This window comes from Pongo abelii, chromosome 9 (genome assembly GCF_028885655.2).
Source record: "Pongo abelii isolate AG06213 chromosome 9, NHGRI_mPonAbe1-v2.0_pri, whole genome shotgun sequence".
In the NCBI taxonomy this organism is placed as follows: Eukaryota; Metazoa; Chordata; class Mammalia; order Primates; family Hominidae; genus Pongo; species Pongo abelii.
In genome coordinates, this window is record NC_071994.2 from 110,429,990 (window position 1) to 110,706,023 (window position 276,034).

Below are 276,034 nucleotides of genomic sequence, written 5' to 3' on the forward strand. Positions count from 1 at the left end.
GTCTCAGAAAACAAAAACAAAAAATTCCACAGCTATCAGTGATTATAGGAAACAGTTTAAGGTCTTGTTGTGGTTACTTTTATCTTTTGTATATATCACACCAAGATATACAAATTATTGGGTTTAAAAATAACTTAAAACACCCTGCTTAGCTCAGCGGGGATGGGGGCACTCCTCAGGGCACGTAGGGTCTCAGAGCCACTTCTCTCAGGCTTTAGGCCTGACGTTCAATGTGAAAAGCAATGAAAAAGAAAAAAGACAAATAAATAAATAAATAGCTCTGAATGGTTTCTGAATACAGCAGTTAGGTTCATTTTTCATTTTATTCCAATTTTTAGGAAATTCATTTTAAAACTCAAAAGCAAAATAAACAAATTAAGAGAACCGAAATAGTAAATAAGAACATCGATATAACACACTATAAATATATACACTTCGTCTCTCTTTTCCTAGCTTTTTTAAAAGATGTTAATATTATATAAAATAATTATAACAATATTCTGTTGTATTTGTAACATATAGATGTAATATGTGTAACAATAATAGCACAAAAATGGAAAGCAAAAATACAGCCACATAGAATAACATTTCTATATCTCACTAAACATAAGAATAATTCTGAAGTAGACTGTGATACATTAGTATGTGTTTGGGAAGTCCTAGAGCAACCACTAGTAGCATAAATGTTTATAATACAGTGAAAAAGATTACAGAAATTTAAAAATCATACTAGAAATTATTCATTTGTATAAAAGACAGCTGAAAAGAAAGAACAAAAGAAAAATGCATAAGAAATACAGAAAACAGATGAGAAATGGTAGACATAAGTCCAACTATAATAATAGCATTAAATATGAATAAATTAAACAATCCAATCAAAAAGCAGACTGTCAGGCTGGATTTAAAAAATAAATGCCAGCTATGTTCTGTCTGCAGGAGATAAACTTTAGATTCAGATACAATTAGATTGAAAGTAAAAGAGTGACAAAAGATACATCATGCAGAAAAGCAACTATGAGAAAGCTAAAGTGGCTATAGTAATATCAGACAAAGTAGACTTTACAACAAAAATGTTACTAGAGAGTAAGAAATATTTTATAATGATAAAAGGAATAATCCATCAGGAAGATATAACATTTATAAAGATATATGAACTTAATAACTGAGCCACAAAATACATCAAATAAAAACTAATAGAAATGAAAAAGGAAATAGACAACTGGACAATAATAATTGGAGACTCCAATACCACACTTTCAATAATGACCCCATTACCCTACTTTCAGTAAAAAAAACAACACTAGGCAGAATATCAACAAATAAATAGAAGACTTGAACAATGGTATAAATCACCTAGATCTAACAGAAATCTATAGAACACTCTACCCTACAGTAGAAGAATACTCATTTTTCTCAAGTGCTCATGGAACACACTCTAGGATAGAGTATATGCTAGGCCACAAAACAAGCCTTAATAAATACATAGGTATTGAAATTATATAAATTTTGTTTTCCAACCACAATGGAATAAAACTTTAGATCAAAAACAGAAATAAATTTGGAAAGTTCACAAATATGTGGAAGTTAACCATACTCCTAAATTACTAAAGGGTAAAATCACAAGGGAAATTTAAAAATATTTTGAGATGAATGAATGAAGAATAATATACCAAAACTTATGAGATACAGATACAGCAGTGCTTAGAGGGAAATTTATAGTTATAAATACCTATATTAAAAAAGAAGAAAGACTGCAAATCAATAACCTAACCTTCCACCTTAAGACAATGGAAGAGGAGCAAACTAAACCTAAAGCAAGCAGGGGAAGAAATAATAGAAATGAAAGTGGAGATAAATAATATAGAGAATTGAAAAGCAATAAGAAAAACAAAATCGGCCAGGTGCGGTGGTTCACGCCTGTAATCCCAGCACTTTGGGAGGCTGAGGCGGGCAGATCATGAGGTCAGGAGATCGAGACCATCCTGGCTAACATGGTGAAACCCCATCTCTACTAAAAGTACAAAAAAATTAGCCGGGCGTGGTGGTGGGCGCCTGTGGTCCCAGCTACTCGGGAGGCCGAGGCAGGAGAATGGTGTGAACCTGGGAGGCGGAGCTTGCAGCGAGCAGAGATCACGCCACTGCACTCCAGCCTGGGCAACAGAGCGAGACTCCGTCTCAAAATAAATAAATAAATAAATAGAAAAGAAAAAAAAATCAAAAATTGCTTCTTCGAAAAGATATAAAAGTTGATAAGCTTTTAATTAGTCTAACCAAGAAAAAAGAGAGAAGACTCAAATAACCAGGATCAGAAATGAAAGAAGATATGCGAGATAAATGTGAATTGTGGGGAGCTAGGGGGCAGACTGTAGTGGTTGAATAGTACCCCGAATACCCCCAAAAGAAGTCTGTGCCCTAATCCTCAGAACTGTGGATGGCACCTTATTTGGAAGAAAGATCTTTGCAGATGTAATTAAGTGAAGAATCTTGAAATGAGATCAATCTGGAATATTCAGGTATTCCTTAAATCCAGTGGCAAGTGTCCTTAAACAGAAGAGGGGCAGACACAGACAGAGAGAATACGGCTAGGTGAAGATGGAGGCAGAGATTAGACTATGTTATCACAAGCCAAGGAAGCCAAGGAATTCTGATAGCAACCACAGGATGGAAGAGGCAAGGAAGAATTCTTCCCTAGACCCTCCAGATGGAGTGTGGCCCTGCTAATTCCTTGATTTAGACCTCTGGCCCCCAGAAATGAGACAATAATGTACTGTTTTATGCCATCAAATTTATAGCATTTTGTTATAGCATCCCTGGGAAATTAATAGAGAAGGAATGTTCCTCAACCTGATAAAAGGTATTTATGAAAACCATAGCTAACATCATACTTAATGGTGAGACACAATGTTTCTCTCTTACAATCAAGAAAAACAGTGTCCAATTTTTCAGTTTCTAGTCAACATTGTACTGTGGGTTCTAGAAAAGGAATTAGGTAAGAAAATTAAATAAAAACAAGTCCATATGGAAAAAGTAAAACAGTCTCTCTTCACAAATGACATGATTGTGTATATGCATCCCCCTAAGGAATCCACAAAATCAAATAATCAAGACTGTGTGGTACTGATATAAGGACAGACATACCACCAATGAAATACAACTGAGAGTCCAGAAACCCATCCTTATACTTACGGTCAATTGATTTTTGGTAAGTTTGCCAAACAAATTCAATGAAAGAAAACAACAGTCTTATCAAAAAATTGTGCCGGGACAACTGGATATCTACAAACAAAAGAAAATAATTGAACCTCTTTCTCATGCCATACACAACAATTAACTCAAAATGGATGACAAACCTAAATGTAGAAATGAAAATTATACAATTCTTAAAATATGGATTAAATCTTCATGACTATGGGGTAGGCAAAGCCTTCCAAGATGTGATATGAAAAGCACAAAGAAGAAACGAAAACATAGATAAACCAGATTTTATCAAAATTAATTAACTTTTATGCTTCAAAGGATGCCATACAGATTTTTTTTAAACCCATAGGATAGGAGAACATGTTTGCAAATCATATATCTGATAAGCAACTTGTATGGAGAATATATAAAGAACTCACAAATCTGTTAAGGATTGAATATTTGTGTACCCTCAAATTCATATATTGAATCTGTAGGCCCCATTGTAATGGTATTTGGTGATGGGACTTTTGGGAGGCAATGAGGGTTACATGAGGTCATGAGAGTATGGCACTCATGATGGGATTAGTGCCCTTATTAGAAGAGACACAAGAGATCTTGCGCTTTCTCTCCCCTCACCATGTGAGGACACAAGGAGAAGGTGGCCATCTACAAGAGGGAAGAGAGACTTCACCAGCAACTGACCATGCTGGTTCCTTGACGAGACTTCTAGCCTCCAGAACAGTGATAACATAAATTTATGTTGTTTAAGCCACCCAGTCTATGGTATTTTGTTAAGGCAGCCTAAGCTAAAGCACAATTCAATAACAAAGACACAGTAATCCAAATTTTTAAGTAGACAAACAAGTTGAATACACATTTCTCCAGAGAAGATGTACAAACACCCAATAAGTACAGGAAGCAATGTTCAATATCATTAGCCATTAGGTAAATGCAAATCAAAACCAGAACCAGATACCACTTCACACCCAGAGGATGACTAAAATCAAAAGGATAGATAATAACACGTGTTGGTGAGGATGTAGAGAAATTAGAGGCTTCATAAGTTGATGGTGGGAATGCAAAATGCTCCAGTCATTCGGGAGTCTGGCAGTTCTTCAAATGTTTAAATGTAATGTTACCACACAACCATACCTTTTTATATACCCCAAAGAAATAAAAACATATTTCCAAACAAATATGTATATACAAATGTCAGCATCATGTATAATGCCATAATTATTCATAATAGCCAAAAATTAGGAACAATCTAAAACATCTACCAATTACGAATGGATAAGTATAGTTCATATATACAATTAAATACTATTCAGCAATAAGAAGTAATGAAATATTGATTCTACAACATGGAGGAACCTTGAAAACATTATGCTGTCAAAGAAGCCAATCATGAAAGGCCCCATACTGTATGAGTCCACTTATTTAAAATGTCCAGAATAGGTAAATCTATAAAAATTGGAGGTAAATTAGTGGCTTCCTACAACTGGAGAAATTGGGGGAAAATGAGAAGTGACTAGTAATGGTTATGGGGTTTCTTTTGGGGTGATGACAATGTTCTAAAATTTTATAATTATGATTATGGTAATAGTTGTACAACCTTGTGAATATATAAAACTCACTGAACTGTACACTGTAAGTTTGTGAAATGTATGGTATGTAAATTATATCTTAATAAAGCTGTTTAAAAAAAAAAAAAAAGAAGGCTGGGTGTGGTGTCTCAAACGCCTGTAATCCCAGCACTTTGGGAAGCCGAGGCAGGCAGATCACAAGGTCAGGAGTTCGAGATCAGTCTGGCCAACATAGTGAAACCCATCTCTACTAAAACTACAAAAAATTAGCTGGGTATGGTGGTGTGCACCTGTAGTCCCAGCTACTCGGGAGGCTGAGGCAGGAGAATCGCATGAACCTGGGAGGCAGAGGCTGCAGTGAGTCAAGATTGCGCCACTGCACTCCAGCCTGGGCTACAGTGCGAAACTCTGTCTAAAAAAAAAAGAGTAGTAGAAAACCAGTGAGCATTCTTGCCTTACTCCTGACTTTGGCTGAAAAGCATCTAGTATTTCCCAATAAATGAGATAAAAGTTTTTGGCCTGAAATATATCTACTTTTTAATGTTAATGAGGATATATTCATCAATTCCTCTCCCACTGAACATTCTTTAACATGAATGTGTGCCAAGTTTTGCCATATGCCTTTTCAGGATTTATGGAATGTAATCATATGAGTTTCCCTATTTGTTTCACTGATATGATCAATTACATAGTTTAATTTTCTAATATTGAATCATTCAATATTCCTGGAATACATAAGGAATATATAAGTGTTTGCTATTATTAATCTGTAAGTTCTGGATTGATATTTTAAAAGGTATTGATATGTAGTTTTCTTTTTTGGTGCAATCCTTGTCAAGTTTAAGGATTATAGCACCATCATTTCATAAAACAATTTTGGAAGTTCTCCTTCTTCTTTTACACACTGAAATAATTTAAATGGCACTATGATCATTGGATATTTAAAGGTTTGATAAAATTTTCCCGTGAGATTATATGGACCTAGTAATTTTTGTTCTGTTCATTGTTTTGGTTTTCTTCTTCAAAGTTTAAAAAAAATTATACAATATCTATCTTCCATATCTCTCCCTTTCTCTTGACTCTCTTAAATCTCTTTCATATCTTTTTTATTAAAAAGATTCTTTATATCTTATTATACTTGTATTAAGTGATTGGTATGGTTTGGATATTTCACCCCTCCAAATCTCATGTTGAAATCTGATCCAAATCTCAAGTTGGGGGTGGGGCTTAATGGGAGGTGTCTGGGTCATGGAAACAGATCCCTCATGAATGGATTAACGTCCTCCCTAGGGTGGAGTACGGGGGCACTGAGTGAGATCTGGCTCTATTATGAGTTGGCTGTTAAAAAGAACCTGGCACCTCCCCACTCACCTCTTGCTTCCTTTCTGGTTATGTGCTATCTGTACAGAGCCAGTTTGGCTCCCCTTCACCTTCTTCCATGAACCTCCCTTCTTTAACTTGAAGCCATCACCTGATGCAGATGCTGGCACCATTCTTCTTGTACAGTCTGCAAAACTGTGAGTAAAATAAAACTTTTCTTTATAAACTACCCAGCTTCAGGTATTCCTTTTCAGCAAATAAATGGACTAAGACAGTCATTATCTATTGTGTTTGCATTTTTTTCTAGTTCATTTCTGAAATATTTCTCTCTAAATGTTTCCTGAGTATTGGAAGTTTTTGTTTAAAGTCTTCCTTTTCTTCTCTCACATCATTTATTATTTTTTTCAAGTTCTGATTTACGTTGCTTTTTCCCTCATACCTTCTGTCCTTTTCTTAAATTTCAAAGCTCATTTTAGAATACTGAGTTACAATTTTTATCTGTTTGAGGCCATGTCTGTGAAATCTTATTGTCTGTAGAAACATTTGGCTCCTATTCTGTCTTGTCATATAATAATTTTGTATGGGATTTAATTGATAATGTTCTGTAACGTATTCACTTAAATGAAGCAAGCTTGCCTCTACTTTTAAAGGGAGAGACAGGCCAGAGTAGCTTTTCTTTACTTCAGTCATCAGATACTATCATATCATGATTCTATTACACTCACCCAACATTGGGATTCTGTTTCCAATTTCTGTTCCTCTTCTCACACTACCCCATAATGCTTTACAGTAAGCACCTTTGGCAATTTGAGGGTTCTTCTGTACTCAATGACATCAAAGCCCACTTGTTTCCCTCTACTTTCTTTAGTCAAATGCTGATATCACACAGATCTATAGACGTTGGTGGTTTGTTCCTGCATGCTCGTAACTGGGGGCTGTAGGGTATTGAAGATGTTATCTGTGTGTTTTTGGTTTCACTATTCTGGTTGATCTATTGCTATTTATAGGAGAAATTGGTGAGGTTCAAAAACTATCACTATCACTATCATCATCCCCACACTATTTGCGAACTGTCATTCAGCTATTAAGATCCTAAGAAAAATATGAGGGTAATGAATAGATGAAATTAACTAGCTGACATAAGTATACTGCTTGTATTTAAATTATTGATTATGTTGTAACTTCCAGGAAAGATCTGAGGCTTCTTTGGAAAACAAATGCTTTTATTACACTTAGAAAAGTGCTCCAGAAATATCTTTTTAACCAAATTCAATCAATGGGATGTTATCCCAGTAATGACTAATTTCATACTCTTCATTGTACATTGTTAATTTTTCAGGAAAAATAGCATAACTTATGAGACCAAAATAAATACAGACAAAAATACAAAAAGGGATTCTGAAAGGTTCTGCCTTAAAAGTAAAACAAAAATTAGCAAAGAAGCACCATTAAGTCAAAAGGACTTCACATGGCTGAGCACGTGGTTTGCACCTGTAATCCCAGCACTTTGGGAGGCTGAGGAGGGCAGATCACTTGAGGCCTGGAGTTCAAGACCAGCCTGGCTAACATGGCAAAACCCCACCTCTATTAAAAATACAAAAATTAGCCGGGAGTGGTGGTACACGCCTGTAGTCCAAGCTACTTGGGAGGCTGAGGCATGAAAATCGCTTGAATCTGGGAGGTGGAGGTTGCAGTGAGCTGAGATCATGCCACTGCACTCTTGCCTGAGTGACAAAGCGAGACTCTACCTCCAAAAAAAAGAAACAAACAAACAAACAAAAAGACTTCACAGAACAAAAACAAGTTTCCAGTGTGTGCAGTGTGTGAAAAAATGGGTATAATTCCTCTTTTACTGTCTTTCTAAACTGAAACATGTTCCAGCAAAATACTACATAATATGGAGCAGCAGCCTAGTGACCTAGTGTTCTAGCTAACATAAGGTAATGTTATTCTAACTTTTCACTTCTCCTTCATACATATCTACATCTATATATAGATATATATATATATCTTTAATGATTTTTTTAAAGTCACCGATAATCCCACTTGAAAAAAGTTCTCTCTCTTTCCATCCACACTGACCTTTATATAATTCATTTTTAAAATTTATTTTTATTTTTATATATTTACTTTTTGGAGACAGGGTCTTGCTTTGGTGCCCAGGCTGGGGTGCAGTGGCACCATCATAGTTCACTGCAGCCTCGAACTCCTGGGCTCAAGCAATCCTCCCGCCTTACTGTCCAGAGTAGCTGGGACTGATGGTGTGTGCCGCCACGTCCAGCTAATTTATTTTTTTTATTTTTTGTAGAGACAGGTCTCATTATACGGCCCAGGCTGGTCTCTAAGTCCTGGCCTCAATCAATCCTTCTGCCTCGGCCTCCCAAAATAATGGGATTACAGACATAAGCCACTGCACCTAGCCTATATAATTTTTCACACAAAACTCAGTGTTCTCTTTTTAAACTTAACACTATGATAACATGCAAAAAACTGTTTTCACAGTTGTCATTTTAATGACAGCATTTATTTTATTAAATTCCTTTAAGGAACAGTAAGTAGTTGTAACAATTGGCAACTCAATGGCCAAATATGAATTCTCAAAGCTATACTATACAAATGAATGAACTGGTATCAAATATGATCTCTACATATCTTACAAATAAAGATAATTCATGTTCAAAGCAGAGAATATAAGCAAATTCAGAAGCAGAGCTCTGTTTACCTTTACATTACAAGGGCTATCCATAGGTTAATCAAGGACCCTGGCTATTAAAAACAAATGGCTGCACTTGAAAGCACAGATTGCTCCTCCTCTGTGTTATGAAGTGTGACGATATGAAACTTAAGCTTACCTGTAAAAACTAAAATACATCTTTATTATAATGGAACTAACTTTAACTTAATTTTTCTATCCAACCACAAAGCCAATGCCACACACCTTAAAGGTTTTTTTAGTTCAGAAACCTCCACTTTTCAAGGTACCAATTTCTATACAGGTTCAGGTGACATCAACTGCAATGAAAATAAAAACAAAAATGTATAATGGCTCTAAAAGTAGAGTATTTTATTTATTGCTCTGATAAAGTCCAAAATATGTTACTGATGGATTGGCAATATTCCTCCACCTGGTGATTCAGGAACCTAGGCTCTTTTCATCTTGCGGCTCTACCATCGTCAAATGTGGCTTCCAAATTCACCATGCATGTTTGCACCATGCCACAGAAGGGGAAAGGGCATGCAGAATTGTGTGCCTTTTCTGAGGTGACAGTCTTCCACTCACATTCCACTAGCTAGAACCCAGTCACTTGGCCATTAAAAGGAAGGCTTAAAATGTCGTAGAACCATCTGTCCTGGAAGAAGAGGAAATTCTAGCCAGTCTAGTCAGTCTTTGCTACACTTTTTCAGCAACTGTTTTTGTTTAATAAACTCTTTAATTCTCTTATTATTCAAATAAGAGAATTTTATTCTTTTAATTGGTCTAGAAAAAATTACATTTTTTCACTAATTAAAGTTGGTCTTTGATCAATACACATGAATGTAAATTTGGTAATGTTCCATTAAAATGCCAGGAACATTATTTTTAATCTTTGCAAACAAGAGAACAAAAAAGCAAAGGAGCTAAAAGGAGCAAGAATGTAAATAATGTGAGATCTAATGCCTTTCAAGCTATAATCCGTTTTTAATTACTTGTACTAATATGTATGGCAAGTTTTACTTCTCAATTTTTTTGTATATAACCAAGAGTTGATGGCAAGTTTTACTTCTCAATTGTGTTTTACATATATGACCAAGAGTTGATTTTATATACTTAAACTCTATACTTACCATGAAACTTCTCAAACTAATCAATCCACACAATACTCCTGAGTTTAGACAATGCACTTAAAATTCTTTGAGACAAAATGGACAAGAAAATAAGGGTTTTATTCAAAGCCACAAAGGGAAGCAGCATGTGATGCCCAGTACTATACTCACAACAAATTTTCCCTCTAGAAAGGAACCAATTGAATTCTTTGTGTTTTATATTGGTAGAAATGCAGTAGAAAATGGAAATTAAATGAAGGAAATATACACAATGTCTTAAAATTAGTATACAAACTTATAAAACTGGAACAGAATCAGTTTTAGGCATGCATGATTTTCTTTCAAACAGTAATATTTTCATGTAAAATTACTGAATAATAAAGTATTCATGTGTGAACAGTCGTTTTCATTTTCTAGTATCCTGCACAAGTATAACTATACATTTTAAAAATCTACATTGAAGTGAACAATCTAGGATGTTTACTAATACAAAGGTGTTAAACTCACATCATAAAATGTCATGTAATAAAACATGTAATAAAACATTCTTCACAGTATTTGTTCTAAAAAGTGGTTACAGCCCATGTCCAAATACCTATAGAGTTAACTGAGTTAACTTTAGAAAACAAAGAGCAGAAATATAAATATACTATGTGTTTTATAATTAATATTAAACTTGATGCTGTTTCATATTTTGATAAGAATACCAGTATGCTAAAGTACATAAGAGAATGAACAATTTTTACTTTAAAAAAATTAAGGTATCCATCTCAATCACACTTGCTTCAAAGGTACAAGAATACCAGCAGAAGTTTCTTTAAGATCATGTGAATGGTTCTCAGGACATTTCTGTGTCCTCTGGCACCTGAAGACATTGCCTGAATTTTATCAAATGTTTCTTGATTTGAGTTTTCCTTTGGTAATTCATCTCTTAGTTCCAATATAACTTCTTTGACTACTTGTTTGTGTTTCTAGATGCAGAATTATTTTGTCAGGGAAAAGTTGATGTGTAACCTGCAGAAACTTCCAGAAGACTCTGATCAATAATACTATTTGAAGTTCTTCCTGATGATGCCAACGGTAGAGTCCTGAATCAGGAGGCAAAAGCAAGCCTTGGAAAGCTATCTTATACTTCAAAATGTCAGTAATGTAAGCCTAGCATATTTCAGGTACCAGTCCTACAAACTTACATGAGGGGAGACATGTAACCAAATTTTAAAACGTGTAATAGGTGCTACATTAGAATGCTGTGCCTAGTACAACTGATGAACAAGGAAGCATCTGACCAATTCTATCCGTCGTGTCAATAATGATTCCATAAAGAAGGTTAACATCAGGGCTGAACAGGGTCTTCAAAATTAGTAGGTATCCCCCAAGTGTATGTTGTGGAATGGAGTGGTCTGAGTAAAAACAGCATGAACAAAGGTAAAGAGGCTTAACTAGCACAACATCTTAGTGGAATTAAAGTAGTTTAGTATGATTTTCATTGAATGGGGGGCTGAGATGGGCATGATATGAAAGAAACAATAGAAAGGCAGGATAAAGTCGTTATGAAAAACATTTCTCTCATGCTATGGAGTTTGGATTTCTTCCTATAGGCAATGAAGAACCACTGAGAAGGAGTGATTGACATGATCTTCCAGAGAAATAATTCTGACAGTCATATGGAAGAAAGAGCAAAACTGAAGGTGATACAATTGTTAGGCTGTTATAGTGGTCCAGAAGAGAGCTAAGGAGGCAGTCTGAAGAGAGGACATGCCAAAGAGGATAGCGAGGATGGCAGAGATGTTAAGAAAGTATATGGCTCATATAGATTCTATGGTTTTAGGAATTCATCCATTTCTTCTAGGTTATCCAATTTGTTAGCATGTTCATAGCAATCTCTTATGATCCTTGGTATATCTGTAGTATCATTTGTAATGTCTCTGCTTTATTTTCTAATTTTATTTTAGCCTTCTCTCATTTCTTAGTTTAGATCAAGGTTTGTTGATTTTATCTTAAAAACCAACTGTTAGTTTTGTTGTTCTTTTCTGTTGTTTTTCTAGTTTGTGTTTCATTTATTTCTGCTCTGATCTTATTTCCTTCCTCCTACTAACTTTGGCCTTAATTTATTCTTCTCTTTCTAGTTCCCTAAGATATAAAGTTAGATTGTTCACAGTCTTTCTTTTTTGATATAGGTGTTTATTGCTATTAACTTCCTCTTGGGACTGCTTTGGCTGCTACTCGTAAGTTTTGGCATGTGGTGTTTCCATTTTCATTTGTCTCAAGACAATTTTTAATTTCCCTTTTACTTTCTTCTTTGACCCACTAGTTGTACAGGAGAATTTGGTTTAATTCTACATATTGTGAATTTTCTGACATTTTTCCTATTATTAATTCCTAATTTCATACCACTGTGGTTGAAAAAGATACTGGATATGACTTTAATCTGCTTAAATTTGTTAAGTTTTGTTTTGTGGCTTAACGTATGATCTATTCTGGAGAAAGTTCCGTGTGGGCTTGAAAATAATGTGTATTCTGTTGCTATTGGATGAAATGTTCCGTATATATATCTGTTAGATCCATTTGTCTAAAGTGTGGCTCAATTCCAACATTTCCATATTGATTTTCTGTCTGCATGATCTGTACATTGTTGAAAATGGGTATTGAAGTCCCCTACCATTATTGTATTGCAGTTTATCTCTTCAGATCTTTATATCTTCGCTTTGTATATTTAGGTGCTCTGATGCTGAGTGCATATATAATTGTTATATCCTCTTGAATTGATCCCTTTATCATTATACAATGACCTTTGTCTTCTTGTATACATTACTTAAAATCTATTTTACCTAAGTATAGCTATCCCAGTTCTTTTGGTTTCCATTTGCATGGAATACATTTTCCATTCCTTTACCTCCAATCCATGTCTTTTTTTTTTGAGATGGAGTCTCACTGTTGCCAGGCTGGAGTGCAGTGGCATGATCTCAGCTCACTGCAACCTCCACCTCCCTGCCTCAGCCTCCTGAGTAGCTGGGACTACAGGCACGTGCCACCACACCCAGCTATTTTTTGTATTTTTAGTAGAGACGAGGTTTCACCATGTTGGCCAGGATGGGCTCAATCTCTTGACCTCGTGATCCACCCGCCTCGGCCTTCCAAAGTGCTGAGATTACAGGCATGAGCCACCACACCCGGCCCAATCTATGTCTCTTTAATGAAATGAGCGTCTTGTATTCAGCCTAAAATCAGGTCCTTAAAAAATCCATTCAGTCCTTCAAAAGAATGGTAATGTCTTTAGTTTGGAGAATGTAATCCAATGATATTCAAGGTGATTACTGATAGGTAAGAATTTACTACTGCCATTTTGTTGTTTACCAGTTGTTTTGATAAATCCTTTGTTCCTTTCTCATCTCTTGCTGTTCTCCTTTGTGATTAGATGATTTTTTTTGAGTGACATGCTTTGACTCCTTTTTTTTTTTAATCATTTGTGTATCTACTATAGGTTTTTGCTTTGTGGTTATCATGGGACTTACATAAAATAACAGCAATGACAGGCTATAGTTTAAGCTAATAACTAAACTTAATCCTAAAGAAACACTACCATTTTTGTAGTTTTATGTTTTTGATGTCACAATTTAAATCTCTTTATATTGTATATTACTTAGAAAGTATTGTGGCATTATAAAAGTTTTGTCTTTTAATCTTCTTACTAAAGAGATGTGATTTATACACCACCATTACAATATCTGAGTATTCTGTATTTATCTATGTACTTGCTTTTACCAGTGAGTTTTATACTTTCATATGTTTTCATGTTACTAATTAGTGTTCTTTACTTTCAGCTTGAATAATTCCCTTTAGCATTTATTAGTTTCAGGCAGGTCTAGTGGTAATGAACTCCCTCAGCTTTTGTTTATCTGAGAAAATCTTTCTCTGTCTTTGATTTCTGAAGGACAGCTTTGCCAGGTGAAACATTCTTGGTTGGCAGTGTTTTTTTCCAGCACATTGAATATATCATCCTGCTCTTTCCTTGCCTGTAAGGTCTGTCCTGGGAAATCTGCTGATAGTCTTATTGATATTGTTCTTAATGTAATGTGCTTCTTTGCTCTTGCTGTTTTCAGAATCCTGTCTTTAAGTTTGATTATGTGTCTTCATATAATCTTATTTAGATTGAATCTTATTGGAGACCTCTGACCTTCTCGTAATAGTATTTATATCTTTCCCCAGATTTGGGAGGCCTTCAGCTATTATTTTTTTCAAATCAGGTTTTGAAAAACCCTCATCCTTATTTCTATGATACATTTGTTAGCTCTTCTGATGATGTCTCATAAATCCTGTAGTCTTTCTTCATTCCTTTTCATTCTTTTTTCTCCTTTGACCATATATTTTGAAATAATCTATTGAGTTCACACATATTTTTTTCTCCTGCTTGATTAGTTCTGCTATTCTCTTTTTTGCATTTTTCATTTCATTCATTGTATTCTTTAGCCCCAAAATTTGTTTGGTTCTTTTAATGATTTCAACCTGTTAAATTTATCATTTTGTTGATTGTTTCCCTGATTTCATAGAATTGATTCTCTGTATTTTCCTGAAGTTCACTGAGATTCCTTAAAACAATTACTTTAAATTATCTGTAAGACAGTTTATAGTCTCTATTTGCAGCTTCCAGGAAATTATTGTTCTTTTGGTGGTAATATGTCTCCTTGATTTTTCATGTTTCTTGCTGCCTTGTTGATGTCTGTGCATTTGGTGGGGGTAGTCATCTCTTTCAGATTTTATGCACTGGTTTCAGTGGGGAAAGGCTTTCCCCTGTGGGAGGGTGCTAGGCCCCTGGCTGGGTGAGGTGCAGTGGTTCTGGTTCCAGACAGGACACAGAAGTATAGTCTCCATGGAGTTCTGTCAGCTGAGGTCAGCGTGACAGACTGCAGGGATCCTCAGCAGCCAGTACTGTGAATGTCCACAGCAGTGGTGAGGGCTATTGGGATTGTCAGTGGCAATGGCTGCTAGGTTCTCCCAATCTCTTATTTTCTCACCAATGAATCTTTCGACAATGGGATCTCTTTTGGCACAAGGTCTGGCTTGTGGGCCTGCTCACAGTGGCAGTGGTACAGGTGTCTGATGAGTGGCATGTAAAGCAGCCACGGAGCCAAGTCTTGAAGTATGAGCATGCACAGAGGGACTATGGCTCTGGGATCCAAGGCATTAATGGCATTGGTGCTGGGATGAAGGCTCCCCCACTTCCATGTTGGTGCTTATGAAGTAATGGGTAAGCCAGGGAACCTGGGAAAGGACTACAGGCATGAATAGAGCTACAGTGGCTAAAGGGTTAGGGATGCCAGCTAGCTCTCCATGGCAGCTAAGTTTGTACCCACAGCACAGGCATGCACAGAAAGACCTTGGCTCTGGGACCCACACATGATCTAGCTTGCTATGGTTCTGGTGTATGAGACGTGGGTACACACAGCAAACCCTTCAGAGAAGGGGTCAGGAATGTGGGCACTTGTGGAACAGCCACAGCTCAGAGGTTGGGGGCATGCACAGGGATGGGAAATGTGGCAGCTCCAGTCCCAGAACAGCACAAGAGCAACTGATTCTTAGGGGTTATGGGAGTGTGCATCCACATCTCCCTCTATGGGGTTCCTGGACAGGAATGGCTGTTGGTTACCTCTGTTGCAAAAGATGCCACTGTCCTCTGCAAAGCAGGCTCCTGGGAACCACAGCAGTTCACCTGTACAGCTGATACCAATATCCTCTGCATTTCTTCGTTCCTAACCATCTCCTGGTGCCTCAAGTATGCCAATTTCAACAGCAATTCTTTCTGTGGATATTCTTTTTTTTCCTCCAGTGTGTTGCTGCAGATTCTTAAATAGATCCTTGAGCACTCTCAGGGCTATTCTGGTTTGTGAATGGCTATCTATATTTTTTTATGGGGAAATTAAGGCTTATAGATCTACTACTCTGCCATATTGGTGACATCACTCCCAGGACTTCCTTAAAATGACAGTGAATAGATTCTTAAGGTGGCCTCCATTATGTTCTAACCTTGGTTTTCACATCCTTGTATGATTCCATCCCCTTAAGTGTGAGGAGGACCTGTGACTTGCTTCTAAGCAATGCAACAGTGCCCTCTTATGTGTGGGGGATATGTTCCAAGACCCCTAGTGGATCCCTGAAACCACAGACAGTACTGAACCCAATTGCCTTAATTGGAACACATTTCTGTTCATGTCTTCCACCACAAATTTAATGCTTTTCCTGTCTTAACCAAGCACTTATGCACTGTGACTGTAACTTTTACAGTTTGAGGTGTGACAGCAAAACTAGCACAAATTTATTTTTCCTTCTTCACAATTTCATAAGACGATTTGTTCTTATAGATCTCAGCAATCTTGGCATATAATTTATTTTATTTCCTTACTAAGCCAAGAACTTTCACCTTTTCACTTAAAAGGGGCATTTTATAACTTCTCTTTGGCATATCTAAATTGCCAGCTCTTGAGCTTTGGGGCCATTATTAAAATAAGGGTTACTTAAACACAAGCACTGAAATACCACCACAATCAATCTGATAATGAAGACGACTACTGAGTGACTAATGGGCACACAGTGTAGACTACTGGATATATCTTTATTCCTATATATGTTTTTTAGCTTTGTTCTGGAATTCAGTTAAGTGACTTGGAAACGGTTTGATCCTTTTGTCTCTTATATTTAAGATTTGTTTGTCAAGACTACTAGATCAACACTCAGTCTCTGAAAAATGATTCTATATTACTGAGACAATTATTCTGTACTACACACCACCACTATGTGTACTCTATCCAATTCCCAGTCAATCATGACATTTTCCATTCTAGCTTGTGGAAAATGTCACCTCCAACTCTTTTGGCATAGGTCAATCTTGGCCTAGCCTCAAGTGGTTTCCTCAAGGCATGCACTAATCAGTGCACAGATGCTCAAAGGTGACCCTCTGAATACCTCTAGTGTTTTCTCTCTGTACAGCAATCCTTCCTCTAGTAATCTGTTTTTCTGACTTGGTCTATCTAGGCTCACAGCTCCATTTCCTCAACTTGGATAGTCAACAAGCTGTTTCCCAATCCTGGACTACAGCTTGGAAACTCACTCAAAGTATTAAGAGAGGACAATTGTAGGACTCATCTCATTTGTTTCCCATCTCACAGGGATCACTGTACCTTGTTGTATGATGTCCCATGTCTTGAAATCATTGTTTCATATATAGTTTGTGTGTTGGTTGTTTCAGGCAGCAAGGTAATCGGGCCACTGTCTTGTCTGGAAGCGTAATACTTGAGCTACTTCTTATGAAAAAGAAAGGCTGACTCAGGGTTAAAACAAGAGCACAGAGGACAGAGCAAAGAGCCACAGAATCTTCTCATGAAGCAGGACAGATCACCTAATCAAGAAACTGGCAATATATGCTTAATTTTAAAATTTCTAGTGAACAGTGACTGCTATATTCCTCCTATTTTCTTACTTTTCCATCAATGTGCCTACTGCAGTTAATGTATGTTTCTCTTACAATTGTGTTTGGTGAGTGTTTGTGTGGAGGGGGTACAGATCTTATGTTCACAAATCTTCAGAGTGAGTGGAAGCACACCTGAGTAGTTTCATCTCCATCTGGGTCTGATTCAGATGAGACCTAAACCTCAAGCCTAAGCCTAATGACTGACTGGGATGAAACTTTGAGAGGATCTGAATATATTTTCATGTGGGAGAAATATAAATTTGTGGCCAGAGGGTAAATTGGTGTTCATACTCCTTCTATCAAGAGGTAGAATTATGACCCCACTCCTTGAATATACGTGGGCTCTGTGACAACTATGACATACAGAAAATAATGATGCTGTGCCACTATCTGGGCCCAGGCACCTTCTACCTCTTAGGCCTTGGAACTGCCCTTTGGAATGGTTGTTCTGGGAGAAGCCAGAGCCATACAGCAAGTCCAACTACCATGAAATTGCTATATATGGAGAAAGTCATACTAGCCAGTCTCTAGCTGCTCCAGTCCTTCTAGCCCAGGCACCAGACATGCGAGTGAAGGAACCACATTGAATATTCTAAACCAGCATATACCATATGGAGAACAGAGGACCTAGACATATAGCTTCAGTCATCTCCAGATGGGTTTAAACCACTCTAGCTGAGGCCCCAGACATCATAAAACACAGGCAAATCATCCAGCTGAGCCCTTATCAAATGCCTCACCTATAAAACACTATAATATAGTGTTTTATATTAATATAAATATATTAATATATTTATATATATTACATTTATTATATTTACAATATAATAAAATGGCTATTACTATAAGCCACTAAGGCAGAGTTTTTATTCACTAATGTATCCCTTACATGCAGAACAGTGACTGGCATATTAAAGACACTGAAGTATTTGTTCTGAGCCAACTTAAAAATGGTATTTCTAGATCACGTAGCAAGTGAGGGCAGTGGATAAAAAATAAGGTTTGAAAGTAGGCATTTCAACATTTAGAGGTTGAGGAGATGAAGAAGAACCAGCAAAGGAGACTGAGAGAATACAACTAGTAATAAAGAAGAATAAATAAGAAACAGTGTTCTAGAATCAAAGTAAAGAAAGTGTTTCATAAAGGGGAAATGACCAAGTATGTCATGGATATGCTGATAGATAAAGATGAGCACTGAGCTTTAATTCTGGATTTGCTAGTGTGGAAAGTCACCAATGACCTTGACCTGAAGAGTTTAGTAGAATGATGAGGGTGAAGTTGAACTTCATCCTCAATGCACTGAGAACAGAATTAGAATGGAGGAAGAGAAAACAGACTTTAAAAAAATGAGTTTCCTGTCAACTGGAGAAAGGGCTAGAGGGGAGATGCAATGCCAAGATTTGCTGTTGATATATTATACAAATATTTTTGTATGCTAATTAGAATAATCCTGTAAAGAAGAGAAAAAAATAATAATATAGAGAGAAGAGGCAATTTAGTAGTTGAGAAGGGATAAAATCCAGTACATAAATGAGTGGATTGGCCCTAGATAAGAAAAACAAAAAAATTTATCTGAAATTAGGAAGAGAAAAAGTAGAGTTCACAGGTATACATGCAGGTATACTGACAAGATGTGCTACAAATTTCCTTCTATTTGCTTCAAAATCAGTAAAATAGGAAGCACAGTCATAATCTGGGAATGAAGAGAGGGCAGATGTGAAATAGTCCTTTAGCACTGTACTCAAATATACTTGGCACATATCTCACTTGAGAACTTGTCACATTGTGCTGTAATTATTTATGTACATATCTTTTTCCACTAAATTATAAAATAATTTAAGGTAGAGGAAATACTTTTCATTTTTGCATTGCCAGCACATAACACAGTGCTCTACAAACAAATGTTTGTTAATTTGCTGATTGAATAAATTAGTGTTATTGATTCCTTTAAGATTTGGAAGCAAAGCCAAGAGTTTTAAAATAGCAATCAATAAAATACTGTCAAACATCTACTTGATATATATGCCTAAGTGTATGCTGCAAATATTCAAAAACTGAAAACATTAAACTTCAACTTATTTATGAAATTTAAAAAAAACTACAGACAGAACACATACATTTTGCTTTTTAACATATTAAGGAAGCAATGAGATGCTAACATAAAACATAGAGACATGGATGAAGCTGGAAACCATCACTCTCAGCAAACTATCACAAGAATAATCCAGCGAACTATCACAAGAATAGAAAACCAAACACTGCATGTTCTCACTCATAAGTGGGAGTTGAACAATGAGAACACATGGACACAGGGAGGGGAACATCACACACCGGGGCCTGTCAGGGGGTGGGGGGCCTAGGGGAGGGATAACATTAGGAGAAATACCTAATGTGGATGACGAGTTGATGGGTGCAGCAAACCACCATGTCACGTGCATACCTATATAACAAAACTGCACATTCTGCACATGTACCCCAGAACTTAAAATATAATTTAAAAAAGAGAAAAAACAATATGTAGAGTTATAAGTTACAGTGGAGTACACCTCACACTGAATCTAGGTATCCAACACTTCATACAAAAAGGTTCAGCTTCCAAAAAGCCAATAGCTGAAAAAAAAGTTACTACAACAATAATTTCCATTAAAAAAAAAAGTAGGAGCACTCAAAACATAAAACCCCTACACTTACAAAATATGACTATGGTGTGAGTTGAGAACAAATAAAAATTACGTTCCTTGGATCAAGTAAGGGACAACAGAATGTCCCATACTGTCATCCAGGCATGGTGGCTCACACCTGCAATCCCAGCACTTTGGGAAGCTGAAACAGGAGGATAGCTTGAGACCAGGAGTTCAAGGCTACAGTGAACTATGATTGGGCCACTGCACTCCAGCCTGGGTGACAAAGCCAGACTCTGTCTTAATAAATAAAAACAAAACAAAAAGATAAATAAATAAAAACTCTCATTACTTAAGATTTTATGACAATCAGTACAACTCAAAACCAATGATTTGGCTATAAATTTTAACTTTCATGCAAACCCCAAATAACCCTAAAATACATTATTTGGAAGAATGACTTTTAGAACCACCAAAATCCAAAGATACTATTTAAAAATCCAGAAATAAAAACAAATTTGAATCATACAAATTTTCAGTATCATTTAATTCTTTAATACTTTGGGGACATTTCCTTTTCCTTTAACAAAAAGAATAGAAGTGATACTATATACTGCTAGTAGAAAATTAAGAGCTTTTCTATAAAATCCTATGAAATTAAAATTAAATCAAGTCTTATTTTTAAAAATGCAAAAGAAGCCAGACAATAGACTTAACAACCATGAAGCAGACCCACTTCCCTCTGAACCAAGGATTTCCTACGCTTTCTAGATATCCCTTCAGAAAAGGCCTTCTCTAAATTAACTGAACAATTCGGAATACCAAGAAGTAGGTAGAGAGCAGGAATGTGAGCAGATCATCGAGTATAGGTTTTTACTCCATGGTGACTAAAATGAAGTCCATAGATAGGAGCAGGTGAAGAAGAAAACAACACAATCTCCTGATGTACAGTTGTCACTGACCCAGAGCAGTCTGCTGCTGTGACTCTCTCTGCCTGTGACCTGAGGGTCAGTTGCTTCATTAGATGCAATGGAAATAAAACTGAACGGGATCTGAAGAGAAATTTTAAAATGGAAGGTACACCTCAACAGTTTTTACTTTTGGTGAAGTCATATGGTTTCCACCACTGAGCAAACTGCAGTGCTTTTTTCCTCTGATCCTCAAAGCTTTCTCGGATGCCTTTCCTCCAAAGTCTTGGTTCTATATCCAGAATCCCACCTATGATTTCCTTTTAAAGAAAGAGAAAAGCACAAACACAAGCATGTATAAATAATGAAAACAGAAATGAAACTATTTCTGTTTATTCTGCTATAAAATATAACAAGTAGTTCTCCATGACAATGTTCAAGCATAAATACTCGTTGAAGTTAAAAAAATGTTTTCAATTAATTCTAACTAGGCAAACCGTGTGATTCTAAGAGTCCAAGTTAGCTGCATCTCCTATCAAGCAATTTGTCCATTTTGTTGCTTATTAGCACGTCTACTAGATAGTAAGAAAGGGGAGGGAAAACAAGTGAAATTTAATTAATTTGATCTCTATTAGAGGTTCCGGTAAACAATTCTGCAAAAATGTTAATCAACTTCTAGCAATTATTAACTTTATTGCTCAATTGCAGTTGAATCCCAAGCTAATGTTCTCTCTCTGCTACCAAGTATATTTATAAATTAGTTTCTTCCACTATTAGCAGAAATCTTTTTTCAGGAAACAAAATCCTATTGTAATACTAGTTTAAGTAAACCTATTGATAGAATTAAAAATTATATATCACTTTCATTTAAAAAATCACATTCTCAAGTCCCATAATAAATGGCTTTTTGGTTATCTGCTTATTATTCTTGATTTCCTTCATGATCCTCTTCCTATGCTGTTAGCTACAGAAATAAATCAAATTTAGGCATGTGAGTATCCATGTACAGAAAGACATGGGGGAGCCTCCTAACGCTTAAATGCTGAGAGGGAGGGCAGTATGGTAACAAAGCAAAAAACAAAAAACAAAACAACAACAAAAAACAGACTAAGGATCAAATTCTGCATAGTCGGTCTAGCTCCACTGGACTGTGTGGTGAGATCCTGCACAAACCACATAATCTTTCAGATGCAGGTTCTTCATCTTACTTAGGGACCTACTACGCAGAAGCAAATGCCGTATGTTGTAGGGGATACAGAGATTGTGAAGTGAAGACACACAGTTGTCTTCAGACAGAATAGAATCTGGAGCTGTGGTGGGAGGAATAATAACCCAGCTATGCAGCACACTGTCTCAAAAAGTAGAAGGTAAGTGCCAAAGCAGACCATTTGTGGAGACTCAAAAAAAAAAAAAATCTATTTGTTGGACAGACCAGGACATGCTTCATGGAAAAGGGAATCTCCTGTCATCAGGGAAGGGAAATAAAGGGGTCAACAGAGATAGGAGAAAAGAGAAATGGGGCAAATTGAGATTTAGTTCAAGAGTTTCTCAGCATTGGTCCAAATAAGCAATGTAGTTTAAAAAACCCTAGCTTATAAAAGTTTACCTAAAACTGTCTATAAAATACCAAGTTTTGTCTTAATCTACCATATAAGCTTGACTCTTGTTCTGTTATCAAAGCAGCTGTTAATGGAAAGACTATCCCCATAATCTCTTCTTGCTCTCTGAACAACTGCTTCAGCAGCAGACTGCAGGGAGGTCTTGAGTCCACAGGCTATTTCTTAAAAAGCAAATTTTGAGGAAAATGGCTCAGTGACACAATGCTGACAGAGAAAATTTACTTTTAACTCCAAAACTGTATCATATAAACCAGAATGCATGAATAATACGTGAAGAGAGGGCAATCTCCCAGTTTAATATATACAACTTTTAAAAAATGGATATTTTACTTCCTTTTTTCTACAACCAAGTTTTTGTTTTGTTTTGTTTTCCTGTTTTTGTTTTTAATAAATCCAGCCATAGAGCTTTTGGTTATAAAGCTCTACTGTATAACAACAGGATTTTTCAGAACAGTGAAAAAACATTTCTTTCTAGTTAAAAAAAATTCTTAACACTTCTCAAACTTGTTTCTGTAATATGTTATAATAGTTCAAAGACGCATGTTACTTTGTTACGCTGGTTAACCCACTAAGGACAAGAGCATTAAAAAGTTTTGAATCCAACCTCTGGAGTTGAGATTCCTCTTGAGATACTTCTACTCATTGCAGAAGACGGTCCTCTGCAGGAGATGAAAGTGGGGAGCAGGGTGGAGAACAGGGAATCCCAAGCAGAGTTCACCAAGGCCCCTCTTTTTTAGAGGGCCTGGCTACATAGGGATAAATATGAATGGAAAGGCCTGATCTACACTAGATTAAAGGCTCACTTCTAGAGCAATCATTGCCCAGACTACTTTTGACTGTTTCAGTTGCTGCATTAACTTTATTCCAGTTCCTGACACTATTCTGTAGACTTTAATTTAAAGATTATACCCCACAGAATATAGGAAGGCAATCTGTGGTAGTGAATCAAAAGATCTGTATCCTAATATTTGCCCAGAAACTATCAGCGTAAAATGAGTCATGTGTTCTTCTTGGACTATGCCTTGCTTAATTATAAATGAAGATGAGAAAATTTGTTCTCTAGTTCAACCATGACTATATATACTCCTAGTCCTGTCACTTATTAGCGCATTACCCTGGGCAAGTTACCTAATCTCTCTGTAGCTCAGTTTCTTCATCTGTAAAGTGAAATTTATAATAATATCCACACAATAGGATTATTGTGAGCATTAAATGAATGCTTAGAACAGTAGCTGGCACACTGTAAGCCCTTAATAAGTTTTAACAATTATCATCATTCTCAACACAAGCCTGGCTTCCTCCAAAAACAACCATTATAGCAATTGTTGACACTGTCAAGAAATGTTTGGTTCCAAAGTAACATTCCTGGCTCTGTTATATACATTCCAGGATATTTTTATTAATAGTTGCTAGGTATTCTCTCTCTAAAAACTGGGTGGAGCAGTACTCACCAATTTCTTTGTATACTGTGCCCAAAGTTTTTATTTCCTTTCAAAAGAAAAATGTTACCAAATTGCTAACTCTCGGATTTTATCAAATTTGTGAGCCTACCTTTCCAAAGTAATGAGGGAATCTGTGCTGATCTTCAATGACATGGGCAAACCCTCCGTGAAGGCCAAAATCCACAGAGAAGTAAGGTAACCCTCTGGGTATCTAAATAAACAGACAAATCACAAATGGAATACAGTATGAAACCAGAAAGTTAAGTTTAATCCCTCCCCTCTTCTCTGGAAGGACAGTAATCTTAAGCATTCCTCAAGACAAATGTACAAAATGAATTTCCAATTCTAGAGATATTTAAACAATGACCTAACTTTCTGAGTAAAATATCTCATTTTGGTAGCCTTTCAGCCAGATAGTTCATCATTATCTATGAATTATAATCAAAACCAACTATTTTGCTGTCCTTGGGGAAAACCAAGGGGGAAAATTATACTTTTTAAAAATACAAATGCAGAATAATTTCCCTTAGACTATACAAATAGAGAATAAGTATATGCCTTCTTGTTTTCTACTCACAATGCAGAACGGCAAGAGGGACCTGGCCACATACTTAGAGTTCTCCTTGAATCTTTACAGTTATATATTTATCAAAGATAAATTATATAAAAACAATCATAATTTTTTATGAGCTGGTGAAGTGGATACAGCAACACTTAGTTTACCAGCCTTATTTCAAAATATCTCCAGGATTAAATCCCTACTGTCTTTTTCTCTCCCTTCCTTATTCCTTCCTTCCCTCCCTCTGTCTCTCTACACACACACACACACACACACACACACACACACACACACTTTAAACTATTTCATGACTAGGAAAAGCCATAAATTCTTGTTTTCTCTATCAATTAAGTAGATTTTGTGTACTTGCAAGTTTTGCTTCAAAGCCCAAACTTTGCCACTAGAAATTATCCAAGTGGGTCAATTTATAGCAACATTTCTCCTCTCTAATTCCCTCATATAGTCTGTACTTACTTATTTGGGCACTGAATCACATGGTCCTACTTAACTATACAAATTGTGTATTGTGTAAAGGCACAATGTGGAAGGGCACAGTATGGTATAGTGGAGAGTGGTCACCTTGAAATATTACAAGGCAACTAAAATTAGGGCTTATAAAAAGTTTTTCATGTTATTTAAAAAGCACACGTAAAAATCTGTTCACAAAATAGTATATAACATTAAATACAGAGAAATGGGTTACCATTTGTGGCTTTAATTTTTCTATATTTCCACATTTTTAAATATAATAATCATGTTATCACCTTGACTATTAGGAAAAAACAAAGTAAAAGAGACAGACAAGGCTCCAATTGCAACTCTGATTCTTATAAGTGTGTTACCTCAGACAAGTTAATTAACATCTCTGAGTCTCATGAGAAACATGAAGAAATGCCCTAGTCCTCAATTTGCCATGAATATACTGGCTTAGGTGACAAAAGGGACTTTGCAGATATTATTAAGGATCTTGAGATGAGGGGATTTTCCTGGGTTATCCAGATAGGCCCAATGTAATCATAAGGACACTAATAAGAGAGATAGGAAGGTCAGAGTCAGAGAAAGATGGAAGATACTACACTCTTGGCTTTGAAGATGAAGGAAGGGGCCATAAGCCATGAATGCAGGTGGCTTCTAACAGCCAGAAAAGGCAAAGGAATGGATTCTTTCTAGGGCCTCCAGAAGGAATGCAGGCCTGCTGACATCTTGATTTTAGCCAAAAGAAACCCACTTTGTACTTGTGATCACCAGATTTTTAAGATAAATCTATGGTGTTTTAGGCCAATATGTTTGTGGTAATTCTTACAGCAGCAATACGAAACCAATATGTTTGTGGTAATTCTTACAGCAGCAATACGAAACCAATATACATGCCAAGGCTCAACAACCTATGGCATATTTGCCAAGATGGCACAATGAACACACTACTACTTTCACACAAAGGCAACTGCTGTCACAAGCTTCTCTACTCCCTGCAGGCTGCAAAAGGTGCAACCTGCTGCTTGCTAGAAGAGTTGTTAGCAGGCGTTGCAAAGGCTCTAGTACCAAAGTGTATGTACATTTAGCACTTTCTTTTTTGTGCACTGGCCAGTCAGAGGAAATGCATTTGGAACTCTGGCACCACTCTTTAAAGGCACTGACAGAATTAAAGCAAAACTTTTTAATTATGGTAGAAAAATAGAAGTATTTGGATTTTTCACTTTTATTCCAGATGTTACTCCTGACTTCTTATAAGTATCCTTGAGTTTGAAGGCCTCTGGTAAACCCACATTTTCGTGAGAAGTGCTTTCCTTAGTTTACAACATCAATTTCTAAATGTTGTATGTTTTTTCAATTGCTATAGTTATCACAAAATTAAACTTAAAATACCATTTTTTAAAGTTCAGAAAGAATTCTCATGCAATCTCACTAAAACAGCCTTGTGAAAAATGACTGCTTTTCTCGACAGTTACTTATTATCATGCAATTCCTCTGCATTGAACACTCAGATCTGTTTTTCCTGTTTATTTCCATGTACCTCACATTACACTGAAAAGAAAGCAAATGGGCCAAAGAAAATGAACAAAATGGGCAGATAAAGAGAAGCTTACCTTCATACAGCAAAGAAAAACATAAATTTGTAAAAATCAGAACGGATTACATATATGTGAATCTCTATTATAAGCCAAGAATTTACACAGTGAAAAAAAACCACCCCACCCTCAAGGATGCAGGCAAAATATTTCATGAAATTATTAAGGAAGGACATAAAGTTTTTAAAAGAAGTATAATAAGGTTCTTTCAGAAGTAATAATAATGTTAAAATAACTCAGTATTGTTCACTTCATGTTCAAAAATACTTTTATTAATTTTTGAAAAGATAATGGAAAGTTTATTAACCAAAAAGTGACCTCCTTTGGAATTATTCTTATACTTATGTACTCTTCTCATTCTCACTTCCATCCACATAATTATAAAATCTTAAAGCTAAAAGGGGCTGGGTGCAGTGGCTCACACGTGTATTCCCAGCACTTTGGGAGGCGGAGGCAGGCAGATCACGAGGTCACGAATTCGAGACCAGCCTGACCAACATGGTGAAACCCCGTCTCCACAAAATACAGAAATTAGCCAGGCGTGGTGGCGCGCTCCTGTACTCCCAGCTACTCAGGAGGCAGAGGCAGGAGAAACGCTTGAACCTTGGAGGTGGAGTGATCATCACTGGGTGACAGAGCTAGACTCTGTCTAAAAAAAAAGGTAAAAGGGATCTCAAGAGGTCATCTGGCTCATCCTTCATTGACTGTAACCCTCAGCTAGTCTCAGATACAATACTATGTGATGCCTTAATAAAGGCAATTGCTGCTATCTTTGAAATGCTTTAAAATTGAATATACAACTGCCATTTTTACAGTATCTGTGTTTCTTATGTTTCATAATGTTAAGTTAAAATATTAAGACCTCCTGGCTACTTAATTCAGGCACTCATTGAGCTTTTAAAAAAGAAACACATAATAAGGTACTAGATAGTTCACCAGTAAGAAAACGTATACACAGTATAGAAAACGGGGACTAATATATCAAATTTTTTTTCTCCTTTGAAATATTTTCAACTGTCATTAAAATTGTGTTGTGAAAGAATACTTAACAGCATGAGAAATTATAACATGAGAAGTGAAAAACGTAGCATAAAAGATGTATGTACATTAAATGCCTTTTTCTATAGGCACATAAAGGAGAGAAGTAAACAGTACATTTAGAGTTTCTGTTTTGTTCTACTTTGTTTTTTAATATGCTGTCTGGCCCAATTCACCAGCAGACAAGAGAAAATGATTGTAGATAATGTTTTACCTCTAAAATAAAACTATGTATCTTGAATAATGTAATAAAATGGAATCTTTTGACTGGAATATAATAAGTGTAATAAAGAATCCTATTAGTTACGTGACATGTAACAGGAGTCTGGCTTTCCAAAAGAAGAAATGGGAGAGAAGTATTCCAATGACACCTACTAGAATAGGGACTGGCAAACTTTTTCTGAAAAGGACCACATAATAAAATATTTTAGGCTTTGCAGGTCATATGTTCTCTGTAGGGACTACTCAAATCTGCCCTTGTACCATGAAAGCAGCCATAAGCAATACCTAAGCAAATGAGTGCAGCTGTGTTCCAATAAAAGTGCATTTACACAAACAGGCAGAAGACTGGGTTTAGTGTGCAGGGCTTGAGTTGCCAACTCCAGCACTAGACTATAAGCTCCATCAAGTCTGGAATCTTTGTTTTGTTCCACTGTGTACCAAAAGCATCTTGAACAATGCCTGGTAAATATCAGGCACACAATAAATATTTGTAGAATAAACTACTTTTTGAATAGAAAAACAAAAAGGAACCACACTTCTATTAAGTCTCTATTCCATTCCATTTAATTTGTATTTCTAGAAAAGAGAAAAAATCATTACCAGACGTGCTCAACTTACGTGTAACTTGTATGTAAAAGGTGATCTACAAATAAAGATTAAACTATGAGGTATGATTAGGCAAGTCTCCAAAAGAACCCACAATCTAACTCAGCTACTATTTTATAGTTTTATAGGAACGTAATAGTGAACCTTTGTATAAGAAAAAGAAAATGAGTTCCAAATTCAAAATGGAACATCTAGGAAAATTTTTCTCTCAGTGTAATTGCAGAACAATATATTTCAAGAAGGCCCTTCTCACCATTTGTCCCACAGGGGCTGAGAAGCTCGCCACAGCAGTTCTCACAGCAGATTCTAATAGCTGCCATAGCCAATTATAGGGACTACAGTGGCAGAAGGCCAAAGGTCAGGAAGAAACATTCATGTGAACAAATAAAAACCCTCTACAAACAAATAAACATTTTCTAGACCAGGTAGGATAAAAATAACTTCATTTGTGGAACTAGTAACTTCGCCTTCAGTCACTCAACCAAATGGTCCCTTTGTCAACTAAGACATGGAAATTAATAAAGATCCTGAGCACTAGGGTAATTTCTTTTACCAGGAAAAAATTGATACTTACAGACTTTCTGATATCTTTTGAAGAGAGATCTATCAACTTCTTGTTCATGGACCACTCTTCATCAGATTCCATTATGGCTTTCTAAGAAATATCCATTTGTTAAGTGAAAAAAGAATATGTAAGTAAATAAAAAGAGACAGCTTATAACAAGTAATATAACAAATTAATTATGGGGTATATTATACATAGTAGGCCATTATTCTGAACTGATTAAGGCTTTAATTTTAGCTATTTAAAATATGAACTTCTTAAATTTTTGAAATCCTACCATTAGCCAAAGATAATATTCTTTTACTCATTCTTAACTGTTGTACTAACTTGAGCCCAACTTTACATGGCAATCCTTAATAAGACCAATCAATTTAATATGAAACGTAATTTGTGATCATAAAGTTCCATTTATAGCACTGCATTCATAGAGATTACTAAACAAATTCATTTAGCTTTACTGCTCTTCTTCCAAAAGGCAACAGAGTAATTTACATGCTTTCTGGCAACCCAGGACTTGAACTATTTCTGCTCATATAATGAAGAAGTAAAAATACAGGAAAAAAAATGTGCTCTAGAAAATAAAGCCTGTTTTTTAAAAGTGCAGGAAGCATAAGTCTATTTCAAGCAGATAGTAACTTAACTTTGATTGCATGCAACTCAATGCTTTTATTTACCCCTCACATATTTTATGCTTTTGATCTCAGAATTTATATAACTAAAATTTGTCAATTTGTAATTTAAAAAATAAGAATTTTTTAAAATGCAGGGAGAAAATACATAGAAATGGAGTAAGACTTCCTATGCTAAGCAATGTTACTACTATTTATAGTAAAGAAATATTTAAAAGAAAGAAAAGCCAGAGTGATAAATATAAAATAACCTCATGTTTTTACAGTATTGTTATTAATGAAGCAAATTTTAAAGATAAAATAACATTCAAATAAGTTCTATTTAAATAGAACAGATACAGTGCTGTTACCTATTTAAAAGGTACCAGTTGCTTGGCTTGACACTGTAATATAGCACATTCAATATAAAAGCATCTTCAATGATCACATAAAAGCTTTAGTGTAGGCCAGGTGCAGTGGCTCATGCCTATAATTCCAGCACTTTGGGAGGCTGAGGCGGGCAGATCACGAGGTCAAGAGATCGAGACCATCCTAGCCAACATGGTGAAACCCCATCTCTACTAAAAATACAAAAATTAGCTGGGTGTAGTGGTGCATGCCTGTAGTCCCAACTACTCAGGAGGCTGAGGCAGGAGAATTGCTTGAACACAGGAGGCAGGAGTTGCAGTGAGCCAAGATCAGGCTCTGTCGCCCAGGCTGGAGTGCAGTGGTGCCATCACAGCTTACTGCAACCTCTGCCTCCTGGGTTGAAGTGATTCTCCTGCCTCAGCCTCCTGAGTAGCTGGGACTACAGGCACCCACCACCATGCCCAGTTAATTTTTGTATTTTTAGTGAAGATGGGGTTTTAGCATGTTGGCCAGGCTGGTCTTGAACTCCTGACCTCAGGTGATCTCCCCACCTTGGCCTTCCAAGTGAGGCACTGTGCCCGGCCTATTTCATTTCTTTATATAAATTTTGATATAAGTATATAGGAGAAAAATACGTTAATAAAGACAACAATATTTGTAAAATAGCACTATAGCAAAAAATAAGTGTATATGCAAAGACTACTTATAAATACCTTAAAATAGATGGGAGCCATGTCACCCACTTCCTTGGGAAGAGGAATACATTCATAAACCATGTGATACTGTTTCTTCATGCTCATATTAGTTTCCAAAAAAATGCAGTCTAATCCTTTATCTTCAAACATCTTTACCAGTGATTTTCTGAACATCTAAAAAAAAAAGAACTAGGTAAAGAAAACACTTAAAGGAGACTCAAAATCAGCATTTTCAAGATATTTGAAATATGAAAACTTTAATAAAAAAGTATAAATCCCTTTAAAATGAAAAATAAAATAAATAGTAATATCTGAACTCTGCAATGTTATAGTTACTTTACTTTCTAAATCTACTATATAATTTCATATATTTAAGCAAGACTTCTAAAAACACTGAAACCCACTATGTATATATTAGAAATAGTTTCAGTAAAATGAGAGAAAGAAGTGATAAAAATCAAATGTAGGTGGTAAAATATGCAGAACTGACAGAACAATCATAGGAAAATATCCATAAGCCAAAAGAGATACTCTGAGCAGATGGGCATCCTTAAACTCAGAAGTACATGAGAATTCACTTCCAGTTGTTTTCCTATGCTCATAGCATCTGCATTTGTTGGTTCCCTATGTCTGCTGACCCATCACTAATAACCTTGTATATTCAGGTAGAACTCTATTTTCACATATAATGCAGTCCTATAAAGTATATGAAAGCCAAATACGCTAAAGTTGAAAAGTAATAGGGTTTTCTCTTCCCAAGGAACTAAGTATTATTATACAACTATATACAACTATACACACACATATAATCAGTTGTGGAGGTGTGTGTTTTGTGTGTGTGTGTGTGTGTATTTCACACTCCTAGGCCTAAGGGGCAGCTGTTTGTAGAGGGTGACTGAATGGAGCTGAGTGGTCCAGGATGTCTGCATGCATTCACATGACACCCCCTGTAGTACAGGATGGAGCTAGGGATTGAAAGAAAGGGGAGCAGGCTGAAGGCTGGATGCCAGAGCCCAGCTCTGTCCACATCACCTGTCTTACTGTGAACCCCTCAAGCTGTCCAAGAATTCTGGATGAGCGCGGTGGCTCATGCCTGTAATCCCAGCACTTTGGGAGGCCGAGGTGGGTAGGTCACCTGAGATCAGGAGTTCAAGATCAAGGTGTCTAAGAATTTTAAACTAAAGTTGGCCTTGTAAGAGGTTATGAAAGTATATTTAAGTAGGAAGATAAAATGTATTTTATTTAGATTTGTCAGCTTGATTCATAACTTTTTAATATTTTATTTAAACATTTTGTTGTGAGGTAATTACAGATCACATGTAGTTATAAGAAATAATACAGAGAGATCCATGTACGCTTTACTCAGTTTCCCCAAGGTAACATCTTATAAAACTATACTATAATATCACAACCAGGATATTGACAATGATATAGTCAACATTGAGAGCAATTCCAACACCGTCCATAAAGATCTTTTGTTACCCTTTTACTTTCTCTTCTTTTATTTTTAGAAATGTGGTTATGCTATGTTGCCCAGGCCGAAGTACCAGTGGCTATTCACAGGTGCAATCATAGCACACTACAACCTCGTACTCAGGTTCAAGCAGTCCTCCCTCATTAGCCACCTGAGTAGCTGGGACTAAAAGCGCACACCACCATCGCCAGCTCCTGTTACCCTTTTGCAGTCACAGTCCTTCCACACCCTACCCAGTCCTCATTCCCCTTTCTTCTACCTTCACCCTTATTGTGTTCCTGATTTAATTCTTACATTTCAAGAATGTTACATAAATAGAACCACGTAATCTTTTGAGGTAGGCTTTTTTCTTTGTTTTTCTTCAACTGTTACTTTAAGTTCTAGGATACATGTGCAAGATGTGCATGTTTGTTACATAGGTAAACGTGTGCCATGGTGGTTTGCTGCACAGATCATCCCATTACCTAGGTATTAAGCCTAGCAACCATCAGCTATTCTCCCTGATGCTCTCCCTCCTCCCACCTCCCACCACCGACAGGCTCCAGTGTGTGTTGTTGCCCACCACCATGTGTCCAGGTGTTCTCATCATTTAGCTCCCATTTATAAGAAAGAACATGTGGTGTGTGGTTTTCTGTTCTGGCATTAGCTTGCTGAGGATAATGGCTTCCAACTCCATCCATGTCCCTGCAAAGGACATGATCTCATTCCTTTTTATGGCTGCACAGTATTCCATGGTGTATACGTACCACATTTTTTTATCCAGTCTATCATTGATGGGCATTTCGGTTGATTCTATGTGTTTGCTATTGTGAATAGTGCTGCAATGAACATATGTGTGCATGTATCTTTATAACAGAATGAATTATATTCCTTTGGGTATATACCCAGTAATGCAATTGCTGGGTCAAATGGTATGCCTCTAGGTCTTTGAGGAATTGCCACACTGTTTTCCACAATGGTTAAACAAATTTACACTCCCACAGTGTATAAGCGTTCCTTTTTCTCTACAACCTCACAAGCATCTGTTGTTTTCTGACTTTTTAATAGTAGCCATTAGGCTTTTTTCAATCAGCATATTCTCTGGAGATCCACCCAGGTTGTTTCATGTATCAACAATTCATTCTTTTTCACTGCTGAGAGTATTCCTGATATGGATGTACCCAGTATGTTTAACCATTCACCTTTACAGAATATCTGGGGTGTTTCTAGTTTTCAGTTATTACAAATAAAGCTGCTATGAACATTCGTGCACAGGTTTTTGGGGAAATATAACTCCATTTCTCCGGAATAAATGCCAAGAAGTGCAAGAGTTGAGTCCTATGATCGTTGCATATTTCATATTTTTAAAAACTGCCAAACTGTTTTCCAAAGTGGTCATACTATTTTACATTTCTACCAATAACAGAAGAGCAATTCTGTTTCTCTATATCCTGGCCAGCATCTGGGGTTGTCAATGTGTTTTATTTGACATTTTGATAGGTCTAATTTATCATTGTGATTTTAATTTGCATTTTCCTAACGGCCAATATATTAAACATCATTTTTATATCCTTACTTGCCATCTATTAATATAGATCCTCTTCAGCAAAATGTTTCTTCATGTCGTTTATCCTTTTTTTTTTTTTTTTGAGATGGAGTCTCGCTCTGTCACCCAGGCTGGAGTGCAGTGGTGTGATCTCAACTCACTGCAGACTCTGCCTCCCAGGTTCAGGTGATTCTCCCGCCTTGGCCCCCCCAATAGCTGGGATTACAGATGTGCACTACCACACCCGGCTAATTTTTGTATTTTTAGTAGAGTCGAGGTTTTGCCATGTTGGTCAGGCTGGTCTCAAACTGCTGACCTGAGGTGATCCAACCACCTCAGCCTCCCAAAGTCCTGGGATTACAGGCGTGAGGCACCACGCTCAGCCAATTTTCTAATTGGATTGTTTGTTTTTACTGTTTTGACATTCTAGATATAAAAATATTCTTTATATATTCTAGATACAACAAATCCATTGCCAGGTATGTGGTTTGCAAATATTTTCTCCTAGTCTATAATTTGTCTTTTCATCTTTGTATCAGAGTCTTTTGCAGAACAAAAGTTTTTAATTTGACAAAGCTCAATTTATCAATTTTTGTTTCCATGGATTATACTTTTGGTGTCAAGTCAAAGAACTCTGTGTACCCAAGATCTTGACAATTTTATCTTTTCTCCCAAAAGTTTTATAGTTTTGCACCTTACATTGGAGTGCTGTGCTCCACTTTACAATGGAGGGCTGTGTTCCGTTTTGAGTTAATATTTATATAAGGTATGAGGTTTAAGCTGATACTCAGTTTTTTGCTATGCATGTCCAATTGCTCCAGCACCATTCACTGAAAAAGCTATCCCTTTTCCACCAAATTGCTTTTGCACCTTTGTCAAATTCAGTTGAGAATATTTGGTTGTGTCTATTTCTGGGTTGTCTATTTGGTTTAATTAATCTATATGTCTATCCCTCCACCAATATCACATAGTCTTGATTACTGTAGATACGTAATAATCTTGCTTGTTTTACATCTCCAGTAATCAGGTAAGGCTGATTCTTGCAACTTTATTCTTCTTGTTCAAAATTATTTTCACTATTTTGGTTCCTTTGCCTTTCCATATAAAGTTTAGAATCATTCTATCTATACCTACAAAAAAATCTTGCTGGGATTTTGATAAAAATTGTGTTAAACTAGTATATTAATTTGAGGAAGACTGTCATCTTTACTATGTTGACTCTCCTAATCCATAAACATGGTATATCTACATTTATTTTATTTTTGAAATTTCTCTTATCAGTGTTTTGTAGTTTTTAGCATACAAAATATGGACACGTTTTGTTAGATTTGTACCTTAGTCCATCCTCAGTATTTGTGGATTCCATATTTACAAATTTGTCTTCCAAATCAATTCTCATGGCATTTTTGAGATCTTTCACAGACAACTGCAGAGTGGTGAAAAAGTTGAGTCATCTGACATACACCTTCCCAATCAAAGTTGAACAAAGCAATGGTCTGCCCTGTTTCAGTTCTCAATGTAAACAAGTGTGCTTTTCAGGGTCTATTTAGTGCCACATTTCCACATATTTGTGCTTTTTGTTTTTGATTTCCCTGTTCAAACTGGACTCTAAGCACATTACTGAAGTGCCATCTGGTGTTCCTTAGCACAACACTGTGATGTGATGTGCCTTATGGAGAGAATAAGCTTTAGATAAGCTTCCTTCAGGCAGTCTTTAATCTTTGATTCTGAGAGTTTTTATCATAAATGAGTAGGAATTTCATCAAATGCTTTTTCTTCATTGATTGATATGAACATGGTGGATTATAATGATTTATTATCTAATATTGAACCAGTCTTGCATACTTGGTATAAGCCCCACTTGGACATAGTGTGTTATTGTTTTTATATATTGCCAAACTCTATTTGCTAATATTTTGTTAATAATTTTTACACCTCTATTCACAAAGGATATTGAGTTGTAGTTATTTTATTTAACTGTCTTGTGGTATGAGGATAACACTAACTTATGGTATCAGGATAATACAAACTCCCAATATGAATAACTGGAAAGTGTTCTTTCCTCAAGAGATTATATAAAATTGGTGTCAATTCTTTAAAAGTTTCATAAAATTCTCCAATGAAACCATCTGGTTTTGGAGTTTTAATTTTTTAGAAGTTTTACATTATGAAGTCTACTTCCTTATTAGTTAAAAGATTGTTCAAATTGTCTATTTCATATTGAGTGTGTTGTAACAGTTTGCATTTCAAGGAACTGGTCCATTACATCCATAGTTGTTCATATTATTCCCTTATTATCTTTTTGATGACTGCAAAATCTATATTAATACTGTTTTATTTCTGATATTGGTAACTTGTTTTTTCTCATTTTTTTCCTTTGTTGGTCTTGCTAGAAGTTTATTAATTTATCTTTTTTAAAACCCCAACTCTTGTTTCACTGATTTTCTCTATGATTTTTCTATTTTCAATTTCATTGATTTCTGCTCTTATCTTTATTATTTCTGTCCTTTTGCTTGCTTTGGATGTACTTTGCTCTTCTTTTCCTAGGTTCTTGAGGTGAAGGTTTTTCCTCTTTTCTATTAAGTATTTAGTGCTATAAATTTCTCTCTCGGCACTCCCTTAGCTGTGCCTCATAAATCTTAACATGTAATTTCATTGTAATTCAATTAGATTATTATTTCTTAAATTTCTCCTGAAACTTCTTTTTAAGCTCTATTGAAGTGTATTATTTAATTTCCAAGTATTTGGGAATTTTTCTATTATCTTTCTGTTATTAATTTCTAGTTTGATTCCACTGTAGTCAGAGAATGTACTCTGTATGATTTCAGTTGTTTTAAATTTGTTGAGGTTAGTTTTGTGGCAAGATAGAGCCTATGCTCTGAAAAAAAATGTTTTCTAATATTGTTAAGTGGAGTGTTATACAAATATTGATTAAATCCTGCTGACTGATGGTTATAGTAGGCTGACTAATGGCCCCCAAGATATCCAGGTCCTATTCCCAAGAACCTAACAACATTACCATATACGGCATAAGAGACTTTTCAGATATAATTAAGAATCTTGAGACAGGAAGATTATCCTGGATTGCCTGGGTATATCTTAAATGTAATTAAAAGTTTCCTTATAACAACAGGTGCTGGAGAGGATGTGGAGAAATAGGAACACTTTTACATTGTTGGTGGGACTGTAAACTAGTTCAACCATTGTGGAAGTCAGTGTGGTGATTCCTCAGGGATCTAGAACTAGAAATACCATTTCACCCAGCCATCCCATTACTGGGTATATACCCAAAGGACTATAAATCATGCTGCTATAAAGACACATGCACACGTATGTTTACTGCGGCACTATTCACAATAGCAAAGACTTGGAACCAACCCAAATGTCCAACAACGACAGACTGGATTAAGAAAATGTGGCACATATACACCATGGAATACTATGCAGCCATCAAAAATGATGAGTTCATGTCCTTTGTAGGGACATGGATGAAACTGGAAATCATCATTCTCAGCAAACTATCGCAAGGACAAAAAACCAAACAATGCATGTTCTCACTCATAAGTGGGAATTGAACAACGAGAACACATGGACACAGGAAGGGGAACATCACACTCCGGGGACTGTTGTGGGGTTGGGGGAGGGGGGAGGGATAGCATTAGGAGATATACCTAATGCTAAATGACGAGTTAATGGGTGCAGTACACCAACATGGCACATGTATACATATGTAACTAACCTGCACATTGTGCACATGTACCCTAAAACTTAAAGTATAAAGATAATAAAATAAAAAAAAATAGGTTACAAAACTAACAAAAAAAAAAAGAAGGCTAACTTGTTAGTTTGCAAATAGAATAAAATCTCAGACCCTTTGCAGTACTGATATTCATATAATTCAAATATGCCTATTCAGGTAGAAATAAAGGGCTTCTTGGTTATTTTATGTTTTACAAAAATAGATGACATTATATTTATCTTTCTCCTCTTGCTTTTCTTCCTCAAAAATGCCTTATAGAAAAGCATCTAAGTCAACTTGCATTAATACAGTTTATTTTTGGTGGCTATATTTTATTCTTTGATGTACATATAATGGAATGTATTTAATCTTCCCTGTATGCCACCATGAGCACTATCACAATAAAATTCATGTACATGTAAAAAAAAAAAAAAAAAAAAAGAAAGCATATTGATTTCTGTATTTTAATTTTTATCCTGCTATCTTAACAAATGCTTATTTTTATAATTGGCTTTATCATAGATTCAGTCATATTTATAGAATATAATGTTATGTCATTGGCAAATAAAGATGTTATTATTCTTTTCCAAAAAAAAAGTGTCCTTATAAGAGAGAGGCAGAGCAAGTTGTGACTAAAGAAGAGGAGAAGGCAATATGATGACAGAAGCAGAGACTGAAATGATGTAGCCACAAGCCAAGACATGCTGGCAGCCCCTAGAAACTAGAAGAGGTAAGGAATAGATTCTCTTCCAGAGTCTCCAGAAGGAACTAGTCCAGTAGATACCTTGATTTTAGCCCCATAAGACTCATTTGGAATCTGACCTCCAGAACCATAAGAAAATACACTTCCATAGTTCTAAGGCACCAACTCTGTGGCAATTTGTTACAGCAACAACAGGAAGCTAGTGCAATGGTGTTTTTAAGTTCTTTTTATCCTTGATGACTTTCAGTCTGGTTGTTCCACCAGTTGTTAAAATGAGGTGCTGAAGTCTCTAACCATAATCATGAATTTGTCTATTTCTCCTTTCAGTTCATTCAGTTTTTGTTTTACACATTTTGTGCCTCAGTGTTGGTGTACACACATTTAGGACTGCTATGTCTTCTCGGTGGATTGACCCTTTCATCATTATGTAATGTCCCTCTCTTCTTTGGTAATTTCCTCTGCTCTAACGTCTACTTTATCTGGCATAAATGCTTTCTTTTCATTAATGGCTGCATAATATATATTTTTCCATCCTTTTATATTATTCTACTTGTGGTATTATTACATTTGAAGAGTTCTTGCAGACAGCATATAGTTATGAAATCTCCTTTACCAAACTATCTTTTAACTGATATACTGTTTATTGATATAGTAGAGATATTCTATTTTTATTTTTTTTGTTTTCTGTTTGTTCTTTCTATTGTTTTTCTGGATCCTTTCTCTTGCCTTTCGATGGTTACTTGAACATTTTTAGAATTCCATTTTGATTTATTTAGTGTTTTTCAGTCTGTCAATTTGTATAGTTTTTAAAGTGGTTTTAAGAGTTGCTTTAAGGCATTACATATACATACATATATATTTAATCACAGTCTACTAGGGCCATTTTACCAATGCAAATAAAATATAGACACCTTACTTCCCTTTATGTCTCTTTACTCTCCCTCAGTTAGAACATAATTGTCTTAAATACTTTCTCTACATACATTTGGAAACACATCAGACACCAGGTGTGGTGGCTCACGCTTGTAATCCCAGCACTTTGGGAGGCCGAGGCAGGCATATCACCTGAGGTCAGGAGTTCAAGACCAGCCTGGCCAACATGGTGAAACCCCATCTCTACTAAAAATACAAAAATTAGCTGGGTGTGGTGGTGCCTGCTTGTAGTGCCAGCTACTCAGGAAGCTGAGGCACAAGAATCGCTTGAACCCAGGAGGTAGAGGTTGCAGTGAGCCAAAATCATGCCACTGCACTCCAGCCTGGGTGGCAGAGTAAGACTCAATCTCAAAAAAAGTTTCTGGGGCTGCCAGCATTTCTTGGCTAGTGGATGCATCATTTCAGTCTCTGCTTCTGTCATCATATTGGCTTCTCCTCTTCTTTAGTCAAAACTTATTTGCTCCTTCCTGATTTTCCAGGATTTTTTCTTTTATCATTTCCTTTCTGTTTAAAGAACTTCCTTTAGCTATTCTTTTAGGATAGCTCTGCTGATGACAATTTCTCTTTGTTTTCCATTACCTAACAATGTCTTGATTTTCTCCCATATTCCTGAAGGATATTTTCACTAGAAACAGAATTCTTGCTTGACAGTTATTTTCTTTCAGCACTTGAGAAATGTGCTACTTCCTTCTGGTCTCCATGGTTTCTAGTGAGAAATGCGCTGTCATTCAAATTGTACTTTCCTTATAGCACTTGTTGTATTTTCCTAATTGCTTGTTGAAGCATTTTTATGAGGGCTGCTTTAAAATCTTTGTCAGATAATTAGAACATCCATCTTGGTGTTGGTGTCTATTGATTACCTTTTTCAACCTAGTTGAGATTGTCTTTATAATAAATTATTTTCAATTGAAATCTGGATATTTTGAGAATTAAGAGACTGGATCTTGTTTAAATTTTCTGTTTTATATGGCTTTTCCTAATACTGCTCCATCAGAAGAAAGAGAGAGACTACCTCATTACTGCTATATGGGGATAGAAGTTCAGGTTCTCAACTTGGCCTCTGTTGACACTCAAAAATGGGAGAGACTACTCATTACTGCTGGGTAGCAGATGGGAGTTCTAGGTTCCCATTAGGCTTCCACTGATACTATCCTGACTGGAAGGAGGAGGCATGCCTCGTGCCTCCTCCCCACATGGTTTCCACTCATCACTACCTTCACATGCCTAGTGTTACTTGCACAAAAAAAACTAAAAAACAGAATCAAATAGGAAAATACACAAATTTGCTATTATGACAGCTTTTCAGATTGTCTCTATTTTGTTACTTGTTACTATGCTTATAAACTTTTATTTATTAAAAAAACTTTATTGTTACTTACTTCAATATCTAGTCCTACAGTGAGAAGATAACCTTATATACTAGAAAAAAGAAAATCGTTAACAGAGTGGAACTATGTATTTGTAACCCAAACTTTTTCAAAGAAGAAAAGATGTACATAAAAAGCAACAGCAATAACAATAATAAAAGTTTAAATAATCTGAAAATTACCTCACAAACATCCTTACTTCATGTTTGTTCATACTCCCTTTCTGGCTTAATTATTGGATGACTGTTCTAGATTTTATCTGGAGAATAGTGAAGAAGGCAGACTCAAAATGTCATGAATTATAAACAAAAACTGAAAAAATACTAAATTAGTGTTGCAAGAATGGTTCTGTATTATAAAATATATAAACCTCATACTAATAGCTCCAAGGAGGATACACACACATTTAAGTACTTCTCCTCTCTCTTTCTCTCTCTCTCTATACACACACATATATATAGAATATTTTAATTTACAAATATGATTTTAATGGAATAATTTGAGTTTGATCAACATCAAGCATGATGTTCTCCATACTCAATAACAAATACGCTATACAAAAATATTCATTTTTTAAAAAGTTATGTAACAACTAAACAATGGGGAAAGTTTTTGTAGTTCCGTATCATAAGATAAACCAAAACTTTTACATTTAAGAGAGATACAGAGTTCCCATGTTATGGAGATGACATGAAATTCCCATATTCCTAGTAAAAAAACACTTCATTCTTTGGGTAACCACTACTTTCCACATTTCTAACCTATCATTATTCATCTAATTGCCCATTCCTCATTTAGTCAATGCATCCAGACTACAATTTCTTATAATCAGTTTAAGGAAACTATACTGCAGAATGTTGCAGGTCCTTTTGTATCAACACAGTATAAAAAAATCAAGTACATATGAATACATAATTTTGACATTAAAATTAAAGTACTCCTTAAAACTATTAACGCTATATAGGACTGATTTTGGAATATTAATGCTATGATTTAGTCATTTTTAAAATATAACATGTTTAAATATAAAGTTATCAAGTTATCCCAAGGTAAATGTTATGCAACAGAACACATTTATCTCTACTCTCTCCAAACACCTCAAAAATGAATTTAAACAATTGTTTAAAAGGCAGAAGCTACTTGAACAAAGGAAATGAGAGAAAACACAATAACAAATCAGATCACTCCGTAAGATCTGACTTAAATGCTAGAAAGCTGGCTCATACCTTGGGGAGGAGAAAGAAGGTTAACAGGGATAGCAAAGAAGAAACCCATGCTACACGGCAGAACCTTCAAAAGGCTCAGGAGTTGGCAGCACCAAGTACTTATGGAAGTGGAGGTGAAGGTGTGGCTAAAAACAGATGACTTAGAGGAAAGCCTATTAAAAAAGCAATCAACATGCCAGATCCCCTCCTCATCATCAGAACACTCCAGGATTATCCTCTGGAAAAGGTAAAACAAGGTAGCTGGGCTAGAAAACCAGACACAGTTAAGAGTTTACAGTCTGAAAACAGGGGTGTTATCAGAAAGGTTACTTAATGTCCGTACGTGTTCAACACTGCCACCTCTAGCCTTCTTCCACCATTCAGCGCCCAGAACACTGGCAAGTGGGCTTAAATTATAGGAGGTTGAAAGAGTCTTTTCTGAAGGTCTGGCTAGCCCCAAGAAAAAGACCTAAAGGTACTAACATTGGTTATTTCCTAAAGAAATGGCCCCACATATCACTCCACATTGAAGTTCACTGTATGTAAGCATCAGTGACCCTCCTTTTTCCCCACCTACAAACTTGGGATATTTTTTAAATGGGCTTACAGTGTTTGCCTACAGCATATGTTCAAGAAAATTTGTAAAAATGATAACAATAAATTTAGAGGGAACCAAGTTTCACTATATATTAAACAAAACCAGCAATTTGGATCTTATTTGAAATCTGTGATTACTCAAGTATGCTATGCTAAAACATCTTTGCATTTTCTATTAAATAGGAAGTCTAAAATTACATTTAAATATTACTAGATACTGGTGATTTTTAAAACCACTTGAAAGAAGTGGCTCCTGCATTGCAACATTTGGCAACAACATTTTGTGCCAAGTCAAATCTTTTTTTAATATATCCAATAAAAGAGTTGAATAATCAAAGATATTCACTAGGGTAGAATTAATTTGGGTTGTACATATTTGAAAGTAAAATAACAACAACAACAGCAACAGCAAACTACTTCTTCAAGCTAGGATTCAAATATTTCATTAGTTCACTAGCCTACAATAATTGATAACTTCTAACAATTATTTTCCTTTCTCACACAAAAGGAGCTGAAACACCATTATTTGCATAAAACAATTTGGCTTTTCCTGTCTTTCGCAGTTTTCCACAATACATTTGGCTTCCAAAATCTGCTAAACTATAATGTAAACTACACTAAAAATACACCATATATTTTGGCAGAATTAATGAATTATTTGATCTCTTCATTTCTTACAGCACCTAAAATATTATATTTGTGTACTCAATATCTGTTAAATTTAATAAAAATCTTCATCCACTTAAACTGTTTTCATTAAGCAGCTTGATTTCTTATAGAAATATAAAACATATACACATTGTATTCCTATAATTACTTAAAATATTTTTGGCACTGCATTTTGCTCTAAATTAAATCAGTTTTATATGTATAAATTTTTAAAAGGCATCCTGGAAATGTTCTAAAATAATTCTAAGAACTGAATTTCCACACTTTCCACATTAAATTACCTACTGGCACTGGCATCCACTACTAGGAAAATCCAAACTTTCACATCAAAAAGACTTATATTCTTACTTTTGCTTGGGTGCAGATGCAATAAAACAATCTACCCTTTGACAGCAAAAACTTTAAAATTACAAGGTATACAAGACTAAATTTCATTAAATGCCATCAAAACATCTCTTCTTTTGACATACTTATCATCATGCTGCAAAGACTAGTCGTCTCTTGTGCAGTGCTAACTTACAATTTTCACGTTTTCTAATTAAGGCTCCCTGTAGCCCCTATTCAGTTCAGTTGTCTGGCATTAGAAAAAAAAAGAGTTTTCTTCCTTTCTTTCCTGGTCATTATTAGGTCTTGAAATGATTCAGCAACAATTTCACCCATGTTGTGCCTTTCACTCTCTTAAAGCATCAGCCACAAAAACAAATCCCTGAATCCAAAAGCTGGGCCAGATTATGAAGGAAAAAGAGCAGAAATTAAAGCTAGTAACAAAATCACCACAAAAACACAGCAGCAGAGAAGGCCAATTCTATCACGGGAAAATACGGCAACGGCTAAATATAAAACCTCTGACTCCTCAAATTTCTTTTCATTATCTGAAAATGTCTTTCCTTTTAGCTGCAATGTATTGGCTTACTGTGGTAAGAATGATTCTTTCATGCTACAAAAGAAGTGTTGAAATCTTAGACTGATTTTTTTAAGTAAAAATAATTATTACTTTGTCACAGTTTATTTTGTAGATAAAAGGTCTCAAAATCTGGAGTACACAAGGAAAATAAAATGATGGAAACATCATGATCCACAGATATATACAACTATGAAAACACATGTGTTTAAGTTTAGAAGCTAAAATCATTAAATGAAGGTATAAAACCTATTGGAATTTACCACAATAATTTACAAAAATTGCTCATGAGTTTTAAAATGATAATGAACATTTATCATGCTGACCTGGATCTCCTCCCAGATGTCTTCATCCAATAAAGTAGCTGCTCTATGGTGCTGCAAAGGGACTATCAGGCAGTGCCCCTCAGTAAGAGACCGTACGTTGGGTAAACATAAATAAACCTATAGGGGAGAAATACAAAAGGTGAAATGTTGTTGCTATTTATATATTTATATGTTAATGCTATTTATTCTCAGTTGTAACAGATGAGCCCCTAGTAGAAAAAAATGATGAATATTTAATGAAGAATACTTACTTAAGAATTGCTTTTATAAATGTTAATATTTTTAAAGATATTTAATATTTTTAAAGGCATCAGGATGGCTTTTAATAAACTGAAAATTTAGAGCACAGATCTCAATTTCCACTATTTTACATCAGACAAGGATTAAGATTAGGCAAAGAAGAGCAGAATGAATGACACAATATCCTTAATCCGAAGGAGCTAGATACTTTGACAACTCTTGAAACAACACAATTTTCACAAAAACAAAAAGACACATGGCCTGGTAATGGTAGTCTAACTGATGCCTGTTTATCAGGTCTTCCATCTCTGATTAGCTGAGAAAAGAGAGTTAACTCAGCTAAGAGGAAGAGGAAATGACCTCGGAATGGCTTTACCGCTCTGTTTATTTACATACATGTATTACCTAAAAACTGGTGCTAATTTTCCATTATATACAAACTGTCTTAAAAAAAAAAAAAGGTTAATCGGTATGTATACAGAAAACAAAAGCATTACAAAGGGCTTGATCTTATTCTTATTTCTGTTATATTTTGCTGGGTTTTAGCTAGAAATATTTTGCATGGCAGACATTATTTATTTAATAGAATAACTCAAACGTTTAAAACTTTGCTGACAAACAACAAAGTAGGAGTGGACATGGATATCTACCTAAAATTACAGTAAAATCACAAACATGTTCATGAAAAAAAGAAATAAAGATTAAGGGTCATGGGTATGTCTATAGACAACTTACAAGATTTAGAAAATGAAATATTTAAAGAAACCACTGAATTTTCTACATAATCACTGAGATAAAGAGCCAGGTCCAAGTGTCTATGATAGGTCAAATAAGTTGTAATAAAATTCATTTTTAAAAGCATTATAAACATAAAAATCACCTAAAATTGGTATCAAAATCAGTTTTTCCAAATAGATACATAAAAGAGAAAAGAAAATTCATAAATTAATACCTAAATAAATTAGAACACACAAAAAAGCAATACTTTTTTTATTTGACAGAGAAATCAGAGCTACTGATTAGCTGATCAATAATTACTGAGGGCCAATTACATGCTGGGCAGTGTTCTACATGCTAGGGAATCAACAATGTGCAGGGACACAAATCCCTACCCATAAGGAGCTTATGGGGTGCTACAGATTGAATGTCTGTGTGCCTCCAAAATATACACATTAAATCTTAACGCCCAAGATGATAATATTTGGAGGTAGGGGACTTCAGAAGGTGATTAGATCATGAGGACAGAGCCCTCATGAATGGGATTAATTATCTTATAAAAGAGGCCCCAGGGAATGTTCTTGCCACTTCCACCATGTAAGGACACACCAATAAGATGGCTGTCTGTGAACCAGGATGTGGGACCTCACACTGAATCTGCTGGCACCTTGATCTTGGACTTCCCAGCCTCCAGAACTGGCTTCAATAAATTTCTGTTGCTGATAAGCCACCCAGTCTATGGTATTTTTTATAGTAGCCCGAACTAAGACATCAAAGAAGAAATACAAATAAACAATGTAAATGTAAAGTAAAATGTACAATATATCAGATGATGATAAGGGGTACTAAAAAAATAAAGCAGAAAAAGGTATAGATAGTGTCTAGGGAGAAGTTAGGAAGCCTCCCTTTAAAGTTACCTTCTAGGATAACATTTGAGAAGATATGTGAAGGAAGGAAAGGTAGACACAGGAAGAAACTCCCAGGCAAGGGAAAAGCATGTGAGCAGGATGCATACCAAGTGTGTTCTCCAGATTGTCAGACAGCCAGTATGGCTAAGCTGAGATGATGAGAGGAAGGCTGACAGACAGTGAGGTGACAGGAAGAATTGGGCCTGTAGGCCTCATAGGCGACAATAAGGATTCCAGCTTTGGTCTGAAAGCCAGATCTGACTAATGTTGACTTAAAGTCAAAAAGATCACTTCCTCCTGTATAGAGAAAGGGCAAAGGAAAGAGGCAGAAAGACCCATTAGGAAACGATTACAGGAGTCCAGTAATAAACGATGATGACTTGAGCCAGGGAGGTAGAAATAAAGATTATGAATGTGGTCAGAACAGGAATATACTCTGAAATACAGCCAACAGAATTCAGACATGGACAGTAAGGAGTGAGGGAAAGTAAAGGACTCAGTATGACTTCAAGGTCTAATGCAAGCAACTGGAGGATGAAAGTGACATTTACTAAAAAGAGGAAGACTATGGGAGGGTTCATGTTAGCTAAAGGTAAAGGTGGAGACGGGTATTAGACCTTCACCTAAGTTTCAGATGTTCACTGGGTATCCAAGTGGAAAAGTATGTTGGATACATGAACCTAGAATTCTAGGAGATATTTGGGTTAAAATGTAAATTTGCTAGTGGTCTAAAAACAGTAGTCATGAAATGAACAGAACATTTCAGAGAAAGATATCTCTATTACAGCATTTTAAGAGAGTGTAAGCAAAAATTCTGAAAGTCTTCTGTAGTAGATTGCATAAATGCATCCAGTTATTTACTACTCCATATACTGAAACCCTTCACAATGTTACTCTGCAGCTCCTCCAATCAAGAGGTGGGGTGCAAACTGGCCTTATGACTCATAAGGGCCACAGAATATGGTAGAAATGATGATGGTCAGTTCCAAGACTATGCCTCAAGAGGCCTTGTGTACTTCTGCTAATTCTGTTGGAACAAGCCTAGCTCCCATGTGAAGAAGCCTGTGCTAGCCTATTGGAAGATAACAGATCATACAAAACAGAATGACTTAAATGTTGTCTTAAGCCACTAAATTTTGGTGTAGTTTGTTTATGTATGAATGCTAGTATATCTCCTCTTCCCCCACCTAAAGGCATAAATGGAAGACTAGATAATTCTCAGGTCTGATGTATAAAGTCTTTACACTCCTGAGGTCTGGGATCCAGTAAGGGTAGTACCCACTTAAGACAGCTTGTAGTTCCCAGAATGAACCATGTGGTTGTAAACCTCAGTGTCTTTGCTTGTATTGTCCTGTATTTCCTAAATACTGAAATGTATCCTATTCCACCATTTAAATGTAGCACAAGACATACTTCTTCCAGAAAGCCTTCCTTGATAATTCCACGGGAACTTAAATATTCCGCCTTCGTGTTCCCACAACACTCTTACATTTATATCACTGCATTAAAATTGATCTGGTTATGTTTGCCTGTTCGCCATAAAGCTGTAAGCAACTTGAGGAGGTTTTAGGCATATTTATATTTCTAGTACCTAGTACTAGAGGCTGACAAACACTAGATACTCAGTAAATACCTGGTAAATGAATGAATTACCAAGCAGTTTTTTGTTTCTTTTTCTAAATCAAATTAAAAGTAGATGACTAGAATCAGGCAAAAATATTAAAGAATGAACATAACTCTTATTTAAGTTATAATCATGTTGTTTACATGAAAGTTGGGAAAGGAACGTAGAAAAATAAATATAAGTAATTAGTTAAGATGGATTTTTAAAAATTATTTAATTTTGAATGGGATTTTGACATTTATCTTTTTGTTAAGTATAAAGGAAAAGAGAAGAAAAACAAGATAAGAAAATAAATCAAAAGAAGCCAGAATGGACACTGATGTAACCACCTCAACAACCTAAAGATATCAAAGACTAGGGGTATGTGTATGTATACAATAAACAACATAAATATGTAAGTTTCCCAAACTATTCGTTCCTGAAACTAGCATTCATTCATTCATTCATTCAACTTCTACTTTTCTCACTGACTCCACTCCTGCCTTCTTTCTGCTCCATCAATTCCAAGCTCATTTCCTCCTCAGGGCTTTTCACTGATGGTCCTTCCTGAAACATTATTCATTCCTATCTTCATGTTACTTGTCCTTCCCATTTTATGCATCTTTACTAAAGTTTCTCAGAGAAGCCTTCCAGACTACCTTGTGAAAAAAATACCCCATCACTTTCTCCCATTTCCTCACTTTACTTGCTTTATGACAATTAATTCTTTCAAATCAGGGCAATTATTACTTTATTTACTGCCTTATTTCACTAGGCATAAGGTCTAAAAGTCTATCTGATTCTCAACTTTTCCCCAGTGACTAATTAGGGTATGGCATATATTAGGTATACAAAAATTATTTACTTAAGAATTAAATCAATCAGTATTTATTGAAATGAATTACTATTATGTACTACAACAAGGGCTAGATGCTTTGCATACAATGGAGAGCAAACGTTATCTCTGTCTTCACGGAGCTTAAAAATTATTAGGGGAAAGACCCAATAAACAAGTAAAACAAACAAAATAATAAACTTCTTCAAGTTATTCTATGAAGAAAAAAAAAAGTTCTGTGAGAATGTAAGCAAAGGATAATAAATACTTCTTACCTTAACACCTATTGCAACAATAAGATGCTTGGGAAATTGAGAGCTGTCAAAACAATATAGACATTTTTCCATTTGTGCAGCAAGACTCCGATGCTCAGCAATAGCTTTTTTCCGTTGGTTCTCTTCCTCTTCACCAAGACGTTCTCTCTCAGCTGCTTTGGAGACAAACATGTCATCCAGGGTGTAATAGTCTCCATCTGTTTTTCCCATAAACTGAAAAACCAAAATAACAGTAATAGAGAGTAGAAGGTAGTGATTAAGATTTTACAGTACTGTGGTATCCTAAATCTGTATCTGTAAGTTCTATGATAAAACCAATACATTTAAAAGAAAAGAAAAAACATGATTAATATTTGTTTGATCTTCTAGAGTCAATCTACCATCATCATCACCACAGCTAAAGTTTACTGAATATTTACTATATACAATTCTATATGACTTGTTCATGTTTTATACTCCTAATCAACTAATAGATGAGGAAACTGAATCACAGAGAGGTTAAAACTGTAACTTTAAAAATTCACATATACACTACATAGAACGTGAAACTTTTTTTTTTTTTTTTAACCACATCTCCAGGTACCTTCTCCATATCTCTCCCAACATGAACTATGGACAGATTGACGCTTTCAAAATACAAAAACACAAATTTTATTATTTTATGTACCTCCTTAGGTACTTAAAGAGTTCTATACTGTGTACAGAATGAAGTTCAAAGTCCTGAAGTTGAAAGCCAACTAAATCATACATACATAAAGTCATAATGGTTTAAAGCTTAGATTCCACAGTCAAAACGACCATGGTAAAGTACTATCTCCTGTATGTATAACCTTGAACATATGATTTAATTTCTCTGTGCTCTCTCTATGCCTTATTTCCTCATTTTACAATGGTTATAACAATACTGCCTGAGTATCCCTTATCCAAATGCTTGGGACCAGAAGAGTTTTAGATTTCCAATTTTTTCTGATTTTGGAATACTTGCATATATATAATAAGATATCATGGGGATGGGATGCAAGTCTAAAATGAAGTTTATTTATGTTTCCTACGTACCTTAAATGCATAGCCCTAAGGTAACTGTATATAATATTTTTAATAATTTTGTGCATGACACAAAGTTTATGTATACTGAACTATCAGAAGGCAAAGATGTCATTATCTCAACCACCCATAAAGAATTACAGCACATTTACACTTATTTATACCTGCTGCATTGGCACATGACTGCACAGTTATTCTGTCCTTGGCATCCTTATTTCCTGACAGGCTGTCTCATCAGTTGTAGTAAGTGTCTTCCTGGGTCAACCCATGAAGTTTAATTCTACTCATTTTTCAATACTATGGTAAGAATTAGCTGTCATTTCCATCAAAGAAACTTCCTCCATCTTGCAAGCCCCTCCAATGTGTACTTGTACTGCTGTCAGTCTGAGGATGACTACACTGTATCACACTCATTAACCTGTCTTTTTTTTTTCCATTACACTGCATTCTACTAAGTGTAATAGAAGTACTAAAGTACTAAGTGTAATGTAAATTACTTAGTGTAATGGAAGTATTAAAGTACTAAGTATTAAAAACAAAACAGGCCAGGCGCGGTGGCTCATGCCTGTAATCCCAGCACTTTGGGCAGCCAAGGCGGGCGGATCACGAGGTCCAGGAGTTCGAGACCAGCCTGACCAACATGGTGAAACCCCGTCTTTACTAAAAATACAAAATTAGCCGGGCGTGGTGGTCCATGCCTATAATCCCAGCTACTCAAGAGGCTAAGACAGGAGAATCGCTTGAACAAGGGAGGTGGAGGTTGCAGTGAGCCAAGATAGCACCACTGCACTCTAGACTGGGCGACAAGAGCGAAAAACTCCGTCTCAAAAAAAAAAACAAACAAAAACAACAACAACAGCAAAAAAACAAAACTACATGTTATCATCAAACACAAAGCAATAAAAAGATGCTTGGATGTTAGCATTTTAAATGATTTGAAGATGGAGCAGTTCTATTCATGTCAGACAAAGCAGATTTCATAGCATACAGTATTATGAATGATAAAAGGTCACCTAAAGGAATCATAACATCAAGAGGACACAACATTCTGTAGATTATGTAAGTTGAAGAGAAAAATTTTAAGAGGACATAACAATCCTAAAGTTTATATACCTAATAACAGAGTTTCAAAATGTATAACAAAAAACTTGACAGAACTGCCAAAGAAACAGATAAATCCCAACTGTAATCACAGATTTTAAATACCTCACTCTCTATAATTGGTAGCACAAACAGAAAAGCAATAGCTACGTAGAAGACTTGAACACACTATCAACCAATTTGACTTAATTGACATTAATAGAAATTCCACCCAACAGCGCAAAATATATGTTCTTCTCAAGTGTACATGGAACATCAACCAAGACAGATGACATTCTGGGTCATAACACAAGTCTCAGTAAATTTAAAAGGATTCTAGTAACTTAAAGTATGTTCTCTGAACACAATGGAATTAAAAATCAGTAACAGAAATATTTTTGGAAAACTGCCATGTACTTGGTATTGTGCACTTCTAAATGACCCATGAATCAACAACAACAAAAAAAAGACAATGAGAAATGATTTTAAACAGCAATAAAACAAAAATACAACATATCAGAATTTGTGGTATGCTGCTAAAGCATAATTTAGAGGGAAAATTATAGCATTAAACATCTGTATTAAAAGACAAGAAAGGTCTCAAATCGATGCTGCCACCTTAAGAAACTAGAAAAGAAAAAATAAAATCCAATGTAAATAGAAGAAAATTTATTTCACACCATTATTGATAGAATCAGGTAAAAAGATTATTACCAAGGCATTTCTTAGAGCACACTGACTTCCTTGTTTCTACTAGCAATTTATTTTTTTCTTCCACAATATTCTACATATTAGTCCTTGTATACTTCTGACTTTTCCAGGTTTGTCTATTTATGTAAACTGTATTGCCTTACAAATCATTATTTTAAATTTATTTTAACTTTATATCTTCACCTAAACCATAATTCATTAAATTCTAAAAAACATCAGAACTGGTCACTAATCATTTTCATGAAATAGTATCCAACTACATGCTAGATATTAATTCTAATCCAAATATTTCTGCAACACAGAAATTTTTATTTTCACTTGACAGATTAAAAACTGAGGCTAGGCCAGGCGCAGTGGCTCACGCTTGTAATCCCAGCATTTTGGGAGGCGGAGGTGGGCGGATCACCTGAGGCTTTGGGAGTTTGAGACCAACCTGACCAACATGGAGAAACCCTGTCTGTACTAAAAATACAAAAATTAGCCGGGCGTGGTGGCATATGCCTGTAATCCCAGCTACTCGGGAGGCTGAGGCAGGAGAATCACTTGAACCCAGGAGGCAGAGGTTGCTGTGGGCCGAGATCATGCCATTGTATTCCAGCCGGGGCAACAAGAGCGAAAACTGCGTCTCAAACAACAAAACAAAAATAAAAACAAAAAAACGAGGCTAACAGAAACTAAGTAACTTAACCAAAATCACACAGCTATTAAAGGACAGAACCAGGAATCAAAACCGGTTGGTCTGACTACAAAACTGCAGTGTCTGGCATAAGTGAGGCTTTTTCCCTTAAGAAATCAATGTTTGAAACACAGAAAGGGTATACTGTGAATATAGTCTATGAAGCAGAATAAAGAGCTAGAAGAAAACTTATTTCATCTAGAATAAACATACCAAATCAAGTTAAGGTACTTACCAGTGGGAATGCAGATATCTAGTCGGTATTTATCTTATCCAAAATATATTAACAGGAGCACAATACACATTTATACATACATAATTGTGCCTTCATATGATATAGCCCATTGTGTTTTTGGAAAGTTCATAAATGATCACAGAAAATATTCAATTCAAATCAAATGTTTTATATGTGGAAGATGGTATTTCTACTCTTAAATCTAGTTTTCATGGATGTTGCCAAACCTCTGATTTATTTATAGTGTTTGAATTGAAAATGATACAGTCTTGCCAATTAAGTCTGACTGATTCTTCAATACAACTGAAATATGGTCCCTACTGATCCAGGAACAATTAATTGCCTCCTCCTACAGCCTCAAATTATTTGCATTTTTACTCATTATCTTTTCTTTAGGCTTTGATACAAAATATTTTTAATTTATCAATCACATATACCTCTTCTATGACCTCCAGCCTACCGTATTCTCGTTATTTGAGAGTAACAATCAACATTTTTTAACAGACTGGTAGAAGATAGTGGAGAATGTACTACGTGTAAGACGGAAAAAGTGAACAAAACTGCTGGATGAAAGGAGATAAAGAAAAGAGGAGCATGAAAATATGCCTCTTCATCATTTAGACAGAATCCTTTAAAAAGCTGATTATATTATACAAAATCAATTTGGCACACCATAAACACAAACTAAATGACAGCATGTTAGCCATTTCACACTCACTAGGATGGCTACAATCAAATAGACAGATAATAACAAGTGTTGTCAAGGATGTGGTAAAATCAGAACCCTCATACACTGCTGATGGGAATGTAAGATAGTGCAGCTGCTTTGGAAAACAGTCTGGTAGTTCCTCAAACAATTCAACATAGATTAATTAATAAAATATTAAACATATGGCTTACCACAGGGGTGCCCAATGTTTTGGCTTCCCTGGGCCACACTGGAAAAAGAACCATCTTGGGCCCCACATAAAATATACTAACACTACTAATACCTGATGAGCTAAAAAAAAAAAAAAAAAAAAAAAAATCACAAAAAGCTTGTAATATTTGAAGAAAGTTTACAAATTTGTGTTGGGCTGCATTCAAAGTCGTCCTGGGCCACATGTGGCCCACAAGCCATGGGTTGGACAAGGTTGAGTTACCACATGACCAAGAAACTCCACAATGTAGTATTATTTAGCCATAAAAAGAATGAAGTACTGATACTTGTTACAACATGGATGATCTACAAAAACATTATGCTAAGTGAAAAAAGTCAGTCATTTAAAAAAACACTACTCTATGATTCCATTCATATGAAATGTCAAGAACAGGGAAATCTATAGACAAAATAGATTAGTAGCTGCTTAGGGCTTAAGGAGGAAGAGTTGAGAGGATTAGCTAATTTTAATCTGTATTTTTTCACTGTATTCAACTTTAACCATGAGAGTAACAGCTTTTAGTCAATTCTGTGAGTCTTTCCAGTAAAATATTGAACCCAAGAGTGGCCTTAGGGACCTCTGAACTTGCAGTTGGTGTCAGGAGTAAAGCTGGTCTTGAGGACTCCCCAACATCATATTTGGCTGGATGGTCAGGGACTTAGAACACAATTAGAGAATTGATGACAAGGAGGTCTGGGAAAGAGTTATGCAAACAGATACAGAGTACAAGGATACTTACGTCCCACATGATAATACTTATGCCATTAGCTACTCCTACCATCGTCTCAAAGCTTGTGAACAAAACAGCCATGCACAGTTAAAAGTTACACATGAGCTTACCATCATGAGATTCGACTCATCAAAGCCAACTGGGCTACATCCACTGGTGAATACCCAGTCTGCCAACAACAGAGACCAACACTGAGCCCCTGATATGATAACTCTCCCTCTGGCAGCAAGGTGAATACAACAGACCGCTTCCATCCTGGAAGGGGCAGTGCTTTCTTCTTACTGGAATAGATACTTTGGATATGGATTTGCCTTCCTGGCATGCCATGCTTCTGCCAAAACCCCCATCATTCTGAAGTAGTTGGCTGGACAGAACAGTGAACTGTCCTTTTGAAGACATAATTACAAGTACCAGCCAAGTGACTATCCCTTGTAGGGCTGGGCTATGTCTTCCAGGATATAGTATATGCTCTAAGTCAGCATAAAAACAATGATGATCCACAACTAGGATCCACAGGTCTGGGAATCTTAGGGAAAAAACAGGAGTGACTATTACCCTTTGTGATAAACTAGCAAAATTTTTGCTTCCCATTCCTGTGACTTTAGACTTTACGGGTCCAGAGGTTTTAGTTCGAAAAGGAGAAATACAGGGCCAGGCACAGTGGTTCACACCTGTAATCCCAGCACTTTGGGAGGCCAAGGAAGGAGGCGGGAAGACTCCTTGAACCCAGGAGTTCAAGACCAGCTTGGGCAACATGGCAGAACCCCATCTACATTTTAAAAAGGAAAAAAAAAAAAAAAGGAGGAATACTTCCACCAAGGGACACAACAATGACTCACCGAACTTGAAGTTGAGACTGCTACCTGGCTGCTATGACTCCTCACTCCATTGAATGAAAAGGCATTGTATTGGCTGAAGCAACTGATCCTATCAAGGGCAAACTGGATTGGACTACACAACGGAGGTAAGAGGAAGTATGTCTGGAATGCAGGAGATCCTTGAGGGTGTCTCTTAGTATTCTCCTGTTGCATGCATAGATTGCACAGTGATGAAGTCAGGGCATTTAAAGTATTCATCACTCAAATAATGTACATTGCATCCATTAAGTAATTTCTCATCATCTATCCTCCTCCCACCCCCTTATTCTTCTGAGTCTCTATTTTCTATTATTCCATTCTCTATGTCCATGTGTATACATTATTTAGCTCCCACTTAAAAGTGAGAACATGTGATATTTGTCTTTCTGTGCCTGACTTGTTTCACTTAAGATAATGACTTCCAGATTCATTTATGCTGCAGCAAAGAAAAAAAAAACAAAAACAAAAACATGATTTCATTCTTCCTTATGGCTGAATAGTATTCCATTGTGTATATATACCACACTTTGTTTATCCAATCATCCACTGATAGACACAGGTTGATTACATTATCTTTACTCTTGTGAACACTGCTACAATAGACATACAAGTGCGGGTATTTTCTATAATGATTTATTTCCCTTTGAGTAGATACCTAGTAATGGGATTGCTGAATCAAATGATAGTTCTACTTTTAGTTCTTTGAGAAATCTCCATACCGTTTTCCATAGAGGTTGTACCAATTTACATTCCCCCCAACAGTGTATAAGAGTTCCCTTATCTCCACATCCTCACAAGCATCTGTTATTTTTTAAAATTTTTAATAGTAGCCATTCTTTTTTTTTTTTTTTTTCTTATACTTTAAGTTTTAGGGTACATGTGCACAATGTGCAGGTTAGTAATAGTAGCCATTCTGGCTGGGGTAAGATAATATCTCACTGTGGTTTTAATGCCCATTTTTCAGATGATTAGCGATGTTGAACATTTTTTCATTTACCTGTTGACCATTTGTATATCCTCTTTTGAAAGATATCTATTCATATCCTTGTCCACTTTTTAGTGGTACTATTTGTTGTTGTTGCTGAATTGAGTTCCTTGTATATTCTTGGATATTAGACCCTTGACAAATGCATATTTTGCAAATATTTTCTCGCACTGTGCAGGCTGTCTGTTCATGAAGCTTTTTAGTTTAATTAACTGTCATTTGTCTTTGTTTTTATTGCTCAGGCTTTTGAGGTCTTAGTAACGAATTCTTTGCCTAGATCAATGTCCAGAAGAGTTTTCCCTAGGTTTTCTTCTAGAGTTTTTATAGTTTCAAGTCTTACATGTAAGTCTTTAATCCATCTTAAGTTGATTTTTGTGTATGTTCAGAGATATGGGTCCAGTTTCATACTTCTTCTGCATAGGGCAAACCAATTTTCCCAGCACCATTTACTGAAAAGAGTATCTTTTCCCCAGTGTATGTTTTTGTCAACTTTGTCAAAGATCAGTTGATCGTAAATGTGTGGCTTTATTTCTATATTTCCTGTTCTGTTCCATTGATCTGGATGTCTATTGTTTATGTCAGTACCATGCTGTTTTGGTTACTATAGCATTTTCAGTATAATTTGAAGTCAGGTAATCAGATGACTGTAGCTTTGCAGCTTTGGGGTTTTTTTTATTGTTTTTGCTTAGGATTTCTTTCGCTATTAAGGCTCTTTTTTGGTTCCATATGAATTTTAATATTGTTTGTTCTAATTCTGTGAAAAATGCTGTTGGTATGTTGATAGAGATTATAATCAACCTGTAGATTACTCTGGCCAGGATGGCAATTTTAGTGATATTAAGTCTTCTGATCCATGAGCATAGGATGTTTTTCCATTTATTTGTGTTATCTACGACTTCTTTCACAGGTGCTTTATAGTTTTACCTGTAGAGATCTTTCACCTCCTTGGTTAAATATATTCCTAGGTATTATTTTTTATAGCTGTTGTAAATGGGATTACCTTCATGACTTCATTCTCAGCTACACTGTTATGGTGTATAGAAATGCTACTGATTTTTGTAAACTGATTTTGTATCCTGAAACTTTACTGAATTTTTTTAAACAAATGAAACTGCAAATACAGCATACCCAAACCTGTGAGATACAGCAAAAACAATGTTAAGAGAGAATTTTATAGCATTAAATGCCTACATCAACAAAGTAGAAAAATAACAAATGAAAACTAATCTAATGTGACACCTCAAGAATCTAGAGAAGCAAGAAGGAACCAACCTGAAATGAGCAGAAGAAAAGAGAGATCAGGGCAGAATAAATTGAGACCCCCCCCCACTAAAAATACAAAAGATCAATAAAATAAAAAGTTGACTCTGAAAAGATAAACAAAATTGATAAACTGCTAGCTAAATTACCCAAGAGATAAGATCAAATAAACAAAATCAGAAATGTAAAAGCAGACATTACAACTGATATCACAGAAATACAAAAGAGCATCAGAGACTATGATGATCAACTATATGCTCACAAACTAGAAAACCTACAGGAAATGGATAAATTCCTGGAAACATAAAACCTTCCAAGATTAAACGAACCACTGGCCTTTCTTCCCTATCTAACTCTTCCAAATCAGAATTTAAGTATGTAAGCATGCTAAAGATTCTCCTATTTTGAAAATTTGTCTGGCATACACATCCACTTGCCATTACAGTAACTACTAAACTTCATGAATAAATCATATACAGAAGAGAAGAAAGATATAAAGATATAATGATTTTATTGAACAGTGACTGAAAACTGATGATGTGTGAGGTGCCAAATTATGACTGATATTCAGAATACAACCTTGGTTAATGTAAACTGGCAGAATGTGTTTTTCTAATTAGCAAAATTTTCCAAATAGCTAAGGGTTTACCATTTAAGTATAAAAACATTTCTTTTATAGTCATTTTGAAAGGAAATATTCCCAAACAGTGTTATAAGCTTTCCTGCCTTTTAAAATATAATATATGAAACTTTAATCTTTTCCTGATAATACACAATAATTACTGTGATGATAATGTATTTTAATTCAAGAATGGAGCTTCAAAATGCCAGGTGCATTCAAAATCAGAAATGTGAAAGGAGACATCACAACTGATATCACAGAAATACAAAAGAGCATCAGAGACTATGATGATCAACTATATGCTCACAAACTGGAAAACCTAGAGAAAATGGATAAATTCCTAGAAACACAACCTCCCAAGATTGAACCACTGGCCTTTCTTCCCTTTCCAGCAACTCCTCAAAATCAGAATTTAGCATGGCCAGAATGTAACAACAGTTGCTTCTGTGATAACTAGATCAGCAAGAGTTACACGGTTTTTTAGTCATCCATTTTTTTCTTCATTATTTGTGCTCTCTATAAAGTCTGCTGTCAGTTCTTACTGCCATAACCTCCTCGTGGTAGTCTGTTTCTTCAATTATAATTTGATGCTTTTATTATATTTCTTTTCTAAACTGGATAACCAAGTACATTAGAATTATGTATAATATGGATTTCGAGCCAAGATGGCCAAATAGGAACAGCTGTGGTCTACAGCTCCCAGCATGAGCGACGCAGAAGACAGGTGATTTCTGCATTTCCATCTGAGGTACCGGGTTCATCTCACTAGGGAGTGCCAGACAGTGGGCGCAGGACAGTGGGTGCAGCGCACCATGCGTGAGCTGAAGCAGGGTGAGGCATTGCCTCACTAGGGAAGCGCAAGGGGTCAAGGAGTTCCCTTTCCTAGTCAAAGAAAGGGGTGACAGACGGCACCTGGAAAATCAGGTCACTCCCACCCTAATACGGCGCTTTTCCCACGGGCTTAAAAAATGGCTCACCAGGAGATTATACCCCGCACCTGGCTCGGAGGGTCCTATGCCCACAGAGTCTTGCTGATTGCTAGCACAGCAGTCTGAGATCAAACTGCAAGGCGGCAGCGAGGCTGGGGGGAGGGGTGCCTGCCATTGCGAGGCTCGCTTAGGTAAACAAAGCAGCCAGGAAACTCGAACTGGGTGGAGCCCACCACAGCTCAAGGAGGCCTGCCTGCATCTGTAGGCTCCACCTCTGGGGGCAGGGCACAGACAAACTAAAAGACAGCAGTAACCTCTGCAGACTTAAATGTCCCTATCTGACAGCTTTGAAGAGAGCAGTGGTTCTCCCAGCACGCAGCTGGAGATCTGAGAACGGGCAGACTGTCTCCTCAAGTGGGTCCCTGATCCCTGACCCCTGAGCAGCCTAACTGGGAGGCACCCCCCGGTAGGGGCAGACTGACACATCACATGGCCGGGTACTCCTCTGAGACAAAACTTCCAGAGGAACGATCAGACAGCAGCATTCACGATCAGACAGCAGCATTCGTGGTTCATGAAAATCCGCTGTTCTGCAGCCACCGCTACTGATACCCAGGCAAACAGGGTCTGGAGTGGACCTCTAGCAAACTCCAACAGACCTGCAGCTGAGGGTCCTGTCTGTTAGAAGGAAAACTAACAAACAGAAAGGACAACCACACCAAAAACCCATCTGTACATCACCATCATCAAAGACCAAAAGTAGGTAAAACCACAAAGATGGGGAAAAAACAGAGCAGAAAAACTGGAAACTCTAAAAAGCAGAGCGCCTCTCCTCCTCCAAAGGAATGCAGTTCCTCACCAGCAACGGAACAAAGCTGGATGGAGAATGACTTCGAAGAGTTGAGAGAAGAAGGCTTCAGACAATCAAACTACTCTGAGCTACAGGAGGAAATTCAAACCAAAGGCAAAGAAGTTAAAAACTTTGAAAAAAATTTAGACGAATGTATAACTAGAATAACCAATACTGAGAAGTGCTTAAAGGAGCTGATGGAGCTGAAAGCCAAGGCTCGAGAACTACATTAAGAATGCAGAAGCCTCAGGAGCCGATGTGATCAACTGGCAGAAAGGGTATCAGTGATGATGGAAGATGAAATGAATGAAATGAAGCGAAAAGGGAAGTTTAGAGAAAAAAGAATAAAAAGAAATGAACAAAGCCTCCAAGAAATATGGGACTATGTGAAAAAACCAAATCTACGTCTGATTGGTGTACCTGAAAGTGACGGGGAGAATGGAACCAGTTGGAAAACACTCTGCAGGATATTATCCAGGAGAACATCCCCAATCTAGCAAGGCAGGCCAACATTCAGATTCAGGAAATACAGAGAACACCACAAAGACACTCCTCGAGAAGAGCAACTCCTAGACACATAATTGTCAGATTCACCAAAGTGGAAATAAAGGAAAAAATGTTAAGGGCAGCCAGAGAGAAAGGTCAGGTTACCCACAAAGGGAAGCCCATGAGACTAACAGCGGATCTCTCGGCAGAAACTCTACAAGCCAGAAGAGAGTGGGGGCCGATATTCAACATTCTTAAAGACAAGAATTTTCAACCCAGAATTTCATATCCAGCCAAAATAAGCTTCGTAAGTGAAAGAGAAATAAAATACTTTACAGACAAGCAAATGCTGAGAGATTTTGTCACCACCAGGCCTGCCCTAAAAGAGATCCTGAAGGAAGCACTAAACATGGAAAGGAACAACCGGTACCAGCCGCTGCAAAATCATGCCAAATTATAAAGACCATCAAGGCTAGGAAGAAACTGCATCAACTAATGAGCAAAATAACCAGCTAACATCATAATGACAGGATCAAATTCACACATAACACTATTAACTTTAAATGTAAATGGACTAAATGCTCCAATTAAAAGACACAGACTGGAAAATTGGATAAAGACTCAAGACCCATCAGTGTGCTGTATTCAGGAAACCCATCTCACATGCAGAGACACATATAAGTTCAAAATAAAAGGATGGAGGAAGATCTACCAAGCAAATGGAAAACAAAAAAAGGCAAGAGTTGCAATCCTAGTCTCTGATAAAACAGACTTTAAACCAACAAAGATCAAAAGAGATAAAGAAGGCCATTAAGTAACGGTAAAGGGATCAATTCAACAAGAAGAGCTAACTATCCTAAATATATATGCACCCAATACAGGAGCACCCAGATTCATAAAGCAAGTCCTGAGTGACCTACAAAGAGACTTAGCCTCCCACACAATAATAATGGGAGACTTTAACACCCCACTGTCAACATTAGACAGATCAACGAGACAGAAAGTTAACAAGGATACCCAGGAATTGAACTCAGCTCTGCACCAAGCAGACCTAATAGACATCTACAGAACTCTCCACCCCAAATCAACAGAATATACATTTTTTTCAGCACCACACCACACCTATTCCAAAATTGACCACATACTTGGAAGTAAAGCTCTCCTCAGCAAATGTAAAAGAACAGAAATTACAGCAAACTGTCTCTCAGACCACAGTGCAATCAAACTAGAACTCAGGATTAAGAAACTCACTCAAAACCGCTCAACTACATGGAAACTGAACAACCTGCTCCTGAATGACTATTGGGTACATAACGAAATGAAGGCAGAAATAAAGAGGTTCTTTGAAACCAACGAGAAGACACAACATACCAGAATCTCTGGGACACATTCAAAGCAGTGTGTAGAGGGAAATTTCTAGCACTAAATGCCCACAAGAGAAAGCAGGAAAGATCCAAAATTGACACCGTAACATCACAATTAAAAGAACTAGAAAAGCAAGAGCAAATACATTCAAAAGCTAGCAGAAGGCAAGAAATAACTAAAATCAGAGGAGAACTGAAGGAAATAGAGACACAAAAAACCCTTCAAAAAATTAATGAATCCAGGAGCTGGTTTTCTGAAAGGATCAACAAAATTGATAGATCGCTAGCAAGACTAATAAAGAAGAAAAGAGAGAAGAATAAAATAGATGCAATAAAAAATGATAAAGGGGAGATCACCACCGATCCCACAGAAATACAAACTACCATCAGAGAATACTACAAACACCTCTATGCAAATAAACTAGAAAATCAAGAAGAAATGGATAAATTCCTCGACACATACACCCTCCCAAGACTAAACCAGGAAGAAGCTGAATCTCTGAACAGACCAATAACAGGAGCTGAAATTGTGGCAATAATCAATAGCTTACCTACCAAAAAGAGTCCAGGATCAGATGGATTCACAGCCGAATTCTACCAGAGGTACAAGGAGGAACTGGCACCATTCCTTCTGAAACGATTCCAATCAATAGAAAAAGAGGGAATCCTCCCTAACTCATTTTATGAGGCCAGCATCATCCTGACACCAAAGCCGCACAGAGACACAACCAAAAAAGAGAATTTTATACCAATATCATTGATGAACATGGATGCAAAAATCCTCAAAAAAATACTGGCAAACCAAATCCAGCAGTACATCAAAAAGCTTATCCACCATGATCAAGTGGGCTTCATCCCTGGGATGCAAGGCTGCTTCAATATACGCATATCAATAAATGTAATCCAGCATATAAACAGAACCAAAGACAAAAACCACATGATTATCTCAATAGATGCAGAAAAGGCCTTTGACAAAATTCAACAACCTTCATGCTAAAAACTCTCAATAAATTAGGTATTGATGTGATGTATCTCAAAATAATAAGAGCTATCTATGACAAACCCACAGCCAATATCATACTGAATGGGCAAAAACTGGAAGCATTCCCTTTGAAAACTGGCACAAGACAGGGATGCCCTCTCTCACCACTCCTATTCAACATAGTGTTGGAAGTTCTGGCCAGGGCAATTAGGCAGAAGAAGGAAATAAAGGGTATTCAATTAGGAAAAGAGGAAGTCAAATTGTCCCTGTTTGCAGATGACATGATTGTATATCTAGAAAACCCCATTGTCTCAGCCCAAAATCTCCTTAAGCTGATAAGCAACTTCAGCAAAGTCTCAGGATACAAAATCAATGTACAAAAATCACAAGCATTCTTATACACCAATAACAGACAAACAGAGACCCAAATCATGAGTGAACTCCCATTTAAAATTGCTTCAAAGAGAATAAAATACCTAGGAATCCAACTTACAAGGGACGTGAAAGACCTCTTCAAGGAGAACTAAAAACTACTGCTGAATGAAATAAAAGAGGATACAAATAAATGGAAGAACATTCCATGCTCGTGGGTAGGAAGAATCAATATCGTGAAAATGGCCATACTGCCCAAGGTAATTTATAGATTCAATGCCATCCCCATCAAGCTACCAATGACTTTCTTCACAGAATTGGAAAAAACTACTTTCAAGTTCATATGGAACCAAAAAAGAGCCCGCATCGCCAAGTCAATCCTAAGCCAAAAGAACAAAGCTGGAGGCATCACACTACCTGACTTCAAACTATACTACAAGGCTACAGTAACCAAAACAGCATGGTACTGGTACCAAAACAGAGATATAGATCAATGGAACAGAACAGAGCCCTCAGAAATAATGCCACATATCTACAACTATCTGATGTTTGACAAACCTGACAAAAACAAGCAATGGGGAAAGGATTCCCTATTTAATAAATGGTGCTGGGAAAACTGGCTAGCCATATGTAGAAAGCTGAAACTGGATCCCTTCCTTACACCTTATACAAAAATTAATTCAAGATGGATTAAAGACTTTAACGTTAGACCAAAAACCATAAAAACCCTAGAAGAAAACCTAGGCATTACCATTCAGGATATAGGCATGGGCAAGGACTTCATGTCTAAAACACCAAAAGCAATGGCAACAAAAGCCAAAATTGACAAATGGGATCTTATTAAATTCAAGAGCTTCTGCACAGCAAAAGAAACTACCATCAGAGTGAACAGGCAACCTACAAAATGGGAGAAAATTTTTGCAACCTACTCATCTGACAAAGGGCTAATATCCAGAATCTACAATGAACTCAAACAAATTTACAAGAAAAAAACAAACAACCCCATCAAAAAGTGGGCGAAGGATATGAACAGACACTTCTCAAAAGAAGACATTTATGCAGCCAAAAAACACATGAAAAAATGCTCACTATCACTGGCCATTAGAGAAATGCAAATCAAAACCACAATGAGATACCATCTCACACCAGTTAGAACGGCAATCATTAAAAAGTCAGGAAACAACAGGTGCTGGAGAGGTTGTGGAGAAATAGGAACACTTTTACACTGTTGGTGGGACTGTAAACTAGTTCAACCATTGTGGAAGTCAGTGTGGCGATTCCTCAGGGATCTAGAACTAGAAATACCATTTGACCCAGTCATCCCATTACTGGGTATATACCCAAAGGACTATAAATCATGCTGCTATAAAGACACAGGCACACGTATGTTTATTGCGGCACCATTCACAATAGCAAAGACTTGGAACCAACCCAAATGTCCAACAATGATAGACTGGATTAAGAAAATGTGGCACATATACACCATGGAATACTATGCAGCCATAAAAAATGATGAGTTCATGTCCTTTGTAGGGACATAGATGAAATTGGAAATCATCATTCTCAGTAAACTATCTCAAGGACAAAAACCAAACACCACATGTTCTCACTCACAGGTGGGAATTGGACAATGAGAACACACGGACACAGGAAGGGGAACATCACACTCTGGGGACTGCTGTGGGGTGGGGGGAGGGGGGAGGGATAGCATTAGGAGATAAACCTAATGCTAAATGACGAGTTAATGGGTACAGCACACCAGCATGGCACATGTATACATATGTAACTAACCTGCACACTGTGCACATGTAGCCTAAAACTTAAAGTATAATAATAATAAAATAAAAATTAAAAAAAAGAATTATGTATAATAGAAAAGTAGAGCTTCAGAGGCACCCCCTCTAGGTAATCAATAAATAGTTGTTACATTTGGAACAAAAATACAAAAGCTAGCCTACAATCCATAAACATTTGACTAGTATCAAGAGAAAAAACACAAAATGCCACATTTCTAAAACCATAAAGACAAACCACGAAAAAAAGACACATAGGCTTGTCTTATTCTCTGGCCCACAATGACATCCTAGCTAGAAGCAAGTTTTTGAATCCTGCCTCTTTTACTACTAATTCTCATTTGTATATTGCATTATTTTGATGTCAAAATATTCACAATAATTTATTACTAGAAGAAAGTAAGGACACTAATTCCATACATTTTCAAAATTAATTTAAGATTTGAAACCCAACCAAAGAAAATGATTCCAACAAGAAATTATTTTTCAAAGTGGAACTAGAGCCAACTGCCAACTTGATAAAGACACAGAAGAGCAAATAATGATGTATTAAGGCAGCATATTTATAAATGTGGTGTTAGTCTTCACCTTATGTATTTACACTATATGAAATATAATATTACCTAGCTGTTTTACAAATAATTAAAACTAACTTTCAAGTGTTAGCTCTTTTTCAGAGATGGGATCTCACTCTGTAGCCCAGGCTGGAGTGCAGTGTTGCAACTGTAATATTAGCTTTTTGACATGATTAGAAATACATCCACGTTTCCATTATTGACATAACTACCAAATAAGCATCCAACAAAGTCAACAGTCCTTTGATACTCAGCCTACTAATGATTAAATAACCATTAAGTTTAAGTTCAGGGAAAAATCTCAAGTAAAATACATCCTACTATAGGAACTCTCAGGTGACTGTATTTCTAAACTCTTAGGTGACAGTATTTCTAAAAGTTGTTCTTCTATTAAATCATGTACCACTGCAATACTAAAAAGTCAGCAGCTAAAGAGATATGCTCAATAAATCATGCTAACTAACCAAGCCTGTTTAAAAAAGAGGGGATGGGAGTAAGACAAGACACACCAATGGAATTCCATTAAATCGTATTAAAATCTTGTGAGTTATCATGACATCAGAACCAAATTCTTTCATTTCCAGATTATTTGAGTCCCTTAAATTGATTTCTTTGTTCCTCACAAAACATTTGAGAATTAAAACTAACATATTAGAGAGAGAAGTTTATGGCACAAGAATGAGTCATTCTTTCATAAGTGATTGTTTCTTCAAGGGAAAAAAAAAAACCATCAGCATGGCCTGGGAAAAGGGAAGAAATCACTGAGGTCAAGTCACAGAATTGAGAAAACCTCATCTTTAACACTGAAAATGGAAGTGGATATTTCAGATGCCATAAATAGCATGAGATCTGACCTGTCAGCAACCAAAATTTAGGACAGTTTTTAATTCTACACTTTCTTACCATCTAAGTAAATAAAAATAAACTTTAATGTTGGCTTTGACAAACAGGTGGCAATGTTTTTCATTAGAATATTTGTATGTCCAAAAGAATCAGGAGCATTGTAATTCCTGTCATCTGTGTTTTGTAATATAGATAATTTAACATTAAACTACTGAGAGACATAAGTACCTTTTATCATTTTAGTCTGTACAATACCTTTAAGAAAACTATTTAACAAAAATTATTCTTTTTTGAGAAAATTGCTATTTCACGATGTTGAGATTTCTAGTTTCTATCTTTTTTTTTTTTTTTTTGAGACGGAGTCTCGCTCTGTCGTCCAGGCTGGAGTGCAGTGGTGCCATCTCGGCTCACTGCAAGCTCTGCCTCCCGGGTTCACGCCATTCTCCTGCCTCAGCCTCCTGAGTAGCTGGGACTACAGGCACCTGCCACCATGCCGGCTAATTTTTTGTATTTTTAGTAGAGACGGGGTTTCACCACGTTAGCCAGGATGGTATCGACCTCCTGAGCTCGTGATCTGCCCGCCTCGGCCTCCCAAAGAGCTGAGATTACAGGCGTGAGCCACCACGCCCGACCTCTAGTTTCTATCTTTAGTGTTAATGGGTCATGCATATTATGCCAAGATGTATAAAAATCCTAATTCCTACCTGAATTCCTTGATAGAAAAGAGATAAGGATAGGAATTAGAAGCAGGACTCAAGACTATTCTCCCATATGACATTGACTTATGTGTAATTTTATGTATTCAATATTTAAAGTAAGGCATGAATTACAGACTGATTTTTTAAAAGGTGCTATTAAAACATTGCTAGTTTTATTAAGGCAAGCTAATAATATGCTTATGCCATTTGTTAAACATCTGAGGTTGTAGTTATACACTAAAATATACTGAAAGAATATCATTATTTTTGAAATTTAAAAATATTTATATTCAATTCTTGATTCTGTGCACTACAAATTAATCACATGTTCCAGGAAACCTGCCCCAGGATCTGACTGCCCCTGTGACCACAGTTCTAGATGACAAAACCTGAAGATGACAATTTCTCCACAGCTCGGTCATTGCTGTCACCATTTTGACATTCTTAAAAAGTGATCTCTACCCGAAAAAAGTGGAGAAAGCCAACAAAAAAGGACAACAAAAATAAGAAATGAAAGATGGTCCCCCCACCTCCACGTCCAAGACATCATTTTATTCATCATCCTTTTTTTGTGCTTGTTTTTTAAATATTATTGTTACAAAATCAAAATCACAGACATCAATGGGAACAACAGAATATATCTAAATTTTCTAAGCAATTTTGTATTAACAGTGAAAAGGGGGTTCTGGAATTCCATGCACTTGACTTCAAGTCCCAAATATGAGATTCCAGAAAACAAATATTTATTGAATGCTATTATGTGTTAATGACTATACTAGATAGGATATATTGGTGAGCCAATCGTGTGAAACTTACAGAATAGTGGGAAAGACACTAACTAAAGCATTACTCAAAGAACTGTCAAGTTATAGCTGTGATGGCAATTTGAAATGCTAACAAAGGGAGTAAACGAGTCAGAGGTAAAGGCTTCCCTGAAAGAGTTATGATAAAGATGAGATTTGTATGAATCTTCTGTTTAATCAACTAGATAAAAGGGGATAAAAGGTGGCAAAAACAGAAAGTGGAAACAGCAAATGCAGTCTGTGGCAGGAGAAAGCATATTAATTTGAGAAACTGAATGAAAATCAACACGGATGGAGCAGAGGACGCAAAACAAAAGGGTGTGATTCAAGATGAGGCTAAAGAGGTAGTGACCAGGCCATTCGAGGTCTTGTTAGGCCACATTTAAAAATGTGGTCTTTAGCCTAACAGCAACAAAATACCATTCAAAATGTTTTAACCTAGGGACTAAAGGATGAGATGTACATTTTGAACAAAAAAATTATTCTGGTTTCAGTGAGATAAGAGTTAAGAAAGAAGTGGAAGAGGATAAGAAGGAATTCTAGAAAACTAGTTAGAAGGCTATTTCGTAGACCACATAAGAATCAAAGATAGCATGGATAGTGTGATGGCAACAGGAACAAAGAGAAGTAGATTGGGCATCGGAAGACAAGATTGGTGACAGATTGGATGTGGAGAACAAAGGAGAGATCATTCTCCCTCATCTGATGACTACTAGCTTTCTAATCTAGGTTAGAAAGTAGTACTACACAATGATATAGGAAATACTGAAAACAAGCCAGATTCCTTAAAGAGATACGTGATCCTGGGCAAGCTACTGAATATCTCTGAGCATCAGTTTTTATTAAATGGGGTTAATTATACCCTGCTGAGAGACAATTGTAAGTATTATGGTATGAAAAGGGTCTGTCACCTAGCAAGTCCTCAAAAATTTGTAGTTATTACTATTTTCTCCCAGATTCTCCCAAGATTGTGTTCACATATGAGGCAATTTTGCTTCCTGGCCCTTATTTGGGACATCTGGCAATATCTGAAGACATTTCTGGCTATCACAACTTAGGGTGAGAGGGGTTGCTATTGGTATTTACTGGCCAGAGGCCAGGGATGCTACTAAACCTTCTATGGTTCACAGACAGTCCTTCTACAACAAAGACTTAGCCAGCCCAAAATATCAATAGTGCTAAGGCTGTGAAGCCATGTTCCAGAGGTATTCTGATTCTGATAACTGCACATGAAAAGTTATTTTGTATCCACTAATAACAACCATCCACATGAGTTAGGGAGTTAAACTGATTTATTACTGATAACCTGTTCAATCAGTTTCCAAATTCAAGCCCGGTTACAGAAGAAGTTACCAGAAGTGAATTCATAACCTACATTTTAAACATACAAAAATATTAATGTCTTCTAACCATGAAGGCTAATTTGTTTTCCCATTTTGATGTCTGCATAAAGAAAAACCTGAAATACTACAAATTAACTGTCATTTTATTAAGAATCAGATACTCAGCCGGGCACGGTGGCTCACGCCTGTAATCCCAGCACTTTGGGAGGCCGAGGCAGGTAGATCACGAGCTCAGGAGATTGAGACCATCCTGGCTAACACGGTGAAACCCCGTCTCTACTAAAAATACAAAAAAAAATTAGCCGGGCATGGTTGCAGGCGCCTATAGTCCCAGCTACTCAGGAGACTGAGGCAGGAGAATGGCCTGAGCTTGCAATGAGCCGAGAGCACGCCACTGCACTCCAACCTGGGCAACAGAGCGAGACTCCGTCTCAAAAAAAAAAAAAAAAAAAATCAGATACTAAGATCCTCGAATAAAAACTCTATGAAAACTGGAGGCTTTTTTTTTAGTGTCATTATATAGAAAAAAATGGTTTGCAATGAATCTGTTTAATAAGTGCTGCATTATTACACGAGGATTACCAACAATGAGAAATAGACTGCAGTCTAATACTTACAAAACCATTTCAAATCTTATGACAATGTTTATTAAATCAAAATTTTAATCAAAACTGCGAAACTATCCTTCAAGCTCCAAGCCCTTAAATCCATTGGAAATAGATGAATTCACTGATTAAATATAAACTTCACATCATTTTGGACTCTATGGATAGTGAAGCTATTAAACCAGTATGCTCAACTGTCAACAATTTAAACTTTGATTAAAATCTGAGAGAACTGTCCAAAAGACCTCATAAAATCTCACCAGGGTCAAGAACTGGGACCTGATCACAACTGATACCACTTCACACCAAGGATAGCTTTTACAAAAAACAAAATAAAAAAAAATAAGTGTTGGCAAGAATGTGGAGACACTGTTGGAACCTATGTGCATTGCTAGTGTTGTTCAAACTGTGGGAAATAGTTTGGTGGTTCCTCAAAAAGTCAAACATATGGTTACCATATGGTCTAGCAATTCCATGTCTAGATATTAATATATACCCAAACAAATTGAAAGCAGAGACTTACACACCAATGTTAATAAGAGCATTATTCACACAGCCAAAAGATGGAAGCAACCCAAGTGTCCATAAACAAATGAATGGAGTTTTTAAATGTGTTATATATATATATATATAATAGAGTTATTCAGCCTTAAAAAGCAATGAAATTCTGAAACATGCTAAATACTTGCAAAACTTGAAAACATGTTAAGCGAAATAAATCAGATGCAAAAGGACAAGTATTATATGATTCACTTACTATTAATTACCTACAACAGGCAAATTCACAGAGACAGAAAGAGGTGACCAGGAGGCTGGGGTAAATGGAAGTGAGCAGGACAGTGGGAAGGAGAACTACTGTTTAATGGGTATAGAGCTTCTGTCTGAGATAATGAAAAAATGTTCTGGAAATGGATAGTGGTGATGGTTGCAAAATATTGTCAATTTATTAATACTTAATGCCACTGAACTGTATACTGTAAATGGTTAAAATGGTAAATTTTATGTTATGTATATTTTGCCATAAAAAACCCAACTAGGACCTGAACAAAAAAACATTAAATAAATTCTTCTCGTGATCCCACCTTCTTCCCACTCCCATCACCCATAGGTGAGGTTCAGAAAAACAAAAATTATTTTGTTCAGCAGCTTGAACTGGATACAAGCTTACATCTTTTGGAAAATGAATAAACTAAGTCAATATTTATCTTATTCAGTTCTACAAAAAGGCAAAAATATCACGTTATTATTTTATGACATCCAAATTTCAAATTTCCTTTAGGGGATATCACAGGAACATATACATGATTTCATACTCTTGGATTTGGCCTCTTCCAAAGATAATTTCACTGTGTATCTATTAAAGTCTATGAGAATGAAAATGACCAAGGGGTTGCTGCAATAAGCTGGCAATTTCAATATTCCTTACCTTATTCTAATCATACATTTAAGAATGGTATATCACTTAATCTCTCAAAATTTGATATTATTAGTTTACTGAGAATAAAAAAGTAGAGGATTTCAAGTGTATATTATTAGAGAAACATGTAATATGTATCTTAAAGACTACTTCCAGGGAAAATATATTAAGCCTTAAGTGTTACAAACAAGAGAAAATAAATCAGTAAAAATACAAACACTTTATTAGACAATAAAATCATCTTTTTTTATAATTTAAGGTAAAATCCTAATTACTGAGTCTTTTTTTCCTCTCCCTTATCATTCCCCTCTTATACCTGTCATTTTTCCTCCCCTCTGGCCCATGTTTAATGCTCTATTAGTACAAAAAGGATAAAATTACTGCCCACAGTCTCAACAAAATTAATGAGGAAAGATGTATATAGATCTCTTGAAGATGTGCCTGAGTTTACGTTGCCAAGGTAACACTGACGTCTTAAATTTTAAATGGAAGAGTTTATATTTAAAGAATGTTGAAGTCAATAGAATGTATTTTAAGAAAGAGCAAAGCATACACAGCTTATTATTTCCAAATACCAATAAATGATACATGGAAATTGGACAAAGACAATTAAATTTAGGCAACAGTCAACAACTATCCATTAACATGAGTCATTTGAATGACAGTACTGCTTAATGTAGACTGAAAAGTAAAGCTGAAGCTTCTGGTGCTGGCTTTTGCAACTCATTAGCTGTGGGGACTAAGAAAGTTACTTAGCCTTGCATAAGTCATTTAATTCTCTCAAAGTCTCAGTTCCCTCAGCTGTAAAATGTGAAAGGTGAAACAAGATTAGTAAGGTCCCTTTCCAAATCTAAAATTCTTTGGCTCTATGATTTCAAAGGAAGAAATTTCTTTATCCAAAATAAGTTACTATATACCTATTATGTTCTAGAACATAATAAAGTAACGTAACATAGTAAACATACTGGCATATCTATGGTAAAAAAATTAGACCAACACACGCTTCTGTGGTGTTATGATATGCGTTGGTTTTCATTCACAGTTCCTGATTCATAACTCCCATAGCTATTGTTACAGTCTTGTATTATAATGTTGGGTATCTCAAGCCTCAGAGGCAGGCCTCAGGAAACAGAATCTCTCTCCTGCCCTCCTTTCACCTGCCCCAAGGCAGGACTCTAATCTTCTCCTACCTTTTTTATTGTGGGTCTTAAGACCATCCCCAGAGAGGGTCACACCCTATGCAATGGGGGAAGGAATACTGAAGTCATGAAGCCTTCATAAAAACCCAAGAGGACTGGGTTTAGAGAGTTTCTGGATACGTGAAGACATAGAGGTTCCTGGAGGGTGGCACTCCCAGGGATGGCAAGGAAGCATGCTCTGCACCCCCATACCTCGCCCTACGCGTCTCTTCACCTATATCCTTTATGATAACCTTTATAATAAACCAGTAAATGTAATTTAAGTGTTTCCCTGAATTCTGTGAGCTGTTCCAGCAAATTAATCATACCCGAAGTGGGGGGGTCATGTGAACCCCAACTTGAAGCTGGGTGGTCAAAAGTTCTGGAAGCCCGGACTTGTGACTGGTACCAGTCTGGGCATCTGGGGGACAGACTTGGGGACTGAGACCCCAACCTGTGGAATCAGACACTATCTCCAGGTAGACAGTGTTGGAATTGAATTAGAGGACATCTTGCTGGTGTCCACTGCTCGGTGTGTGGAGAAAAAAAACCCACACATTTGGTCACAGAAGTCTTCTGTGCTGATGACTGTGATGTAAGAGTAGAGGAAAAACACATTTTAAAAGAGAGTTTTTCTCTACACATCTTTTTCAGGGTATATTTTATTCCCCTCTTTTCATTAATTATGTAGTACATATTCAAAAAAACTGAAAAATATAGAAAGGATAAAAAACCAAGAATCGTAATTCCCCTATACAAACACAATTAAGTTCATATTTGTCATGAGATACCTTTCTTGGTTTTGTTATAAGAAAGATATGCTATTAAAGATTTACTGGTAAAATACAACTGGAAAGAACATAAATATAACCTGAATTTTGGAAATGCAAGAAAAGAATGGGCAATAAAAATTAAATAAACAAATATAAGGTACTAATAAAAAGTAAAATACACATCAACAGCAAAAGGCAATAGGGCAGATCTGAATACTGAGTCCAGGTAGTATCAGATTTCTGTTCAACATGAAATCTTTCCTGTGCCCCTAGTTTAAATTGGGTCACCCAGGTGTTACTTCCAAAAGACTTTTCACTTGTCTGTCACAGTTCTTTGTACATCCAAGATTACTGAACTATTTTTCATAGCTATTTATTTAGTGCTTCCTTTTCCCCACTAGCCTTATAAGCTCCATAAAGTCAAGGATCATTTCTTCTTCATGTGCCAGTGTGTCCCCAGTAGAACACCTCATACACTGAAGGAGTTCAATTAACATTTGTTGACTAAATAAATAAGCAGACTCTTGTTTTATAAATTTATATCACCTATTCCTGACTAGCTACTTTTCCCAAGGCCCAAGATCCATTCTCAGGGAAACTACTAAGTAAGAGAAATACAGGTTGACTATCACTTATCCAAAATGCTTGGAACCAGAAGTGTTACAGATTTTGAATTGTTTTGGATTTTAACATGTTTACATATACATTCCATCTTGGGGATGGGACCTATGTCTAAATTTGAAATTCATTTATGATTCATATATACCTAATACATATAGCCTGAAGGTAATTTTATACAATGTTTTAAATAGTACATGCAACAAAGTTTGTGTATTCTGAACCATCAAAAAGCAAATGTGTCATTATTTTGGTGCCCAACAAATTTTGAATTTCAATGCATTTCAGATTTCTAATTTTTGGATGAGGTATATTCAACCTGTACCCAAATTCAAGTACATTTGCACTGAAGATTTTATATCCTAGTCCAGGGATTGAAAAACTACAACTTCCAGGCCACATCAGGCCATCCATATGTTTTTGTAAATAAAGTTTTTGTTGGAATATAGTCAAACCCATTCATTTACATACTGTGTATGGCTGTTTTTGTGCTACAACAGCAGTGCTGGTAATTGCAACAGAAAGCTAAAAATATTTACTGTCTGGCCCTTTACAAGAAAAGTTTGCCAACCTCTGTTTAATGACTTTAAACTAGACTAATGACTTTAAACTAATAATAAAAAGAAACATAGGATAATGAGCTTTTGGAGTCATTCATGAAAATATTTGACATAACTAAACTATATACCAGCAATATTACTATCAAAAATTCAATAACTTAGCTACTTTAGTTCATAAACTTTTAAGAGTGAAAGGATTAAGCACAGTATTCTTAGAAATGGCCAACACTTCAAATACTTTCTTTTTTTTATAGGCTTTTAGTAATGCTTCAAATTTTTAGCAGAGCTGATTTTAATTATTAAACATACAAAACAAATTGCTACTCTGCTGTAATTATTAGGCAGGATGAACTAAAAATCCCAATGCGAAATCAGCATTTCCATAGCAACCTGTACTTCCACTGGCCCCACTGCACATAGGTAGGAACTGGCATTGCTTTGCATATTTAGAAAAAACACCTCCATTAAATAATACAAAAAAAAAATTTTTGCTTGGATAAAAATAACACATTTGTCAAGATATTAACACAACGCTACTACAAATTCAGTAATATATAAATTGATCAATCAAAAATTTTTTTAAAAGTCTAGACTGAATGTGTATCAGCTGCACATTCAATAGTTTATCTGATTTATAGGTTTATTAATGCTACCAGTTCTGGAGGATTCCTGCTGAAATTACCGGGTAATATCTAAATCATATAAAAAACAGAACAAGCATATATTTATAAATAATGTAAAAAATGAATGAAAGGTGACGAAGAAACATCTATTGAGTGCCTACTATCTATCCTAGTTAAGACCTCTCATAAACAGATTTTAATAGGAATGGTTTCATGTAACTATTTAATCCAAAACATGTCATCTTATAAAATTGGGACATTACTTTGTAAGTCAAAACTTTCTATTTCAGCTAATACAGACCAGAAATAGAAATTTTAAGGGCCAAATGTCATTGGTAAATTTTTATAGTATTCTAGCTTCTATAATGTTCTAGCTTAGTAAATGTCAATTAAAAAAATCAAAGATGTAAAATGTTTAGGGAAAGTAATGAAGATGCAATTATTGCCAAATCAGCTAATATTAAATAAGCAATCCTATACAATACAGTAACCCCCTTTATCTGTGGTTTCACTTCCTGTGGCTGCAGTTACCTGCAGTCAACTGTGGTTTGAAAATATTACGTGGAAAATTTCAGAAATAAACAATTCATAAGTTTTAGACTGTATGGCATTCTGAGTAGTGTGATGAAATATGCTGTTCTACTCCATCCCCCCCCAGGGGACATGAATCAGCCCTTTGTCCAGCACAACCATGCTGTGTATGCTACCTGTCTATTTAGTTATTCAGTAGCTATCTCAGTTATGACTGACTGTTGCAGCATAAAAGAGTTTGTGTTCAAGTAAACCTTATTTTACTTAATAACAGCCTGAAATTGCGACAGTAGCAATGCTGGCATATTGTTACACTTGTATTTTATGATTATTGTGGTTAATCTCTTACTATGTCTATCAATTATACTTTATAAGTTAAAATTTATCATAGGTATGTATGAATAGGAAAAAACATAGCATATATAGGGTTTGGTACCATCCACAGTTTCAGACATCCACCTAAACTCAAGTGATCATCCCACCTCAGCTTCCTGTGTAGCTGAAACTACAGATAAGTACCACCATACCCAGCTGATTTTTTATTTTTTGTAGAGATAGGGGTCTCACTTTGTTGCCCAGACAGGTCTCGAACTCCTGGCCTCAAGTGATCCTCTCACCTTAGCCTCCCAAAGTGCTGGGATTACAGGTGTGAGCCACACCTGTTCATTTTTCTACTACCAAATTTAAGAACCTACCTACATCTATATACTAATACTCTGCCTTTCCTCCTTATATAATTGATGGATGGTAATCAGCTCCTTTCTAAGGTCAATTCTTCTCAAATTCACTCTTGAACCCAACATAATCACGCTTTTTTCCTTATTGAACCAAGAAAAACCCATAGTTAGTAAAGTCACCAGAAACCACTACACTGCCAAATCCAGTGGCCCTTTCCCATCTTCAAAGATTTTCCTCACCTCTTAGAAGCAGCTGACACAGTCATTCACAGCCTCCTCCCTGTCTTCTGAAACACCACACCCTTGGTTTTCCTTCTGCCTCACTGGCTGCACTTCTCAGTTTTATTTGCTGAATCCTTTCTGTCCTCTCCAGGACACAGTCTTCAGACTCTCTTCATTAATAATTTCTTCAATCTCATTGCTTTAATTACTATTTAAATGCTAACACAGGGCTAGGCGCAGTGGCTCATGCCTGTAATCCCAGCACTTTGGGAGTCCGAGACGGGCAGATCACGAGGTCAAGAGACAGAGACCATCCTGGCCAACATGGTGAAACCTCGTCTCTACTAAAAATACAAAAATTAGCTGGGCATGGTGGTGCGTGCCTATAGTCCCAGCTACTCAGGAGGCTAAGGCAGGAGAATCGCTTGAACCCAGAAGGCAGAGGTTGCAATGAGCCGGGATTGAGCCACTGCACTCCAGCCTGGTGACAGAGCGAGACCCCGTCTCAAAAAAAAAAAAAAAAAAAAGCTAACGCATCCAAATCTATATGGGAGAACCAGCATCTACCCAGAACTCCAGGGGCAGTCACCCCACACTACCATGTGACTGGGCATTTCATACTTCACACATCCATAACAGTATTCTTGATTTCCCACTCCCCCAAAATTTGTCCCTCCTGCAATTTTTCCCATTTCAATATATGGCACCAGCAATGCCCCGTATCCTGACACTTTTCACCAGTTTTGCCACTGTAATCCATCCATGGCTCTATCTGAACGAATATAGTACTCTCCTAAGTGATCTCCTGCTTCCACTAATGCCTCTCTACATTGCCTTCTCAAAAGAGCAGCCAGAAAAATTCTGTCAAAATATAAACCAAATCATGAGACAGCCTTGCTAAAAACAAAACAAAACAAAAAAAACCTTCAAATGGCTCCCCATTATTAAAACAAATATGAAAGTTATCCATGGCCTGTAAGACCCTACCTCAGCAGTCCCCAACCTTTTTGGCACCAAGGACCAGTTTTGTGGAAGACAATTTTTCCACAGACAGGGTGGCAGGGCAGTGGTAGGGGTGGGGGTGCTTTCAGGATGAAACTATTACACCTCAGATCAACAGGAATTAGATTCTTGTAAGGGGGTGTGTAACCCAGATCCCTCACATGTCTAATTCACAATAGGGTTCATGCTCCTATGAGAATCTCGTCGCTGATCTGACAGAAGATGGAGATCAGACAATAATGCTGGCTGGCCCGCTCTGCTCACCTCTTGCTGTGCGGCCCAGTTCCAAATAGGCCACAGACCAGTACCCATCCATGGCCCAGGGATATGGGCCCCCTGCCTTACATAATCTGACTTATGTCTCCTACCTCATCTCTACTTCTCTTTCTCTTCCTCCCTCTACTACCAGTCACACTTGTCTTTTTGCAGTCTCTTGATGTTCTTCAAGCTTGTCTCTGCTTTGGATCCTTTGCTGTTTCTTCTACTTGAAATAATCTTCCCTCAGATATTCACAAGAACCTCTCACTCACTTTTTTCAGTCTGATGAAACATCACCTACACAGAAAGACTTTCCCTCAACAACACTCTGTTGAAAATATCATCCCAGCTCCTTCTACTTTGCTTCATTTTCTACAAAACTATTTTCAATTTTATAATATATTGTTATATAGTTTATATATTTGTTCACTTTCTCATCCATTAGAAATATAAGCACCTGAGGGCACAAACTTTGACTTAATTGCTTCTCTGTATCCCTCAACTAAAATGGTATCTGACACTAATTAAGTGTTCAATAATAACTGTTGAACTGACAAATGGCTATACAATTTTTTTTTTTTTTTTTTGAGACGGAGTCTTGCTCTGTCGTCCAGGCTGGAATGCAGTGGCACGATCTCAGGTCACCACAAGCTCCACCTCCTGGGTTCCAGCGATTCTCCTCCCTCAACCTCCCGAGTAGATAGGACTACAGGTGCGTGCCACCATGCCCGGCTAATTTCGTATATTTAGTAGAGACGGGGTTTCACTATGTTGGCCAGGCTGGTCTCGAACTCCTGACCTCATGATCTGCCTGCCTAGGCCCCCCAAATTACTGGGATTATAGGGTTGAGCCACCACGCCCAGTGCTATTACAATTTTTAAGAGGGATTTTTCTTTAACTTGAATGGTTTATGATTCATAAACTTGAATGGTTTATAAGATTACTAAAACTATTTAATTCAGACTTCATATACAGAGGTACCACTTCTGAAAAGGAAACTCTAATAAAAACATGTCTTCCTTCTTTCTGCACTAAAATTCCAGACCCTAGGAAATTTCTGGCATTTTTTCCAAAATAAACAGAGGTAAAATTATCTTAATGGGCTAAATGTAAGATCTCATGAAACTCTTGGTGATAGGTACAAAAGCCATTTCCATTTAAACTCAATTTTACTTTATTGCCCTCTTCCCCAACACACACATACACATACAGATACCTTGGTTACTTTATCTTAGTTTTCATTAAGTTTAATTTTTTTACCAGGTAACATACTTACATAATTATGTGAATATTAAAAGTTAAAAAATAAAAGACTGTAAGTCTGAAAAGATATACAGTGGAAGGTCTTCCCACCCATGCCTTTATCTCAGTGACTCAGTTCAAACTCCCACTACCAAAAAGTAACCATTGTTATTATAGGGTGGAAGTTGGCCATTTTTTTCTGTAAAAAGCCACACAGAAAATATTTGCAGCTTTATAGACTAACCACTCTCTGTCACAACTACTCAATTCAGCCATTATAGAGTGAAGACAGCCTTAGATAATATGTAAACGCATGTGTATAGCAATACTTCAATAAAACTTTATTTGCAAATATAGACAGTAGGCTGAATTTTTCCCATGGGGGTCACAGTTTGCCAAAACCTGTTACAGAACAGTTTAAATATCAGTGTCTCTTTTATAAAAAATGTTAATGGTAGTGTTTGGAAGAGACTTCAATGGAAGAGACTGCAACAAAGAATGCTATTTGAAACAAAAATTCATCCTACCCATAATGATGTGTTAAAATAATATATATTTTCATATAAATAGATTTAAGATTATTCCCAGATGCCTCTCCATATCCATAATATATTAGTGCAAATATTTTCTTCTACCTCTTCATGGCACAATTATGAAGAACTGGAGGAACGTTAAGACAAGACGGAGTGGTAACCTATCAGCACACTGTCCATCATTAACTCTGGCTTAACATTTTCTCTTAAATGGTAGAGCAAATGTATAATTAAAATCTCCACAGAATGCATTAAAGAAATAAACCATGGTCTATATTTTAAAACAAACAAAATTTCAAATGTCTGTTTCTCAACTAGATCAATTCCAAAATGCATGTTTCTAATAAGTCTTACAAAGGATTTAATTTAATAAAATGAACCAAGATTAGAGAGAACCAGATCTCTCCAAAAAGCAGATCACCGTTACACCGAATAACCAGCTTCTCAAAATTCAGAGGTATCCTAGGAATATATCTTACCTTAGATGCCATTCTCATAAAGAGCTTGTTTTGATTTTCTGCTGTTCCCATCTTTTCATTTTTGACTAAATCATTTAGGCTTAGATTATCATCATCATGAAAGTATCTGACCCTTTCTTTTTCCTCATGGGTTGAAACCTATGACAAAATGAACATTATTAATTTAATGAAAACATGAATCTCTGAAGTATTTCTTGATGGATTACATAAAAATCTGATGTTAAATGTAAAAATCCCACTATGTAATCACAACCTTTCCTTCCAGTTTATCCCTAGTCTGCCAGTTTCCATGTGAAAAAACTTCCATTAGAAATTACACTCCCTACTTCTGCCTCTTTACTCTCCTCTTCCCCAGGGATGGAAGCATGATATGATCTGCTTTCTGAGTTTTGATGAAAAAGCAAAACTGCTCTACCCCTTCTTCTCTCTTTTCTGCTCTTCTTCTCCTTATAGTTAAAATTCCTTACCACTGTGGTGGGGAGACTGAAGTTATCCAGAAATGGAGTAAGTATATCAAAAACAGAGGTGAAGTATTAGCAAATCCACTACGATGAATTTAATGATTATGTTGCCCCAAAATTCACATGTTGAAATCTCAATATGAAGGTATTAAGATGCAAGGTCTTTGGGAGATAACTGGGCTATGAGCATGAAGTACTCAGAAATGGGATCAGAACCTGTGATGGTTAATACTGAGTGACAACTTGATTGGACTAAAGGATGCAAAGTATTGTTCCTGGGTGTGTCTGTGAGGGTGTTGCTAAAGGAGATTAATATTTGAGTTAGTGGTCTGGGAAAGGCAGACCCACCCTCAGTGTGGGTGGGAACCATCTAATCAGCTGCCAGCATGGCTAGAAGATGTTGAAAGGACTTGACTTGCCGAGTCTTCTGGCCTTCATCTTTCTCCCATACTGGATGCTTCCTGCCCTCAAACATCAGACTCCAAGTTCTTCAGTTTTTGGACTCTTGGACTTATACCAGTGGTTTGCCAGGGATTCTCGGGCCTTCAGCCACAGACCGAAGACTGTGCTGTCAGCTTCCCTACTTTTGAGGTTTTGGGACTTGGACTGGCTTCCTTGCTCCTCAGCTTGCAGATGGCCTGTGCAGGACTTTACCTTGTGATTGTGTGAGCCAACACTCCTTAATAAACTCCCCTTCATATATACATCTATCCTCTTCTGTCCCTCTAGGGAACCCTGACTAATACAGTACCTCTATTAAAAGACATGAGCATTTGCTCTCTCTCTCTCTTTTCTCTGCCATTTGAGGATACAAGAAGACTATCATCTACAAACCCATAAGCACGCCCTCATCAGACAATGAAGCTGCCAGCACCCTAATCTTGGACTTCTCAGTCTCCAGAACTGTGAGGAATAAATTTCTATTGTTTAAGCCATCCAGTCTACGTTACAGTAGCCCAAACTAAGAGACCAACTTCTAATTACTAAACCCTTGTTCTGTAAACAGCTTTATTAAAAGCAAAGCTGATATTCTGGTCTCCATCTAATTCAGTCCCAGATTTTCCTATCAGTTGGTTCCATACCCAGGTGTGGAACAGAAAAATACTGTTTATTTCCTCCCAAATCAAATCTTTCCAATACTGCTCTCACATTCCCTTATCCAAATAAAACCTTGTCTTTAACTTCTTTGAGATCTTTGGAACAGAGGTGCAACTACATTCTCCAACATTACTATTCTTGTTTTTACTAGCTTAAACCTCATATCCCATGACTTCAATCACCCTCTGGCTCCAGACACTTAATTTCTGGCCCTCTTGTCTTTTCATTATACTCAAAGAGCAAACTCTACTCATGAATGAAAGTGTCTACTTTCTTTACTCCTATACCTAGATTGCTCAGTAATATGCAACTCAAAAAGGGCCCTCGATGCCTTCTGACAATGTATTTATGGATCCCTAGTCAGTTCCACCATTTCATATAATTCAAACCTTTACTATTCTCCTCCTGTACCTCCTCTCCAACCACCAAATTCCTCCCATTACATTAGAAGACATATCCTTCCCACTTCTATTTGTTGGATGAATTAATTAGAATCTCTAGCAACACAGGCACTCAACAAGCAAAAAATAAACATTTGACAGAAATATTCTGAATGAACAGTTCTTCTGTATATGCAATTATCACTTGTCTGATCTTCCAAATTTAAAATAAAAAAACTAACTTGAGAAAGCTGAATATGTTGTTTTTGCCATCTCAAGAGCCTCAAGGTAGTACTAAAAACTAATTACTAGAGTTGGAAAATGGAAAAGAAAATTAGTTTTATAAAGGATCATGGCACCTACATAATTAAGCCATTACTGTGTATGGATACTCCATCACCAGGTCTCAAGTTAGCTGTCTAACGCTAGTAACAGCTCTGAGAGACCAAAGTTTTCCCTAAGAGCTATAGCAAGTATGCCAAAAGCAGCTGAAAACAACATCAAAGAAATGTACACTAAAATTAAAATTGCCTTAAACACTCAATGTTAACAACTATTTGAAAAAATACAGTTGGATTATTTCCATTCTGTAAAAGGCAAAGAGATATAACTAAGAATAAAAGTAATAACAACATCATTTACTACCTTCCAATATCGGCATTCAAAAGCCACATTTCAGAAAATATTTTATAATCTGATACAAAGAAAGCCCCAAGGGGCAGAAGGAATTCTGAATTAATAAACAAAGACATATGTTAAACATACCATCTGTCTCTTTCTTCTCCCTCCTTGTGATTCCAGAGATTTTCCGGGTGTGTTCACAGGCCATACTCTTCCAGACTGATCTGTTCTGACAAGGATTACTTCTTGCTGGTCTTCATTCTATAAAAAGATTTAGAGATAACTATTGAAATTATTGTGAAGAATGTTGAATGTTTTTATTTAATAACAAAAAAAGCATTAAAATGATTAACGTTTTCACATAATATTGTGGATTGCCTTAAATCTCCTGGATTTTCATTACTCTCTATACTATAAAATGAACATAATCTTTTGGGGAAAGGGTGAAAAATACCCAATGTTTATTTTAGTATTTTTAAAAAAGCAATCAAGAGAAGAAAATTTCAAATAAAGTTTTCATCTAGACAATATTAAAAGATGACGAAGTATCAATAGTCCATGTGCCCATCACTTATGCAGTAGATGTAATGTTTTTTAAATTTAAAGATCCTATTAAAATCTGATTATAAGAAATAAAACAACTAAAGACAAACTTGTTAAATTAGCAAATATAATGATACTACCCGTAACTTCTATTCTTTCTATTAATAGCCTTCAAATGCTTTTCAGTTTTCTGACTCTTCAGAAGGAATTATATCCCACACACTTTCAAGCCGTATTTTTCTTACAAACTTTTGGCCAAATATAAACCTGGCACAGTACAGAATAAGAGTAAACTTTATTCTCTAATGGGAATGGAATGTTATTGGAAGGATTCTAATAATCAATAAAGAATATTAGAGAATGACAAAGGAAAAGAAATTGTTGTATCAAAAAGACATCTGCACTTGTATGTTTATCCCAGCACTATTCACAATAGCCAAGTCATGGAATCAACTGAAGTGTCCACTAACGGATGATTGAAAAAAGAAAATGTGGTGTATATATGCCATGGAATACTACACAATCACACAAAAAACAGAAATGTCTTTCACAGCAGCACGGATGGTGCTAGAGGCAATTATCCTAAGTGAAATAACTCAGGAAATCAAATACTGCATGTTCTCACTTAAAAGTAGGAACTAAACAACGGGTACACATGGACATAAAGAGGGAAATAACAGACACTGCAGTCTCCAAAAGCAGGGAGGATGGAAAGGGAGTAATGACTGAAAAAATTACCTACTGGGAACAATTTTTATTATTCAGGTGATGGGTAAAAGCCCAAACCTCACCATTATGCAATATATCCCTGTAAAAAACCTGCACATGCAACCCCTGAATCTATTTTTTAAAAATTAAAAACAAAAATAATATTAAGGAACCATCATTAAAAATCCATTTGAAACAAGACCAAGCAAAATATTCACATTTTAGTTTTCTTCTCAATTGGAATCAACTATAGAAAAAATCAATCCCAATTCCATTTAATAGATGTTAGTTCCCCTGCTGAAATGGAAGAAAAATAATATGTACTTATTATTGACCTTATATTCACACACAATACTAAATTGATATAAAAGATTATCATTACTTTTCTTCCTCAATAAATAAACGAACATTAGTGAAGTGCCATCTTTTAAAAGATCTTTCTACTCACTCCCTTACCAGATAGTAAAGAGAGGCAACACATTATAAGCTGGCATCTAACTTTACCACACTGATAAAGCCGGTCTCCCTAAGGACTTTCAAATTACTAAGTCCAATACATAATTATTAAATTGTCATCTTCCCTGATTTGAAAGCATTTGGTTCTGTTTATTACATTCTCTAGCCTGAAATTCTTCTTATTCCAGTTTTAAACACTCTACTCTCTCCTGGTTCTGCCTTTACCTCTCTGACACATTCATTCATTTATTCATTTATTCATCAAATATTTCTGAAATGTCTATTTAATCTTAGGAGTTAAAAGAAATATAACCCCTGCTTTCTATAAGCTTATGGCCTAGTGGGGAAACTACTCCCCACATGAATTATTAATATAAACAAAGTCACCTTCACTTTCTCCTTCATTTCCAGCTACCCCTCAAATGCTGATGATTCCAGGGTTCCTTGGTTTCCAGCCCTTCAGCCTGAAACCTAATCATCACCCATATTGCAAAAAAAAATTCACTGTGTTAAAAACGAATATAATCGTGCTATTCTTTGCTTAAAAATCTGCAGGGACCATTTATCACCAGAAGATCAATAACACTGCAAGTATGGCCCACAGACCATCACAAGTCCAAGAATTACTAGACATTAAATATTTGTTACTAATCCATGATGAGGTAAGTACAGAAACTGAGTGTTTTATAGCAATTGTATAGAATTGATATGGTTTGTCTCCATGTCCCCACCCAAATCTCATCTTATAGCTCCCATAATTTCCACGTGTTGTAGGAGGGACCCGGTGGGAGATGACTGAATCATGAGGGCAGGTCTTTCCCGTGCTGTTCTCGTGATAGTGAACGGATCTCATGAAATCTGATGGTTTTAAAAATGGGAGTTTCTCCACACAAGCTCTCTCTTTCCCTGCTGCCATCCACGTAAGATGTGACTTGCTCCTCCTTGCCTTCAGCCATGATTGTGAGGCTTCCCCAGCCATGTGGAACTGTAAGTCCAATTAAACCTCTTTCTTTTGTAAATTGCCCAGTCTCGGGTATGTCTTTATCAGCAGCATGAAAACAGACAAATACAAGAATCACTTTATGTTGGTTCAACCTAAATAAAAACTTGGGACTTTATTTCATTTATCTTTATTTCATTTTTCTATGATTATTTTTTATTGTATTTTATAAAACGATTAATCCATCATGGTCTGTAAAATTTTAAAATATATATAAACAACCCTGATCCTATACCACAGTCTAAATAGTGAAATAAAGGTAAAGCATTTTCACACAGTATAAGAAGCCTTCAAATTCTGGCCCTAGATTTTTCTAGTTCCTTGTAATTTTTGTAAACGTACTGTAAATTTTATTTCTTCTGCATGGAACAATTATCCCTTCTTGCTCAACTAGGAAATTAAGAATTTAGTCACAGCCAATGCTCTGTTCCCAATAATTTTTGGCATATGGATGTTACTAGACTGTAATATTTTCAGTAACTATTTGTCTACTTATATTTATCTCTTTTTGTAGGACAGAGACTAAGCTATACACTACTTGGTACCTATAGGACCTGTCACAGTGTCAAACAATAATGGGAATTCAATAAATGCTTGATAAATGTTATTAACAAGCTGGCGCCTCAGACAGATTAATTGTATCCCAAAACTAACCCACTTTCCCCTTCAGTGAGCTCTTTCCTCCCTTTGCCAACTTTCTGTTCCTTAGGACTGCCAATACATAAGACCCCAAGTTGCTCCATTTTGGGTACCCAAGACAGAGTGCATCTAACCATCTACATGGTATTAAAATACAAGACAAAAATGAGAAGTTCACTCTACACAGAAAATATGCAAAAACATTTTCATTATCCATGTAATTTTGTAATTTATCTCAAAAGAAACCAGAAACACTTCTTGATATAACTAAAAAGCATTTATAAATCTTTCCATTTTCATAAGAATGCCAAATGCTCCAGCTTTTTAAATTATCTCCAACAATTACAGTTTGCTCGGGAGGACTTTTTATTTTAAAAACATCAAAACTGATAATTTATTAAAGCATTTTATACGGACACTTTAATTAACAAATCCCAAAATGCTCTGGGATCATTTACTCATTAATCCATAAAAGAACCTTCTGGCTGACAAAAATCATGGATTCTTATTTTAAAGGAAGAAAGGAGAAAACAAAACACTTTATATAAAGCTACAAAATCAATTTACTAACATAACCAGAATAAACCTTCCCTGTTGGTACCTATAATATTTGTGAGATATAAATTTCTCCCACAAGTGCGTATCATTTTTATAGTAATAAAAATTGAGGATTCAGGAGACCGTGGCAGACACAAGGCAAGACTAGATTGTAGCTCTGGACAGAGCAGCATGCAGGGGCTTGCATTGTGGATTTTAGCTCCAGATTGACTGTTAAGAACAAACCAGCAATCCCGAGAGGACCCACAGACCCTCTGAAGGAAGCGGACTGCTCCTGCAAGACCTAGGAGACACCCCAAATACTGCGAGTGCCCCAACTGTGGAAGCGGGAACACACTTCCTCCCAAACACATACCTCCACTGGAGAAGCTGAAGGTCTGTTTGCAGGAGAAGTTTTCGACTTTACTTGGAGCTGAGTCAAGTTAGGGGGCCAAGAGAAACACAGGGGTAGAGGAAGGAGCAGAAAGGCCCTGGGATCTTGCTGGGTCCCCAAACAGCCTGTTCCTGCCTGGCACCACAGGGATCCAACAGGAGGGTGGCCAGAGTAGCAGGGGGTAAAACTCCACAGGGAAAAGGAATTATCTAGCTGAACTTTGTAACAATTTGAACAGGGTGAGAAACCTCCTGGCCAGAACTCGAGGGAGGGTGCAAATCCTGCGTACAGACTTCACAGGCAGGGTAAGAACTAAAGCCCTTTTCTCTCGCAGCTGGAAGGCAGATATCCTCGGGTATGTTTTCAAGCCCACCTTGCCCTCAGCCTGGAAACAGACTCCATGCTGTTGGTGGGGGCACAGTGGGAGTGAGACTGGCACTTCAGTTTGCGTGGGAGCTGGGTGAGGCCTGTGACTGCCAGCTTTCCCCCACTTCCCTGACAACCTGCATGACTCAGCAGAGGCAGCCATAATCCTAATAATAGGTAACACAAGTCCAGTGACCTGGGAATCTCATCCCATCCGCCACAGCAGCCCCAGCAAGACGCGCCCACGGAGAGTCTGAGCTCAGGCAGGCCTAGCCCCGCCCCCACCTGATGGTCCTTCCCTATCCACTCTGGTAGTGGAAGACAAAGGGCATATAACCTTGGGAGTTCTAGGGCCTCACCCACCACCAGTCCCTCTCCACCCTACTACAGCTGATGCTCTCTGGAAAGTGCCACCTCCTGGCAGGAAGCCAACCAGCACAAAAATGGAGAATTAAACCACCAAAGCTAAGAACCCTCACGGAGTTCACTGCACCCTCTGTCACATCCACCAGAACAAGCAGCTGGTATCCACAGCTGAGAGACCCATAGACAGTTCACATCACAGGACTCTGTAGAAAACCCCCCGTACCAGCCCATAGCCGGGTAGACTTGCTGGGTGGCTAGACCCAGAAGAGAAACAACAAAAACTGCAGTTGGGTTCACAGGAAGCCACATCCATAGGAAAGGGTGGAGATTATTACATCAAGGGAATATCCCATGGGACAAAAGAATCTGAACAATAGCCTTCAAACAGCCTTCAGCCCTAGACCTTCCCTTTGACACAGCCTACCCAAATGAGAAGGAACCAGAAAACCAACCCTGGTAATATGACAAAACAAGGTTCTTCAACGCCTCCCAAAAATCACACTAGTTCACCAGCAACGGATCCAAACCTAGAAGAAATCCCTGATTTCTAACCTGAAAAAGAATTCAGGAAATTAGTTATTAAGCTAATCAGGGAGGGACCAGAGAAAGGCGAAGCCCAATGCAAGAAAATCTGAAAAATGATACAAGATGTGAAGGAAAAAATATTCAAGAAAATAGATAGCTTAAAGAAAACACAATTAAAGATTCAGGAAACTTTGGACACACTTTTAGAAATGCGAAATGCTGTGGAAAGTCTCAACAACAAAATTGAACAAGTAGAAGAAAGAAATCCAGAGCTTGAAGACAAGGTCTTCAAATTAACCCAATCCAACTAAGACAGACAAAAATATAAGAAAATATGAACAAAGCCTCCAAGAAGTCTGGGATTATGTTAATCAACCAAACCTAAGAATAATCGGTATACCTGAGGAAGAAGAGAATTCTAAAAGTCCGGAAAACATATTGGTGGAATAATCAAGGAAAACTTTCCCAGCCTTGTGAGAGACATAGACAGCCAAATACAAGAAGCACAAAGAATACCTGGGAAATTCATCACAAAAACATCTTTGCCTAGGCACATTATCATCAGGTTATCCCAAGTTAAGATGAAGGAAAGAATCTTAAGAGCTGTGAGACAGAAGCACCATGTAACCTATAAAGGAAAACCCATCAGATCAACAGCAGATTTCTCAGCAGAAACCCTACAAGCTAGAAGGGATTGGGGACCTATCTTCAGCCTCCTCAAACAAAACATTTATCAGCCAAGAATTTTGTATCCAGCAAAACTAAGCATGATATATGACGGAAAGATACAGTCATTTTCAGACAAACAAATGCTGAGAGAATTCGCCATTACCAAACCACCACCTTTTGCATGGTTTTGAAGGTTCCTTTTGCTAAAAGGAGCTCTAAATCTTGAAACAAATCTTTTACATCAAAACAGAACCTCTTTAAAGCATAAATTACACAGGACCTATAAAACAAAAAATACAAGTTAAAAGGCAAAAACAAAAAAAAACAAAAGTACACAGGCAACAAAGAACATGAGAAAAGTAACGGTACCTCACCTTTCAATGCTAACATCGAATGAATGTAAATGGCCTAAATGCTCCACTTAAAAGATACGGAATCACAGAATGGATAAGAACTCACCAACCATGTGCTGCCTTCAGGAAACTCACCTAACACATACGGGCTTACATAAACTTAAAGGGATGGAAAAAGGCATTTCACACAAATGGACACCAAAAGTGAGGAGGAGTAGCTATTCTTATATCAGACAAAACAAACTTTAAAGCAATGGCAGTTAAAAGAGACAAAGAGGGACAGTATATAATGGTAAAAGGCCTTGTCCAACAGGAAAATATCACAATCCTAAACATATATGTGCCTAACACTGGTGCTCCCAAATTTATAAAACAATAGGCCTAAGAAATTAGATAGACAGCAAAAAAGTAAAAGTGGGGGACTTCAATACTCCACTGATAGCCCTAGATAGGTCATCAAGACAGAAAGTCAACAAAGAAACAACGAATTTAAACTATACCTTGGAACAAATGGATTTAACAGATATATACAGGACATTTCATCCAACAACTGCAGAATGCACATTCTATTCAACAGCACATGGAACCTTCTCCAAGATAGACCATTTGATAGGCCATAAAGTGAGCCTAGATAAATTTAAGAAAATTGAAACTATATCAAGCAATCTTTCAGACCACAGTGGAATAAAACTGGAAATCAACTCCAAAAGGAACCTTCAAAACGATGCAAATATAGGGAAATTAAATAACCTGCTCCTGAATGAGCATTGGGTCAAAAACAAAATCAAGATGGAAATTAAAAAAAATTCTTTGAACTGAAAGACAATAATGACACAACCTATCAAAACCTCTGGGATACAGCAAAGGCAGTGCTAAGAGAAAAGTTCATAGCCCTAAATGCCTATATTAAAAGTCTGAAAGAGCACAAACTGACATTCTAAGGTCACACCTCAAGGAACTAGAGAAAAAAGAACAAACCAAACCCAAACCCAGCAGAAAAAATGAAATAACCAAGATCAGAGCAGAACTAAATGAAACTGAAAAAAACAAACAAACAAACCACAAAAGATAAATTAAACAAAAAGCTGGTTCTTTAAAAAGATAAATAAAATTGATACACTATTAGCAATATTAACCAAGAAGAGAGAAAATCCAAATAACCTTACTAAGAAACAAAAAAAGAGATATTACAACTGACACCACTGAAATACGAAAGATCATTGAAAGCTACTATGAACACTTTTATGTACATAAACTAGAAAACCTAGAAGAGATGGATAAATTCCTGGAAAAATACAACCCTCCTAGCTTAAATCAGGAAGAATTAGACACCCTGAACAGACCAATAACAAGCAGTGAGACTGAAATGGTAATTTAAAAATTAACAACAAAAAAAAGTCCAGGACCAGAAGGATTCACAGATGAATTCTACCAGACATTCAAAGAAGAATTGGTACCAATCCTTTTGACACTATTGCACAAGACAGAGAAAGAAGGAACCCTCCCTAATTCATTCTGTGAAGCCAGCATCACCCTAATACCAAATCCAGAAAAGGACATAACCAAAAAAGAAAACTACAGACTGATATCCTTGATGAACACAGATGTTAAAATCCTTAACAAAATACTAGCTAACTGAATCCAATGACATATCAAAAAGATAATCCACCATGATCAAGTGGGTTTCATACCAAGGATGTACGGATAGTTTAACATACACAAGCCAATAAATGTGATACACCACATAAAGAGAATTAAAAACAAAAATCACATGATCATCTCAATAGATGCAGAAAAAGCATTTGACAAAATCCAGCATCCCTATATTATTAAAACTCTCAGCAAAATCGACATACAAGGGACATACCTTAATGTAATAAAGGCCATCTATGACAAACCCACAAGCAACATAATACTGAATGGCGAAAAGTTGAAAGCATTCCCTCTGAGAACTGGAGCAAGACAAGGATGCCCACTCTCACCACTCCTCTTCAACACAGTACTGGAAGCCCCAGCCAGAGCAATCAGACAAGAGAAAGAAACAAAGGGCATCCAAATTGGTAAAGAGGAAGTCAAACTGTCACTGTTTGCTGACGATATGATTGTTTACCTTGAAAACCCTAAGGACTCCTCCAGAAAGCTTCTAGAACTGATAAAAGAATTCAGCAAAGTTTCTGGATACAAGATTAATGTACACAAATCAGTAGCTCTTCTACACACCAACAGTGAACAAGCAGAGAATCAAATCAAGAACTCAACCCCTGTTATAATAGCTGCAAAAATAAAAATAAAAATACAATACTTAGGAATACACCTAACAAAAGAGTCAAAAGGCCTCTACAAGGAAAACTACAAAATACTGCTGAAAGAAATCACAGACAACACAAATGGAATCACATCCCTTGCTCATGGGTGAGTACAATCAATATTGTGAAAATGACCATACTGCCAAAAGCAATCTACAAATTCAACGCAATCCCCATCAGAATACCACCATCATTCTTCACAGAATTAGAAAAAAACAATTCTAAAATTCATAGAAACTAAAAAATAGCCCACATAGCCAAAGCAAGGCTAAGCAAAAAGAACAAATCTGCAGGCATCACACTACCTGATTTCAAACTATACTATAAGGCCACAGTCACCAAAACAGCATGGTACTGGTATAAAAATAGGCATATGGACCAATGGAACAGAATAGAGAACCCAGAAATAAACTCAAATACTTAAAGCCAACTGAGCTTCGACAAATCAAACAAAAACATAAAGTGGGGAAAGGACGCCCTTTTCAACAAATGGTGCTAGGATAGTTAGCTAGCCACATGTAGGAGAATGAAACTGGATCCTCATCTCTCACTTTACACAAAAATCAACTGAAGATAGATTAAGGACTTAAACCTAAGACCTGAAACTATAAAAATTCTAGAAGATAACACTGGAAGAACCCTTCTAGACATTGGCTTAGGAAAGTATTTCATGACCAAGAACCCAAAAGCAAATGCAATAAAAACAAAGATATAGCTGGGACCTATTAAACTAAAGAGCTTTTGCACAGCAAAAGGAACAGTCAGCAGAGTAAACAGACAACCCACAGAGTGGGAGAAAATCTTCATAACCTATACACCTGACAGAGGACTAATAACCAGAATCTACAACGAACTCAAACAAATCAGTAAGAAAAAAAAAAAAACATCAAAAGGTGGGCTAAGGATATGAATAGACAATTCTCAAAAGAAGATATACAAATGGCCAACAAACATATGAAAAAATGCTCAACATCACTAATGATCAGGGGAACACAAATCGAAACCATAATGCAATACCATCTTACTCCTGAAAGAATGAGCATAATCAAAAAATCGAAAAACAGTAGATGTTGGCGTGGATGTGGTGAACAAGGAACACTTCTACACTGCTGGTGGGAATGTAAACTAGTACAGCCACTATGGAAAACAGTGTGGAGATTCCTTAAAGAACTAAAAGTAGAACTGCCATTTGATCCAGCAATCCCACTACTGGGTATCTATCCAAAGGAAAAGAAGTCATTATTTGAAAAAGATACTTGTACATGCATGTTTATTGCAGCACAATTCACAACTGCAAAATCGGAGAACCAACCCAAATGCCCATCAATCAACGAGTGGATAAACAAACTGTGGTGTATATATATACAATAGAATACTACGCAGCCATAAAGAGGAATGAATTTATAGCATCTGCAATGACCTGGATAAGACTGGAGACTATTATTCTAAGTAATGTAACTCAGGAATGGAAAACCAAACATCATATATTTTCACTGATATGTAGGAGCTAAGCTGTGAGAGGATGCAAAGGGATAAGAATGATACAATGCACTTTGGGGACTTTGGGGAAAGAGTGTGAAGCGGGTGAGGGATAAAAGACTACAAATATGGTCCAGTGTATACTGCTCGGGTGATGGGTGCACAAAATCTCACAAATCATCACTAAAGAACTTACTCATGTAACCAAATACCACCAGCATAAAAACAAATTAAAATTTAAAAAAATGTATTTATCTGCAAAAGACACTTCAGAGTATAGTCATTCTAAATTTTCATTTACCCCAACAGATATTTTTTAAAAAAACCAAAAAACATTTTTTTCATTTAAAAAACTATTTAGAACACATAAAACATGGCAACATTTATTCTTTTTTCTCATCTTCTGGTAGGGGATCTGTCAGTGGCTCTTCCACTGTTGTGCTGTTGCTCTCTGAGCCAGTGTTACTATCACTGGTTCCTTCCTCTGCCATACTGTCAACCCCCTCCTGCCCACTCTCCTTGTCCTCAGTAGTAGACGTGCCTTCTTCACCATTCTGTTGACTCTGTGGTTTCTTCAAGGTGTGTCTCCTCTGTCTCCATTGGAATGTTCTCCTCGTCTTTCTTCTCCTCACCTTTGTTTGGTGCTTGTTCTTCCTCACGAATGATGCTGCTTTGACTGCACTCGGCTTGCTCTGCTGCCTCCTTCTCCCTTTCCTCCTGCTTTTTGCCAGTCTGTTCCTCTGCCTGTGCAATCTCAGCTGCAACTCTCTCCATATCCACTTCTACTGTCAGACCGCACAACCTTTTAAGTTCATTGTTAAGTGAATCTGTGCTTTCTAGGAATTTCCTCTTCTCCTCCTGTATTTGAAGAAGTTCAGCTTCTAGTTTTCGCTGAGGAACCATTAAGGACTGAACCTGTCATTTAAGGACCTGCATTCTAGCTGTTGCGACAACTGACCGAACGTCTGGCACCACACTCTCACTAAGGATTTCACTGAAGAGGTGACGGTTTCTCTGGAAACAGTCAGTGGCTGTATGCTTCACTAAAAACCCATCATCATAATCATCTGGATCTTCAGCAGAGCTGAATGCTCATATACAGTTCTCCTTTCTCCATGTGAGACTGTCTCTGTCGACTTTCTTCCTCTAAAGCAGCTTCTGCACGATTTTTTGCATTTACGTAAGCAAGGTAGGTGGGGGAATTATGATAGACCTTCATAAATTCATTGTACTCTAACTTTCTGCTTCGTATCCATTTAAATATTCTTGTTTTTCTTCATCAGTGAGATCTCGCCACATGCCACCAATAATCTTGCCAGTCTTCCACAACTTTAGGTCTGGGTTGGAAGCCCTTACTTTGGTCCCAGACCTTTCAGCTGTACCTCATGTAGGGCATCAGCAGCTTATCTGGTGGCTTTGGGGGTTTTGGAATCGTAGCACCAGAGGATGCCGTGAACTGGCTGTTGGTACCAGGGTTCCCTCCCAGCCTGTAATTGTTGTAGGCGAGATGACTGTATGGACTGTATCCCACAAACCTTGGTGTGCTGGGCATTTGTGTTGTAGGAGCTGGGGTGGGAGGTGGGGCATAAGATGGTCTTTCCACAGGCAGAAAAACCGCCTGCAGCTCTGGCTTCGCTTCCCTTTGTCCCACGCTTACCCCAACAGATACTTAAAACTTAACTGTCTTCTCCACCTTTCCAGACCAAAGACCAAGCTGTATACTGCTTTGTATTGATAGGACCTAGCACAGTGTCAAATAGTGGGTACTCAATAAATGCTTGATAAACGAAATGAACAAGCTGGTGCCTCAGACAGATTCATTATACACCCAAAGCTAACCCGCTTTCCCCTCTACTTTCCTCTTCTACCCACTTCTCTACTTTCTGTTCCTTAGGCCTGCCAATACAAATCACACTAAGTTTTGCCACATTGGGTAACCAAGACAGAAATATTGAGGAGATCAGAAACAATGAGTAAGTTCCCAATTTGCCATCACATTAATACAGAATATGAGGCTTAAGAATCTGTATCAGTGTCAACAAACTATGGGTCACAGGCCAACTCCAGTCTTGTGCTTGTCTTTAGTCATCCCATAAGCTGAGGATGGTCTTTACATTGTTAAATGGCTGGGGGAAATCAAAACAATCGTATTTCATGACAAATTAAAATTCTATGCAATTCTAATTTTAGTGACCATAAATAAGGTTTTATTGGAACACAACCACGCTCATTCATTTATGTGTTATCTATGGCTGCCTTCATGATACAACAACAGTTGAATAGTTGTGGCACAGATTGTACAGCACACAAAATCTAAAATATTTACTATTTAGTCTCTACAGAAAAGTCTGCCAATCTTGGTTCTATATTATTATTTAGCTAATAAAACTAATTCAAAATCACTTTATTGATTTTTCCTGCTAGCTAATAACAAGCAAGATTAAAACTTGCAATTGCTTAATAGTATTACACAAGATCCATGCTGGTAACAATGAGGGTAAGAGAATAGGACCTGGTACTCTTATTTTGCTAAAATATCTATGCTTGACTTCCATTTCAGGCCAAGATGAACTAACAAAATAAACAGTATAACCTGCTGCTGTTTAAAAAAACTAGACAACAGGACAAATACATGAAACAACCACTTTTAGGCATTGACCTCGAGAAGAGTATAATCCCTAAAAGAAGGGAAACAAATGAGATGAGCCCTAGGATGGCCACAGCTTTCTACTAAGAGGCAGTTTATAGACTGCAGTACAAAGGAATTTAATCAGACCTCAGCTTCCTTGCTGACTAAATTGGGATATATTTTAACGAGATGTTGGAAGTAAAAGAAAAACTAGCAAAGAATATGAAGCAAGCCAAAAAAAAAAAAAAGAAGATAATGCAAATTAAGAAATTTTATTTATTTACATAAAAGAAAGGCAATTATACGATTTGGCCTAACAGTATCTATTTACTGGATCAAGAAATAATTTAAAAATATAGAAGTAAAGCAAAAGAAACAACTAAGAACCAAAGTGGCTTCCACCAGGATTGGAAGAAGGTCTGGAAAGAGCTCACGACATTGTTATTATTTGGTATAGCAGGCCTAGCACTACTTGTATGTAATACGCTGATTTAAAAGAAAAGGAAAAAGCATATACTGCTTTGATTCAAAGCTACTATTAAAAAGTGTAAATGTTTGAAAGCCTTTTCTAGCACTGGGAAATAAAGCAAAACTCTCCTACTAAATCAGATTTTCCTATCAGTCGTCTACAAACTTCCAGAGTTCATGATGGTAGCCTGCAAGTTTGTTATCACTGAATGCCATAAAGCATGTTTCAACTTTTATCTTTTAAAATTTCCATAATCACTTTTTACTATTCTTAGTATTTTCATGGCTTTTGAATAATTTCTACTTTATCTCTAATTATGTCCACAAGTTGTTCCCTACACACAATACCTGGCCAAGGCAGTGGGTGGACTGAACACCAAGCTACACTCTGATAACTGAGATGTATGCCCTAGCCCAAGGCTACTATTTAATTTGTACAAAAGCATTCACAGGACTGCATCTGCCCAAAGGAGACATCTTTTTCTAACTCCATGAAGGCATCATACAGGCACAATGCAGACCTTTTAAAAATGTTTTTAAATTCTCAATTCTGTCCATACTGTCCCACTTTTATAATACACTATTGTGTTTTCCTTTTTTTTTTTTTTTTTTTTAGATTGGCCTTCTTAGAGGCTACCTATTAACTTTTTTCAAAGAATAAATTCTTGGGTTTCTAAAAAATCATTTCTATTTATTTTTTATTTTCTATTTTAGTATTTTCATTTTTAATCTATCCTTTGTATATAGTATCTACTCTTTGTTATGTTCTCTCTTATCTCTTTTGTGTTACTATTGGCTAATGCCACAGACATTATTATTAATTTTTAATAAATAATAGCTATATTAATTATAACTTAATTTTCTGTTAAAGAATGACACAGATTATTTACTATTTTGAGTGGACAGGAACATAATAAATACTATAAGATTTTTCTATGATTCACTGTGATATAGCAAGTGTTTTTCTTTTCTTTCCTTTTTTTCAGTTTTCTGGAGTTTCACTCAACTGATTTTTTCTCTTCCTCATCAATCTTCATTAAAAACTGTCTACTATAATTATTCTAGTCAGAACCTCTTTGGTACCTGCATATTTACGCACTATGAAATTGAAAACTGTATTTTCAGTTTTTCTAAAAGCACATTAAATTTGATTTCTATCTTCAACAATCTGTTATGCATTCTACAATATGGTTAATTTTAAAATACGTACAAAGATAAAATTTACCTTGGGTTTGTTTTTTTTCCACTTAAAATGTTTTCCCTTTAAACTGCAAATATATAATTATGTGACCTCGTCCCTCCATCTAACCCTTCCCCCTACAAAAAAAAAAAAAAAATCTGGAAACAGAACATGTATGAATTCATCCCTCCAAGACAAAACCTAAGTCTCAAATGCTACTGAACAGTATAAGGACTCAATATTTTTCATATGCAGTAATATTTCATTTTTCCCTTAAATTTAACAACAGAAAAGGGAATTAAATGCTAATAGTAGAGTTCGTGAGAAAAAAAATAATGAGCATTTGAGAGAATAGAAGCAAACTGGAGAAGGAGAGAGGCTGCTGCTGGGTCATTCTTCCCTCTCTAAGGAAATTAATTAGTTTCAGTATCTGTTACAGAGCCCTGTTCCAAGTTTGAGATAGTCTATGACATAATTCTTCATCCCAAAATTAGATCATTAGTAAATATACAATCATAACTATCCAAAACAACTACTCTACAATTTCTCCAAATTTATTATACCTGAGAAAATACTGTTCATAAAACAATAAAAAAAAATTTTTAACTACCCCAGAAAGCATTGAGAATTAAATACATCCTATAGTCATATGAGTGGGTGTTTCCTATTCCATGACTAAAGCCTACAGGTCAACACTCCCAGCTAGGATAATACCATGCTAAAGATTATTTTTGTAGTAAACAAATAAGGCTTACAGATAGTAGTCATAAATAGAATAGCTTTTCCTTTGGCAAAGTTACAAAATGGTAACAGGATCCCAAAATAATGGCTATAGCCTCAGAACATTCTCTAGATGCCCAGATTGCATTAGGCCCTGTTCAATACCTCCATATTTCTATACTTTTCCTTTGAAGGACCGTCAAAGGACTGTAATTATATATTTATATAATTAATCTTATTTGTATGTTCTCTTTCCTGAAAGAAAGCTTTTATAAGGAGTATATGATGTCTGAATTAAGATCTCAAGGATATACAGAAGGTAACTACATGAAAAATACTCTAGGCAAAGAAAGACTGTAAAGGCACTGAGGCAGGAGGGAAAACAGCTACTTAGGAGGTCAAGACAAGAGATGATGGTCATCTTAGTGTGGTAGATATAAAAAACAAAGAGCAGAGTTAAGAAATATTTAGCAGGTAAAACTGACACCATTTCACAACGAATTTTATGTGAGGTATGAGACTAGAGAACAGACAGATTCTGTATGCTAATACTAGTTTGTATTTATACATCATTTGCTTTAAGTTATTTTTTCTTAAAATATTTGCTCCTATAGTAATACTCTATTTCAAGAAATAAGCCCTCTAGTAATGCCTAAGATGGTATCTCTAATTGCACAGCACAGAAATGAGGGATACTTTAAGGAGGGTTAAAAAATACAAGCTGAACTGTATAGAAAATAGGTACATCCATTGACCTCTTTTACTTGGCTGGGGAAAAAACTAGCTAAATGACTAAAAGGAAATAATATTTTTGCATACCTACTCTGTGTCAAGCAAGACTATACCTCAAGTAAAGTGTGCCTACAGTAACATGGCAAGGTAAACAGAATAAATGCAAAGCTACAATAATGTTTACTTTAGATTTCAAATATTTGACCTAGAAAATTGAGAGTGCAAAGGCCTTCTACAAAGAAGGAACTGCAAAGTATTCATTGAGTAAAAGTCAAACCTCACTGTTTAAATATTAAAAGTAAACCACAAGCAAGTTTTTTATAGTCTTGTAACTTTTTTTCTGTTGTACTGTGCTTAGGGGATCAACTGCAGGGATTGGGATGCTAAAACATTTTTAAAAAAAGACACAGTCTAAGAGTTCACATATTCTGGGAATCACAGCAATGACAAGTGAACTTGTGAACACAGTGAACGATGCACCCAAGAATCAGATCCAAAAGACAGTGTTAAAGCAGTAATTGAATATGGTCAAACTACTACTGGAAATACTTCAAATAACTAGTCAAGTACCTGATTTATATACAAAATCAGATGAATTTGTCTGTTTATTTATTAATGTTTCTCTATGGCCCTTAGTTAATTCCTCAATTTCTTTAAAGAAAATGTCCATAAACCCTCTCTACGTACATGCAAAGGGACCAAAATGCATTTCTCCTCTTTATCAGCAGTGTAGATAAAACTTTAAAGCTACTACACCATTAGGCAAACATTATTTCATTCTTTGTTACAAATGTTGAGCTTAATTTCCTGCATTATCTTTTCTTATAAAGTACAAAGCTAAATTCCTTTAAATGTATACATAATGTGACTCCATTGAAGGATTATTAACAGGCACAAGTTATGGAAGGGCAGATTAGGACTAACATATTAAAGAATTAGGATTGGATTTTTCCTGATATAAAACTAGCAATATCCAAAACTCAGTGAGACCTCATCACTCAGTGTTCAAGCATGAGTTAGATGGAGAAGCTATGTGGTTGGCTTAATGTTAAAATAAAGAAGCTGTACTTGTGTGATGGCCAGACTAGATGATGTCAAAAATCATGGATCATTTTTAAGATTTACAATAAAACACTACAGAGAATAAAATAAATTAAAGACATTCATAAAACAAGTATTTCAGTAAGTCTTGGTTGTCTACAAGATGTCAAGTATTATTCTATGTACTAGATATGAACTGAAAGAATAACCCTTGTCCTAAATACTAAACAGTCCACCCTCTAAAGGAGAAGAGGGATAAGGAAACTAATAATTAAAAGTGCTGATGGTTTTTCACTAAAGCCAAAATGATATTCATAGATATGTGAATGAAGATATTTACCTTATTCCTGTAATTTAATACTTCCAACAAATGAGCTAAGCAATGAAAGAATTCTTCCCTGTTCAAGCGTTCTATGCATGGGGTTTTCTTTTCTCTCAAAGAGCAAAATTTCCATCAGATGTATTACACGATTTTCTTCTAGAACGTCATCAAATCTCCATAGTAGTAAACAATTTTGTATTCCACTCTAATTTCTAAAAAAAAAACCACTTTGAAAGGTAATCAAGCCCTGGATCTGATGGAATAAATTACTTTAGGTGCAGTAGAGAATTCTTTCAGAATTTTTGGCAAAGATTTGTTTTATACATACATATACTTAGTAAAGCTTGAACCAGATGTGCAAGTGTGCTTGAACCTTCCCTGCAGAGAAGATGAAAATATGCCTTTCTGGTCAAAGAATCCTTAGGGAAAAAAAAAGCTTTCTATTTGAAGTTTCAAAGGGCTATACAGTTCCCAAAAGAGACTAACAAACAGAAATTACACTTCGTATGATACTTCGAATACTAATCTACTGAGTACTGAAGTCCACTGCTCAAATATAGGAGGAGCTAGAAATTTAAAAAACAATGAGTAATATCAGAGTCATGTGCACAAGGGATGAGATATAGCCTGTCAATTATTCTGTCATATCCTCAAAACCGTAGGAGAAATGTTATTTAACAGAATATCTGCTTCAAATGTTTTCCTTCTGTTCCAAGCCGCAAACCAGCTCAAACATTTCAAGCAAGGTTTCTCTATGTGGCTCCTTTTGCTTGCCTAAGATACTTTGAAAACGGACTTTACATTAAACAACTGCACAGAATAATGGAAAAAGCACTTCACTTTAGGAGGTGTATGAAATAACATCTGGTGGGACATAGCAAACCTTAGTCAAAAAATGAGAAGAAAATGGTCAATTTATTTGATAGGATCAGCAAAGCTTGACTACAAGAAGTAACAGAAAAATCTCAGGCTTAGGTCTATTCTTTTTATAAGAGTGTGGTGTGTGTGTGCGTGCACGTGCGCGCACACACACACACATATACTATCATAAAACAGCAAGGCATATTCTTATTGGTTAGGGTCCCATACAGTAGTCTCAAATTTCTGACCCATTATTCTGTTAATTCTACAAAGACCTCTCCTGCTATGGAAGGACCCTTAACCTGCCTAAAACAGTTAATTTCCCTTAGATGGTTAAGTAACTTTGCAACTCTGAGATTAAGAAATAAATCAAACTTAACCTTTTATATTGTGTTTAGGTAAAAGTATAGTAATAGCTCTGCAACCTTTTTTGATATAAAATTTATTTCACTTTAACGCAGGAAACACATTTTTAATGGCACTCATGTTCATTTATAATGACTTGTTCATTATAACTTTTTAAGATGTGTGTTTGTCTTTTGAAGGTATTTGAAACCCTTAAGTGAATAAGCTATACAAAACTAATAACAGCTTAAAATTTTATAATTTAATTAAGCTAACCATGAAAATGTTAAAGAATTTTAGTCTGATTATTTCTTAAAATAATTGAGTGATTTGCTAAATTTACCAAGAGCATTTAATGCTTAAGGAAGGGCAGGTTATTTAAGCTAATAAATTTAATAAATATACTAATTAAAATTAAGTATTCCTTCCTATGCTCACATACATTTAATGCCCCTTCAGATATTTTAAAAACCTGATTATCAAAAACACTGGTTTTTCTATTCTAGAATATAAGATAATCAAAGTAAAATAGAAGAGTACTTATGATTCTTATTTTATTTTCTTCATTAGGCCTAATATTTAAAGAGAGGGACAAAGGCAGAGATGGATTGTCAGAAGATCAAAATGGCACAATGGTCTCTTAGTCCTATCGACTGGAAGTCATTCTAGAGGCCTCAGCACTGCTCCCATGAAGCTTGTGCTACCAGGCTGTGGAACAGTCATGTCACTACAGTTGTCTGAAATGAACAGCATTTGATATAAAGAAATTTTTCTTACAAAGATAATTTTTCTACCAACCAAATCAAAGGGAAAAAAATGTGCCTGATTCAAGAATCCCCTGAAGTCCAGCCACAGCTTTAGAACCTTTAATAAAAGTGACAAGTGCCAGGAAAGAAACAGGTATAAATGAGAAGGTGGTAACAAGTGTACACATACATATAATTTAAAAAGATACATGCCATAGAGAATACTTTAAGAATCTTTGAGGTTTCTGACAAACATACTCTTACCACATGAAGCAACTGCATTCCTTTGATATTTACCCAAAGGAGTTTTTTGGGTTTTTTTGTTTTTTGAGACGGAGTCCCACACTGCCGCCCAGGCTGGAGTGCAGTGGCACAATCTCAGCTCATTGCAATCTCCGCCTCCCAGGTTCAAGCAATTCTCCTGCCTCAGCCTCCCCAGTAGTTGGGATTACAGGTGCCCACCACCATGCCCAGCTAATTTTTGTATTCTTAGTAGAGACAGGGTTTTGCCATGTTGGCCAAGCTAGTCTTGAACTCCTGACCTCAAGCGATCTGCCCATCTCAGCCTCCCAAAGTGCTGGGATTACAGGCATGAGCCAGTGCGCCCAGCCTACCCAAAGGAGTTGAAAACTTCTGTCCACACAAAAAACTGCACACAGATGTGTATAGCAGTTTTATTCATAACTGCAAAAACTTGGATGCACCAAGATGTCCTCCAATAGGTGAATGAATAAGTAAAATGTGGCACCTACAGACCATGAAATATTATTCAGCACTAAAAAGAAATGAGCTGTCAAACCATGGAAAGACAGACAGGAATCTTAAATACATATTAGAAGCCAATCTGAAAATGCTACATACTGTATGATTTCAACTACACGACATTCTGGAAAAGGCAAAACTATGGAGACTAAAAAGATCCGAGGTTGCCAGGGCTTTAGGGGTAGGGAGGGATGAACAGGTGGAACACAGAGGTTTTAGTACAGTGAAAATACTCTGTATGATACTACAATAGTGGATACATGCCATTACACATTTATTCAAACCCATAGAATGTACAATACCAAGAGAGGACCTTAATGTGAAGTATAGACTTTGGGTGATACAATGTGTCAATGCAGGTTCATCAATTGTAACAAAGGTACTCCTCGGGTAGGGGCTATTGATAATGGGGAAGGCTGTGCTTATGGAGGGGCAGGAAGTATACGGGAAATCTGTGTACCTTCCTCTCAATTTTGCTGTGAACCTAGCACTGCTCTAAAAAATAAAATCTTAAAAAGAAAAGTCTTTGAGGTTTCAAAAATGGAAAATGTTGCAACTGTATGACAGGATTAGAAAAAGGCCATAATGAAGAAGAGTGATGTCTGGCACAAATAATAAACAGCATAGGTAAATGTGAAAGAGACACTGGTTATGTGTAAGACAGTCTTGGAGGTAGGACTGGAAAACAGGGCCATACTGTGGAAGGCTATGTTGCAGGAAGATCTGGTACTAACAGTTAGCACTAATAAACCACTTCAAGTTTCAGAGTACAAAATTAGTTAACCACAAGGACACTTGAAAACAATAATTTGGCATAAGTGCGTAAGATGGACTTCACAGTACACCTAGTTCTAGCTATTCTCCCAGTCCCTACTTTTTAATCCTACTAGTAATTTCTCACTCTCCATTCTTTAATCTGTGTGAGAAACTTTCTAAAAATATTAAGTACCAACACTTAGTGTAAACAGCCATTTTCATAAACACACTCTCTATAATGTTATATAAGTAATGAATGATGTTAGCCTGAAGAAAACTCTAGGGAAGTTGACATTCTCATCTCCTCCCACACTGACAGTAAATTATGTAAATTAATCTTTGAGAACAGACCTTTAAAACTAGTTTTAAACTTCATTATATCCCAAACCTGATTCTCCAAAAGAGCAGCTGACTTTGTCCTTCAGCATCAAAAAGAGGTATCATGTAAAAACAAGTACTTTTGTGGGTTTACATCCTTGCCCTGCACTTATCAGTTGTATACCTGGACAAGTTACTTAACCCTCTGTGCCTCAGTTTCTTGATCTATAAAACTGTAATAATGACATGGACTACCTCAAAGGATATTGTGAAAATTGCATGAGTTATTTTGGGGGAAAGGGGAGGATTTTGTTTTTAGTGTTTTTATGTTTATTTATTTATTTATTCTTTTTTTTAGAGACAGGGTCTCACTCTGTCATCTAGGCTAGAGTACAGTGGTGCAATCATGGCTCACTGCAGCCTGGACCTCCTGGCCTCAAACAATCCTCCACCTCAGCCTCCCAAGTAGCTGGGACTACAGGAGCACACTACCACACCCAGCTAGAGTTACTCGTATACATCTAAATATGTATGTAATGTAATGTAATTACTAAATATGTAATGCAGAAGTTGAACTCAGCTGTTCAACTTCTATCTACATTTATGCCTGTGATTATTTTATGCAGTATCATAGATTTAAATATCACTTCTATGTTAATAACTCCCAAATTTCTATCTCCAGCACAGAGGACTTTTTCCCAACTACCCAATTCTATCTTCTCCCTACTCCTAACCATCCAACTGCCTACTTGACATCTCCACTTATTCCACATCTAACAGGCATCCAAACTCTCAATATATCCAAAGCAGAACCTCTGATTTGCCCTAAAACCTATTCTTCCTCTTTCTTCCACAACTCAAGTAATGGCTATTCTTTCAGCTGCTCAAGCTAAAAACCTTGGAGTCCTCTTTGCCTCCTCTCTTTAGCCCATTACCTACCCCCCGCCTAAACCACCATAAAAATCCTGTCAGTTTTTCTTTCAAAATATATACAGAAAGTATTTATACAAATACAAAATGCAATCACTTCTAACCAGCTCCATAGCTACTATCTATCTTGGTCAACGCCACTATCATTTCTTATCTGCATTATTACAAAAGCCCACCTCTACTTCAGCTTCTGCAAACCGTTCTTAATAGAGAATCCAGAATGGTCCTGTCAAAATATGTTTTCTGCTTGAAACCATGTAATAGTTTCTCACCATCTCAGTCAGAAAAAAAAGCCCACCTCCTTACTATGACTTTCAAAGCTTAACATGATCTGGCCGCCTATAGTCTCTCTAACCTGTATCTCCTACTTCCCTCTCTCATTTATTCCACTCCAGCAACACCGGTCTCGTTGCTATTCTTCCTACACATCAGACATATTTCCATCTTTGGGCCTTTAAATCTCTGTTCCCTATGACTACCGCACTCTTCACTCAAATACACAGAAATTCACTCTTCCACTAACTACAAGTCCTTACATAAAGTCCTTACACTTTTTCAAGAGAATTGGCCTGTGCATGCCAAGCCACCAACCCACCTGTCACTCAAAATTGCCACTACCCTGCCATAGGGTAACTTTCTGATATACCGTATTATTTTTTAATTTGCTTATCATTTTTAAAATTTATTGTTTCCCTCCCTACCCAAATGAAAGTTCCATGCAGGTAGGTGTTTTTATTTGTTTTGTTCACTAACAGATAGATGAATTAATCATAGACCAAAGTAATTTGTTTTATATGAAATGAATAACAATTCAAGTCTCTCATTCTGAAGGAGACAGTTAAGAAGCAGTTTGACTCATACAGAAGCAATCAGTAAGCAGCACAGTCCAGAATAAAAGCAAGACTCCTTGGTCTCAGCCCGAGGCTTTTTTCCACCAGGGCACACTGATAGAATGTAAGAGAATACATAGAAAACTAAATTTTTTAAAACAAGCATGCATACACATAAACACACAGACACATATACAGACACATTTCACATTAAAATATTACCACTGCCAGCTGGGCATAGTAACTCACATCTGTAATCTCAGCACTTTTAGAGGTCGAGGTGGGTGGATCATTTGAAGTCAGGAGTTTGAGACCAGCCTGGCCAACATGGTGAAACCCATCTCTACTAAAAATACAAAAATTAGCCAGGCATGGTGGCGCACACCTGTAGTACCAGCTACTCAGGAGGCTGAGGCACAAGAATTGCTTGAATGCGGGAGGCAGAGGTTGCAGTGAGCCAAGATCATGCCAGTGCCCTCCAGCCTGGGCGACAGAGCAAGACAGTATCTCAAAAAAATAGATAAAATAAAATAAAAAATAAAATAAAGTATTACCACTGCACAGTAGTAGTGTTATACAAGGTAATTACATTCTCCAGACTTTTATTACTTACCTCTACCCCAGATTTTTTTGGTATCTGTGTTATAGTTTCTTCGAATTTATTTGCCTTTTCAAGTTGAACTTTAAGTTGTTCAGCTAATTCCTTCAAAAAGAAAAACAAGTAAAATATGTGCGATATGTAGTTTAATTCTTTATGACAAAATGTTCAAATTTACACAACAGAAGGAAAAATAGCATAACCAACACTCATGTAGCCATCATCTAATTTCAATTATCAACCCACAGCCTAGTATATTACTTTTTAATGAACTTATCTCAGTTACAAACTTCTTGAATACCTGTGACATGTGTTTATGCTTCAAAGATAAATAATTACAAGGATATATATTTTGGAAGAGATAGATGCAGGAAATACATAACTTTAATGACATTTTAATAATTACTAAATATTATAAAAGTTCAATACTTTCAACTTCGGTTATTGGTAACAAAAAAGCTATCACGAGATTTAAAATGTTACCTTCTTTATTGTTGATAATTTAGATGAAAATTCTGAAGATATTTCATTTTTACTCTAGGAAACTTATAGAAATTTATATAAAACAACTGCCATGTAAAGCAATAAACCATGAAGTAATACATTAAATAAGTAGATTTATGTGACATGCAAAGAATAGCAAGCGCCACCACAGTGTTCTTCTTGAACACAAGAACACATATTTTACCCTTTTACCTAGACGACCTTTCACTATTTTAACTAATTCCTCTGTACTTTCAAAGCTCAAACTTTACTTTCTTGCTATCGTTACTGTTGTTGGCTTATTTCCCTTACCAATTTCTAGGATGAGTGGAAGTTCAGTGTTTCCAAGGATCAGAGTTTCCAAGGATCAGATTCAAAGAGATAGAGCAGCATATGCAAGATATGCCCTTTATTAGACATAACACAGATATATCTTGTTTGGTTACCATTTGTTCTACTACAGTATTGTACTAATAGTTTACCAAAACATAAGACTACTTAAAGATCCCTTATATTTGGGTTTGAGATGAGTGCATACATATGACCATGACTGAATCTATTCTATCAAGATGTGGAATATCTGGCTGTGCTATTCTGCCATGTGCACTTAAATATATACATCTCACTGTATATTATTTTAATATGCATGTGACAATAAGCGAATGGATGAATGGATAAATGCAGCTCTTACCAAATCATCCCTATTTCTTACAATTCTGAGGTAAATTAGTCTTAAATCAAACATTACTACAGGAATTAAATGAGTTAGCCTACACAAAGCATCTAATACAGTATCAGGCACAGCACATTTACTTAAAACTTGAATAAATGACTTAATCCTCCTTTTTAGGTTCCTAAGTAATTTGGAAAAGTAAAAAACATTCTTACAAATATATGACAAAAATGAGGTAGAAAAATTGACATCTTTATCTCCCTTAAATATGCTCAATGAGTTACAAATGCAGGAATAAAGTAAATAGCCAAGTGAAAAAGAAATTTAAAAGCACGAAGTTCCTTAGGATCTTAAATTTCAGAGATCTGACAGAGAAAGTAGATCATTTATTTAGAAGTAGACAGTATTGTTCACAGAAAGGTTCAAGAATTTTTTTTTTTTTTTTTGAGACACAGTCTCGCTTCGTCACCCAGGCTGGAGTGCTGCAATGGCGTGATCTTGGCTCACTGCAATCTCCGCCTCCCAGGTTCAAGAGATTCTCCTGCCTCAGCTACTCCAGTAGCTGGGATTACAGGTATGCACCACCACACCCAGCTAATTTTTGTATTTTTACTAGAGACAGGGTTTCACCATTTTGGCCAGGCTGGTCTCAAACTCCTGACCTCAAGTGATCTGCCTGCCTTGGCCTCCCAAAGTGCTGGGATTACAGGCATGGTGCCAGGCCTGAGAATTTCTTTAAGGAATCAATAACCAACAGTTATTTTCACAGTGTGCTACATCCACACTGCTAAGGAACTTCTAAAATTACTCATAAGAAGTTAAATATTTAATCATTATTCTCTAAAACAACATCTAAGAGTCTTACCATATTCCCCATCATCTCTGCTTTGATAATCTTGGCTCCCAACTTGTTCTTCTCATCAACACTCAGGATGTGAATGGACTCATGCTCTGGACTGCTATTGGAATAGGACAGATTAACAGCATATGAAATATAGGTGTGATGCAAGCAATAACATCAAGACTCAAATGTTATTTTAACTGACCTCAACAAAGCATTCAGTACCAATAGATCATGATTGTAATACATGTAAATTAAACTCAATGTTTTTCCATAAATTGATAAAGTTCTCTGTTACAATGCCACAACCGCCTACGGCAGTTATAATAACTGATCAAAATCCCAATAACAATGAGATAAACAGTATTTATCAACTCTTCTTATTTAATATCCCCATACTCGTAACTTCAAAAAGGAAACAAAAAACTAGAACCAGGCCATAATTCTATACATCTTTGGAAACTCTTCTCATTTGACGTAAGTTGTTAATAACCTAAGAAACTGTAAAAGGTATATCTAACTGCATTCAAAGAATAAAAGCAATGATCATGTGCTTTTTTGCAAAGTCAGTCCAGAACATAACATATAGTCAAATAATATAAACTAGTTTAAAACTGATATCATGTGCCAAACCTATACTATGGAAGCCTCACACAAAAAGAGAAACCTCCAGCCAAGGTCGGATTTCCCTAGCTTACTGCCTTAAGAAATAATTCAAGGCTACAGTGCAGGACAGTGACCTCAGTCAGTCTGAAGGATTTCTGAGTAAAGGAGACATAGCCAGGAGTCCAAGAATTCCAAGGCAGCTGGAGTTCACAGAACAGAGTACCAAAGAAGAAAAAGCTGCACCATAACAAAATCCCAAAGAACTGCAGAGGGTTCCCCCTGAGTACTCAGCAAGAAACCACCTGCAGTCAGGGAAAAAACTAGCCCAAAGGATTGGAGGTAGAGTACTTGGCATTCCTGGGAACTGCTTATCCAGTCCCACTAGCTAGACTAGGAAATCACGTAATTCAAAAAGCACTAGACACAGTATTAAAGAGTCTTGCTTCATTAGTGGGAAACAGCATGCCCTAGACTAAATGCTGCTCTGGGCCCACCTAAAAAATGTTAAAACAAAAGTTAAAAGGATCAAATGTTTTCCAATTAACCAGAACAATATAAATATTCCAGAACAAAGCTCAGGAACATTTGCAGAAATTCAAAAATGTCTAGCACTCAACAAGGTAGTCTGTAAAACTTAGTATCTAATCAATGATGATCAGACAGGCAAATAAGTAGAAAAACACAACCCATAAATAGAACAAAACGCTATCAGAACTGACACAGATGTAAAAAATAGCAGACAAGGATACTAAAAGTGATTATTATAACTGTGTTCCATATGTTCAAAAAGTCAGACACAACAAAGATATGAAAAAGATCCAAAATAAACTTTTAAGATGAAAACTACAATGTGTGAGATAAAAAATATACTGGGTAAGATTAATGGAAAATTAAGCTGCAGAAGTAGAGTTTGGTGAACTTGAAGCAATATGAAAAATGAAACAGAGAAAAGAATCTGTAAAAATGAAAAGAGCATCAGAGGGCTGTGGGACAAACTTAAGTATCCCACCATACATGTAACTGAAGATAACTATTTTTAAAATATATTTGAGGTTTATAACAAGTATAAGTAAAATGTATGACAACACTAACAGAAAGGAAAGAAAGGGAGAAATGTAAATAAACAATGATAAAGTTCTTGCACCATTCAGGAATAGCATATCACTTGAAGATAGACTATGATAAGTTAAAGGTATAGTACACCATCAAAGACAAAGCAACCACTATTTTTTAAAAAAAATTATAGCAACCAAGGAAATGAAATGAAATCATAAAAATAATCCAAAACAAGTGAGAAAAAGAGGACGAAGTGAACAAAGAACAGATGGGAAAAACAGAAAACGAATAGCAAAGTTACATACTTGAACCTAATTATATCAATAACATATACATAAATGGTCCAAATACCTAAATTAAAAGGCAGAAATTATCAGATGGATATAAAAGCAAAATTCAACTACAAGAAATGTTCTATAAATACACAGACATATGTATGTTAAACATAAAAGGATGGAAAAAGATATACCATGTTAATGCTAGTCAAAAGAAAGTTGAAGTGGCTACATTAATATCAAACAAACAAGGTTACAAAGGAAAAAAATATTACCAGGGACAAAGAACATTATTTCATATGAAAAAGGAGTCAATCCAGCAAGAGCGTTTGAATACATGAGCAAAAACTGACAGAAGAGAAATAAACAAATCCACAATTACCGCTATAAATTTCAATACCTCTCTCTTAATATTTGATAGGATAAATATAATAGTTCCCCGTTATCTGCAGGAGTTATGTTCCAAGACCCTCAGTGGAAGCCTGAAATCTTGGATAGTACCAAACCCTATCTGTAGTATTTTTTTTCTCTATATACATACCTATGTTAAAGTTTGACTTATAAATAAGGTATAGTAAGACACTAACAACAACAACCAATAACAAAATAGTACAATTACAACAACATACTGTAATATAAGTTATGTGACGGTGGTGTCTCTTGCAAAATACTGTAATATTTTCAGAGCATGGTTGACCATGGGTAACTGAAACCTCAGAAAGCAAAACCATGGATAAAGGGGGACTACTGTAAACAGAATCAGAAAGCATAAGGAAGACCTGAATAATACCATCAACTAACATGCCCAAATGGACATTCATAGAACACACCACCCAACAATAGAAGACACATTCTTTCCAAGTGCATACAAAATATTTCCTGAGATACACCATGTTCTAAGCTATAAAAACAGTCTCAATAAATTTAAAGGAATTCAAGTTATATAAACTATGTTCTTTTATCACAATGAAATTAATTAGAAATCATTAACAAAAGTCTCTGGAAAATCCTCAACTCTAATATTTGGAAACTAAATAGCACAACTGTAAACAACCTATGGGTCAAAAATAAGACCAAAGGAAAATTATGTAACACATGTCCGAACTGGTGGAATGCTGCTAATTCAGGGGGAAATTCATAGCACTAAATATTCATATTAGAAAAGATCTCAAATCAATCACCTCATCTTACACCTTAAGAAAGCAGAAAAAGAGCAAATTAAAACAAAGTAAAAAAAAATTCAAAAAACAATAAAAATCAGAGTAAAATAAATAGAAAATAGAAAAACAATAAATTCAATGAAACCAAAAGCTGATATTTAAGGCAATAAAATTGATAAACCTATAGCCTGACTGATAAAAAAGAGATCTAAATTACTAGTAGAGAGGTAACAGCACTACACGTTGTAAGCACTTTACAAAAAGATATCCAGATGGCAAATAAGGACATGGAGAGATGTTCGGCATCAGTAGTCACTAGCCATTAGGGGCATACAAATTAAAACCACAATGAGCTACCACTACACATACACTAGAAGAGCTAAAATTTAGAAGACTGACCATTCCAAGTTTTTACAAGGATGTGGAGAAACTGCAACTCTTATACACTGTTGGTGATCATGTAAAATGGTACAATCACTTTGGAAAACAGTTTAGCAGTTTCTTAGTATTTAAACATACAGTTACCGTAAGATTTAGCTACTGCTCTCCTAGATATATTTATCCAAGAGAAAGGAAAGCATATGTCAATACAAAGATTTGTACATGAATGTTCAGAATTGTACTTAATTTATAATAGCCAAAACCTGGAAACAATCTCAAATTCACCAACAGGAGAATGGAAAAACAAATTGTGATATACTCACCAATAGTATATTACCCATCAATAAAAAGGAATGAACTACTGACATATGCAACAACATAAATGAAGCTCACAATAATTACTCTGAGTGAAAGAAGACAGACCAAAAAAAGAGTGCATAATGTATGATCCCATTTACATCAAACTCTAGAAAATGCAAACTACAGTTGACCCTTGAACAACACAGGGGTGAACTGCCCAGGTCCACTTATACACAGATTTTTTTCACCCAAACGTCAATCAAAAATACAGCATTCATGTGATGTAAAAACTACATATACAGAGTAACATTTTCATACATGTGGGTTCCAACTTGAGTATGTGCAACTTTGGAATACTTGAGTGGTCCTAGAACCAACTCCCACGAATTCCATGGGACAACTGTAGTCTATAATGAAAGAAAGCAGATGTGGTTGCCTAGGAGTGGAGAGCAGGGGTGTGGGAAAGCAGGAGAGAGAGAGTACGAAAGGGCACAAAGGCTTTCAGGGGGGTGATGGTTTAATGAAAATATATGCATTTCAAAATATACCAAAATGTATACTTTTGTACATTTGCAGTTTATTATATGTCAATTATACCTCAAAGTTTTTTTAACCCTCAAAGGGAGTAATACATTTTAAAACCAGAGTACAACTAATTTGTCATAATCTGAAATATAAAGGATATATCTGATATTATTAGTTTTCCTGAATTCCAGATTCTATAATACTCTATGAAAATTAACCTTAATCATATTTTCTACAAATTTGGTTTTCCAAATCAAAACATGACCTACCAACAATATATGAAAATTATTTTTAAATAATGAATTCCTCTGGGAGGGGAATCTTTTAACAGATAGATAGTATTGGAATTAAAAAAAGAAATCTCTACAGAAAATCTATAATAGCCATTTCTTCCCATATTGTTGAAAGGAAAGGCAATACTCTGGTGTTTAAGAAATCTAAAATATTTGAGGTAAAGCAACACTAGAAAGTAACATATTTTCATTCCCCTCATATTATTTCAGTCATTTTAAAAAACAATTAAAATGAACAGTAGGGACACTGCAGTCATGTAAGCAGGAGAATGTTATTACTTTTTATATGCATCCGTGGGCTGAGTTATTGCTTGTTTTATTAGTTGTACTTTTTTGTACGGAAAATATTTTTCAGTACTTTTTCAAATTAAATGCTAAGGTACATGTCATTTTCATTGTATTGCAAATGTAATTTACTGGAATTTCTGGCAAACTAATCATCTCTCTTTTACTTACTAATCAAAACAACTTTCCTCAATTTGCATTCTTTCCCATTCAACTTTCCAAAATTCCCTGCTTTAAAAACTTATGTTTATGTTTATTATGTGGAATTACAGATATTACATTTTTACATGTATGTACAATGCAAATTAAATAACCACAGTTCATGCCCTTTCTAAAGAGCACCAGTGCAACTATTCCCCTATGAAGTTGCTTTCTCCAGGGTCTGTCTCTCAAATTCTTGTTTCCCAAGTGAGAAACTTCTTGGCTTCTTTTCCTTCTGCCATTTGTACCTGACCAGGTTTTTCTTTCCAACTAAAGTTATGTCTAGTTCCTCCATTTCTCATCTCAACATCAGCCAACTAAGAAACCAAAGAACCAAAGAAAGGTTCTTTAGGATAAGGAAGCGATTTATCCAATATTTCTACAATCCTTTCTGTTATTCCAATAGATGCTTACTATAATCCAGATGTAGAACAAGTCCACACATAATCTCCTGTTGAGCACCATACCCAGAAATAAGTCATCTTGCAAGGAACCTTAAGTCTGATAGGATCAGAAGAATTAAAGACCAAGCCATCCATCAATCCATCTCCTTCTCTTGAGGAGAAATGTTTGAGGATTATTAACACAAACTACTACATCAAATGTCAATATGACAATAGATACCTACTAATAGATATGAGCAAAAATAAAAGTATGAATACCTAAAAACAGGGTACTAATCAAATTCTCAGTTTCTAATGTGAGCTTCTCATGAAGAACTAAAAGTTGTTTCTTTATAATACCAATACCAACCATAACTGACTCTCTACATATAGATCAAGGGGATCACCAATATTCTGGGAATCATATGTCAAAAAAACACTGGCATTAAGTCATTAAGAAAGAATTCCTAAAATTTCTCCCTTGTCACCCACAATCTGTAACCACACTTCCCTCTTTTTTTTTTTTTTTAATCTATCTCCACCCAAAGCTAATCCTTCTACTTTTATAACTAAAATGGACCCCACATTCACCCATACTAACTTCAGGGATCTTGCTCAGTTGCCCCATTTATCATCTGCCTGTCTTGCTTCTAAAATGGATACTGACTCTTTTCCATTAAATATAAACATGTTCTAGTATAAATACACTTTCTATCTCTATCATTCCATAACTCTTAATAATTTAGTCTACTAAAATCTGGCTTCTATAACCCCTTTTATAATAAAAAAAAAATCCCGGATTAAGTAGCCAAAGAAGTTTGTTATTATCCATCCAAAGCGCACATCTTTGTCATTTTACTTTCCTCTTCCCCTCACTTCCCAGGATGAAAGTTTAGATATTCAATCAAGGAAGGGCAATGAAGGTAGGCTGAAGTCCATCTAAAGCCCAGGAGTTCCAGAAGATAACTAGAATCTCAATAGATCTTTAAAAGAGGTGATTTCCATTGTCATGAAATGGAATGCTCCACACAATTTTTTTTAGTATTTTCTAACAAGAATTAAATTGTTTATTAGTAGATAAGGATAAATGACAAAAATATACAAGAATTCTGAACATCTTTTATAGTAGTAATTTCAACATTAAGTTACTTGAACACAACGTAACAGTAATAGGTGTCAAGTAAAGACATTTAAATGAAAGTTGTTGAGCACAAAGTAACTGAAGAAAACATTATTCTATTTTATTTTGTGAACACCACAACAAAGACACTGTTCTACAGCAAAAATCAGGGAATGGGCTCTTCCTTTCTTTCCCCAAGTGTTTATAATGATGAGCAAATGCTTTGAAAGAAACATCACCATGACACCTGCAATTATCCTACAAAAAGAAAAAAAGCCCAAACATGTCTCAATTTCAAGAATTACTGCTATATTTCAGAAGTCCTTTTTATAATTAATTTCTAAAAAGAAAATCCTATTTTCACATTAAAATGTATTCTCTTTGAAACACACACACACACACACACACACAAGTTGAAAACCTTTGAGAAATAAGTAACTAAAAGAGCTCTAGCCCAGTAACATTTTTAAAACCTGAAATAGTCATGCATAGCATAACGACATTTCACTCAATGACAGACCACATGACAGTGATCCTGTAAGATTATAATGCTGTATTATTACTGCACCTTTTCTATGTTATGTTTAGATACACAAATACTTATCATTGTGTTACAATTGCCAACAATGCTCAGTACAGTAACATGTTCTACTTTGTAGCCTAGAGGCAACAGGCTGCACCATATAGTGTAGGTATGCACTAAGCTTAAGTACACACTATGCTGTCTACACAATGACATCACCTAATAATTTGCCTAAAGACAATTTCTCAGAATATATCCCCATTGTTAAGCCACATATGATTTTATTATTCTTGTGCTGGCAGTGTTCACAGATCTCCCTTATTTACCAGTTGCTCTCATATTTGCTTCCTTGCTTAAAGATCTCACAACTATACTCAAAGCCTTCAGAATCTAGCATCCTTTGCTTGCCCTTGGGGCTACAGTAACAAACTCTGCAAAGAATGACATCCAAAGGTTAAAATATTATATAAAATGGGTTAGTTTCTGATATTAAATTTGTAAAACCAAAATTAAGGACTTCTCATTAATTTTTTTTCACATTACATACTACTCTAAGTTTTAAATTCCTGGAAATACTTAGTTAATATATTTTCTAACAAAAGAAAAATATAGGCAAAAGCACATTTCATTTCTAATAATAAAAAGCTCAAGGTTCTCAACTGCATGGCAGTGGACGTTTTCCTGCTAGTTAACATAATTGCAGGGCCTAAAATGAATAAAGAAAAAGAGTGATAAATTTGAACACATTAAAGAAAGAATGAAAAATGAAAGGAGATTTACAAATGATGAAGTCTATTTGCATTACATGACAAATATAAAGAGCTCTCAAAAACAAACAATAACTCAAAAAGAGGGCAAAACATATAACCAGTTAACAAAAAAATACAAATAAACAACACATAAAAGTATGGCAAACTTCACTCATATTTAAAGAAATAAAAATCGAAGAAATAGTCTGTTTCTCAATTACACATATGGCAAAGATTTAAAAAGTTCAATAATACTAACAGCAGGAAGTAGGAGAAAAGTCACTCCAATGCAATATAAAAGTCTAAATTGGTTAATACTGCAAAATATGTAAAAAGTAAAGTGCATGTACTCTTTGACCTGACAGTTCCACTCCTTGGAATTTATTTTACAGCTATATTTAAATAGCATGCAAAGATACACACAAAAAATTAAATGCAGAATTGTTTCTTAGAGCAACAAACTGGAAACAACCTAAAATTCCATCAATAGGAAACCAGTGAAAAATATTAGGTTATTCCTAAGTTTTACAATGGAGTATTAAAGAGCCTTTAAAATAAAAAATGTAGGTACATATGGGCTAAAGTAAAAAGATCTTTAAGATATATTTATTGGGGAAAAAAAACCAAGATTTTGAATGGTATATGCATTGTAGAGCTATTTAACTTACATATATTAAATATATAATATATAAGTTATGTTTTTATAAAATTTTATACATTAAGTTAAATACATATATTACACATTTTCAAATACACTAAAAAATTTGGAAAGACACTACTAACACTATTAACCCGGCAAATGGGATTAGGGTTGGAAGTGACATGAAAGGGAGATTTACTTTTTCATTTTATACTCATCTATGCTTCATATTCTTGTTTTATACTCTTCTGTCTATATTGTTTAAATTTTATACATATACATTTATTAAGATTACAAATGGCATGTTCTAAAAAATAATACTGGTGTAAATAGCAAGAAAGGTAAAGATATATGAACAATACATACAAAGAAGTAAAAACTAATTCAACTAATTTTTCCAATCATGACCATTCACTTATAAGACAAAGATTATTTGTAACAACTAGGCATTCTTCAAGGTCCTGTCTTGGTCTCCTACTTTACAACCATTCTACATTCTCAGGAATCTTTTTTCTTTTTTTAGATGATTCCTAGATTTTTCTTTCCCTCTCCAGCCAGTCGCAGAATTCACAGAAAGCCTCAAACCCTCTGTACCATCAAATTAACACAGCGAACAAAGAATACTGTCTTCAAAGGAAAAATTACATATATACATACATATATACACACACATATATAGCTTTTAGTGAGTGCTATCTTCAAACCAAAAAATGATATACATACACACACGCATACATACACAGCTTTTAGTGAGTGCCTGTATTATAGTGTATCTATCAGAAGCTTACAACTTAAATAAGACATACAAATATGCAGCAATCAGACAACCAGTTGGAATACTAATTGTGTGGTATTGCTTTGCAGACATTTTGCTTAGCTACAGTCACAGAAGAAGGCCTACAGATCATCCAAATGCTAACCCAATCCTAATGATATCAGGAAATAAGAGCCTCATTCCCCTAGCAACTGGAAACTGGAAATAGTCTACCACCCAGGGCACCTGGAGTGAAGACTGGACAATTACATATGCACACAGCCTTAGACACTAATCCCTGCCATGTTTGTTTAGTCAATACAATTGGATTTCTCCTTCCATTTCCTGGGAGGAAAGCCCTGATGTGAACCAGAGTCCATTTGACTGGGGCTTAATCACTCAGTTCAGATTTTGCCAGCTCCCTCCCACCGAAAATTACACACTGAGTTTTATAATCCACTGCTTCAGATGGAGTCATTAACAAAAGTGATTTATCAGACTCACAACCCCAAACCACAGTGCTTTTATCTACTACAACCATGTGTTTCTATTATTTCCTAAAACCTCTTCCTTTAGTGTCCCACTCATTTGGTGCTATTTTTAAACATATTTTAATGATTATTCACGTGTAAGTTGTTACCCTTTGGACATTTTTTTTTCTGGCTATCTCCAACAGGGCCAGCAAATTTCTAAAGCAAAGTTTCTTAGGTTTAGTCGCATTCAACCTGGATTTCCTCATCTTCTGACCCAGCCCTACATAAATGCAACATATATTTTATATTTAAAACTCTAATATTATCTCTAAAATCTGTCAATTGCCCAAAGTGGATTATTTCTTTCTTTGTGCAGAATAACAACCATAATTCATGTTCCCCTCTGCAAGAGCTCTGGCATGTATTTGTCACTTTATATTTGGGCCGTGGCAGCATGTTTTCCTTTTGTCTCCTAGACTTCTTATAGACATGGAGTATTTATGATTATGATTATACTCAACAATAAGATAATTTCCTTAGAAGGTAATGGCATTGGTAACAAAATCTATCAAAATATCTCCTGCAGCACATACATTTAAAACATTAACTCATTCAGTTTTTTAAATTGCAAAGCAGCAACATATTTTGAACAAATATAGCTACTGAATTCTTTCAGCTCTTTAAAAAAAAAAAAAAAACCTATGAAATAAAATGCAATCCATACCACAATACTGCATGTTAAATCTGCATATCTTACCCCTTCTATCAATTTTAAGAAATGTGAGATCATAGTCATAGCTAATAACTGATGTTCTAAAAATACAGTTCTGTTCTTTGAACTCTCTGGATCTTAATATTCACTTATTAGGTTAAAAAATGATAAAATACCCGGCAAATGTAGACTTTGTATCCAGCAGATGTTCTTTTTTTGGAGGGTCATCTCTCAAGACTTCATCTTGTGATTTTTCTCTTGGATCTTCTGGAACGTGTTGGTATTCATCAGTACTGGTTTCCGATGGCTTTTGATTTGAATGTTTCTTGTCTTCTCTCCCATTAGAGCGACTCCATGACGTTAATCTTTCTTCACTGTTCTTGGTGGGTTTTCTAAAACCACTATGCAAAGAGCCCTGAGCTACCAATGCTGAAGATGAACTAGGTGGTTCAAATTTTCTGCCCTTGCTGTGAAATGACAGTTCTTCATCATCAGCGGGTCTTAAGAATTTAGCTCTCAAATTGCCAAAAGAAAACTCTTGATTTTGCCTTGGGTTAGATTCTCTTCTACACGTTTCTAAAGACCCAGGTCTCTTATCTTTTTCATCATCAATAAATTTTTCATTATTGCTATTTTTTGCAGTATCTGTTGTAGCATATCTATCCCTTGAACTGTTACCATATTTTACTAAGTCTGATTTTCTACTTTCTTGACAATTTTGTGCTTTATCTGAATATGTGGGTTTCCTCCACCGTTCCCGTCTATAATCTTCTTTCGTGGATGCAGCTTTTTCAGCATCTTCTAATTTTGACTGAAATATTTCCATTGACTGCAAAGGAGAAAAATTAAACAAGATATCTAAAATTAGGAACGGCTCAGTGACTTGCACCCCACATGTCACTGTATGACTCACTGCCAAGTGGCACACTGAAAAGCCCACTAAGGGGGTGAAAGCAGACCCATACAATCATCCTACACTGAAACGAATACTTTTTAAAAACGTGTAAACAATTAAAAATTATTAAATAACAAAAAAGATTCCAAAAGGATAGCCAGTTAGACCAAACACTCTGCACTAACACAAAGTATAACACAGAAAACAGTAGAGACAAACTTTTCAAAAAATACTTAATTCCTACTGGTTGTGAGATTCAAGAGGTTAAATTGCTAAAACAGACTCTCACCAAAAAAAAAAAAAAAAAAAAAAAAAAAAAAAAACCCAGAATAGTTCAAGAACAAGAAAGACTTGGAAATAAAAAATTATGTGTCCCAAAAAGCTGCTAAGATACACCAAAAGGAAGAAAAGAGAGTGCTGAAAACTAAATTAACCTGGGAATTCTCTATATTTTAGGAAAAGGTAGTAAATAAACGTAAGTTATAAGAAAAAAAGAAAAAGACACATGAACAATTGATTCTAGAAAATCTAATATGCATTTATTAGTACTTCCAGAAAGATGGAGCAAAGATGATGGAAATAGAGCATTAATTTTAAAAATATATAAGAAAATGTCCCCAGCCGATTTATCAGAAGGACTCATCCAATAGCCTTGGGTAGGAGAGAAAGAAAAAAAACACAGAAAAAATCCCTAATACCTGAATCTCAAAAGTCAAGGGAGAAAAAGAAACCTTTACAAGGACTAGATCAGGGAAGGAGTGAATAAGTGTAAGCCTGTATATGGATAGGGGTAGATAAATAACAAATTATCTACAAAGGAAAGACAGACTTATAGCTGTTCATCCATAATAATAAGTAAATAATAGAATGAAGATTAAATTTTGAAAACAAAATTAAGCTATAATTCTATATAGAGAATTCAATTCACAATCAAATTATCCTTCCTTGGTATGAGCCAAAGAAAATCATTTTCAAAAATGCAGGGAATCAGAGGGCATATCACTAGCAATTCTGAGGGAAAAAAATTACTCACGATGATTAAGTCACACCATCAATGAATTTGGGCAAAGATCTCTGAAAAAAACAGATGCTAAAAACTGAATGTCAAATGCAATGGTCAAGTCTAAATAACTGTTTTTGTAATTGCAAACTTTAAAACAATTTTCAAGGAAAAGATGCATCATACATAGAAACAGAAAGTACGAAGGTGATTACTGGAAGGAGAGGGGATGGGAAGATGGAGGTCAAAGAGTCAGAAGTTTCCATTATGTAGGATAACTAAGCCTGGAGATACGATGTACAGTATGAGGACTACAGTTAATAATATCACATTATATACTGAAAATTTGCTAGAGAGTAGATTTTAGGTATTTTTACCACAAAAAAAAAAAGGAGAATAACTATGTAAGATAAATGATACACTAGTTTGCTTAACTCTAGTAATTATTTCCCCACGCATATCAAAATGTCATGGAATACATACCTTAAACATATACAACATAAAAATAAAAAATAAATAAAAATTAAAAAAAAACAAAATAGTACCTTTTACTCAACTTTGAATATAAGGATACTTAAACATGATACTCTTAATCTTAAATGCAAAAGTCATTATTTAAAGACAATACCAGCTTCCAATCCTGTTATCGAAGTTCTAAAATTATAACTATTTCAAGAAGAAAAGAAAGTTTAAATATTAACAGAGAGGAAAAAAGCAAAATAATTATTTGCATATAACTACCTTTCTACATAACCCAAAATTTTTAAAATTAGGATAATAAAAGTTTAAAGAATTGGCCGACCAGCACCAACACCAAGTCAGAAAACATTTTTAAAATTCAATTTATAATTTAAAAAAATAAAAATAACCTCAATGGCATATGCATAATAACTGCACAGAGAAAAATACTGAAGAGCATAAATAAATAATGTTTTGGGAAGGGATGACTCTATGTTATAAAGATACTAGTTGTCCTTAATTTATCTATACATTTAGTTAAATTTAAATAAAAACTCCAAAAAGAGTCATAAATTTATAACAAATTTTGGAAAAATGTTTATTTCTATTGAGCTTAAACTAAATTTACTAAGAAAAATAAACACATAAGAAAGCAAAGCTAATTTTTTTGGTGGCTAATAAGAGATTTATCAAATAGTGACTACCACATAGTAGGTGTTTATTATTTGCTATCTGCATAATTTACTGAAAACCACAATAATTAGAACAGTATGATACAAATTCCAGGAAAAGATAGAAAAATCAATGAAACAGATCTGAGAGTAAAGGAACAGACCCATGTATATAAGAAAATCTAATGTATAACAAATGTGTCATTTCAAATTAGTGAGAAAAAATAATTCATTCAATATATAGTAAACAACTATATAAGACTTATGCAAAGTTTGATGCCTATTTCATACCATACACAAGTACATATTCCAGAAAAATTAAAGATAAAACATAAAAAATAAAACTGAACAAGCACTCAAGTAAGTACAGCTGCATATTTTTACGATTGTGGGGTGGGGAAGGCCTGTCAATAAGTTATACCAAGAGCACTAATTCATGAAAAAATAATATGAGGGATTTTGATAGGTAAAAATATTTAAAACTTATCCATAGCAAATTATCAACAAAGGAAAAAACATGAAGCCGAGGGGGAGAAATCTGAACAGATTTATTAAAAAGTCTTAAATCATTATCCCAAAAGAAAAATGGGCAAATAATATCAATAGTCAATTCACTAAAAAATACAATGTTCAAAATAAATGTAAAAAAATTCCAATTCGGCTGGGCGTAGTGGCTCACGTCTGTAATCCCAGCACTGTGGGAGGCCAAGGCGGGCAGATCACGAGGTCAGGAGTTCAAGACCAGCCTGACCAATATGGTGAAACCCTGTCTCTACTAAAAACTAAAAATACAAAAATTAGCCAGGCGTGGTGGTGCGCTCCTGCAGTCCCAGCTACTTGGGAGGATGAGGCAGGAGAATCACTTGAACCGAGGAGGCAGAGGTTGCAGTGAGCCAAGATCGTGCCACCACACTCCAGTCTGGGTGACAGAGGGAGAATCCACCTCAAAAAAAAAAAAAAAAAATTCCAATTCACCAGTAAACAAATGTATAAAAACAAAAGCAAAACTTAAAAACTTTGCCAATCACAACAGCATAAACTGTAAGACATAATCTTACTGTTGAAAATTATGTGATAAAAGAGATATTTTTAAGTATGATTTGCTCATTCTTTCTGTAGAGAAATCTGGGAATATGTACCTTGCTTTAAATGTCTATATCCTTTAAACAGGCAATTTCACTTTTAGTAATTCACCAACAAGAAAAATATGCAAAATGCATTGGGCATAGACAGTCAGCACAGTGCTATTTAACAAGGGAAAGGGAAAGCATATAAATGTTCATCTACTGACAAATCAATAAATAAAGGAAAAGCCTATAAATATATTTAAAAAATTAAGAGGTCATTAAAATGTATACATTTACTGGCATCCAACTATGTGTACATTATTAAGTTTAAAAAGCCAGGGCATATTCTACGAGTCTACTTTAAAACTCTGGGGGAAAATATCTGGAAAAATATATTCCAGAAATCTTACTACTTTCTAAACCTGCTTTCCCCTGGCAATTGAAGAGAAAAAAAAGAATATCAATAATTACTGCAAAGAAAGATTGTCCAGAACAATGGGGAAACTGGTTCTAAAATATATACTGTTGCACAGTTTCATTGTTTTAAGAGTATATATACACTCTTTTAAAAAATTCCGTAAAGTACCCAAACCCTAGAATATACCTAACTCTGGAATATACAAAAATTTCAACAGTGGTTACCTCCAGAAGAGTACCATGCAGACTTTCCGGCATTGTTTACATTTTCTCACAATAAGAAAATGTTATTTTTACATTATACACACCCACATTTAAGTTTTATATACTTAAGCTTTACATTCATTATGTCAATAAAAATATGATACATGTTTAATAATAATGAAAAGCAGAAAATTACTTCAGTAGTATAAAGACATGAAATTTAATATTAATTCAATTCTTCATGGCACAAAACCAAGTTAAAGGCACTTAATTTTTCACCTAATTCTAAAAATAAGAGGCATCTCCTTAATACAGATACTCACCCCATATCTTTCGGCTACAATGTCCTCAAAGTTTCTATTTTGTTTCTCAGCTTGTTCCTTCATTCTTAGATAAGACTTCCTTATCCAGCTTAATCCATCATCTTCTACCACTGAAACTAAATTCCAGTATTAAATATTAGTTATACTTTTAATGTGGTTATCATACAATTAATATGTATTGCTTCTATGACTTCTAAAATATAAAAATAAATATTTTTCTTTAAATATAAGTGCATTTAGAATTCTATATATATATATATATTTGAGTGCCTATATGTAAGTCACAGAGTTTTGCCACTAGAAAGAAGGAACAGAAAAATAAAACTATAACAAAATTGCAATCTAAGAGAATAAGAATAAAAGGACATAATTAATTATAATAAAAATAATGTGACCGCTACTATAAAAAGATATAATGGGTTCTAGAAAGTGGGAGGTCAGGGAAAATTCCACAAACCAGGCTCAAGAAAATGAGTTGGGTTTCTATTTCAAACAGGTAAGGGTAGGGAGGACATTCCAAGAAATAATTAAGGAATAAAAGGACACACAGAGAAAGGAAGGAAAAAAAAGCTACCTCAGCTGCAGAATAAAGAACAAATAAGGAGGCTATGGAAGATAATGCCAAAGTGGATATTAAAACAAATTATCTTACTTTAGTCATAATTACCAACCATGAACATCTAAAAGCCTTCAACAAATTTATTAAGCTGGCTTTATTTTCTTCTTTACACATCAAGCTTTGGATATGTGTAAAGAGGAAATCAAATCAATTACTTAAATAAAAATTCTGTTCCTGATTTTCCTTGCCCCAGAACATGACTGCTTTAAGATCGCCCCAGCCCTATAACCAACAAAAATGCACACACATTAACCCCAAGACATATGCAAGAATATTCATAGCAGAACACTGCAATAATCCCAGCCTGGAAACAACCTAGGAAATGTCTACCATCAGTACACAGGACACCTACATTGTGATATATTCCTAAAATATACTATTTAATATTATACAGCAAAAAAAAAAATGAAAAAACTACAACTATATACAACAATATGGATGAATCTCAAAATGTGGGCAAAAGGAGCTGGAAACAAAGGAGGATAAACTGATTTCTGGTGCTAGAAAACAGAATAATGGTGACCCTTCTGGTGACAAGGTAGTGACTAGAAAGGTCGCAAAGGGGGCTTCTGGGATGGTAACAAGATTTTTCAAACTGTGTGCTGAGTACACAAATGTTTTCATTTTACGAAAATAATCAGTCTGCTGCTGTACACTTGTGGTTTGTGTATTTATGTACATATATAATATATATGTAAGCTATTGTAGGAAGGTTTTTATATTCATAGTAAATATTCACTAAATATTTTTGAATATTTTTATATATATGTCACATTTCAATAAAAAGTTTACTTAAAAACAGATTTTTCAAGGCTCAAATTAATTCCATTCCCCCATTCAGATCTCAAAAGTTTATCTTTACTAAGCAATCTCTCCTAATACAACTTTTCTTTATAGGCCTAAAATATTTTGTACTTCAAAACCTAGATCTCTAATGCAATGATTTCACTTTTTATTCAAAAGCTTATTTTACTCTTGCTTTTTTGTTGTTATTTATATAGTTTATGAGTTCAAAATTAACTATGCAACCACTTGAGGAAGTTAGTCTAAATCCGCAATCTACACAGTGATAAGTAAAAGAAATCCACAGTAATAAATACCTGTATGAATGTCTCAGCTACAAAATTGTTTATTCCATAAAATTATCTGTGAAACTGATAAAATGCTGATGGACATAGTAAAAATTTCCTGAACAATCACTAAAATATAATAGCTCAGAAAAAAAAAATCAGAGAAAAAAGTAAGACTATTCCTCTATGTTAACATTTATGAAGGAAATCCAATGGGAGTAAAAATTTTCAGCCAATTCCTTCACTAGTTAAATCCATACAATTTTAGAAGTATTTATATAATGATTTCACCTTTAGTTGATAATATGTTCTATCTCAATAGTCCTATTAATCTTATAATTAGAGATGGCAATAATGAAGTCTTTTCGGTAAGAAAAAAATCACCAAATTTAATATTTAAAAAGCGAATAAAAAATACCAACTTGCAGTACCATCCCAAAATTCAATAAAAAAAATTTAATCAATATTTATTATGAATATAAAAACCTTCCTACAATATGAAGTACAAACATGAATGTACAAGGCCAGGTGCAGCGGCTCACACCTGTAATCCCAGCACTTTGGGAGGCTGAGGTGGGAGGATCAGGAGGTCAAGAGATCGAGACCAGCCTGGCCAACATGGTGAAACCCTGTCTCTACTAAAAATACAAAAATTAGCTGGGTGTAGTGGCGTGCACCTGTAGTCCCAGCTACTCGGGAGGCTGAGGCAGGAGAATCGCTTGAACCCAGGAGGCAGAGGTTGCAGTGAGCCGAGATTGCACCACTGCACTCCAGCCTGGTGACAGGGCGAGACTCCACACGCTCCCCGGCCCAGGAAAAAAAAAAAAAAAAAACCCACATGAATGTACAATACGAAGTACAAACATGAATGTAGCACGGTTCAGGTCCTCTATGCTGAGAAAAAGATATATCAAAAATAATTATATAAATTCACTGATATGTGGCACTTAACATACACCTAGATTTCAAATCTGTTATTTATAAGTAAAAAATTAAGAAACTTCCATTATATGCTTCCATCGTAACTCAAAGTTACACTGTTATAGACCAAATATTAATACAACCAAATGAATCTGGGCTATATTCCCCAATTCTCTCAGAAAACAGACTAACATAAAAATAGTGATAAACTATCAGGAAACCTAGATTTTAGTCTTGCTGCTACTATTAAATATTTGTAAAATCTTATGTATGTCATTAACTTCTTTGGACCTTTGCTCCTTCATCTCTAAGATAAGGCAGCCGATTTAAACCACCTTTCAAAGTCTTTTCAACTCACGTTCTAGCAGAAAAAGCCAAAAAATAAAGAGGGGGAAGAAATCAATAGGAAGAACAAAATCACATCGAAGGAGTCTGTAAGCAAGAACTCCTACTAACTACATGGTAATAAAAATAGTCTTCCACTAAAGAATCTAGAGTAACTAATGCTGGACTAGGAATCAGAAGACCTGCGTTCTAGTACTACTAACACGACTACAAGGAAAATTACCTGGCCACTCTAAGCCTTGGTTTATTGACCTATAATATTAAAATAACATCTACACTGCTCTCCTTTACATAGTTGCCAAGAAAAAAGCTGATATGTAACTGTGCCATATAAACTCTAAAATTGTACAAATATTCCCATTACTAAAATATGACAAAATAATTTTGTATGGGCTCTGAAAATGATTAACCTACTCTTCCTCTGAATTCTAAGACAAAAAAATCAAGATTAACACATTAATTATTGAAAATATGTCCCTTCAATCATTACAAAAACCTGTTGATAAAACCTTCCCAAAAGATTTAATCATACAAGTATCTGACATTATCATCATTATTGAGCAGTCACCATATTCCAGACACTGCTAAAACATTTTCTAATTTAATCTTCACATTAACTATATAAGATAGGTATATCATTATTCCCTATTACATATGAATAAATTGGGCTCTAAGAGGCCAGAAAATGTCTCCACAATTATGAAGCTATTAGTGGAAATGCCAACATTCTAATCCCAAGTAGACTGACTTCAAAGTCTAGTCCTTTAACAATAACACTATGTCACCTCTACCTCTTTAATACAGATATTGTAATACTTTTACATGCCTAACAGTTCCACCCCTACCATTGGTCTAAATAGAATGACAACACTATCTACATATGCAGTAAAACCTGCCAATCATTTTTTAAAACTTAATTTCAACTCTGGGATCTTAGCCTCAGACAGACAGAAGCTTTCTGTCATTTTTTCCCTTTCTGAATAAATGTAAGATGGAAAAGAGAAGTGGTAAAAGCATGACATGAAGGGGAAGGGAGAAGGGCTCTCTAAAAGCTTTATGTAAGGTCATTTTCTCCTAGTATCTTTGATTCTGCTGTTTCAGTCTGCTAAAAGATACCACCTAAAGTAAAACTCCGGATCTTCTCCACTCAGTAAAGAACCTGTCAACTGGCAAGATCCAAAGACTGGGTTTGTCAATTCTAGGTTTTCCTCAAAGAAATTTATTGACCATCCTCTGACATTAGGGATGGCAAAAGCCTAGATCATAAAAACAGCCCTACATAGTAATGGTTGAGTGAGCTAACTTATTGCTCCCCAAACTATCTATGAAACAGTATTTCAAAGAGAACCTTGTATGACTATAGTTACTATTACATAACTCAGCAGGGACACTTCTGCCTAAAGTTGAAAGACAAAAAAAGAAACTGTTAACTATTACCAATAACTTTAGTAAAATTGCTAAATTAAGAAGGGACATGTAAGGTGACTCTACTGTCATCTCTACATAAAATACAGAAGAATTTTAACAAATAACCAAAATAAAAATACACTATGTATAAAAAGCAGGAAAACATCCTACTGATAAATCACTAAGGTGAAAAGAGAACATCACAATTTGTAATACTACCATCTGTATAATGGGTTAATTGTAATAAACTTTTGAGGCGTCAACACAAACACTTAATGGGAATATAGGTATTTTTAAAATTGTGTTATAAAGTATGCTTATGTGACATTTAAATATTTTGTCTCCATCTGCTGGAAAATAATAGCACTCTCCTAAGGTCAATACAGATTTTAAGAATTCTAGAAAAGTAGGAAATTCTGAATATATAAACCACATCTTTAGTTTTTATACATTATTTTCATGAAATTTCAGATACTTTTTACATTTTGTTATAGAATGTAACAAACCAAATGCATTATTATGTACTCATAGAATCATACTTTGTATTAATCCAGTTTAAGCAGAAACTCATATATGAGAATATTTTCAAGTATAAAACTATGTATTTAATTAACCTGCTCCCAAATACATCATAATTAAAACAATCTCCCAAAGTACTAATAATTTAAATTAGGCTTCCAAAGACTGCAAATTTTTATCAATGCTTTCTCATATGTAAACTCAGGCCATACACTTATAATACCAAAAGAAATGCCTGAGGCCAGGCACAGTAGCTCACACCTGTAATCCTTGCACTTTGGCAGGACAAGGCAGTTAGGTCAAGGCTTAAGTCCAGGAGTTCAAGACTAGGCTGGGCAACATGGTGAAACCCCATCTCTATAAAAAATTATCTGGGAGTGGTGACATGCACCTGTAATTCCAACTACTTGGGAGGCTGAGGTGGGAGGATCACTTGAGTGGGAGGTGGAGGCTGCAGTGAGCCATGATCACACCACTGCACTCCCTGGGTGATAGAGCGAGACTCTATCTCAAAAACAAAAAAAAGCCTGTGTGTCTATAATCAAAATGTAGAAATACCTTTAGTAATCGATGACACACTACAGTTTTCAGGTGGAAGACCTGTCCCACCATCCTTCCAGTACGGGTTCAATTCTCTTTCCATCAGTTTGGACTAGAACAAATTATTTTCAGAGGTGAAATTTCAAAAAATTAACAAATTATAAAAAATTAACAAATAATACATCTGAGACCCAGTTAATAGTCATAACCCTGGACAAATCATTTAAAACATTCTTAAGATATGCTGTTCTGTAACTTACAGGAAATGTCTAAATTCACATTCATTCAATGTTCTTATTTAATGCCTACTATATCTTAAAACTGTGCTAGTTGCAGAAGATTTCACTGTCAAAAATCCTGGTCAGCCCTTGCCAGCTTTTAGTATAGTATGGAATATAGACAATAAAAACAGACATGTACTTTGAAGACAGAAATATACAGTACTGAGGATGCACAAAGAATTCAAATCCCTCTCACAGTAAAGGATCAAAGACTTCCTAGGGGAAGTAATATGTGCAGTCTAAGGATGAGCAGAAATTAACTGCATTTTCTTTTTTTGTGGGAGAGGGAGCATAAAGATGTTCCAGGTAGAAAGAATAACAGCGTGTTCTTAAAACAAGAGAGAAAGAGAAAGTGCAGCAGTTTCAGGAAACTTAAAAATAATTCTAATTGGCTAAAACTGTGAGTGACTAATGACAAGAGATTATGTTGTAGAATAATCAGGGACTGGGCCACGTGAGCCATTTTGAACTGCTATGAGGGTTTCATTCTGGGGCCAAAAGAGACTCATGAACGTGATCAGCTTCATATCACACAAAGAGCAAACTGGGCTCAGCATGGAGGAAAGTCTGAAGAACAAGATCAGAGGTACAAGTTCAGTCAGAAGGTTGTGGCAGTAATTCAGGCAAGAGATGATAGTAGCCTAATCACAATGCAAGTGTCTCCTGTATTGTAGGCACAATGCCAGGCACTGGGACTGTAATGTGTAAGGCAGCCATGGTCCTTGCCATTAAATAAATTATGGTCTACAGAAGAGGGAAAGACAATCAAGCAATATAAATATAGGTATGTGAGATCAAAGTAAAGGGTGCTAAAGAACTACATACTATTGATACCTAAATTGACCCTGGGAGTGGGGGGTTAGAAAATGCTTTCTACAAGAAGTAATAATGGCAAGAGGATGGCAAGAAATGGAACGAGCTAAATGTTAGGAACTTTAGTTTCCAGGAATACAATATACTACTGAAAATTAAAATGCTGTGTAAAATTTGTTTTTAAAAGGGCTTTTTTTAATGTATCCATGAGCTGACGAAAAAGGACCTTCAAAGGACAAAATTTAAGTTAAAGGTTAACCTAAAGGGATATACAAAACCATAAAGATTTGATTTCTTAGTTTATATCAAAAAAGGTTCTGTCACCTTCCTTGTTAGTTCACCACAAAATCTTTCAATATCTATAGTCAAGGAATTTCTTCCAATCGTCTTAGACTCTCAAAAACGTACACATAAGGTACTCAACAGGACAAAAAAGGCTAGAATTGCATACTGAGGAGGACAATTAACAAGAGGCTAGACAAATTACGAGATACTATCTGAAAATGTATAAAAGACAAAGGATTGAAAACATAAATAACTTCTATAAATCAGTTAGAAAAAGACAAACAACCCTGGTAGAAAAGTAAGCAAAAAACATAAACGAGCAGCTCCCAGTACAAGAAATCTGAATGGCCAAAAAACATGAAAAGACCTCTCTGGTAGCAATCAGATAAATGCATACAAAAACAATGAAATACCATTTCTCACCCATGTATTAGGCTGATAAAAAAAAAATATAAAGTTTGACAATTACAGATACTGAGTACTGGAAAAGAAACATCTGCTCCTGGTACAGTATAAATTGGAATTCCAGATTTCCAGGATTGTGTGATGCCCCTAGGAAAGTCACCACCTTCGGCACTTCCTTACTTCTCTGGATTCGTGCTTTTGCCTCACTTTTCAGTCTCTACAGCTTTCCTATTGCTTCCTTCCTAGCAAAGTGACAACAATAAAGTATACAATAAGCATGCGTATTTTACATTTCATCCACCAGAATTTCTAGATGTCTTGAAACGGAAGTATTTTTATGGTGTCTAATTCAGTACATACACTGACACAAAAGTTGAGAGAGTTCACTTTCAATTTAATGATATTAACTTAAACTCAATATTCACTCAACTTTATATATGCCCTAGATTTATAAATCTAGTAAACCTTTAAACTCACTTCCTATAGGAAATTTAGTTTTCTTAAACTGATGTATTTCATAGTTGTTCTCACTAATTGTATTAAATACTATAAAAAATACAATGGTATTTTACAAGTTAAACTGCATTTATATTTATATAAATGTCTTATAAGTTTATTAAAGGTAAATTAGAAAGTTAAATCATTTCAAATATTCTCTTACCTGTTCAAGTGCTTGGGTTTTCTCTTGCTCTATTTTCCTCATAGTTTCCTTTTCAGTTTTGAGTGATGATGATGACACAGTTTTAACAGACATAAAATCAACAGTCATCCACTCATCCCTCTGTTAAAAAAGGCAGCCATTTCAATCTGAACTGATTAGAATTTAATAAACACTTGGTAATAAGAGCAGAGACTTTGGAGACAATCAAATCTGAAACAAGTCCTACATGGCTATATAACTTGAAGCAAGTTTGTAAATCTCTCTATACTTTAGTCTCTCCTCTATAAAATGGTATAAAATCCCTACCTTTCAGGATTGTTTTAAAGGGTAAACAAGATAACAAATCTAAAGCATCCAGCCCAAAGCCTGGCACACAACAAGCAATCAAACTTAGTTCCTGTTCACCTTTCTTCCTTCACCTGTGGCTAACAGTGGACAAATTACATTCTTCCTGAGGCATATGAACTATAACCCAAAATTTTTGAACTATTCAACTGTTAAGTATTGTTAAGAAAATTAAGGCATGAGGTGAAGGGAAAAAAAACTGTGATGGAACTCTTCTCACTATAGAAGGGTCAGACAGAGATAACAGTATAAGGCTTTAGGGACATAAGGGGAAAGTGCCACTTCTTATCAACAATCAAAAGCATGAAAGCCTCTACGGAACGAGAATAGAGAGGAGCACTCACTTTCTCACAGTAGAAGGGGAAGGGGGTTCTAAACATTCAGCAAACAGCATTACTGCCAAAATTATTCCTAAAGTATATTGTTTTCAAAGTCTAATTGTTCTCCTGAAGAAATTTTAATCATCTTTCATTTTCATATTCATTTATTCTCAAAAGTTGATACTTCTTTCTTTAAAATCAAGTGGTAGGCCAGGTGCAGTGGCTCACATCTCTAATCCTAGCACTTTGGGAGGCTGAGGTGGAAGGACTGCTTGAGCTCAGGAGTTTGAGACCAGTCTAGGCAACATAGGGAGACCCCAACTCTACACAAAATAAAAAAATTAGCCAGGCATGGTGGCACACAACTGTGGTCCCAGCTACTAGGGAGGTCGAAGTGGGAGGATTACTGGAGCCTGGGAGGTTGAGGCTGCGGAGAGCTCTGATTGTGCGACTGCAGCGCAGGCTGGGCAACAGAGTGAGACCCTGTCTCTAAAATGAAAGGGGAGAGAGAGAGAGAGAGAGAGAGAGAAAGGAAGGAAGGAAGGAGGCAGAGGGAGAGGGAGAGAGAGAGGGAGAGAGGGAGGGAGGGAGATAGGGAGGGAGGGAGGGAGGGAGGGAGGGAGGGAGGGAGGGAGGAAGGAAGGAAGGAAGGAAGGAAGGAAGGAAGGAAGGAAGGAAGGAAGGAAAATCAAGTGGCTTGCTCACCTTGATAATTTGGGTGTCATCTTTTTCTGACTTTTCATCTTTCACTTTCCAGGCTTTTTCCTTGTCAGGAGTCTGGGATGGAACAGCCTCAACCCACTCATCTTCAGAGCTCTAAGAACATTTAGCATATAAGTGAAATTGTCAAATTTGCATACTTTGATATAAAAATTCTGTGCTGTTAAGTGGTAGAAATTGAACATCGTAGAAAAAAATTCTTACACTGTATTTCCCCTTTACAAAGTGGCACTGAAATTTTAAAGAGCTGGGTGTGGTGCCTCACACCTGTAATCTCAGCACTTTGGGAGGCTGAGGCAGGCATATTACTTGAGGTCAGGAGTACAAGACCAGCCTGGCGAACATGGTGAAACCCCGTCTCTACTAAAAACACAAAAAAGTTAGCCAAGCATGGTGGCGCATGCCTGTAATCCCAGCTACTCAGGAGGCTGAGGCAGGAGAATCGCTTGCATCCAGGAGGCGGAGGTTGCAGTGAGCTGAGATCGCACCACTGCACTCCAACCTGGGCCACAGAGACTCCGTCTCAAAAAAAAAAAAAAAAAAAAAAAAAATTGTAAAGAAAAAACACATAAACCCACTAGTTTGAGTTAAGCCCACAAAACACAACCAAATTATTTTTATTTTCTCATCCATTTATTATCAAGCCAAGAGAAAGCAAAAAAACAAAAATGGGAACTGCCAAGTAGAGACCTCACTTCAGCACAGAGCTTCAGTGCCTACCAATGTCAAGTAGTTACTCACATCTCTGCTTCACTAGAACAGGGGAAACACCACCCAGGTAAATGAGTTTGCTGTTTGCCCCTAAGTTTCACATTTTGAGATTTCCCTTGATCTAAAACTGCAGATAACATTATCTTCTTCAACACCCTTCTGAAGCTTTATACCAATTCCCATATTCTCAGCAAATGATGTCTTCTTTTACCTCATCAAGAAAACTGGGACCACCTTATCTTCCTACCAACCGCCCAACACATTTATGGCTGTGCCTATCCTTATTTCCAGTTAACTCCTCCTGTTTAAGGCAGATCTTGCTCTAAAGATTTTGATAACAACTCTTTCTGTTCCTCCAGGACCTTGCTCCATCAATTATCTTCTCCTCTCACGGCATCAACCAAAGATCCCTAATGGCCTAAAAATAATTTCAAGCATTTCCCACCCTTTTATTTTTTTTAAGGAGGGAAGGGAGACCTTCCTTGACCCTATATATTCCTCCTGTAACAGGAATTAATCTTCCAGCTTCCATTCTAAGATGAACTTCTTGAAAGAGTAGTCTACATGCACCGCCTTCACACTCTCACTTTCATACATTTTCTCAAAACTCTATAATACATCTACTGACTGTCCCCATTAATCTACTGAAACTTCTCCAAACTCACCAATGGCTTCCACTGTGCCGAACTCAACAAAACGTTTCAGTCTTCAGCTCTCTAGACCTCTCTGCTCAATACAATTCTGTTGATGACTCACTTTCCTGGCTTCCATGACACCTCTCAGCTCTCCTCCCACTCTGTTTCTTCTCCATTTCCTTCATGAACTCTTCCTCCTTCGCTCAGCCCTTAAATATCTTGTTATTTGGGGTTCCATTCTTTGCCCATGACATTTTTTAATGTCTAAACATTCCCTTTGGGCCATTAAATCCATTCTGATGGCCTGAACTACAATAAATTGTGCTGATATCTTTCAAATTTGTCTAACCAAAGTTTCACTAATTGTCTACTGTAGTTGGATGGCATGCTAAACTCAGTAAGAATAGAAAATAAAGCCATCCTCTTCTTCTACAAAATCTACTCCTCCTTGTATTGTATTGAACTGAGTTATCTGGAACAACCAACCACCCACTTAAACCAAGTCAGAAACTCAGGATGATGTTACCTCACACATTCAAGCCTACCATTTTCATTTTTAAAATATTTATTAAATATACCATACAGTGAATACATGACTACCATACGAGCCTACCTCTATCCCTGGCCACTACTGATTAGTTCAAACATAGGTACCTGACCCATTCACATCAACCTGAGCCATTCCTCAGGAATCTGAAATCAAGTCTAAATGGGCTTACCTAAAACTAAGAAATGGGAAGGCATTGGGAGAGGTCATTTCTGTCATGAGAAATAGAAATCAGCAAAAATTTTTTAAAAACTAGAACTCAGGGTAGGGGAAATGAAAAATGGCAAGAAAATTGCAAAAACCAATCACAATTCTAATTCCAGCTATTCTTGAAGCCTAGCTGCATTCCTACATCTATATGTCTTATGAGAATTTTGTACTCTAATAATAAATCCTCCTTTTTGCAAAATCCAATTTATATTTAGTTTCTGTTACCTGCAACCAAAATTCCCACTAATATTCTCCTCTTTGATCCTTAAAGTAGCACCCCAGGCCAGGCACGGTGGCTCACGCCTGTAATCCCAACACTTTGGGAGGCCGAGGCGGGTGGATCATGAGGTCAGGAGTTCAAGACCAGCCTGGCCAAGATGGTGAAACCCCATCTCTACTAAAAATACAAAAATTAGCCAGGTGTGGTGGCACACGCCTGTAGTCCCACCTACTTGAGAGGCTGAGGAAGGAGAGTATCTTGAACCTGGGAGGCGGAGGTTGCGGTGAGCCAAGATCGTGCCATCGCACTCCAGCCTGGGCAACAAGAGCAAAACTCCGCCTTAAAAAAAAAAAAAAAAAAAAAAAAAAGTAGTAGCCCTGCATCAGATCTTATCTCTCACCTAGACAATTGATTCCAGGAGACCTAATTAATCTTCTGGATTCATCTTTCCTGCTCCCCTTCTTTCTCCAATCCCTCACCCCAAATACATTTAGAGTAATATAAAGGGAACATCTGACCACCGTACTTCTCTTCTAGGGCTTCCCATCACAAAGACTGCTAGTTATTCCTCTTCTTTCCTACCAGCAGAATCCCATTTTATTTGGAGAAGTAAGGTACTTCCCATGCTAGAAAGTGAAGCTTTATGATCAAGTGTCCAATTAGATGTAAACAAAAGTATTTTATGGGACTTTCTGGAAGTCAAGTTAAGAAAAAAAAGAGCATCTTCCTTCCTGTTATCTGGACTAAGAGGCAATGCTGTAAGGATGATGGAAAAGCAAGACAATAGAAGCCTAGATCCCAGAAGACCATACTAGCCCTAGACTGCCTACCTGACTTATTTCATATCAGAAAAAAATGAATTTCTATCTTGTATAATCAATGGCTATTCTAAGATTTTCTAATAAATGCAGCTGAACCCAATTAGATGATACATTCCCTACTGAATAAAGTCAAAGCTCTTGGTTTACAAGGCCCTATTAATTCTTACAGTTTCATCTCCATTCACTCCCTCCTCTCGTTTTATAATTTAGTACTATACTAATTATATTTTATATATTATACTATTATATATATTATTATATATTATATATATCATATATACTATTATAAACACACACTCACACTCATATTATCTCATACTTCCATGTCTCTGTTCTCGCAATTCCTTATGCATGAAATGCCAAGCACATCTTTATTTGCCTAATGCTTACTAATCTATCTAGTCTCAATTCAAGCATCATTTAATCAACAAGTTAGCAAATGAAATCCCTCTTAATACCCTGTACTACCACGGCATCATGTTGGATGGTATGCTAAACTCAGTAACAATAGAAAATAAAGCCAACATCATCTTCTACAAAATCTACTACAAAATCATATTATTAATATTATGTATCTATTTATCCAATTAGGAAATGAGTTCCCCAAAGGTTTAAAAATATATTTTTTATATTCCCCATGTCTAGAACAGTGTCTGGCAAAGAATAAGCATTTGATACATGCAAGCTGAAATTAAATGAAATGCCTTTTTCTACTCTTTCAATAGCACTAGTCAGAAACTTTTAAGCAGCAACCTATACTCATTTTCACAATTATGCACTCACTCACCTTACCACTTCAGCAACATTGATGCTCCCCATGCTACGACTTCAGTTCTCTTGCTAATTTTAGTTTCAATCTCCATTTTACCTTGAACTCATTAACCATCAAGCTTAATACGCCTCCTGACCTAACACAGCCTTCAGGGCTCTCCTTCTCTTGTACAGCCTTCAGAATTAACCACACCTCTAATTCTATCTAGTGGTCAAAACCTAGAAGGTGGAACTAAGACAGAAAAGTGCTACCAGCAAAAATCAAGGGATCTTGAGGACTTCTGCTTCTGTCCTTGACAAAGCAAATGGCATCAAACTAGAAATACATACAAATTGGAATAAAAATGAAACTACAATCTCTACAGCTTTTTGTCTACAGGCACTTTCTAGACTGTGGCATAAAGGGGTAACCCAAGCAGAACATGAAAATCTCACTGAGCAAAGGAAACAGAATTTGAACTTTGTAAAGGCTGAAACAAAAGTACAGATGGGAAGCTACACAGAGAAAGGGTGCCAGAAATCTACGTAAAGGACCCCTGGAGTCTTTAAAGAAAGACCAAGCTGAACATGCTGAGGATGAGAGTCCACAAGGTCAGGCAAAGAAACATTACCATGGAGAAAACAATTACCAAAGAGCTGTAAGCAGAACAATCCCCAGAGCTCACAAAGGGCTGGAAGACATTCTAGTTCCTGCCAACCAGAATAAAGAAACCTCACTGAACATTCATGACAATCGGCAGAGAACCCACAAGGGTCATGCCTTAGTAGAAAGGCTAAACCAGTCCTAGAGTAAAGCTATTCCAGATGCATACGAACAAAACTTAAAAACAAGCCTTGAAAAGGATTAAGCTAATTCACAAGTAATTAACTGTATGCCAAAAGAAAACTCAATACTCTGAATAAGTCAACAAAATCCAGCAGTCACAATATAACTTTCATAGGGTTCAGCATCCAATTAAAAGTTACTAGACATTCAAAGAAGCAAGCAAATGTGACCCATATTCAAGAGAAAAATCATTTAATTGAAACACAACAGGAAAAAACAAGAGAAAATGAAACAGCAAACCAAGACTTTAACACAGCTATCATAAATATGTTCAAGGAAGGGAAAATGTAAAGATAATGAGGAGATAAACTGAAAAACATTAGAAAGATCCAAATGAAACATCTAATGATAAAAAAAAGACACAGTACCTGAAATGAAAATGTCACTGGACACGGATAACAGTAAGCTAGACACAGCAAAAGAAAAGGCCAGTGGGCCAGGCATAGTGGCTCACACCTGTAATCCCAGCACTTTGGGAGGCTGAGGCAGGCAAATCACGAGGTCAGGAGATTGAGACCATCCTGGCCAACACGGTGAAACCCCGTCTCCACTAAAAATACAAAAAATTAGCTGGACGTGGTGACGAGCACCTGTAATTCCAACTACTCAGGAGGCTGAGGGACGAGAATCACTTCAACCCAGGAGGTGAAGGTTGCAATGAGCTGAGATCACGCCACTGCACTCCCACCTGGCAACAGAGCGAGACTCCGTCTCAAAAAAAAAAAAAGGCCAGTAAACCTGAAGCTCACGACATAGCAATAAAATATACACAACCCAAAGCATAGAAAGGAAAAGGCTGGAAAGAAAGTGAACACAGGCTCATCAACCTGTGAGACATTATTTTAAGGAGACTACCAAAATGAGAGGGAACAGAAAAAAAACACTTCAAAAAAAGCCTGAAAGTTTCATATTTGATGGAAACTGTAAACCCACAAATCAAAGCAGCACAATGAACCTAAGGCAGATGCAACACTCTGAATGTTTGTGTCCCCCACCAAATTCTTATGTTGAGATCCTGACCCCCAAGACAATGATAGCAGGGGGTGAGGCCTTTGGGAGACGACTGGGAATGGGATTAGTGCCCTTATAAAACATAGCCCAAGAGCACTCCCTTCTGCCATATGAGGTTAGAGTGAGAAGACAGCCATCTCTGAGGAACTGAACCCTCATCAGACACAAAATCTACCAGCGCCTCGATCTTAGACTTTCTAGCCTCCCAAACTGTGAGAAATAAGTTTCTGTCATTTATAATCCACCCAGTTTGTTTTGGTATAGCAGCCCAAATGAACTAAGACAGCAGAATAAACACAAAGAAATCGATACCAAGACATACCACAATTGAGTCACTGAAAAATAATGACAAAAAAAAAAGCCCTAAAAGCATCCAGAATAAAAAGGCATACTACATACACAGAAAAAAGATTACAATGACTACAGAGTTCTCAATATGTACAATGCAAACCAGAAGACAATGGGATGACATTTTACAGTGCAAAAAAAAAAAAAGAAAACACTGTAACTTAAAATTCTTTATCTAGCCAAGTATCTGAAAAATGAAGATTGCTAGTAGGAACTTCTGAGTTTGTGGTAAAAGAAAAAAAGAATGAAGATGAAATAAAAGAAATTTTCAAACAAAAGCTGAGAGAACACAATGTCTGCAAATCCATATTATAATACATATTAATGGAAGTTCTACAGACAAAAGGAAAATGGTATTAGACAGAAATTCAGACCTACATAAAATAATAAAGAATATCAGAGATGATAAATCTGTGGGTAAATATAAAAGACTTTTTTCACATGTGTAACTTATTTAAAGATAACTGACTAAAGTAAAAATAAAAAGAATGTATGACATTAAAAATTATAAACAATGTGGGTTTATAACATATGTAGAAGTAAAATATATGACAACAATAGCAAAAAATATGGTAGGAGAAAATGGAAGTATATTTTGGTGAAGGTCTAATTATAAAAGTAAAATTATATATTATTTGAAAGTAGAGTATGGTAAGTTAAAATATGCATAAGACTTAAAGCAGTCATTAAAAATAAATAAGGTATACCTAATAAGCCTACAGCAGATGAAATGGGATGCTAAAAAACACTCAATCCAAAAGACAGGAAAAGGAAGGAACAAAGGAAAAAAGAACAAACAAAAAATAGAAAAGGAATAACAACATGGTAGACTTAAACTCATCCATATCAACTATTACATTAAACATAAATAATCCAAACCAGTACTATTCAACACAATTTTTCTATGTACTGTCCAATATAGTAGCCACATAAATTTGGCCGATGTAATTTTAATGAATTTTAACAAAAAATTTAAAAGCCATATACAGCTAACAGATTAGAAAGCACAAAAAACATCTAACTGAAAAGTAAGAGCCGTGAGCCAAGATTGCGCCACTGCACTCCAGCCTGGGTGACAGTGTGAGACTCCATCTCAAGAAAAAAAAAAAAAGGAAGAGGCCAGATGCAGTGGCTCACATTTGTAATCCCAGCACTTTGGGAGTCCCAGGTGGGAGGATTGCTTAAGGTCAGGACTTTGAGACCAGTCTGGGCAACATGGCAAAACCACATCTCTACAAAATATATATAGATCATAAGCTAGAATACAAAATGTCTCAAAAACTTTTTAAAAACTGAAATTATACAGAGTATAATAAAATAATAATTAAATCCAAAGTCAATAACCAAAAAAACCTAATAAAATCTACAAATACCTGGAAATTTAAAAACTCATATATACATATATATATATATACATATATATATATATATATCCTGGACGTCGAAGTGCACACCTGTAGTCCCAGCTTTCAGGAGGCTGAGGTGGGAGAGTCACTTGAGCCCGAGGGGTTGAAGCTGCAGTGATCTACTGCACTCTAGCATGGGCAACAAAGCAAGACTCTGTCCATCAATCAATAAATCAATCAATAAAATAAAAAAGAAGAAATTGATAGGCTAGATAAAAAAGCAAGACCCAATTATACACTGCTTACAAGAAATACACTTTCAATATACAAAAAAGATACATTAAAACTAAAAATTTTAAAAAGACGATCAAAACACACAAAAAAAGAAAACTGAAGAGGCTTTATTAATATGAGACACAATAGACTTCAGACAAGAGTATTACCAAAGATAAAGACGAAAACTTCATAACAGTCAGTTCATCAAGGAGCTGTCTATGTACCTAATAAAGCTTCAAAATACGTAAGGCAAAAACTGACAAAACTGAAAGCAGAAATAGGTAAAATCCACAAAACAGTTAAGAGATTTCAATACTATTTTCTCAGTAACTGACTGAACAGGTGAACAGAAAATCATTAACACTAAACTTAATACTATTAATCAACTTTCCCTAATTGACATTTATAAAACACTATACCTAACAATGGCAGAATACATACTCATTTCAAATACACATGGAATTTTCACCAAGATAGATCATAGGCTAGAAAATAAAATGTCTCAAAAACTTTTTAAAAACTGAAATTATACAGAGTATAATAAAATAATTAAATTCAAAGTCAATAACCCAAAAAAAAACTAGAAAAATCGACAAATATCTGGAAGTTTAAAAACTCTTATATATCCGTGAGTAAGAAAAAGTAAAGTAAAAAATATTTTGAATGGGACAGCAATGAAAATATAACATCAAAGTTACGTACAGATACAACAGTGCTATGAGAAAATTTCATAAAATAAATACACATTAGAAAATATTTCAAATCAGTGGCGATACACTCAGAAAGTTAGAAAAAGAAGAGCAAATTAAACACAAAATAAGTATTAATATAGTTTAAATCAATGAAATAGAAAACACCCAACCAGAGAAAATTCAAGGAAACTAAAAGGCAATAAAGAAAGATTAAAAAAACTGATAAGCCTCAAGATAGACTGACAGAGGAAACAAATAGAAATTACCAAAATCAGGGATGAAAGAGGGGATGTCACGATGGATTCCATAAACATTAAAAGAACAAAGGAAATATTACAAATAACTTTATGACAATAAATTTGACAATTTCTATGGAATAAATTCCCAGAAAAACCAAAATTACTAAAACTAACTCAAGAATAAATAGAAAATATTTAACACAGCTATTAAAGGAATTAACTCTGTGGTTAAACCCATTCCACAAAGAAACTCCAGGACCAAACCGTTTCACTGGCAAATTTTAACACTTATAGATGCAAAAAAAGCACTTATCGAATTCAATACTCATTCAAGATACAAACTCTCAGAAAACTAGAAATAAAATGTCATTTCCTTAATCTGAAAAGGCATACATGAAAGTCCCACAGCAGACATCATGCTTAAATGTAAAAACCTGAATGCTCTGCACCTAAGATAAGGAACAAGGCAATCATGTCCACTCTCACCACTTCCATTCAAAACTATTTTTAAGTCCTAGCTACTGAAATAAGGCAACAATTAACAAATAAAACAGGCACAGAGATTGAAAAGAAAAAAGTAAAAGTCTTTTTCACACATGACATACCATTTACCTAGAAATCCTAAGAAATCTACTAAAAAAGCTACTAACACTAGTATTAGTAATTTTAACAAGGTGACAAGAGGCAAGGTAAATATATCAAAAGCAGTTTTTTTTTCACTTTTTTCTTTTTTTTTTCTGATTCTAATGTTTCAAATCACTTCTATAATAATATACTAGCTATAAACACATTCATTTTAAAATTCCATTCACGATAACACTTCCAGAAAACAAAATGGAAAAAAATATAACAAACAACATGTAAGATCTCCACACTAAAAATTTCAGAACATTGTGAGAAAAATCAAAGACATAAATGGATAGAGAGATGTGCCAAGTGCATAATGGATTGAAAGAATATTTTAACATATCTATCTCCCCAAATTCCTTCCAATAGGGAAAATTCAGACCTTTCAACAAATGATGCTAGAAAAACTGGAAATCCACGTGGGAAAAAAATAAACTGACACTACACAACATAAATAAAAATTATTAATGGATTATAAATAAGCAAAAAAGCCAAAGCTATAAAACTTCTAGGGAAAAAAAATAGGAGGCCAAGCATGGTGGCTCACACCTGTAATCCCAGCACTTTGGAAGGCTGAGGCAGGAGATCACTAGAGCCCAGGAGTTCGAGAACAGCCTCAACAATATAGTAAGACTCCATGTCTACAAAAACAACTTTTCTGTACTACATCTGTAGTCATAGCTAATTGGGCTACTAAGGCAGCAGGATTGCTTGAGCCCAGGAGTTCAAGGCTGCAGTGAGCCATGATGGTGCCACTGCACTCCAGTCTGTGCAACATAGTGAGGCTCTATCTCTAAAAACAAACAAACAAAAGACAAAAAGTTTAATAATAACATAAACATAGGAGAAATCACAATCTTGAGGTGCACAAAAATTAGGATACCAGAAGCACTAAGAAAAAATGATGAAAAACAAAAAAAGAAAATATTTAATAAATCAGATTTCATAAAGGAAGACATAGAATGCCCTATGGGGACTTAAAACGATGCTCTACATCCTTGTTCTTCAGGCAAATACCACACGAGACATTACAAAGTAGAATAGCTAAAAATTACTAAGACTGACCACACCAAGTACTAGCAAGGATGTGGAATTCCTTGGTGACTGCTAGTGCTAAACTGGCCTCAGAGGCCAATGGACGGGTGGTTGGGGGGCAACTGGGGTAGCTAAGGGAGTGCTTGCACCACCTCTCCCCCAATCCAAGGCTGCACAATGTGCAGCTCCAAAAGAGATCCTGTCCTTCTGCTTGAGGAGAGGAGAGAGAAGAGTAAACACAGGACTCCATCTTGCATCTTGGATACCAGCTCAGCCATAGCTGGCAACCACTAAAGAGCCCTTAGGCCCTCAATAACCAGCACCAATAATCAGGTACTACACTGTGGCCTTCACTGTGTATCTGAGACTTGCTGGATTCAGGTGAGACTCAGCACATTCTCAGCTATGGTGGCTATGGGGAGAGCCTCCTTCTGCTTGAGAAAAGTAAAGGGGGCTCTGTCTACCAGCTCAGCCATAGGGTGGTAGCACACCAAGAGGGACCTTCAGGTCCAGCCCCAGGCCTTGGCTCTTGGATGGCATTTCTGGATCTGCCCTAGCCCAGTGGGGGCCCACTGCCCTGAAGGGTGAGTCCCAGGCCAGGCAGATGACTGAAGAGTTCTTGGGCCTTAAGGGAACATCAGTGGTAGCCTGCCAGTACTACCTGTGGGTCTATGGTGGTGGCTACAGGGTGAGGCCCCTCTGCCTGTGAAAAGGGGAGGGAAGAGTAGGAAGGACTGCCATTCACGGTTTGAATGCCAGCTCAGCCACAGTTCAATAGAACACCAGGCACAAGTCTAAGGTTTTTGATGCCAGTACCTGGGTCCCTGATGGCACCTCTGGACGCACCTCAGGCCTGGGGGAGCTTGCCACCCTGAAGGGAAAGACACAGGCCTGGCTGGCTTCATCACCTGCTGATTGCAGAGCTCCAGGGCCTTGAGTGAACACAAGCTGTAGCCAGGTAATTGTTACAGCAGGCCTTGGGCAAGATCCAGTGCTGTGCTTAGCAATAATTCCCAAATCATATCCCTATTCTCTTAACCTTTCTCTGAAATTCAAGATCAACATTTCCAATATTTTCTGGACATCTCCAAGCAGATGTCTCCCAGATATCTTCATATCATAACTAGTAATATATTTTTTAAGTTTTCTTGTATTTTAACTTCCCATAAGTTATACATTCAAATAAAATGTTCTCAAATAGCTGCTTTGATTAATTTTAGTACATACTTACTGATGAGCTATCAGATGACTCGTTTTTTTCATATTTCTGTTTCTTGCTCTTCTTTTTCTTTTCTTTCTTTGCTTTTTTTGAATGCTTGTCTTTTTTCTTCTTTTTCTTCACAGAGTGTTCCTACAATCATTTTGAACAGGCAAGAAAAGAATTTAATTTCATCTTAATTTAAAAGGATGTATTTTGAGAGAAAAAAGTAATCCACATTCTAAAAAACTTTCAATCTTTGATGAAATAATACCAAGAATATGTCTAAATAAATAAAATCTTTCAGGAAATCTTAACACACCTTCTATAATATATGCACTATCAAGAAATCATATAACTGAGCCTTCTTACCAGAAAAATACTGGGAAAATTTTGGCTTTATTTGTAGATTAATGTGACAAATATAATCAAATAAACACATATATACACAAACATGTATACATATGCATCTATATACACACAAACACACATACATATAATATCCCTCTATGGTCTTCCCAAAAATTTATACAAGACTATTAGGCCATAAAAAATATAACAAGATAGCACAAATTAAAATTATAGGAAGAAGCTAGGTGAAGGAGTAAGGATAGGGAAAGGGAAGATGTTGATCAAAGGGTACAAAGTTTTCATGACACTAGAAATAAGTTTTAGTGATCTATTACTGATGACCACAGTTAATAATAATGTATTATCTATTTCAAAGCCATTGAAGAATAGACTTTTAATGTTCTCACCACAAAAAAATAAGTTGATGAGGTGATGGATATGTTCATTAGCTTGACTGAATCTTTCTATAATGTATACATAGATCAAACCATCACATTGTACCCCATAAATTTACACAATTATTTGTCAATTAAAAATAATTTTTAAAAAAATTATAGGAAAACAGGCTTGAGACCTAAAAAAATAAAATAAAATAAATACATAAAGCTTAAAATGCATAAATTTTTAGGCCTATAAGCTTGCTATAGTGGGCCAGAAATTTGAAGCTAAATCTTCTACTAGCCAACTCAAATAACAAAATTTGAGTCATAATATCCAAAATATTACAATATCTTACTTCTGCCAAAGAGATGAAACTATTCAGCAACACCAACTATGTGATATTCATTCTGTAACTTATGAAAACATTCTATAAAATTATTCCTCCAATATTAACTTGAATAAGTGCAAAAAAGGACAGATATCCTTACATCAAGTAAACCTGTTAGTATTCACCTGTGAGAATTGTTCGATTCGCTCATTCACATCAGGTAGCATCCATGTATCCTCACCCCGAAGTCGCTTAAGTTGTTTACGCCTTTCTTCTTTTTCAAAATTGGCTTTAGCCTACAACCAAAGAAAAAAAAAAGACAAACTGGCAATTGACCCAACTGCGTTTCACAAAAAAAGGAAAACAAAAACCTCTGTCATTTTTATATAAAAATATCCACTCATGAATGAATGTCTATTCCTTGCCAGGAATTTGCTACTCCAGTGTTAAAAAAAAAAAAAAAAAAAAAAAACCTTAAAAAACAAAACAAAGCAAAAATCTCTCCTTCTGCATTTCCAATCTCCAGTGATTTGAGTTACCAATCAGAGAGAATCCAGGGACTGAGTCCAGGCCCTCCCCTCTCTCTAAGCTCCCTACCTCAATATGACTTGGAATCCCTTTTCCCTTCACCATTCCCATGGCTACTGCCTTAGACTTTTGCAACAGTTAGACCTCCACGCCTTCAATATGCAATGCCTGTAGCCCCAATACCCAGCCCCAAAAATGCCTCAGGAAGAATCATCTTTGTAAAAAGAAAAGATCATATTGGTAATTTTTATCCATTCTTCAATGATAGTCAAACAAAGCAAGTTTTTCCTAGGAAATCGTTCCTACCCTCTTTCTTTTCCTTAACTCCAAAGCTGAATTTGGTCCTTTTCAAATTCTATGCATATCTCTACTATAAGATTTATCTCAACTTACGAAGCTTACTCCCTCCAAAAACTGCTGGAAATACCAAACAGAAAAGAATGAATAATATATATATATATATATACACACACACACATTACATATGTTGAAATTAGGAAACAATACCAACATTTCACCTACCCAAGACTAATCGCCCACTCTTCCCCTTTAAAACCTGGCTGTAGTCATTTTCTCTTTAGACGCTCCTCTCCCTCTTCTCTGCTGGCTCCTTCTCATTTGCATTTAAACTTGTTTAAAACTCTTACAACTTAAATAAAAACAAAAACCCTCACTGAATTCTCTGTTGCTCTCCAACTGCAACTTTTCTCTTTCGTTGCCACACTTCTTACATATTGAATAGATTGTCAGATAATTCAGTAGTTTACTTTCTCCATTCTTTGTATGTTACCTCCATGTATCTGAAGTTTAGTGAGAAATACAATGTTTCGCGATCTTTTGTGACATGCTAAATATACTGAGACTCGTGTTAACTTCTGTTTGGATTGGTAAGAGCTTACAGTAAGTCTGGAATTGATACCAATAGAGACAGGAGAAAGAAATGTCAAACTGAGTCTATTCAAGCGTGACTTGAATGTGTTTCCGAAAAAGGAAAATTTCATTTCAGATACAGCAGTAGCAATGACTGAGGCTGCGAGACATGCTGGCAGAGTCCTTACAAGCCGCAGGGGACCTACAAAGTGTGCAGTCCGAGTGACAGAAATGTAAAGAATGGGTAACTTAAAAGGTAAAGTAACTTGGAGAAAAAGAGACAGATCTGCCTGAAAAGAGAATTAGCAACTGGCACCTGCCAGAACATCTAAAAAACCGGTAGCTACAAAAGGGTTTACCGGCATTGCAACGGGAGAACTCACCCAAATTAAGGTGAGATTCAGTACGGACGAGGTGAGGGAAGGGGTGAGTGGGCTAGCTTACGGGAACCCTCAACTCCCACAACAATAAATAACTACAAAAGCCCCAAAACAGAGGTACCTGGCGCAACACCTCGGCCCTGGCATTCCGGGTCTGTTCTTTCCGCTCTTCGATACTCTTCGCACTTTCAAATCTACCACTAGCAGCCGCCATACTTGTTACCATCGTAAAGCTAAGAAGCCGCAGGAAAATTCTAGTTTACGACGGTCGTAATTTAACAAACAAACCGGCACTTCCGGACCCGAGGGAGGAGCACGGCTCCACCAACAGAGCATGCGCACATCTGAGGTCGCTTAGGGCTCGGATTACTGCAGCCCGGAATTTAAAGACCTGAAGGGTGGTGGAGGGTTTAATTCTTTCGGGCGTTGGGTGCGATTGTGAGCAGGATTAATACCATAATAAATATACATTTATTATGCACTTTGCACTATATTAACAGCTTTCTCACCAATTTCGTCTTAAAATCACCGGAGTAAGTTACAAGCTCTTGGAAGTTAAGTTGGTACCTCTCAAAAGTTTTCTGCCGAAGTACCGTTTGTCGCCAGAGCATCATTTCCCTGTGCTGGAGGAATGGAATAAAGGGAGGCTGCCGGAAAGGTAGTGGAAGCTGGCAGGAAGGACAGAATTGCCTTGAAGATTCAGTGTTTTGTTTTGGTGGATTTTATTTAATATATGAAACACTCATGTGAATTTTGCATTGCACTTCACAATTTACCCGTGCTTAACTTGTTAGAAATTTACATTATATTTTTTCCTCTGATCTCATATTATTTACTCATATTTATCCATCCAAGCATTTTTCATTACAATGGACAGTTATTTATTTCTGCGGGGATTTCTTTGTTTTGTTTTACGAATGTATCGCCCAAACATAAAACTTTTAAGTTCAGAAAAATAAGACATTCTAAGGTGATGAAGTGCTTTGAGAACATAAGACACTAAGCTTACATTTACAAGAAGAAGAAGGCTGGGGAATTAATTATAAACGATATCTTAAAGACGCTAAAAATAAGTAACATAAGCCAGGTTGAGGTAAATACTCTTTCTCTTCAGTTTTCATAAAATGTAATGTGTGTTTGCAAGAAGCTTTCCAAGAGTTTCTACATCCACTACCATTCTATGAGTCTGAATCTTGAGCACACAATGCCTACTTGTTTGATATGCAATAGAAAGTATTCATTTTATTTTAAAATGTAATTTACTAATCGACCTTGTAATATTTAATCAACTGACTACATTGACTGATTTTTGTCATAACTAACATCAACATCTTTTCAGATTCTCTTGGAATTCAGAAAAACATCCATTTCACTGTTTTGCATCAATTCAATAAAAATAAACTGTGATTATATTACAAACGTGTGTGTTTTAATCAGTTGAGGCTGCTATAACAAAAATATTATACAATGGATGGCTTATAAATAACAAACAAGTATTTCTCACAGTTCTGGAGGCTGGAAAAGATCAAGATGTTGGGCTATTTGCTGTCTAGTGAGGGTGTGTCCTGGTTCCTACAGGGCAGTATTTTTGCTGTGTCTCATATGGCGGAAAGGGAGAGGGATCTCTCTAGAACTTCTTTTATAGGAATTCATGAGGGTGCTGCCCTCATAACCTAATCACCTCCCAGAGTCCCTACCTCCATATACCAGCACATTAGGGATTAGGTTTCAACATAAGAATTCTGGGGAAACAAACATTCGGTCTAGAGCAATGTGTAAAGTTATATGAAGAAAACTTTAAAATCTTGCATAAGCTCCCCAAAAAGACTAGAACGAATGGAGACGTATACTGTGTGCTTAAAGAAGACAACATCATGAAAAAATCATTAATTAATTTGTAAATACCGTGCAATACAAATAAAATTGCCCAAAAAAAAGTTGGGGTTAGAGAGGGGAACTAGATATGTTAAAATAGAAAAGAAAAGAAAGAAAAAGGTTATTTTGGCTAGGTTTGCATTTGGCCACACCTAATGCGAATCCAGTCACATGGCTTAATCAAATAAAGGATTACGTAACAAGGAGCCTAAAAGTACCTGGTCCAGGTTTGGTGCAATTGCTGAAGGAGCCAAATTGTTTACCCTTTTTCGCTTTGTTGCAGTCTGTAACTTTAGTCTTTGCAGTCACAAGCAGGGTATCACATTCTTTCACATCTGTTCACGGCATCTGATAAACACAAGAATAAAGAGAAGGACAAAGGGTAAACGTTGTTAGCTAAGCTGGCCTCATTTTTTATTAGAAAAATGATGGCTTTTCCTAAAGCCTAGTTCAGTTTCTTTCATTTAAATCCTATGATCCAGAAATAGGTCAGATGATCACAATTAACTACAAAAGTTTCATGAAGATTGCAGGATAGTTGTGTTATAGAACGTCACTCAACTTGGGTTTGTCGGAGGTTCTTTTGTGATTAAATTCAAATTTGGCCACTTAAGCAGGACGATCACAGAAGTGAGGCGGTCTTACTGCATCCTGTTGGGTAGCACATGATTTCCATTTGTTTCATTACAGGTGATGTTAATTCTGATCATTTAAATAAAGTGGCATCTGCGGAGCTTCTCTGCTGTCAAGTACCTCTTTTCCTTCTCTAATAAGTATTTTGTGAAGTGGTTCTTTGAAATTATGTAAATTATGTACCAAATTTTCAAGTTATTTATTTTTATATAATACGGATTCATAATTTCTCAGTGGATTCCTGTTTTTGTTCAGTGGGATAAAAATTAGTTATCAGTATTTATTTTGATCCTCAAATTGGTCCAGGTTAGGCCAGTGAGAGCCCTTTCAAGCTGGTTCCTGTGTCCTTTAGACATGTACCCACATTCTTTATATATATATATATATATATACTTTAAGTTCTGGGGTACATGTACAGAACGTGCAGGTTGTTACATAGGTATACACGTGCTATGGAGGTATGCTGCACCCATCAACCCGTCACCTACATTAGGTATTTCTCCTAATGCTATCCCTCCCCTAGCCCCCCACCCTCCGACAGGCCCTGGTGTGTGATGTTCCCTCTCTGTGTCCATGTGTTCTCATTGTTCAACTCCCACTTATGAGTACACGTGGTGTTTGGTTTTCTGTTCTTGTGTTAGTTTGCTGAGAATGATGGTTTCCAGCTTCATCCATGTCCCTGCAAAGGACATGAACTCATCCTTTTTATGGCTGCATAGTATTCCATGGTGTATATGTAACACATTTTCTTAATCCAGTCTATCATTGATGGGCATTCGGGTTGGTTCCAAGTCTTTGCTATTGTGAACAGTACAGCAATAAACATACGTGTGCATGTCTTTATAGCAGAATGATTTATAATCCTTTGGGTATATACCCAGTAATGGGATTGCTGGGACAAATGGTATTTCTGGTTCTAGATCCTTGAGGAATCACCACACTGTCTTCCACAATGGTTGAACTAGTTTACACTTCCACCAACAGTGTAAAAGCATTCCTATTTCTCTACATCCTCTCCAGCATCTGTTGTCTCCTGGCTTTTTAATGATCACCATTCTAATTGGCATGAGATGGTATCTCATTGTGGTTTGATTGGCATTTCTCTAATGACCAGTGAAGATGAGCTTTTTTCATATGTTTATTGGCTGCATAAATGTCTTCTTTTGAAAAGTGTCTGTTCATACCCTTAGCCCACTTTTTGATGGGGTTGTTTTTTTCTTGTAAATTTGTTGAAGTTCTTTGTAGATTCTGGATATTAGCCCTTTGTCAGATGAATAGACTGCAAAAATTTTCTCCCATTCTGTAGGTTGCCTGTTTACTCTGATGATAGTTTCTTTTGCTGTGCATAAGCTCTTTAGTTTAATTAGATCCCATTTGTCAATTTTGGCTTTTGTTGCCATTGCTTTTGGTGTTTTAGTCATGAAGTGTTTGCCCAAGCCTATGTCCTGAATGGTATTGCCTAGGTTTTCTTCTAGGGTTTTTATGGTTTTAGGTGTTACATTTAAGTCTTTAATCCATCTTGAGTTAATTTTTGTATAAGGTGTAAGGAAGGGGTCCAGTTTCAGCTTTCTGCATATGGCTAGCCAGTTTTCCCAACACCATTTATTAAATAGGGAATCCTTTTCCCATTGCTTGTTTTTGTCAGGTTTGTCAAAGATCAGATGGTTGTGGATGTGTGGTGTTATTTCTTAGGCCTCTGTTCTGTTCCATTGGTGTATATATCTGTTTTGGTACCAGTACCATGTTGTTTTGGTTACTGTAGCCTTGTAGTATAGTTTGAAGTCAGGTAGCATGATGCCTCCAGCTTTGTTCTTTTTGCTTAGCATTGTCTTGGCTATGCGGCCTCTTTTTTTGTTAGATATGAAATTTAAAGTAGTTTTTTCTAGTTCTGTGAAGAAAGTCAGTGGTAACTTCATGGGGATAGCATTGCATCTATAAATTACTTTGGACAGTATGGTCATTTTTACAGTATTGATTCTTCCTATCCATGAGCATGGAATGTTTTTCCATTTGTTTGTGTCCTCTCTTATTTCCTTGAGCAGTGGTTTGTAGTTCTCCTTGAAGAGTTTCTTCACATCTCTTATAGGTTGTATTCCTAGGTATTTTATTCTCTTTGTAGCAATTGTGAATGGGAGTTCACTCATGATTTGGCTCTCTGTTTGTCTGTTATTGGTGTATGGAATGCTTGTGATTTTTGCACATTGATTTTGTATCCCGAGACTTTGCTGAAGTTGCTTATCAGCTTAAGGAGATTTTGGGCTGAGACGATGGGGTTTTCTAAATATACAATCATGTCATATGGAAACAGAGACAATTTGACTTCCTCTCTTGCTATGTGAATACCCTTTATTTCTTTCTCTTGCCTGATTGCCCTGGCCAGAACTTCCAATATTCAATGTTGAATAGGAGTGGTGAGATAGGGCATCCCTGTCTTGTGCTGGTTTTCAAAGGGAATGCCTCCAGTTTTTGCCCATTGAGTATGATATTTGCTGTGGGTTTGTCATAAATAGCTCTTATTATTTTGAGATATGTTCGATCAATACCTAGTTTATTAAGAGTTTTTAGCTTGAAGGGGTGTTTAATTTTATTGAAGGCCTTTTCTGCATCTATTGAGATAATCATGTGGATTTTGTCATTGGTTCTTTTTAAGTGATGGTTTACATTTATTGATTTGCATATGTTGTATCAGCCTTGCATCCCAGGGATGAAGCACACTTGATCATGGTGGATAAGCTTTTTGATGTGCTGCTGGATTCGGTTTGCCAGTATTTTATTGAGGATTTTCACATCGATGTCCATCAGGGATACTGGCCTGAAATTTTTTGTTGTTGTTGTTGTGTCTCTGCCAGGTTTTGGTATCAGGATGATGCCGGCCTCACAAAATGAGTTAAGGAGGAGTCCCTCTTTTTCTATTGATTGAAATAGTTTCAGAAGGAATGGTACCAGCTCCTCTTTGTACCTCTGGTAGAATTCGGCTGTGTATACTTCTGGTCCTGGACTTTTTTTTACTGGTAGGCTATTAATTACTACCTCAATTTTAGAACTTGTTATTGGTCTATTCAGGGACTCAACTTCTTCCTGGTTTAGAATTGAGAGGGTATATGTGTCCAGGAATGTATCCATTTCTTCTAGATTTTCTAGTTTATTTGCATAAAGGTGTTTATAGTATTCTCTGATGGTAGTTTGTATTTCTGTGGGATCAGTGGTGATATCCCCTTTATCAATTTTATTGCACCTATTTGATTCTTCTCTCTTTTCTTCTTTATTAGTCTGGCTAGTGGTCTATTTCGTTGATCTTTTAAAAAAGAACTAGCTCCTGGATTCATTGATTTTTTGAAGGGTTTTTCATGTCTCTATCTCCTTTAGTTCTGCTCTGATCTTAGTTATTTCTTGTCTTCTGCTAGCTTTTGAATTTGTTTGCTGTTGCTTCTCTAGTTCTTTTAATTGTGATGTTAGGGGGTCGATTTTAGATCTTTCCTACTTTCTCTTGTAGTCATTTAGTGCTATAAATTTCCCTCAAACACTGCTTTAGCTGTGTCCCGGAGATTCTGATACGTTGTGTGTTTGTTCTCATTGGCTTCAAAGAACTTATTTATTTCTGCCTAATTTCATTATTTACCCAGTAGTCATTTAGGAGCAGGTTGTTCAATTTCCATGTAGTTGTGCAGTTTTGAGTGAGTTTCTTCATCCTGAGTTCTAATTTGATTGCACTGTGGTCTGAGAGACTGTTATGATTTCCGTTATTTTGCATTTTCTGAGGAGTGTTTTACTTCCAACAACGTGGTCAATTTTAGAATAAGTGTGATGTGGTGCTGAGAAGAATGTATATTCTGTTGATTTGGGGTGGAGAGTTCTGTAGATGTCTATTAGGTCTGCTTGGTCCATAGCTGAGTTCAAGTCCTGGATATCCTTGCTAATTTCTTGTCTCGTTGATCTGTCTAAAATTGACAGTAGGGTGTTAAATTATCCCACTATTATTGTGTGGAGTCTAAGTATCTTTGTAGGTCTCCAAGAACTTGCTTTATGAACCTGGGTGCTCCTGTATTGGGTGTATATATATTTAGGATAGTTAGCTCTTCTTGTTGCATTGATCCCTTTACCATTATGTAATGCCCTTCTTTGTCTCTTTTAATCTTTGTTGGTTTAAAGACTGTTTTATCAGAGACTAGGATTACAACCCCTGCTTTTTTTTTTAGTTTACATTTGCTTGGTAAATATTCCTTTATTGCTTTATTTGGAGCCTATGTGTGTCTTTGCACATGAGATGGGTCTCCTGAATACAGCACACTGATGGGTCTTGACTCTTTATCCAATTTGCCAGTCTGTATATTTTAGTTGGGGCATTTAGCCTGTTTACTTTTAAGGTTAATATTGTTATGTATGAATTTCATCCTGTCATTATGATGCTAGCTGGTTATTTTGCCCATTAGTCAATGCAGTTTCTTCATAGTGTCAATGGTCCTTACAATTTGGTATGTTTTTGCAGTGGCTGGTACCAGTTGTTTATTTCCACGTTTAGTGCTTCCTTTAGGAGCTCTTGTAAGGCAGGCCTGGTGGCGATAAAAATCTCTCAGCATTTGCTTGTCTGTAAAGGATTTTATTTCTCCTTCACTTATGAAGCTTAGTTTGGCTGGATATGAAATATCGGGTTGGAAATTATTTTCTTTAAGAATGTTGAATATTGGCCCCCACTCTCTTCTGGCTTGTAGGGTTTCTGCAGAGAGATCTGCTGTTAGTCTGATGGGCTTCCCTTTGTGGGTAACCTGACCTTTCTCTCTGGCTGCCTTTAATATTTTTTCCTTCATTTCAATCTGATAATTATGTGAATCTGATGATTGTGAATCTGATGATTATGACTCTGATGATTATGTGTCTTGTGGTTGCTCTTTTCAGAGAGTATCTTTGTGGTGTTCTCTGTATTTCCTGAATTTGAATGTTGGCCTGTCTTGCTAGGTTGGGGAAGTTCTCCTGGATAATGTCCTGAAGAGTGTTTTCCAACTTGGTTTCATTCTCCCTGTCACTTTCGGGTACACCAATCAAATACAGGTTTGGTCTTTTCACATAGTCCCATATTTCTTGGAGGTTTTGTTTGTTCCTTTACATTCTTTTTTCTTTAATCTTGTCTTCATGCTTTATTTCATTAGGTTGCTCTTCAATCTCTGATATCCTTTGTTTTGCTTGATCGATTTGGCTATTGGTACTTGTGCATGCATCATGAAGTTCTCATGCTGTGTTTCTCAGCTCCATCAGGTCATTTATGTTCTTTTCTAAACTGGTTATTCTAGTTAGCAGTTCCTGTAACCTTTTATGAAGGTTCTTAGCCTCCTTGCATTGGGTTAGAACATGCTCCTTTAGCTCGGAGGAGTTTGTTATTACCCACCTTCTGAAGCCTACTTCTGTCAATTCATCAAACTCATTCTCTGTTCAGTTTTGTTCCCTTTTTGGGAAGGAATTGTGATCCTTTGGAGGAGAAGAGGCATTCTGGTTTTTGGAACTTTCAGCCTTTTTATGCTGGTTTCTCCCCATCTTCATGGATTTATCTACCTTTGGTCTTTGATATTGGTGACCTTCAGATGGGGTTTCTGAGTGGACATCCTTTTTGTTGGTGTTGATGCTATTCCTTTCTGTTTGTTTGTTTTCCTTCTAACGGTCAGGCCCCTCTGCTGCAGGTCTGCTAGAGTTTGCTGGAGGTCCACTCCAGACCCTGTTTGCCCGGGTATCACCAGTGGAGGCTGCAGAACAGCAAAGATGGCTGCGTGTTCCTTCCTTTGGAAGCTTCATCCCTTTGGAAGCTTTGTCCCAGAGGGCCACCCACCAGATGCCAGCCAGAGCTCTCCTGTATGAGCTGTCTGTCGACTCCTGCTGGGAGGTGTCTCCCAGTCAGGAGGCACGGGGGTCAGGGACCCACTTGAGGAGGCAGTCCAACCCTTAGCAGAGCTCAAACACTGTGCTGGGCGATCTGCTGCTCTCTTTAGAGCTGGCAGGCAGGGACGGATGTTTAAGTCTGCTGAAGCTGTGCCCACAGCCGCCCCTTTCCCCAGGTGCTCTGTCCCAGGGAGATGGGAATTTTATCTATAAGCCCCTGCCTGGGGCTGCTTCCTTTTTTTCAGAGATGCCTTGCCCAGAGAGGAAGAGTCTAGAGAGGCAGTCTGGCTACAGCAGCTTTGCTGAGCTTTGGAGGTCTTCACCCAGTTGGAACCTCCCTGTGCTTCGTTTAAACTGCAAGGGGAAAACTGCCTACTCAAGCCTCAGTAATGGTGGACGTCCCTCCCCCGACCAAGCTCAAGTGTCCCACGTCGACTTCAGACTGCTGGGCTGGCAGCAAGCATTTCAAGCCAGTGAATCTTAGCTTGCTGGGTTCCATGGGGGTGGTTTCCACTGAGCTAGACCACCTGGCACCCTGGCTTTAGTCCCCTTTCCAGGGAAGTGAACGGTTCTGTCTTGCTGGCATTCCAGGCACTACTGGGGTATGAAAAAAAACTCCTGCAGCTAGCTCAGTGTCTGCCCAAACAGCCGCCCAGTTTTGTGTTTGAAACCCAGGGCCCTGGTAACATAGGCACTGGAGGGAATCTCCTGGTCTGTGGGTTGTGAAGACTGTGGGAAAAGCGTAGTATCTGGGCTGGATAGCACCGTCCCTCATGACACAGTCTCTCATGGCCTCCCTCGGCTAGGGAAGGGAGTTCACTGACCCCTTGCAATTTCCGAGTAAGGCGACGCCCCACCCTACTTAGGCTCGCCCTCCGTGGGCTGCACCCATGGTCTAACCAGTCCCAATGAGATAAGCTGGTTACCTCAGTTGAAAATGCAGAAATCACCTGCCTTCTGCATTGATCTCACTGGGAGCTGCAGACCGGAGCTGTCTCTATTTGGCCATCTTGCCAGACTCTCCTATAGTAAGTCTTAAAATTGGGTAATGTGAGTCCTCCAACTTTGTTCTTCTTCGGTTATTGTGCTGGCTATTTGAGGCTTTTTTTTCCTTCCATATAAAATTAAGAATCAGTTTGTCAACTGATTCTTACTGTCACATTTTATATAAATAATTTATATTTTTAGAAAACTAGATGAAGTTTTTCCAAATATGGAAATATGTTGTAATACTAAGTATGCTTATAATATTAAATATAATTCTTCAATCTATGTAAGACTAGAGATTCTGACATGCCCTCCCCTGAAGTGCAAGCATCTGACTATTCCTGACTTAGACCTTCCATACCACAGAGAAACATAATTTTTTTCTATCAGTCTTTTCAAAATAATAGCTCCTGAAGGTAGTTTATTAACCAAAACATATAGGGCTTAATATGTGCCAGGCAGTGTTCTAAGTACTTTATTAAAGTTAATTCATTTAATCCATAAATGATTATCTGTGGCTCATAATTTCATTTGAATTATATGTGTCACTATTATAATGCCTACTTTTCAGATGCTATAAGTGTTATTATTATAATACCTACTTTTTAGATGAAGAATTGAGGAATGGAGATGTTAAATAATTTGCCAGAGTTCATACCATTAGTAAATTATAGACCCAGGATTTGAGTTAAGTTAGTCTAGCTCTCCTGTATACATACTTAACCACTATTCTGCATTGTTTTTCAATGACAGATGAGAAACTTCAGCCTTAAATGAGTCATTTCTTTCTTGTCAGTGAGTAGAAGTGATTTGATAATAATTTAAACAAAATAAAGCATTAATTTGCTTAATCAAAAAACATCTGAGGGACTCACCATGTACAAGTTATTACCCAGGTTTTTCTTTGCTACTCTTTAATAGATACAGAAATGAGTTAATCAATCTTAATTGTGCCAAATGTGTTTCACATTGTAAAACTTACTTGGAAGACTTGCATTATAAAAAACAAAATTGTGAGCCACAGATAAAGCCTATACAACTTGATGTCTTTGGCTCAAAACTAAAGTGCATAAACATTATTTTATGTTTGTTCTATTTTTATATGACCACACTGAACAGATAATTATGTCTAATCCATGTTTCTTTAAGATCATAACTAATACATGTTTTAGAACTAGGCACTGGGAAGAGAATGAGGCCTCAGATACTGGGGCCAAAAGTGAATCTACTTTTCATGGTATTCCTTGATTTCCTTAGTGTAGGTTATTTGGTCATGGCATTTATCACAATAAAGAATTTTAGCAACAAAATGACCACAGTGGTACATTTTCCATCTTGAAGACCATAGTCTATAAAATGTTGCTCTCTTGGCACCAGAAAGCTCATATTTTTTCTGAGTAAGATTTGACAGCTGCTGTGTAAATAAAATATAAAGTTTACACAGAGATTTTAAAATTTCATTTCCAGTATTCTGAACTTTAGAAACAAGCTATTTCATTGATGCTACTCATACATATGATCACTCACTCAATCTATATACTTTCAAGACTCGGCTAAAAACCACTTCTTCAGATGAATCTGACTGACTCCATAGGGATGGAATATTTGTTCCCACACCACTTTTTCTTTCCTCTGCTAAATCACTGTATTTAGTGGGGTATAGGCTAAGCTTCTATAACAGAGGAACCCCAAAATACAGCAGGTAAATGAGACAGGTGTGAACACTGTTGGCTAATGGTCCACCCATAAGAGAACAGTCAGAGACAGGTGATGGCACTCCTCCACCATCCAGGGACCCAGATTCCTTGTGGCTCCACCAGCCTCTAGAGTATTTCCTCATATTCAAGTTCAAAGTTGGCCCAGTGCCACCACATCTGTATGTCAGCCCACAGGGAGCGTGAATAAACAGCTAGCAGACAAGCAGTTTCATTAGAGAATGTGATCCCAAAGTTGTACATATCATTTTGTACACATCCCATTGGCTAGAACTTTAGTCCCATGACCACCACTAGTTGCAGGAGAGTCTGGAAAATGTGGTTTCTAGCTGAGCAAACATGTGCTAAGCTAAAACTCAGGAGGTTCTATAAATAAAAAGTAGAAGGTGGAATAGATATTGGGGGATAATTAACCAGCCCTACCATGAACACTTGACACATCATTGTAATTATTTATTTTTTATGTATGTTCTTCCTGGACATATAAACCCTTGATAGGGATCATGTCAAATGTACCTTTATCCCCAGCACCTAATATGGTGCTGTGGTACATGCTCAATCTTTTCTTGATTGAATTCAGATTTGCTTAATATTTCACTGCAAGAGTACTCCTTTTTCTCATTTTCATGAATTACCTTCACCAATAAGCCTTCCCACACTAATGTTTCTGCCAGTCAGAAATTGACACTCTGGTAGCCACTAACCATATGTGCCTATTTTGATTTTAAATTCAGTTTTTCAGTCATGTTGCTAGATAATATATATTGGAGAACACGGATATAGGATGTTTTCATCATCACAGAAAGTTCTATTGGACAATGCTGGTCTAGGAATTTTTATTAGCACTTTTATACACATTTCCATGGCATATGGCTGTTAATTTTCACACATTGCTATAGTGTGTTGGTTTCTCCATCATCAACTTAAGGTGGAACACAGAAAGGATGATTACATTGGTACTAAGTGGGTGCCTTGATAATTTGACTGTTAGATGTGGAAAGAAAGAACTTTAGAAATAATCTGCTCCAATCCAGTAATTTCAAAGAGGAGGAAACTGAGGTCCAAACAAATGAGTTCCCTTATCCCAGCTCACCCCCAGAGGCTGCTGATTTTTCCTCTTCTGCTTTTCACATTAGAATAAAATACACAGGGGCAAGATAATATAGAAGAGTGCTACCAATGGATAGACCAAATTCATTCATAAATTCAACATTTACTGAGGTCCTTTACATCAAATTATATGATAGGCCCCAAGGCCCTGCCCTCACTAAGCTTAGATTCTAGTGGAAAAAAGGAATCTTCTTCCACCTTTGTTTAACCAGTCACCTATATCTAGAAACTCTAAATATGCATCTTCAACCCATCAGAGGCCAACAATACGTTCCCCTTTATTCCACACGTGTTCTGTCATTTATGCATGCTATTCCCTCAGCCTGGGATGCTCTTTTTAAATTATGTGAATGTCTACACAGTTTCAACAAAATACAATCAGAGAAGTTTTGTTTCTATGCTTGTTTCTCCCTCTCTTTCCTCACTCCTCTATAGGTAACCATTGTTATTAACATTTGGTAATTCTTCTTTGGTTTCTTTTTAAAACTATAAGCACAAAAGGAAGCATGCCAGACATTATTTACCTTATGATACAATAGGAAGTATATAGAATCACTGACAAGGCATTTTTATCAGAAACAAAAACCAGTGAATTCAACACAGCCTTCAGACTTATTTTATTGGAAACATGGGAGCTAGAGAAAAGGTTAAAGGACATTACTAGGAAGAAATTGACCAAATCTATTAAGTTGGGTGCCTCAACTCAGGCAAAGATAAAATGAAAGAACAACAGTAATCTTGAACCCCACCTCTTTCACCTCTTCTCTGTTTTTCTTAATGCGTCACTTATTGCTTGTGAATGAAATAGTTTACTATAGAAAGACATGCGGGGATGATGCGCAATGTTTGCACATGTGGATGGAGAGGGGAGAAAGAGCAGAGGACTCAGATCTTTATTTTATCCTCACCTTGGAAATAGATACATTTATTTATATATTTAAATTATTATTTATTTGTAACTTTTTACAAATCATTTGTAATTATTTGCTAATTTATTTATAATTTTAATTTTATTTTTTAAATGTTTATTTTTATCTTATATGGTAAGTTTTTGTGTTCTTATTAAATTGTTGACTCTAAATTGTTGTTTGTAAAAGTAAAATGTAGATATGCCTAATGGAAAAAAAGATGGCTCTGAAATGTTCTTTTCCAAGGAACAGTATGGCTTTTGGGTTTTGATATGCATTGAAGATATTTAACACAAGCGGATATGTTTGTTTCGCCTCTGTTATCTTGTTTTAGAGACTTTCCAATCTTCTGATTCATCAGAGAGGACTGACAAGGAAAATTGTAGACTGATGATTTTATGGTAATGATATTCTAAGAGTGCCTTACTCTTCCTTTTTGTCCCCCTTGTCCAGGGGGACAATTGAATGATTGGATTCAAATACATTTTTACTCATTTATTCAACAAACATGTATCAGACACAGAATATGTGCCAGACACTGCATAAAAACTTAGTCTCCAAAGATGAAAGCCATTGGCCCCATCTTCAAAAGCTTAGAATCTTGCAAGGAAGGCAAACAAGTAAACCAGAAGTTACCCACCAACTGTATTAGTCTGTTCTCACACTAATAAAGACATACCTGAGACTGGGTAATTTTTAAAAGAAAGAGGTTTAATTGACTCACAGTTCCACCTGGCTGGGGAGGCCTCACAATCATGGTGGGGCAAGGAGGAGCAAAGTCACATCTTACATGCAGGCAGGCAAGAGGGAAAATGAGAACCAAGCAAAATGGGTTCCCCTTATAAAAACCATCAGATCTTGTGAGACCTATTCTCTACCATGAGAACAGTATGGGGGAACCTGCCCCTAAGGTTCAATTATCTCCCACCAGGTCCCTCCCACAACATGTGGGAATTATGGGAGCTATAGTTCAAGATGAGATTTGGGTGGGGACTCAAATCTCTAGTATCTTTGGAGAGTCAGCTTTTATGTAGTGCCCAGCACATATTCTATGTCTGATACATGTTGGTTGAATAAATGAGTAAAAAGTTATTTGAATTCAATCATTCAGTGCCCTGGACAAGGGGGACAAAAAGGAAGAGTAAGGGGACACAGCCAAACGATATCACCAACCTTGTTCTTTACAAAAGCCAACCATGTTCCTGCCTCAGGTCATTTACGCATGCTATTCCCTCAGCCTGGGATGCTCTTTTTAAATTATGTGAATGTCTATACAGTTTCAACAAAATGCAATCAGAGAAGTTTTCTTTCTTATGCTTGTTTCTCCCACTCTTTCCTCACTCCCCTATAGGTAATCATTGTTATTAACCTTTGGTAATTCTTCTTTGGCTTCTTTTTAAAACTATAAGCACAAAAGGAAGCATACCAGACATTAGGTACCTTATGATACAATAGGAAGTATATAGAATCACTGACAAGGTATTTTTATCAAGAACAAAAACCAGTGAATTCAACCCAGCCTTTAGACCCATTTTACTGGAAACATTGGAGCTACAGAAAAAGGTTAAGGGACACTACGAGGAAGCAATTGAAGAAATCCAGAACTCTACTAGACAAATAATACATCCTGAGATCACTCCATAGCAAGATATATATCTCATCCTAATTCCTTTTTATAGCTGCATAGTATCCTGTTACAAGAATTTATTTAAATTCATTTATGGCCTATTTTCCCCCACCAAAAAATAAGTTCTATTAAGGTAGAGATTTTAGGCTATTTTTGCTTCAGTGCCTAAAACAGTGCCTACCATAAATATATGTTGATTGAATGAATTTCAAGGCACGCAGTGGCTCTGAAACAAAAATTCTTGGGATGATTGCAGGACGGAGGGTGAAGGATACTCTTAGGTCAGGACTAAGTTTCAGGGTTGAAACTTCTGAAAAGATTTCCCATAGGCAGTAATACTAAACTGCATCTTGAAAAACCTCTAACAGGTAGCAGGATAAAGGTGTGGGGGAAGAGGGAAAGGTGCCTTCTGGGCAGACAGCACAGAATGACCAGACGGACAGAGGCATGAGAAAACATTGTACATTCAGGGCATGGGATCAGGTAAATTGACTGCCCCTATTTCTAACAAATTAGCTAGGATGAATTAGAATGTTCTCTTCCTCTGATGTAACAACTTGGGAAGAATCTTGCTTCTTTGAATGTCACTCGACACCTGACTCTATTCCTGGGCTTCTTCCTTGAAAAATCTACAGAGGTTGAGAACTAGTGCTGCTTAAGCCCAGGTACAAGAGGCATCACCCTAAGGAAAAATGCCCCAGCTGTGAAATTATCTCCTGCCAAGGGACCAAAGGAGGTCCTTCTTTGTCTTCTTTACATTCCCAATAAATAGGTCTCTGTGTCAAGAGGCTGGGCATTATAAGTGATTCATTCAGTTAACTGAAATAGTTAAGTAAAGGAAGATTGGAATATGCCATTTCCCTTTCCTTTTTGCCTCGGGCTAACTCAGAGATATCTGGAACATATATATCTGTATTAGTCAGGGTTCCCTAGAGAGATAGAACTAATAGGATAGATGTATACATGAAGGGGAGTTTATTAAGGAGTATTGACTTACACAATCACAAGGTGAAGTCCCACAATAGGCCACCTGCAAGCTGAGGAGCAAGGAAGCCAGAGCCCCAAAACCTCAAAAGTAGGGAAGTCAACAGTGCAGCCTTCAGTCAATGGCCAAAGGCCTGAGAGCCCCTGGCAAACAACTGGTGTAAGGCTGAGTCCAAAAGCTGAAGAACCTGGAGTCTGATGTTCAAGGGCAGGAAGCATCCAGCATGGGAGAAAGATGAAGGCTGGAAGACTCAGCAAGTCTGCTCTTTCCACCTTCTTCTACCTACTTTATTCCAGCCTCATTGGCAGTTGATTAGATGGTGCCCATCCACATTGAAAGTGGGTCTGCCTCTCCCAGTCCACTGACTCAAATGTTAATCTTGTTTGGCAACACCCTCACAGAAACATCCAGGAACAATACTTTGCATCTTTCAATCCAATCAAGTTGACACTTAATATTAACCATCTCAATATCCAAAGGGAGTAGTCTGAAAAGTAACTGGATTCATGTGTCTAGGGTAACGATTTGTAAGAAGCCATAAACTTTGCACTTCTCTGGACTTGGAACCTCATCTTTTAAATTCCAGATCAGGTTATAACCGAAAGAAGCAGCGGCCTCTTGGAGACTGTCTGATTTGATTCATTTTATTAGGGAGGCTGCACATCGCACAGCTGGTGCATCTCAGGCAAGGATAAGCAGCCAAGGCAGAGTTGATTAGAGGGGCTGCGGCACTTGCTCATCCAGTACCACAGGCATCCAAGAGAGCATGCCATGAAATATTGTCTAACCACTCTGGTATGGTTTACACAGAGACCTTGTGTCTTTATCTTTAAGAGGCAATTTTATTGTTGAGAAGAAACACCCATGAGCCTTTCTACTGAAAAGAGTCACAGGAAATGAGCACATCAAAAATCTAAAGGCTAGATTTTGATACCTTTTCCTTTCCCTTCCCTGTCCCCCACCCATCATGCAATGTAGAGGAGAGACTATGCTGACATTGATACAGCTAAGGTCAGAGCTACCAGCTGAGCCCTGGCTTACAATGACAAGTTGCCTGTGTCTGCATCATCTTACAGGGTCTTCTCTGCCCTGTCCCCTCACTATTACCACCACCACCACCATGTAAAGATATATGCAGACCTGTGAGGCCTGATTCCAGATTCTGACATTGTTCAGTCCTATTCCTCACTGAAGACAGCTAAGCTTAAGGAACAATGAGCTTTTGGTTTTTGGTTGTTTTTTTTTTAAATTTTTCTTCTTTGTTTCTTTTTTAAAAAATTGTTTAAAATGTATTCTTATAGATCTCTATTCTAATCCTTTTTACTTTTGAAAGAGTCCCAGTTTGGATAAGTCATATGTCCACTCTATTACTAAGCTGACCTTTGTTCCTTTTCAGCATAAGGCTGCCTATCTTTAGGAGAAGGTAGGGTTCAGGGAAAGGCCAAGAGCCTTCTCTCACAATGTGCTGAAGTCAGTAGCACAGATTTAAAAGTCCCTGTTTTCCAGCGACTAGAGTACTACTTTAAGAGGTATTAATAAGTCCATCAAGTAAAGTGAAAGTTTATTAAGAAAGTAGAGGAGTTTAAAAGAATGGCTACTCCATAGACAGAGCAGACCCAAGGGCTGCTGGTTGCACATTTTTATGGTTATTTCTTGATGATATGCTAAACAAGGGGTGGATTATTCATGCCTCCCTTTTTAGACCATATAGGGTAACTTCCTGGTCTTGCCATGGCATTTGTAAACTGTCATGGCACTAATGGGAGTGTAGCAGTGAGGACCACCAGAGGTCACTCTCATTGCCATCTTGGTTTTGGTGTGTTTTGGCTGGCTTCTTTACCGCAAGCTGTTTTATCAGCAAGGTCTTAAGGACTAAGCTCTGATTTTTTTTAAATCTTTCCCAAATTCCTACCTAAGGGGTCTGGGGAGTCATGCCCTACAAACCATAAATTCTCATCAGATGGGTTTTATTTAACCCTGTATATAGTGACTTACTTTCCAATATGACTCTGGCATAACAACGAAGAAAATCAAAGTGTTTTATCCCAAAAGATACTTCCTTACCATACCTTGAAATTCCCCTGCAAAGTCTCTTGTGAGAAAAATCCACATTCTATAGAGAATCCCCTTTCCCCTTTGTTTTCCTTCCTTCCTTTCCAGATCCAGGAGATAATCAACTAAGAGTCAGGCACCCTTTCAGGTCCCCTAAGAAGCATTTTACAACCTGCTGTCTCTCTAAAGTCTGCTATCTGAGAGCTTCCTCTGCACAATAAAACTTGGTCTCTATAACCCTTTATTTTAACCTGAACATTTCCCTTCTATTGATCCTAGGTTTTCAGATAAACTCAACCAATTGTCAACCAGAAAATATTTAAATTCACCTATAGCCTGGAAGCCCCTGCTTTGAGTTGTCCCACCTTTCTGAACCAAACCAATGTATTTCTTAAATGTATTTGACGGATGTCTCATGCCTCCCTAAAATATATAAAACCAGACTGTACCCTGACCACCTTGGGCACGTGTTCCTAGGACCTCCTGAGGGCTGTGTCACGGGCCATGGTCACTCATATTTGGCTCAGAATAAATCTCATTAATTTTACAGAGTTTGGCTCTTTTCATCAACAGTCTTTATGATCTGTGTCTTGTGCTGACCTCCTATCTCATGCTGTGACTAAGAATGCCTTAACCTCCTGGGAATGCAGCCCAATAGGTCTCAGCCTTATTTTACCCAGCCCCTATTCAAGATGGAGTTGCTCTGGTTCAAATGCCTCTGACAAATCTGGCTCAATGGATGCTTTCGTTTCGCATCCCCACTCTGTGTGGTACACCTGCCTGATGAGTCTCTGGGTTTCTGGTTTTCCCTCACTGAGGTAAAACTGGCACTGAATTCTGGACCTGGAACCTAGTCCTGAGCCTCAGCTCAGTCAGAAAAGAACTTTAGGGTCTCCCTTTCCTCTTTCCTGGGGCTGGCTCCTGCTTTTGTGATCTTTCACATTATTTTGAATGGATTGCCCAACCTACACTGTTCAAGTCTGATTCTGACTCCTACCAGATTCTTAGGAATGCCCATTGGCATTTGGATATTGACACCTTCCCTAATCAGAACAGAACTGGTTAAACTTCCTTGATCTTGGTGACTTAAGAGTGTTGTTTCTCCATGGGGGTGGTATTGACCTGTTCTTCCCACTCAGTGGGAACACTGGTGTGCTATGTGGCTCCAGACAATTCATTCCACCCATCTCAGTGATTTGAAACTCCCACTGTTTTGCCAGGTGAAGCTTTCACTGCTCTGGGACCTGGGTTGGCTGAGGCTACAATTAGCAGATTTTTAGTCCTCTAAGCAAGGAAAGTAGGAAATGACAAACCATGAATTTCTAATTTCTCACACTGAAAGTTCATTATGTTTTAAGCACCAATCAACTCTTAATTATCCACGGTAATGGGAGGGGTAATGGCATATTTCTATACAGCATTGTCCTAAATCACATACGCTTTAGAGCATAATCATTTTCCCCGGAAGCACATTTACTTTGCTAGTTATGCTGTGCTTGTAATTTTATCAAAACGAGTCTGCTTTCTCTCAGCACTGTGCCTTATGATTCTAGGAGGAGACATCATGAAGTCCTGTTTGGTGGCAGAGGCCAGTCAGCCTTGGATTTGATATGTAGATTAGATGTTTGCTATAGGAAAACTTCATGCATCTGTTGAGGAGTCCATTGTGACCACCTTAGAAATCATGTAACAAGATCATATGGTGAGATTGGTGGGGGGGAAATTGGGTATAATTTGGAGTGAGGTATTGAACATATGGATAGTTAGGCTCATCAAACACTAATAAGAGAATAATAGGAAGCAATGGAAAAAATGAGAAAATACACTTATTCAATGACAACTCATTGCAATGTTCACATGTTTAGGGACCATGGTTGTTTACTTCATAGTGAGAATCATTTTATACTAAAAATAAAAGTTAGAAAAAGGAGGAGAATGAGAAGAGGATAGTAAGAGGGGTGGAGAGAGGAGAAAAGCTCACTTATACTGAGTATATCATCCATGCCAAGAACTGTGCTGAGCAATGTACGTGCACGTGCATTAACTCTCTCAGTCCTTGTAACCACACTAGGAAGATACCATCATCATCCTCGTTTTACAGATGGGCAAGAAAGGCTCAAAGAAGTTAAGTTATATAAGAATCCAAGATAATCTGATTTCAACATCAATATTAGTACCTAGTCTTTATTTTCGACTGCCTTCTACAGTATTTTCTACAAGTTATACAGAACAGTGATGTTATCTATAACTTGAATAGGACAACAACATCCAAGAAGAAAAATCATTTCTTCCAATGAGTGAACCCTTTTAACTTGGATGAAAGATGATTTGGGTGAGAAATGGAAGCTAAGGGTAGATGGTGAATAACATATTTATATTTCTTTCTCCGTGTTAGTCCAGTCCTCAGTACTTACAACCATGTATCAAAGCAGATTAGTTTTTAAAAAGCGTCCCTGCTTGGGACTGAAGTGAGCTACATCTGAGGAAAAATGGTGTTATAGAAAGACAGGGTCTTCAGGCAACCTACAAAATGGGAGAAAATTTTTGCAACCTACTCATCTGACAAAGGGCTAATATCCAGAATCTACAATGAACTCAAATTTACAAGAAAAAAACAAACAACCCCATCAAAAAGTGGGTGAAGGACATGAAGAGACACCTCTCAAAAGAAACATTTATGCAGCCAAAAAACACATGAAAAAATGCTCTCCATCACTGGCCATTAGAGAAATGCAAATCAAAACCACAATGAGATACCATCTCACACCAGTTAGAATGGCAACCATTCAAAAGTCAGGAAACAACAGGTGCTGGAGAGGATAAGGAGAAACAGGAACGCTTTTACACCGTTGGTGGGACTGTAAACTAGTTCAACCATTGTGGAAGTCAGTGTGGCGATTCCTCAGGGATCTAGAACTAGAAATTCCATTCAACCCAGCCATCCCATTACTGGGTATATACCCAAAGGACTATAAATCATGCTGCTATAAAGACACATGCACACGTATGTTTATTGCGGCATTATTCACAATAGCAAAGACTTGGAACCAACCCAAATGTCCAACAATGATAGACTGGATTAAGAAAATGTGGCACATATACACCATGGAATACTATGCAGCCATAAAAAAGGATGAGTTCATGTCCTTTGTAGGGACATGGATGAAATTGGAAACCATCATTCTCAGTAAACTATCGCAAGAACAAAAAACCAAACACTGCATATTCTCACTCATAGGTGGGAATTGAACAATGAGAACACATGGACACAGAAAGGGGATCATCACACTCTGGGGACTGTTGTGGGGTGGCGGGAGGGGGGGAGGGATAGCATTGGGAGATATACCTAATGCCAGATGACGAGTTAGTGGGTGCAGTGCACCAGCATGGCACATGTATACATATGTAACTAACCTGCACATTGTGCACATGTACCCTAAAACCTAAAGTATAATAATAATAAACAAATAAAAAAAAAAGACAGACAGGGTCTTTGGGAGTTAATTTATATTGTATAGTACACAATACAAACTAATGGAAATTATGGAGTTATAAAAGTAGTTGCTCTATAAATGTAACTACTTTTATAAGTCCATAATTTATAGTAGTTTATATTGTGTACTATAAATGAATAGGAGCTATATATCTCACAAAGTAAATATCATCATTCTGCAGTAAGTATGTAATCTAAAGAGCCAGCTCTCCAGGGGACAGGATATTAGTGGTACACATATGATCGGATGCCAGAAAGGTTGTAATGCAGAAGTTTGAGTACTATCACTTCTCTATGGTTTCTTCTTATTTCCTTAATTTCTAGCGTATTTTTCATCATGACCAATCTTCTTAAAGAAAATGCAAAGATCTGAATAATTTTCCTTATTTTCCTTTTACTTAATTTCTTATGGGACTATTTTCCACAGACCACAAAAACCTATACAATTCACAGTGTCCATGTGTCTCTAGAAAATAAGTAGAATAAATTGAGTAAGAGTAATCATATTCATTATTGTGAGACTCTGTGCCTGGACACCTCATCCCGTTTGCTAGGATACAGCACATTTTCCCTTCAAAGTGCCTCAGCTCACATGGAGTAACTAAAAGGCAAAGTGAAAGCTCATGTTGCAGGGAGGATTTGTCTGATAACATCCTCTTGCTTTCATGAACAAGTTTCATTGCTAAAAAAGAATAGCACTTACCAAAGCCGGGGGAACATGAAAAGTACAACATGGCCTGGTGTAGAATGATGTCTTCTCTGTATTTTCATCCCACAAGTCAGATTTCCAGAGCAGTATTTCTGGGATTACGATAGCCTGTTTTATTACACATTTTCCCTAAAGGTTAAAGTTTCCTACACCAGTGCTGTCCAATAGCACTTTAGGCAATGATGTAAATGTTCTATATCTGCACTATCCAATATGGTAGCCACTAGTCACATGTGGCTTTTGAGCACTTGAAATGTAACTAGAACAAGTGAGAAACTGAATTTTTAACTTTAATTTTAATTAATTTAAATTTAAATAGCTACATGTGGCTAGTGGCTACCATACTGGACAATGCCACCCCAGAAGAAAGACGAGCTTAAGAAATTGTCTATGCTAAAGAACTAATACAAAGTCTTCTCCCTGCTTCCATAGCACCATCACTGAAAGCCAATGATAATGCCCCTCATGGTGATCAGAACCAGGGAATGAAAATAGTTTGAGACTTCTTCCTGTCATTCAGTGAACTGTGGGAAACCAACAACTGCGAAGCCCTAGGTATGTTTATGACCCAGGGATACTGTTTCATAAACAAAGGATTGGCTTACATAAAATGGGCCTCCTAAATGTTATTGTATTTACACATTGGGATTACTAACAGTTAGATACTATAAAAGTAAAATACTGAGACAAAATTCCCTTTTTGCACATATCAAAGTTGTATTCAACCCATTAATGAGAGAACCATCCAAAAGACAAGATCTCTAGTTCCTGGAGTATGTGAACAGAGATTTACAGTCTGTTAGCACAGAAATACTGAAATAAGATTCCTAAATTAGATACACGTTGGTTAGTTTCCCACAGGGCAATACAGTTGTAACTTTTGGGGTTATCTTTCCTACCAGACCCACGAAGCAAAAAGAGACAGAGGTGGAAAGGAGGAGATGGTGGTACCTCGAACTCAGGAGAAACTGATCCTGGATTTATCTTTCCCAATATCCAATATCTCCTTCAAATATCTGGACTTCTCTCGAGGACACCAACCATTATCTTTTGCCCTTGCTCTTAGTTGTCAAAGCTTTTTTTTTTTTACAGAATTTTCATAACCACTGCTTTCTTTTCCTTCCCACTGATACCCCTACAAACTTCAGTTTCTTATCATCTCGTTGTGAAAGTCAGTTAAGCAAACAAAACTCTTCCGGAGTGTTTAAGATTCCAGAAAACTTCTCAAATCACTTCTCATATCTACTATAAGTTGTTCATTTAACACCACAAAGACAAATGGAACTCATAAATTGTGAATACCCTGCCTCTTTAAGAAAACTTTAGTATGTTTTTACATTTCTTAAATCAACTAATGCAATCTTAAAATCACCTTTAATTTTCACATTAAACATTATTTTCTGAAGTATAATTATCTGAACAATGTTTAAGAAGGATTTGAAACAATTAAAAGGCACCAAAGGTATTTAATCTATTAGAAGCAAAGAAAGAAAGAAGGAAAAAACAGTAAACTATCACATTGTGGAGGACTAGAATTATCTTCTTAAGAAGTTACAGATCAATTATTATAGTGTAAAGGGCCAATAATACATTCACGGTGACAGCTTTCTTTAACCTTCAATCTAACTGTCAAGCAGTACTGTGCTTTGAAGCTAGCTGTACATCTTCCTTAAGGAAGTTCATTTTTCTGAGCTTAGCTTTTCTTTTTTTTTGAGACAGTCTCGGTCTGTCGCCCAGGCTGGAGTGCAGTGGTGCGATCTCCGCTCACTGCAAGCTCCGCCTCCCGGGTTCACGCTATTCTCCTGCCTCAGCCTCCGGAGTAGCTGGGACTACAGGCGCCCGCCACCACGCCTGGCTAATTTTTTGTATTTTTAGTAGAGACGGGGTTTCACTATGATAGCCAAGATGGTCTCGATTTCCTGACCTCGTGATCCGCCCGTTTCGGCCTCCCAAAGTGCTGGGATTACAGGCGTGAGCCACCACGCCCGGCCTCTGATCTTATTTTTTCTTAAGAGAGGCTTATATGCTTTTCTTTCACATCATTCATGGGCTACTCCGTCAGCCTCCTAAATGGTCTCCTGGAACCCAGTTTTGCCTTCTGTCCTTCCACCCCAAATCATTCTATATAGCACTACCAGATTAATCTGCCTGGATTGCTGATTTAATTTAAATTGGCCTGGGGTGTGGCCCAGACTTCTGTATTTTTGTATTTATTTATTTAGAGACAGAGTTTCACTCTTGTTGCCCAGGCTGGAGTGCAATGGCACGGTCTTGGCTCACTGTAACCTCCACCTCCTGGGTTCAAGTGATTCTCCTGCCTCAGCCTCCCAAGTAGCTGGGATTACGGGCGCCTGCCACCACACCCAGCTAATTTTTGTATTTTTAGGAGAGACGGGGTTTCACCATGTTGGCCAGGCTGGTCTCGAACTCCTGACCTCAAGTGATCCACCCACTTCAGCCTCCCAAAGTGCTTGGGATTACAGGAATGAGCCACCACGCCCGGCCTATTGATTTATTTAGACACAAAATAATTGTACATATTTATGAGGTACAGTGTGATGTTTCAATACATGTGACAGACTGCTCTGTATTTTTAAGAGTCTTCCCAGGTGATCCTAATGTGTAGCAAGATGGAGAACCACTGTTCTAGTCAAACCAGACTTTGCTTTCACCTGTTTGTAATTCCCTCACCATTTATGCCTATTGAAATCCTTAAGCATCCTTCAAAGTCCAGCAAATGCCACCCCTTCTATGAAGTCTTCTCTGATTACTCTAGCTGAATGTTTTCACAGCCTTTTTCTAAATTCCTACATCAATTTGTTTCATACATAATCTCTTATTGTTATAGCAATTAATTATCATTTACTTAGATATTTACAGTGTTCAAAGGTTTTCCATAAATCTATCTTCTAATCTTTATTTTCTGTGCAATGGAGACTTTATCACTCCCAAGTTATAACGAGGAAACTCTGGCTCAAAGAGTGTATGTGAGTTTCTTTTCCAAGCCCACACAGTTAGTAAATTACAATGATGTAGACTGAGCCTAGGTCTCCTGACCTCTGCTAGCTTGTTGTTGGAAATATTTAAAACAAAAACAAATCCCCTTTCACCACCATTAGAGCTCATAAAAATTACCTAGGAAGGCTGTCAAATGCATACACCTGGGTGGCAGCCTCAACGAGTCTTTTAGTTCACTCTAGCCAAACCGGCCTAGATGCCTGATTTTCATCAGGCACTGCCAAGTAATTCTCATGCAGGTGATTTTGAGAAATACTATGCTAGGTGATTACACACCGGCCTAGATGCCTGATTTTCATCAGGCACTGCCAAGTAATTCTCATGCAGGTGATTTTGAGAAATACTATGCTAGGTGATTACACACCATATGGAGATTGTAGGAAAACCTCCAAAGGGCCATTTTGCCCATGTAAAATGATAATTCAAAAGTAATTAAGAATTAATGGTGGGAAAAACATTTTTCAGCCAGTATAGATCACAGACTTGTGCCCAGGGCACTTTCTTTTTAATTGTGAAAGTTGCTTCTTTAAAACCACATCTGTTGGTTTTCCAGATGAGCAGGTAGCAGGTTGACCAGAAGTATGCTCAGTGGTCACTGCAAACCTCCTACTTCTGAATTGTGGCAGGTGCACTTGCTTTGTGTTTCTCCTCTGGGAAGCAGAGAGGTCACTTGTAGCACTTCTCATTTCAGAAGGCTTTTGGAGGAACTCATTTGGCTCAGAGTTTTCAAACCAAATATGCCTCATAAGAGACTCTGCTGACATTGTGTTCCATTGACGAGGGCAATGATCTAAGGCCACCTGGAAAAAAAACTCTGCCCAGATTAGAGAAGTACCATTTGTTTCCATGGAAAGAGGTTGAAGTACTTTAAATTATTCACAATTTTACAAACTTGACACTGAAGAAGATATCATTATAGTGCCACCCAGGATAAAAACTGCCATTTTCCATTTGGCGTGAATTTTCTTCTGTAGGTCAAATCTGTTCACAATATCCTGGCTTATATGGGGGAACTTTGTGTAGTCCAAGAAGATTATTCAGATGCATTCATTTCTCAAGCAGAATATGTTTAAAAGGCTGTTCTATAACTGGAAGTACATAGATTTTTCATTCCTCGAGGGAATCTTTACTTGCCTATGTCACATTATGTAGAGAGGGCACAGCACTACTTTGAACAAGCCCTTCAGACTAGCTGAACTGAATTTTAAAATAGCGTAGATGCTCTCTATTCTCTTGATCACTACTTAACTTTGGATTCCGAAGAACTTCTGTCTTTTCTCCTCCCACCCTTCAGAATCCTCTGTTCTCTAAGGAAGGTCTGAAGAATCTGGCCAGTAATAATAATAATACCTAGCATAACCCTATAGGATAATTATAGTGGTAAGTTACCTCTTGCTGTGTGTTTCTCTCTGAAAAGTGTTTTCTCCATTCTCAGGATGGTATGCAGGCCTTTTTGTTTCTTGAAAAGGAAAGAAGGAAACTAAACAACTTTTGGTTTTTGGGGGGCTAAAAGGAGGAGTCATCAGTTAGGGAAATCCACGCTACACCTTTCTCACCCTGCTCTGTGCCCTGGGAAGCTGACCTTTACGGACGGCATCAGCTGGGCTCCTTTGTTTCTTGATTTCCTCTCGGGTTCAGCCAGTGAGAGACAGAGGCAGAGGCTGAGAGTAGGAGAAAAAGGAAGTAGGGGTATTTATTCCTGTAGGGCTTCAGGTTAAATTGTCTGTGTTCTGTTATCAAAGGCCACAGCTCTTGTCAAGTAGCTCTTTTTCCTACAGCCATCATCTTATGGTTCCAATAACTATCCACTTCTGCTGGCCTTACCACTTCATGTTTAGAAAGAGTAATGGCTCCCAGCTGTCAATAGTTGTGGGGTACTTCCACTTCCTTCTGAGGGTTTTAATTAACTTTGCCCACACTTCAAAAATTTTTTAAATTTCAATAGCTTTATGTGTACAACTGGTGTTTTGTTACATGGATGAATTGTATAGTGGTGAAGCTTTCAGTGTACTCATCACCCAAATAGTGTTCATCGTACCCAACAGGTAATTTTTCATCCCTCACCCCCAACCTCCTCTTTGAGTTTCTAATGTCTATCATTCCATCCTGTAAGCCCCTGCATACCCATAGCTTAGCTCCTACTTATAAGTGAGAACATAACGGTATTTGTTTTTCTGTTCCTGAGTTACTTCACTTCGGTTAATAGCCTCCAGTTCCACCCAAGTTGCTGCAGAAGACATTATTTTGTTCTTTTTCATAGTTGAGTAATATTCCATGGTGTGGGTGTGGGCGGGTGTGTGTATATGTGACATTTTCTTTATCCACTCATCAATTGATGGGCACTTAGATTGACTCCATATCTTTGCAATTGCGAATTGTGCTGTGATAAGCATATGAGTGCAGGTGTCTGTTTGATATAATGACTTCTTTTCCTTTGGGTAGATACCCAAAAGTAAGATTGTTGGATCAAATGATAGATGTACTTTAAGTTCTTTGAGAAATCTCCATAGAGGGAGTACTACTTACATTCCCACCAACAGTGTGTAAGTGTTCCCTTTCTACTGCATCTACTTGCCCACAATTTTGTAAATATTCCCTTCATTACATTCTCCCCTATTCCCTAATTTGAATATGTCATCTGTGCTATTAGCTGGGACCCTGACTTATGTAGAGGGCAATGCTTAAACAGGCCATGTTAAATGATATTGGACTTCCTGGTAATCTTGATGTATGGAAGCTAGGGGTGACTTTAATTAAATTTGGAAAGTAAAGGGAGTTCACAAATAAGATAATAAATAAGGCAGATCTGATCTAGATTTCTACCCCCAAAATAAATACCTTTTTTTCAAGTGTTCAAACATTCACAAAAACTAAAAATATATTAGGCTGCAAACCAAGTCTCAATAAATTATAAAAAGTAGAAACAACATAGACAACATTCTCTGATTACAAATGCAATAAGATTAGAAACTCATATAAAATAAAAGTTTGCACTATAACTGAAAATTTTCAAGCTCTTACACAGAAGTAATTCTTTGATCAAAAACAAAACAGAGGCCAGGCACAGTGGCTCATATCTGTAATCCCAGCACTTTGGGAAGCCAAAGCAGGAGGATCCCTTGAACCTGGGAGTTCAAGTTCAGCCTGGGCAACATAGCAAGACCCTGACTCTACGAGAAATTTTAAGAATTAGCCAAGCATGGTAGTGCACACCTGTAATACTAGCTATTCTGGAGGCTGAGGCAGGAGGATGGCTTAAGTCCAGGAGATCAAGGCTGCAGTGAGCTATGATCACACTACTGCACCCCAGCCTGGGTGACTGAGTGAGACCCATCTCTAAAACTAAATGGAAGTTGCCAAATTTTTAAAAATCAGTCATGATGAAAACAAAACATTATCAGAAGCTAAAGAAGAACTTAGCGGAAAGCTGAATACTTTTATCTATATAAAGGAAAAATAAAAGTAAATAAATTAAGCTTAAAAAGGAAAGCAGTAGGAAGGATATCAATGAGTTAGAAAATAGAAAAACAGCATTAAGAAATAAATCTAATAGCTAATTTGTTGGGGGAAAGTTAGAAAAACTACCAACTGAATCAAGTGATAATGAAAGAAAGCACAGAAACACAAAATAAGAAATGATAAGAAAAAGTAACAACAGGAAAAGAAACCTAAACTATCCATAGGTCACTTTGCTCAACTCTGTGCAAATAATTATATAAATCTGGGTAAAAGGAATAATATTCAAGATGTAGTGTCTGGCCCCAGAAGAGGCAGAAAGTATATTTCCACAGAAGAAATAGAGAAAGGATCAAAGAGCTAATCCCTACCCAACGGAAAAAAAAAAATGGTTTTAATAAAAACAGATTCAAATTGCTTCTTCTTTTTCTTTTTCTTTTCTTTACTTTTTTTTTTTTTTTTGAGATGCAGTCTCACTCTGTTGACCAGGCTGGAGTGCAATGGCACCATCTCAGCTCACTGCAACCTCCGCCTCCTGAATTCAAGTAATTCTCCTGCCTCAGCCTCCCAAGTAGCTTGGATAACAGGCCGACACCACCATGCCTGGCTAATTTTTGTATTTTTAGTAGAGACAGGGTTTCACCATGTTGGCTGGTCTCCAACTCCTGGCCTCCAGTGATTGCCCACCTCGGCCTCCCAAAGCACTGGGATTACAGGTGTGAGCCATTGTGCCTGTCCTCAAATTGCTTCTTGAAAGAATTCTAACAATTCCATTTAAGGAGCAGACCGTTCTAAGGCCAGTTATCTTAGAGCTTAAGGAGTGGAGTGGAGGGAAGTAGATGGGTGGAGAGAAAACTTCCAAATTATTTATAAAGAAAGTATAACATTGACACCAAAACCTCACATGGACTGCAGATAAATCTACAAACACTTCTCATTTATGAATATCTATGCAAAAATCCTGATTAAAATATTAGCCTATTAAAAGAAAAAACACATCACTGCAGGTGGAGCTTACCTGAAAAATTTTTAAATGACTCGATATTAAAATATCTATTAATATAATTTATCAGATTACAGATACAAGGAAAATAATTACACTTATGTCCTTGGGTGCTCAAATAGCATTTAAAAAAATTAATAAGATACTTTTTTAAAAAAACGCAATAAAATAGAAATAGACTAGATGTTATAACAAAAATTTAGTCATTTCAGCCCCAAAACAAGCAGCATGCTTTCTGAAAATCACTACAATTATTTCCACTTGAGTAGAAATAAGACAAAACTAATCACTGTGTCCACTATTATTTACATTGTCTTGGGAGTACTGGCTAACACAAATAGGCAAGAGAAAGTAGTCATAGAAACTGTAAATGAGGAGTTAAAGCCATCCTATTCGCATGTGATATGACTGGGTGTGTGCAAATATCAAAAGAACTCATTGGAAATTACAATTGGAAGATACACAATTGGTACATAGAAATTAAAGATAGGTTTAGGGTTAGGGTTCACAAAAAGATGAACACATATAAATACACAAAAAAAATGACTAGTTAAAATACATACTATGTCCTTGGATTAGAGGACTCAACATCATAAAAATTTCAATTTTTCCTAAATTAGTATATAATTTACTATAATCCCAATTAAAATACCAACAGGGTTTTTAAATTACATAAGATGATTAAAAAGTTCACATCTTAACCCAAAACAGACAGGAAACTGAGTAAGAGTAATTGGGGGGAAGACAGGGATGTGACTAGGCTTGGCAGATACTATAAATCTTTAACAATTAAAACATTATGGAACTGGTACTTGAGTAGACAGAGAAATAATGAAAGAAATTAGAAAGCACAGAAATATTCCAAATATATATAGAAGATTAATATATGGTAAGTACAGCATTTTCAATCAGTGAGACAAATATGGGCTTTTTGACAAATGGTATTGGGTCAACTGAGTAGCCATCTAAGAGAAATGAATAAATTTGATTGTTACATTATACTATAAACTAAGGCAAATTCCAAATGGCTCAAATATTTAAATATAAAAAATAAAGCCAAAATATTACTAGCATGAGGTGGGAGCATGGGAGAAGACACAAGGCAATTCCTTATTTTCTTAGAGTGGGAAAGATCTAAATTTGATTAAAAATCTAGAAGCTTTAAAGAAAAGATTGACACCAAAGTCACATACGTGGCTAATTATATCATAAGCAAAGAAAAAAGGAAAAAGAAGAAGCTGGAAAAAAAAACATTTGCAAGTCATCTCACAAAAGACTAACCCCTAAAAATCAACAGAGAAAAAGCTTAATCATAGAAAAACAGTCAAAGGTGCAAATTAACAATTCACAGAAGAGGATTTAGAAATAGCTTAATACATGAAAATATGTTCAACCTTACTCATAAGAGAAATGCAGATAAATATACTCTGAGCTGTGATTTTCCACCTTTTAAATTGGCAAAAAAAAAAAAAATCCAAAATCTTAATAACAAATTCAGATGGGAAAGTATTTTCATATATTGCTAGCAGGATTATAAATTGTTATTAATGATTTGATGGGCAATATGAAAACAATAAACCAATTTACAAGTGCGCATTTTCTTTGACCCAGCAATCCCATGCATTAGAGTTTTTCCTACAGATATACTATTGATGTGTATACAAAGTTTTAATGTGTATACTTTTTTTGTAATAGCTAAAGATTGGTGTATTTGTTGTCTGTTGCTGCCTAACAAGTTACCTCAAAACTTAGCAGCTTAAAACAATATATATGTATTATCTCAGTCTCTGTGTGTCAAGAATCTGGGCACAAATTAGCTGGTTTCTCTGCTTCACTGTCCCTCACAAGACTGCCGTCAAGGTATCAAATCCAGGTCTGCAGTCTCATCTGAAGCCTCGAATGGGGAAGACTCTGCTCCCAAGCTCATTCAGTGGTTATTGGCAGCATTCATTTCCTCAAGGGCTGTTAGACTAAGGGCCTCAGTGCCTCACTGACTGTTGGCGAGAGGTTGCCTTCAGTTCCTTTCCATGTAGCCTCTCCCAAGTGACAGCTGACACTATCAAACATGCAAGCCAAGAAGGAAATAGAGAGTTTGCTAGCAAGACAGTCAATCTTTTGTAATCTCATCATGGAAATGACATCCCATCACTGTTAATGTATTGTGTTTATCAGAAGCAAGTCTGTAGATCTAGCCCACATTAAAAGGAAAAGAATTACACAAGGGCAGAAATACCAGAAGGCAGAGATTACTGGGAGCCATTTCCTATCACAGTTGGAGACAGCAACATGTTGGAAACTGGGCATATAGGTGATGGGTATTGAAGAGGTAATTCACTTACATGGTTCAAAAGTTATAAAACAATGAAAAGATCTTCAGTGAAAAGCTCTGAAGTTGTAGGCATTAAATATCTTTTTGTATTTTAAAAAGTTTGAACCATGTAAATATATTAATAAAATTTTTAAATTAAAATGCATCTATTTTTGGTGTAGCCTTATTATTCTGCAGGAATTCTCTGACTTTTATTCTCTTCTGGCAAATCTCATTTATTTATTTGGAGCACTTATCAGAATTTGCAAGCATATAATTGTTTGCAATATTAACTTGTTCATTGTTTGTCCCTCTCACAATACTTTAAGCTTCAGGAAGACAAGGGCCAGGTCTGTTTCATTCATCAATGTATTATCCAGTACAGGCACAGTGCCTGGCACACAGTGGGCATTCAGTAATTACTTGTTGAATATTGAACAAACTGATAAATGATGCAAGCAATAAGAGTGAAAATGTATCCTCTTTTAAAATCCAGATGGCATGAGATAGTTGTTGTCCTGTCATTGTACCTCTATCATACCAGATTTTGATGTATTTTACACACCTATGATCTTCTTGGGAGATGATTAAACTTGATATAAGAAATATAATAGATATCAAATGTATTAATATCACCTCCTCAAGTTTTAGCTCTAATCTATTTAATTATGACATTCTTATGACATGTAATTATTGATCCCCTACTAGGTATCATCAGTATTCCTATTCTCAGGAAGCCTAAATTACAAAATAAAGAAGATATTCGTATGCACAAATGAATATAATAAGGTACAAAGGAATAAATAAGAGCATTCTAATAAAATTCTTTGGAAATCAGAAGAGAAAGAAATTGTTTCCATCTGGAAGGAATGAGAAAAGGCTTTATGAAGGGGATAACATTTAAAGTCGGTCTTAAATAGTGGGTAAGACTCGAGGTTGGGAAAATAACAGAAAAGGACATCCTAGGAACAAGGAGAACAAGATTCAGTAAATGATACAGGCAAAGTGTGAGGCATGCATGGGAAGAGGCAAATAATTTTGGATAAGGGAACCCTGGGTGTGAGGTGGGGAGCAGAGAGAATTGAGATTGGAGACATAGAAGATGATAGTTATAAAGTGTTATTTACACTTCGCATTTTATTAGATTTTGATTTCATTACTAAGAATTAGAAGTCACTGACAGTTCAGTTAAGGAGAAACATCTTCAGAGTTTATAAAGCTCATTGGTGCATCAATGTAGAGAAAATCAGAAAGGCGAGCCTTGAGGCAAGGGAAAAATCAATACATGAAATATTTAGGAGTAGGAGATAGCAGGGCAAGACAATCAATTCACACTCCTAAATTTTAAGATATAGACTGTATGCGGTATGGAGTTCAGGGAAGGGAGAAATCAAAATAAGGGCTGGCAAGGCCTGGGAAGACCTTTGATTACCCAGTTATGAGGGCGTGCCTTCTGTGAGTCTTCAAGGAGCTGCCACTGCTGCTGCCTAAATCACAATTCTAGTGTTGTTATAGAGCTATGCTTTGTATTCAAGTACAGATCAGGACTCCAAAACCTGGCTTGTTCCTTGTTACTAAAACGACTAAGTAATTACGTAATTTTAACTCTTCAAATAATACAGTATTTAGTTAGAGTGATCTAAGAAAAAGCAAAATGAATTGAATTTTTTTTTTTTTTTTTTTTGGAGACAGTCTCGCTCTGGCACCCAGGCTGGAGTGCAGTGGCGCGATCTCAGTTCACTGCAACATCTGCCTCTTGGGTTCAAGTGATTCTCGTGCCTTGGCCTCACAAGTAGCTGGGATTACAGGCATGTGCCACCACGTCCTTCCAGAAATGTATTTTTGTAGTCAATTTAGCTATATGTCAGGTAAGAGAGAATGTGTTAATTTGCTCAAGCAATTAAACCACATCCGAAACAGCAGCTGCAATTGGAGTCACCACCTGGTTAATTTTACAATAACCCACTGTTACTCTCCAATATCCATCTGTTCTCTATACCCACCAAAAAAATGAGTTGCAATGGGATGTGGTGGGAATCACCACCCCTACATCCTTCAAAAAGATGCACCCGTTCCTCTTCAGAGGTGGCCCTAATCTCTACAATCCCTCCGGGAATGTGGTACCGCTTTTGGCTTACTATTTTCATTAGAAAGGCATTCTAGTGGCTTCCTCTTGGCCTTTCCCACAATAACAGCTGACACTCCACAGGTTAGAGAACTAATGCAAGGATTCTGCCAATTGCTGAGTATGTCTATTCTAATTTTCATTTTGGAACTGGGGAGATAACCATGGTACAGTTTTGGGAATACACTGGACCCACTGTTTGAAGGACCTGAGCTAAAACTCCATTGATCACCTGATCTCCATAAGCCCCTACTCTAACTGAAGGGCCACAGTGACATTTTGGGTCTCCTAGAACTTGTTTTGGTTAACAGCCAGTGTCCAGTATTCCTCAAAAGTCTGGTTATTTCCTTCTTTTCCAATGCACAGTCACTCTGGTTGGAAGTCCTAGGTCCCTTTGGGAAAGGTTGGAAGAAAGATTAACAGTATAAATTTTTGGCAGTGTAGCAGGGTCATTCCTCAAGAGGACCAGACTTCCCCTTCTTTCAAAGGGTTCTGGGTCTGTAAACTGGCTCAAGTCTGGGAATTGGTTGGGAAACTATGAAACTATAACTCCATGTTTTGATGGTTCAAGTTAGGCTTGACCTAGAACTCTTCTACTTATACAGATCAAGTAAGAATTTAGTAGATTATCATCTAATTCTCTTCTAGGGACACCATGATCAGCTAGCCAATATCATGGGTCTCTGGGATTCAGACTATTCTGATTTTTTCTTTGACACCACTATCTACTATGGTAACCACACCCACTTTGCCTTTAGTGATTTAAGTGCCACCAATTAGCCCTTGCCATCCAAGGATCCAATTATCCCCATTGCATTTAGGGAAATACTAATAGTTTGTTGGCAACAATTTCCAAGTGTAATTTCACAAAAGAGTGACCACAGAGCTCTTCAGGGATGCTGGAGCATCCTCACAAATTTGAGATCTCCTTGGATATATCATACCTTCAGCCCTATGCCTGCTGTCATCACTGTTTTGTGTGGCACTGAAGTCTCTCTGGCTGCTACTTGGAACCAAAGTAGCCCCTGTTGTTCTGCCTATCATTGTAGGCATTGCTGTTACTGCTCTGGGTATAGTGGTCCTGACCGGAAGATGCTTATATATCATTTCTACCTGGCCAGAAAGCACCATGGTGCCAGTGCTGCAAGCCTGTATGGTGTATGTTCATTTAAACTACTTTTTAGAAGAAATTTAGAACAACAGTGAAATCCTTGTTGTAGCCCAGCATCCATTGCTGTTCTAGTTAGTACAGCCCAAATTTCCTTTGGCAAACTTTCTCACCTTTTTTTTTTTTTTTTTTGAGACAGAGTTTTCGCTCTTGTTGCCCAGGCTGAAGTACAATGGTGCAATCTCAGCTCATTGCCAACCTCTGCCTCCCAGGTACAAGCGATTCTCCTGCCTCAGCCTCCTGAGTAGCTGGGATTAAAGGCATGTGCCACCACAGCCAGCCAATTTTGTATTTTTAGTAGACAGGGTTTCTCCATGTTGGTCAGGCTGGTCTCGAACTCCCAACCTCAGGTGATCCGCCTGCCTTGGCCTCCCAAAGTACTGGGATTACAGGTGTAAGCCACCACGGCTGGCCCTCTCACCACTCTTAATCCCATTATTTGTGTGAGACTAATGCTACCCAAAGACAGACAAGAGGGTCCTGATAGGCTGAAGCCAGGCAAGGTATCCCATTCCCCTGGCCATAGTTAAGTGAAGAGAAGTACACAAAGCCCAGGCCTGAGCCAGTCAGCACTCTGTTCCCCTAGCCATGGTGATAGTGCAATAGTACTATAACTTACATAGTTATAATTAATAAGTTAATTAATAATCTACATAAGTTATATAATTGTTACGTAGTTAATAAGTTATAACAAATAACTTAGTTACATAGATAGTCTTACAACTGGTAGTATGGGATTATCTCTGATCTATTATACAATCCAGTTAATCACTGACAATCTATGAAACGGGATTTTAAAAATTATTGGCTTATTGTTTTTTCTGATTGGCCTGAAAGTGTAGGTGTCCATTACTCTCTATTTTACAGGGATACTTATTAGTATGGCTTTTTTTATTTTATTGTCTAAGAGGAAAAAAAGCAGGGAGAAGTTTTCTGTAGGAAAATATTCAGTATCCTGGTTAAGATCTGTTTTATCTTTCCTATCCCTGCCCCAAGGCTAATCATAAATAAAATTTTAAGTGATATACCACATGCTCTTTTCATTGTCTCTTATAGTCTTTTTTCTCCAGTTAGGATCCAAAGGGCTGGGTCATGGACTGATGCAGATAATAATCATGCAGAGATAGCACCTCTGCACACACACATACACACACACACACACCAGCCACATGTTTGAAGGTGTGTATGCTGCACAACTCCAAAGGGCGCCTTTACATCGTAGGCCATCAGTGCCTCTGGTGCCTAGACTTTGGGGCTGCCTTTGAATCTCATGAGCATCAACAAAGGAAGGTCACTCCTGGAGTCATAGTTTGTGATTTTTAACTATGTGTGAAAGGCTGACAGAAATATGGACTCTCTCGCAAGGAAGATGGACACGTGCACCTGCACACAAAATTTGTACACAACTGTGAGTCATTGACAAACCCTCTGAAACACATTCATGGACCAGAGGTTAAGAACACCTTCCTTGACTCGACAAAACTCTCTTAGTTCTTCACGCTGATCCTTTAAAACAGATTTTAAAGGCTTTTAGTTCCATAAGTGCCCTATTATCCTTGCTGGAATCTACAAAAGCCAGAGTGGACATTTTAAAACGTTGTATTAGATGCTAAGTCATTACTTCTTATTAATCAATAACAAACTTCAATCGTTTTTACAAGATTGAAGACAAAGAGACTTTGCACTCTAATAGAACATCTTGAGTCTTTGTTTTCTTTCACACTTGCTTTAGGTGTTTGGGGACCTGTAAGTAGAACCACATCAGAAGGTAAGGCAGCAACAAAGCTCTTAACTCTCTTTCCATCCTCACTTATTCCCCCTTGCTTCTGCAAAGGGTATTTGAAGGTTATGCTCATCTATGCCTAGCTCTTCTAGGGGAAGCATTTTCTTTTTAGTAATTTACTGAAAATAAAGTGCCATCCATCACTTGCCTTTCTATTGCATGCAATGATTTGGAACTGCTGGATGTGTTTGTTTGTCTCGGTCTAATGGCCTCCAAAGGAATTTATGATCACAATCATTGCACTGCATTCTGTTTATTTTCACATACTGGCTGCACATCTAGCTGCTCAGCAGTGCATGGAATAGCTGAACTCAAAGTAACTGCCAGGTTTGTTTGCAGATGTATTACCAGGGAGACTTGCTCAGGGCAGCACCGTGGTAGACCCATGCCTGAAAGTAAAGAGAAGAAAAGGACAAATCAAAATTGCATTTGAACTAAAGGATGGCAGCCCCACAGGACAGACTAAGAGCTGTAAAAAAGTTCCATACTCATGAGTGTGGAGACATCGCTTACACCTTCTATTCCCCAACACCCAACATCCAACTCATCAGAAATTTTGATGGTTCTACTTTCCAATTTCACATCCAAAGCCTACTATTTCTCACTGCCTGACTACTGTCACACTGTTGCAAGCCAATCATGATCTGTCATCTGGTTTATGGATTATGGCAAACGCCTCCTAACTGGCCCCTTTGTTTCTGCCTTGTCCTCTCACTGTCTCATCTCCACACAGCAGCCAGAGTATCCCTTTAAAATGGAACTTGGAGTATGTGACTTATGCACTCAAAACTCCAAACAGCTCGCCATCTCACAATGAAAACCAAAAGCTTTTGGGCAGGTCCTGCCTGGTCTACTTCACCTCCTGAATGACTCCCTGACCTGGTCGCCAATCACTCTCGCTGACTCTGCTCCAGCCACACTGGCCTCCTGTGGTTCTCCATCGCAGCCCTTTCTCTGTGGGCCTTTGCACTGGGCTTTTCCTCTGGCTGGAATGTTCATTTCTCAGATAAGTACATAGTTAACTCCTCCGTCTTCAAGTCTCTACTCAATTGTCTCCTCACAAAAACCATCCTGTGCACTCTTTAAAAAACTGAAACCCATCTGCCATCCCACTTCTTTTCCTGATTAAGGAAAAAAGTCCATCTTTACAAAATAGTATATTGTTTACCTATTATTACGGGTATTTCTTGTTGTCTATTCCGCTACATTCCACTATAGCATTCCCTTAAATTCTAATGTAAGTTCCATGGGGGTGAGATCTTGTTGTGTATCCACATATGTATCCATTATTTAGAATAATATGCCTGGCATATGGCAGGCAATCAGTAAATATATGTTAAACAAATTGTATGAATGAATTTATTAATGGATAAATGAATTTATTAATGAATAGTCAATGTCAAATTGACTACACACACAATTCTTAGAGCATATAAAACATGACCCAGGTCATCATTGCTCCATTATTATTTGTTTCAATATTCTTTAGCTTTTTTTTTCCATTTTCCCTCTTCCCCCGTTATTTCTTAGACTTTTGTCTTACCTGATGCTGTTTTTACCAGATTACCTTCCATACCATAAATAAGGGTTTAAAGTGACATGTGGAGAGCTAATTTTTTTAATTTTTATTTTTAAGTTCTGGGATACCTGTGCCGGATGTGCAGGTTTGTTACATAGGTAAACATGGCCGTGGCGGTTTGCTGCACCTATCAACCCGTCACCTAGGTATTAAGCTAGCATGCATTAGCTATTTTTCCTAATCTTTGTGGACAGCTAATGTTTCTAATCAAATAATCCCTACCCTCAGTTCCCAGATGTTTTCATTCAAATGCTGATAAGCAGTAAAGCGAGGAGTGAAGAATTATGAGATACGTTACATCACGGTCTCTTAACACCCTCTGTTAGAACTTGAGCTACTTTCCCTCATTAACTAAAGAATGATAATTCTTCTAAACTGTAGAGTCATAACTGACAAAAGTTAATCGGAAGTTGAATCTTCCTTTAGGACAGTTCTTTTATGGCAAAATCAAAAGATTTCTACTAAAGAAGACTGGGAGAAGGCCAGCAAAATTTTACATTGGAGATTCCTCTTCAGCTCTGAGGAAAGAAAAATGATAGAGATGGAGCTAGGTAGCGAGAAGCAGATGGAAATGGGTAGAGAGAAGTAATATGTTCTCTTCCTGAGTGGAAAATGTTGGGTAAGTTGCTCTAATACCCTGGCAAGAACAATGGACTTACTGCTTAGTGAATTCTTGACTGTCAGTCAAGGTTGCTATTTCAAAGCAGAAAAGCAATGAAGGGAATGATGCAAGGAAAGTGCTCCTCTTTTCTTTTTAAAATGTCACAGAATAGAGAAATATTCAAATTAGCGAAACAACACATTTTAAGAATTTTTATGCTTATGATCAGTCAACATGGCTGACTTGCTTTACCTGTAATCTGAAATTCTCAAACATGATATTCAAACTCATATTTAGGAACCACATAAGATCGTATTTCTTTTCTTTTTCTTTTTTTCTTTTCTTTTCTTTTTTAGAAACGGGGTCCCACTCTGTCACCCAGGCTGGAGTGCAACGCAGTAGTGCAAACATTGCTCACTGCAGCCTCGAACTCCAGGGCTCAAGTGACCCTACTGCCTCAGCCTTCCAAGTAGCTGGGAGTACAGGCGTGCGCCACCACTCCCAGCTAACGTTTTAATTTTTTGTAGACATGGGGTCTCACTATGTTGCCCAGGCTGGTCTTGAACTCCTGGCCTCAAGCAATCCTCCCTCCTCAGCCTCCCAAATTGTTGGGATTACAGGTGTAAGCCACCTCACCTGGCCCTTATTTCTTTAATATATAAAATGTTTTATTTTCTTCAATAGATGTATTAGAGAAATCTCGTGTACTTAAAATGAGTTGCCATATAAAGTAATCCTACTGCAAATATTTTTCCCCCCAAAAATGTGTTAGTTGAAAAACCTTTTCAACCAAATAATAGTTTTGAAAAGTGGGTATGTATGAATCTAAATTATGCTTTCTTGATTGAATTCATCAGTTACAAAAAGTATAAAATTCCCTCCCTGGTTGACTCAATGAGGCTAGACGTTTATTGATTTTATCAGTCTTCTCCAAGAGTATGCTTTTCGTTTCAATGGTTTTCTCTATTGCTTTTCTGTTTTCTGTTTCATTGATTCCTGCTCTGAGCTTTGTTTCCTTTCTTCTGCTTACTATGCATTTCATTTGCTTTTCTTCTTCTAGTTTATTTGAAAGGAAGTTGAGGCCCTTAGATTTGAGAACTTTCCTCTTTTCTAATACAGGCATTTACTGTTACAAATTTCTCTCATGTACAACTTTAGCGTGATGCGAATTCCCAAGACCATCTCTAGGTTCAATGATTCACCAGGAGGACCCACAGGACTCAGCATATATTCACGCTCCTGTCTACGGTTTATTACAGCCAAAGTGAGAGGTGAAGACGGTTGGGCTTCTGCATCGGGTGCGGACTTGGAGAACTTTTCTGTCTAGCTAAAGGATTGTAAACACACCAATCAGCACTCTGTAAGAACACACCAATCAGCGCTCTGTGTCTAGCTAAAGGTTTGTAAATGCACCAATCAGCACTCTGTAAAAACGGACCAATCAGCACTCTGTAAAATGGACCAATCAGCAGCATGTGGGCGGGGCCAAATAAGGGAATAAAAGCTGGCCACCTGAGCCAGCAGCAGCAACCTGCCTAGGTCCCATTGCGTGGAAGCCTTGTTTCTTCGCTCTTCACAATAAATCTTGCTGCTGCTCACTCTTTGGGTCTGCACTGCCTTTATGAGCTGTAACACTCACCACGAGGGTCTATGGCTTCATTCCTGAAGTCAGCGAGACCACGAACCCACCGGAAGGAACAAACAACTCCAGACGCACCACCTTTAAGAGCTGTAACACTCACTGCGAAGGTCTGCAGCTTCACTCCTGAAGTTAGCAAGACCACAAAACCACCAGAAGGAAGAAACTCCAGGCATATCTGAACATCTGAAGGAACAAATTCTGGACACACCATCTTTAAGAACTGTAACACTCACCATGAGGGTCCACAGCTTCCTTCTTGAAGTCAGCGAGACCAAGAACCCACCGGAAGGAACCAATTCTGGACACAAAAGGATAGCAAAGGGAAAAGGGGCAGAAGTCAAAGTCTGAGGCCGGGTGCAGTGGCTCATGCCTGTAATCCCAGCACTTTGGGAGGCCGAGGCAGATGAATCACCTGAGGTCTGGCGTTCCAGACTAGCCTGGCCAACATGGTGAAACCCTGTCTCTACTAAAAATACAAAAATTAGCCTGGTGTGGAGGCGGGCACCTATAATCCCAGCTACTCGGGAGGCTGAGGCAGAAGAATCGCTTGAACCCAGGAGGTGGAGGTTGCAGTGAACCGAGATTGCACCACTGCACTCCAGCCTGGGCAACAAGAGCGAGACTCTGTCTCAAAAAAACAAAACAAAACAAACAACAAAAAGAAGGCAAAGTCTGGAGGAAAGGAGGTGCAAACTCTCAAGAGTCCTCTCCTAGCAGAGTCACACATGACACACATAATACCTCCAGCAGGAATTTAAAAGTGTAATATGTTGCTAATCAGGGAAGCTAGTTAAGAAACTCAGCACCCACAGTCTTTATTAGGAACTGGCCACATCAGCACTCTCTGCCTGGCACCCAAATTCCAGATTTCCAGAAGGAAAGTGGATGTTCACTATAAACCATATTGTTTGCACAAGCAGTTTAGGTACAGTCAAGCACCCTGATCAGTTAGGTTGGTGGGAACTCTCCTGAAATCCAAGTTCTCCGATGCCAGCCAGAGGCCAACCCTGCTAACAGGCCTTTCTGAAGACACCAGCCTCAGGCCTGCTGCGATTTCTCTTTTCTGCCCAAAGGGTATCCTGAAAATTTTGGTATGTTGTGCTTTCATTTTAATTGTGTTCAAAATACTTTCTAACTTCTCTTTTGAGCTATTCCTTAACCCATGGGTTATACAAATTCAAAGTACTTGAGGATTTTTCCGGAGATCTTTTTGTATTAATTTTTAACTTAATTCTCTTTTTTTCTCTCTTTTTTTCTTATGACTCAGATCACAGAAAATTTTCTAATTCTATCGTGGTCAGAGAGCAGATTTTATATGACTTGAATCCTTTTAAATGTACTGAGTCTTGTTTTGTTCTGTGAAAGGGCTATATATGCAAAGTGGCCCCCAAATGCCGAAGGAGCCAAGAAACCAAAGAAGGAGGCAGACAGATTTAGTTTTTCAAGAAAGGATGTTTTATTGGGGGGAATTTACAAACAGAGGCATGGTCTTGGGTAGCCACAAGACAAGCATATATATGCTCCAGCAAGACAATAAAACGCAACCCTCTAGAACAGGCAAGAATGCTATATGCATCATAGCCTATAATTTGTGTGACAGCTTCAAGGTTGATATGTTCTTACACTAGGGACAGTAAATAAAGTATAGTACTGGGGCTACTCATAAGTCAACATGGTGGATTAGCATCCAAGATGAAGTCACTTTTGTCTCCACGTGTTTATGACCCAGAATATGGTTTTCCTCAGTAAATGTCCCTTATGTACTTGAGAATAATGTGTATGCTGCTGTTGTTGGCTGAACATCGTATAAGTGCCAATGAAGTTGGTTGATTATGTTGTTCAAGTCTGCTACATCCTTACTTTCTTTTTTTGTTTTTTTTTGTGGGCACTCTGTTGCCCAGGCTGGAGTGCAGTGGCGCAATCTCGGCTCACTGCAAGCTCCGCCTCCTGGGTTCACACCATTCTTATGCCTCAGCCTCCCAAGTAGCTGGGACTACAGGCACCCACCACCACGCCCGGCTAATTTTTTTTTTTTTTTTTTTTTTTTTTTTTTGTTTAGTAGAGACAGGGTTTCACCATTTTAGCCAGGGTGGTCTCGATCTCCTGATCTCATGATCCGCCCACCTCATCCTCCCAAAGTGCTGGGATTACAGGCGTGAGCCACCACACCCAGCCTATATCCTTACTTTCTATGTACTTCTATAGACTACTGAAATTTCTAGAAGGAAAGTAGATGTTCACCATATCTACCATGGTTTTGTCATTTATGGATTTGTCTATTTTTCTTGCAGTTATATCAGTTTTTGCTGCATATATTCTGAAACTCTGTTATTAATTGCATAAAATAACAAAGCTAGAAGCCTTATACTACCCAGTTCCAAGACTTATTTTTAAGCTACAGTAACCAAAGCAGTGTGGTACTGGCATTAAAAATATTAATAGATACATAGATAAAAAAATAGAGTCCAGAAATATACCCACATATATATAGTCAACTGATTTTCCACCAAGGTGTCAAAGCAATTCATTGAGGAAAAAATAATATTTTCTAAATGATGCTGGAAAAACTAGATAGCCACATATAGAAAAAAAATGAGCTAATTCCCACCACGCATCACAAACAAAAATTAATTTGAAATGGATTACAGACCTAAATGTAAGGACTAAAACTATAAAACTCAGAGATGAGAATACAAGAGAAAATGTTAGCAATTTGGGTTAGGTGAACATTTTTTAAATAGGACACAAAAAGCTCAATCTATAAAATTTCAAAAATTGATAAACTGGACTTCATCAAAATTTAAAATGTTGGCTCTGCAAAAGGCATTGCTAGAAAAATAAAAAGGCAAGCCACAAACTGGGAGAGAATACTTACAAAATGTATATATAATAAAGCACTTGTATCTGGAATACTTATAACTTAATGACTCATTAAAAAGGAGACAACTCAATTTTTACAAAATGATAAAAGATTTGACCAGGCACTTCACCAAATAAGACAGACAAATGGCAAAATAAGCATATGTAAAAATGCCCCAAATCACTGGTCTTTACAGAAATGCAAAGTAAAAGCATAAAAAGACTAGAATGTCTAAAGACTGATGACATCAAGTGTTGACAAGGATGTAGGGTAATTGAATTCTCAAACATTGCTGATGAGAACGCAAACTGGTAGAGCCACTTAGGAATATCGTTCGGCCATATCTTATAAAGTTAAACATAGACTTACCATATGACCCAGGAAGTCAACTCTGAGGTATTTACCCAAGAGAAATGAAAACCTATGTCCATATAAAAGTGTGTTCTCAAATGTTCATAGCAGTTTTTAAAAAACTATTAGTTCTAAACTGGAAGCAATCCAGACTGGAAAATGGATAAATAAGTTGTGATATATCTTATAATAGAATACTATTCAGCAATAAAAAGGAACAAACTAATGATATATGCAAGAACACGTATGAATCTCAAAAGCATTGTCCAATGTGAAAAAAGCCAGATACAACAGACTACTAAGTATATTCTTCCATTTATATGATATTCTAGAAGAGGCAAAAGTATAGCAATAGAAGGCAGACCAGTCTTTGCCATAGAAGGAGGGGACTGATTGAAAGGGGCAGGAGGAAGCTTTTTGGGGTGATGGAAATGTTCTCCATCTTGGCTGTGGTGATGATTACATAACTATATTTGTCAAAACTCATCAAATTGTACAGTTAAAATTGGTTAATGTTATATGCAAATTACACCTCATAAAAGCTGATATAAAAATATTCTTAAACATTTCAACTGTGTTAATTTAGAACTTTGTTATAAGTTGTTTTAAATTTTGTAACTTCTAATATAGATACAAAAAGTATAAAAATCCTAAGTGTACAACTCAGTGGTGTATCACAAAGCAAACACCCATTTTAAATACAACCCAGGGAAAAAAAGAGAACATTGTAAACATCCAAGAAGACCACTCATTGCCTCTAACCAAAAGCATTACTTAGCCTTGTAGAAATATGCTTTGATATTACTGGTTTTTGAACTTTTACCTAAAGGAAATTGTGTAGTAGAGTTAACCTTATCCAAGAGAGGTTGGGCCTTTGCCCTGGGTTCCTGGGAGTTGATCTCTAGCCCTTGGAATATGCTGCCTGATAAGCAAATCTGTTTACCTGGGGACTCTGGGCCAAGCAATATCAGCTTGACTTCCAGAGGGACTGAAGACTAAAAGTCAGCCACATGTGTGGTCAACCATGTCTGTGTGACTGAGTCTCAATAAAAACTCTGAACACCGAGGCTTGGGTGAGCTTCCCTGGTGGCAATACTGCACCTGTATTGTCATGCAATGTTGCTGGGAGAAGTCAGTTTTGTCCACAACACCACTGGGAGAGGAAAACTGAAAGCTCCATGCATGGAACCCTCCTGGACTGTGCTCCTGCACCTTTTCCCTTAGCTGATTTTAATTGGCATCCTTTCATTGTAATAAACTATAACCCTGAGTATAACAGTTTCACAGAGTTCTGTGAGCCCTTCTAGCAAATTATCAAACCTGAGGGTTGTCTTAAGAACCCCAAAGTTGCAGTTGGCATCAGAAGTGTGGGTGTTCTTTTGGGGACCCTGAACTTTGTAGTTGGTGTTAGAAGGGTGGTCTTGAGGACTCCTAAACTCTGCAGAAATCATATGGTATTATTTTGTATATGGCTTCTTTTACTCAGCATTGTTTCTGAAATTCATTTATATTACAGCTTGTAAGTATATTCACTTTAATTGCTTATGTAGTAATGTACTGTATGAACTGACTATAATTTACTCACTCTACTGTTGATGGACATTTGGACTTTTTCCAGATTTGTACTATTGCTACTGACAACCTATATAGAGAAAAACAGAGAAATGCATCATCATAGTGGCAGATTTTAAAATATCTGTCTCAACTTATAAGAATGAGCAGACCAAAAAAAGTCAGTAAGAATATAGATTTTTATTATACAATTAACAAATTAGATTTGGCATCACTCAATACCTAAATCTCCTCTGGGAGTAATAATAATGAACATTTCTCAAATGCATACTATATTCTTACACTATTCTATGATGTATACAAGTATACTTTCAGTGAATTTTCATAACAACTCTTCCAATTTTACAGCTAAGAAAACTGAAGCACAGAAAAGTTAAGAAATTTGCCCAAAATCCCACAGCTAATAAATGGCAGATCTAGAATTCAACTCTCAGGAAATCTGATTCTAGAGCCAAGTTCTGAACTCCTACGCTATTTTTCAACATCTTCCATTTTCTCTCCCTTCTTGAGTCAATTTTGGTATTTTTCATCTTCATAGAAAATCATCTATTTCATTTGGATCTTAAAATTTATTGGCATGACTTGACTTCAAACTTTGGTGTAAAGTACCAGAATTTATATCAGAAATAAAACTATTTTTAGCCCTATATTCCTTTTGCTATATCATGAGCCTTATAAATTCATCCCAGAGGGACCAGTACATCAGGATGTTGGACTGAAATTCCATGACAAAAATAATCATCCTCTCAACTAAGACCCATTAGTGATCACTATAGGTTTCTGAAAACTTGATGCTTCAAGATTAAGTATCACTAGCATTAATAATAATATATATTAATTATATAGGCAGCTATAATCCACAGAAAGCAATTTTTCTTTAAAACAGTCTTAAGCATTACTACTACAAAAGTAATGCATACTGGGAGTAAAGTATTCAAAAAATTTTTTCTTTGAAAAAAAGCCTTTTCCTTCTATGTGATAATTTGACCTATGGTTGAATTTCTACCTTTGTTCCTCCTGGAAACTTGACCTAAGTGGTAAGTTAACTGGGTTACTATTATGCAATATAGCACAGATTTTAAAAATAACCCCTGATTGAACCTGGATTGGGACAAACTACGAATCAACTAGAAATAACCAATAATGACACCACAGCTTTGGCTCTAAGGGCATAGTTAGGTCTGAGTGACCACATTCTAACTTTTGTCATTTAAACAAAGGAGTTAAAGGAGCACATTTGGGTTGTTTTTAGCACCTTGATCAATGAATTTGGAATACCAATTAACTCTTGATAATAAATTAGTCAGGATTAGCAGTTATTTCAGCCATTTAAAAGTAATCTTTTGCTCCAAGGTGACTCCTCTCTCATTTTATGTTTTTCATGGCATTTATCACTATCTGGCACATAGTATCTATTTATTTATTTGCCTGCTGTCTGTCTCCCCTTCTAGAATGTAAGCACCATAAGGGCAAGAGCTTTGCTCTTTCTTATTCACTGCTTCATTATCAGTACTTAAAATAGTAACTGGTACATGGTCGGGTTCAAAAAATAGTTTTTGAATGAAACTCCTACTAAGTTCTGGGTATTATCTGATTGACTAAATGTTATTGGACACCCGCTATACGTCCAGCCCTGGGCTAGTCAGGCATGGAAACAGAATGGTTATTGTCTATGATTTTACAGAGCTAAAAATCATAGGTAAAACTTCAGACAATTTTCTATTGACCAGGACTATTTTCTGTATTAACATATAATTACTTCCTTAAAATCCTACATGATTTAATACATTTAGTAGCACTTCACTAAAAAACTGTTATCTTCGAAATCCTGGGCTCTTACTCAAGAATTACAAACACTGCACAAACTGCTTCAATCACTTTTAGAAACCACCTCTCCTAGGGAAGTAGGAGGAGCCAACACCACATCTGTGATGTCAGCCAGCAGTAGACATTTGAATGTCTCCTAATGAATCCCTACTTCCAAATTTTTCTCAGCTTTCCTTTGGTACTTTCCCATGTTTTCTCTTTAATTAAAAGGGTAATTAATTTATACTGTCTCTTTTTTTTTTAAGTGAGCATTCCTTTATATACGATGTGTTCAGGTAAATAATCAGGCCTTTTGAAGAATCACACACCAGTTTCCCTGATCGTAGTAGCTTTGCAGAATTCTGACATCACTCACAGTCCTGCAGGCAGCTTCCAATTCTCCCTCACGGAACACATGGTAGTAACGATGAAACACAGGACTTGGGTCCTGGGATCCTATGGGACCAATTGGCTCAACAGGTTTGCCTTTATCAGAATTTCCCTTAAGGTGCCAGGGAACCAGTACATCTTGAGAATAAAAAGAAGTCCTGTTAACATGAATAGGCAGCTTGGAATTAGAAACTTGCCTTGAATTACATCCTCCTTCCTGAGAGTCATTAATGTGGGGGACAGAAGATGCTGAGTCTCGACTGCCCATGTCAGGCATTTGCTCCACAAGTGACCTCTGCACTGAGGTATCACTGTTCATCTCCTCTTTCTTTCCTTGGCTATTTTTGTTTCCTCTAAGATACTTGGACTTCTGCTTATTATATTCTTGTTCCATTGCCCAGACATAAATGAGTGCCTTCCCACCTGGTCTCAGGAGTCGAACAATTTCTTGGAGAGCTGCCACTCTACGCTCCTAATGAAAAAAAAACAAAACACATGATCAACCTGGAAGAGATAGGAAATCAGAAAATAAAACTGACCATAGGACTGTTTTCAATTAGGATGAACAATAAGAAAATCTAACAAAATGTCTTATGTAAAACAGAAAAGAAGAAGAAAGGGCATTCTGTTCTGTGATTAAGAAAAAAAAGTGTTCAGGAAGGAGGAAGTGGAGAAAAGCAAAATTTATTTCTGTTAATCTTCGCTGTGACTTTTCCTTAATTGTCTGGCTAGGATACATGAAACAACTGATGACTTCTTACAGGGCTATAAGCGGTCATATGAAGCACTTTGACGTTAATGATTTATATAATGCTTTTACAAAGGAATCGTGTCAACTATACTATGGAGACTTCTACTTATAGCCTTGATGAAGTGGTTGGTATTAATTCTCCCACTGAAAACAATCAGAAAGGCTGGGTGAAATACATAAAACAGTTGCTTAAGGCACTGGAGAGTAACACTGCAGGCAGGCCTTGAAGGGCTATAATCCCTGAAAGAAGGGAAGTAAGCCAAGGTGAGCTCTAGATTCATTCCAGCTTTTCCCTGAGATTATCTGCAAATTCATAATGTGGGACAACAGAATATGAGCAGAATGCAGAAGTCTTAGTGGCCTGAACAGATAGGGCTCAGAGTATAGGGAGGTCAAAGCAGCTGAGGGACAGAGTCATGGATAAAGGAGAAGCTGCAGGAAAATTATTCTGAGAATCTATATGCAAACACCCTTTGAAGCATTTGCCAGTTTCTAAGCTGCATGTACACAGGGTGAAATTCCAAGAAACTTAGCAGAGTAGCAGCTGGGAAGTTAAAATGCTAAACAAAAATTTTAGCAGCCAATGTTAGAGAGACAGACATTGGAATTTAAGATCTCCCAAGGTGTAATAGCCTTGGAGTACATTCCAGGCTTTCACTTGAGACCCAGAAGGGCTATATTACAGAAGTAGGAACAAAAATAAAATAGATATAAATCATCCCCAATAAAGCATAAAACCAGTTCTCTGCAGAATGAAAGTGATCTGCTTATACTTCATCTGCTTGTCCTTAGAAAAATTTAACTTCCTTCAGAGAAAAAGTACTCAAATCTTTTAACATAAAATGCCCAGCATACAATGAAAAATTATGAAGTATGCTAAAAATGAGGACCAAAGGACCGAAAAACGGAGAAAAAAAAAGACCATAGAAATAAATCCCCAGATAAAGCCTTTTTAATAACTATGGTTAGTATGTTAAAAAAACCAGAGGAAAAGATCAAGAATTTCAGTAATGATAAAATATATTAAGAAGTCAGAAATTCTAGAAAACAAGATGAATTTAAATTTTTAGCAAATTAGATACATTTACAAAGATAAGTATTAAACTATAGTTCAAGTCAGTATAAATTACCCAGATTGAAGCACAGAGATAAAAAAGGGGGAAAAATACAGAAAACAGTGTCAATTGAGAATTTAATACCTACTAAAAATATAATTTGTAAGATGAAGGCAACATAAAGAGATTTCAGATACACACAAGCTGAGAGAATGTGTCACTAAAGAAAATAGCACAGAGAACTCTTCGAGCAAAAGAAATCTACTTCCTCTGAAACTCTGAAGATGCAGGAAAAAAGGAAGAATACCAGAAAGGGTAAATAAAGTGAAGAAATATAAATGAAGGTTGAGAGCTTAAAACAATAAAACAACAGCATATAATAATAATGCAATAAAGGGCAGAAGGGGTTAAATGTTATTAATGAAGTCTTACATTGTCAGGAAGGGGTACTCATGCCAATTTAAGGTAGACTATAATGTCCGAGATATATGTTGTCATGTCTAGGGTAACCATTTAAAAAACAATAAAAGAATATCTAATCAGCAAGCTAACAAAAGAGGAAAAAATGTAATTATAAACTACATTATGGAAATAAGGCTGGCAATGAAAGAGGACTAAGATACATACAATATTTGATAACAGAAATTAATATTTCCAGTTCCACAGCTCTCTTAGCCTTAGATAATGCCTTCCTTAATTGTCAAAGTAACATAGATTGTATTGTACACCCAAGTAGCCCATTCAAAATGGCCAAAAAGCCCAGGAAATAATCTCAGGTTATATGTTAAAATAGGAGGAAGCATCTTCAGCATGACTGATATATAGAGAAGTGAATTAATAGGAGGAAACTTTGTAAGGATTTTTCCAAGTTGGGTTTAAGGAGCTGGGAAATATCGGGAAATTAAGCTAAAAAATAAGACGAAAGACCATTTTACAAAAATGGTTGAAAAAAATGATTATTAAAATAATAATAACTAATATTTTCTGAGTTCTTATTATGTATAAGACACTATAACAAGTACTTTATGTATTGTCTCATTTATCCTGACAGGCCTATGAGATAGGCTACTGTCATTATTTTATAGTTGAGCACCTAAGTATTCAGAAATCACTAAAGATGTTTGTTCAAGGTCACAAAAGTAAAAAGAATGTCAAATAGTAGAAGCAGTGGCATCAGGGAAGAAGAAACTGGCACCAGAATGTAAACTGGATTAAAATAGAGATATCCTGGGATCAGTTGAAAAGAACACTGTAGTAGTGAAGGGATGTGGCACAGGTCAGTAGACTCTTTTAATTCCCTTACCTCGATGTGTCCAGATACTTGCATGAGATTTTCCACATAAAATCTTATCTTCTACCCTGTATCATCTTTCACAGTGCCATAAAAATGATCTCTATCAGGCATTTATCTCATCAAGGTATTCCCATGTGTTAGACCTTTCAACGACTCTCTAAGTCCAAATCATAACTATGGCATTCAACCAACAACACATAAATCCAACAAATTATAAATAAATAAATAAATAATGCTGCCTTCTCCACTAAACTATGAGCTCTAAGAAGCAGGGACTGAGTCTTCTCCATCTTGTGCCCAGCTATTTGCTTAATAGTAGTGTGTAACTGATTTTCAATGCCTTTTTTTTTTGAGATGGAGTCTCTCTCTGTCACCCAGGCTGGAGTACAGTGGCACGATCTCGGCTCACTGCAACTTCCACCTCCTGGGCTCATGCAATTCTCATGTCTCAGTCTCCTGAGTAGCTAGGATTACAGGTGTGTGCCACCACACCCAGATAACTTTTGTATTTTTAGTAAAAATGGGGTTTTGCTTTGTTGGCCAGGCTGGTCTCAGACTCTTGACCTCAAGTGATCCACTCGCTTTGGTCTTCCAAAGCACTGGGATGACAGGCGTGAGCCACCACAGCTGGCCTCAATGACTTATTTTTATTGTGGTAAAATATATGTAACAAAATTTGCTATTTTAACCATTTTTAAGTGTACAACTGAGTGACATTAAGTACGTTCATACTTAATGGTTGTGCAACCATCACTATTATCCATCTCCAGAATTTTTTTCATCATCCCAAACTGAAACTCTGTATCAATTAAATCATAACAACTCCCATGCCTCCCTCCCACAGCCTCTGGTAACAACTGTTCCACTTTCTGTCTCTATGAATTTAACTATTCTAAGTAGTTCATGTAAGTAGAATGATACAGTATTTGTCCTTTTGCATCTGGCTTATTTCACTTAGCAAAATATCCTCAAGGTTCATCCATGTTGTAGCATGTGTCAGAATTTCCTTCCTATGGCTTAATAATATTCCCTTATAGGTACATACCATATTTTGTTTATCTATTCATCCATTAATGAACATTTGCGTTGTCTGCACCTTTTGGCTGTTGTGAATAATGCTGTTATGAATGTAGGTGTATAAATATCTGCTCGAGTCTCTGCTTTCAATTCTTTTGGGTATATATCTAGAAGCAGAATTGCTCAATCATGTGGTAATTCTATGTTCAATTTTTTGAGGAACCACTGTACTGTTTTCCACAGTGGTTGATCCATTTTACATTCCTACCAGCAATGCACAAGAGTTTCAATTTCTCCACATCCTTGCCAACACTTGTTATTTTCTATATTTCCAATAATAGCCATCCTAATGTATGTGAAGTGGTATCTCATTATGGTTTTGATTTGCATTCCCTAATGATTAGTGATGCTGAGTATCTTTTCATGTGCTCATTGGCCATTTGTATATCTTCTTTGGAAAAATGTCTATTTAAGTCCTTTGTCCGTTTTTAAATTGTTCTGTTATTGTTGTGTTTTTGTTGTTCTTTATATATTGTGGATATTAATTCCTTATCAGATATACAATTTGCAAATATTTTCTCCTATTTTGTGGGCTACCTTTTCACTCTGCAGATAGTGTTGTTTGATGTACAAGTTTTTAATTTTGATGAAGTCTAATTTATCTATTTTTTGTTTTGTTGCCTGTGCTTTTAGTATCATATCCAAGAAATCACTGCCAAATACAACATCATGAAGGTTTTCTCCTGTTTTCTTCTTAGAATTTTATAGTTCTAGCTCTTCTGTATAAGTCTTTGATCCATTTTGAGGTTTTTTTTTTGCATATGGTGTAATGTAAGGATCCAACTTCATTCTTTTCCATGTGGTCAATGAATTATTTTTTAAATAAATGACAATAGATATGTAGAGAAAGTTGGACATGACAGATTTCTAAGATGATCATATAGAACTTCATACAGGGGAGGGTATCCAACATATATTTGCAATTGCAAAAAATGGATACAGATATATTTGTGTACATTATTGTCTTTTATAACTTGAAAATAAGTTATAGTAATAAGTTATAATACAACAACTGAGTTGTAGCTGAAGCAACCAATATGTGCCAAACATTTCTTCCAAATGAAGCGGATTTTTAAATTTACTGGTATAGCTGCTCCTTTCAAGCCTTTCTCTATCTGCAATAATGCCTCTGAAAGCCACTGAAGCCTAGTGGCTTTTGCTGTAAAGAACCTAATATTGTTTGCTGCAGCCCAGCAGAATCTCTTGGTTACTATTAAAAGTAAAAAGACTAATGACACAGACAGTTTTCTGATTTGTTTTGAACTCAGTTAAGGTCATAAGGTCTACTGAAACTGCTGGTGACCCATAAGGTGAGCTATAAAGCTATTGCTTAAATCAAGGGAATGACTGCTGACACCCAAGAAAAATAAGTGGTCTTTTGTTCTTTAAAGAAAGAAAGAAAATATTAAATATTAAATTCATTTATTTTAAAACTAAGAACATACTAAGAGTCAACATACTACTACCAGCTAAAAAAGACAGTTTCGAAAAAAAAGAATAGGAAAGGAAGAAAAACAGAATGGGAAAGAAGTAATACTCACGTGTCAGGGATAAAACTATGGGTTGAGAAAGAAAAGCTGAGAAAGAAATAGAGATGGGACTCGGAGTCTGAGGAGAGAGTATACTCAAGAAGCCCGGAGCTCATGATCTCAAATTCTCTTCCAGCTAAAATTCTGTGACTCTGGGTTTGAAGGAAGGCATTTAGAAGTGAATGAGACTTGGGGTAGGAAAGGGGCGAAAGCATGCAGCAATAGAAGGGTAGAGTCCCATCAGGCCTCTGTTTAAGTAGAAGATACTTAAACAGTTGCCCATCTTCATTCTGCATGCTCTCTTACAAAGAGGGCAAACTGTGACAAGAAAAGAGAATGGAAAGAACTGAAAAGCTAAAACAGGGTCCAAAATCAGCAAAATTCATGAACTCTTCCTGCTGCTTTAGCTATAAGTTCTTAAGAGAAAGAAAGACCATACTTACTGCTGTTGCAAAATGATGAATAACAGCAATGGAGATGCAGGCATCACAAGACCCACTGCGGACTGGTACTGCCAATGCATCACAGACAAAAGCCTGAAATTGCCTCTCTCTACAAATGTCCACAAGGTTTTGGCTACGATCACAACCAATCTGTAACAGAGAAGGAATTCCATAACATTTTGTTTAAATTTCACATGAAATTAAGAACTATGAATTTATTCCATACCATAAAGTCATTAGACAGATACCATATTCATTGTGAAATGGTCTGAGACCATGATATTATCAGTTCTTACAGCCAGTATAAAATCAGAATATATAATTGTACAGGGCAGCATTTATTACCTTAACAGATATCAAACAGAACTCCAATTAGTGAAACAAAAAGACTGGAATAAAAAATGATAGTGGTGGAAATGGGAGGTCCAAATATACAGCTAATTGATGACCATTCAGAATCTGGATGTTTCTATAATATCACACATTTAAAACCGGAAAGTATCCCATAAACATAGACTGTCTTTTGGGGGGAGCTGCAAATAAGATGTTCTAAGATATCTCTCATTACCGTATATACTATATTGTGATGTCCCAGGTAGCAGAAGGATAGGCAATTTTTTTCTGCTTCTTTATACTTTTCAACATGGATTACTTTTACAATCAGAAAATAAAATCCCCCTCAAAAAAAAATCAAAATAATTTTTTTTTTGAGATGGAGTTTCGCTCTTGTTGCCCAGGCTGGAGTGCAATGGCGCGATCTCAGCTCATGGCAACCTCCACATCCCGGGTTCAAGCAATTCTCCTGCCTCAGCCTCCCAAGTAGCTAGGATTACAGGCATGAGCCAACATGCCTGGCTAATTTTTTATTTTTATTAGAGATGGGGTTTCTCCATGTTGGTCAGGCTGGTCTCAAACTCCCATCCTCAGGTGATCTGCCCACCTCAGCCTCCCAAAGTGCTGGGATTACAGGTGTGAGCCAAAACGCCCAGACAATTTTTTTTATTTTTTAAAGCTACTCTTTTTCTGCTAAATGCCAAAACTTATCAAGAATAAACTGCTGAATTCAAAATTTATAAAATGACATTTAATTAAGTCTTTTCATATACCCGAACAATCCCATAGGATTGATGGCATGGCGGGCAGCTAGCAATATGCTTTTCTCTCCCTCAACAGGTGAGACCTAGCATGCCTTATGCATGCATCTGGTTCTGTGAGAAGTTTTTAGGAGCTGGGATTTCCCATCTTCTTTCTCTCTAGTTTTGTTGTTGTAGTTGTTGTACACAGTTTTGCTGCTTAGTTCTAAGAATATCACATATATATGTAATATACAGACACACACACACACATTTTGCAATGTGCCCACATAAATTGGGGAATAAATGGGAGGGGCTTAAGACTTTTTTAAGGGTTTTTTTGTTTGTTTGTTTGTTTTGGTTTTGAGACAGGGTCTCACTCTATTACCTAAGCTCAAGTGCAGTGGTGCAATCCCAGCCCACGGCAGCCTCCACCTCCCAGGCCCAGGTGATCCTCTTGCCTCAGCCTTCCAAGCAGCTGGGGGTACAGGTGCATACCACCATGCCCAGCATTTGTTTTATTTTTTGTAGAGATGGGGTTTCACCATGTTGCCTAGGCTGGCCTCAAACTCCTGGGCTCAAGTCATCTGCCCGTCTCGGCCTCCCAAAGTGCTGGGATTACAGGCATGAACCACGGCACCAGGCCACAAGAAATGTTAAGTCACTGATAATTATCCCTGGATAATTTTTTCTTAACTCAAACTCTATAATACAGAAAAGAATTATATAAGCAGATTTAGTCAAACAGAAGTGGCCACCTAAAGTGTATATTTACTCATTTAATTTTTTGATATAATGAGCACTGATCCTAGGGTTCCCTCAGCCCTTCTGAGAATAAAGAATATGAATGCTCATATCAAAACATGCTGGGATAACTGGCTAGCCATGTGCAGAAGATTGAAACTGTACACCTTCCTTACATTGTATATAAAAATCAACACAAGACTGATTAAATGTAAAACCTAAGACTACAAAAACTCTGGAAGATAACCTAGGAAATACCATTCTGGACATAGGCTCTGGCAAAGATTTCATGACAAAGACAACAAAAACAACGGCCACAAAAACAAAAATTGACAAATGGGACCTAATTAAACTAAAGAGCTTCTGCATGGCAAAAGAAACTATCAACAGAGTGAACAGACAGCCTACAGAATGGGAGAAAATATTTGCAAACTATGGATCTGACAAAGGTCTAATATGCAGAATCTATAAGGAACTTAAACAAATTAACATGCAAAAACCAATCGGTCCCATTAAGAAGAGGGCAAAAGACATGAACAGATACTTTTCAAAAGACATACACATGGCCAAAAAGCATATGAAAAAAGCTCAACATCAGTAATCATTAGAGAAATGTAAATCAAAACCACAGTGAGATACCATCTCAGACCAGTCAGAATGGCTATTTTTAAAAAGTCAAAAAAAAAAACATGCCGGTGAGGTTGCAGAGAAAAGAGAATTCTTATACACTGCTAGTGGGAATGGGATCACCCACTGTGGAAAGCAGTTTGGCAATTTCTCAAAGAACTTAAAAGAGAATTACCATTCAACCCAGCAATTCCATTATTGGGTATATATCCAAAGGAATATAAATTGTTCTACCACAAAGACATATGCACTCATATGTTCACCACGGCACTATTCACAATAGTAATGACATGGAATCAACCTAGGTGCCCATCAACAGTAGACTGGGTAAACAAATGTGTTACACACTGTGGAATACTATACAACCATAAAAAAGAATGAGATCATGTCACTTGCTGCATGCAACATGGATGGAGCTGGAGGCCATTACTCTAAGCAAACTGATGCAGGTGCCGAAAACCAAATACTGCATGTTTTCACGTATAAGTAAGAGCTAAATACTGAGTACACATGGACACAAAGAAGGGAACAACAGACACTGGGGCCTACTTAAGGGTCAAAGGAGGGAGGTGGGATACGGATAAAAAAAAACTACCTATCAGGTACTATGCCTACTACCTGGGTGATGAAATAATCTGTACACTGAATCCCTGTGACATACAATTTACCTATATAACAAACCTGCACATGTACCCTTGAACCTAAAATAAAAGTTAAAAAAAAAATTTAATCTGGCCTTTTTTTAGACCAGCAAGCATATATAGATTTCAGGCAGGCTTTTAAAATTTACATGAGTATGCAATGAAGAATGTAATATTGTCTCTGATACTAAGTAGTGACATTCAATTTACCAAAAAAAACAGTATTTTTATTAAAAGTTCCTTAAAGTGCTATGTTATTAATTCCTTAGAGGAAGAAAAAGATCTTAAAATGAAACATTACATTACAGAGTTTATGTTATAAATGCACAATAAAAGAATGGAAATAAAAAAAAATTCTTACTAAGTTAAATCACATTGCCATACTAGTCATACTTAATAAGTTTGCTCAATTTGTAATTGGTATTAAACAGCTTCTATATTTTATCCTGGAGCTGCTTTAATTTTAAAGTGAAATAAAAGATATCAAGCTAGAGGTAAAGTACAGCTATTTATCTTTAATATATTTTAAGATAAAAAGTACTAAGGGCCTATTAATAACAATAGTGACACGATTCCCAATTAATTGCTCCCTTTACCTGTGTAAGATACATGCCTGGATTATTACTTATTATTTATTTTCATCCATATTCTATGCCATCAGCCAACAGTCACAATATCAAGATGACAATACCACTCAAATAATCTGAACATTATATTTTGGTGCTTGCCTCCTTTTTTGTTACATTTAAATTCGGTTCATAGAATTGGAAGTTTCAAGTATGCCCCAACTCTGAAAGATAGCTATACCTTGCTAAAAGTCAACAGAAAGAAATCCAATCTGCCTATTAAAAAAAAATCCTCAGGGATAGGGCTCGATAGTTACTCAAAGGAGGAAAGTTATTACCTGAGAGCCACAGATAAGACAGAACATGGAGAACAACAGCCAAACAAAACAAGAGAAGATTTCCCTCTCCTTGCCAGGCTCTTATAGCTATTTGTACACAGCACTCCTTTTCACCAACAAGAAAGAGCAAGGCCAATTTTAGCAATAAAGCGCCAGATCTGATGTAGATTCCCCACTGACCAACGACCTGACTCATGCCTGGCTCAGTACTTTCATCTTTTACTTTTTTTGCCTGTCTTCCATATACTATAGGCATACAGTCACTATTTTTTCTCCTCTTCCCTCTTTCCATTTTTAAGTTTTTTAAACCAAGAATAGTAAAGTGTTTGAAAAATCACCCTAATAATGTTGCATCATGTCAACAGGACAGAAAATGGCTTGATAAAAAGCCACATATATTCAAGGACTTGCGTAAAGCTACATATTTCTGTGTGCGGGGTGAAGATCAATGACATTAAAACATATACTGGGCTTAAAATGTATACTTTGTTTCTTGGAGACAGGGTCTCACTCTGTCACCCAGGCTGGAGTGCAATGGCACAAACACAGCTCACTGCAGCCTCGGCCTCCTGGACTCAAGTGATCCTCCCACCTCTGCCTCCTGAGTAGCTGGGACTACAGATGCACACCATCATGCCTGGCTAATTTTTAAATTTCTATGCAGAGTCAAGGTCTCACCATGCTGCCCAGGCTGGTCTCGAACTTTTGGTCTCAGGCAGTCTTCCCACCTCGGCTTCTCAAAGTGCTATGATTACAAGTATGACCCATGGTGCCCAGCCTATAGTTTTACATAATTTTTAAAAATCTCAACATACATTAAATATGTAATTGTGGAAGTACAAGTAAACATAAAAAAATTCAATCTGATAAGCAAAGGTGCAAACTAAAACAAGGTTCCATTTTTCTTCCATTAAACTATCAAAAATCTTTTAAAACTAAAATATACCATGGCAATGTCAGTATGATAGAACTTCCTCTCATACAAAATACAAATTGGCTCAACCATTTAAAAGAGCAATTAGGCAAACCATTTTTTAAGGAAGAAAATAATGCTTATAATTTTTGACCAATAGTTACCTTTCTAAAAATTTATCCTAAGAAAATAATTCAAAATAGGGAAAACACTAACCAGGCTAATAATAACTGCCTTTTCCTGAGTACGCATATAGATTAAGGCAGATTCTTTGTAGCACTGCACTTAAGCCACATAACACACTTGGAGTTAGGTACTATTTTCACCACATTGCAGATGAGAAAACTTCATTTCAAAGAAAATAAGTAATTTGCTCAAAGTTGAAAGTCATTAAATGGTGAAACAAAAATGTAAAGCCTGGTATTTCTCATTCCAAAATCCATGTTCTTCCTTCTTGTCCCATTGACTCTCAATATACATGTTCATTATGGTGTTATTTAGAACACTTCCAAACACAACACAACCAAATTTCCAGTAACTTCTGCCTAATAGGATATTAATAAAGTCCAAGTCTTTTCAATAAATGGTGTTAGGGAAACTGAATATTCACATGCAGAAGAATGAAATTAAATGCTTATCTCATACCGTCTACAAAAATCAACTCAAAATGGATGAAAGGCTTAAATGTAAGACCTGAAATTATGAAACTACTAGAAGAAAACACACAAGAAATGCTCCATGATCTTGGCCTGGGCAATAATTTTTTGGATATGACCCCAAAAACAAAGTTAACTAAAGCAAAAATATACAAATGGGATTAGATCAAACCAAAAAGCTTTAACTTGAGGAAACAATCATCAGAGGGAAGAGACAACCTACAGAATAGGAGAAAATATTTGCAAACTATACATCTGATAAGGAATTAATATCCAAAATATATCAATAGGCTGGGCACAGTGGTTCACACCTGTAATCCCAACACTTTGGGAGACAAACGTGGGTGGATCACTTAAGCCCAGGCCTGGATCACTTGAGACCAGCCTGGGCAACATGGCAAAACCCCATCTTTACAAAAAATACAAAAATTAGCTGGGTGTGGTGGTGCGTGCCTATAGTCCCAGCTACTGGAGGCTGAGGTGGGAGGATCAATTGAGCCCGCAAGGTCAAGGAGGCTGTGAGCTGTAATCATACCACTGCACTCCAGCCTGGGCAACAGAGCAAGACCTTGTCTCAAAAACAAAACAAAACAAAACAAAGCAAAACAAAAACAAAAATATATAAAGAACTCAAACAACTGTATTGCAAGAAAACAGATAATCTGATTTTAAAATGGGCAAAGGTCCTGAATGTATATTTCTTTAAAAAAGACATACAAATGGCCAAGTACATGAAACAATGCTCCATATCACTAACTATCAGGAAAATGCAAATGAAAACAATGAGATTTTACCTCACACTTGTTAGATCTGGCCATTAGCAAAGAGACAAAAGATAACAAATGGTGTTGAGGATGTGGGGAAAAGGGAATCCTGGCATACTGTTGGTGGGAATGTAAATTAGGACAGCCTCTAGGGAAAACAGTATGGAAGCTTCACAAAAATATTAAAAATAGAACTACCATATGATCCAGCAATCCCACTGCTAGGTATATATCCAAAGAAAATGAAATCAGTAGGTCAAAGAGATATCTGCACTCCCATGTTTATTGCAACATTATATACAATAGCCAAGATATGGAATCAATCTAAACATCCATCAATGGACGAATACAGTAAACATGGTATGTATACACAACGAATGCTATTTGGCTATAACAAAGAAGAAAATCCTGCCATTCATAACAATATAGGTAAACCTGGATGACATTAGGTTAAGCGTAATAAGCCAGACACAGAAGGCAAGTATTGCATGATCTCACTCATACTTGGAATTCAAAAATGCTGACTTCATAGAACTAGAGTAGAACAGTAGCTACCAGGGACTCAGACAGCTGAAGTATGGGAAGCTGGGGAGATGTTGATCAAAAGATACAAAATTTCAGTTAGGAGGAATAAATTCCAGAAATCTACTGTACAACATGGTGACTGTAGTTAACAACATGTATTGTATTCTTGAAAAATGCTAGGAGAATGGATGGTAAATGTTCTCCCCACAAAATGGTAACTTTGTGAGGTAATGCATATGTTAATTTGCTAGATTTTGTCAATCCACAATGTATATATACTTTAAAACATCATATCATATACAATAAATACACATAATTTCATCTGTCCTGTAAAGACATTTTTAATAACTTTAATTTAAAAATAAAATAGAGAAAAAATACTGTATTATAAAATTCAGAAACATTTTAAGATTATATATCAGAATATAAAGAAATGAGATAAATGAGTTATCAAATTATTGCACATTCATTATTATATAAAACATTAATAGGAAAAACATTAGAAGGATATTCATCACAATAAGGTGATTAGATTATGCAAATACCTCTCTTTTCATCAATTTTCTGAATGATGGTTATTTATGTATGTATGTATGTATTTTTAGGCTCAGAGTCTCACTCTGTCACCCAGGCTGAAGTGCAGTGTACGATTATGGTTCACTGCAGCCCTGAACTCCTGGATAGCTGGGACTACAGGTGTTGGGAACAGGCCCCCCAAAATTTGGCCATAAACTGGCCCCAAAACTGGCCATAAACAAAATCTCTGCAGCACCGTGACATGTTCATGATGGCCATAATGCCCATGCTGGAAGGCTGTGGGTTTACCGCAATGAGGGCAACAAACACCTGGCCCGCCCAGGGCGGAAAACTGCTTAAAGGCGTTCTTAAACCACAATCAATAGCATGAGCAATCTGTGCATTAAGGGTATGCTCCTGCTGCAGATAACTACCAGACCCACCCCTTTATTTCGGCCCATCCCTTCATTTCCCATAAGGGATACTTTTAGTTAGACCCGTTTCCTATAAGGGACACTTTTAGTTAATCGAATATCTATCGAAACAATGCTAATGACTGGCTTGCTGTTAATAAATATGTGAGTAAATCTCTGTTTGGGGCTCTCAGCTCTGAAGGCTGTGAGACCCCTGATTTCCCACTTCACACCTCTATATTTCTGTGTGTGTCTTTAATTCCTCTAGCACCGCTGGCTTAGGGTCTCTCTGACCGAGCTGGTCTTGGCAACAGGCATGCATCACCATGCCTAGCTACTCTTTTTGTTTTTTAGGAGATGTGATCTTGATATGTTGCCCAGGCTGGTCTTGAACTCCTGGCCTAAGCGATCCTCCCTCATCACTGGGATTATAGGCATAAACCACTGTACCCTGCTGGTTATATTTTTTGTTTTGTTTTGTTTTTTTGAGACGGAGTCTCACTCTTATTGCCCAGGCTAGAGTGCAATGGTGGGATCTTGGCTCACTGCAACCTCCGCCTCCCAGGCTCAAGTGATTCTCCTGCCTCAGCCTCCCATGTAGCTAGGATTACAGGCATGCGTCACCATGCCTGGCTAATTTTGTATTTTTAGTAGAGATGAGGTTTCTCCATGTTGGTCAGGCTGGTCTCGAACTCTCAACCTCAGGTGATCTGTCCACTTCGGCCTCTCAAAGTGCTGAGATTACAGGCATAAGCCACTGTGCCCGGCCTATTATTTTTATTTTTAAAAATATACAACATTTTTAAAACTATTAAGAAAATATGCAATTGTAGGAAAATTAGACTGGTAATATACAGTTTAAAGTGCAGAGAAATAAACAGAGGCAGTAAAGTACATTGAAAAGAGCATACTACAGGTTGAATATCCCTTATTTCCAATGCTTGGGACCAGAAGTGTTTTAGATTTCAGAATTTTTTGGATTTTGGAATAACTGCAGAATACATACTGGTTGAGAGTCCCTGAATCGAAAATCCAAAATCTGAAATCCTCCAATGAACATTTCCTTTGAGCGTCATGTTGCTACTTAAAAAGTTTCAGATTTTGTAGCATTCGAGATTTCAAATGTTCATATTAGGGATGCTCAACCTGTAAACTCCGAATTTGAATTCTGGTTTCAGCAATAACTAGCTGAATAACCTAGGAGAGCTACTTACTACCTCAAAGCCTCTGTTTCCTCATCTAAAAAATAAAGAGAAAAATACCTATTTATCAGGGTTAATACAAGAATCAAATGAAATGATCTATACTAAATATTTAATTAACCATTGAAGTGCTATGCAAATGTTAGTTATTATAACATAAGGAATAAGGAGTACCCTGGATTCTACATAAAAAGAGAAAGCTAGATCCTAAAGGTAATTTTATCCTGCGGTAAGTCCCACCCATTTTGAGGCTGTCACATTCCTTCAAGGCTGCCAAACACAGCACTGTATATATTTTGGTTTTCATGTAAGAAGCTGAAGGTAAATTCACAGGTTTGCTCCTCACCATTCAACAAACCATTAATTAGTAAGCATCTACCACATGCCAAGTACTGTTTGCCTGATTCAGTAAGCTCCGGGGAACAACAGACAGGAAAGAATTATGTACAGACTGCTGCTGATAAACTGAGTGAGTGTACTTATGATTTTCTAATCCTTCCAAATATATTCCCTCTGGAATCAGCTGCAGATTGTGTTCGTTTCCTGTTTATCAAGAAATCATTCTTCTCAATTGTAACATAATAATGTTATCACTATGACTAAATCAGTGTATTTGATTTCGACCTAGTTTCTCTGTCACAAATGATACCTGACTAGATAAAACCATGGATTATCAACAAGAAAGTGCAAAAGCAGAGCCTACTGAGAAACATTTTTGGACGTATCTTTAGATTAAAACACTAGAAAATATCACCTTGTTGTGAACTGTGGTTTGTTGTGATTTTAAGTGACACATCAAAGATCTATTTCCTCTTCAACATGAACAAACTTAACTCACTAAGCCTTATTCTTTATAAATTAAAATTTAATTGTAAACATGGTAACAATATATGAATAGCAATGTCTTGTCTTGATGAAAGGCTATTCTTTTATCCACCTCTTAATGTACAAACTCTACATTTCCTAAGTTGTAATACAACCAGCCCTCCGAATCTATGAGTTGTACATCCAGGGATTCAAGCAACCCCAGGTCAAAATACTAAAAAAATAAAAATTCCATCTTTACTGAATATGTATAGACTTTTTTCTTGTCAGTAGTCCCTAAGCAATACAGTCTAACAACTATTTACATAGCATTTACATTGTATTACATATCATAAGTAATCTATAGATAATTTTAAATATACAGGAGGATATGTATAGGTTATACGCAAATACTACATAATTTTGTATCAGAGACTTGAGCTTCTGCAGATTTTGGTATCCACAGGGTCCTGGAACTAACTCCGCACAGATACCAAGGGACTAATATACTTATTTTGATGTATTCTTTGTACTTCCTCAGTAGAATCCTAGGTGATTGTAACTAGAGGCATTTGAGATGTATGGCCCTACAAAGAACAGCCACTGTTGCTCATGTAGGGGTGATAAAAATATAATCTCTTAGAAGAATGGTATATCACTTTTCTCTTTTAAGCTAAATCTTTTATGATCATTAAATATGCATTTTATTTATTATTTGATTTGGCTTCAATTTTGTATACCAAGGGACAATTGTAGTAACTTTCTTCACGTAGGTGCACAATATCTAGGATGGAGTAAAAATAAAGATGAGAAGTAATCTGACATACTCCAATAACCCAGGAATGTCGGCTGCTCTCCTTCTTTTTACCCTTACTCTCATCCTAAATCCCCTAATCTAGAGAAAGGGAAGCTCCAGTCCTCACAGAGCAATGTTAAAAAATGATTACTTACAACAATACACTAAAAGAAGAACACATCCTACTTCTTAGCACAAAAGAAAAAAAAATGGCTCATAGAAAAAAATAGTAACTGAAAACAGACACTCTGGAATCAGACAGAAATGGGTTCAAATTCTGGGTCTAGCACTGTAACCTTGGTCAAGTTTTTAATCTATTTGAGACTTCCTTTCCTCAACAGTGAGATACCAATAAACAGAAAATTTTTTTCTACTATGAATAAAGTTTGGAGTACAAGACATAGGTTCAAGTTCCAGTTATGTCCCCTAATTATATGACATCAGGAAATTAATATGATCACTGTGAGCCCCAATTTCTTCATTTACAAAAGATGGATGAAAATATCAGCTTTATCTTCTTCATACTTAGGGGGATCCAAGCCAAAAAATGATTTCTATAAAAAACCTTTCTAATCTGTAAAGAGTTTTATAACTATAAGATAGTTTTACTGATAAAATAATATGGTAGAAAGCAAAATCTAAAAGGAGAAAAAAAATTATATAATGATGGTGTGCCCATAAATTCCTAGAGGAATAAGAAAGAATGGGGAAGTGTTCATTAATTTTCAATCTGTTGGTTATAACTTTCTGGCAATGACCTAAAAAAATAGGATTATATCATGAGGAAGAAAGATGATGATAACCGCTGCAAATTAAGCAAAAAGAAAGTCAAAAGCAACATTACTTGCCATATATAACTCCTTATTGATGCCAAGATACTTTCCATTACCACATCCAATATCAGCCACAATTGAACCACTTGGCAAAGCCTTCAAAAACTCCACAATGTGCGGCCAAGGGGTATGTCTTGTGCTGCTGAAGTGCCCAGCAATCTCTTCATAAACTTGATGGACGTACTCTTGCTCCAGCCGTGAGGCTTCTTTATCACTCTCTGGAAATGAGGGGGGAGTCTCTTTCCTCTGGCTATCACAGACCAACGGGTAACCTTAATGAAAAACAAAGCAATACACATCTTTCCTTTTTATCAGAATAACTCATAAGGTATCAAGTTTTCTTAAATGAAAAAAAAAATCAATGCAAATTTGGTGGGTAGACAGACTCTGATTTGTCCGTTAAAAGAAAAAGTTCTTCCCTAATAAGTCTACTGAGGACTGCTTGAGTCTGGGGGGGCCAAGGCTGCAGTGAGCCATGATCGTGCTATTGCACTCCAGCACAGGTGACAGAGCAAGACTGTCTTTAAAAAAAAAGACAAAAAAAATACCTAGTGTTGGTGAGGATAAGAAGAGAAGGGAGCTCTTGCATACTGTTGGTGGGAATGTAAATTAGAATGGTCATTACGAAAAACAATACAGAGATTCTTCAAAAACTTAGAAACAGGGGACTACCTGCCTTCGGGCCCCCTCTCACACAGAACCCACTTCAGGTTCAATCCCCTCTTGTATCAAGAGCTGTTCTGTCACTCAATAAAACCCTTCTCTGCCTTGCTCAAAAAAAAAAAAAAAAAATTAAAAATAAGTACTATCTTATAAACCAGTATGGGGTATGTATCCAAAGAAAATGAAATTAGTATGTCAGAAAGACATCTGCACTCACATGTTTACTGCAACACTACTCACAACAGCCAAGACATGGAATCAAAGTGCCTATCAGTGAATGAATGGAAAAAGAAAATATGGTACATATACACAACAGAATACTATTCAGCCACAAACAGAAGGAAATCTTGCCATTTACAACATGGAGAAACCTAGAGGGTATTATGTTAGGTGAAATAAGCCAGACAGAGAAGGCAAATACTATACAATCTCACTCATATATGGAATCTAAAAAAAGCTGATCTCACAGAATAGAGAGTAGTAGAATGGTGGTTACCAGGGGCTGGGGCAGTTGGGGTGGGAGCCAGGGAGATGCTAATAAAAGGATACAAAATTTCAGTTAGATAGAATAAGTCCCAGGGATCTAGTGTAAAACATGTGACTATAGTTAATAATAATACATTGTATTCTTGAAAATCACTGAGAATAAATTCTTTTTTTTTTTTTTGAGACAGAGTCTCACTCTGTTGGCCAGCCTAGAGTGCAGTGGCATGATATCGGCTCACTGCAACCTCCGCCTCCCGGATTCAAGTGATTCTCCTGCCTCAGCCTCCCGAGTAGCTGGGATTACAGGCGTGTGCCACCATGCCTGGCCAATTTTTGTATTCTTGGTAGAGACAGGTTTCACCATGTTGGCCAGACTGGTCTCGAACTCCTGACCCCAGATCATCTGCCCACCTTGGCCTCCCAAAGTGCTGGGATTACAGGTGTGAGCCACCGCGCCCAGCCGAGAATAAATTTTTAAGTGTTCTCATCACAAAAAAAGTATAAGTATGTGAGGTAATAATACATGTTAATTAGCTCAATTGAGCCATTCCACAATATACACGTATTTTAAAACATCATGTTGTACATGATAAACATTTATAATTTGGGGGGTTTTCTGTGGCTGTTTTTTTGTTTTGAGACAGGGTCTTGCTCTGTCACCCACGCTGCAGTGCAAGTGGCGCAATCATAGCTCACGGCAGCCTCGAACTCCTAGGCTCACACAATCCTCCCGCCTCAGCTTTCCTAGTAAGTAGGACTACAGGCACACACCACCATGCCTGTCTAAATTTTGATTTTATTTTTTTGCAGACAGGGGGTCTTGCTATATTGTCCAAGCTGATTTTGAACTCCTGGCCTCATGCAATTCTCTTGCCTCAACCTCCCAAAGTGCTGGAATTATAGGCACGAGCCACTGTGCCAGCCACAATTATTATTCATCTTTAAAAAAAAATCTGTAAACTGAATCCCCAATAACAGCTTCTTACATTTAATAAATGCCCATGACAAACATTTGCATAAGAAAACTAGCTTGTCTCTCCAACTACACTTTAAGTTCCTTAAGAACAGGAGCCATGCTTTATTTTTCTATACCATATAACTCACTATCTGCAATGTTCAATATTCATCAAATAAATAAACATTTTAAATTTAACTTTTAAAATTTGATATTTTAAGGCTTCAAGGACACTTTCAGTAAAATAAAAAGCTCTTTTAAGCTTCACTAACATCAAGATATAAAATATAGAAATTTCAAGTTTTCTAAAAGGATAACATTTTGTAGATATAGTAAGAGTTTTTAATTAAATATTTTTAAGATCATGACTAAATCCAAAAGCTGTTGGTAGATACCACCCATAATTAAAACCCCTAAGATATAAAAAGGATTTTATTATCACTATCATTACAAAATATTATTTACAAAATGAAAGAGGTGTCTGTTAATTGAGTCAAAGAAATCCAGAACATGATGTACTTGCACAGATGATTCAAAATAGCATCCTCTTGACAAGTTTTTGAGCAGTTTTTATTCCCTTCTGAGTTTTCAAATTGACTAAAACATAAACTATTGCTTATCTCCCTAGAGTTATGTACTATAGAACTATTTGTCATCTCCAACTTCCCTGTTGGATTAATAAGATATAATTTAGAAACTTGACAAACCATTCCCAACAATACCCATTTTTAAGCAAGTAATATTTTATTGCCCTTCAACTGCAGCGCTCTTAACTGTTACTTCAATAAGTAAAATACTTATTGGGCACCCAGCTCAAGTACTAAGTTTGGAAAAAATAAAGATGATAAGATGCAGACCCTGCCTTCAAAGAATGTAAACTCTAATGAGGGTGGTTAAGAAAAGTGCATGAAAGTGCAATACAAGGCAAAATACAGGAAATGCCATTAGAGAGATTCAGAAAAAGCTCTCCTAGGTGTTGATGGGATCTTAAAGGACTTTTACATTAAATTGACTCCATTTTACAGAAGAGATAAGAGTATATACTTACTACATTTACAAGGTGTTTGCCTCACTTTCCTAAATGTAAATGATGTTCGCAGTCCCCTCTTGCTTAAAGTTAAGTCTCCAACATCACTGGTGATAATTCCACTTTTATGACTCTCAGATGCTTGAACAGTATCAAATTTTCTGCATGTGATTCTAAAAACAATAGTCGAAAAAATTTACTTAACATTGTATTAATAAAAATATTTCAGGCCTTTAAAAATGTTAAGTGAATAGAGAAAATCTAGAAGAATTTATTACAAATATCTATTGGATTCTCTGAATTGTTAGACATTGTGGAAAAACAAAGAAATAAAAGTATTTAAGAAAATTATCTTCAAGACAATAATATTAAAAGAATGTCCAACAAATTATTCCATGGGCAAATAAAATAAATATTTAACACCAATTCTAAAAAAACAAAAAAGAACAGATGATGCCAAGAGGAAACAAATAGATGGTAAATTTAAATTCATTATCAGTAATATATTAAATGTAAAAGTATTAAAAACTCCAATTAAAGAACAAAGATTACTGGACTGGATTTTTAAAAATTAAAAACAACTACATGGTAATTACAAGTCCACAGTTTGGGACTATTACAAATAAAGCTTCCGTGAACAGTCTTATACACATCATTTTTGGATATATAGTTTTATTACTCTTGGGTAAATACCTAGAAGTCAAATTGGTGGGTTTTAACAGGTAATAAGGAGTGAAATTGGTGGGTCATAAGGTAAGAAACTTCTAGTTTTCCAAGGTAGTTGTAAAATGTTAACACTCCAACCAGCAATATATGAGAGAGTTCCAGGCTGGTTAACATTCTCACCAACACTTGGTATTTTCTGAATTTTAAATTTTAGCCATTTTAGTGAGTGGCATGTGGTACAAAATTGTGGTTTTAAGTTATTATTTATCTAATGACTAATGATGCTATACATCTTTTCATGTGCTTATTAGACACACATAGATCCTTTTTTGATAAAGGATCTGTCCAACCTTTTGCCCAATTCCTTGTTAGATACAGATAGATAAAGATATAGATGTAAACATAAATAAATAGCAGGTATTTTCTCTCCATGTGTGGCTGCCTTCTCGTTTTCTCAATGGTATCTTTAGATGAGCAGAAGTTTTTAATTTTGATGAGGTCTAATTTATTATTTCTTAATAGCGTGTTATGAAATCTCTCTTTAAAAAAACTTTGGCTACCTCAAGGTCACAAAAATAGTTTCCTATAAAGTTTCTTTTAGACCATTTTATACTTTTTGCTTTCACATTTACATCTATGATCTATCTCAAATTAATTTTTGTGAATGGTATGAGATAGATTCAGGTTCATTTTATTTCCACATGGATATTCAGTTGTTCCAGCACCATCTGATGAAAAATTTCCTTTCCACATTTAATTACATTGGTATCTTTGGCAAAAATCAACTGACCTTGTATGTATGGAGTTATCTCTGGACTGTGTGCTGTCCTCCTGATCTATCTGTCTATCTGTACAACAATACTATTTTGATTATATAGCCATATAGTAAGTCTTAAAAATCAGGCAGAATAAATCCCCTAACATTGTTTCAAGATTGTTTTGACAATCACATTTCCTTATAAATTTTAGAATCGGTTTGTCAATTTTGCCAAAAAAGAAAAGCCTTCTAGAGTTTTGATTGGAATTACACTGTCTCCATAGATTTTGGGGACAACTGATATATTAACCATATTAAGTTTCCTAGGGATAGCAATAATTTTCCTAGAATTTTCAGTCTATGTGTGTTGCATATCTTTTAAAAACTTATTCCTAAGACTCAGATCTTCTTGATTTACTCTAGGCAAGGTTATCTCTCTATGGAAGTGGGCTTCATATTTGCAGGGAATGGGCTAATCCTGAAGGATCTCAGCAAATTATATAAAATTATAATTTTTTACTTAAGTTGTTGATACCTCTTTATTATAATAACAGCCAGGTGATCTAGAAAGAGAGATGTCGACCTAAAATGGATTTGATCCTAAAATGAAAAATATAATGTATTTCAATTCTCAACTTTCATTTTGTCATTGCTGTATTTCACTCTATCTGTTGTAAGAAACAGAATTCTCAGGCTAATTGCTTTTTAAACAACACCGCACTAAATTAATTCTGAGTACTGGAAAGGAAATATTTATGAGTCTTGATGCTATTTTAAATAGCATTTTTATTTCATCTTCTAAAAATTAATTTCTAAATATTGACCTTGTATGCCACTAAATGCACTTATTAGTTCTGGAACTTGTTTGGTAGATTCTCTAGGATTTTCTACATCCACAATAATGCAATCTACAAATAAAGAATTTTACTCCTTCCTTTCAAATATTTATGATTTTTAATTCCGTTTCTTGACTTCTCATACTGGCTAAGATATCCAATACAGCATTAAATAGAAGGAGTATGAGCGGACATCCCTGATTTGCTCAATATCTTTGGAAAAAACGCTCAATAGAATACCATTAAGTATGATGTCAGCTGTGGGTTTTTCATAAATACCCTTTAACGCAATGAAGAAGTTCCCTTCTTGTCCTAGTTTGCTGGGCTTTTATCATGAATGGGTACTAAATTTTGTCAAATATACTTTTTGCGTCAATCAAGATGATTATGCTTTTCCTCCTTTATTCCTTTAACGTGATGAATTACATTGATTTTTGAAATGCTAAACCAACTCTGAAATACTGGTATAAACTCCGCTAGGTTATATTTTCTTTTTATGTATATTGCAGGATTTGACTTTCTAATGTTCTGTTATGGATTTTCTCATCTCTGTTATGAGAGATGTTGGTTTGTAATTTTCTTTTATTTAATGTATTTCACATGTTTTGGTGTCAAGAGTAATTAATGCCAGCCTCATAAAACAAAGCAGAATGGCTTTTTTTTTTTTTTATATTATACTTTAAGTTTTAGGGTACATGTGCACAATGTGCAGGTGGCTCTTTTTAAAAAGCTTGTTCTAAAGGCAATTTTGTAGAGGTAAAAAAAAGCAATCATTGCCCAAATTTCCATTACTTTTGTTCTAATAGCTATAAATGATTAAAACTATGGTAGTGAACAAAGTCAAGATATTTTAGAGGAATAAGTATCTTGAAGCTCTTGTTAGCAAGCTAATTCCTCTTTTGAAGAGTAAGTCATTCTCTATTACGGCTCTTTTAAATCAATTACTTCACTTGCCTAAAGTGTAACTTTAGGCAAAGGCCAAGGAGTTCCTAACTGCTTTTCCAACAATCTCAAATGTTTAAGAACAGGTAATCCATATGTTAAAGTAATGATTTATTTAAATATTGCTAAAGATATTTTTCCCCCTGCACTCAAATTATAATCAAATTGGGACAATATTCAATAAGAATATAAAAAGAGTTTTATAGATTTAAATAATAGTTCAATATAACAGAAGAGACATCTCAAGGTAGTAGGAAACAATACAGACTTTAGAAGTTAAGATAAGGAATAAATTATTTCAAGTTTATGTAGTCAGGAAAGCTTGATAAATTATGAAGGAAGTAAAAGAGCTATATGTTAACTGACACAGGGCTAGCAAAGGTGTGAAGGTTAGAAGGCACAGCATAAGAGAAAAGGGAGCAAACAAATTTAGCCATAATATCATTGGTAAGAGCACAGATTCTGAAACCAGACTGCCCGGCTTCTGATCCTGGCTCTGCGACTTACTGCTTTGTGACTTTGTACAAGTTACTTAACTTGTTTATGCTCCAATTTCCTTCAAAAATAAGGACAAAACCATGGAACAAACTTCCCACTATGATTGTGTAAATTAAGTTAATATATGTAAAGTTTTTAGAACAATGCCTGGCACAAGGAAAATGCTCCAGAAATAACTTAAAAGGAGCATTCACATAATCTCACGAAATAATGCTTCCTGGGGCCAGTCAGATGGCATAAATAAATGAAACAGGGGAACTTGTTTAGAAATATATTGTTTATCATAGCATTAATCTTCATTTCAAAAAAGCAGAGTGCTCTGTGCCATTTTCCTTGAAACACACATTCTCATTCAGGCTAGCTTTCCATCTCCTACTTTTTTTTTTTTTTTTTTTTGATATGGAGTCTCGCTCTGTCACCCAGGCTGGAGTGCAGTGACGCAATCTTGGCTCACTGCAACCTCCGCCTCCCGGGTTCAAGTGATTCTCCTGCCTCAGCCTGCTGAGTAGCTGGGACTACAGGCACACGCCACTATGCCTGGCTAATTTTTGTACTTTTAGTAGAGACAGGGTTTCACCATATTGGCCAGTCTGGTCTTGGACTCCTGACCTGTGATCCACCCGCCTTGGCCTCCCAAAGTGCTAGGATTACAGGCCTAAGCCACCGCACCTGGCCCTGTCTCCTACTTTTAATACAGACATGAGTTCAAGAAATACTCAATTTTCATGTAACTCTAAGATAAAAACAATAGTACAAGCACAGTGTTAAATGACAACTGATGCTCAGCCTTAGATCAGGGAGTAACAGAAAGGGGTAGGAACTGTAGGGAACTAGAGAAGTAGGCCCCCACCTAAAGAATGCTAGTGACACATAGTTTTAGGTACTGCTGCCAAGCAATACTAAGGTTCAATGTTGTCAGATCTTCTCAATTTTCAAGAGAAGCTGAAAATTCAAATTTTTATGTGAAAACTCCTAATTTTTATATGTAGAAAACTGAAAAAAATAAACTGCCACCATGTGGACAACTATTGCATCAGCCAAATAGAAAATACCTGACTGTTAAGTTTACCCCTATGCTGCCGGTCTTCCACCTTTGATTTAAGGTACGATGGCTAGAATAGTAAATTTGAACTTGAACAAATTAAAGTTAGATTGAGGTATCTGGAATTAAAATTACAGGGCAGTGTTAACTTTTTTCAATCCATGTCCCTCTACAATGCTTTCTAATGCTTTTGTTTCTACAGCATAGAAATCAAAAAGTTTTATCAAGGCTTATTTCCTGTTATTTATACATGTTTTAAGTGTATTAAATATGCTTTTCCCATCTATTCTCTTTTCCACCCAAAGATTCTGATAAACATCTCAATGGTTGGTGTATCATTTGTTATCTCTCTCTCTCTCTTTCTTGCCTCTGGTCTCTTTGCCTCCCTCCTTCCCTCTCTCCCCCATTTCCCCATCTCTCTCTCTTCCTAACACAGACACACACACACACACACACACACACACACACACACACACACACAGAGTGACGTTACAGGCAATGTGTATCAATGGCAGCCTTCAAAAATAATACTGAGGGTTTTTTCCCCTAAAAATACTGTAGAGAATTCTGATTCCAGAGCGAGCATTAAAAATAAATATTACCTATAATCTAACTTTCCAGAGACAACTCTATTAACATTTAATAGCACAACATGCTTTCAGTAAGACAATAATGTGATCAAATGTTGTTTTAGGAAAATTAACCTGTACCATTATCAGAATAGATTAAAATATTTTCACAATATATCCATGAAAAGTAATTTCTTATTTTGTATTTGCTGTAGTAATACTATTACTCTTAAGAAGTTTAAATATTAGTGATAGCAAAAATGCTTGAACCCAGAAAAGAAAATGTCATTATTCTCAGAATTCTAAGAAGACCTGAAATTAATAGATCACATCATCACTTCTTTTTCATTTTAAGTGCAAATATTTTAATGGCCATGAAAAAAAAAATCACATAAATTTAAGCCCCAGTGCACAAAATCAGGTCATCATTTTTTAATGGCTCACATTTAGGACAGGTTATAAATTCTTTTACATGTTCATTTCCTTGAGTTTTTATAAAAATATGTCAGCTAAAATCTCTAAGCAGAACAGAATTAATAAGTACAGAACTCAGCAGTATTATAAGGGACAATATATGTAAATTGCAGCAGTGTAATGGTCTCTCCTCAAAAGGCTAGAGATGTATCCCTAACAGAAGCACATACTAATTTCTTTAGATTTTGATTAAACCAAGCAAACTCAAATTGCAAAACATTCTATAACACGACTGGCCTCCTCAAAAGAGTCAATGTCATTAAGAGCAAAGGAAAGTTGAGAAACTCTTTCAAATAAAAGACTAAACAGAATTGACAAGACTTAAACATAATGTGGGATCATAGACTGAATCCTGGATCAGAAAGAATGCTTAAAGCACTATAACATACAACTAGCAATATTTGAATATGGATTGTATGAGAGTATAATAAGAGTATTTTATCAATGTTGAATTTCCTGAATTTGAGCACTGCACTGTGGTTTTATAGAACAGAGCTTGGCCAACTTTTTCTGTAAAGGGCCAGAGAGTGAATATTTTAGGCACTGAGGGCCACATATAGTCTCTGTCAAATATTCTTCATTGTTTTTTTGTCTTACAACCTTTAAAAATGTAAAAACCATTCTTAGCTCAAGAGCTGTATAAAAACAGCCTGAGAGCTGAATGTGGCCCACTAGCCATAGCTTGCCAATCCCTGACATACACAATGTCCTTGTTCTTAGGAAATACACAATGAAGCATGGAAGAGTAAGCCATGATGTCTATAACTTACTCTAAAATGATTCAGTAAAAATAATAATGATAACATATGTGAGAGAGAAATAAAAAATGTCCCAAATATTCAAAATTAGTAAATGCAGATGAAAGGTGAAGGGAGTTCACTGTACCATGCTTGCAAGTTTGCTATAAATTAAGAATTTTACCCAAGTAAAAAGGTAATGTTTAACAAAAACAAAACTAGATAGATGCCTCTAGGAGTTTTGAACCCAGAAGCCTCAATCTGCAGGCACAGGGCATGGTCCCCATGGCTCAGACACAGAAGAATGAGAAGTCTCATAAAGTAAAAGAATCCTGTCATATTTCAATACATACCCATGGGTCCAAAGGTATCTAGATTCTCCTGTCATCACCAGCAAACTCCGACGAGGCAACATAACTGGCACTGCAATACCATCTGGGTGCTTAAAATCCATGACAATCTTGAAGCAAAGATAAAAGCATAAAGATCAATCCAAAATTTCATATACTCCAAGGATAAGAATGATTAATAGAGTTTGGCTATTTTTCTAGGCTAAAAGAGATTAAAACATAATAATGCTTGCAGAAAAGCATAGCATAGTGGTTCTCAAACTTTACTGTACATGAGAATCAACTGAAAGACAAAAAAAAGGTATTTCATCCACAGAGATTCAGAATCAGCAGGTCTGGAGTAAGGCTCGGAAATCTCCATATCTAATAATCACCCCAAGAAATTATGAAGCAGGTGGTCTCAGGATCACACCATAGAAAACAGCAGAGTAGAGGTCAAACACAGGGACTTTGGAGCTGAAACACTCATATCCTGGCTCTTCCATTTATTAGCCTCGTGACACAGGATAAGCCATTTAACCCCACTCTGCTTCTCAACTCTTACAGTATTTTACATAAATTATATAGACAATTATAAAGACAATCACAATAACTGGCACACAATATAACAAATACACAAAAACTAGCTATTGTTTTTTATTATTCATAGAATATTAATAATTAATAATCTAAGAAGAAATAAATATTAAATGCACCTTTAAAGTAATGTAACATACTGGAATTAGAGGCTGATTAATAAAAAGACAATCAAAAAAAAAAGGAACATTTTCAGCAACTTTTCCTAAGCTATGCTCAAATATTATTCTGAATAGCAACCTATAATGACAAAACATCCAAGAAAATGCTTGTGCCCTAAGAACCCATCAAAAACCAAAGACTTCAGTCTAAAAATAGCAGCAGCTGACAAATATGAACTTAAAAGGCTTACTACAGGGCTGAAAACTATTCTTTTAAGGGAACAAATCAATCCATTTGAAAAACAGATGTGACAACCAACTGTAAGTGGGATGAAAAGAATTTAGCATAGTACCTTCCTTAAAGGTAAACCTGCATAGTACCTGGTACAAAGTAAGCATTCAATAAATGTTAGCTACTATTACTATTAATAGTAATATTGGATCAAATGAGATAATACATATGAAAATTCTCTGTAAACTATAAAAAAGTATACAGAGCTAAAGTAGTTTTCTTCCTTTCTAACCTATCCTTCCAATCTAAGTATGGAAAATAAAGTAATGTGATAGAGTTTAATTTCCTAACAATTATCTGTTCCAAATGTCTACATATAATTTCATATAGTCATACCCTGAAAGCATTCGAAACACCAGAGATTAATTCTGAAGTTTTTAGAGATGAAGTGTATTGATACCTGCAACTTTCTTAAAATGTATACATAAAAGATGGACCAATAAACAGATAAAGGGATGAGAAAATGGTTAGATTATTTGGTAAAGCAAGTATATTAAAATATTAATTGTAGAATCTAGGTAGTAGACATATAAGTATTTACTGTACAATTCTTCAACTTTTCTGTATGAAAATATTCACAATTGGCTGGGCGTGGTGGCTCACGCCTGTAATCCCAGCACTTTGGGAGGCCGAGGTGGGCAGACCACTTTGAGGTCAGGAGTTTGAGACCAGCCTGGCCAACATGGAGAAACCCTGCCTCTACTAAAAATACAAAAACATTAGCCTGGCACAGTGGTGGGCACCTGTAATCTCAGCTACAGGAGATGGGATTGTTTGTTTTTTTCTTACTGATTGAAATTCTTAACTTTACCTTTGAACTTGTGTTAAATGAAGTCTGATGTAACAATGGAGCATGGGTTTAATTAAGCAAGGAGATACACGCAATATGCTTGTCCACAGTTCCTTGAGGCCCATTTGGGTAATGTGTCCACAATGTCCCATGAACACAGAAAGTGTGAGAGTTCACCGAGACTCAGAGTACACAGTAAACACTTTATGTCTACCACTGAGTGGGTGGGGGTACACTGACAGCCTAGAGGGTCCTCCAGAACTTGCTTCAAATGTAGAAAGAAGACAATGGTGTTCTAAGAAACATAAGCAATCAAGTGTTAAATTAAATTTAGCCTAAAGTTAGTTGCCTCCTTGTAAGTTCAGCCTAAAGGTTCTTCATACATAGTGAACTGTAATCTAACTGGATGTCTAAACAGACTGCTACCTACTATTTTACCAATCACTGAGTTTCACACAATAAAGGTGGCCATCTGTTCAAACCATGTCCAAATAAGGCAAACGCCAAGCTATAACTAATCCAGGTGTTTCTGTACCTCACTTCTGTTTTCTATATGTCACTTTACTTTTTCTGTCCATAAATTCTCTCCAACCATTCGGCAGCACTGGAGTCTCTCTGAACCTATTCTGGTTCAGGGCATTGCCTGATTTATGAATCATTCATTGCGCAATTAAACTCAATTAAATTTAACTTGTCTAAAGTTTTTCTTTTAACACAAGGAACCCCACCATCATATCCTTTCTTATTCATGTTACTTCCCTGTGTTAGCCAACCGCTTAACAGTGGAAATGATGATGTAGAAGAATACGGAATGACAGGACAACCTGAAGGCTGAAAGAAAGAGCTCAGAGTAGTGGATTAATGCAATAAGCCAAAAATGAAAGTTGATCACTTATTGTGATATAATAGTATAAACAACGGTCTAAAACCAGAGGAAGCACCAACTCCCCCCAGTCCCATTTTTCTCCACTGAACACTGCATGACTTGAGGGTAAGGTGGATCATCTTGAATGTGGGGATTGTCTCACTGCTGAGGGGACCCCGAATGAAAGGTTCCAGCAGTGTTATAAACCCAGCGGTCAGGGGAAGGGTGAGGGGGAAGGACTAGGAATTGAAAAGTAGCTAGTACTAAGTCAGAGTAAGGAAAATGTCTTTGAGGTTTCCAATTCCCTCCTCCACAAAAAGGCCTCGGCAGAGGTGCCTGAAGAGGACCTCAGCCAAAGACCTCAGATAAAGAGTTCGAGGAATGAAGGTGTCTAGGCTAGGAATGCAAATAGGCATAAGAGCATAACCAGCCAGGGAGGTTTGACCCCTTCATTACAACTCCACTTAGACTGTAATGCACTGGCTGTGCATCAAGTCTACTATGGGGAGGGCAGCTTTCCCCCATGAGGCCACCAGGTAAAGCCTTTGTCATCACCTATGGTGAGGCCTGAAAAATCACATAGGGTTTCAGCCTGGAGCCAGACTCCCGAAAATTCATAATTCCATTTCCTTCCAGTCCTTCTAGAAGATACACAATGTTAGCAGAAGGTGCACACATCAAGAAGTGAAATAAAAATGGTTATTGTTGGGTTAGTTCTGTGCAGTGTTTCCACTATTCTGGTAAAAATGATCACGAATGTACAAGTACAAAATACAAATTGTTTAAGTTTGGTGATTCCCAATAGCAAAGACATGGAATCAATGTAAATGCCCATCAATGACAGACCAGAACGAAAATGTGGTACTTATACACCATGGAATACTATGCAGCCATAAAAAGGAATGAGATCATGTCCTTTGCAGGGACACAGATAGAGTTGGAAGCCACTATCTTCAGCAAACTAACACAGGAACAGAAAACCAAACACCACATGTTCTCACTTATAAGTGGTACCTGAATGATGAAAACACATGGACACATTGAGGGGAACATCACACTGGGGCCTGTTGGAGGGGGTGGTGGGGGAAGGGAGAGCATCAGGAAGAATAGCTAATAGATGGTGGGCTTAATACCTAGGTGATGGGATGATCTGTGCAGCAAACCACCATGGAACATGTTTACCTATGTAACAAACATGCACATGTACCCCTGAACTTAAAATAAAAGTTGAAGACAAAAAAAAAAAGTTTGGTGATTCCATATGAGTTACATGTTCTTACATTTGCATTTAAAACTAGTGTCACACAATATGAAGACAAATGGTAAAATTCATGCCAATAAATCAAAATTTAGATTTCTTTACACTGATGGCACTAAATAGAAAATAAAAACCACTTTGACAAGATGAGAAAGACCACAGAAGGAAAAGCTTTATACTTTAGTGCCTTTCTGGTCCATTTTCCTATCTTTTGAATAAGGAGTCTACACTTTCATTTGGAATTGGGCCCCACAATTTAGATAGCCGGCCTTGGAAGTTCGGCATTTTTTTTAAATGTTGTCAATCTATTTTATGACTACAAGACACAAAAACACAATTTCTTCATATGCTTAAAAAGCCCCCATCTTGATCAGATAAATATTCGCTCCTATTTTATTACAGATTTTCTGTTATTTTTTTAACACATTTTATCCTTTATATCTCTGAAACTTATTTTAGCATATAATTTGACAGTATAGTTTTTTAAATTTAGATATAATTTTACTTATAAAATTAAATGTAGACTTCCTATGAAAATTAAATTTTTCCTACAACATTCCATCGTCAAAATAAAGTATTTTCAGTATCATCATATTTAAAGTATCTGTACTTTAACTAAATGCTTGTTAAAAGACCACAAAATAAAAAGACTTTAAAAAAATGTTCAATCAGTAAAGTTCCCCTGAAACTGCTGAATCATTCTGCCACGTGAAAATTTTGCTCCACAGGAGCTTTTTCCAATTATTCTTTTTGTTTTTACCTATTTTCTGAGATGGCAGAGTCAATAAAGATCAAGTGCCCAGCAAGCTCATAGGGCATGTTCAGTCCTAAGCAAACAAAACCCTTAGACATTCTCATCTTATACAACTTTCACACATCCAAAATACAATAGAACAAAAATGCCAGACACAGTTATCAATCTATCAAACCAAGAAAAGTTAACATTCATAACAGAAAAGCACATGAAGGAATAAACAGATCTCCATGTTGGCTAAATAGGATAAAGAAGAATATATTGCTACTGGGAACACTTTTGAGAAAGAAGACAAATTTAATCCTGATCCTTAATGGTTAGAAAGAGGCTGAGACGATTAACCTTTTTAGAGAAATCCCTAAAGAACAGCTGGACAAGTGACAATATGATGTGAAAAACGATGTGTGATTCATAGAGAATGATAAAAGCTAAGAGGGCAGAACTTACTATATTTAACTAGAGAAAATATTTCATAGCTGAAAGTCCACCTGTTTCCCACAGTCTACCAAACAGAAATATTCTACAGTTGTGCTAACAATTTCATTTGACCCAAATGAAGTAAGAGTTTCCTTTTTATTTTAAATAGCAAAGAGGAAATTCCACAAAAGGTGATACCCCCAGAAGTACACTTTGCTAAGCTGAAGAGTAACTGGAAGAAAAGCTTGCTGGTATTTTCCAGGGCAGAGGAATTGACAGTAATTTTGCCCTGGGGACACCTTGGAGACTAATGGCTGATGCTAGTGACCTTTAAACCTTCTACCTATGCCATATGGCCTCCTCCTTTAGAACAGGTCAAAATCAAGGCCCACTGGCTAGGTGCGGTGGTTCACGCCTGTAATCCCAGCACTTTGGGAGGCCGAGGTGGGCAGATTACTTGAGGTCAGGAGTTCAAGACCAGCCTGGCCAACATGGTGAAACCCCATCTCTACTAAAAATACAAAAAATGGCCGGCATGGTGGCAGGCACCTGTAGTCCCAGCTACTTAGGAGGCTGAGGCAAGAGAATCGCTTGAACCCAGGAAGTGGAAGCTGCAGTGAGCCAAGATCGCACCATTGCACTCCAGCCTGGGCAACAAGCGAGACTCCACCAAAAAAAAAAAAAAAAAAAAAAAATCAAGGCCCACCACAAACCTGTTTCCCTTCCCTGATTCCTACTGGTAAGGGATGTTTAAAAAACAAAACAACAATAAAAAGCAAAAACAGAAAACAACCCCCACACACAGGAAACTTAAATCCATTGGCTAAATTTCTTTAAAGTTAGAATCCCCAAATTACAAAGTCTTACGAAGCTCGAAGGAAAAGTGGCAATGTCACCAACACATCCTGTAATCAACATACAGGACCTTCCACTTGAAAGTGACTAAAAGAAAACAAGTTCTATTCCCTTGTTCTGCAGCCAGCAGCAATTTCATAAAGTACAAGCCTCAATAATCTGGTCATGAGAGGAGAAAAACTGCACACATTAGCACAGGATGGTGCCCTATGGCATCAAAGAGTAGGCACTGAAGTGTTACGGGCAGCAGCTAAATACCACTGTGGTCCATAGGCACTTATTTCTCATTGCTACTGAGAGAAAATGAGAGGCAGAACACTGTTTGATGCTTCTGGTGTAGAAGCTTTCCTAGTTGATCAGGTACCATGCACACATTTAGGGTATACGTCTGGGAATGTGCCTGTAGTACTCCATATGTGAAATAGGCAAAATTAGATCCAGCAAAAATTTAAAAAGAAAACACCACAAAAAAATCTACTGTATAGCAAAAGTCGGCAAATTCCACCTTTCAAATACAACCCTGACTTCCAAAACTAGGCCTCAGCTGCTGAACAAATAGATTCTGCCCTCTCTTACTCTTCACCCCCAAATACAGATGGCTTTGAACTGTTTTGTCTAGCTAAGCTCAAGTATAATGTAAAATAAAAATAAAAGGCATCTTTTTGGCTAACAGTCTAGACACACTGTCAAATGGCACAATAGAGAACAAAATATATGTTGCATAACTGGTAAATCAGCTAAAAAAGAAAATGTAAAATTGGAGACACTTTAGCCACCATTGCACATTCAATATTATAAATGCTTAGCTTAAATGCCTAACAGATAATATACTATGTTGATGTGTTTACACTGAGACCACTTGCTTTGAGCTCTCACTTATCATACCATGGCTTCATTTATTTGTTTCATTTGTTTGCAGGAACTATGAAGCGAAATCCACCAACATTCAAAAATGGGCTCACAAACCACTTCGATAAAATTAAGTTTTACTTTACATATGAAAAGGTTATAGAGGTAACAAAATATTTTAGCTTAAAAAATATTTTAAATTGTATCTTTGTTTACTTGTTACAGTCTGTCTAGTACATTATATTCAACAAATATTTTTGAATGAATGAATGAATTCATCATAAATAATGTATTTTTACAAATAGGGTGGTGTATATTTTATATCTGGACAGAAGACTTCCTAAATTCTATTTGTTTATTTTCTGGGCTTTCCTCTTTAAGCAAAGTAAACCATCAGATTCACAAAGAACCAAAATGAGACAGCTAGAGTAACAAGAAAAACAGTCACGGGTATATCTATTCCTGAGGCCCTAGATTGCTCCCCATGAGGAAAAGTTCACTTAATATAGCATCTACCACAGTCTCTAGCACAGAATAGTTAGCTGTTGGTGGTAATGATCATGGCAATGGTAGTGCTGATGGTCAAAGGAGTAGAAGCCATAGTAGCTACTATTCATATTAATAACTGTGTATCAACTCCTGATGACAATTAAAATGCAAGTATTACATGTCAACTTCAATTTAAGACAGAAAGCACCGAAATTGTCTCCATGGTCAATTAAAAGTTACTAATAGGGATAAGCTAAAACCCAAGTCCCCCAACTAGTCCAGTGTTTAATTCAGCCCTGGTACAAACATCCCAGGATCTGAAACCAATATACATAGTCTTTAACTTCTTCAGTTTCTAGTATTTGACTGGAATATTTAATTGAATGATGATTAGCACTACCATTGGGGGCCTATTATCAATTTCTATTTATTCTTTGTCTTAAAGAACAAATCTAAAATCCCACTGTCCTTGGAGTTGATACTACACAACTTTAGTATTTCAGCATTTTCTAACTCAATGGTATAAAATCTAGCTAAATAACAAAATCACCTGTGAGCTTTCTATAAATATAGAAAGCCAGCCTCCATATCAGACATTCTGAATCAGAATAAGACACAGTACCTGCTCTGGAAAAAGATAGCCTAGGAGGGGAAACAGAAAAAAATCACAGGATCTCAAATATTCAAATATCAGAAATAGGCTATAAAACAAAGATGCTTACCATGTTTAAAGATATAAATGCTAAGCTTGAACATTTCAGCAGGGAACAGAAATGATAAAAAAGAGACCCTGTAGATATAAAGAAAAACCAGACATTCTAAAACAGAAAAATGCCATAACTGAAATTAGGATATCAATGAATGAGCTTAACAGCACATTAACACAGCAAAATAAAGAATCAGTGACAGAAGAAACTATTTAGAGTAAAGCATGGAGAGACAAAAGATAGAAAACACAGAAGACAGGATAAGTAAAATAAAAAATGTAGAAAAAAGGTAAATGAAGAAAGAATGGGGCAGGGGCAAAATCTACAGAGGCAATTACTAAGCATTTTCCAAAACTGATGGAAAAACTCAATCTACAGATTCGAGAAACCTGGTAATTCCCGAGCAGAATAAACAAGCCCATCAAAATAAGCAGAATAAGCAGGATCATAAAAATAAAACAAAAGATAAAAGAAAAAATCTTAAAAGAACCTAGAGAAATAAACAAAAGTCACCCTCAAATGTAACAAGAGCAATAACATAAGCCACAAAAAAAGTAGATGAAATCTTTAGTGCATGAGGAAAAATTAGTGCATGAGGAAGCTTGTGGGAAGGATGGATATGTTCATTATCCTGAGTGTGGTGAAGGTTTCATGAGCTTTTATTAAGTACTTGCAGCGCTTGGTACATCAATTACATCTCCACAAAGCAGTTTTCAACAGAAAACATGGGATGCAATAAAGCAGTACTTAAAAGCAAAATTTATAATCATTGAAATACATGTCAAGAATATTTGACACTAGTCAGGTGCAATGGCTCATGCCTGTAATCCCAGCACCTTGGGATGCCAAGGCAGGGCAGACTGCTTGAGCCCAGGAATTGAAGACCAGCTTGGGCAACATGGCAAAACCCCGTCTCTACAAAAGTATAAAAATTAGCTGGGCATGGTAGCTCGTGCCTGCAGTACCTGCTACTAGGATGGCTAAGGTGGGAGGGTTGCTTGAGACTGGGAGGTCGAGGCTACAGTGAGCCATGAGTGTGCCACTGCACTCCAACCTGGGCAACAGAGCAAGACACTGTCTCAAAAAAAAAAAAAAAAAAAAAAAAGGAATATTTGCCATGTTCTGAATGTTCTAATGACAGTGGGGTCATTAACCAGAGCAGGAAACCCAGAAAGAGCAAAGATTTTGTTCTGTATGGGAGAATGACAGTGGACGGTGAATGGCTACAAAGATGATGAGCTTTGATTTTGATAAGTTAAAATCTCTTAGAATGTTGGATATAGGCCAAGGCGGGTGGATCACAAGGTCAGGAGTTCAAGACCAGCCTGGCCAAGATGATGAAACCCTGTCTCTACTAAAAATACAAAAATTAGCCGTGCATGGTGGTGGGCACCTGTAATCCCAGCTGCTCGGAAGGCTGAGGCACAGAATTGCTTGAACCCGGAGGCGGAGGTTGCAGTGAGCCAAGATCACACCACTGCACTCCAGCCTGGACAACAGAGCGAGACTTCATCTCAAAAAAAAAAAAAAAAGAGGAATGTTAGATATTCAGGTCTAATATCTGAGGGGAAAAAAATCAAGGTTGAAGGTATTTCTGTATCCCCTAGAATGCACAAGACAATGCAGGTCACATAAGTAAAAGTTCTTTTAACCAACATCCATTTAACCAACCAACATGCTCCATTCCTTCTATAATGCGTACCCATGCCCTGAATATTTGTTGATGACAGACAACTCTCCAATATGTTCATGCACTTCTATTCTCACCAGTAGAGCTATATGCTTAACAAGTCAAATTGTGTATGTTCCCAAATCACTGTGCCAGTTACCCTTATCATTGTAATTATTTTATTATTTAATTTAATATTACATAAATGAATGAAAATTAAGTGAGAAAAGATAGCATTTTTCTATAGAAGCTAAGTTGAATATTGTAGAATGACTCAATAGAGGCAAAAAATAAATATAATGTTCCAATAAATGTGAAAATTTGATTATAAAATATTGGAAACAAAAACATCAAAATGTAAAACCCCACACTCAGATGGTTTCATGTCTTTAAACGTTTGCTTCACTTTAAAGAAATGAAATTGGAGAGACAAAGCAGACTTTGGCCCCACAACAAAATATTGATGAGTGAATTTATATGTGTTAAAATGTCTGTAGTATGTATGTATCTTTTATTATGACTATTCCCTAATTTAAGTGCAGCCAACTGGTAGTTTCAACTATATCACCTAAGTGGGCTTCTACTGTAGTTTTCTGAACTGCATTGATTTTTCTGAATTTTATTCTAGTTCTAAAATCTAGATGCAGTGATATAATGCTGCTTTCTTGCTACAAAGTAAATGCACATATTTCTAACTGAAAAGATGGAAGAATCGGTACTCCAAAGGCTCCAAATACAGCAGCATGTTCTATTTTATGATGTCATGCCATGAAACAGACTTTGTTAGCAGACTGCTGGCTGAAACAGGTATACTTCTTTGCCATTATCCTTATTGAAGGGGCTTGAATAAAGGAGCTCCTACTCCACAGAAAAAAGATAAAGAGTGCCTGTTAAGAACTGTCGGCACTGAGTCTTACTTGACCAATTTATGCAAAAGAGAATGCTGGCTTCCAAGAGATCCTGAAAGATGAGAAAATTACACAAAAATAGAAGAATCTTCAGAACTTAAGTTACTAAGTGCTTAAAAATGAAAAATAGAATTCAATGTATAAAAAATGACATGATCAAACAAGGTAGAGCATTTATTTATTTCTGGCCCACAAACCAGCAGATCTACTTGTCTACTCCAGAAGTTTTGAATGTTAGAGACCCATAGGATAAAAGGAAAAATGAAGATTGGCCCAATGCCACTTTAATTATACTATGATGCAACTAAAGAACCCACATGAGAATTACGCTCTTTTCCCACATCTACATCAATATACATATACAGCCATACAGAAGTCACCATGGCTTTAGATACAAACCACACACACACACACACAAACACACAAAGAAGGAGAAATATACACCCACCAGGATGGTAGATCACTATCTTTTTAATGCTAGGGGCACTACAGAGAGTAAAAAATTCACAAACAACCTATAAAGAATGAGAGAAAGGAGAGAGGAGCTACACAGCAGAGACTATCCATTTTTCAGAACTTCAGGAAATGTAAATATTCCAAGGACTCTCAGATAAGAATAAAGTATGGGGCCTGGAATCAAGATAAAAACTAAAAGAAGAGATTGTTTGGCTTCTGAGGCTATAAACATTGCCTATATAGGCAAATACTGAGGGCTGAATTTGAGGTTGGAGATGAAGCCAGTATGTCTGCGGTCCAGACTGTATTGCTGTTTTAAGTGGTATAAAGAAAATGTCTGGGTGTTTTTTCCAGTTTGTGCTAAAGATCTGAAAATAATGAAATATTTGTCCATTAAAACAATAAACTCTTAGAACAGAAGTACCCTGTGAGTCATTCTGATTGACCAGACTGGGAATACAAAACAAAAAACAACGACTAAAAAAACCCATTCAGCTAGGTATTTCAAGACACTGCATAAATAATTTTTACTCAGTACCCTATGACAGGAGATCAGGCAGGACTCAATAGGTATTTGCTGAAAGCATGAGCCTGGAAAGAGAGCAGGAAATATACTGAAAGATGTGGCCCTCTATAGCAAACATTCAGCAGATGGGGTCTTTACTACCCAACTATCCAATTATCCCCACCCACTGAGTTGCAAAAGTCATCATAATAAGAAATATTTACTGATGAACGGACTTCCATAAAATTAGTACTTGCCCAAATATCTCTCTCTCTTAAATATCAGCAGCTATCTCTGCCCATTATGGTAATCCCTTTGGTCAGTCTTTCAGTGAATGTTGATTATATAAATACTAGCCAGTACAATGCAAATACAAAACTAATTGAAATTGCAATTCTCACAAAAGATGGACTTCCCGAAATTGATAAAAGGGATGTCAGAGGACCATTCAAATCACATGCAAATCCATTAAACATCTGAAAATCTGGCAGAGTCAGGACTTTCACAACAAAGAGAAAAATAAAGCAAATAACACAACAATGATGCCCTCTTTATACTCAAGCTATAAAAGTCAAATAAAGGAATTTTTATCATGCTACCATATTTTATCAGAAAAACAATACCAAAAACAAAGTTCATGTGACTCATTCTTTGTTCTAAAAAATTAGTACATAGTGGTAATATAATCTAAAAATTGTTAAATAAAATTTTTCTTTAAAAACCATCTTCATAAATTTTAGTTTCGTTTTCCCAGATAAGTCCTAATCAAAAGTGTTCTTCCTTATTTATAATAGAAATTAGGTACTGGTTTTAGGGAGATGCACATTAAATAGTTATTTTCATTGTCAGCTGACCAACTCTTACAGTACTTGGCGAATTGAGTATCTGCCCAACAACATTACTAGTTTATTATCATAAAAGGTTATAGCAAGGGCATCTCTCAAAACATGCCTGGCCAGCAAAGGCAGGCTGCAATTTATGGCAGGACAAATTCATCAGTGAAGGATTACCTAAAAACAAAAGCCTAGTAGACTTCACAGGTATATGTTATTGTCATATATCCCGATGCAGCCTACTCCTTGGATATTTCCCTAAGCTCATCCTTAGTTCGGGGAGCACTGAGTATTTGAGATGGAAAGAAACTGGTTGGTTCCTTGATGAAATTACTGACCTGAGCCAACAAGTTAAAACTTTTGGAACCAGCCTTCCTTGAGACATCTTGTTATACAAGATATTAACTTGTTTTGCCTTGTAATCATTTTTATTTGGGTTTTCTGCTATTAATTGCAGCTAAAATCATCCTCACTTATACACATATCATACATATTTTGAAGGTACAAAAGCCTTAAAGAAAATCACAACTTGGTTGTAGAGGGAAAACTAATGTATTTGAAAAAAATCAAGACTATTTTTGCTTAATATAAAATGTACACTATTTTTAGACATACTGTAAGAGCTTTAAGAAGAATACGCTCCAGTAGTCATAAAAATAAAGCATTTTAAGTAATAAAGCATTGAAGAATTATATTAAAGTTAAGAATACCTCATGGGAACACCATGAGTTGGAACATTTAAGAGTTGAAAGAGATCTTAGAAATTTCCTGGGAAAGAGAGAAAAGTAAAGAATTAAATATAACGTCAATGACTTTAGCTGAGTCTTTGACGTTATATTTAAGTCAAACAAAACAAAAAAGCATTACAAAAAACCAAAACAATAATGCCACTGACAAAATTATTACAATGAAATGGAAGCTGCCATAGGCATTACAGGAAAGTTCTTAAAACAACTGAGGATGTCAAAGATGAGAAAATAAAGAAATAGGGCCAAAGGTATAATACTCAGATTCTAGGTGTGGAGTAAGGTGCTAGGAGAAATTCGAGTAATTACACAGCATCAATCAATCAATCAATCAATAAAACAGAACAGCACAAGTTGCAAGAGTGGAAAGTCATCTCTCTCGTAACCACTTGAAATCCTACTTCTAGGCCGTGGGAACACGAGCTTCCTCCTGTTACAGAAGTGAAGGCTTTAAGTAAGGAGCTCTAGAACAGAGACACCTGAAGGAGCCTTTACACGCATGGATTGCTCTGAATTAGAAAAACATTTTCACATATCTTACCTCATTTCATTTCTATCATAATCCTTCAGCCAGGAAAGAAATATTATTAATCCCATTTTATAGATGAAATAAAGGCCCAAATTTAGTGGACTGTTTTAAATAGTATTATAAGCTGAAACAAACATTATAAACTTAAAATCACAAGGGTTTTAAGAAGAGCATGTTCAAGTAATCATAAACTTTTTTTTCAAAATTACAAAGATTCACTTACTCTCAAAGGTATCTTTTAAAAGAAAATCTACTGTTCCTGTCATAACTTCTGCACACTTTCCAGCCATTACAAAGATGGCTTTAACCAAAAGTCATTCAAATTGGCAGCTGAAAATTATATGCCTCCAGAGACACCAAATAGAGATAATGAATGCAGCAGATTTTCAGTTCAACTAAAGGGCAAATTTTCCCTTCTTCATAATTTCTAATTAAAAACTGTGCAATGATCTTCTAGGGCACTGGGGGGGATATTGAGTCCCCATTTCTCATATCTCCCTGGGAAGGGAGGGAAATTCCCTAGGAATAAAAAGTAGAAAGCACACTCCTAGTTTTTTTCCACCCCTTCACTTACAACTCTCCAGAAAACAAGGAATGCCTTTGCTTATTGGTTACTCTGAAGCCAGGCTCACTTGGCTCAGCCCTTTCCTCTAGTTTTCAGAGCCAGCTGGTTCGTAGGAGCTAACACATTTCCTGTTAGAGGAGCTCCTTCATGTCCTGTTACACGAACAGCCTCTGCCTCTATGGGGAAGGTCTCCAGTTGTCCAGCTATGCCAGCAACAAGGTCAGTATGTCTCTGTAATTCAGAGGTGAAGTATTAACAAGTTCACTTGGCCACAGATCTAAAGTAATGTTCTGCCATCAGTTTTCTCACTAGTAAAGTTAACACTCTAATCTCGAATTATCTTTTGTCTCATTTCACAGTTGGTTACACAGTTGGGAGGAAAACGAGAAGATGTCCTTTACTGGTCCCTAAAGCTACAAGCAAGGATGGGGGGTAAAAATAAAAAAGAAACCAGAGAGAGAAGAGTGCTTTTTCCTCCCCAATCTCATTATTTTTTAAAGCACCCGTATTAAGAATCTATACACACAGTTAATAAGATGGTTTTGTCATATCAAACACCACTAATTGTCAAGTGACAGTATCAACATGACTACACAAGCTCGAGAAAGGTTAAGAGGCCAAAACACTGAAGACCTAATGATGGAAACTATACAAATATGGGAAAACGAAAATGAATAGTTTTTGCCTCCAGGAACAAGATCAGAATTTGATACAGCCTCTAGTTAGATTAGATGACCTCTTATTTTAAGGACTCTTCTAGATTTAAAATTCTGATTTTTTTTTTTTTTTTTTTTTTGAGTCGGAGTCTCACTCTGTCTCCCAGGCTGGAGTGCAGTGGCGCAATCTCGGCTCACTGCAACCTCCGCCTCCCAGGTTCAAGTGATTCTCCTGCCCCAGCCTCCCAAGTAGCTGGGATTACAGGTGCCCGCCACCATGCCCAGCTGATTTTTTTGTATTTTTAGTAGAGACGGGGTTTCACCGTGTTAGCTAGGATCGTCTCAATCTCCTGACCTCGCGATCCGCCCGCCTCAGCCTCCCAAAGTGCTGGGATTACAGGCATGAGCCACCGCACCCAGCCTAAAATTCTGATTTCTATCCAAAAATCTGCCTATAGGTTGTGTGGATCACTTCACATGTAATATTTTCTTTCAGTGGCTCAAGCAAAGTGCAACTACAGAAACAAATCAATGAATAAACATGAACCTCTTATTCTTCATCTATAAAAATGAAGATATTACCCTCTACTGCTCAGAGTTTTCGAAGAGATTGAATCAGGTAATATAAGGAAAAAGTTCATCAAAATTCAGAACACACATTTTAATTTGTTTCCTTTTTCTATGGCATGAAGCTACTATCTTTTGCCACTAGATGGCAATGCTGCACCAGTAGGTCAAAAATGGGCCACATTGCACCAAGGAAAGTCTAGATCTTATTTAACTGCTAAGTTTCGTGTAAAAAATTAAATTTCAAGTTGTTATCCTGGCATCTGATGAGGTAACAGATAAAATTTTGGATATTTAAAAGAAGAGGACATATAAAAGAAACCAAAGTGCTAATGGTGCCCTTATTTTTCATTTTTAAATCTCAATTAATTTTCATTAAGAATGTGGATAATCTTTGAAAAGGGCATTGTACAAGGTAAGATATATGATGATAGCTAATAAAAATGACCATTTACCTCTGACCCCAAACTGAGAGAAACGATCTCATCCTCAAAAGCAGAATGTGTGTCAATATGAGCGGGAATTCCTGAGATGGAAAACAGGACAACACGTCACTTCATTTTTTCCTTTAGTAGATTTAAGATGGCTGTAAATACAGCCTTATGCTATTATGGTGAAAACATTGCTTGGTAATCAGGAAGGTACTATAATTTTGGTTAAAAGGAAACATTTAGGGTGAATGTGAATAAAATATATTAAAATAAATATAAACTAAAAATATCTTAACTTCAAGTTAAAGTGCCATTGGGGTTTGATCTAAAATCAAGGCTCAGGAGTCACTGATTAACTAGGACACTTAACCCAATTCCAGCCCAAGAGGAAAATATGAAAGACAAATACAAAAGTCATTTTTACCCTCAAACACTGGATTCCCAAGTACTTGCAGAACAAAAGCAATAACCAGGTATAAAGACTAGGCATATCAATAATTATGATATGGACTTCTCCACTGATCTATCAATTTACATTAATTCAGTACCTCTTAAGTAAAAGAAATGTTGCTACACGGTGAGGGTATACAAAGCCAGTAAGAGGGTCCCCGTCCTCAAAGAGCTTACAAGCCAGTGGAAAGACAGCTAGGTAAGAAAGGTAAAGAAGAAATGCCCTGGCTGACTAGTTAATCTGGGGTCAAGCTCACTTGGCTCAGCCCTTCCCTCTCATTTTCAGAGCCAGCTGGTTTGTAGGAGCTAATACATGCTCCTTCACATTTCATCCTATAGGCCTCTGCATCTTTAAGAGTTGCCCCAGCCTCTGTGCTCTACAGGAGCGGCCTCTGCTTCAGCTCCAGTTGTCTCGCTGTGCCAGGGACAAGGTCAGCATCTCTCTCTAATTCAGAGGTGTAGTATTCACAAATCCACTTGGCTACAAATCTAAAGCCATCAGTTTTCATTGTAATAAATGTAGAAAAGAAAACAAAACTCCATAACTCCTGCCGTTAATAAAATCCTTAAAATTAAAGAGATCATAAGTGTGGGGCCCTAATCTTACAAGTGGAAGCTCTCTCTCTCTCCATGCACATGCACACACAGAGAAAAGGACATGTGAGGACATTGAGAGAAGGTGGCTGATGACAAGCCAGGAAGGGAGCCCTCACCAGGAACCCAATCAACCGGCACCTTGATCTTGAACTTCCCAGCCTCTACACTGTGAAAAAATAAATTTCTGTTGTTTAAGCCAAAAAAAGTAAAAAATAAAACCCTTAAGATCATTTGATTACTATAAATGTCAGATGAAGATGTTGCTAACAAGTACAAGAAATCAATAACCTGAAGATTTTTCACCAGAATGTCATCCTGCAATTGTCTCCCATATTCTCGAATATAGAAAGAAGAGAAAGATCATCCAACCAATTAGCCTTCTTCTATCTATAAATTATTTGGTTTCTTCCATTACACATCTCCTGTGTTTTTCAGACCAATGTCTTCCCTCTCTAAAGGAAATGTTGAAAGGGAAACAAACAAAAAAAATCACAAACAGTGATTTGTGTCAGTGTGTTTACACTTTGAAATGCAAGTTCCTCAAGGGATTAAAGTGTAGATTTGCAAAGACTGAAGTCAACACAAGTAACAAACATAAGCAAGGCAATCTGACAGTTAATTTGAGCTTAAAAATAATATATTTGCTCGGCTGGGCGCGGTGGTTCATGCCTGTAATCCCAGCACTTTGGGAGGCTGAGGCAGGCAGATCACCTGAGGTCAGGAGTTTGAGACTAGCCTGGCCAACATGTTGAAACCCCATCTCTACAAAAATACAAAAATTAGCTGGGCATGTTGGTGTGCTCCTGTAATCCCAGCGACTTGGGAAACTGAGGCAGGAGAATCACTTGAACCCGGGAGGCAGAGGTTGCAGTGAGCTGAGACCACGCCATTGCACTCCAGCATGGGACAAGAGCGAAACTCCATCTCAAAAAAAAATAATAATAATAATAATATGTCTCCTCTTAGAGAATTATATCGTCTACTCAGTTCCAAAATGTGACTAAAATTTTTGAACAAGAAATACTCACCTTGCCCAGGTTCATACTGATTTATGGTCATTTGATCAGGTTTATGTTTAATGTAACCTTCCCTCAACCATTTCTCCAAAAAGCTGTCACAAATGTCAGGAAGACCTACAATGAGTAATCATAAAGACAAAACATTAAAATATTTACTTTGCTTGTTTTACTCAAGAATTTTAAAAGTCACTGTGATATAAATCTCTGAGCTTTTAATTTAGCAGTCAGGTCCATTAATATAATAAACCCACAAGCAAAACAAATTAAAAAATAAAAAAAAATTTAGGAATCTTTTAAAATTATTTCATTGATTTTTTTTCAGATAAAAAGTTGAAAGAACAATTCTAACAACAATTTTGGTATTTTTTAAAATAGCAATAAAATTATAAAAATATACTATATATTGAAATTGTCCACTTTCTTTTTTTATTTTAAATTATACCATTTATTTTAAATTTAATTATTTTAAATTATTTCCCTTAAAAAAAAACACACCTTCCAAAGTGGAACTAACTTACTTTTATTGGAGTCATAAATGTTGTTTCATGATGGAAGAAAAGCCTTAAGTAAGACCAAAGTCATTAAAAAAAAATAGATAAATTTAACTCCAACAAGAATTATACCAATTATATCAAAGGATTAAAAGCCAGAATATACAGTAAATTCTTAATCAATTAGACATTTCATTGGAAAAAAACTGGCAAAGAATATAAAAAGGAATTCACAGGAAAGGAAATACAAATGACCAACCTTACCAGTAATCAAGAAATTATAAATTTAAAAGCTTTACAACACCACGTGTTGTTGGGGCAGGGGGAAGTGGGTACACATTTGGAGAGAATATGCTGGTATGGCGTTTTAGGAGGCAATTTGCCAGTATCAATTAAAAATTTTTTTTTTTTTTTTGACGGAGTCTCACTCTGTCACCCAGGCTGGAGTGCAGTGGCACGATCTCTGCTCACTGCAAGCTCCACCTCCCAGGTTCACGCCATTCTCCTGCCTCAGCCTCCCGAGTAGCTGGGACTCAGGCGCCGCTACCACACCCGGCTAATTTTTTGATCGATTAACATTTTTTAGTGAACATAAACTTCAACATGACAATTCTACTTCTTAGTAGTCTCACTTGAGAAACTCTTGCACAGTGCACAAAGAGGCATGTACAAAGATATTCACAGCAGCATTACTTATGAAAGCTAAAAACCAGAAACAACCTAAATGTCTAGCAATAGGGAACTATTTGATTAAGCTATTATGGATCATTTAGTAAAATGAAAGTGTCTATAAGATTTCCAAGACATAGTGGAGGGAAAAGAACAAGTTGGGTTGATATATGTAATACATGGAATATACAATATATGCAATACCATACAATACTACATATGTTAACAACTGGGTGCTTTTATTGGTGTATGTATTTTAATGTAAACTCATTTTTTTAAAGGATTGGAAAAGTATATACTAAACTGTTAGTAGTATGTACTTCTGAGAAGCAGCATGGGAATAAGGATAATAATGATGAACTTCAGCTCTATCCTGTTTGAAATTTTTTTTACAACAAACCTACACAATTTATCTAATGTGTTTTAAATCAACTATTTGAAAAGTTTATCTACAAATGACAAATGGAACATCATCCCCCAACTATAATATTCTACTAATATATTAAATTTTTTGAGCCAGAATTTATCATGTATTAGCAATTACTTACCCCCAGGTAATGGCTTATCTTTATCTACATTGTTGTTCTCATAGTGGAACTCATAACCAAAATGCTTTACTCTTCTGTGTTTTAAGGATTTTTGAGCTGTGTGAAGAGGACAAAGTAAACAATTAAGAAGGAAAAGAATTACATTCCTTTGCATATTTCAGTCAACTTTTTAAGTAAGGATTAGTTTAGTAATGGCAACTTCTGTTAATTGGTAAATTACAGTCTTTAACAAAATTAACCATTTTGCCTTACATTTGTTGTTATTTCAAGTCTAAAATTGTAATAAACTCTTCAGGAGTTTCACCCAATCAGTATGAAAACTAAACGTGTACACTACCATTCACAACATTACCAATGAGCTGGAAAGAGTCAGAAAAACTCCAATTTGCAAATATCTCCAGGAAGCTCTCACTATATTATAATAGTGTGGTACTGAACCGCTAATTCCTCAAGGGAAACTTGCCTTAGGGTGGGAAGGAATGAATAAATAAGTGAAAAGGCTTATAAAAGCTATATAAATGTTATGTAATAAATATTAACCAGCTTGGAGTTTAAATTTGATAGCTATATAAATGTTATTTATTATTAATATTCCTAAGAATTGTTGGTATGACTTGCCTAACATTGGATCCAGGCTAGTTTCAGTAATTTTGAGGAAATATTAATAAACCATGAAAGACAGAGGAAAAGAAGAAGAGTTTTGCAGAAACTTTAAAATATCAGATTTTGAAAGTTTTACTTACAGTTTTGATTGCTTGTATCTTCTGTCCAATCAACACTTTCCAAAAGCATTTTCTCCTCCTCAGAAGAAATTATTTCTTCTACTACCATGAGTCCTGGTGGTAAGGCTTGAGGCCTCAACTCCTTCCATTGTGCTATGGAAAACCAAATTAAAATAGTCACATGCAAAACTTAAAGTTCCTATATACAAATAATTCTGCCCAATAACTCTTTATCAGTTTACAAAACTTCAAATCCTCATTTTCGGAAATAAGATTGCTGAAAGGCACCAATGTATTAAAAGTGCAGAAACAAAGACCAAGATCAAAATGATGGTACACTTTATCCACTGCAATTACCAACAGCAAACAGAACAGTATTTATTTAAGTATCTGGTGTGAACATGATGAAGTCACTTTTAAAATCTCACAGGGTTTCTCATAATATCCACAGTATGCACCTCCATTAAAAAGTCAGATAGTCTAAATAATGAATACAAGAATTTAAATACTCATTTTTGCTCTTAGGTTCTTGATAGAAAATATAATAGAAAAATGTAAAATAAAATACAACTTTCTAAAGAAATACAAAATATCATTTATGAAGAATTATTTAGCAGAATTTAAAATAATTTAAGTTCCTGTGTCCTTCAAAGTTTCAGATAGGTATAGCTCTAGAAGGAAAAGAAAAAAGAATCTGCTATTAAACAAAGGGAATAGTGTATTCACATTTATTGTTAGAGATCTGATCATTCATGTTATACACATGATTTCTGAAGCTTTTCTGCCGGACAGTTTTCTGCCAGGCAGATTAAATCTTTGAATTATTTAATTCACAAAAATAGCAACTATTTACTAGATCCTATTAATAACATTTCAGAAACATGAATAGTAAATCATTTGCTAAATACATACCACTGCCTACTATGTGCCAGACATTATATTATGTATTCAAATTACATAAGGAAAACTTTGGAAAGAATTCCTTAAAGACAAGTAATTTACAGTGCAAGTAATTTGGATTTAGTTTCCGAAATATGTTTTTTTAAAAAGAATTAAAAATATCTCTTCTATTTGTTATTCAGTGCTGCCTGGTAGCAGATATCTAAACAAGCATTAAACTATTTGTGACAGCTGGGCGCGGTGGCTCACGCTTATAATCCCAGCACTTTGGAAGGCCGAGGCGGGCGGATCACGAGGTCAGGAGATTGAGACCATCCTGGCTAACACTGTAAAACCCCATCTCTACTAAAAATACAAAAAAATTAGCCGGGCGTGGTGGCGGGCACCTGTAGTACCAGCTTCTCGGGAGGCTGAGGTAGGAGAACGGTGTGAACCCGGGAGGTGGAGCTTGCAGTGAGCTGAGATCATGCCACTGTACTCCAGCCTGGGTGAAAGAGTGGGACTCTGTCTCAAAAAAAAAAAAAAAAAAAAAACTATTTGTGACATACTTCTGTTCTCAATTAAAAATTACTTTCAAGGTTATAAATGTGATTGCCAAAGCCTTAAAAGTACATATGGATCTAATGAAGAATTTCAAATAAAGAGCACTCCAAAACTTACTTTGTGCAATTTCTTACTGAGTATATTCACCATGGAGGACGGGGGTAAACCCAATGACTATTTTGTGATTAAAACTTACTCCTCAGCCATTCAGTTTTCAAAAACTGACCAGAAACATGTAAAACATGAGGATAATCTAGTTTCCAAAATATGTAAAGCTTAAGTCAGATTTAAAATTAAATGCATATGAGCACTGAGAAATATGGTTTCTAAAATATATCTTTAAAAGAGTCTGTAAAAGTTTTCCTTTGAGTCTTATTTTACAAAAACATAAATTTGAGCAGATTATAGTCACCTACCCACTCCTAGGATATCTAAAACAGGGCTCTTTTATTGCCTAAATAGGTGGCAAATGAATATATGATTAGACGTTTAAATCTAAGTTCATCTCAATACATCTCATTACCATGGGGCAGAAGTAATAATTCCTGTACAATTCTGTAAATCAGTATATAAAGCTATACTTATTTAATTAAATTATTCAGTTCCTCAATCAGACTATCCAGTGGCTATTGAACTGGACAGCACAGACAGGAACATTTCTACCATCACAGGAAGTTCTACTGGACAGTACCACCATAAAGTTTTAGGAATCAGCCGGGCGCGGTGGCTCACGCCTGTAATCCCAGCACTTTGGGAGGCCGAGGTGGGCGGATTACGAGGTCAGGAGTTCGAGGCCAGACTGGCCAACACGGTGAAACCCTGTCTCTACTAAAAATACAAAAATTAGCCGGGCATGGTGGCACATGCCTGTAATCCCAGCTACTTGGGAGGCTGAGAATTGCTTGAACCCGGGAGGTGGAGGTTGCAGTGAGCTGAGATTGCACCATTGCACTCCAGCCTGGGCAACAAGAGCAAAACTCCATCTCAAAAAAAATAAATAAATAAATAAAAATAAAGTTTTAGGAATCTTTGGTAGCTACAGGTGTTCCGCTATAAATATGAAGATTGGTACATGATCGTTTGGATCACAATTCATTCTTAAATGATTAATTCAAAGCTCCTGGGTAGATATGTGAAATAAACTGGTAATCCACACCCTCATTATTAAATTTTGAAAAACACAATTAGGCAGGAGAGTTCCAAAATAAGCCATGTGCCTAATAAATATATTGTTGATTGGTGGGACCAGCTTTGTAAAGGCAGGTTGTATCTTATTCACCTCTGTACTGTCAACTACTTGTCCCATGCCTGGCACAAATAGGTGCTTAAAGAATGTTTGTTAAAGTAAAAGGAGCTGCTAACCTGCATCCTCATTTTGTTTCACAATAACTGAACCTCCCAACTTAAGTCTATGAAAAGAAAACACACAGAAGAATCATTTTTTAAAAGATAATTGTATGATAATACCTTTTTCCACAAAATTCAAATACAGAATGATCTTTTGTCCTAAATCATCCACTACTTCTTTTCCATTGAGGGTAACATAGGCTCTCTTAGATTCTTCTGTAGTTCTGTATCTTGCAAATGAGTAGGGCTTGTTAGGTGGCATTAAGAGAGCATCCACCAGTCCACATTTCTCTAAAACCGGGAGCAGCTGGTTCCGACTCATACCATTACCCAAACCACCATTGGCAACAACCAGGCTCTTAAAAAACAAACAAACAAACAAAAGGAAAGTAACATGAGCAACTGATACCAACCCATTTGTTTTAAAATAAGATTTTTTTAAAAATAAGATTTCTACAAAGATGTAATTAAGAAAAAAAAAGCATTTCCTTGTAGTGGTTGTTTGGTTTGCTAATTTCATACAAAGTATGTAAACCAATTTACTAAAAATTTGGGGAATAAAAAGGACTCCTATATTGTAAATTGTATTGTTTAAATAGCCAATTTCACAAAATATTCATTTCTAAATGACCATAAATGCAAATTAAAACATGACTATTATTCAGAAATATAAATTTAACATAATGAAAGAGGTGGAGAGGAGAAAGCACAGTTACATAATACTTGCTTTTTTGCAAGACTGTTCTATAAGCTTTTATCTACTTAATCCTCATTAACATAATCTTCACAACATATTGAATTTATTTGGGTAATATCGGCCCCATTTCATAGAAGATCTGACAAATTAGGTTAAGGTGGTGATTAGGGGTGGGTTTAAATCTATTTCTGTCTGTTTCCAGGATCCACACTTTTAATATAACCATTATATAATGTTTACTAAAAATTAAAAGTAAAGGTACTATTACCTCAAAGAAATTTAGCTTCTATTGAACATAATTAGGAAAAAATTTTCCTCTAAGGAAATTCAGACTAATTTCACAATGAAAACTTTTTCCTTTGTAAGTTTCACGATTACTTCCTGCTGTTTGCATAGTCCTGCACTAAACTTTATTCAAGGAAATTTTGCAGGGATGAAAGAGGAGTCTCTTATTTTTATTCTGATGTTCATGGCCTAGCACCCATATAGTCTCTATACTTAACCATTCTATACAATGTAAAGATTTTTAATTTATGTTCTATGACTTCTAAAAACATTTCAATAAAACAAAAGAAAGCCATGGATGGCCTACTCTCATCAATTTCTTCATTTATACCAGGTGTTGGTGAAGTTTTTCTGAGAAGAGGTAGATAGTAAATATTTTAGGCTTGGCAGGCCATAAAAATTTCTGTCAGATAGTCTTAGTATTATTTTTTAACACTTTAAGAATGTAAATCTCATTATTTTGGTCACAACCCTGATTTGGTCTAAGGACAGTAGTTTGCCAACCCTTAATTTATACTAAGGTCAGTGATAGTACATAGTGTATTGGTTTATTACACAAAATAAGAATACCTAGAACTTTGTTTGAAAAGGATATAAAAGAATTATTATGAAACTGGACAATAAGGAAAGTAAAACTGTTTTGTCATGGGACAGCCAGTACTTTGTATGTATGTAAGCATACACATACCTAATAAACAAGCCCACTAATACAATACTATATGATAGGAAGTAAAACGAAGTCTCAGATGGCTTGCCCTGGACCTCACTTAATGAGGTTTATTAATTAAAATACCAAAATAACTTGGTTATATGTGGCCATAGTTGCAAAAACATTTCCATATTCCTAAATCTATGGAAGAGCAAAGGTTTCATTGGTGTTGAGGGTCCACTACCCCATCTAGGAATGGAAGATGATAAAGTATGACTTCAGGAATACTAGAAGTCCTCAAAGATGCCGTCTGAGTGTTTTGTGGGCAACTCTAAAGGTAAACCACACAAAAACAAGTACAATAGAAGAGGAGAGGAACTTATTTTCCATTAAATGTGAGATACATATAATTAAATGTCATAACTAAATGTAGCATAATTAATGCAATAATTAAATGGAACTACTATTTTATTTATAATTGTTCATCTAAGCAATTTTCTAAATAAGAAGGAGTATGGTACGAAGTAGAGAATGTGAATTTTTTTTAAGTTATCTTTGGTCCTGACAATTTGAGGATCACTGCTCTAGAAAAATCTATAATGCCGTAAATTTGTACAAAGGAGCCTAAAATTATAATACATCTGATATGGTTTGGCGGTGTCCCCACCCAAATCTCATCTTGAATTTTAGCTCCCATAATTCCCACATTTTGTGGGACGGACACAGTGGGAAATAATTGAATCATGGGGGCCATTTCCCTTATAACGTTCTCGTGGTAGTGAATAAGTCTCATGAGATCTGATGGTTTTATAAGGGGTTTCCCCTTTCACTTGGCTCTCATTCTCTCTTGCCTGCTGCCATGTAAGCCAGGCCTTTCACCTTCTGCCATGATTGTGAGGCCTCCCCGGCCACGTGGAACTGTGGGTCCATTATACTGCTTTCTCTTTAAAAAATTACCCAGTCTTGGGTATGTCTTTATCAGCAGCATGAGAACAGACTAATACAATACCATTAAAACAACATTTGCTCTCCCCTGGAAAGATAAAATATAATTAGAGGTCCATCTACAATTTTATTCTTTTCCTTTAAGAATATGGAGAAAAAAGAAAGCCTAAATAAAATGCTACTTTGGAAGCCATGAAGGACATCAAAGCTTCTAGAGATCCTAAAGAAAAGGCAGACCCAACCAGAAACAAGCTTCAGAGGGGTTAAAGAAATGGAGCCTATTTTTTTTTTCTGGCTACTTCTCTTCATGAACCCTATAAGGAAAGGAACACAAGTCACTCCTGGAAAGAGATGAGAGCAGTGTATGTCAGTTTAATCTTCTGAATGTCTCACAGCCTCAGTGGCTCTTGACTGAAACAGTAAAGTGTATGCAAACATATTAATTCTAATCTATTATCTATTTCATCCTTGCTATAGGAATATGGCTTAAATTCTCTGAAGACATTAATATTTAACTCCAAGTATGGGCCTTTTACCTCCTAAATTCAAATGTGCCTCAACAGACTGCTCATTCTTAAGCTATGATGTTGTACAGAAAACAGCATAGTAAGCATTAAGGCAAGAGTATTGGTCTGAGAGTCGAGAGGCCTAAGTTTTAATCCCTGCTCCACCTTCTCAATTGTATGTCTGCCCCTCAATTAAATGATATCTAAAGCTTACTTTCTACTTTTATTCTATAACTTTATAAGCCAAAAAGATAAGAACTCCTTATATTCACGTAGTAGTTTAATGTCCAGTAAGTACAATTAGATTCTCTAGAATCTAACAATCTAATGGGGTTAAAAAGGTATGCAATACTATGCCCTGCTTAAAAATGAAGAAAGCTGAGGTTAGAGGATACTACTACTCATGTCCAGAAAAGCTAAGAGTTAAACTGAGTTCTCCTAATTCATAACCCAGGAAATCTCACGATCCTCACATTTATCATCTCATTTAATTACTGTCCACAGATAATGAAAAAACTTTGTTAATAAGGTCTAATAAAATAAAAATGTTTAATAGCACATAATCAAAATACTTTATAAAACAGGTAAGGTTGGGAAGAGAAGAACGAGGGCTGTAGTAGGATATGGAAGATCTAGCTTTAAGTTTCTATTAGCTACTTACTAGCTTATATCAATGGAGACATATCATAACCTCTCAGAACTTTAGTTTTCTCACCTATCTCATAAGGACTTCTAGAGAATTAAATATAATACTGAATATAAGTATGCTTAGGAAACTGAGAAACTTGCACAGTATTATTATTAATATATAACTACAACCTCTTCTAGTTCAAACAACAAAATAAATAGAAATGCAAACTATAGGCTATGGACCAAAATAGAAAGTTAGCAGTTCATATCATATGTACCTCTTATATGGATGTAACACATGACTGAACAATTACAGCCTTAGGCAATTATTAGCAAATATTAATATAATACATTAACATGTCAATACATTTACATTCAAATAATAATTATAGTTTTAGGTCACCTGAGTGGCATAGGATACTGTCTCAATGCCTTCATGTCTCAGCAAAGTATGCTTGGCTTTAATCTGTTTCCTTAAGAACTTCTTCTCAGTTTTACTGAGTTTGTAATTACTTCGATGGTTGCTATCCATAGCAAACTGTAAAAAAAAAAAGACAGTAAAAAATGTCAACCTTAAGTCCTGAAGGAACAATTATAATGATGTTATTCATACACTGTATAGTTTATCAATATTTCTCTGTGACAATTTTTTAAAAATGCTTCATTTACCTTGCACCAACTAAGAGAAGTGAGAACAGATACATAAAAAATGAACGAATATCTAAGAACATCTAATAGCATAGCTCTGATGGTTCTAAAAAACGTTCCAATGTGGTAGCTCCATTAAGTGTGCTATTTTACTCACAGGTGATGAATCCTTTACTTATGAAGTCCTAAGTAAAATGTGCCATACACAAATTTCACAACTATAACGTAAACCAAGGCAAGGAGCAGGCAAGGGAGCGGTGTGGGGCGAAATAACACACAAAAAATTAGCAGAATATACAGTATGATTCCATTTACATAAAGGTCAAAATTAAAAAGTAAGCCATATATTATTTAGAAATACATACATAGCAGTGCCAAAAAAAAAGCAAGGAAATTATAAACACAAAATTCAGGAGACAGCTATTTCTGTGGGTGAGAGGAAAGGAAATTAACATGAAAGTGACACATAGGAGCATCAAAGGTATTTCTTCAGCTACATGGTAGGTGTAGGTGTTTGTTTTACTATTTTAAAAACCGTATGTGTCATATATTTTATATCTGTAATTTTTTAAATAACAGAATCCCAAAGAGGTCTCTATAATCACACCATCCAAATCAGCACCCAATATTATGCTTTATCACACTTTATCACAGTAGTCTTTTATTTTGTTCACAAAATGTAACATAATTTGTGATGATTCATCTGTTAGTTTAACTCCTCCATCATGATATAAATCCCAAGAGAGCAGGAATGCCAGCATATAGTAGTTGCTCAATAAATATTTGATGGTAGGGCTAAATGAATAATAAATGAGTGAATACACACAGTCTCAGCACCCTGCAGCATGCAACCATAATAAAGTACACAGTTTATGCTTTCAACAAGTTTGTAACTTAGTTGTGGAAAACAAACACTAAACAATAAGACTATGACACATCTTTATATAATTTAATGCTGATGGTACAGTCTTTAGGTATGACATGAATTAGAGACAAAAATAAGATGGATGTGGGCTGGGAGCAGTGACTCACACCTGTAATCTTTGGGAGGCCAAGGCAGGCAGATCGCTTGAGGTCAGGAGTTCAAGACCAGCCTGGTCAACATGATGAAACTCTGTCTCTACTAAAAGTACAAAAAATTAGCCAGGTGTGGTGGTGGGCACCTATAGTCCCAACTACTTGGGAGGCTGAGGCAGGAGAATCGCTTGAACCCAGGAGGCAGAGGTTGCAGTGAGCCAAGATCATGCTACTACACTCTAGCCTGGCAACAGAGTGAAATTCCATCTCAAAAAAAAAAAAAAAAAAAAAAAGATGTATGTAAACTGGAAAAGTTGGGAAGGCCCCAAAACAGGAGATTTGTGCCATGTACTGAAGGATAAGAATACTATAGAATCAAATAAAAAGGAAGGTATTCAGTGAGGCAGTAAAGAGCAGAAGCTAAAACCAAAATGGACATGTTTGGCCAAGACACCAAGATGTAGGCATAATTTTTTTAGACCAGTCCCACTCTCTGCGGACTTTAAAGTCTTCAAAGTCAACCAAATAAGTAAATTTGGGGGTTAAATAAAATCTTATTTATCTTATTTCACATAAAATCATAAACAGTCAAAATTCTAATTACTAATCTTTAGTATAGAAGACAAATGCCAAGTCTCTTAAAATGCCAGCAGTCCAGCTTCCTAGTACAGGGGGTACATACTAGGAGGTAAGGCCAGTGAGGCAGGCAGGTTAGCTGGCAGCATAGCAGAGAGATGAGAGGTAAAAAAACAAAATAATCCAGCTTGTTAATTAGAAATGCTGGCCTGATCTAGGCTGGGGGCAAAAGAAAGAAGGGAAATAGAGGGAGAGGAGAAAGAAGAAGGGTGAGTGAAAAGTTCAGGCAGAATTGAGAGGCCTCGATGACTACCCAGACATGAGGGAGACAGGAATCAAAGATTACCTGTTAACCAGTTAGAGGCTGAGTGACTAAGAGATGAGTGCTACCACTTCAAAACTGGAAAGTCAGGAGGAGGTTCAGGAAGAGCTGCTCAGTATAGGAGGTAATGAGTCATATTTAGGATATAATATGTTTAAGGTATTGTGAGATACAGAGTTGCAATGTCTGGCTGGCAAGTGACAATATAAAGTGGCTCCTAGGAAACGAACTGAGGTTAAAAAGGTTTAAGAGTCGGTCATCATTAAGGCAGGAAGGGGATAAGTGAATGGACATGTCTAACATTGCATTAATTATAATTATTTGTTTTAGCATCTGTCCCCTTCCACTGAACTGTGTGAGCTTTCTGAAGGCAAGGATTAAATCATACTTTTCTTAGTTACCACAGAGCCTCATTCAGCGCTATGAGGTAATATAATACAGTGTTTAGGAGTCCATGTTCCAGGTTCAAATATCAGCTCAACCACTGATTATTAGCTGTATAATCCTAAATGAGTTGGTTATATATCTCTGTGTTCCAGTTTCTTTATCTAGGAATAGGGATAAAAATAATAGTGCCTATCCCATAGCTTTTTTAGAATTAAATTTATTTATTATTATTTATTTATTACTGTTGATTTTCAGAAGCAGCAGATCAAAATGGCTTAACAAAACAAAGAATATCTGAGGGCCTTCAAAGGAGCTATTCTAGAGCCATTCCATTTCAAGATCTTCATCTATGGAACAGCAACTTTGCAGTATGTCATGGAGAACAAGGGATGACTGCACTACAGAATTCTTTTTAATATTTCACATGAGCAAACACTGCAAAGAAGGAATGAGAAAGAAACGATGCTAAATATATCTTTTTAAAATGTCTGCCACTAAGAGTCCAGCACCAGCAGGTGGAGCCTCATAACCACATTTTTGTCATCCCCTTTCCTTTTTCTCTCCCTCAGTCATGCAATATTATTGCACGTGAAGAAAGACACTAAATGGCTTTGAGGCTCAGTTTTCCTCCATTCCAGTGGCTAGGCAATGTGCTGGCCCAGCATATCTGAGTCATCTCAACAAGGATAGGCTGACACCAGCTGCTGAGGTCTGGAGGTGCCCCCTTCTGACAAAGCCACTTCCCTGGCCAGAGTTTCCACTAATGCACAGATACTTGGATGCTCCTTGTGACATTATTGGAGTGAAGTCACTATTAACTATGATACTAGCCATGCTGAGTCCGGTCCAGCCAGCTCCAGCCTAAGCATACTCTCTGTGGGATAATGAAAGTTTGGAGATTATGCATGCTCTGCTACTTGCTTGTTAGTAAGTTTAAAGCCAATATATCCTACTAGATACTGCCCTACGTGGTAATAGTAGTATGTACATCACGCCCTCCTTGAATAATAGAGAGCCTATTATGAAACAAGCAGTATAGACAAATGTTCCTATACTTATATGTTAAAAAAAATGCAAAAACCGCGATTACTTTTGCACAACCTAATAATTAATAGCAAAGATTAGAAAGAATCTAACTTCCTATCAAACGAGGCCCAATTTTAAAGTACAGCACCGGTATACAGAGTTTACATATAAATCTTTAGAACACATAAGAAATTGGTGATATGGGTTGCCTCCAGGGAAGGAAAATGGATCGATGAGTAAAGAAATGAAAGGGAGCTTTCTTCTTTCATGACTTTCGAAGTTAGTAGCTATTTAAACTGCATTACCTATTTAAAAAGAAAATAAAGATTTAAAATTTTTAGAAAAAAATTCACCCCATCACTTGTCACGGCACCGTTTTAACTCTTTGAATAACACTTACTACATATTTTCTTACACTCTCATTAATTTGTTTACTGTCTTTCCCCATAACTTAATAAAGTACACTCACTCCATGAAGTAGAGATTTTGTCTCTATTGTTCACCCTGTAGCACCCAGCACTTAAATAGGATTTAGCACCTAGCAGCCACTCAATAACCATTTGTCGAATAAACTTAAATCGACTTTGCTGTCTTAGCTCCTAAATCTCCTCTCCTCCAGAATTCTGAGTTTGGTGGCCTTCTTCAACGTTTTCATTAACACCTAGCATGGACCTCTATCTCTGGAGTTCTCACATTGTATTATAATTGCCTATTTGTGTTAGGCTTCGGCCAGAAAACTGTCATCTATTTAAGGGCACAGACTTGGTGTCTGACATACAACTGACAATAAATATTCGATGAAATCAATCAAAATAACAGGCTGAAGCTACCAGAGGCCCAGGAGTCACAGGGATTGCTCAAATAAGAAGAGCACAGGAAGACTCAGCTGCGCAAGGGATCAGATCATCAGCACTGCCTTTGCATCACTAGATTGTCACCGGTCAGAAAAGCCCTAGAAGCGCCAAGCTAACACGCCCCATGTTGCAACCGTCCTCTCCAACCCCAAAGAAAACAAGATTGACACAGGCACCACGTGAGCACCCGAACTAAACACAAACACGTGCACCCTAAACACTGACAGAACCACCCAACGCAGACATCCTACTGCCCACACTGCACCAAGGGCGCCTCTGGGATCCATTCCCTTTCCCTAGGTTCTCAGCCGTAGCTGGCAAGGCGGATAGAGAAGACCGGAAGAGGCTGAAAAGAGGAAGCGGTGATTTGCAGCCCGTATGCCCGCCAGTAAGAAGTGCCACACACCTCCGCTTCGGCTCAGGCCGGATTCTCACCATGCGGGTGCCTTCTTCTTTGCCAGCCTCTCCACTCTAGCACCAGAACGCCGCAGCGGATACTCGCACGCCACCTCCCCTGGGCGCGGCCATGTTGGAGAAAACTGAACTACATTTCCCATGAGCCCGCGGGACAACGAACAGAGCTCCCACAGTCCTCTTCGCCTCCCAGAGCCCGGGAGTGACCCTTTCTCTACCAAGTGTCTTTGTAAAGTGCTGTCTGTTACACTGAAAATTCACTTGTCTTTTTAGGGGGAGTAGTAATAATTGGTAGTGCAGCTATATTTTTATCTGTTGTTCTCCAAATGGACAAGGTCAAACAGGTTTGGGCCCTTCGGTCTTTCAATAATGTCCCCTGGCACCTTGGATTCTTCGTGCATATTTCCTCCTGAATCTTATTAGAGGTGAGAAAGGAAAATAAATCTTGGTGCCACAAAGTCACTAAGCTAAAAGGAAAAGTCAAGCTAGGAACTGCTTGGGCAAACCTGCCTCCCATTCTATTCAAAGTCATCCTTCTGAGTCATCCCTCTGCTCACTGAGATAAATGCATATCTGATTGCCTCCTTTGGAAAGGCCCATCAGAAACTCAAAAGAATGCAACCATTTGTCTCTCAGCTGTAATACGTATGACCTGGAAGCCCCCTCCTCACTTTGAGTTGGCCCGCCTCTGCTTTGATTTGTCCCTCCTTTCTGGACCAAACCAATGTTCATCTTACATATATTGATTGATGCCTCATGTCTCCCTAAAAATGTATAAAACCAAGCTGTGCTCCGTCCACCTTGGACACATATCATCTGGACCTCCTGAGGCTGTGTCACGGGCGGGCGTCCTTAACTTTGCAAAATAAATTTCCTAAATTGACTGAGACCTGTCTCAGATATTCAGGGTTCACAGAGTTATGGGAGAGGATCCTGGGGTCTGAAGGATGACATTGCATGGGCAGGAGGGAAGGAAGTGAATATGCATGAATGTGCCAGGGGGAATGGTGAGTACCACAGAGTAATAGAAAGATGTGTGGAAGAATGATGAAGGAAGCAAGACAGAATTCTGTAGGCCTACAGAGTGGGAGTTGTGGGGAGGAAGGTTAGAGAAATGAAATGATATGACCAGAGCTTCTTGTGGTAAGTGGGAGGAGAGACTAGAAGATGACTGTTGAAGTGAAAAGTAACGAAATATTAACAAGCCCAGTAGTGGCAGAGGGAAAGAAAAAAGAGTTGGTAACAGATCATAAGTAAAAGACAAAGGAGAGGGTGATGATTAGCAGTTGTTCCTGCTCTGTTATTTGTTATATAAATGTACCATAGTCATTCTACCTGCATTGGTTTATGAGCTATGTGAGTGCAGGGAGGGAAAGGTGTAGGGGAAGAGGAATCACCTTCCCATGTTGTTGATACAATGCCCCCTATCTGCAGGGCACCACAGTGGACTAACAATAAAATAGCTGGCTGGCCAGGAAAAGTGGCAGTGAAAAAAGAGTGCTGTTGAGTGGCGGAATGATTTGTGTGAAGAACAGGTTACAAAGATGAAAGAACAGAAAAGGCAGATAGGCAAGCATTGCAATAGTCTAGGGAAGAAAGGGTGAGACCAAAACTTAATAGTAAAAATGAGGAGGCAAGTGCAAGCTGGAGAGGTCAAATCCACCAGACATTGCAAGCTACGTGAGTATAAGAGGACACACAGGAAATCTCCCCATTGCAATTCTGCTTCTGCACTACTGGATGCTTTCAAAAACACATCCCCATAGAGCTTTCTGCAATGATGGAAATATTTTATAGTTTGAGCTGTCCAACATAATAGACATTAGTTAACGTGTGGTTTTTGAGCATTTCAAATGTGGCTAGTACGACTAAGGAAACGAATCTTGAATGTTTAAATTTTAATTTCAATTAAAATTAAGTAGCCACAAGTGGCTGGTGTCTACCAAACTGGATAACAGTGTAAAATATCCTCTTATATCTTACTGGTCAAATTCAATTACTTCATCTCAGTATTTGTCCTGCTTTAAGGTGTTGAAGCTTTTAAAACTTTTTTTCTACACCTCTCTTTTAATTCTCTTTATACAATCTGATCACTTACTTTCAGAATTTCCCACTAGCTTCTCTCGCTCTGTCCGTAATTAAATATAGGCAATCCCTCAGGTTTTGTGCTTGACTCTTTTCTGTTATTCTAGTCTCTTCCTGTCTGCCCTCCCCAGAGTTATGAAGAGATTTGTGAATCATTCCCTAATCTTTATCTTCAGCCCTGGCTTCTGTTAAAAGAAAAACTTTAGCCAAATTAAATTTAAAGGAGTTTAATTGAGCAATGAACTTTTGATTCGTAAATTGGGCAGCCCCCAGAATCACAGCAGATTTGGAGAGACTCCAGCACAGCCATGTGGTGGAAGAAGATTTATAGACAAAAAAAGAAAAAAAGGAAATGATATACAGAAATCGGAAGTGAGGTACAGAAACAGCTGTTATTGGTTACAGGTTGGAGTTTGCCTTATTTGAACACTGTTCACACAGTTGGCTACATTTGATCGGCCAAAACTCAGTGATTGGCACAGGTGTGGGCTATGGTCGGTTTACTCCTCCACTTGTTCACGATTTACAGAAAAACCTTTAGGCTGAACTTAAATATGTAAGGAGGCAGCTTTAGGCTAAACTTGATTAACACTTCCCTTTAGAAACCAGAGTGGTTTCTAAAGAATATGGGGGCATTGGAGTATGACCTGAAATCAAAACTACAAAACAGCATTTATTTTGTTGAGATTTACTTGATAATTAATAAAACACCAAACAGAGATTAGCTGTTAAGTGATTATTCATTTATCTTCTGCTCCTGAGTTACAAGCCCACATTTCCCATTACCTGCTGTCCATCCCTGTCTCAATATCTCTAGAAAAAGGTGAATACATATACAATTTTGTGTGCCATCCTTTGTATACAGACCCTTATCTTTTCTTGGAATATTGCATAGACCATTTCTTCTAAGGAAGATGATTCCCCAAAAGATTTTCAGGTACACTGAGACCTTGTTTTATTTATTATGTAACCACAATGTCTTCCATAGTCTTGTAATACTAGAAATTTAATAAATGTTGAGCTGAAAGGAATTTTTATTTGAAGATATAATTCATATTCACCTGTGCCAAACACTTTACATGGTGATCTATAATAATTTTTCAAAAGTATGAAATGCTGACCTGTTTCCTTAGTAAAACCTTAGTCTCAACTTCATGAGAGGTGAGTCCTCTTTGTGACTAGTACTGGGGTCAGCAAGATTTTACTATAAAGGACCAGATAATAAATATTTTCAGCTTTGTGGCCAAATATTCTTTGTTTTTATTTTTTTATTTTTATTTTTTGGGATGGAGTCGCACTCTGTCGCCCAGGCTGGAGTGCAGTGGCACAATCTCAGCTCACTCCAACCTCCGCCCCCTGGATTCAAGCGATTCTCCTGCCTCAGCCTCCTGAGTAGATGGGATTACAAGCACGTGCCACCATGCCCAGCTAATTTTTTGTTTTTTGTTTTTTGTTTTTTGTTTTTTTTTTTGAGACGGAGTCTCGCTCTGTCGCCCAGGCTGGAGTGCAGTGGCGCGATCTTGGCTCACTGCAAACTCCGTCTCCCGGGTTCACGCCATTCTCCTTCCTCTACCTCCAGAGTAGCTGGGACTACAGGTGCCTGCCACCACGCCCGGCTGATTTTTTGTATTTTTAATAGAGACAGGGTTTCACCATGTTGGCTAGACTGGTCTTGAACTCCTACCTCAAGTGATCCAGCCACCTTGGCCTTCCAAAGTGTTGGGATTACAGGCGTGAGCCACCGTAGCCAGCCTGTTTTTATTTTTTAACAATCCTTTAAAAACCCTTTAAAAAAAGAAACTTTCTCAGCTCCCGCCGCTTATGCTGGCAGGATTTGGCCAGTGGGCTATAGTTTTTCACCCTCTCGACCCTTCCTGAATTGAGAGCACCATCTCAAAGTAAAGGTAAGATCAGCCCTCCAATTAAGACATTTATTATGAATTATAATAGAATATAAATGAAATATAAGTGAACTTAATCAGATTAACCAACACTGCATTTTAAAGCACTGAAAAATAAAGTTCCAGAAATTAAGGCTAGGAGTAACATACTGAAAGGGGATAACTTCCCTTGTCCCCCTCGCAGGGCGCGCAGTAGGGGAGTGATTCGCTTCTTCGGTGCCCTGCTGCTCCAGTCTCTAGGGGAGCATGCAGACGGGCAGGCTGTGGGGCTCTGACCCCATGGCAGTGTCTAGGGGCGAATGTTTACATCTACTGAAGCTCCAGTGGGCGTGTGTTACAAGGTGTTCTTATAGCTTAGCTGGCCATTAGGTGGCTTGTGTTAGTCAGCTCAATTAGACCCCCTTCCTTATCACGTGGATGAAGGGCTTTCTGTATCCCAGGGTTTCTTGCCTTAGTGTACCAGAAGAATCAGATCACACTGGGCTTGGAGAATGAGTGCAAGGTTTTATTGAGTGGAAGTAGCTCTCAGCAGATGGGGGAGCCAGAGGGAGATTGTTTTCCCCTGGAGTTGGGCGCTCAGTGGCTCAGGCTCTCCTCCAACCGCCGAGGCCAAACTCTGCGTAGTTCTGCCCGTTGAAGGCCTGCTGACCTGCCTGTGTCTGCTGCCTGTGTCTGTTGGTGTGCCCTTCCGCCGGTGTGCTCCCCTGGACGTCCTCTGGACGTCCAGCTGCTTGTGTGTCTGCCTGCTAGGGTCTCGGGGCTTTTATAGACACAAGATGGCATGCCAGGGTGGGCTTGGGAAATGCAACATTTGGATGCAAAGGCAGGAGTGCATTCCCTGGGCACAGGCCTGGGGGTGGAGCCCTCACCAGGGACCCACCCTTCTCCTCCCAGCATTTCCCTGCCTCCCTTCCATATCAATGTCATTTAGAATTGCTTTTAGTTGCCAGTAACAGAAAACTGGGCTGATTGCTTAAACAAATAGTTATCTTTCCTCAAATGACAAGCCAGCCAGACAAGGCAATCACTGGTACTGTTTCTGCTGCTGAAAAATGCCCTCTGTTCTTCTGCTCTGCCATCCTTGATGTATTCACTTGTTATCCTCATTCCTGATGTCTCCTGGTTACAAAGTAGCTGCTACAGCTCCAGACGTCTTGTCCCCATACTGGCATCCCTAATTGGGGGGGGAAAAAAAAAGCAGTTTCTCAGTCTTTTCATCCAGGAAATACAGCTCCCAACGGACTTCTCTTTTTTTTTTTTTTTTTTTTTTTTAAGCACACATGAGTTTCATACTATAGTAGGCAGGATAATGGGCCCCCATAAACACTCACACTCTAATCCCTGGAATTTATGAATATATGGGTGTAGTTAGGTTTGCAGACTTTAAAATAGATTATCCTAGATTTGCCAAGGGCCCAGTCTAATCACACAATTCCTTAAAGGCAAAGCATTTACTCTAGCTATTCCAGCTAGAGAAGTCAGAGTGGTTCCAAGTGTGGATTCCAACACTAGCCAGCTCTGAGATGTAAGGGTCTATGTGCAAGGACATGGAGCGAGGCCTCTGATGAGCTAGGGGCCATCCCATCTGATAACCAACAAGGAAATGGGGACTTCATCCTGCACACACAAGGAACTGTCTTCTGCCAACAACCTGAATAAGTTTGGAAGCAGATCCTTCCAAGGGTATCTTGATAAGAGCCCAGCCAGTTGGCTTCTTGGGATTTTGTCTTTATGAAGTTCAGAACAGACAAGTCAACTGAACCAACCCAAACTTACAACCTACAGAACTGTGAAATAATAAATTTGCATTGCTGTGAACTGCTAAACTTGTGGTAATTTGTTACAGCAGCAATAGAAAACTGCTACACACGCTTACCCCCATATCAAACAGTAGCTAAGGGAAGTAGAATTACCATGACTGCTATAAGGCCAATCATGATTCACTCTGTGGGGCTTGGATGAATTGTGTCCTCCCTGAGATCAAGAGACCTTGACAGACTATGGGCAGGGAATGAGGGGAATAGGTTTCTATTAGCAAGAGAAAGGGGAGACATTCACTGGGTAGACCACTAACAGTGTGTTCCATAAGGGATGGAGCACTTATTTTTGGCCAGATTATCACATTACGAGCTCTCCCCAAACCTATGAGAAAAGGATGCTAAAAGAATGGCCACTCTTCAATTAGCCAGGCATGATGACATGCACCTATAGTCCTAGCTACTCAAGAGGCTAACATGGGAGGATCATTTGAGCACAAGAATTCAAGGTGACAGTGAGCTGTGATTGCACCACTGAACTCCAGCCTGGGCGACAGAGTAATGAGCACTCTCATCAGCTAATAAAGCATCCAAAAGTAGAATTCTTACAGCTATTGTATTCTACTTCATGAGTCTTCAATCAGAAAAAAATTGAAAATGGCCCCAACAGTCCTTGAAAATTGTTACATTTTTACTGTAGTTCCAAACTATGATACTGTTTGACTGCAGTTTCAAACTCAATTCCTATGGTTATGTGGTTTCTAACCGCCCCCTTCTCCCTACAGCCCCTTTCCCCACCATCTGTTTCTGGCTGCTTTCTAGTTTTTCTTCCACTTGTCCCCTGTGGCAACTGTACTAGTTTTGCTTGTTTTTCTACTTATGGTTTTTTTTTTAAGTTTTATTTCTCAGTCTTTCTTCTCATTTACTCTTCTGCTACTTATTTTATCCCTCTTGGAAAAATGACAAATTTGTATCAAGTTTTCTTTCCAAATTTGTGTCTTCTCTGCTGCTTCCCCGGTTGCTGGCTTCTTGAAACTTCAGCAAGAATGCATTATGTAAAACCATTTGATGTTCACTGTGACATTTCAGGACTGAATACATTATTCATGCTATGGTGATAAAAATTCAATGAAAAGTTTGCAGTTTTATAAGTCATATGGTGAAAGTATTCCCTGTACAGTAATTAGAGGCAAAAAGTAACCAAGAAAAAAAACAGAGGAGAAGGAAAAGGGTCAGCCTTTAATTTATAATACAAAACATAAAACTCAGCTTAGAGAATTCATTTATTATTATTATTATTATTAGTTTTTTAATAATATTATAATAATATATTATTTATAATATAATATATAATTATATTATATATTATATTATATAATATAACATAATAATATTAGAATAATATTATATAATAATAATAATAGTTATTATTATTATTATTAGTTCATTTGAAAAGCATACAATTTTAGCTGTGAAGCATTAACCTCCCCCAAATGGTCTATTTATTCTTGAGGCTAAAGGCCTGATTACTTTGCAGAATAGTTTTCTTTTCTACACAGATTTTTTAAATAGATGAGAATAAAGAACTAGCAGGCAACTCAGGGTGCAGGAAAATCTTTGGGGTGGCTAGAGGTGTGGGATTTGTGGATTTTAAAAGGTTATGATAAAATAAAACACAATCTTTTAAAAATGTTTCCCTTAAATGTAGAAGAAAAAAGTATATTTTAAAAATGTATAAACATTTCATTTAAAAATGTCTTGCCACATTGATGGCTTCATTCTATCATTAATTTCTCAAAGACCCAAAGATATTTGCCCAGAGAGGGCAAGCTTCATTATTAACTATATTTGTGATCGCTTCCAATTTGGGGAGTAGACTTCTTGTCAGATCTGATTAGATGGTCTTAGCTGTTAGGTTGGGACTGAGAGCTCATACTAGGAGCATTAATTTTGCTATTTCCTGTTGGTTATTTGTGCTTGAATTATTGTCTTTATTCATCTTCACTGTAGGGAATTCAGAGTTTTCTAACCCACTTGTCCATTTTGCAAAAAATAGTTTTTGGGTTATATAATCCAAATATCCATTTACCAGGCACCACAAAAAATAATGTCTCGCTTAAATCAAAAGAGGGAGGATGCCAGAGGCAGCTCCCCTGCCTGTGAGCTGTCACTCCTCTGCTTTTCTAGAGCACCTCTCATAAAGTCTGTGACATATAACATCAGACATTCACACCTAATGAAGCTTCCAGGATATTAAATGTGAATAGAGATTAATTTGTTTTAGATAAATATATAAATGGAATTTCTAGAATATTCTTCTAAATCCCACAAGCCATACACACTTCACTTTAGAGGCCACTGCATTAGGGCATGTTTCTCAAAGGCTGGTTCTTAGACTACTTGCATCAGAATCCCTGAAGTGCTTGGTTAAGTGGTCTCCAACCCCACTAGACGTAACGAGTCAACTTAAAGCAAATATAAATTTTAATTCTCTGAACCCTACCCTCATGAATGGGACTAGTACCCTTATAAAGGAGAGAAAGAAGTGCGTTTGCTCCTTCTGTCCTTCTGCCATGCAAAGATATAGCAAGAAGATGCCATCTATGAAGAAGAGACCTTTACCAACTGTTTCTGCCCTGATCTTGGACTTCCCAGTCTCCAGAACTGTTTCAAATACATTTCTGTTGCTTAGACTAGGTAATTTATAAGGCATTTGTTATAATAGCAGGAATGGACTAAGAAACATATCATATTGAGAAAAGCTTTGAAAAAATTACTTGAAACAAAAAGTTTAGTGAAGTTGAATGTTTGACCTGGTAATATAGGTGGGCCATGATCTCATATTAACAAATGTTTATCATGCCTGTCATTATTATTTGGGGCTTGTGAGTTTCTGACTTATTTCTTATGTTATCCCTCATATTACACATTCCTCCGTAGTTTTAAATGGTCTTTCAGACCAATGAATATAAATAAATATGGTGAGGTGAGGTGGTTAGCAGTGACTTCACATTAATTGGTTTTAATCAAACCCAAGGAAATTGGGGTGAGGTGAGGTGGTTACACAAGCCTTGGCAAAGAATTCAGGAAACAAAAAATTAGGGACAAATTGTTAAAAACAAAAATCTAGGACCCAAAGAAAATACAAGTTCTTTTCAGTGTAGCAGGCACCTTTGAACAGGAGGTGGCAGCAGTGGAAGCAAGAACTTCTAGAAACAAAGTATCTTGGGGCAAATACCAACACTATTGAAACCACCTTTGCAAAATTATAACTGAGGAAATGATGACAGTGAAAGAAATCAGACCTAACCATCTCTGTCTTGCTTCTAACCTTTAAGCTGTCCTTGTTCATTCCTGGGCACAGGCCAAACTAACTTTGAGAAGGAATTCAGTTCATGGTTTGACTCTGAAACAAAATTGATAACAGCCCTTTCCCAAAAAGACCCCCTTCTTGCCTGGGGACCAGTCTGCCTTTGCTGGACTAACTTAGCTACAAGATTAGAAATTACAGTTTAAGGGTCATACAATCTCTGGTTCCAAGAGTCTGAACCTCCCCAAATTGCTCCTGGGGATAACATCACTATTATAAAACCTAAGATCAGTGCTTGAGATATTTTGCAGACCCTGCACTTGATGGATCAGCTGACACCACCCAGACTGGGAATCTGGCTCAGCCAGTTCTGCCATTACACCCAGGAGCAGAAGACAGCAAGAAAAACTCACTTCAGCCCCCTGTGATTCCATCTCCACCCTGACCAATCAGCACTCCCCACTTCCCAAGCCCTTACCCACCAAATTATTTTTTAAAACTCTGATCCCTGTATGCTCAGGAAGACTGATTTGAGTAGTAATGAAACTCTAGTCTCCGGCACAGCCGGCTCTGGTGAATTACTCTCTCCATTGCAATTCCCCCGTCCTGATAGATCGGCTCTGCTTAGGCAGAGGGAAAGATGAACCCACTGGGCAGTTATACTGTCTCAAAAGCTCCTGAATCACCAAAGGCTTCTGGCTGATAAGGAGGCCTTTAGAGGGTGCCACTTCCCTGCAGTGATGCCAGGCTCCTCCCATTCAGCATCCAAAAGAGGAGTCCAAGTATAAAAATCAAACGTTAGGAGTTTTAAGTAGATGTTACTAAGCCTTAGTAACAAAGAATCTCTCAAAAGTCAGCCCAGTTGATACAAAAAAAAAAAAAAATCAACAAGAATTAACAGAGACACTGAACCACCTTAATAACAATTGAAAGATGAACTAGGATTTAAGCCACAAGTCACAGAACAGAAAAAAAAGCAAATCTGACTGGGAACCAAAGTTGTTGATACAATGGCTAGTGCCAGTGGTCTAGGCTGGGCTTCTGGTTCACCAGTTACTAAGGCAGTAGTGGGAAGCAGACCAGCAGGCCTCCTGGGAGGACGAGGGTCTGGGCTAGGAGGTGTTTGGAAAGTGGAAAACCATCAGGTATTTGGAGGGTAGTCCACTTTCCAGGGCTATATGAAGGTGTCTGTGAAGTAGTTAAAATCTAATGGTATTGTTCGCAAATGTCTGGACCTTCCTTGCCAATTGGCTGTTTAAGTAAATAGTAATGAGGACTGAAACAGGAGTGTCAATTAGGCCCATGAATGATCTTCCCAGTATCTTGAAGAGGTGGGAAAGACTTCGTCATCACAAGAGGAGAGATACTGCAGTAAGAAGTTCACTTCTAATACAATGCCTTACACTCTTGGTTGTGCTTTTTTTTTTTTAATTTAAAGCATGGCTTGATCTCAAGACTATCTAGAACTGCCTGTAGTTCCTCTAGACAAATCTACACCAGGGATGGTGGTTGGAGCCCTAAGTACCTAGGAACAATGAAAGTGGAGAAATGAGGTCAAACTGTATTCATGGAAGAAAAAGCTGAGAACTTTTGTTTGCTTTTCTAAACGAAAACACTTAGATTTGAGAGATCCATTTGCATTTCCTGAGGGGAAATGTGCTCCAGGAGCATTACTTCTATTAGCCATATTTTTTGGGTTTCATAAGCAGGGTTAAGACCAAAATGTATTGGGTTGTCCATCTAGGCCAGAGTCCAGGATCAAGTGAGACTCAGTCATCCTTCTTTTAAGTTATGGGAGATGGTGGTCAGCATGAGATACACAGCAGTGCCTCAGGGCAGCCCTGCTAGGTCCAGACAGCCCTCTTTTATATCAGGATCCAAGCCCATACTCTCCTGTTCAGGTCAGGTTTGGAACAAATGCTTAGCAGAGATGGTCCTGAGGTAGAAGATGACAGGCAAGCAACACCAGAGTACTCCAGTTCTATTTTTTATACAAATGAGACAAGAAAGCCTCCAAGGAAGTCTGATATATGGAAGGTTTTGGGTTTCAGACTTTGATCACCTAGAAGGCCCTAAACCCATGGAATACATGATGAGGACACCTTTTGCTCTCAAAACACTGAAGTAGGGACTGGTCTCCAGACTGAAAGCCATAGAAGTAATAGCCTTCAAAGGACATGGAAAAGCCACAGTCCATGGAAGTGACAGGCTTCAAAGGAAGGCCCAACTCTCAGGTGTACCAGGTTAGAGTTGGGCTATGCCAAACCAAATAAGAAATACTAAGAGAGGTGTGCACATTCAAGAAGCAAGTGCCTACAGGCTAATTTCCCATGCAGACCTGGAGACTGAAATTCCAAAACTCCAATCAGTATATCGAAGAGATATCTGCACTCCCGTGTTTGTTGCAGCACCATTTACAATAGCCAAGATTTGGAAGCAACCTAAGTGCCCATCAAGACATGAATGAACAAAGAAAATGTGGTACATATACACAATGGAGTACTATGCAGCCATAAAAAAGAATGAGATCCTGTCATTTGCAACAACACAGATGGAACTGGAGGTCATTATATTAAGTGAAGTAAGTCAGGCACAGACAAACATCACCTGTCCTCACTTATTTGTGGGAGCTAAAAATTAAAACAATTGAATTCATGGAGTTAGAGAGCAGAGGGAAGGGTAGTAGGGAGCAGGTGGTTAATGGGTAAGACCTAGTATTTGCTAGCGCAACAGGGTGACTATAGTAAAAAAAAAAAAAAATTTAAGTGTTTATTTTAAAATAAAAGAGTATATAATTGGATTGTTTGAAACATAAAGGATAAATGTTTGAGGTGATAGGTACCCTATTTACGGTGATGTGATTATTTCTCATTGCATGCTTGTGTCAAAATATCTCATGTAACCCATAAATACATACACCTACGATGTACCCACAAAAATTAAAAATAAAACAAAAATCCTCCCACCTTAGCCTCCTGAGTAACTGGGACTATAGGTGTGCACCACCATGCCCAGCTAATCTTTTATTTTTTTGTAGACACAGGGTTTCCCTGTGTTGCCCAGGCTGGCCTCAAACTCTGCTCAAGAGATCCTCCCACCTCAGCCTTCCACAGTGCTGAGATTATAGGAATGAGTTCCGGCACCCAGCTGGGCTCTTTCAACTATTTAACTTTTACATTATTATTCAGTTTTCTGTAATTAGGCTAGAAATTCTGTTTGTTTGTTTGTTTGTTTGTTTGAGATGGAGTCTGGCTGTGTTGCCCAGGCTGGAGTGCAGTGGTGTGATCTCAGCTCACTGCAACCTCCGCCTCCCAGGTTCAAGCAATTCCTCTGCCTCAGCTTCCCGAGTAGCTGGGATTACAGGCAGTTGCCACCATACCCAGCTAATTTTTGTATGTTTAGTAGAGACAGAGATTCACCATATTGGTCCAGCTGCTCTCAAACTCCTGACCTCATGATCCGCCTGCCTCAGCCTCCCAAAGTGCTGGGATTACAGGCGTGAGCCACTGCACCCAGCTAGAAATTCTTTGAAGGCCACTGTTGACCTTTGTATCCTATGCTGTAGCATCCAGGACCCACTGCTGCACACAGGTGGTGCTCAATACGTATTTGTTGATTTATTCTGTGTGCTGGTTTAAAAGCAGAGTCATAGGACAGAGCACACTGCATGGGGGTGGAAGTCCTGTCACCTTCCCGCATCTCAATTGCTTCTCTGTAAAATGGGGTAGTTGGACGAAACCATTGATTTTCAAACTGTGCTCCTTTGAGCCTTATTAGGGCTTCTTAGAGATGCCTCAGTAGCCACCAAGCACAGAGGAGTGGGGCACTGGCCTACCCCAAATTTATTGAGAGTGGATCTGCTTTTGTCAGTTTAACATTTTGGGGTTCACAGTAGAAAGTCATGTATAAGGGTTCAGTTGCTAAAATTTTTTCTTTTTTTTTTTTTGAGATGGAGTCTTGCGCTGTCACCCAGGCTAGAGTGCAGTGGCACGATCACGATCTCAGCTCACTGCAAGCTCCGCCTCCCGGGTTCACGCCATTCTCCTGCCTCAGCCTCCCGAGTAGCTGGGACCACAGGCGCCCGCCACCACGCCCGGCTAATTTTTGTATTTTTAGTAGAGACAGGGTTTCACTGTGTTAGCCAGGATGGTCTCAATCTCCTGACCTCATGATCCGCCCGCCTCGGCCTCCCAAAGTGCTGGGATTACAGGCGTGAGCCACTGCGCCCGGCCTAAAATTTTAAAATCGTACCTAAATTGATTATCGCAGAGGTCTCTTTGACAGTAACGTTTGATTTTGTTGTTTCATTGACATTTAAATGATAGTTGTCTTATCTGGTATTGGTCCATCCCATCTAAGAACTGTGCTTCCCAGTACCCTCACCCTCCTCTGGGGACGTCTCCCACTTTTGCATGGATGTTGTTTCTGTCTAACTGCATTCCTCTTTTGTGCTCCTAATCTTAAGTCATCTCAAACATGTAACCTCCTCCCTTCCCTCCAACCTTCATGTGAACTTAATTGGTGTCCTAATTGTTGGGAGAGCCACCTGGGACACCTCCCTTCCTTCACTCAGCTTGAATGCATTCCTGGTTCTTTCTGCATTTGCTCTCCATTGCATTCTTACCTTGTGCTTCTTAGTATTTCTCTTTTGCCTGGCATAGTATTTGGCTCCCCCAACCCAAACTCCAGCCCTGGCCCATGATCACTAAAAAGGATTCCCATGAACACTAAAAAAATTTTGTAGGTGATGTCTATAGACTAACAGCCTAACTAATGGAGAAGAAAAAAGGACAAAAAAAGAAAAGATAAAAGGAGATAAGGAAGGCAAGAGGAACGAAAGAAGGTGTGTGTTTCTTGGCATGGGTGATATGCACTCTTCCTCACTCCTTCTCCAAAGTATATCCCAATTTCCGCTATGTGTGAGGCTGCTTATGACTAACAATCTAGTAAAGGAAAAAAACAGAATAAAACTTGCACTCTCCATTCTTTCTCATCAAGTAGCAGTCAACTGGTACGATTTTGAGAGATAATATCACAGGAAGTTTAGGTCTGGGCTCTCGGTTAGACTGCCTGGAATCTTGCAGCCACTGTCATTGCTAGCTTTGTGACCTTGACCTTGTTATGCCTCAGGTTCTTCATCTGTAGGAAAAGTGGGGGTAATAATATTTTAAGGTCATTATGAGGATGAAATTAGATAATATGGGTACAGTGTTCTAAGACCTGGCACAAAGTAAGGCACTATACATGTTGGCTGTTATTCTAAAAAAAAAAAAAAAGGTTTGCTTTAAGTCTCTTCCTCCATCCTTGAGCGCAACATCATGTTCCCTTGCAGATGAACTGGCCCAGTCCCGTTTGGCCTTACCATGCCTGTCACAGCCTAATAAATGTTGACGGTAAAGGATGGCAAGCTTTGGGGCACTCGATGCTCTTGCTTCTCTCTGTGGAGAGCCTATTAAATGTTCTGACTATTGTGCTAGTAATGCACTAATTTCAGTTAGTCAAAGAAAGGAACTAACTACATTGTAGTCTATTCACAACAGGCCTGTTTAGAAGATTCAGCCTGGGGCAACATATATGTTTTATTATTTTATTGCAAGAATATAATAAAATAGGAAACGAACTTCAGTTGCTGCTTTTACTTGGCTTGTCTGCTAAGTGTGTGGTTCTTAATCAGCTATGTGCATTAGAATCACCTGGGGAAGTTTTCAAAAACCATACAGGTATAGGCCCCATTCCCCAAGGATTCTGATTCACAAGGCCTAGGTGATGTTCTGGCTTGTTTATTTGGAAAACATTTACCCAAGGGATTCTGAGACAGAACTACTGTTCTGGACCCTTTCTTCCCATTCTGCAAAAACCAGCTTCAACTAGAACGTAAAGACCATCTACAGGTTTGACAGCATCCACAAAACGAGATGTGCTAGAAATTTTCTACCAAATTCTCCACTCGCGGAAGAAAATATCTTTAGTTCATGTCCCTAATATTCCATGGAATTATGAATTATGTTTCATTAAGATTGAGCTACTAGCTGCTCTTTAGTGAATTTTTCTGCCATTTTTATGAGAAAAACAACAACAACAACAAAAGCCTTTGCGGGTAATTTTGCAACTTACTTCTCTCACTTGAAGCTGACTCTGCACTGGGATGTTGAGAGTGTGATGGCATTTGTTGCAATTTCTGTTTTTCTCTTGGGTGTTCGTCCTCCTACTTTCTTATTTTAGGATACCTGTCTACTTTCACATATGAAAGACTCGAGTAACTCAGAACTCTGATCTAGAGATAAGAGTGAAATAGAGAACAGGAAAAATATAATTGAATTCTATTTAACTAAAGCACAATTCTTATTTTCATAAAAGTATAGACATTATAAGTAAAAAAAAAAAAAAAAAGGCAAATTTGTTCACCTCCTGGTGCCTCCTGAGCCTCCAAATTTCTCCCTATTATCACTGGCTGCTTCTCTGCCTTTAAAAATTATTGATAATTCTACCATCTACAGTAGTCCCTTCTATACTGGCGCTAAGGAAATACCAGGTAAAGTGATCTGACAAGTAAAAAAGGGACTTTAAAAGGGGACTTTATTTCTCTGTACATTCAACACAATCTCTCATCTCCTTTATTCCCAAGACCATAGAAAACAATCAAGTCAGAGGCTTGTGGGAGCCCCCTATGTCATTTTCATTGAGTTAATATGTGAAGTGCTTAGGATGGTGCCTGGCACATAGTAAGAGCATGTATGTTAGTTATTTTTGTCCCTTTTTATTACCTTCAGGTAATTTTATTATTATATTTGGGCTACAGCCAATTTTTAGGACCTAAACATGTGGAATCTCTCTAGATATGTGTCTTATTTATAGTAGGCACTCAAGAAATCTTATTGAATTGAAGTAAAGGAAGTTAATCCTGGTGAAGTCATAAATAATGTTTTCGAGTTTCAGAGATGCTTCATAGAAGAAATGCCCTTTCGAGAGTAAAAAAGCAAAGAACACGTGCTCTAAGCACAGCTGTTATGGGGAATTTCAAGAGCTGAAAAGTCAAAACTTTCATGGGCACATCGCTCCAGGCTGCTCTATATTGTGATTAGTACACTTCAATACATGATGCCATGAAATGTAAAGCCACAGACTTTTATGTGACCTACATACCTATACTGCATGAGTAACAGGGCACTGTCATGATGTGTCACTGAGCTAAGAGTAGGCATGCTCCTTGGTGGAATATTTTTATTGTGTGTAGGAAATTCTGGGACATACTAAAGAAAAATGGATCATAAACACTCCTTCTAATGGGCTCCCGTCAGAAAGCTGTTCATATCTCTAGTCCACCATGTACTCCTTTGCATTATCTGCTTCCATCACTTTCTTCTACTACCAAGCTGTGAGCTTCTTGAAGGCAGTCTCCACAGTATTTATCTTCATATCTCCAGTGCTCACCAGAACCTAGCACATAGCACTCAACAAGTGTTAAATGAAGACAGGATGTCACAGTAATCTTTATCTTTTTCAGTTTCCATAGTAAATAAGCAGGAGAAATGTCTCCATGTATATTTTGCATATTATATTTTACAAACCAAAAATTGAGACCTGTCATCTGAAACACAATCTGACAGTGAGAGAAAATATTTGAAATCTAGATGATCTCAGAAAATTCTGAACAGATGAATGCCCTATCCATGTGCGAGTTACATTATTCATTTATTCTTCCCTTTCTCTCTCCATCTATCCAGCCATTCACTCACCTATCTGTCCCTCATCATCCATTCATTCATCCATGACTCTATTAAAGGACACCACCAACTCACATTTTCAAAAATATGGAGGAAATTTGTTGCTTTAGACTTACGAAAATAACTGCAAAGTGGCAAGATTACCTTTCTTTGCTTTAGTACAGAATTTGTTGCTAACAGCTCATATAATATAGGATTTTATTCAAATTTCTAAAAATATTTTAAAATTTTTTTCAAAATGTAAACAAAAGGAAAAGAACACATTTTATTACTTTTTAAAATCTTTCTACCACAAGCTGGCAGATTCTAGAAAAAGAGGGCTGGCCACAGTGGCTCAGGCCTGTAATCCCAGCACTTTGGGAGGGCAAGGTGGGTGGATCATTTGAGGTCAGGAGTTCAAGACCAGCTTAGACAACATGGCAAAACCCCATCTCTACTAAAAAATACAAAAATCAGCTGGGCGTGGTGGTGCATGCCTGTAATCCCAGCTACTTGGGAGGCTGAGGCACAAGAATCGCTTGAACCCAGGAGGCAGAAGTTTCAGTGAGCCGAGATTGTACCATTGCACTCCAGCCTGGGTGACAAAGTGACAGAATTCTTCAGTTTTGAAATAAAAATAAACTTCTGTTCCACAGGCACAAATAAGCCTTAGTGTTTATGTTTATTGTGAGGTAAATAGTAGAAAGATTAAGTCAAATCGTACAATCCTCATGTGGGGTATAAATGTGGATTTTTTTCATTAGAAAATATTTTGGAATAAAACAACCTCACAAATTTGCCATACATACCAGAATAAGAAACTTGTTAAAATGTTGTAATGCCTAATAACTATTGTTAGAATGTATTAGTTGTGTCCTTTCAATAGTTTAATATGACCAAACCATCTGTTTGAAATGTAATTTTGCCTGAGATTTTGTCTCTAGTTTTTTAATTCTTCTAAACTAAATGTCCAGCAGAATTCTCTTAAATAACTAGGGTCTATTCAAAGTTTTCACTATATCCACATTGTTTGCCAAGTACTTACTGTCTATGGACAGGTTTACCATGATAAAGAACATAACATGAAAAACAGACCATTATTTTAATGAAGATTGTATGTGAAATCAGAATTATTTAGGCTATCTGGATATCTATTCATGAAAATAAAGAACAGCTTTAAGATTTTTTATTACCGATTACTGACCCTCTTCTACACCCTCCCCTTTTTCCCCAAGTGGATAGATATTTTTTTCTCAGTGATGATATTCACCCCTTTTTTTAGGATGGAGATTTCTTCCCCCAGTAGATTAAAAAGAAGAAGCATGGCTATTTCTTTGCCATGCTGGCCACAGCCTTCTTAGCTGTATCCTCCAAGTCAATGCCATAAGTAATGGGGAGTTAGTTAGATGCTATTGAGCATATTTTAAGGCTCCTGGACATTGAATCCTTCAAACTTGACCACCAGAGGGGCCATGAGTTCTAGTTCTCAGCAGTGTTTGATGATGCCATTGGCAATGGTAGCAAAATTCACTATCACACCTAAAACAATGTTGAGGGTGATTTCAAACTTAGGATCAGCAATGAGCAATTTAAATGTTTAGTACACCTGAGCTTCCTCTACACTACTGCTAATATCTAAGAAGTTGGCTGGGCTTTGATCATTAAAGGTAATAATGTCTCAGAGAGCCATGTAGAGCCCAGCATCACTTAGTAAGGATTCCCATCTAGTTTTAATTTTAGGTCATATCTGGTTACTTCATTTTCGATAGACACATCTTTAATTTGTTGTCCATGCCAAATATGTTTTTTGTGGACATTCTGCATTGTCCTCAAGGTTTATCATGACATCAAAATAGACAACCTATCATTCCGGAGTTTCACCAAAGTGTTTCACTTCAAGCTAAGTAGCATATATTTTCAGGAAGCAGTAAAACAGCGGGTTAAGCCTGATTTTTGTAGACCTGTAGAAGCCTACATTTTTTCCCATTTACTAAACTTGACTGTTCTCTATGCCCTCAAAATGTAAATTTCCTCCTTAAAAATAAATTCTGGTAAGAAGCTGCCACTTATAACGCCTCTCCTGGAGGCTGCCATCAGTAAAGACCATTGCAGGATTAGCCCATTAAAACTTTCAAGTGGGAATATCACATCCAGTGCCAGTTACAAAATATTCTAACTTTCACCCTGTTTTCTGACATCAGTTTCTTGCTCTTAGGTACCTGCAGGATCAGCCATCTTTTAGATGTTAATTCAACTCCCTTGGACTTCTCTGAAAGGAGTGGGGCCTGAGCAGCAGCATTCACAAAAGTTTTTGACCTCCATTGTCATAGGAGAATGACACCTTAAACAAAAACCAGGCACAGAAGAGTCTGACTAGGTAACTGAGAAGAGAGAAGAAGGGACCTTTTTTCTTCATTTTATTGAGATGGGTCTCACTATGTTGCCCAAGCTGGTCTCAAATTCCTGGGCTCAAATGATCCTCCCACCTCAGCCTCCCAAGTAACCGGGACTATAGGAACCAGCCACCATGCCCAGCAAGAAGGGGACTTCATACAGATTTAATTCTATATTGGAAACCAACCTTGAGAGAAAGCCCACATTGCGTGTGTGTGTTGGGGGAGGGGGGCGGTGTGTATGCTTCTGTCCAGATCTGAGTTCCTGAAAATCATAGTGTCTTATCCAGCTTTGTATCCCCGGTATCTAGTATAGTGCCTTATATATACTAAGTGCTTAATAAATGGTTATTACATGAATTACAATTTGGATGAGTCCTTGTGCCACTGGAAACCCTCTCAAGATCACATTTAGAGGACTGCCACAGCAGCATGTCTGAGAGTCTTAGTTTGTTTAGTTTAAAGCATTCTCTAACATGATGATTAACCCTCATGTAATCTCAGTCACAATTTTATCACTATAGATATTAATGAGCATGTTGAGTCCAGCTGCTGCTTTGGTTTTACGTCCAGAATACCATAAGCCTATAAAATCCATTCCATTGGAAAGCAGAGTGGCCTTACATTAATTTCTAAGCTTTACACAACAATTATGCAAAATTAGACAAGACTCCATGCTTTTCAAGTCCAGAGATTCCCTTTCTAGTTTTATTATGAAGCCAATACATCGAAGAATACTTTCCTCCCACAGTGCCTAAGACCAGTGCTAGATTACAAATAAATAAATGGGCCATGACTTCCACCCCACCCACAAAATGATCCAGGCAGGAAATTCCTACTTGCTTGTCCATTGCTCAATCTACCCTTTGCTAAAGGAAGACATTTCTAGGTGAGGACATTTATAGTCAAATAAATTCCAAGTGATAATGTTCAGTAAGAGATCTTCTGAGCAAGGAAGTATATCCACCTGTCTGGAAAAGACTCAAATTCTGTGTCACTTGTAATGGGCCAGTGTAGAGTCTAAGCCGATGACAAAGCATCTCCTAGCTCTTCCCCTTCCTCTTCAGCTCTCCGGCTGTAACTCTGGGGAGGCTGTAGAGGCACAACATTCTCCTCTCTGGATTCTTCACTCATTACCTGTAGAAGCTACCTCACATGATCTCAGTTTCTTCAAATACCCTCTCTGTTGACTGCATGTTAATCTTTTCAATAGGTATTTTTATCCCAAAATAATGCAGGACCCAGAAGTGGAGAAATCTGTGGATTTGTGGTGGAAGAGAAATTATGAAAAGAAAAACTGAGCCAAATCCTGGTGAAGCAATTCTAGGGTTAGCAGGAAAACCAATTAGAAAAGAACTATAGTCTAAGGAGGCACATAGAGTTGGGAACCTGCTTGCATTCATTCATTCCTTTCACACTTTTCCTTGAGGATCTATTACATATTGGTCATCTGCTAAGTTCTGTAATACAAAGATGAATGAGACCCTCCCCTTGAATTGCTCACATTAAACAGTGGCAAGATTGTCTCTGATTGCTATGGCATACATGTGTACAAATATGTTTTGACGAAGTCAGTTCTAAGTGATACCAAGGCTGCCTCACACTTAGACAATAAGAGAATCAGAGAGAAAAGCTTGTCGTTCAGACAGTAGGTAGATTCAAACAGAAGATGTATGGCAGAGAATAACTATTGACATAAATAGAGGCCAAAGATGGTGAAAAGGTGAGAGGTTGGGAGTGGTGTGAAAGACCCTGGAAGAGACTTTTGGGATGCAGGAGATCTGGGGATCCAGGTTGATTCTGGACATTTTAGAAATGCCATTCCTAAAGGTTAGATAAAGGATATAATTTGTTGTGGAGATTAAACTCTCTGGCCCTCCCCCACCATTTTCCATTCATCACATGGGACTGCAGCTACCTATCTTGAGTGGTTTGAGTTTAGGAAAGTTTTAGCTGAGGGAATCAACTGAAAGAAGTAAAAGTCACTGGTTCAGCAACAAACTGGCAGAGATCCATGTCCATGTCATTTGTTTGGCCTAGAGCCAGTATTAATATTTTTATTGATGTTTTTTGGAAGGATGAGTCAAGACTCTATAGTGTAATTTGATGGATAACACAAAGACAAAAATTAACAGAATTACTAGACTTCTGTCCTTAGTGATTATTTACAGTTTAGGTGTTTATTTTCTGTCTTTTTCGACTAGACTGTAAGTTCCATGAGGGCAAGAACCTTGTCTTGTTTGTTCTTATTTTCCTAACATGTAGAATGGTGCCTGCACATAACAGTTGCTCAGTAAATAGTTTTACATTGCTTGAACCACAGTGATAGGCTGTGATGAGTGCTGTGATGAGTGCTGTGATAGCAGTATGCACTGGTGCTATGAGAGCACAGCATTCACTCTGCCTTGAGGTTCAGGGTAGGCTTCAGAGAGAAGGTGACATTTGAGCTTGAAGAGTGAGTAGCACTTCATGAAATAGAATGAGAGAGAATGGTATTTCAGAAAGGGTGGAACACCATGAATAAAGCAATGTGTTATGAAAAAAAATAGTATGTTTGGGGGATAATGAAAAGTTTATCTTTTGAACGCTGATACTTAGTCAACAGTATGCATGGCAAGTAAATTTCCTTCCATACAGGCATACATTACTTCATGCAATAGTTGTGAAACAAGGACCACAGGGAGATGCAAGTAAATTACTTTTAAAAGACTATGGAGTAAAATTCTTTTGTCAGGTGGATAAATCTATCCCTAATGAATCTCTCCCGAAAAGCTTTTCCCTCCAAAGATCTATCTTTTTCCAAGACGTTTATTCAGGGAGGTATCCTTCATATCTCCCTGAAAAGAAAGAAAAGTAAATAGTGGC

General features: G+C 36.8%; 2 protein-coding genes and 1 pseudogene across 5 annotated transcripts; all 3 read right to left on the reverse strand.

Annotated features, from left to right (window-relative positions):
• Positions 1–20,505: 20,505 nt before the first annotated feature.
• CWF19L2 (CWF19 like cell cycle control factor 2) lies at positions 20,506–147,054 on the reverse strand. 4 transcript variants are annotated; one of them, XM_024255890.3, is made up of 18 exons: positions 146,899–147,054; positions 145,185–145,295; positions 143,973–144,092; positions 132,412–132,522; positions 131,042–131,161; positions 128,615–128,708; positions 123,176–123,291; positions 118,316–118,968; positions 107,728–107,818; positions 105,722–105,811; positions 82,272–82,388; positions 79,568–79,705; positions 48,691–48,903; positions 44,113–44,229; positions 30,692–30,847; positions 29,011–29,091; positions 24,052–24,153; positions 20,506–21,201 (listed from the first exon to the last, which is right to left on the reverse strand). In XM_024255890.3, exons 1-18 carry the CDS (start codon positions 147,001–147,003, stop codon positions 21,058–21,060), a joined length of 2,679 nt encoding a protein of 892 aa, XP_024111658.2. In that variant the 5' UTR covers positions 147,004–147,054; the 3' UTR covers positions 20,506–21,057. The 4 variants fall into 4 exon arrangements, with proteins under 4 accessions (XP_024111658.2, XP_024111657.2, XP_054380962.1 ...); XM_024255889.3 differs by having other exon boundaries at positions 107,728–107,821; XM_054524987.2 differs by lacking the exons at positions 143,973–144,092; positions 145,185–145,295; positions 146,899–147,054 and adding an exon at positions 136,358–137,186 and having other exon boundaries at positions 107,728–107,821.
• On the reverse strand, positions 82,643–105,707 carry LOC129048760 (SWI/SNF-related matrix-associated actin-dependent regulator of chromatin subfamily E member 1-like; annotated as a pseudogene).
• Positions 147,055–192,363: 45,309 nt separating the features above from the next.
• On the reverse strand, positions 192,364–254,163 carry ALKBH8 (alkB homolog 8, tRNA methyltransferase). Its single transcript, XM_002822424.6, has 12 exons — positions 254,042–254,163; positions 249,180–249,314; positions 245,185–245,422; positions 242,296–242,427; positions 241,553–241,648; positions 239,854–239,958; positions 237,803–237,873; positions 221,964–222,070; positions 215,111–215,262; positions 211,974–212,230; positions 200,548–200,697; positions 192,364–194,870 (listed from the first exon to the last, which is right to left on the reverse strand). Exons 1-12 carry the CDS (start codon positions 254,042–254,044, stop codon positions 194,313–194,315), a joined length of 2,004 nt encoding a protein of 667 aa, XP_002822470.3. The 5' UTR covers positions 254,045–254,163; the 3' UTR covers positions 192,364–194,312.
• Positions 254,164–276,034: the final 21,871 nt, after the last annotated feature.

Coding starts and splice junctions, on each gene's coding strand:
- CWF19L2 (XM_024255889.3), bottom strand. CDS start 147,003: ATGGTAACAAGTATGGCGGCTGCTAGTGGTAGATTTGAAAGTGCGAAG. Junction 79,706..82,271: donor GGAGAAGAAAGAGACAGATG/GTATGTTTAACA, acceptor ATTTTGTCATAG/GTTTCAACCCATGAGGAAAA. Junction 48,904..79,567: donor TTATGAGAATGGCATCTAAG/GTAAGATATATT, acceptor TTGGTTTTTCAG/TTTATGGGAAAAACAGATGG.
- ALKBH8 (XM_002822424.6), bottom strand. Junction 245,423..249,179: donor CAGTATCCTATGCCACTCAG/GTGACCTAAAAC, acceptor TTGTTTTTTAAG/AGCCTGGTTGTTGCCAATGG. Junction 215,263..221,963: donor AGATACCTTTGGACCCATGG/GTATGTATTGAA, acceptor TATTGTTTTTAG/AATCACATGCAGAAAATTTG.